A 256,663-nucleotide genomic window follows, 5' to 3' on the forward strand; every position below is an offset into this window, starting at 1 on the left:
AATTGTATCCGGAAAATGGACGTAAGTGCCGTACAACGTTCTTGTGAGAGCATCGCGACAAAGTTGCGTCGAACAGCAGACCACGGCCCTTACTCCAACATTCACTGACATTTTTTTGAAGAAAATACATTATGTTATTAATAAAAAAATACTGAAATCGATGAAAAATTTTTTTTTTTATATGTGATTGAAAACATTCTCATTTTTTATTTAACACCCGTTAGTACCTAGGATGTGTTGTTTCTGTGTCGCTTTTTAAGTGGTATTTTTACGGCGGCTCGACTGCGAATGTAAAATATATAATATTTCTATTTTCAGATAACTCTATAGCTCGATGTGTGGCACCCGGATGCGTGAGCGTTCGGTCATTGATATTCGGGCTCGAGTTCAACTCGAATTATAAAACATATCCCACAAATTATCATTCCATCGATCCCCAAGGGATGTGACTATTCGAAAGAAATGGCTTCGATTCTTTGGACAGGACCTAAACAGCAATACTAAAAACATGTACATTTGCTCGCTTCACTTCAGTACAGATTGTTTAATTCATATCGATGGCTTGGAAGTACAATATCGTCGAAAACTGATACAAACAGGTAAATTTGAACAAATCCATATTATAGCTACAATTATTACACACAACTGTTTATTTTTAGCTGTTCCTACTGTCAGAAAGGCCAACGATTCTCATGCCTCGGGAAATCAAAACCGGAAGGCTCGTCGAGAGGTCTTGATGGACATCAAGCAAAAGTTGAATCCATTAAAAACATCCGTAACATCCGCAGAATCGGCCCAGTTTTCTAATGGGAGGAAACATGACTATCCCGAGAGGGATATTCCGTCAAAGGAAATCGGGAGCAGCACCATCAACATCTCTAATGAGAAACCTAGCGATTCAGCCGGTTATGATAGTTTAATTCAAGCACTGCGGCAAGAAATATCGAAGAACTACAGAAAGCTTCAGGAAGCTAAAATCCAAATTGCCGAACCACAATTTCCCCTAGGTTTTGATTAGAAAGAAAACCTAATTGGATTATCTTTATGCTAAAGTAAAATAGAAATAAACTCATTTAGACAAATTTATTATACCATCCCATGATACTTGCAAATCTAACACGTCACAGCTTCACTACTATTGATGCGCTAGTCAGTCCAGACTACCTTTCCATAAACGTACCCTGCTTCCTACTGACAAAAATCTCGGTCAAACGGTAACTGACAGAGTACGATGCAACAATTTGTCTGTTACTGAGTTTTGTCAATACGCTTCGATCGATCAAGCAGGCGGTAAAATTGTCCATAATAAATTGATGATTGTCGCAGATTGCATTTTATTTTCATCGAGCAAAGCTTCGATTTTCATTTCGGTTGTTGTTCCTTGTATTTACTGAAGTAAATACTATGTCGAACACGCAATAACCAGTGAGCGATTGCAAACCATTTAGGCAACGGAATATATAAAAGACCATATCTTGAACAATCTCTACATGCTGAAATAATGAAGAAATTTCTTCCCGATCTCGTAATTCACGTAATTCACGTATTTGAAAGTCCGTTTAGACTCATTTATATCCTTTGTTCTCCTCGAAGTTATAGCATTTTATATAAGAATGGTATTCAGGTAGCAACGTGAACAAATGCATCCTGATGAACGTGTAAACTTCCATTAGAGTAATGCGGGGCGAAGGTGCGCACCTAACTGTTGTCGTCCAATAACTCTTGAAATCAAAGCAAATAAAATTCCGTTTGCTTACCAAATTGTAACTACATATATATTACCATCAAAACGTAGTACAAGCATTTCTCGAGTTGTGTTTGTAATTGGACAAATACCTGTTTTAATACAAAAAGACAAATGCGCACCTTTGCCCCATAGTGCGGGCAATGGTGCGCACCGTACGGGGCAAAAGTGCGCACTTATTGAATTGAACTTCAGAGATAACTTATACCAAAAATAATTGGTTAATCATCAGAAGCGGGAGAAGCACCATTACTAGAGAGTGTAGGCACCGTCCAGTTGGCAGGAGGGGGTATTCTATGGTTTTTTGTGGGTGGAGAAGAGTGGGTGTTATGGTCGAACATACCACGTGGAAATTTTTGGGAAGGAGGAGACTGACAATATAAGATATCCGAAAATGTCCAACATTTGAAACAGAATTCGTTTTTATTAATAAAGTAGCTGACCCAGCTTCGTTCCACCCACAATTGATATATTGATATAAATCATTTCGAACACTCAAGTTCCCACAGAAATTAGTTTTATGTACGTAATCTATACTCGTGGTATATAATTTCTTTTTTGACATATAAACCTAATGCAGACTAAGACGCATCAATTCTGATACTGACTTTTTGAATCCGTTGCTCCGTTCTTGAGTTAAATCGTGAATAACGGACACCAACTCATTTTTATTTATATACATATAGTTATATAGTTATAGATATATCGTTTATAAATACATAGTTACCTTCACTTGATTTATTTGAAACTCATTGTTGAAAAGAAAATATATATATATATATTTATTTGGAGTTCATTGTGAAAAATGCATGGTGAAAATAAAAACATTTTTCACTTGAAATTCATTTTGAATTATTTTTAAGCAATTATTTATTTTTATTCCTCATCTTGGATTTCGGTTTTGAGGATTCCGACGCTTAACCTTGGAGCGCTGTTGCTTCGTTGTGCTGTTGTGGGGTTCGAAGATACAGACTATGGTTCCTCATGAAGCTAGAATCCCAATCTCTTCCTGCCAATTTTGCTACTTGGTTGAATTCGTGCTGGAGGTTGTTGGCCTCCGCAAAATCAAACACCAGACACCGTAAATCATTGAGATTCATATCATAGAAAGTTTCGTCCAGTGCCCTGCAGTAGTCCGCCAGATCCTCAGACTGCTCACTCGTAAATACCTATCTGAACCCCCTGGGTGCTCGCTGACACATATCAGCAGAAGTAGAAATGTCATTAAAAGAACGAATAAAAGAAATGTCAATAAATATGAGCCTCTTCCCCAGAGCTGGTTCAGAAATATCGAGGTCTGCCGCAATCCGACGCTTCGAGACTCCCTCCCGAAGCCTCTGTCGGGCCATTTGAGCATTTCTGGAGTGCATTTCTTCAGATCAGTTTTCTTCTTGTGGGTCCCGTTAAAAAGTGCGTTGAACACATTTTATAAATTTTTTTCAGAGCAAAACGCTAGTGCGAACTTTTACCTCACAGCCACTGCGCATCTTTGCCCCACAAGCAATTTTTGAACTATTCCAAATTTTTGAAAAAAGCTCTTGCACTTTTCCACAAAAACGAATACGCACTATCATCTACTATAGAATGAAGGTTTTCTTGACAGTATAGTTTCGAACTTTCCAGTTATTTTAGGTAAATAAATCGTCATCTCCAAAACTGAAAAAAATTAGATCAAAACATCGCAAAACTCTTTTTACCTCATAACTTTTTGCCACTTTCATGAAATGTATCTTGTTTATATGTGTGAGCTGCTGGTGTTTATTACTGGTATTAAACGAATACACTGTTGTCGAATTTTATGCTCGTTTGCTTCAAAAAGGCCAATGCGCACCTTTGCCCTGCACTACTCTACATCAGGTGACATGGTATCTCTTGTCTTGACGATCATAGTGCGCTGACTTGCAACATGCTTTGATGGTCAAAACACTCTGACAAACTATTTAGCATCAAGGAGTGAGGAATTTGTTTTGTCGGTTTATGTTTTGTTGCACGTCGTTTGGTGGTAATGTTGCAATGATTGTCAGAGTAGCCCAAATATATGCAGTGACTGTGACAAATTGCAGCTCTGTCGGTGATCCATTTTTATTTACATAGATAGAAGAAGATATAGGAGTGAGTTTTATCACATTAAAAAAATTTCAATTGTCATGTTTGGTTGAAAATTTGTGTTTCGTTTGTATGGCAGTCCCCCCCTTAGAGAGGGGGGTGGAGTGTCTAACCACAATAGAAACATTTACTGCACCCTAAAACCTCCATATGACTAATTAGGTTTCATTTGCTTGATTGATTCTCGAGTAATGCAGGAATTTGTGTTTCATTCGTATAGCAGCCCCCTTAGTGAGGAGGGAGGGGTCTCGAACTATCATAAGAACCTTCCCCGACCACAAAAACCCCTACATACCAATTTTCATGTCGACCGGTTCAGTAGTTTCCGATTCTATAAGAATCAGACAGACAGAAAGACAGAAAGACAGAAAGACAGACAGACATCACTCTATTTCATATATATAGATTCCAAATTGTTCTCATTTCAAAAAATCAAAGAGCTCAATTTCCTTTGCTCAACTTCTGATCATCCTACATTCCTCTATCTCTCTTTCCATATCTTTTTTTTTGTATTATAGTGAATTTCAACTTTTCTTTTCTTTTTCAACTTTTTGGCTGGTTCGTCACGTTTACCTTCTATTTCGGACGATTATCGGAACTGAGAATTGAACTCGTGATCATTAAGCGTGAGAAGTATGGATGTTACTACTACACCAGATCGCCTCCACTGTTTTCATTCTATATCTATCTTAGAATGTATCTGGAATCATTTTATTTCTCCGGGGCTCCGAAGGAGTGGCCATTGTTAATTTGCAGCTGATTTATTTCATGCTGTGAAACGTTGCATTGAATCATTGAGGATGTAAATACAATGGTCATTTAAGAAACTGAAATTTCTAAAACATATATAGACTACTTTTTGAAAATGACCAACATTTTTCTCTTTATTTTTTACAAAAAATGCTAACCTTAAAATCTATAATGTCTACAAAATTTTGGTCAAAGAATGAAATGTAGGACAAAGTTTATATTCATTTATATTGTTCAGAAATATAAAAAGAAAATAATTACACTGAAGTATAAATTATTTTAAAATTGAAATTAATTTTTCCCAAAAACGTATTATGCGTATTATGTACGTGCACCCGTGGCCGAGTGGTTAGCGTCTCACTGTATCATGCCGGGTGTTCGGGTTCGATTCTCGTTCTGGCCGGGGGATTTTTTGTCAGAGAAATTTCCTTCGACTTGCACTGTGGTCACGCGTATTCTAGAGCTTGCCCCTCGGATTACATTCAAGGCGTGTTATTTGGCTTAAGAAATCTCAACTAAGTATTAATGAATGACGCTAGTTAATGCATACGTTGAGACGGCAAAAGTTCCACAGGGAACGTTAACGCCATTCAAGAAGAAGAAATATAAGAAAATAAAAATAACACTGAAGAATAAATTATTTTAAAAATTGAAATTATTTTTTCTCAAAAACGTGTTACGCAGCTACAGGCTCTGGTGTAATGGATCGATTACACGAAAGCAATGGGTTACGGTTGTCCATTTGATGAAAACTCGTTGGTTAGGCTCTTAGTGCATGAGCGCAGCAAAATTGAAACTCGTTGCCCGCTGTCGCTGTTACCACCGCTAAAGCTTTTGCTCTTCTGCCACCGCACCTGCCACTTCTGCCGCTACATACTAGAACGATGACCTTAGCACAGATTTATGTTTGTGCCTTCCTTTTTACTCTTACAAAACACTTTCCACGCATACTTTTAAGATCTAACTTCATTTCATAATATGGTGTAATATTCTCACGTACTTGTACAACAGAATCAGTGGCTATGTGGGTAGCGTCATCGTTTGAAACAACTTTGCATTCTACCCGGTCTTGGTTCGATCCCTGGTTGGAATCGTTTGGATCTTTTTTTCCAAGCTGACGTTCAGTCTGAGAGAAGAGAGGTCTGCTCCAATTCATACAAACATTTTAAATCTTTTGAAAAAGGTGCTTTTATTTGTCCATTTCATCCTTCAGCACACGAAGAGCTTTTTTCTGCCGAAGATAATATTTTTACTTTCAACGCTAGTTTGGATGTGGGAGCAGATCTTCTCTTTCTCAGAACGTCAGTTTGGAAGAAAGTCACTTTATATGGATGTTGAAATAATATTGTGTACGCGGGCATGGTACATGTCAGGGTGGAGGATTGAAGTCAGGTTGAATGAAGAGGCAGATTTGTATTCATTCGTCGCGTCAATTGGGAATCATTCGCTAGAATTGTGTTGACTAGAAATGAATTGACGAGCGTTAAGAGCGAGGATGACTGATGAACTAGTTCTACACGTCTGCGTAGTCCTACTCGAACCAAAGCGACTGAAAGGAGAGTCGATTAATTTTCAACTGTCACACGGTACGAAAAAATGTTTTCAAATGTCTTCACAATCATATCAAAGGAAACTAAAATTCATAACTTACTTACTTAACTTTTAAACTAAGTTTGATAGCTTATTCAATGTTTATTCTAATTGGCATATAGCGCATTTCATATAAATTACCTGGAGGTTTTGAAGTTTATTTCAATAAATGTAAACAAAGAATATATTCCGCAACTGAAGTTTTGGTCACTTATCCATATCCATAAAACTAATTATTGAAACGGTATGTAACCGGAAAACCTTCGATTTGCGAAGTAGTCTTTTGAAAGATCTAGGTTAATCTATTATATAGTATAGTTCATGCACGTAAAAAGTATATGTCCCTGGAATACACGTCCTTCGTCAGCTACTGTTCTTTTTTTAATTTTACTGTTTCATGGCCGTTACATACATGAATTTATGCGAGTGTGAGCAGAACAGGGTCGAGGACGTGAAAAAGTTTTTCGAGTACTAACGAGAACAATTGATAAAAGGTTAGCACGAAAAAAACGGGAAAGAAAACAGAAAAAGGGTCAGCTTGGATACACACGATTAACAAGAATTACTATCAAAGTTATTTTTATTCAATTGTATGGAAGAATTTTAAACTATATTCTTATGTTTGCTCATATGATTTTTTTTAAATCGAGCTACGGGGCGCAAGATGGCCACCACTGATTTACAGCTACTGAGAGACACGATGTACTGCAACCAGCGGCTCATACGAACTCAATGGTGATATCTCTTCCTGTCCAAAGGTTGTTTTATAGAACTGGCGCTTAAACCAATATTTGTGTTTCAACTAAAAGCTTTCGAATTTCCTAAGATCGATTCTCTGGTAGTGATTTAAACAGTGAATTGATTTCTACGCTGTTTTTAGAATCGATTAGTCAAGATCGACTTGATCACAATGATGGCGATCCTTGTCGTAAATCTAGGAGAATCAGTTGTGTAAGTTCGGTCATTACAAAGCGGTCCCAAGTTATATTTACACCGTCACATTCACTAGGCTGACAGTGAAAATTGTGACGAATTTGGATGATGACATTAATTCCAACCGAAATATTGTTTTCTAAAACTGGCGCTACAGCCAAGAATCGGTTTCGACTGGATCCCAGCATATGATACGGACGGATGTTATGGGATTTTTGCTAGCTGAATGCTGAACAAATACCAGTTGTTGAATTTCTAATAAAAATTTTCAATTAAATTGTTCAATTAAATAATTACAAGACGGTAGAAGTTGATTGTCCTGGAAAACGCAAATTTTCTGAGTTTTAAAGGTTTTTTTTGTGGCTTTCATACTGAGAAACAAAATAAAACACCGTGGATACTTGAATAGAAATATGAAATTTGTATAATCTATTTAAAGAAAAAAAACCTCTCTCATATAGAATAAATAAATAAACTGTGGAAAATACTTTTGATTTTTCAAAGATCAATTCGACGAAGATTGATTCGTCAAGATCAAGAATTCTCAAACTCTTTTGGGCAAGAGACCCCATCCTCATCATATTCAACAAAATAAATAGAGATAAAATTTAGTAAATATCATCTGTTATAAATAATTATTAACACTCCTATATTCGCGCATTGGTCTGTCAGACCGAGAAATCAATAATTCGTTCATTTCTCAGAAAATATCAACACTACGACTTTGCGATTCTCTCTAGCATCGTTATTCGTCGTTCGTCATCGTTAAGCGTATCGCATGTGTTGGTACAATGGGGACGTGTGCCACTTTTTTAAGACTTTCGGTCTGACACACCGACGCGAGTATAGGAGTAACTTTTTTGGACAAGTGCCTTTTTTCATATTCTAGAATATTGTTGAATGAAATGTATAAATTAATGTTAGTGACGTGGAATATTTATTGAATATAATGCATAAGATCATTACCGGACTATTTTTATTTGATGTCAGTCCATTTTGTAACTGGATTGAACACAATATATTGAGCAATATATTGAGCACAATAGCACAATATAAATATTTGACTTTCGTATAGTTATTCGCAAAATATAATGGTATACACACTTGTGAAAGAATTTCACTTGTGGAAGAATTGTAAACAGTAAACTATAAACTAATCGGTAGTTTATTGTTATTTTTTAACAGTTACAGTTTCGGGAATATTTTTTTATAATGGACAATATCGACAAAAAAACAAGAAAAAGAAAAGGAAGTTCCTAGATCCGTCTAGGTCACCTTTTTATGCCCCATTTAAAAAAAGGCATTAATTCTTAGTTTACTAAGAAAACAGAGACAAAGAATATTAGAAATATGCAAACTTTATATTCCAGAACCTTTATCATCTGGTAATTATCTAGAAGGTCGTTATACATTCTTCTCTTCGACAAAAGACCCGAAAAACACACAACAACTGAATGAAATATGTTTGTTTCGAGCATGCAGTTATGCTATGTTCTGATTCTTAGTCCAATGGAACCACAATCGATTAATACGTTTTTATGTTATTTTATAGCTCTTTATACATCCATGAATTATATTCAGTTGCTTACTTTTAATTAAAAACAGTGAAAAATTCGAATTTCGTTATTTGTGTTGGAGTATCAAAAATTACTCTATTTTGAGAAGGCTGACTTAGATGATTATTAAAAAAAACAAAGACAAAAAAACATATTTTTTTTAGTTTTGTCATTCAATCATATCCTGTTGTTCAAATAAATGCCAATACAGCCTGAAAAATACACAATGGCAACATCACAGAGAAGTTCAATTGTCGGTCTGTGACACCGTGCGCGAGTATACGTGTTATGATTTTGCACGCGAGTACAGGAGGGTTAATACTAATTACTCAAAAACTATAAAAACATTCAAATCTCAAACCAATCTATCCACAACTACTAAAATATTAAAATACGGTTCAATATTGGTTAGTTAAAGCCTTGAATCTCCTCGTTCGTTGATTTTCAAATGGTTTCTTCGGTTTCGCGTTGTTTTCAACCATAATGATGCCTTTTTCGACAAAGTATGATGATGGAAAAACGAGAAGATATTTTTCAGCAATGTCTCACATCGCAGGATACTGTTTTTCAATGTATCATTATTACTAGAGCATATGACAACCTTGCTTGTACTGCTGCCTCATCTGTGTTGATGATAATCAACTTTTCTGGCATTATCACATTGGCTCATTCCATGGAAGTGATACAGTACTGATTTATAATCCATTGAGGAATTTGAAAATTTTGAAGATCCAAAAACATTCTAGTAAAATCCTTGTGTAATGGATCCAAGTGAGTGACATATCATAATATTAGGCTGTCAAAAAAGTCCTGCGATATTTTCTTTGAATTTTCATTTGTTCATAAAATTAGTTACAATCATCTGTTTTAAGTCAAATATGCGCCGTTTTGTTCGATGACTTGTTCCCAACGAGATGCCTACTTCATAATACTCCTGTTATAGAAGCTCGCTTCCTTATTGGCAAAAAACTCGGATAGCCAATTTTCACAGGCCTCTTTTATGGCTAACTTCTGACTACCTAGCTCGTTCGCCATGGACAAAAACAGGTGGTAGTCATTTGGTGCAAGGTCCGGACTATACGGTGGATGCAAAAGAACCTCCCATCCGAGCTCCCGGAGCTTCTGGCGCGTCACCAAAGAAGTGTGTGGCCTGGCGTTGTCCTGATGGAAGACAATGCGGCCTTTGTTTATCAAAGATGGCCTCTTCTTCATGAGTGATACCTTCAAGCGGTCCAGTTGTTGGCAGTACAGGTCCGAATTGAGCGTTTGGCCATAGCGAAGCGGCTCATAATAGACAATCCCACCAAACACACAGCAGAACCTTCCTAGCCGTTAATGAGGGCTTGGCCACCGCCTGAGCCGCTTCAGCGGGCTTCGACCACGACCGTTTGCGCTTCACGTTATCGTAAGTGACCCACTTTTCATCGCCAGTCACCATCGGCTTCAGAAACGGGTCGATTTTGTTGCGATTCAGCAGCGATTCACATGCGTCGATACGGTCAAAGATGTTTTTTTGCGTCAACAAGTGTGTCACCCATACATCGAGCATCTTTGTGAATCCAAGCTTCTTTAAATGGTTAATAGCGGTTTGACGACTTATCCCCAGCTCTTGGCCGATGCTACGGCTGCTACTATGCTGGTATTTCTCGGCTAATTCAGCGATTTTGTCGCAATTTTCGACGACAGGCCTTCCGGAGCGTGGCGCATCTTCGACGACCTCTACACCAGAACGAAAACGTGGAAACCATCGTTGTGCGGTGAAAATGGAAACTGTCGGGTCCATAAACTGCACAAATTTTATTGGCAGCTTGAGATGCATTTTTGCCTTTGTCATAGTAGTACTGTAAAATATGTCGGATTTTCTCTTTATTTTGCTCCATATTTGCGACAATATAACTCACGAACTGCTTAACCAAACAAAACACTGTCAAGGACTATATTATAGCGCGCAAAAATACCTTTCCAACAAGCTATAGTATGACTCGATACAATGAATACAACTAGAACTACGCGCTTACAACGACACCTCGCGGAAATACCGCAGGACTTTTTTGACAGCCTAATATAATATGGTCTTGAAGCTTTTGTGATAATTTTGACAAATGCGAAAACTGTGAATATTCTCTTCTGCTTAAATTTTGTTTTGAAAGTTTTGTCAGAAGGGCCGATATTATTGATATTGTTTCAATCAAGTTGAAATCGTCACCCTGCAGCTGAAATATAAATTCAAAAAAAACTGAAAATCTTGTTATGCAAGGGACTCTTGGTGGTCAGCGAACTCCAGCGTATAGAGGTAAACGAGTAAAGATTTTTTTTTTGTTTTTCTCTTATAGCTGAGCAAATAATCGAATGTTCAAAGGATTGCTTCCAAAGTTTCTGATAGCACTCATAACCAGGGTTACCATATCTACAGAATAATCTGAATTTATACAGATTTTTCTGTATTTTTGAAACCAAGAATCTGTAGATACAGATTACAGATTTTTTAGGTGTCCATACAGATTTACAGATTTTTCAAAATAACGATCCAATATTAGTTAGGCGTGATCAAAATAATATTTTTTCCCAACTCACCAATTTTATTCCTATCGAATCAGTCTGAATGAGAGTCATTTTGACATTCATGTGTACCGTGTAATAATGCTTTCTCATGTTCAACCTAAGGCGAAAAGATGCCAAAGTCTGCCTCATCAGCTAGCTTTACAATGGATAGATATCACCGTTTATCTTTTTCCTACTAAAGCACAGTAAATGCGAATTTTAACGTGGATACCATCAACATCGTCAAATTCATAATGACTATGCCAACTAATGATACTAAAGCTAAAATTATGCTTCAAAACGTAACGTACATATAACTCATCATCACAAGAGAGCGGCTGATCAGATTTGAGTCGTCTATATATTTTTGTTTCTGTCTCCACTGAAATTAAAATGATAGAATGCTTTAAAGAATATTTAAAAAAAGGAAAATTAGAAGAAAAAAAAGGGCTACGCATATGTACTGCAGTGAAAAGTGAAATCGAAAAAAATGATTACACATTTGTTCTACAATGATAAGTTTGTCAGATTGGAGTTAATTTATTTAATTGGAATTGATTTTGATGACATTGATATTTATGTTTCGCCATTTTGTAAATAATCATGGATTTTGAGGTGGAAAATGAAAATGAATTGCCAAAATGTGGTTATCAAATTCGAGTAAAGATTGTCCGATTTGAGCTGAGATCCCTTCGAAGATCGATGTAACGGTGAGAAAAATTGTTTTTTTTAAATTTGGAAGCAAAAAGGAAAAAAAATCGGTAAAAAACTGAGCAATTTGAAACTGCTCTCGAACTTGGTAATCCGATAGAGTTAATTGCAAATTATAGATTGATATTTGTTTTCTATTATAGAATATTAGACTTTTAAATTCATTCGTGCCTAGCAGTAACACATGCCAATTGAAAGATTGAACAATTGATTTTCTGGTATTCAAGCCACGAGCGTTCGAACGTGAATGTGAATGTTAAGAAGTATTCATATCAAAAAATCAATTTTGGGCAGAACCAAGTTAGCCGGGTCAGCTAAATGAACTTATAAATTTAACCCTTTGCGGTGTTCTTTTAATTTAAATGTATGGCGTACTGATCGCAATTATTTTTACTTGAAGAAGCAGTGATGTATAACTTTGTAAGATGAACAAGATTTCTTCTGTTTCTGTAAACTTCTGATAAGTATTTACTAAACAATGCTTTTATGTTTATGATTAAAAAATATTTGGTATAACTCTTTTGTGCGTGATATCTGTCGCATGTGTAATTATTTTGTCGCTTTTCGCCTTTTATCTTTTTTTTTTGAACATACAAAACAATACTCTTTACATCTATACAGTGCCGCAATACATGGAGTTTTCCATTAATCTTTCCCCCGAGCACGGATGACAACTTTTGTTAATATTGTGTACCGTTATCTATTATTCATAGTAGCATCATTCTGATTCGTGAATAAGTTCACAAGACATAAAAAGTCGTTTAGAAAAAGTGTGAACTGACATTGTTGCATAAATTTTAATATTAGTATACTTCTTTGCTGTGGTGGCTGAGAGGAGTCAAATGACCGCAAAGAGTTGATATAGATTTCGATACAGATTTTCTGAGAAAAAACAGAGATAAAAATATTTTTTGAGACCAAAAACACAGATTTTATTATGGCAACCCTGCTCATAACCAGTGTTGCCACACGTACATATTTATCTGGAACGGTACAGATTTTTTGGTTGTTTGTAGACATAAAGTTAGTAAGTAAATGTAATATTTTGTACTAAATAAATGAGTATTTTTTCATGCTTCATGATTTTTTTCTACAATGAATATTTTCGTGAGTACAGATTTTTTTGAAGAAAAAGTATAGATGAGAAATTTGTTCCCCCTTCTGGTACAGATAAAAATGTGGCAACACTGCTCATAACATATAGTAAAGACTGATATGATCTAGGGCTCAGATTTTTTGCTACTAAATCTTCTTTTTCTTCTTAATTGGCTCTCACGTTCCTAGATGAACTTCGCCGCCTCAACGTAGTATTACTTGCGTCATTTTCATTAGCACTTAGTTGAGATTTCTATGCCAAATAACACGCCTTGAATGCATTCTGAGTGGCAAGCTTTAGAATACGCGTGGCCACAGTGCAAATCGGAGGTAATTTCTTTGACGAAAAATTTCAGTGAATGGCCAGTACCTTACGCAGTTGTAACTTTGAGTTAGCTGTAAAACCACGTAACGACCAACCATTGATGGTGCACCATCAGTCTCAATATTCTTCCACGGAATACCTCTTTCGGTAAAAAAAACCGATCGATTCTCCTATGGTATCAGTCTTCATACATGTAGCAAAATTCATTTCTTGGCACATATTTTCATCTTTAATATATCGAACATATCCTTACAACAGAGCTTCATTACTGGGTAATGTAGACTTGTCCAACTGGAGAGAAAATATGTTGGTCTATAATAAATTTAATAACATTTTCCCTCTTCGCGACCCATCTCAAGGTTCCTGAAATAATTAAAACATTTTTTTTTTTGTTACGCCATGCACATAGATGACCAAGCATTTTGTACATTCTTTTATTAACCACTTTTTTTTCTAGTTTACTTCATTTAGCTATGTAAATACCTTGTAACCTCTTGAATTAAATTAGAAGTTGAGTACATTATCATTCAAGCTCCAACGTATTTCAGAACGCATATTAAATTGCAACCTAAGGGCAAGCTTGTTATACAGTAAAATATCAGGAGCATGTTTGAACAAGAATTTGATGATGACTTCCTTCGTGTTAAATCGCGTATATGTTTGAAAAACAGAGAAATGTTAAACATGCCTGAAGGATTCGTACGCTCAAACACATTACCTTGCACGAACCTGTTCACGTTTTTTTACTTGTCGAATTTTTCATCTTCTATTTTTTTGTACTTTTTTATTTTCATCTTGTGCACACTCATCGTATTGTTGAGTTTTTAAAATGTACAACAATAATATTTTCTACTAAGATATTAGTCATTCTCAGGGATGCCACATGTACAGAATATTCTGTATTTTACAAATTTTTCGTCAAATTTCAGATGCAGTTCATTTTCTCTGTCTACCTTCTGACTAATAAACTTTGTTTTTTTTTCGTTGACTCATGAAGCTATGTACCTTGATTTATAAAAATGCTGAAGCATATGAAATGTCACCTCACTTCTCCATTCCTGCTAAGGATGTTTTTGGGACACTTTTTGATAATTCCACATTCATCAGCGTGTGTTGAGTGAATATTCTCGCTTCACGATGCCAACGAAACGAAAGTTCTAAAATCGGTTGGCTTCCACAATGATGGACTCTATTTTGAAAGCAAAGAACTATGTATCGGCTCAAGGAAGAGCGTCAAGGATGAAATTGACAGAAAACTTAAAAAAGCAAAGTTCAACAAAACCTTTATTACGATTTATTTTGTTGAATTGATACGACTTAAGCAAACCATAAATAAGAACAATAAATTCAAAATGAAAATAAACATTTCTTTCCATTTTTTCCGTTAGTTTTTTGATACAGATCTATTCAGAACAGGGTGGTTCACGTAACACAACTTATGCAGCATTTTGAATATTTCAAATAAGAACTTGTGTTATTTTATAGGGGTCGATATTCAGACCCCTTCGTCTCCCAAAATCAATATTCGTTTCTGTCGACCCCTGGGAAACCAAAATCGACCCCAGGGTATCGACCACTTTGAGAAACCCTGATCAAGATCGATCTTTTTGTAAAAATCGCCCAATTCGAACCAGAAGGCATCTTCCGACAAGAATGCTGCATGACGGAATCATGCCACATACCACTTCCCAGTCGTTAGCTTTGTTTGTTATTTGAAATTATTACTAATTTTAGCATGACCTGAGGTCTCATAATTTTTTACGAATACCGTTTTCTCGTACAAACTATGACTATAATGAGCCGTTATCGAGCATGTGTCGTGAGTTCAACCGATGGAGTTGTTTCTTTGATTTCGGGTTGTCTCGTGCATTACTCAAGAAACGTTACACTTCCGCAATTACAGACACTGCTATTAATAACTATTTTTTTCTCTCTCAATATACAGGGTTTTCCATTTCAGGCTTCCGAAAGTATACAGCCCAGCGCTGACAACCGTTTGACATAGCTGTCAACCAAAGTGTCATATCGTTAGTTGAATGTTTGCCATTTTACGATATGGATCGTTTTAGCATCGCACAACGTGTTAATTTTGTTAAATTATACTATAAAAATGATGAAAAACCGGCAAATGTTTTTCGAGCATTACGGACGGATTTTGGTCGTCATGGACGGCCTACAGAGCACACAATCGCTAATGTAGTGCGTAAATTCGAACAAACTGGATCCGTAGCGGATATTGTGAAACCTGTGCATCATCGTTATGTGCGTTCGGCCGAAAATATTGCTGCTGTTGCTGCCAGTGTGGAGGATGACCCGAATGTTTCGATTCCACGGCGTGCTCAGCAATTGGGCTTGTCAAACACATCATTGTGGCGAATTTTGCATTTGGACTTGCACCTACATCCATATAAAGTCCAACTGGTACAAAAATTAGAGCGTGGTTACCATGGAAAGCGTCGAGCATACGTCGATTGGGTGAACGAACAACAGCAGCAAAATGCTGAATTTTTGCATCAAATTTTCTTCAGCGATAAGGCACATTTCGAGCTCGGTGGCTATGTGAACACCCAAAATTTCCGTATATGGGGCTCAGAAAATCCACACGTGATTGTTGGCCAAAAGTCACTGTTTGGTGCGCATTATGGTCTGATGGAGTCATCGGGCCGTATTTCTTTGAAAATGAGGACGGCGAGACGGTAACTGTGGATGGTGAGCGCTATGGTCGCATGTTAACCGATTTTTTTTGCCACAAATTGAAGATATGGATACGGATGACATGTGGTTTCAGCAGGAAGGCGCCACGTGTCACACAACACGACCAAACATGGCCATATTGCGAACGAAATTTGAGGGACGCATAATTTCGCGTTTTGGTGATGCCAATTGGCCTCCAGATCATGCGATTTGAACCCGCTAGACTTTTTTTTGTGGGGTTATGCGAAAGACCGTGTCTATGCCAACTCTCCGCAAACTCTTGAACATTTGAAAGACAACATTCGTGAAGTTATGATAGCGCCCCATATGTGCCGAAAAGTCATCGAAAATTACCTGTTCCGGATCAAGGTGTGCGAGGAAGCCCTAGGTGGACATTTGAATGATGTTGTATTTCACCCATAATGGCATAAACCAAACTTTAATTTGAAATAAAAGTTTCATCGAAATTCGAATTCTAAGTGTGTTTTATTTCAATTTACTTTCGGAATTTAAAGTTGGAAAACCCTGTATATGTAGGTTATCATAAGTGTAATTTAGTCTAGTTTAGTTTAGTTTAGTCATCATTAGGGCTATAATTGTTACCCGTTGATATGAATAAATAAATGAATGATCCTATGTATCTAGTGATCATATTTACATTTAAAACATATTACTGAAACTCACCATTCGGTCACAGTACCTGGTTTCTTCTTCGAGCGTAATTTCCCCGAAACAAGTTTATTAACACCGATCCCCCACGCATGTCACCGTTGCTGCCGTTCGGCCGGGACAAAGCGAATGGGAATTAGCGTCAAATTCGCCATCGCCTTTTGTTGTGTTCTCAGATTTCACCTAACCTCTGTCAGGCTATGTCTGGGTATCAAATCATTGCTATCGATGGTAACAGACAAAGCCTAGGAGAGGCTAGATTACCTCTGTGGTGGTAGTAACGGCCTTCGCGACGATATTAATCTGCATTCGGCAGAGCATGAGAGCTTGGCTGCAATTAAGTTACCATGTCATGGCGCCGTTTCAGCGGCGGCTACTTTCGCTCTACGATTCGCTGGAAAATGGTCAGTTGCATTTTAATCGGAGTTCGGAGACTTGCCTGCACTTGCAGCAGCAGCAACGAGAGGTTGAATCGATTAACATCACACGCAGAGACCAAACATATGTCATCGAGATACTTCTCCAGGCGACTGAGCTGTGTACCATGCGCTCAATTTGACACAATGTGGTAATAATCCTTGAGTTCGAATTAAATTATGAGCCGAGTGAGACGATGACAATAATACTAAAACAACGAAATGCGAAGCACGCAGCTAAATTAAGAGTGGTTAAACTTGCCGATTGCTCGCTACGGACGGTTTTGTTTTTGGAGAACCAAATGCAGATCGCTTTTGAGTTTATCACGTCACCAGGCCATTTTTATCACAAGTTCTGAAAGTCACTTCGACTCATTTGCATATACACACTTACGCATCGGTTGCGCCTCTACCATCACGAGTATGCGCGTGTTAACACTTGGGGTTCGTTTGATATGATTGGTGCACCACATATGTTCGCTCGAAACGATCGATGATATGAGAAGAGAGGCAAATCGCAAATCTTTACGCCAACTCAAGTCCACTCACAAGTTTTATGCACAGGGTTCAGGAGACGAATAAACAGAGAATCATTTGAGTTCGTCTCTTTAAACTATACATTTTTCTTTTATAATCCGGAAACCTATATGGCGCGGGGCCGCATGTGGTGATGAAGTTCTTGTGCGAACCGCGCGCGACACTGAAACACACTTTCGCGCTCCTGACTCTTAACCGACACTCTCAACTTAACCCGACGATGGTTCACATATTTTCTCCTGATCCCCACAGCCTCACACACTCACTCACCCTTCATCTCTCGCGGATATTTGGCAACTGTGAGCAAATATTTAAAATGTAAATATATTAATAATTTTTCGAATGCGGCTAAACATACAAGCTGCCGAATATATAATTTCCAGCTCAACACACACTCGCAACTCGATTCGTCGTTTAGCTCCCTCTCGATCTCTGCCATTCTCCGCATCACTTGGGATTACCGCAATATCGGGCTACGCTTTCTAGGTTCCAAGTGTTCAAAATCTTCCAGAGTCGTCGTCGTCGTCGCACGTGTGTCGTACCATCAGAACTGGATCTTCGAGCAACCACTACTGAGACCCGATCCCGACTTGCACGATCTTTTAAATACACTTGCCGCTAATACCCATTGCGACCCCCAACCGATCGGACAAACAAAATCGACCCCAAAACTCGCGAGCTGCATCGACCGAGAACCGCCGTTAGAGTGGAATGTTGCAGTCTGCTGAAATCTGGTCTTATTGAAAATTTTCGACCTTGCTGGAGCTGTGAGTTCTTTTTTTCTGTTGTTTTTGGGCAACAACTACGACAGCGATGAAGACGATAACGACGACGACGACGACGACAACTGCAACGGAGAGACAAAGACCGCGGCGGGACGACCCACGAATTCTTTATGCTGCCTGCCGTTGGTGGTATTGATATAGACTCGTCATTTTCAACTTTGTTATCCAGAAGAGTCGCTATGGCGGGCGGCGATCGTTCTGGCAAATGACTGCTGCGAAAGGCTCTGAGCAGTGACTTCGAGACTGTGGAATTAGGCAAATGGACCCCTCTCTTGAGGGAGTATGCGTGAAGCGGGATTGTTCGGCTGCTATCACAGTTTTAAAGTTTCATTTGAACCGATAGTCGTTCGACTCTGTCTTATTCGCTCTCTATTGGGATGCCTCAACACCGTCCAACGTTTTTTTGTTGTTGTTTTAATTGTAACTATAAATACTGCGAATGTGTGTGCATTCGAGACTTCGACTAGACATCGCCAAAGTACCAACATTATATCTTTTCGGCACCTTCCTTTTTCGTGCGTTAGCCCAATGGCTTTTGTGTCTGCTTTTGTTTAGTGGATTTGTTTTTCATTTTGTTCTCTTAGCTTTGAATTGTATTGATAATTGATTCTTCCTGTAGAAGTAGTGTTAGCATTCGATATTGACTGACGCAAACTTTGGGATGGTATAGTACGCTTTATCCATTTTGCATGAGACTTCTTTCTTTATCTCCCACGAATAACAGAATAACAAAATGAATAAAGAATTTAGTATATACATGATTTAGTGCCTAGAAAAAAATGATTTCGAAACCAGCTCAGTTTTAAAGAAAAGTAAATTAGGTCTACCAGACAATTTTGTTCCATTTTTGACGTAGGACTACAACTGACGAATTTCATGCCAACTCGTCTTAGGAGTTGGCAGCACCATCTCAGATAGTAGTGAAACGTTGTGGGTGTAAAGACATGGGTTATTTAAGCAACTTTGCATACTTGGAATATTCGAAAAAACAAAAATACAACTTTTTGGAAAAAGCCAATTGTTTTTAAGTTTTTTTTACAAAAATTTATAACTTAAAAACTATGATACCTACAAAATTCACGTCAAAGGATGAAATATACGAAATTATTTAAATTTTCACAAAAAATTACCTAAAAAATTTTGGAAAAAAATTTCGCTCACAAAAAAGTTATTTTAAAAATTAAAATTATTTTTTTCTAAAAAATGTATTTTTTTTAAATTCCCAAATATAAATATATGAATAGCCCTCAACTAAAAATTTCCAACAAGTCGTCCATACATCGGAAAATGAGCACTTTTACGGGGAAAAAGTTTTTCTAACGACAACTGTTTTATATTTTCTTTGAAAAAATACAACTAATCCTAATTTTGTTTAAAGTTAGGATAGCGATATAGTGTATTCGACAAAGTTTTAGATCTTTTAAAAATGTGAACTTTTGTCGAAGACGTCAACTTTGCATCTTTTATAGTTTTTGGAATATATGTCATTTTTGTATGAAGACTCCTGAAAAAAATAATGTTTTGCTCGTAACATTTTTGTGTGTAAATTCTCACGTTTGAAATATTCTTGACATGTTTCCAAATAGAGAAAAGTTGGCAGAGCATTTAAAATGCGATAATTTATACAAAAAAATGTTACGAACTGAACGTCAATAGCATTTTTTCAAAGAAAAACATGAAAAAGTTGTTGTTCGAAAAACTTTTTCCACGTAAAAACTTGTTGGAAATTTTAGGGGCTATTTATCTATTTCTTTTAGAATTTTAAAAGCATATGTTTTTGAGAAAAATGAATTTTAATTTTCAATTTTTTTCCAATTTTTTTTTTTTTTGATAATTTTTAATGAAAACCAAAATAATTTCCTACATTCCATTCTTTGACTAAAATTTTGATATTTTTTTTAAATTTTTTTTTTTGAAAAATCTAAATTTAAAAACTATAGCATCTACAAAAAGGTGGTCAAAGAATGAAATGTAGGAAATACTTAGGTTTTCATTGAAAATTATCAAAGAATTTTTTGAAAAATTGAAAAAAAAATTTTGAAAAATAAAATTATTTTTTCTCGAAAACATATGCTTTTCAAATTCTGAAAATAAAAATAGATATAAATAGCCCATAGAATTCCCAATAAGTTTTCCATACATCGGACCATGGGCACAATTTTTTTTCTTTGAAAAAATATTATTAATGTTTAATTCGTAACATTTTTATGTATAAATTATTGCAATTTACATGCTCTGCTAACTTTTCTCTATTTGGAAACATGTCAAGAACATGTCAAACGTGAGAATTTACACACAAAAATGTTACGAGCAAAACATTATTTTTTTTTCAGGAGTCTTCATACAAAAATAACATATTCCAAAAACTATAACAGATAGAAAGTTGACGTCTTCGACAAAAGTTCATATTTTAATAAAGTCTAAAACTTGTCGAATACACTATATCGCTATCTTGACTTTAAACAAAATTAGGATTAGTTGTATTTTTTTCAAAGAAAATATAAAAAAGTTGCTGTTAGAAAAACTTTTTCCCTGTAAACGTGCCCATCTTCCGATGTATGGACAACTTGTTGGAAATTTTAAGGGCTATTCATATATATATATATTTTTGGGAATTTTTAAAAAATACGTTTTTGAGAAAAATGAATATTAATTGTTCAAATAACTTTATGTCAGCGAAATTTTTTTCCAAAAAAATGTTGGTATTTGAAAAATTTTAACAATTTTCTATATTTCATCCTATGACAAGAATTTTGTAGGTATCATAGTTTTTAAGTTATAAATTTTTGTAAAAATTCAATAAAAAGAATTGGCTTTTTCCAAAAAGTTGTCTAATTATTTTTCGAATATTTCAATTAGCAAAGTTGCTTAAATGACCCATGTCTTTACACCCACAACGTTTCACTGCTATCTGAGATGGTGCTGCCAACGGCCAGTCGAGTCGTTCAGTCAGTTCAGTCAGAGATGGTAATCTGAGATGGGGTACACTTACTTCACTACAAATCAAATCTAAATTATTATGACCGGCGGCCGGCATTTGAAGTAGTTCACTTTTATATATTTTATTATAGCTTTTATATTTTTATTATAGCATTTATATATTAAGGTAATTTTGCACAGAGACGAGACCGCCCAGAGAAAACCGATCTCACTTCGGTGTTCTGCTGGAAATTCATTATTTCATCATCATCATTATTCATCATAATTTACCACTGGTTAATTTTGAGTCCTGTTATAAATTTAATACTGTTATGAGTTAATAATAATTAATATAATAAAATTATAACACATTAATAACATAATAACATTTCTGACATGTCAGTAATCACACCTTATTTACCTGTGAAAGATTTTTTTTGTTTATTGTCTTATGATTTATCATAAATTAATAAGATTTTTTTTTGTTATATCCGGTCACTATCCGGTATCAGGCCGGGTAGCAAATATTGGACGGATAGCTACCGGATGTCCGTTTCATCTCTAGTTTTAACTCTTGCGCGCAAAATCATGACTCGTATATTCGCGCATGGTTTCACAGACTGTAATTTTGCTATTGTGGTTTTCTAGGTGTGATGGTATTTAATTTAAGTAAAAAAAATATATAATTGAATCTTCAAACTCCAGAAAATATTCTTCTTCAATTTCATTCAATTTCAATAGTCATTTAATTCAGCCTTTTCAGAACAGAATTATTGATTCCCGGTCTGTGGGATCGTATGCTCGAGTACAGGATGGATAATTAAAGGAAAAAAATAAGTCATGCTAATAAAAATTATAAATTATAAATTATAAAAATAATTATCGGTTACTAAATCATTGATAAATAATACTTTATTTTGCGTAAAATCTTATCAATCGATATTGTTGATTTTTTTAACAAAATTGCCCCTCTGAAGATTCAAAACATTTATTTTCCATAAAAATACGTCCAACATGATTATTATATTTCTCAATTACCGAGAGGTATAAGAACTATCTGTCAGAAATATTGACCCCTATTATGTAAATTGAATCGCATAAATTGCATATTTTGAAACGAAATTTGGGATTTTTCTCCCAAAGCAAAATATCAGAAATGCAACAAGTAAACCAAACAGCTCGATGAATTATACCGACAGCTTTCACCCGACTGAAACATAGAACATAATTCTATTATTCATAATTCAATATTTAATTTCAAAAATTTCTAATTTCTCGTTCATCAATGTTGTTCTATTCATGATTATATTTCATGAAAGTAATCTGCATAATTAAATCACATTCACATAGTTTTAAAATTAAAATAACAATACTTCATTAAAACTCGCATTCGTAGTCTTCAAAAGCGCAGTTTTCTCCAAAAATTTAGTTTTTATTGATTTTCGAATCCTAATGCCGGATGTTTCCAGAATTTTCAATTGGCCATTTAACAAATGGTATGCCTAAATAACTAACAATCTGAGAAAAAATATTTAAACGAAAACTTTTAAAAAGAAATATCTAGCTTTACATCTTGATCCATTGCGTTTGGATAGTGTCACCATCCTAGACCAGGAGGCGGGCGCCTAGTAGTACCTACGCGGGCGAACGGTAGACCGAGGACTACCTTTTAGCCATCCCTGATATACGGGACCAAATCTGCGTATTCGAAAAGTATTTCTGCAATCCTTCCAATCGGGGCTTCGAGCAGCTGCTTCGAAATTTCCTATAGTTGCTCCGATAGCTATTCCAGCATAAATTGCAATCTGACGTCAGCTTCATAGAGGGTACATTTCTTCCGCAATAGCTGTTCAACAGCGACCAGAACTGGTTCGAGGGCATCAACCAATTTCTTTATCGCTGTCAGTTCTTCATCGCTGAAGCTGAATCTTGTGTTTCGTTTTCAGATCGAGCAGCGATTTTTTGAACTGAAGTTCTTCAGTCGTAGGTCGGAAGTCACAAGTCTTATTTGATTCTCGAGTGATATTCCAAAGCTGTATAAAGACAAATATTATTTATGACGTTAAAAAAAATTACCGAAATTACCGGTTATTGATTGTAAAATTACCGGTAATTCGGTAATGGAAAATGACCGGTAAAACCGGTAACGGTAAAACCGGTTAGCAATCCCTAGTGTAAACACATGGGTCTTTTAAGCAACTTTGCATACTTGAAATATTCAAAAAAGAATTGGACTACTTTTTTGAGAGGGCCCTAAATTTTTTTCATGATTTTGAACAAAAAATTAAAACTCAAAAACTATAATACCTACAAAATTCGTGTCAAAGGATGAAATGTAAGAAATTGTTTAAAAGGCATGGCCGGATAAGAGAGTAACAAGTTCCCCCAAACCAAATCACTAGCTGTATGGCAAATATTGTATAGAATATTAAATAAGAAATTTGGGCGGTTTTTTTTAATCCCTATGTTATATTTAATCCTATGTTAAACATAGGATCTATAGTGAAAATCGAACTTTTTCGTTTATTTCACGCCATCCTCAAAAGATTCAAGATAAAAAAAAATACTGAAACGGCTTTTTTAGACATGTGTGATTTTTTTTAGATTTTTTTCAGTGTTGCGCGGTACAAAAAAATATTTTTTATATTTCCAAAGAGTCTGGCTGGGCAGGGGAGCTTTTTTTATTTTGAGATTCAGTACTACTCTAGTTTGTATTCAGATTTCTTCCTTCGTATATTTGATTTTTTTCAGAATTTTTAGAGTGTTTTTCGCGGCACAAAAAAAATATATATATTTTCAGGCATTTCGAAATTTTGAAAAAAAATAGCCTTTGGGCATTTTTAATTTATTTTGAATTTAGAACCCATTACTGCTCCAATATTTTTAAAAATTTTGTTTTTCATATGTCTAAATTTTGTTGGTATATTTAGAGCATTGCGCTGTACAATTCGTATCTTAAAATAAGTGAGATTATGTTTACATTTGATTTAGATAGTTTACCAAATTCATAGGAGACAGCAGTACGATAGAGCTCTGTGAGAAAAAAATAAAGTCCTTGTGGAAAGATCATTCGGATTAATGAGAAGAATTCTTAAAACAATCCGAATCGTTTTTATTTTTTTATTTTAATCTCACAATAGAAAACCACGAATTCAATAAAATAATCGATTTAAAGAAAATAATTTTTTTTTTTTTATCCCATTTATTTATTTATTAGGCTCATTAGCATTTTAGCTGTAACAGAGCCGGGTTTTAATCGTGTACATGTACATATGTTTATGTTTTTATAAATTGTATATTACACTGTAGTTAGTAGTAGCCATTAGGCGTTAAGTTTTCTGTTCCATTTCATTATGGTAAATTACACTGTAGTAGCCATTTAGGCGTAAGGGTATTCTATCTGTTCTTCCATTGTTCAGCAGACCGGACAGCGGAGACAGTTGATATTGATCATTGTTGGGTTATTTATAGAACAGCAGCCCGATGTGTCTTGCAGAGCAGAGCAATTGTATGGATGAATCGATCTTATTTCGACCGTGGATCGTTCTCCATCGCTGATGATTGTGGCGTGGACGTAGTTATTCTATAATAACACAAAGATGGTCAATTGAGGGCCCTGAGTTTGAACTCACGATCGATCGCTTGGTAAGCGAACGCGTAACCAAGTGGCTACGAAGACCCCCAAAATAAAAATTATGATGCAGACGATTAAAAAAAGTTATTTTTGTGTCTCGCAGTGCACTTAAAATTTCAGGAAAAATTACGTCACATGTAGAAAAAAAGACACATACGAACGCATTGAAATAAAAATTAGAGCAGAAGTGGATCTCAAAGTTATATTTTTTTTCAAAACTTCGAAATGCCAGAAAATATATAAAATTATTTTGTACTGCGTATTTTTTTTTATTTATTTATCCAGTTTTCGCTAAGAAATTGTCGGACAGACTAAAATTCAATTATTGAATCCTTATAACAAACACATTTCTGGTCATATCGAAATCAAACAAATAATACACTTTATTGAACCGTTGGGATTATTCTGTCTGTATAGAGTACGATGTGCTGCTTGCCGGAAGATGACAAATTGTCTGGTTGCTCTACCTGGAGCGTTGATTCGAAGCTTGCCCAAAACTTCAGCACAGTCAAGATTGTTGTTAAGAAGGTCGAAAATCAGCAGTCTCTGGAGAAATTATCATCGTTTTTGCAGTGTCGGTAAGTGAATCAGTTCGCAGCGTTCTTCATATGTGGTTAGATGTTGGTCGTTGCGCGTTGCAGCGTAGTATGGGGCCCAAACAGTAACACCGGTATTCCAATATACCGTGTACGAGAGACACAAACAACGATTTGAGGCAATAGACATCTCTAAATGCCTGAGTGTGGCGTCTAATGAACCCGAGAACGGTGAAAGCCTTAGCGGTGACCGGTGCAATATACTGCGTAAATTTTTGCTTGTTGTCGAGCACGATACCCAGTTCTTCGACGGCTGCAACTCTTTCCACTTCGGTTGACCCCGTTGACTTCGACTTCGGTCGACTTCGGTTTTCAAATTTAATTTTTTTTATAATTATATTTTTTGATGAAAAATAGTTTGAAGATATTTTTCGATACACCTTAGTAGGATGTACTTTCAGTATTTTTTCATATTTTTGTCTCAAGCTATTGAGAATGGCGTGAAAAAAAACGAAAGGGTGCATTTTTCACCATAGATCCTATGGTGTACCATATAAGGACTCAAATATATTGTACTGCTGCCAAAATGTTTTATCTAGTACCCTATACAATATTTTCCATACAGCTGGTGATTTGGTTTGTGGTACTTTTACTCCCTTACCCAGCCAGACTCTATGGAAACATAAAAAAATATTTTTTGTACCGCGCAACACTGAAAAAATTCAAAAAAAAATCACACATGTCTAGAAAAGCCGTAGGAACACATTTAAATATGAATTAGAGTAGTGCTGAATCTCTAAATCCCAAAACAAAATTTTTCAAAATTTCAATATATTTTTAGTACTGAAATTTTTGATGAAATTTTGATTTGATAATTTTCCTTGATACATCGTATTAAGATGCACATTTAGTATTTTTTTCAAATTTTTATCTCGAAGTTTTTGAGGATGGCGTGAAATAAACGAAAAAGTACGTTTTTCACTATAGATCCTATGTTAAACCACATAGGGGTTCAAATAAACCGCCAAAATTTCTTATTTAATATCCTATAGAATATTTGCCATACAGCTGGTGATTTGGTTTGGGGGCACTTTTTACTTCCTTACCCGGCCAGGCCCTTTTCATAAAAAATACCAAAAAAAAAACTGAAAAAAATTAAAACGGGTTTATTATTTTGCGATAATGAACAAAACTACCTCTTTTCACGGAAATCTGAGAACCACAATGTCGGTTTGGAATGGAATGGCTGAATGAGTGTTCAGGTGTATCCTCTTCTCTGTTACCCTAACTTTCAACTTTGCTATCAAGTGTCATATACTGAAATCCTTTTGAAAGGGGTAGTACACTATGAAAACCATAAAAAGTATGTGTTTTTCGCGATTTTTTTTAACGAGAAAATAGATTACTATGATTAATCTGATATCACAGTTTCATTATGCGTTTGCCAGACAAAACATTCACCAAAATTTCATTTTCTAACAATTTGAGAAAATACTACGTACGATGACAGGAAATTTAGTCGAGAATACGGGAAAAACAATTTCATCAAAATCGGATGGACTGTTCCGGAGGTAGAACTCCCACCAGTTTGCAAAACATGGTTTCGATTTTAGCTACATTTATTTCGTTTATTTTACATCGTTTACTTAGTCTGCAATCCCAGGACCAGAAAATTGTCCTTCAACGCTTAAAAGGTGGTCTTTCTGTCAATTTTTTGTTGCCAAATTAGACTTGCGGGCTTCTCTAGCTACTTCTGACATCTGCGCCTCTGTTCGTTCTATTCGTTTCTTATCCGATTTTCCGCAGAAATTGTTGTACCTCGGTCCAATTTCTAGATTAAGTTAGTTCTTTCATTATCTCCAAAACGCTTTGTAGACCATCATTGAAGTTACAGCAACCAGTATATTGATGCATGCAATCCAAAGTTCAAACTTTTTCACTTTTGGTTACATGCATCAATGTTGCAAATTCACTCTGGTCGCGATAGAAAGCGAATCATGATGTTCGAATTTTTGAACGACAAATGTACATAGGACCAATTTAAATATCAATCTAGATATATGCATCCATTATATTGTTTGATAACATTGATAGCCAGGAGGATATCCATTCCCGTAAGCAACTGATGTATGCGTTGTGCGCATTCTTCATGCGCTCCTTACGCAAAGAATTAGGTCCACTTGTTCAATTGACTTGTAACATCGAAGGGAAGCACCGGGCAAACCTGGGATAAAAACTACAGTAAAGTAGACATCCCAGAGAACATTTTAGGCGTCTTTCATTAAGGGTGCCAAATCAGAATCAGGTCACGTTTTTATGAAATATAGTTAACTTTAATAACTAGTTTTGCTGCGAACGGAAGGAAGGAACGGAACGGAACGGAAGATTTGTTTGATATGCTATACATTACTATCCCATAGTCTGTATACGGTTTAAATTGATGAAAATTGGAAGCAATCTCATTTCCCCATACCTTTGTTCTGTCCATTCGTGTGCTTTCCCGAACAGAGCTGTCAATAACGACCAACTTATCGACGAGCAACGAAGGGGAAATCATATGATTTAAAGTCTCCGTGAACAAAGGAAAAGAAGGAGAACGAAGGGGAATATTTACCTAGAGTATAAACAGTGGATCTCACTGAGGCAAACTTTCATTCTTCGCGACGACACCGACTGGACAACACCGTTACTGGGCGAGCTAGACGGTGAGGGATCGAGTGCCTTTCTCAAAGCAATTGGGGTGGAGGAGTAATATGAAGAAAGAGTAGAGTTTTCCAAGGACCTTTTTGAAAGCTAGAGACGGATGAACTAAAGAAGTTTAAAGTCTCTTTAATTTAACAAGGAAAGGAAAGGCAAACGTTCAGTATCGTTCTAGATACGAAGCAATGGACATCGCTTGTTCCTCCTTGTTTTGCGCTATCTTGTCTTTCGTTTCGGATTGAGCTGTGGATGCGACCAAATTACTCACTCTCTGTTGTTGCGATCATTCCATCAAACTGACGCCATTGCATTAATGTTTTGAGCTACACAATTGTGTGGGAAATCATGAAGCTAGGCTATCGTCGGCTCACCAAGAAAATAATTGTTCTGGAATTCTGCCTGTGATTTGGTTTTGCATGGCGGTAGCAAAACTCTTTCCATCAATAGTAACAGCTAAGCTAATCTAGACAGGCAATATTAATAGAAAGGGCTTCTGTTGAGAAGAACGCAAAACGGAGATGAGTGTGTGTATATTTAGATGCTCCAAGCCATCGATATATGGATATTTGTGTGCGTACGTGCATGTACGTGCAAAATAGTGCATCTTCGCTACGCTGAAACCCAATTTGTATCTGCTCCCGTGTGCATTGGTGGTGTAAATTATGCAGCTGTAATGATAAATTTAAACAAGAAGGGATTTTTTTAGCATGCGTTAAGGTTGTGCGCCAAAACATTATTTGAGGAATACCAAGGATATTGAATGACGTGCTGGAATGTTATAAGTTATTTTGGTTCGCGTGCCAGTCGCAAAACTGCCTTCAACTAGGATTGCATTTGCGTAAATCTTGATCATAATGAAGCAATGCTACTCTTTTCGAGGTTGTTGAGATTAACAGAAACAGATTATCTGGTTTATTTAGTCACCATGAAAGTAAATGTCGTTCTGAAATTTTGTATGTGAATTGGTTTCGCTCGTCAGTAGCAAAACTTTCTCCACTAAGGATGACAGCTGCGCTTATCTTGAGCATGAGAAAGTAATGCAACTTTTTTCGAGGCCGGTAATATTAACAGAAGCGTTTCTTCTGAGTATAGCGCGAAATGATGAGAAGTGTTTATATTTCTAGTAGCTTTGAGCCACCAACGCATGGCTCTGTATGCATGCTATGGCAAACGCTTGTTTGGCGCTTGATTTACGTTGTAAGAACGATGCCTAGGGGTGCGATTCCACTGAGGCAATATTAAATAACAGCATGATATTTGATACTTGCAAATATTGCCTTTGTTGTTGTTTCCATACGGTGCCAAAGATATATTTATGTAGTTATAAGATGTGAAATAATGGTACTGGTGCAACAAGTATATAATCGACTGTAGCCGAGCCTATGTCAATTGCGAAAAAGGCCACCGGAATAGCGTTCGAGGTAAATTTTCAATGCATTGACATGAAACAAATTGCGACATACAATTATACAATTATCAGTTATCGAAAATTGATTCTACATTAAAAAAACATTTCAGGACGAGCGAACCATTCTACTAAACAGTTATTCTAAAATTTCACAGCATTACAAAATAATATCCGAAGTTATAAACAAGCGACATATAAAAATAACAGCGTTGTTCTACGTCAACAATGCGGTCGTGTTTTGGACACAACCTCCTATAATTTTTTTTAATTTTTTTCCAGTTCTCATAGTTTACTACCCCCATAAAACACTAGTGGGAAAATTTCTCAAAACATGTGATATCCATTTCCTTTTCATTTCAATATTTTCCCATGGCGTTTCTCAGTTTTTCTGACATTCGCGCTGAGTTTTCATGCGACAATACTAGTAATTAATAGCCTTCGATTTCTTCGGCTGACCTGGGCGTTAATTACTGACTACTACAACCGTTTACATTTTCATTTAACATTTGAGGACGGAAGCTAATTAGAGGTCCTAACTTACTTAAGGTAATACTGTAGCAATGTTTAGGAAGATGAATAAATGATTTGAATATTGACGTGAACAGTATAAGTAATAAATTATCATTTACGCGAGGTGATACGTGAAGTTGTGAGTTCTGATTCTGATTGAACTGATTCCCTATCGAGACCAAATGAGCATATGCTTCTCTTGAATAAAACTTATGAGTGCAAAAGGGTTCTCGGAATAAATCGTCGCAGAAAACGACTGCAACAGCAACAACCACTCAGAAAAAGTGTAGTAGGTTAGAATTATGAAAGAATGAAATCTTACCAAAAATAACTAACTTTTGCACAATTCGATTTCCGGAAAAAATATGTTATTAAAAAAGTAGGCCAATTACTTGTTTTTGTTTCAAAATGTTTGAAAAAGTTCGAATTAAAGCTTAATTTCATCAAAACTCAATAAAAGTATCGCGAGTATTTTATTAGGACAAAATTACACAAATTGATAACACAGATACCATTTATCCGCACCAAACGCCATTGCACAATGATCTAGGAGGTTCATTTGAGTGGAAATTAGCATCTAGAGCTCGACAGCTATTCTCTAGACAAAAACTGTCTTGAACAAAGTTGTTGCATATTATAGAGCGCTTGTTTTGATGTTGTCAAAAATAGGGTGACCAACATTTACGATGAAATAAAGATCCTAAATTTGTTATCTTTATAGATAGAGGTGAACATAGTTCTACAATGTTATAGCCCCAGTTATTGAGGAAACCCTTTAGAACAAAGTTTTTTTTTTCTATTTCTTGAAATAACCGATATAGCGTCTTTTTTCTAAGTTGCGTTAGGGTCACCATAAAAAAAACGGTTTTTTTGCTCTTTTTATATTGCAAATTTTACATGCAAACTATTTTCAGAAGACTTTTAGAGCTTACTAAGACAAATATTTTGCGATGTAGAACTTGTCAATATCGCAACTCTACTCAAAGTTATTGATATTTCTTCCCATACAATACGCTCTCTTCATTCGCTTGTCATTCATTTTGGGGCAAACATACTTGACTCTACATAATGTGGGATCTCCAAAACTATGTTATTTTTTGTATTTTTTGTATTTGAGTAAATGAATTTTTGGGTGAAAAAGCAACAATAACTTTGAGTAGTATTAGGATATTGACAAGTTCTCAAAATGTTGGTCAAGATAAGCTCTAAAAGTCGTCCTAAGACAATTTTGATGTAGGGGTTGAAATATAAAAGTTAGAGCAAAAAAACCTTTTTTTCCATGGTGACCCTAATGCAACTTAGTTAGAAAGCGCTATAACCAACTTTATGAAAGATATTTATTCTCTAGGCAAAAACTGTCTTCGACAAAGTTGCTACTTATGATAGGGCGCTCATTTTTTATCATCAAAAATAGGGTGACCAAAATTTTCGATGAAGATAGAAAAAAAATTTGTTCAACAAATTTGCTTTGTCGAGCCATATCTATCTCTAACTATAAAGATAGAAAGTTAGATTTTTTTATTATATCGAAAATTTTGGTAACCCTATTTTTGACAACATCAAACTGATATGTAACAACTTTGTCCAAGACCGTTTTTGTCTAGAGAAAAGCTGTTGAGCTCTAGATGCTAATTTCCACTTAAATGCACTTCCTGGACCATTGTGTATTGGGCACTGCTCCCTACGAGTTCGACGCCATATAAAATTTGCGAAAGGCAAGTCCGAATATATTTAATTTGTAGGACCCCCAGAGGAACGTATCTGTTTCAACGGATCACCAACCGTGAAATTCTATACAACCCATAGCATAAACCATTCGAGAATCGTCTTCAATCAGAGGGAGATTCGCATTAACAGCGGTGTGCATTCCATCGGCAAAAAGAACAAGAAAATTAAGGTTAAAATTAATGTATAATAAGAAGATCTGTGGGTGATATGAATTTTTTCCCTGCCAAAAATATACATGCATGTTCATATGCATAATCAAATCAAACCCTGTACGAGATGCAGCAGCGATTGCAGTCAAACTCAAGCTGAGAATGAGAACTGACTACCAAAACAAGAAGACGGATGAAAAAAAGGGAAACGAGTCGCAAGCTGTGATAGAGGAGAAAAAAATAGCAGCTCACGAACGGCAGCAAAAACGGAAACAAAAAAGGCATGCATTCCTCAAAAACCATCCATGGTGTGCGAAACTCCAGGGCTGTTGTTTTTTTTTTTGGCAATTTTTAAGCTAAAACCTAACCAGAAGGGGTACGTTGAGCGGGGTCTCTCGCGGATGGACAGTGAGCATGGTAACAATGATAGTGGACACAACTGTCTGCAAAACATACTCAACGACATTATAGGAACAAGATGTAATATCCAATTTTTTTAGTGATTTTTAAAATATACTTTATTTTAAAGCTACAAGTTGTTAGTTTCGGAATCATCTAGTTACATACTCTGGTTCGAATACATACGTTTAAGGCTACAAGTCTTTAGTTTTAATTATTAGAGAACAATTTTTTTCCAAATATTTATGTCCATTACACATACAAATGGACAAAGTTATTCTCTAATAATTAAAACTAAAGACATTTAAGTAGCATTTAAAGTATGTATCTTTCATCTCGATGTGCTCATGCCATGATGTGCTTTTTATGTAATTAGTCGAATTATGAACATTATGGTAAACTAGTTCTAGTTTCAGACATTCATACATTTTAGTTGGATTTAGTATATCTAATTGTTAGTTAGTTTGTTAACGTTGTCTCCCGACTATGATGAAATAACTGAAACTTTTCGTCATGAAAATTGTCCGTCATATGTTGAAGGCATTAAAGTTAGTTAGTTAGCTTCGTCAAGTGCTTTGTCTACATCGAGAATTGTTTCGGAACAGAAATGTCTCATCGTAAAACAGCATATAATTGAATCGTTAGATATAGAATAATCTACATGCCGAATTTTGTCCACATTACCACGACCCGTCGTTCACTGTTCTATTTCATTATCGAACGACTGCATTAATTATTGAATGCAAACTTCTCCACCGAAGCAGCACACATATAAAGAACTCACCAAAACGTTTGTCTACGCGAAACCCAAACCTGCCGGACGGGTTCCACGTGGCGTTGGAGCGGTTCTAAATAGACGCTGCTGTTCAACGCTGGTTGCCAAATTTCTGCTCCTCTGCAGGATAGTAATCAAGTCTCCCGCAGATCCTACACCACAGAATTGCAACTCCTCGTCATCGCGTCTCGCGCCCAAAGCGTCCCTCTAGCCTGTCTAGCAAAACCCGAAAAAAATGTTAGATTTCGTGGGGTATCTTTGTAAACAATTGTATGCAGAAAAAAACCAAATCACTAGTCAGTCAGTTAGTCAGTGGAGCAACGTAATGGCAAACGGAGTTCACTCAGACATGACCAAGTTCTCGGTGGGTTTATTGCTGTTTCTTCTCTGTATCTTTTGGCCTCCGAATACACGGCGTCCCCCACCCATTGCTCGACGGATTTCGACTTCTTGTTTAGATTCAATGCAACCGCGGTCCGATGATCCTACAAGAGCTTGCGAGAATTTTAGACGATCTCGATCAGAAATAATTGTCTGGGGTGTTCTATCAGTTCTTCATTAGGCGGCTCGCACACCGCAGCAATAAGCAACTAGCAAACTGCAGTACACAATATGCAACAGGAAACATATTTTGTTGTTCTTCGCATACCAGAGCAATAAAAACCCCTGACATTATGCAAACAATCGCCTTAATGTACGAAACTTGTCAAAATATGAGCGATAAGTTGCTATTCAACCGACACGCCGTGTTGCTAGCGACATGTGTTGCTCTGTAAAGGCGACAGCGATATCGTATTGCGTCGGTGTGCGAGATCAACAAAGATTAAATGGAAAAATCCATTGGTGATAATATTGCTTATTGCATGTTGACAGTTGCTAGTTGCTCATTGCTCCGGTGTGCGAGCCGCCTTACGTGTCATTTTGACTGTTGGCCGATTTTTTTATTTGCACTATTACATTGTATTCATTTTGATATACAATAGGTATGATGTCTATAATAATTTTTTTAAATTTATTGACTTATAAACACAACAATATTATTATTTTTCCACGATTCCTAGATTTTTAACGCTCAATTACAGGTCGGGCTGTGTCGCTGCTATAAATATGAAAAACACTTTCGGTAAAGGGTGAGCCGATAATTATTGCGACCAGGGCCCGAAATCTACGAAAATGAAAAATGAAGACCGACTCTACTCTCAGTAGCTTCGCTTCGACTCGAACTACTTCGGCAGTCGCCGTTAACAAAAAGTGAATTGACTAGTTTCAATTTCTGCCCCCCTGACTGATTGCAATTTCTACCCCCCCTAGGAACGAAATTGTTACCTGCGTACGCAATCCTATTTTTACGTCCATATAAAGAGGAACGAAAACTTGATTTCTGATGCAAAAAAGCAGTTAGGGTTTATTGTCTACCCATCGTGAACTCAAACCAACGAACTTAGACAGTTATCAGGTATGCTATAAAGGTGCTCGCGTTCTTCTTCTTGAATGGCGTTAACGTTCCCTGTGGAACTTTTACCGTGTCAACGTATGCATTAACTAGCGTCATTTATTAATACTTAGTTGAGATTTCTTAAGCCAAATAACACGCCTTGAATGTATTCCGAGGGGCAAGCTCTAGAATACGCGTGACCACAGTGCAAGTCGAAGGAAATTTCTTCGACGAAAAATCCCCGGCCTCCCGTTCCCAAACCCAAACACCCGGCATGATAATGTGTGACGCTAACCACTCGGCCATGGGTGCACTGAAGGTGCTCGCGTTAGTATTAGTAAATAACGTGCAAAATAGCGCACACACACTGCACGCTATTTTATACGTGTGAGTAATTTTCGTGTACGATACAAAAATATCTAGCTCACCTGTTACGTGTGTCAAACCACGTTGAACTCAAACATAGATGCATGCGTACGTGATACATGAGAGAGAAAGGAACGAATTCGTTTTGGGGGAAGTCACTTCAAAATGCAATGTACACAATTTGACTGGGAAGAATGACCGACTGACTGTTTATTCGTTTTGGCGGAGAAACTGCGTAAAGAAGCCAAAAGTCATTTCCAACTGAATACGGATATAGTCAGCTGACTATCCTCAGTTGACTATGACTATGCCGAGCCCTGATTGCGACACTTCAAATTGATTGGTGAATCGGCTATAGTTATCAAAATAAAAACAATCGTTTACTGGTGTAAACATGTATTACATGTATGTACATGTATTTGTTTCAGCCTTTATACGTCGGTTGAATTTTTGGGACGATTTTGAGTAAAATGCTCCGCTTTTGCGATTGACGCACTCCATCAGAACCTGTACAGTCGTATCCGATACGTTTTTTTTTTTGTTTTATCGATTGCCTCATAATTTACTCTTGTCCTTCGCCCCTTTTTTTGGCCTTCCGCACTACATCATGACCAAATAGGTCTCGATCGGATGGAGTTCAGGACAATTTGGCGGGTGCATGTCTTTCGGCACAAAATCCACAGTATTAGCCACATACCACTCCTGCGTTGATTTGGAATACTTGGATGATGCTTTTGGTCAAGATTGATTCACTCCATTCGCCAAGTGCCGAATCAAGTGCTTCTAAGCTAACTTCGACAACTTCCTCTGTTGAAACGATCATCCACAGTAAACTTGTTCTTACCTGTGAAATATTCCTGTCTCGGCAACATACACAAATCCGCTTTGATTTTGCATTTCACTAGCAGCTTCGTGTAGAGTTTTCGGACGTGCGATTGGAGACACTCACCTGGCGTTCGTCCCAACTTGGGAAGTACAGCACCTTGTACGTTTCCAATCCAGATCGTTTCTTCGCCCTCTGGACAAAACTTTGCGGAACATAAAGTTATTTGGCCAAGTCCCGAGTGTTCGGGTTCCTCATGAATTGAGCAATCACCGCTCTCTGGAAAACCGTCAAGGAAACCCTGCGTAGTTCGAATGAGAGACTCTCTTTTATTCACCCACAAATTTGTTCCCAGGGAACTCCGGAACTAAGGCCAGATGAGCAATACTTGTCAATTGTGAGGCACATAGTGAAGAACTGCAATTGAACAAATGGGAACAGGGCTCGTGCAAAAGATGATGAACGGTATATAAAGAAAAGATCGATTCTATGGTGATGAGGTAGACTGAAAAAAATAAATTAAATGGACTGAAATAAATAAAATAAATGAATCGAATGTTTCTGTGCCCGGATTAGTACGCGTTCAAACTTTACCACGCCAACAATGTGGATTTTGTTCAAAAAGAGATAAACATACTAAATTTTCCGAAGTTTCGTCGTATTGAAAAGTTTGAGTTATCCTGAAGAGCACCCGTAACTCGTAAGCACCCCGAAATTATTTAAAGCGAGTCGGAGTTGAAAAAAATTGAAAACTATTATGGGTGGAGGGAAAAGAATACAGGCGTTGGAGAGAAAATTTAATAAAATAAATAAAGCCAATTGTCACTAATTAGTAATCCTTTTTTTGTTTGAAGTTTCAAGTTTATTCAATGAAAGGTGTCATTTTAATGAGTAATTTTGTGTGTACAATTTTTCTCGTATACACCCTTTTTTTGAAATTTTTCATACTTTCTGTTGGGTGTTGAACTCAGATCGTACTTGTAAATGACACCATGTAAGCAGAAAGCCCTCATCTACATTTTCCAAAGCAGAAATTCACATGCTTTTTAAACTGAAACTCTGAACAAAACATTAGCATTAGCATTGAGCAAGTTGCACAATATCGTAGGTGGTACGAATTCAGAACTGTTAAGTCAAAAACTAGACCTCATCCGTTGCTGATGATTGGTAGTATCTCTTAGATGAAGGCATGCTTTCTCCAACAGTTAAGAATTGTCCTGGCCACGTTCTTGCATCTGCTAAGGAAAGGGGAGGAATGTTAGTTCGACATTTACTTAAGAGAGATGCAGAGAACTCTGCGACCTCTCATAAATGTCTGAGGAATTTGAAATGTGTTAGTAGGGAAGGCAAGCCATAGGATACACTCAGCCGGTGTTACTGGCGCAAGTTATTATTACTATTACTATTACTATTACTATTACTATTACTATTACTATTACTATTACTATTACTATTACTATTACTATTACTATTACTATTACTATTACTATTACTATTACTATTACTATTACTATTACTATTACTATTACTATTACTATTACTATTACTATTACTATAACTATTACTATTACTATTACTATTACTATTACTATTACTATTACTATTACTATTACTATTACTATTACTATTACTATTACTATTACTATTACTATTACTATTACTATTACTATTACTATTACTATTACTATTACTATTACTATTACTATTACTATTACTATTACTATTACTATTACTATTACTATTACTATTACTATTACTATTACTATTACTATTACTATATGATACTAAATGTTATAAATGAACTTCAGCCTTCCGATTGCCGTCACGTTGATAGCTGTGGAAGAAGAATAGGTTTATTAAACTTTTAGATTTGTAGATTAGATTTAGATTTTTGAATATTTGGATTTTTAGATTTTTTGATTATTAGATTTCTATATTTCTAGATTTTTAGATTTTTAGATTTCAAGATTTTTAAATTTTAAAATTTTCAGATTTTGACATATTTGGATTTTTAGATTTTTAAATTTCTAGATTCTTATATTTTTAGATTTTTAGATATTTAGATTTTCAGATTTCTAGACTTTTGAATTTTTAGATAATCGGATCTTTAGGTTTTTAGATTTCTATATATTAAATTTTTAGATTTTTAGATTTTTAAAGATTTATAGAATTCTGAACAAAACATTTTCAGCGATTTTATTTATTATCTTACCAATGTGAATAGTTTTGTTTATGGTACAAAAACAGGAAGTGGATTATATCTGTGATGTAACCGCAAGGTTGACATAGGGGTATCGTTAATATGGTGATCATTTGTTTGAAGTTACATCTGAATCAATTCTCTATGAATGGATGAATGAATATTTGGGGGGATTTCGAAAGCGAGAGCGTTATGTTGGAGGCACAAGGTTTCGAGCCTCAATACCTCTTTGTCGACTGAACGAAGTTTGCGCACAGCGCAGGCAAAATATTATGCAAAGAAACAATCACGCAAAAATGATGCATAATTTATTATCCACTTTTTTATGTTTGCCCTATAAATAACACATAGCTTGCCACTAATTCTCAAACACTTTCAAACTCTGTGATATAATTTGTATACGATTTCTAAAAGACAAAAAATCTGTCGTATGCAATCAGTCTACATAAATGTTGCGTTCACTCATCCTTCCTCACAACACTCACTTGAGTTTTACGACAGCAATAGCTGTTTTGTATTTTCATGATGCGATAGATTTTCCATTTTTCATTTTATACACCCAATAAGTACGAAAAGATGTAATCTCACTGTTCGGACTGCAATGGCCGTGAAAAACCTCTCTGTAGCGGATTTTCTCTAATGCGCTCAAAGCTAAAACATATTTATTTTTAAATTAATTTTCATAAATAATTAACAAATGCTTACATTTTTAGTTTTATCACTAAGGCCTATTTTCTCTTCTAGGGCACGGATTTAAATTGCCTTTGGGTCTATACGACTGTCGCCTTCACTTCAAGACATCAATGGGATAAGTTCTAGAAATTCTTGGAACTACGCGTGTATTCAACAGCTTGTTGAACAACGGAATTTTCTACAGTCTACTAGATATTTCGCGGTTCCAACACTCACGTTAAAAAAATAGTTTGTTTTACTACTATTCAGAGAATATAGAATACGATTATATTTTACTGGTGTGGAATAATCTTCAGAAGGTTTCTATTAATTGCACTTGATTGAAAAATTACAAAACAAAATGTATTATTATCGCAGTATTATATTATAAAAAGAAAACAAAATGAACTCTTTCGCTTCGACGTAATTGAAAGTTCTAAGCAGAACTGGTAGAATAATGATCAGCAACGATAACATATTTTCTGTTTCTTCTCCTCGACGCTCGACGCCCGCCGGCAATCAATACTGACTCGATGACCACCAAACGAAAAGAATTGCGCGTGTTTGTGTTCTAGTGGTACCATTCTTCTCTCCGGTGGCCTCCCTTTTGGCCTCAGGGCGAAGCTTGTTTTTGGATCAATAAGTAACAAGACAACGCGTAATGCGTAGACATTTTATCTGTCGAATGAAGTGTTTATCATACCATTTCGTCCAGTTATTTAGAAGGTATTAACGCTCAAAATCTTGTTGCTCCGGTGTATAATGCTCTCGATTTCGAAACATTGAACTTACACCCAAGCATAGAAATGAAAGACGCAGTTCTAGGTCAAAAAAATTAGCACACTTGCACACTGCCAAATCACTCTGGGTTTATCGTTGTGAATATCCAACCATCCCCAAACGATTAGCCTCTTGTGGAGGTGAAGTGTAATGTGCATGTTGGGCTTAACAATATTAGATTCATTCCTCTCACATTTGAACTACTGGTAACACTGTCATGCAATGGTGGCGCGAAGAATTAAAAATAAGAACACATTGTTTACTTCAACGACTCAGATGACGTCACTAAAAAATTACTGATCCGGAGTAGCTAGCCTTGTCTCTGTAAGCCGTGTGCACAGCGGACGTGGGGAGGTCAGCGCTGGCGGTCATCATTCTCTGCAGACTCTTGAAGAGGTAAGAATCGTTTTGTAAGCTAGTCGATATCCGTGTCGATTGATTCTCAAGCAATGGCGTGAGCTGGCTTCGTACCGTTTGGCCCTGCGGACCGTATATATTTACATGAAGTATACCGTGGATCACAGTTCAGATCTATTGGATAATTAGCTTTTACCGACCTCAAAAAGAGTCGGCTTAGCAGTTGGTTCCATAGATTCTATGGTAATGGTAGAAGATGTAACAAACTAATCAAATGAGATCCTGTTTTCGAAAAAGAACAGATTTTCGGGAAATTGTCTGGCTGTAGGAAAAGTTCTTTCCGAATACCCAATTTGTATTTTTATTTGTCAGGGTTTAAGAATGTATAAGTACGTCATGGTTTATTGTCCTATTGAGCCAAAATAAACAAGTAAAGGGAGAAAATACTATCCTATGCCGAGGGGATAATAATATTCAGAATCAATCCCAACCAAACAAGCGCGGAAATCGCAGCGCCGCACCAAAATTATCGTTTCATTTACCCGATTGGCTAGTTAATTGCGACGCGTCTTCCATATGCAACGCGTACACATTTTTAACGCGCGTCTGATGCAGTCCACTAGCGGCGCGATGCCAATGAACTTGCTCGCCAAACACGGAGCCATCCGGGGACAATCCGTCAATTTAGAGCGCCGACGGGAAGGCAGCTCGGCAGCGCGAGGAGAGCGTATTAATTCCGCCGACGCCGATAGGTGTATGAGCGGATGAGTTGTGGGCGGACTGCGGATGGCGGATAAGGCGTTCCTTTGGTGGACAAGTATGAGATCATAAACGTCGAAATAAAAATAAATCACCCCAACACACCATCCCGAAAAGAATGGCATCTTCTGCTGCTCGGAGGGGTTTGGCTGCTGCTGCTGTTGCCGTTGCATTTGTAATTCATTCTAGCGAATTGGACGGGCAACACCTCGGCGCGTTTCCCGTGGTCTTCAAAAGACATGAGCACAAGTGGCCGATAATGGTGCGGTCAGCGGAGTTAATCGGGCATTGTCTTAAATAGGAAGGACCCTGGTCACGTTGCGTTGATGTTCGCATTGATTTTCTCCAACGGAAGAGACAGTTCGTAGGGGATATGTTTGATTGGGAAATGATTGTAATGCTCCCCGGTACAATTTTTCTTTTGATGGATTCGTTACTGCTGCAAACTGTTGAGAAATTAAACCGGACCTTCTGAGATTCATCAGATAGATCACAGAATTGTTGGATTCAATATATCTACGTAACTATGATAATGAACAACATTGTATTTCTTTGAAACAAACTTTGGAACGATTGATAAATGGGAAGTATTATCCAATCGAAAATCCAACGTTTGGATTAGTTTTTTTTATTTTTTATTAATTCGTTTATTTTTACAGGCTCAGTTACTTAGATTTAAAGGAGCCGAATTCTTAAATATAATTTTAAAACTATATATATATATAAACAATTTTCTTACATCTATGGTTAGTAAGGTGGAAAACCGATTACTCGCGGTGTACTCGAGTTTAGAAGGGTGACATATTTTTAGGAGAAGGATGTGATATAAGGAAATTGTAACAATGTTGATGAACACTCAATTCTTAAATCTATTCGTATATCTATTGTTTATTTACATTTCAACTTATTCTACTATTCATAGCAAGGGGACGAATTACCCGCAAAGGAAGGAAAGGAGGGTATAAGGATGTAGGGACAATCACACACGAAGATCTATAGCTTTAAGGAAAACATATATATGGGACATGTAATCAAGGTCTAACCGAGCCAACACATCTCTCACCGGCACATTGGGCTGTCTTCCTCGGGCCCGAAGGGAGTTTTCTAAATTCGATCTGGCGACCAGATACACCTCGCACGACCAAACAACGTGCTCGATGTAGTGATAACCTTGGCCACAAACGCAGAGATTGCTGCTGGCAAGATTGAAACGGAAGAGTAGTGCATCTAACGAGCAGTGATTGGACATGAGTCGGGAGAAGGTGCGAATAAAGTCCCGACTCAAGTCCAGACTTTTGAACCACGGTTTGAGGCTAACCTTAGGGATAATCGAGTGAAACCACCGGCCCAATTCATCTTCATTCCACTTGCGTTGCCAGTTAGCGATGGTATTTTTGCGGACTAAAGAATAAAATTCATTGAAGGCGATTTGACGCTGATATATATCGCCTTCAATTGCACCTACCTTTGCCAATGAGTCAGCCCTCTCATTACCCGGAATTGAGCAATGTGAAGGGACCCAGACAAAGGTAATGACATAACAGCGTCTGGATAAAGCACTCAAAATTTCTCGTATCCTCTCAAGGAAGTACGGCGAGTGCTTTTCCGGCCTCACTGAACGGATAGCTTCGACAGAGCTAAGACTATCCGTAACAATGTAATAGTGTTCAACAGGTCGTGAGGCGACGCTGTCCAGCGCCCAGTATATCGCTGCCAATTCAGCAATATATACCGAGCAAGGATTCTGAAGACTGTGTGAGGTGCTAAAAAATACGTTGAACACTCCAAATCCTGTGGACTCATTCATAGATGACCCATCAGTAAAGTACATATTATCACAATTGATACGCCCATACTTTGCATTGAAGATCGTAGGAACGAACCCCAATCTAAGATAATCTGGATTTTCATGGATTTTCTCCTTCATGAACAGATCGAAATGTACAGAGGAATCGATGTAGTCAGGAAAACAAACACGGTTGGGAATATACGAAGAAGGATCAACCTGCATAGAGGTGAATTCATGATATGAACTCATGAATCCAGAATGAAAATTTAGCTCGATCAATTGCTCAAAATTTCCGATCACCAATGGGTTCATAACCTTACACCGGATGAGGAACCGAAGAGATAATAAATTGAAGCGATCTTTTAGTGGGAGTACGCCTGCCAAAACCTCGAGACTCATGGTATGCGTTGAGGGCATACATCCCAACGCAATACGGAGACAAAGATACTGAATTCGCTCGAGTTTAATGAAGTGTGTTTTGGCAGCTGATTGAAAACAGAAACTGCCATACTCCATCACTGAGAGAATAGTTGTTCGATACAACATTATAAGATCTTCAGGGTGGGCTCCCCACCAGGTACCGGTAATTGTACGGAGAAAGTTTATTCTTTGTTGGCATTTTTTACTCAGATACCTAATATGGGCCCCCCAAGTACATTTGGAGTCGAACCAGACCCCAAGATACTTGAATGACATAGCATGAGTGATCGGTTTACCCAAAAGTTGAAGCTTTGGTTTTGCTGGTCTATGCTTCCTAGAAAAAACCACCATCTCCGTGGAGAATTCGATTCCTAGCCCAATGGCCCAGGTTGAAAAATTGTTCAAAGTATCTTGTAAGGGTCCTTGCAGGTCGGATTCGTTTGGTCCTACGACAGACACCACTTCATCATCTGCAAGTTGTCTTAGGCTGCAATTTTGTGTAAGGCAATTGTCGATGTCGCTTACATAGAAGTTTATTTTTACAGGCTCAGTTACCGTATCTGTCATCGCGGTCCAAGCGTATAATATTAAAATCGTGGAAAGAGATATCATCTCGCGAAGAAAGCCAAGTTTCGGACAGAGCAAAAACATCACAATTGAAGTTATGAATTAAAAATTTGAATGTATCCAATTTAGGGATAAGACTACGACAATTCCACTGAAAAACAGTGATATCTCCGACCTCTCTATCTAAATTAGACATCAAGAGAGATAATCATTGCAAGGAGGGGCCATGTTTGCATCAATTGCTGTAAAATTGTCTTGATTACTGGAAGCATTGAGAAGACAAGGGTTCTGATGGAGTCGGAAACATTAAAACACTTGAAGATTTGATCCAAAAGGTCAGACAACTTTATAAATCCCGATTGGGAAGTTGAGCTGGACGGAAAAACAGGGACAGTTGGGGTTTTTGATGTCCCCTCGAGTGCTGGGTCGTTCGAAGGTGAACTATTCCCACGGAAGCCAGGAGGAGCCTGATTTTGCTTGTCCGCTGCACTCGATTTTTTAGGCAAGCTAACTGGGGGTATCACCGGGGGGACTTGTTCTTGAACTTTGGGAGTGGTCACATTTTTGCACCGGGGATTCCCTTTGAAAATAAACGGTGTGCCCCCGCTAGCTGTGTCCGCTTCCATTTCATCAACTGGCAACGTGGAAAAGGTATTGTGTGTTGAGATTGGTTGTTGTTGTTGTTGGGCCAGTGGAGAAGCGCCCTTTAAAATTTCCGCAAAAGTGCGCTTCGAGCGTTCGTTTAAAGAGCGCTTCTGTTTCTCCCAGCGACTCTTGTAAGTTTCACAAGCTGAAAGCGTGTGTGGGGATCCTCCGCAATATGGACACTTATGCTCAGTCGCACTGCAGGATTTCCCCTCATGTTGCTCTCCGCAAGTGGCACAGCGCTCCTTGTTGGCACAATAATCTGAAGTGTGACCAACTGACTTGCATTTGTTGCAAGTCATGGGCTTTGGCACGAAGAGTCGCAAAGGTAGTCTCAATTTGTCCACCATAACGTAGTCAGGGAGGGCGGCACCAGCAAAGGTGACTCGAAACGAGTCGGACGGCGTAAATTTCGTTTGGTCCCCATCATGGGAGAGTTTCCCGAGTTGGCGACAGTCCAAGATCTTTACTTCCATTGAGGGAAGCTTCTTGAACTTGCCTTTTCCTTCTGCTTTTATTTGTTCGCTCGTCAGACCCGTTTCAGTTATCACCCCCTCAATTTCTACGTTATGGGAGGGTATAAATGTTCTATATTCGAGAGTGAAGTGTTGGTCAGCAACAATCTCGTTTGCGTGTTTCCGTTCATTCACGACAACCCGCAATTTGTTCGGTCTAACCCTGCGAATTTCAGATACAGAAGAGTATCTGGCCAGATCTTTCATGATCTGAATCACGTTAAGGCTTTTTCCTTTTGGTTTTGGCCGGAGGAAAACAACCCACGGGCCAGTTCCAGGTGCATCTTCTGGATAAACTCTGACACGTGGAGCGGAGACAACAGAGGGAGAAGACGAGGACGAGGACGAGGATTGGGTTGGATCGGAAACATCAGAAGGGGGAAGCGAAATCGATGATGGGAGAGGGGGAGTGGAAGTAACAGTGGGTTCAGAAGGGAGGCTTGCTGTTTTCTTAGAGGGGGGCTTGGAAGGATGAGCAGATTCGTCCCCAGAAGAATTATCTTCTTTTTGAGGGACTCGTTTATGTTTTTTCCCAGATCTTGTATGGGATTCATTATCGGAGATCTCCATCTCTGGAGATTCTCCACTATTCTCCATTTTACAAAAATTTATGTCTTATTTTTAATCTATTATTGATTTTAACAATAATCTCAAAAAAAAATAACAAAACAAAAAAAAAAAATATGATGATAATATTAAGCAATGAACATATGAGTTGAATAATAATATTAATATTAAATATGTGTACCTTAATATAAAAGTTGTTCCGATACTGCGCTCTACTGCCCTAACCAGGGAGAGACAGAGGCTACGCGCTATGGATCAACACAATAGCGCAAGAATAGCTCACACGGTCACGCGATGATAATTTCCGTTAACGACAGCCACACGATGGCGATCCCGTTATGCCGATGTTCAACAGCCGCCAAGGGCTGCAAGCTGCAAGAGCGCTGCTTCCTTTGTTCCTCTTCACAAAAGGTCAATTCGAAAACGGACAGCAATGACCTTCACTCGTACACTATACCAATAGCACAATAGTAAAAGTGGCAACGCACAATACCGACACTGAACTTTACTCGTCAAGAGATGGATAGCGAATGTTTGGATTAGTTGACACGAGTAATTTTTGCTCCCCTCCAAAGACTGTCGAAAATGAACACCTAACGTAGTACAATTCGTCGCTAGTGATATCATCGATTTCTACTCCGAAAGGAGATTTTCAATCAATTGGTTCGTGAACGCATGTTAAAATATGCACAAATCGTCAAATTTAAACTGTTTTCTTTTACTTTTCTCATTAAAAAATACAATCGCAAACACGTCGACGCGTCGTTATGCGCACATTTATCTGCTAAATAAACTGTCAACGCTAACCGACGCACTGCTCGACATACGGAACTTTGGTTACGCATATTTACCAGGATTTAGCACCACATTGAAATATTAGATGTATTAATATAACTTGTGAACTGGCATTTTTGATTCGCGATTTACAATTGTTCCGTTACTATTTTAAAACAGTTATGATTACGCCCATTAATTTCACAAATTCTCCTGTAAATTATTATTGTTGGCGAGATTTTCGGGATCTTTTGAGCAATTCGCAATCCTTTGTTGGACACAGCTAAAAGCTATAAATTCAGTTTTATTCATTATTTACTTTTTATAATAGGGGAAGTGGGGGCATAGTGGTCACCTTGAGGAATATGTCCATTTCAAGCGTCCACATACCGCTACAATTCCCGTTTTTATAAGAATACTATAGTTCAACTCATTGTTGTTCAAGATAGCATACGGCTTTTACTATAAAAATTCAAAATAGTACATTTTTCATCATTAGAAAAAAAGGTGAAAAATAGAACTTTTTTTTTGCTTGGAGGTAAAGTGGTCACCTATTGGGGGCAAAGTGGTCACTCGCACATATCAAGCTAAATGAGATAGATTTAAGCGTTTTTTTCGTCCTAATTTGTTCAAATCATATTCGATATAGTAAGTACATATATGAAATAAGCTTGGTCTATTCACCTAGAGTCTCAATTCAAATTTTCTCATGCATACAAAAACGTTGTAAGAAACACATAACGTTCCGCGTAATGAGGCTTGATTTAGTTGGAGTGGCGTATTTTTCCAGGGTCAAAGCCACAAAAGGAACCTCTTCAAGAGCAGAATGTGATGAGATATATTAGCTTTAGTAAACAGAACATTGTGAGTCGTTATTCACCTATGACCACTTTGCCCCCAAACATCAAAGTAATTACTATGCTAATTAAACGCTGATATTGAACAAAATATATGTTCACTTCTCCTAGAATATGTGAACAGTAGTCCAAACTGATGATTTGTCCAACATATCAGATTGAATAAACTAAATTTCACGAGAAATTCCTTAGATACCATGCGCACAGAACTACGGCCGAATGGCTATCGAGAGAGCAATTTCTGTTTTTATTTATATTTCGACATGCGACAGCTCTACTAATGTACAGGGTGACTCAAAATTCATAAAATTCTTCAAGCATAAGGTGCCTATCAATACGGTGTCAATAGTCAATAGTAATACTACCAAACAAATAGGTGACCACTTTGCCCCCCATGACCAATTTGCCCCCATTACCCCTATAACCTCACTACTCACACTTCGTATCCGTTCTAATCCAACCAACAAAATTCTTCCTTCTATTCCCTAAATTTCTCTTCCTTTCAGCCTATTACAGTTTAAATTAATAGTAATTTGATCATACGAAATTCCAATTACTCACTATCATTTTAGTCTCAAAAGAAATACTTGTTTTTGGTATTTTTCAAATAAACTCACTTTCATATACTATTTTTGATTCCACGTTTTTTCTTTTGATAACAATTTTAGACATTTAGCTTTCTTCCTATTCTTTCTTCATTTTCTCATTATTATTTATCATCGTGACCCATCTAAATGGACCACTACTCTCGCCGAGGGGGCTTTCCATGGCCGGCCAAAGAGGCCGTAACAATTATGAGACTCTCTATTTACGGATTTCGTTCTATCAGTTATACGACAACCTGCTACTGGTCACTCGCAGATAGCTGTTCCTCCAGCAAAAACAATGTATAAGCCGTTTCGGTTCCGTACGTCTTCACTAGACCTACGCACCCTTGTAGAGCCACCAACTACGCCTACACTCAACTATGGCTCAAAGGTTCAGCAATGCTAGCCAACTCCGCCGACCAATCGAGGACGAGGGCTGGCGACTCCTTTTGAGTCCGAAAAAAATTCAACAGCGCAATCTATATATATATATATATATATATATATATATATATATATATATATATATATATATATATATCTTCTTCTTCTTAAATGGCACCAACGTTCCTAGAGGAACTTCGCCGTCTCAACGTAATATTACTTGCGTAATTTTTACTAGTACTTAGTTGAGATTTCTATGCCAAATAACACGCCTTGAATGCATTCTGAGTGACAAGCTCTAGAATACGCGTGACCACAGTGCAAGTCGAAGGAAAGTTCTTTTACGAAAAATTCCCCCGACCAGAACGGGAATCGAACCCGAACCCCCGGCATGTTAGGTTTTGACGCTAACCACTCGGCCACGGGAGCACATATATATATATATATATATATATATATATATATATATATATATATATATATATAGCTTTCGATTGGCCGAGGGGGCTTTCCATGGCCGGCCAAAGAGGCCGTAACAATTATGAAACTCTCTATTTACGGATTTCGTTCTATCAGCTATACGACAACCTGCTACTGGTCACTCGCAGACAGCTGTTCCTCCAGCAAAAACAATGTACGAGGGTCACTATTTATATTTCGGGAATAGGAACAAAAACAAATAGTTAAGCTGCGAATATATTTTTATTGTTTTTCAAAGTACTCACCACGATGATCGATACACTTTTGCATGCGCTTAAACCAATTTTCAAAGCATTTATTCCAATCGACACGAGCCTTTTTTTGAGCGATTGTCAAATTATGTGGGATCCAACGTGAACATAATTTTCGCACAGCTAAGTGTTCATGTAAAATCGCATATATGCTGGTGGAACTAATGCTTAGGGATGCCTCAATCTCACAATAGGTTAAATGACGATCTTGCTTAATCATTTCTACACAGCATCGATTTTTTCTGGCACTACATTCGATTTTGGACGACCTTCAGGAAAACCCGTAGGACAGCGAACTACGACCACGATTGAATTCACTATACCAGCGATACACAGTGGTTTTTGATGGAGCTTCATCGCCAAAAGTCAAATTAAGTTGATTGACGCACTCTTGTTGTGATAATCCACGTCGAAAATCGTAAAAAATCATCGCACGAAAATGTTCACGATTCAGTTCCATTTTTTTGCCGCGACCAAACTTTCAACTAAATATAAAATAAACAAATAGCGTCCGTATGACAAAATGTTCTGAGTACGTATATCGTCAAAAATGTCAAACTTTACGATGGAACCGTCAGATGGACTCACATGACATCAGTGTTGCCAATTCCCGAAATATAAATAGTGACCCCCGTTTCGGTTCCGTACGTCTTCACTAGACCTACGCACCCTTGTAGAGCCACCAACTACGCCTACACTCAACTATGGCTCAAAGGTTCTGCAATGCTAGCCAACTCCGCCGACCAATCGTGGACGAGGGCTGGCGACTCCTTTTGAGTCCGAAAAACTGAAATTTTCAACAGCGTAATCTATATATATATAAAGAAGGATTTCTGTCTGTCTGATTCTTATGGACTCGGAAACTACTGAACCGATCGACGAATGAAACACAAATTTCTGCATTACCCGAGAATTAATCAAGCAAATGAAACCAAATTAGGCATATGGAAGTTTTAGGGTGCAATAAATGTTTCTATGGTGGTTAGACTCTCCACCCCCCTCTCTAAGGGGAGCTGCAATACAAATGAAACACAAATTTCTGCATTATTCGGGAATTAATCAAGCAAACGAAACCAAATTTGGCATGTGAAGATTTTAGAATGCAATAAATTATTCGATGGTAGTTACCCTCTCTTAGGGGGGAGGGGAGGTGTCTGTCATACAAATGAAACAGACAGACAGACAGACGGACAGACAGAAATCCATTTATATATATATATATATATATATATATATATATATATATATATTTTTTTTTTTTTTTTTTGTTTGTTTGTTTGTTTGTTTATTCATTACTATCAACAGACCTGAACATGAGTGCCCTAATGATACCTAATAAATTAATAACATAAAATACTTAATCTACTTAAAACTATGCCTAACTGGAAAGAGCGGTCAAGAATGCCTTTCTTAAACTGGCGCGAGATAAGTGAAAGTCATAAGATAAGTAACAGCGGTTAAATACACGAGACATACTCGATACGGATTCGTTGTAACCGTAGTTTGTGCGAGAGTGCGGAAGGCAGAGAAATGTATGTGAACGCAGGTTACGAGGGCGTATATTAAAATCGATCGACTGAAGAAGATCAGCACAATCGATTTTCGAGGAAATTAGATCGGATATAAAAGTTGCCTCCGCTACATCTCTACGTACGCTCAACAAATCGAGTCCGATCAATTTACAACGATCCTCATAGCTGGGTAAGTTCGAAGGATCGCTCCAGGGCAAGTTGCGTAGGGCGAAACGGACGAATTTCCGCTGGATCACCTCAATTCGCTGGACACTATTTTGGTAGTAGGGAGACCATACTATGCACGCATATTCAAGCTGAGAGCGCACTAAAGCACAATAAAGAGCTTTGATTCAATGTGGGTCTTTGAATTGCTTTGTGATGCGAAAAATGAAACCTAACATCCTAGATGCCTTGGTGGTGATGTATGAGATATGGTCGTTGAACGTTAGCTTTGAGTCTAAGACGATACCAAGATCCTTGATAGTTACAACACGTTTCAAAGAGATATTGCGTATTTTATACGAAAATGTTACAGGCGATCGTTTCCGCGTGAACGATATGACTGAACACTTTGCTGGATTTAAAACCATTCTATTGGTTTCGCACCAATCAGAGAAAATATCGAGTTGTTGCTGTAGGAATATCGCATCATCGACACTATTCACAGTGTAGAACAATTTAAAATCGTCCGCATATGCAAGTTTGGGACACTTTAGACAAAGATTAATATCATTGAGGTAAAGCAGGAATATATAAGGACCGAGATGACTTCCTTGAGGTACGCCCGATGTCACCCGAAAAGGAGATGAAACGGTATCGCCGATTTTCACTGACATCACACGATCAGTCAGATATGAGTGTAACCAGTTCAAAAGAAAACTATGGAAACCTAGACGCTGGATTTTGGCGATAACGATATCGTGATTGATTTTGTCGAACGCGGCCGAAAAATTTGTATAAACAGCATCGATCTGGTTACGAGACTGCAGAGAGCGGGCGATGAACGATGTGTACAGCACCAGATTTGTAGAAGTAGACCTTCTGGGCACGAAACCGCGTTGTTGGTCGGAGATGTAACTACTGCAGGCGTGTGAGATGAAATCCAAAACTATTATCTCAAATAGTTTGGAGATAGAACAAAGGCAAGCGATACCTCTATAATTTTTGACGTCCTTTTTGCTGCCTTTTTTAAAAACGGGGTAAACGAATGAATGCCCCGTTTTTAAAAATGCCTTCGGGAAAACTCCACAGCGTAGTGAGCGACTGAACAATAGACTTAGCGGTGAAGAGAGTATGCTTGAACACTTTTTCAATACGATAGAAGGGATGCCATCTGGCCCAGGATTCGAAGATCTCTTAAGATCCAAACACGCAAGTTGTACCTTGCTGAAACTCATAGCAGGATTAATACAGATAGCAGGTAGGCAAGGTACACTACTGGCGGCTTCATAAATTTGCTCATTGTGAAGTCTTTCGCTAACGAAAACGCTACTGAATTGTTCTCGGAGTAGCTCACATATGCTTATTTTGTTTGAAGCATTCACATTGTTGCGTGTCATTATGGTTGGTAGTCCTGGAAAAAAAAAAATATATATATATATATATATATATATATATATATATATATATATATATATATATATATATATATATATATATATATATATATTCTATAAATATATATATATATATATATATATATATATATATATATATATATATATATATATATATATATATTTCTATAAATTTATATATATTTTCTATAAATTAAATATTAAATTACTAATAATTCTTTCCTTTTAAATTTCCCACAAACCTTTTATTTTTTCTAACAATCTTTCTCTATCTTCCCTATTTGCCTTCGATGCACTCTGGCACTATTAAAATTTACTTGTTCCGGCGCGCTCTTCCTATTTCCTTGATGGCGGAAAGTCGTTAGCCGGCACTACTCTTTACCGAGCTTTTCTTTTCTTTTTTCTTTTGTGTGAGTTCATTTACGTTTTGTCTAGTTGGCAGCTCTGTTGAATGACAGATGGTCCCATGAAGCGTATTTCGCGGTGTGCATTTTTACCCAGGGCTCACACCGTTCACTATTGAGCTAACTGTTCACAAGCAACAGGCGGTGGGTATTTATGGCGATTTTTATTAAAACATTGGGTCTGATTCTCAAATACACTTCGAATACACTTCACGGTGGAAACAGAATGAAACGTATCCGCGATGACAACGGTACGGTGTCGACATCTGGATACGAGAGTAGTTTCCCACTAAACTTATCATTATAATATCAAATTATCTTCAGATGAAATTTTTGTATAAGATTATTATATCACATGAAGAAAACAAAGTTTTCCACTCACATTGAATACCAGTTTGATACGAAGAAGTTAATTTTCATTAATGATTTTTTATTTGAAAAGTGCTCTTTCTGCCTGAAAACTCATTATTATCTTCGACACTTCACTAACTCGCAAAACGTAGTTCAATGGCGTGCCGTTTATTTCGTTTCCACCGTTAAGTGTATTCGAGAATCGGGCCCATTATGTTGAACTATATTTTTGTTTGGGTAGAGCCCAAATTAATGCTTGGAACCAACGGTTACAATTTGCGCTTAGAAACCGTTCTGAATCATATTTTGGACAACATCATATTTCGGACACTTTGTTCTAATAGCTTGGAATGCTTAATGATATAACTATAAAATTAATTGCTTCTTTAGAGTAATTCCTTGGTTTCACTATCATTTCATATGAGAACTACAGGGTTTTCCATTTCGGGCTTCCGAAAGTATACAGCCCTGCGCTGACAACCGTTTGACATAGCTGTCAACCAAAGCATCATATCGTTAGTTGAATGTCTGCCATTTTACAATATGGATCGTTTTAGCATCGCACAACGTGTTAATTTTGTTAAATTATACTATAAAAATGATGAAAACCCGGCAAATGTTTTTCGAGCATTACGGACGGATTTTGGTCGTCATGGACGGCCTACAGAGCACACAATCGCTAATGTAGTGCGTAAATTCGAACAAACTGGATCCGTAGCGGATATTGTGAGACCTGTGCATCATCGTAATGTGCGTTCGGCCGAAAATATTGCTGCTGTTGCTGCCAGTGTGGAGGATGACCCGAATGTTTCGATTCCACGGCGTGCTCAACAATTGGGCTTGTCAAACACATCATTGTGGCGAATTTTGCATTTGGACTTGCACCTACATCCATATAAAGTCCAACTGGTACAAAAATTAGAGCGTGGTGACCATGGAATGCGTCGGGCATACGTCGATTGGATGAGCGAACAACAGCAGCAAAATGCTGAATTTTCGCATCAAATTTTCTTCAGCGATGAGGCACATTTCGAGCTTGGTGGCTATGTGAACACCCAAAACTTCAGTATATGGGGCTCAGAAAATCCACACGTGATTGTTGAGAGGCCATTGCATCCGCCAAAAGTCACTGTTTGGTGCGCATTATAGTCTGGTGGAGTCATCGGGCCGTATTTCTTTGAAAATGAGGACGGCGAGACGGTAACTGTGAATGGTGAGCGCTATGGCCGCATGTTAACTGATTTTTTTTTTGCCACAAATTGAAGATATGGATACGGATGACATGTGGTTTCAGCAGGACGGCGCCACGTGCCACACAACACGACCGAACATGGCCATATTGCGAACGAAATTTGAGGGACGCATAATTTAGCGTTTTTCCAGATCATGCGATTTGAACCCGCTAGACTTTTTTTTGTGGGGTTATGCGAAAGACCGTGTCTATGCCAACTCTCCGCAAACTCTTGAACATTTGAAAGACAACATTCGTGAAGTTATGACCGAGATACCGCCCCATATGTGCCGAAAAGTCATCGAAAATTACCTGTTCCGGATCAAGGTGTGCGAGGAAGCCCTAGTTCTACCAAACAAATGAAATACAAATTTCAGCATAACTCGAGAATTAATCAAGCAAACGAACTCAAATTTGGCATGTGGAGGTTTTAGAATGCAATGAATGCCATACAAATGAAACATAAACTTGTGCATTACTCGAGAATTAATCAAGGAAAAGAAACCAAAATAGATATATGAAGGTTTTAGGGCGCAATAAATGATAATAATTCAAGAACTAATCAAGCAAACGGAATTAAATTTGGCATGTAAAGGTTTTATGGAGAAGAAACATTTCTAAGGTAGTTCGATACTCCTCCCCCCTCTCTAAAGGGGGGCTCCCATACAAATGAAACACAAATTTTTGCATAACTCGAGAACTAATCAAGCAAACGAAACCAAATTTGGCATGTGGAGGTTTTAGAATGCAATAAATGTTTCTATGGTAGTTCTACACTCCTCTCCCCTCTCTTAGGATGGGCTGTCATACAAATGAAAAACAAGTTTCTGCATAACTCGAAAACTAACCAAACAAATGGAGCCGAATTTGGCATGTGAAGATTTTAGGGGGCACGAAACGTTTCTATGGTGAATAGACACTCCTCCCACTTCTCTAAGAAGAGAAGAGGGGTTGGGTATCTCTTTATACTATCATGTTTTCTGTATGAAACATGTATTCCATGTAACGGAGAAACATGTTATTTGCAAGTGGTTGAAAAATCTTGAACGAGAATTGTGTCTGAAAATAATCTGATATTATAATGATGAGCTTTGGTAGAATTACTAGGAATTTCATATCAAAGGTAAATTCAACTGGGTCGATTAGAAGATCAATCAATAAACAGTTCTGCGATTGGACTCATGAACTTGCGCTTAGTAAGAAAACGTGAATGTTTGAAAGTAATGTTAACAAAAAACAAATTTTGGGCGGGACGAAGTTTTCCGGGTCAGCTAGTGTTGTATAAAGGAATAGAACCTGCGAAGAAGTTGATTGAAACGACGAAACGCCGAAAATTTGAGGAAAAGAAAAGGAAAACTGAGTTAAAACGGGAAGAAAAAGAAATCCAAACATTAGCTTAGCTGAGAAAGCAGGAAGAACGGATGGAGCGGAATGAAAAACTTGAAGAACTGAAAAAGACAAAAAAAATCTGCAAATTCAAGAATTAAGAAAGAGAAATTGGTACAAAAGAATAATGAAGAAATAGATGTAATTATGTAACAAAAATTAAGAATCAAGATTCATGCTCTGATGTCTTCAATTATTTTATTACTTTGAACAACAAATAACCTGAATTCAAATATATAATTATCATTGAAGCAATATAAACTTTACGGTATTTTAAACAATGAAGCTACAAAGAAAACACTTTAACAGGCCAAGTCGTTGTTATTTTCGGATGTTTGATCATTTTATAAAGGGTGTGTCACATCAAATTGCATCACGGAAAAAACGCTGTAGAAATTCGCCCAGTAGACCGATCCTTTTGAAAATTTTAAACAGTAAAATAAAAACTATTAAACAACTTTTGGCATTTTCTTTTTATTCATACTTCGAGCCCAAGCCCGTATGCTCGCACCTTCCTCTTTACCCCGTCCATAAGGTTCTGTACAACGTCAGGTTGTAGTTTTTTTTGAACAGAAATCCGTTTTCTCTTGAAGTCCGCCTCCGATTTGACACATTTTGGGTTCTTTCGGAGGGCCTGCTTCATAATCGCCCAATATTTCTCTATTGGGCGAAGCTCCGGCGCGTTGGGCGGGTTCATTTCCTTTGGCACGAAGGTGACCCCGTTGGCTTCGTACCGCTCCAGCACGTCCTTTGAATAGTGGCACGAAGCGAAATCCGGCCAGAAGATGGTCGGGCCCTCGTGCTGCTTCAATAGTGGTAGTAAGCGCTTCTGTAGGCACTCCTTAAGGTAAACCTGCCCGTTTACCGTGCCGGTCATCACGAAGGGGGCGCTCCGCTTTCCGCAAAAGCAGATCGCTTGCCACACCATGTACTTTTTGGCAAACTTGGATAGTTTCTGCTTGCGAATCTCCTCCGGAACGCTGAATTTGTCCTCTGCGGAGAAGAACAACAGGCCCGGCAGCTGACGAAAGTCCGCTTTGACGTAGGTTTCGTCGTCCATTACCAGGCAGTGCGGCTTGGTCAGCATTTCGGTGTACAGCTTCCGGGCTCGCGTCTTCCCCACCATGTTTTGCCTTCCGTCGCGGTTAGGAGCCTTCTGAACCTTGTAATTACGCAGGCCCTCCCGCTGCTTGGTCCGCTGGACGAATGAACTTGACAAATTCAGCTTATTGGCGACATCCCGGACCGAACTTCTCGGATCACGTCTAAACTGCTTAACTACGCGCTTGTGATCTTTTTCACTGACGGAGCATCCATTTTTGCCGTTCTTCACCTTCCGGTCGATGGTTAGGTTCTCGAAGTATCGTTTTAGTACTCTGCTGACCGTGGATTGGACGATTCCCAGCATCTTACCGATGTCCCGATGTGACAACTCCGGATTCTCGAAATGAGTGCGCAGGATTAATTCACGACGCTCTTTTTCGTTCGACGACATTTTTCCAAATTTACGAAAAATTGACAGTGAAGCATGGCCAACGTGATCTATACGCTCTTATCTGATTATAAGCGAAAGCTGAAGCTATAATTCCTAAAAATTAAATTTCTACAGCGTTTTTTCCGTGATGCAATTTGATGTGACACACCCTTTAGTATTAGTAATTGTACAGAAATCGAAATCTAAATTTTGCTTGAAACACCAAGAACGCGTTAAGCAAACAGATTGTTCGAAATTTGAATTCAATCTATCCGAAATTTGATTTTTTTTTTGTAAATAGTGTCCGAAGTTTGATTCTTATTCGCTTCATTTGAAAAGCATTTTATTCGATGATTTTTTATGTTTTCAATCAAATAGGTACCAAAGTAGAAAGCTTAAAAGCATATTGAACTAATTTATCAAAAATATCAAACAAATAATACATGTGCATAAGGTTTAAATCTGTTTTCTGCATCATATACCTTAAGCGTGCGAAATATGATTCAGAACGGTAACTTCAAATCAGTAATGAAAGAAACGCAACTGATTGCACGTATGTATGTTAGATTTATATAAAAATCCCGAGCTAAATGTAGCGTCTCCTGACATTGCAACGCCTTTCAGTTAATATAAAGAGATAATCTTAGAAACGTTTTTATAAACTCCTGTTAGGCTCTGTGGGCTTCTGTTCGACGCTACCCAGGCTGGAAGTGAATGTTAAAAAAAATTGTTGCGGTGGTATTGTTACGACTTCCGTGAGATTGTATGTATGCAACGAAAAGTAGAATTGCAATGACTCGTGCCTGCTGCGGGACCTTGACTTTGGCCGGACATAGCTAATTGAGTGGCGCGCGTGGTACTGCCCCATGGCTGCATGTTTGTGTTGTGTTGCATTTTCTGTTGTTGTTATTCAATTAATGCGTGTCTACCAAATCACTGATTAGTTGACTTCTATTTCCAGTCGAACTTGACCCTGCAACATATCACTTGAACAAAGGACATTCCTCGAGGACAAAATAAACTTGCTGGAAATCATGCAATCGTTTGGAAGACATATCTACGATTTTGATGGTCTAATCCGGATAAATGCACAGATAATGCTGTTTGGTTGCATGACTTCACAGTATGTATAACCTGCCGTAGACCAGTCGCTCCACCCTACGGCCTCAGGGAACCGATTGCCGGAATCGTGTTAATCGAACTGGTATAGATTATTAATAGCTGAACTCGTCTCAAAACTCACAGTCATAGACTGCAGTAGAAAAACTTTTTTTCTGATAACATGCTACTTCCAGGCCGCTAAGTTGGAAACGATGGAAGTTGCATTTTACGAAACACGCTGTATCGGGGATGGATGAATTTCAGATTAACACGCGCAAAACTTGTTTGTTCACTTCTTTTTCTTAGATTCTTGGTTGTAGCTTTTGGTTTTTTCATGTATTCTTCGTCGATTGAAAAAGTGTTGTAGTATTGTTGATACATTTGGAAGCTTATATTATTAATCATAAGCCACAATCGAACGATCGCTGTTAATCGGGACTAAAAATGGTTATCGTCGAATTATCGCCGGAACGAATGAGTTATTCGTGAACATTTTTGGTTTCTTCCGAACTAGATTTACCTGCACCATCTCACAAAAAACAACATTATAACGGCAATTCTTAGGGTACTAATATATAACAGAACAATATATAATTAGGATGAATAAAAACTAAACAGAGCGACGAAGCACAGGAAATGTAGACCAATATATCCTTCTCAGAAATGAAACCGAACGAATTATCATCGTTCCTCAATATCGGTTTTATTAATCTTTCCCGAGGCATCGATACGATTTCATCCCAAATCATATTTGGGATCTGTCAAGAATACCAGAGCAAGAAACAATTTCAATTTCTCAAAAAGCAATTGATTCTATGAAGCAACTTTGCCTTCTCCACATAAATTTACGTATATTACTATATGGGCTGAAAAGTCCCGGGATTTTTCAACAGATGGCGCCACTAAAAAAATAAAAAGAAAAAGAAAAAAAAGGCGCCACTAAAAAAAATAAAAAGATTGACATTTCATTTATTTGTTCACAAACTACAATTGTTTAAAAGTCAACATTCGTATAGAAAATGGAAAAAGAGGAATATCGTATTTTGATCAAACATGGTTTTATGGGAAAAACTCCTGAACAATCAATGCAGTGGTTGATGAATTGTTGTTCCTCTTCTGCTCCTTCGAGAACAACAGCTTATCGGTGGTTTAGTGAGCTTAAAATGGGCCGTACAAGCACCACAGATGTACCTCGCTCTTGAACGCCAAAAGAGGCTACGAATCCTGAAATCGTAAAACTAGTGCATCGACTCGTTTTGAACTATCGTGAAGTAAAGTTACGCAAGTGTAAACGCAAGTGTAAAATGTACCGATTTTTCGTTTTGTCAACTTCCATTGTTAACACCCTGTAACTCGCAACTGAATGAAACAAAAAAAAATAGCAAAAGCTTTTTTTAAGTGTGAAATGTATGGTCGATATTACGCGAGATATTGATCACTAAAGCCAGCTACCTCGAAAATAATGGATTGCTTTTTATCCAACCTTATCTTCTATCTATATATAATATATAAAAATGGATTTCTGTCTGTCTGTCTGTCTGTCTGTCTGTCTGTCTGTCTGTCTGTCTGTCTGTCTGTCTGATTCTTATGGACTCGGAAACTACTGAACCGATCAACACGAAAATTGGTCTGTAGGGGTTTTTGGGGCCGGGGAAGGTTTTCGTGATAGTTTTAGACCCCTCCCCCCTCTCTAAGGGGGCGCTGCCATACAAATTAAACACGAATTTCTGCATTACTCGAGAATCAATCAAGAAAATGAAACCAAATTTTGCATGTGAAGGTTTTAGGGCGCAGTATATGTTTCTTTGAATGTTAGACTCTCCACACCCCTCTCTAAGGGGATTAGACTCTCCACCTCCCCTCTCTAAGGGGGGGCTGCCATACAAATGAAACACAAATTTCTGCATTATTCGAGAATTAATTACGCAAATGAACCAAATTTTGCATGTGAAGGTTTTAGGGCGCAATGAATGTTTCTTTGAGGGTTAGACTCTCCACACCCCTCTCTAAGGGGAAGCTGCCATACAAATGAAACACAAATTTCTGCATTACTCGATAATTAATCAAGCAAATGAAACCAAATTTGGCATGTTGAGGTTTTTTGGGTGCAATAAATTTTTCTATGATGGTTAGACACTCCTCACGCTCTCTAAGGGTGGGCTGTCAAATGAATCACAAATTTCTGCGTAACTAGAAAACTAATCGAGCAAATGGAGACAAATTTGGCATGTGAAGGTTTTGCGGGGCACGAAACGTTTCTGTGGTGAATACACTCCTCCCTCCTCTCTAAGAAAGGCTGCCATACAAACGAAACACAAACTCCTGCCAAACTCGAGAACTAATCAAGCACAATTTAGGATGTGAAGGTTTTTGGGTATGAGAAATGTTTCTATAATGGTATGAACCCCCTCCCTCCTCTGGAATGTAGAGGGGGTCCCATAAAAAGTGGTTGAAAAATCTTGGACGAGAATTGTGTCTGAAAATAATCTGAAATTTATAATGATAAGTTTTGTTAGAAAAACTAGAATTTTATAGTAAAAGGTAAATTCAACGGGGTCGCTTAGAAGATCAATCAATGAACAGTTCTGCGATTGGACCCATGAACTTGCTCATAGTAAGAAAACGTGGATGTTTGAAGGTATTGATATCAAAACACAAATTTTGGGCGGGACGAAGTTTGCCGGGTCAGCTAGTATTATATGAAAATATTCATATGCAATTGACTGTTTTATGAACAAAATATGTTTGTATTTTTCATTAATTCTCTTATTTTTACAGGCTCAGTTACATATGGTTTAATAAGCCAAACTCTTGACTGTATTTTTACGAGAACACCCAGTTTTTTTACGCGGTTTTTTTTGCGCGGATTTTTTTACGAGGTTTTTTTTACGCGGATTTTCCAATTAACGCGGTTTTTTTTTTACGTGGTACCGCGTAAAAAAGTGACCAGTGCACATCTCCCCCTCAGCTCACATTCTTCTCACATGTTCCCTCAGAGCATATTATGGTAATTAGTGTTTGTAACGGAACCTAGCGCTTAGTGCCGCACCTTATCACGATTCTTACGTGGGTATTAGGTGTTGGGAAACGGGGAGCTCACCGGGCGGTACAACGGGACGGGGTTTTCACGGGCAGCGGTTCGTGAATGTCTTTCCCTGTCCACTTAGCTCTGGACGGTCCAACAGTGGTACTGCACGTGCATCGCCAGAAGAGTGTACAAATTACTAGGGAATCTTCTAGCAACAGCAAATGACCTCATTCGTGAGGAAAACCAAACTATAGCAACCAACGAAATTGCAGGAAAAAACTACGGGTCCATTTGAAATCTATCATTAGGTGACATGGTTTTTTTACGTGGATTTTCCAAATAATGCGGTTTTTCGAACTAACGCTTTTTTTTGCGCGGATTTTCTTATTGACGCGTTTTTTTTACGCGAATTTTCCAATTAACGCGGTTTTTTTACGAGGTACGTATCCCCCGCGTAAAAAAAAAACCTGGGTGTATATAAACATTTTCCGTAATTCTATGGTTAACACTTTCGCTGCGAGCGTCGTCTACAGGCGACATCCGCGCGACGACCTGTGTACGAGTGTCGTCTATAGATGACATCAGGATGATACTGCACATCGATCACATCAGCGCGATATGCATACTTTTCGGCGCAGTGCTCAGCGGTAGCACTCCGACGGAGCACACTGCCGTAGAGAAAGGGTTAATGAGGGCCGATTATTTGCTCATTTTGTGACATTGACATTTTTTCTTCTGGAGGAGGATGTAGCAATGTTGATGATTACACTAAATTCTCAAACATATTCTTATATCTATTATGTATTCACAATTCAACTTATTCTACTGAGAAGGAACCGATTGCTCGCGAAGGTAGAAAAGGAGAGCATAAGGATATAGGGACAATTACACACACATATCGAAAGCCTTAAGGAGAATATAGATTTGGAACATGTAATCAAAGTTAAACCGAGCCAACACATCTCATGTTTGGGTTGTTTGGACCAAAAAAGGTCGAACTACTTCTACTCGATAATCTCTTATAGTTCTTCCATGTGAATTTGATAGAAAATACATTACCATTTTATTTCAAGAATATAAAAACTGCGATCATAAACTTGAGACTAATCCCAGGCCCATTCTAGCGACCCAATACATTTTGACGTAGGACTACGTCTAACCGGAAGATATAGGGGGTGAAATGGAAATCTAGGCACTGAACAAGTAGGAAAAAATGCAAGATTTGGAACGCTTATAACTCGTGCATTTCTCAATAGATCGCAAAGGTTTTTGCATCAATTGATAGGAAATATATCTACGCATCTATCATAATGAATAACATATCATTTTTCTTGAGATAAATAATTGAATAATTGTGAAATATCAAGCATTGTCCAAATGCACTATGTGCCCATTTTTGATTGGTCCATTTTGTGCTCCTCAAATCGTACCGACCAAAACGGGCAATCAGAGCAGCAGCGAAATAGAATGAAGCACGATTGGAAAGGAAAAAGAAAAAAATGAACGAAACATTGGTCGCAGTCTCACACATGCGTAATTCTCGAGCCAGCCAGTCAGCTTAAAAATCCCCGCTCCGCTGCCGTAACGATCATTCTCATTCAAACCGTACACCACATCGGTTCGCATCACAACACATCAACAAACCAACCCAAGCAGCCATGGCTGGACATGGTAAAGGAGGAAAAGTGAAGGGAAAGGCAAAATCCCGCTCGAACCGTGTTGATCTGGAGTTCCCCGCAAGGGTAGCTAGGCCGAGCGCGTTAGTACCAGTGCACCAGTCCACCTAGCCGGCGTTATATAGTTTCGGCCGCCGAAGTGATCGAGTTGGCTGGTAAAGCTGCTCGCGACGATAAGAAAACCCTCATTCAGAACAGAACACATCAAGACAACAACAGGCAGTTGCAGCGAGTGGCGAGTGGCAAACGCAATCGCAAAACGGCATCAGGTAGCAGAAGAAAAAAGTTTGTTCTTTATACAAACTGCTTTGGTGGGAAATCCAGAACAAGGCGGCATCGAGGGTGTTCGAAATGTTTTTTTTTCAAAACCACGAGTACTAAGTTTTCTAAATTGGAACCATTCCATAAAACACGGCGCTTATCAGGGCCATTAAACCTTTAAAAAAAGAGTTTACGAAATACAGTTCAATGCTTTCTAAAATAATATCCAAAATAATAATAAAACACAAATTGATTTTTTCATAATTTGTTTGCCAGGATATGATGAGTATGTGAATTTGGCAGTTGTTCTGAGCTTATTGATTTTCACCAATTCTTAAATTGCTTCTAGATTGAAAGTACAGTAATTTACACTTATCTCGACATTTAGCTAATTGGACGGACCTGTAATGCGACATATTTAGTTGGACATTTTTGTAAACATAGAGTTCGGGGTCCAAATTATGACCCCACATTGAAAGTCGACACTGTACCACTGTCATCGCAAATGTTCAATTACAGGTTAAAATTACCTCCAATCCGACACTGAATGATGGTAATGCGACATGCCATTGAATGTAATTTACTGTACAATATGTCACAAGCTGGATGGGAAGAAATTTTCCAACTGTGAAATCTGTGGCGAGTGGCAAACGCAATCGCTAAACAGAAAGGTTTAGTCGAACAAGATGGGGATATCGAGTGATAACAAAACAATAAACTCTTTAGATTGAAGATAATTTTGTGATCCTGAAAAGGACCCTTTTTAGCCTGCATGTGAATCCAACGAGCGAACAAATCGTAATGAATGTATTTTTCTTTCTTTCTTTCTTTCTTTCTTTGTTTTTAAGAGGCTTTAAACTTTGAAGTTCATTCGCCTCTAGCCCAGTGGAGAGCCACAATAAAACCAGCCCAGAGGGGACTGTCGAAAGGGAAACCAAAAAACGCAAAAACACAACGCCAAAGGTTCTTTTCAGAACCACCAACATGTTCATAAAGAGTAAACAGTACACTAATCCATTTTTCAGGTAGATAGGTAGGTATTCAGGTAGGAGAAGAAAATAAAACAATATATTTAAAATATATATTTAAAAAAATATATATATATTTAACAATATTTAACTGTCTCCTTTGTATAGTCCTACGTCACTCCGGTTATGTCCCGACATTACCCACCCGTCTTTTTTTTTGTGAGCGGTGAACGACTTGTCGGTATGTTTTTATCCGTTTTGTGCACCTTTTAATGGCGAAAATTTGAACACACAGAGCAAGAGGTTGGCGGAATTCTAGCTGTCGAGAGGAATGAAAGGAACATCTTCGCCCGCTAGATGAACGGAAACGGCGTGTGAACCCCGCGACAACGGAGGCCGGGGTCCGGAGAGTAATGTGCTAAAGACTGATGGCCAGTGTGGGGTTGCTAAAATTTTCGTCGTTCAAAAGAGCAGACACACATACACACACACTTAAGACCTACTGAGTGCGTTGAAAAATGACTTCCCGTAGATCGCAACGATTTTTTCTGCCGATAGTACAACGTTCAAGCAAAGCGTAATACGAAAGAATCCCAATAAAAATGCTCCAAAGAGTGACTTTGTCTGGCAGATTCGGGTTTTTGTCCGCAATCGTCGTTTACTGCCGGTCATTATTTGCAATCATATTTTTTTGCGCACCGTCTGGAGTGGGTTTGGCCGTTCTGCTGTATGGGTCACGGTTTTTTTGTTCGTTCTTGCATGTCTAGAACTATGTCCACGAAACTAGTGATTCGTATTCACTCATTTGAAGGCCATTTAAAATATTTTGACGGATTCTTCTTCGAACAGGAACTCGGTGAAGGTAGAAACTATCCTGTCAATAGTTGGGTTAAATTGTGTAAAAATACATGCCTGGTGTGGTTTACATAATCTATGAAAGTAGTCCAGATTTTCTCAAAAATGTTTTGTTGATTTTTCCATAAACTAAAAAAACTTCGTACGCAGGATTAAAATGGTTAAACTGGATTCTTCCATTTTTTTTCTTGATTTAGTCAAACAGTTAAATCCTAAAAACCTCAAGTTTTTCTAAATATTGTCTAGTTTTTTATATGTGTGCTTCAGTGTTACCCATTATATGTAAATAAATTTACAATGTACCCCTCCCTCCTCCTTCCTATTATTTGATCAATTTTGTTTTTTGACATTTATTGTTTGATCGATCCAAGGTGCATTTACCTTGCATTGATGTTTCTTTTTATTTCACACTCAACTCAGTTTTATATTTCTTCGGCTTTTAGACGAGGCGAATTTTTAATTGGGTTTTCTGCCCATTTCATTCAATAAATACGAGATTTTTCAAGTTTCACAAAACAAAACATAATAATATTCGAGTGGTAAACATGTCATGTTGATTAGCTCGAATGGTATGTTAAATTAATGGTTTACTTAACTATTTTATGAATACTGGGTTGGGTATAAGTTCGATATGTAGCTTTTATTCAAACAAATAACAATAATTATATCAATAAGTTCATCAATTATATATTCGCCGTTCATTTTTTCGCCAATTCATGGACTATTTATTTTTTAATTTGTTGTTTTCCCTTGTATTAGTTTAAAAACAAATAAAAGTAGTCTACAAACGTTTGAGTCTCGCGCGTCGCAAAGATATGAAGAATATAAAAAAGGTTTGGTGAAGGCCGGTCTAGGTTCTTTTCGTTAAAGAAAATTTATCGACTGCTCTGGATGAGAATACTCATTATCAATCTAAAACTAGGCTGGCGGTTGGACTTATGCTCTGGTGGACCAATTGGCTTCAAGGGCCTTGTCGGGACCGTATCGGCTCTGTGAAGGACAAGACTGAGGGCCTTATTCCCGTATCCACTTACATTTACGTTTCCACTACGCTTACATCTCACTTCACTTTTTTGCGTTTCCACCGATCGTGAAGTGTAAAAATGAACTTCGTGTAGAATGTGGAGTGGATACCAAAATGACCCTGTGTTCATTTCCGATGTCGTTTCTAATGGCGCGTTTACATTTGAGAGATCTATAGCTACAGATGGATTTATTCACACGAAAATAGATGTAAACGGGTGAAAATATATATGATACACTTCTTCGAGGTATATACAACCACTATGAATAGAATAAATTCAGGCATATGTAAACGCTGGTGAATTTCTCTTTGGTGATAAATCACTAAAGTTGGATGCAGTTCTACTTCAGGTGAATAAATTCACCGAAAATATGTATATATTCAGTATATAAGTTCGCGTTAGTGTAAACGGTTGATGCGATTTCTATAAATCTCATCCTATTTGTTCACATAAATATATCACTCTATACCCACCATAATAGAAACGTCAGTTATATTTTGTTTTGTTTATCCTCGAGTTGTGTCGATACACCCAGAAAATGGATTACTAAAAAAAGCTTCCAAATCTTTTGTAATTCAAACAGTAGAATGTACATATTTTCTGTAAATATTACCAATCGTTTGTAAAATGAATGTCAGATGCAATACACATCCCTACCAACGATTGATTCATTTTACTTCGCGGTGTTAGTAACTTTTACGATTGTCATTACTGGCAACCGCGAAGAAAATAAATTTATTAGCCTAATTACCGAATTAGTTGCAAGGCACTACTTTCCGATATAGATTTCATCACAGAAGAAGGTCGTATTAACTCAGATTCGGGATAGGTAAGTAATATTCGTGAAAATCAATTCAATTTATGTTCTTTAATTGATATTTATACATATTGGATAGCAATGATTTGTGCTCGTCTGCTGCGGGAGAATGCGAAGACATTACTTCAATAGTAAGGAATCTGGGTACTTCGATACACAAAAACGAGCCCTGTCGAGTCCTAGTTCTACCTGTTGGATTCGGTCAAGGACAACTTCATAAACGTTTTGCAAACGATTGTGATCGGTGGTTCAATCAATTAGATGTTTTCCGGATTCGTCACGACGCAGGTTCCGTATCCTGCGCGTCAAGTCAATGTTGCAACGGGGCATAAAGCTAGCTTCACTTAATGCCATCTGGGTTTTGTCAGTTTCATGATATCTCCCGAATGTGTTTGGCTGAGAAGTAATTACAAGCTGGTCCTGGGAGAGGGTAATGGTGAGAATTGAGTAGTCTGTCGTAGCTATTCATAGTAATAAATGTGTATTTTTTCCTAATTTGTAGAAATGGATCAGACCCAATCGAAGCAGGATCAGATGTCGATAGTTTAGATAGTTCAATAAATAATTTAGATAGTACAATAAATATTTTAAATAGTTCAGATAGTTCAATAAATAATTTAGATAGTACAATAAATATTTTAAATAGTTCAGATAGTTCAATAAATGAATAAAGATGCATATAAAAGCTCAATAAATTCATAACAATATATGCATAAAGGTAGGGTTAATATAACATGTTGTATATGTTAAACGAACGTTGAACCGACTGCTTATACTGGGTTATACTGGCCGATTTGACATCATATCGTGTAATATGTACGAAGAATTCGTATTGCAAACATTTATTAAATATTGGTAATATTTACCAAAAAGCTCGTCATATATACCAACTTTTCGGGAGAGTGTATGACTGTTTACACAAAAGAGAGCGTGAAGTGTAAATCAGAATAACATCGGTGGATGAACTCGGTGTATTGATAATAAATTCTACCAAATGTTTACAGTGGCGTGTATTCCGGAATAAGGTTGTACTCACTACACATTGTTTTCACGTGTAGTGTATTCGGGAATAAGGCCCTGAGTATTGATTTCTCTTTTGATAATGTAATAAAATAACTTTTTTTTTGAATTTATATCTGTAAGTAAAATCAGTTGTTTTTTTTTTTGTTTACTCAAACCTCTGTAGAGGAAGGTGGCGTGACCATCACCATCATTTATCTTCTTAAAATTTCCCGTGCTGCATCAGCGGCTTTTGATCTTGATGAAAAGCAAAGATGAGCACTGCCGTTCTACGCATAGTAGTCCCAAGTTACTTTTTAACAACTTTCACTTTTCTTCATAAAACGATGTTTTTATGCCTAGTCTTCCGGAAAACACAAAAAGAGTTATGGTTTGTTCCTAGGTTTGAAAAAACAACGCCAAGCTCGATTGTCCAATGTTGATATTCTATTCATAACTGTCCCACCATATATTTTTTATAGATCCATATCAAATAAATCGGTTCAAGTACAAGAATTGGATTTCACGCTTTCAACAGGGCTAGTTTACTCATTTCTGATTTGGAAGAACGAACTAACTCTCAAACATGAAAAAAAATTTAACAGAACACGTGTACACCTTATTAACGAATGGCTGATAAAAAAGAGATTTATATTCCGCAAAGTATTGCAGATTACTCCCTTCTTCATAAAACGATGTTTTTATGCATAATCTTTCGAAGAAACACAAACAAACTTATTGTTTGTTCCTAGTATTTCAAAAAACAACATCAAGTTCAATTGTCCCATGTTGATATTCTAGGCATAACTGTTCCACCATGCATTTTTAAGCCTGTAACCAAGATAGATTGATTCAAAAGAGGGGATTTTTTCAAATTTCATTAACACGTTGACTGTCACGTCAGTCACCGGTGACTGACACCGAGTTTTCGCTCAGGCTACGTCAGTAACCGGTGACTGACAGTATACCATATGATAATTAAGGTAACTAATATAATCATATGAGCTTATAAGCTTTCCCTTCTGAACAAAAATACCTATGGCCGTATGGAAACGATGGCCCTTATACGTTCAATAATTTACATAGAGTCGTTATAAAACCGTGGCACTCAACGTGTTAAACAATAGTTCTCTGGTTATGAAAAACCCAGTGTATTGCTAAACCGAAACTAATAACTCAAAAATACAATTAACATAGTTTTGTAGAGCAGAAAGCGTTCTATCGACTGAATACTTACCCTTTGCCAAACAGCAAACAAATCTTTGTAAAATAAAAGAAATATCAAAACGTTATGAACTTATAACCAACCCTACACGAAACTTCGAAGGAGATTCTATTTCTCAAGCATTAACAAGAAGAATTTGAAAATTGTTTCAGATAAATCAAATCGGATCTTTTTGAAACGAATGTTTTACAGAATCTAGCTTTCTCCTAATTTGAGGGTACTCTTCCAGTTTATTGAAAAATCATATTGGCACTCTGACAAGATATGACGTTGTGGAGACAAATCAGCTTGATCACTGAACCACGCGTTCTGATTGAATCGCTGAGGGCAAGTCCAATCAGTTTCTAGCATCCCCAAGGCAGCATCAGGTACACTAGACTCTACACAATGGAGGCACAGTCAGTCATTATCTGAACCCCGGGATGAGCTGAATCCGTTGGTAATCTAGGTGGAAATTGAGCAAGGCTGTTGTTCAATGTAACAGAGCATTGAACTCAAATTTCGAATCAGTATGCTCTTTTGTCCAGCTCCGTGTTCCCAGTTGTTGGTTCTGGAATCTTTCTACAGTACATTTCTTCTAATCCTGTGCTTAAATTTAGAAAAAAATCTGTTGTTCTTTGCAAATGTCCAGCGATTGAAGAAAATAATAAGCTGACGTTGAAGAAACGCTTGCCTGTTTCCCGGTTGTCAGAAGGTTATGAGAGCTTTCAAAGCGAATCAAGGATTTTCGGGCTTGGATGTGGCCAACAAATGCGGTGCTGTTTGCAGTAGAGTGTATACTGTACAAAATACACTCATTCGAGGAAGTATCAAGCCCAAAGCTGGAACTTTTCATTCGAGAGGAACCGAAATCGCCAAACCCATATTGTATCTTTCAACTATAATAGATACAGAGCATTTTATTCTAATGAAGTTTTATTCTAAATCAGATAGATTCTGAGATATATCCAATAACCGAAAGCGTACCGATTCTAAATTGGCAGGGCTTTAAGGTCTGAACTAGAATGCTGAGTCAGTAGCTCGATGTTGTGACTGTTCGTGGAGGTGAACGTATGAGATACACGAAACTAGCGCGTTTTAGTTCGCGAATTTCGATGAATCACCGTCGGGAAAAAGCTAAGCGTGGGGTTGCGTGAATTTTCACCGCTTCACGCCTCACTTGCACCGCCCTCAACCGGAGATGCCACCACCGCAACCAGATGTCATTGCCATGGGCAGCAAATATTAAGATGGGTCCGAAAATGGGAATTCGGACCTGGACCTGGGACCATGAGGGTAATGACCGGGTCGAGAGGTTGACGACCAAGGTTGAAAAGGTATAAAGGGGACTTCAAAAGAAACCTTTGGGCTGGACGGTCGAGTTTTTAGGAGAAAAAAAAGAAGTTTCGCGTGTAAGCGGATTGTTCGCGCGAATAAACTAGTTTTTGAAAAGCGATGGAATCGAATTCGATCGGAGAAAAAAGAAAAAGGTGCGATCGTGCGTTAACCGCGAGTGTTCGCGGAAATTAAAAAAAAGTTACGGGAGTTCGCAGAAGAATTTCCCGGTCAAGGCCGGTACAAGCCTCCTACAAACGGAACAACGAGACGTCGCAACCCATCTTCAAGGTAATTGGGTAGTAAGCAACATAGCCAAACGCGAGGTTTTTCCCTATTACAAATAAAAAGCGTATGCAGACCCTGACGCATTTTTAAAGGGAGTTTCGTGCGTGCCACTGAGCACTGAAACCCTCAGTTACAAGGTCTCATTGATTGTATCCATTCCTGTTGATATTTCATCCAGCGTGAAAAAGATACTGGAGTGTGAAGAGCTGTTGTTCAGACGGGTGTTCGTCTGCTTGTGAGGTGTGATGTAGAGCCATGCAGTTACTTCGTATGAGCATATGAACGACACAGTGGATGTCAGGTATAGCCAATTACATGATGGGGCAACCCATTTGTGTGGAAAGCATTGAGATGTTTATGATTATTCTATTCAGCATTGTACGAGGGTCACTATTTAAATTTCGGGAATTGGCAACACTGATGTCATGTGAGTCCATCTGACGGTTCCATCGTAAAGTTTGACATTTTTGACGATATACGTACTCAGAACATTTTGTCATACGGACGCTATTTGTTTATTTTATATTTAGTTGAACGTTTGGTCTCGGCAAAAAAATGGAACTGAATCGTGAACATTTTCGTGCGATGATTTTTTACGACTTTCGACATGGATTATCACAACAAGAGTGCGTCAATCAACTTAATTTGACTTTTGGCGATGAAGCTCCATCAAAAACCACTGTGTATCGCTGGTATAGTGAATTCAATCGTGGTCGTAGTTCGCTGTCCGACGAGTTTCGTGAAGGTCGTCCAAAATCGACTGTAGTGCCAGAAAACATCGATGCTGTGCACGAAATGATTAAGCAAGATCGTCATGTAACCTATTGTGAGATTGAGGCATCCCTAAGCATTAGTTCCACCAGCATATATGCGATTTTACATGAACACTTAGTTGTGCGAAAATTATGTTCACGTTGGATCCCACATAATTTGACAATCGCTCAAAAAAAGGCTCGTGTCGATTGGAATAAATGCTTTGAAAATTGGTTTAAGCGCATGCAAAAGTGTATCGATCATCGTGGTGAGTACTTTGAAAAACAATAAAAATATATTCGCAGCTTAACTCTTTGTTTTTGTTCCTATTCCCGAAATATAAATAGTGACCCTCGTATTAGACACTTAGGAGGCCATTGGGCACTGATAGGAAGATTTTTTCAAACAAACTAATAGTTCTCTCACACCATCATTTCACGCACAGAGATGCCAACCTTCCTGATTTTTTGACACGTTTCCTGATATTCTGACAAAAACTCAAATTTCGTACAAGTTCAAAATATAACAAATTGATGTATAAAATTTTAAGGATATGTAAGCATCTTTTCTAATTAAAATGTATTTATCATTTAAAAGTCGAAGCTTATCGAAGAAAATATGTTGAATTGTTCGGAATGAGAATGACCAGGTGAGACGCTGATTAAGAAGAATGCTGTTTCGCAACAATTCGTGACGGTTTTGAAGTAAGCTAATTAAATCACCATTAGCTAACCCCAAAGCTTATCTTCGCCAGAATAAAGCCAAAGTCATTTGTTTGGTGGGATTAGAAAGAAATTATGTATTATAAGCTTCTACCAAACAGAACTATCAATGTGATAGGCCGTGTTCCATCTGGGCAACGACAAACTTCATGTCTCTTCGACAACACGACAAATTATTTTGGATTCTGGCTGAGAGTTGTTATTCCACCAACTAAACTACAAAATTCTCTCAAGGGCAAGAACTTCGTCTCTATGGACAGTATAAAAAAATACGTTGGACCGTTTACGGTAACAAAGAAAACCTGTTCTGAAAGGATAGGATTTCCAAGCTGCGGAAAAATGGCGAAGTATTGTAGAACAAAACTATGCATATAAGATTGAACAAATGTATCTATACAGCCATTACATGCCAAACCAGTATGATGGTTCTAAGATTTTCGTAAAAAATCATTTCCATTTTCTTGCAAGTTCAATATTCTTTAATGAAAGCTAACTCATTGGCTTCAATTTGATATGTCGATCATCTAAATCGGTTCAGTGGTTCAAAAATTATGAATTTTTTGGTCATTTTTGGGAAAAAATGGAAAAAAAATTTTTCGGACAACACTAAAATGGAAATGGGCACCCTAATGAAAAAATAAAAAAATACGGGTCTAATGCTTTGCGATAAAGAATAAAATTACCACTTTTTCCAAAAATCGAAGAGCCACTATATCGGTTTGGCATGGAATTGCTGTACACAAATAAAAATGGAAGGCCAAATAAGCGCAATACCTGAGGAAAGAATGTTCCGATTTGTGTTGTCTTTTTTTTGTTGTATTCGTCCCTTTCGGAAAATTGAATGAATGAATGAAGAAAGAAAATTCTGAAAATTGAATCCCCATATGTTCTACAATGATATCATGAGCGCTGTTGGTCCATTCGAGGTTCGCACTAACGAAATTGACCTTTGTTTGAAAGTGGGAATGGCACTCCTATATCTTCTGTCTATGGAAATTTTTATAAATAAAAATGGTTCGCCAAATGTTTCAATAGAAGCTCTAGGAAGGAACCATCGTATTTAAGCCGTCTTTACTTTTTCGTATTCTTCTATGCCCGTAGATCAATGTTATGGCGAGAAAAAAAAATTGAAATTTTTGAAAAAAAATTTGAAATTTTTGAAAAAAAATTGAGGCAAAGTTCGAAAAAAGTAATTCCCATATATTCTACAATGACTTCGTTGTTAGTCCAATTGAATTTCGCGTTTGCGGAAGTAAGCTTCGTTCTCCATTGATGTGAATCGAAAATGGTAATGTACTCTCAGGTGGAATAAGGCGATTGTTATAGATTATAGATCATAGGTTTCGTTTCGTGCGTTGTGAAGTTAATTACCTTGAGGGCATCAACTAAGAATGTAGGTGAACCATTGTGAAATATTAATCGAAATGCTATATTGTAACTTAAAAACGCTTGTTTTTACCGGTCGGGAATCATAGAGAATTCTCGCGTAACTTTTGAAAAGGTCCTATCCATATCAACTCGAGAAAAACGAAGTTGAAGATCGGAATATTGTTCCCCGAATTTGTTCAAAAGGAATCAATCTTCATCACTACTTTGACCACTAGCAGTCAATAATGACTCTGAAAAACCAATCGTAACTGTTGTTATATGGTTTCAGTTTGAAATTGAAATTGAAAAATGTTACATTGGACGTATTGGTTGACCGCTTTATACATTGGACAAATAACGTGCACGATGAGAATTTGAAAATAACTACTGAACAACGATCCAAATACATGCATTTCGTGCTAAAAGCAGACCATTATTGTTATCACTCGTTGCATTGAACTAAAAATGATATCAAAACTTAAAAATAACGAAAACTCAAAATGTCCGAAGTGCGACTTCGTGTTGTTTTGATTGCTTTGTTATTTCGGTCGTATCGAGCGTCAGAGGAAAGTGGTATCCGAAGTAACAGTCGAGTGCTTGAAATTTGGATCTGTACATTGAACATTTTTTGTATCGGCGATAAAAGGTGAAAAGAATAGATACTTGAACGATTGTTTTCTAAATGCATTCAATGAATGAGAACTAATAATGTGCATCCATTAACTTGATTTGTTTACATTTGTTACTTAGGACCTTCTCAAAAGCTACGCGAGAATTCAAAAAAAAACATTCTTTGTTTCTATTTCAACAAGGTTCAATCATGTATGCAGACAAATTTATTTCGAAAAAAAACAGAAAAAGTGCCCTATTTTCGCTATTTGATACTAGAGCTCGCCTCATATTCATGAGGATTCTGGATGTATTCAACCATAGTACTGTCAAATAAGTGTACACACCTTCATAACTTGCGGATTACCCTTCCTTCATTTGAAAGATAGAGTTCTAGCATTAATTTAGAATTATTATGTTGGGTCATTTTAAAATCTGCGAATATTTGTCACTGTCAGCGTTGATGGTCATATACCAGGCAATAGCAATCCAATCGTGTCAAAGGATCATGCGCCTGAAAGATGACATTTTGACGTAGGATCACGTCTTTCGAGAACATATTGGGGTACAAATTGAAAATCGAGAATCGAGCACATCGCGAAAATTGTCCAATTTCAAACGCTTATTGCTCAGTCATTTCATAATGGATTGATGAAATTTTTGCGTCAATTGATTTCGGCACTCCATAACATTTTTTTTATATAGAATAAAATAATATATATCATTAAACTAACTATCAAACAATTGAAAAATCTCAACCCCTATTCTAACGGAAATACCCACTTCTGATTGGTCGAAATTGACGACACATGCGGCGGTTCCCTAACAGAGACATCAAAACCAAGCTGCCTAGGGGAAATCGGCATTGCAAATACATGAAATTAGGGGAAGCTTTTGCTCCCCATTCTTTGTGTGGACACCGACTGGACAACATCGTTGCTGGACGAGCTGGACGGCGAGGGATCGAGTGCCTTTCTCAAGGCAAGAGGGCGGAGGTGGTAGCGCTGGAGTAGACTAATAGAGTAGAGTAGAGTTTTCAAAGGGCCTTTCTCAAGGCTAGAAACGAATGAACTGCAAAAGTTTAAAGTCTCTATAATACAAGACCTTCCTTCCTTCCTTTTGCTCCCACCGAGATGTGTTCCCAAACAGAGACATCCAAACCAAGCTGACTGATGGAAATCGGCATTGCAAATACATGAAAGTCGGGGTCATTTTTATATTGCAAGTGAGAAGAGTGATACGAATAATTCTAGCAAATAAAATTTAAATTTGGAACTTTAATGTTGGTTGCTTCGCGAAACTCCATATCAATGTCCGATCGTGTATTGTGAAAAATTCAGCACAAGGGTAGGGGTAAAATTGTATACGATAACCGTTGTGTTAACCCTTTCCCGTACTACATAGAGTCTCACTACATATAGTACATATAGTATTAGGTATTGTTAGTCCAATTAAAATTCGCATTGGGTTGAATAAACTATCAGAAAGTAAAAATTATAAAAGAAAATTACCTTTCCCATTTCAAATATATTTTCCCTATATTAAAGTAACATGTTTTTACTGATAAGAAAAATTGATAATTGTGTTCGGTATTGATAATTATCTTATATTACATTGATGATTTTTTTTTTCTTTATTTCATCAATACATATCACAAGAGGCATCTCGTCTAGGATCATAAAGGGCGGTTCTCATCATATCTCGTTTCACTTCGGTATCCTTTATCTGATACGCACGATCCAACGACTGTTTATCATCCTTCTGTCATCATCACCCGTTAAACACTGGTAGAATGAACAAACAATACCCAACAGCCAAACAAAACGGTCCTTTTCAGGTCCACCTAATCATTATCAAAGAGTTTAACGATGTAATTATCCAAAATCAACAGATAACCTAACGGAATCCTACGTCAATTATGCGGTCGTGTCTCGGACACAACCCTCCTGCGACTTTTTTCACATGTTTTGGAAACAAAGTTTAGCAATTAACCCACCGCTGGCATATATTGATATATTGATGTTCGGTTGAACATTTGCAAGCATGGTCGTCAGGAAATCCGCAGACTTTCCTCCTAGTGTAACGGCTCCGAGCTTCGGTTGAAGCACCTTTTCCACAGTAACCTCGGCTGAGGCACTCTTCAGAGCACTGGCGCACCCCACGTTACGAAATGGACTGTATGGGCCAATGTAAACTTATTCGGGGTGTTTAGAGGCGAATGAACTGAAAAGTTTAAATCCTCTTTAATCCAACATCATCATCATCTTTCGGGGTGTCTTGAAAAAGACAATGTTGACTTTATCCACATGTGAATAACAAAAACCTCTCACTTTACCGATATTAATGATATTAACACTAGTGTATACAGTAAAACAATGATTCGCTTCACTTTCAGTTCAGTTTTTGTTTTCTAAGGGACTTTAACCAGATGGTCATTCGTCCCTTTGATTCGCTTCACTCTAGATGGCTTCTTTTATACCCAAACGATTGCGTCAGCTCGTTGTATTGAAATGCCAACCAGCCGATCAGCGCGCTCCACGTCGAGTGTAGAATGATGCAATATGAGCTTGTTGCTGTTGCTGATATGCCGGAAAGCGTGCATTGGGAGAAAGGGTGACTAGAATGTTGTAGATGGTAGTTTTTCTAGTATTGGTGAGAGCCATTATCCGCGGCTTGCTCGGGGTTAATAGATGGGATATGAGGTGGGAATAATGGAAATGCTAATGGTACTAGGCTTTAATGTCTAATTACAGGAATGGGAAATTGTCAGAAATTCGACTAGAAAGTAGTCGCATTTTGTAATACATCCGAAAACAAACCATGTATGAATTGTATTGAAACGTCAAAAAACGCGCGATCTAAAGCAGTGAGTATGTCATAGCACTCAATGAGCTTTGATTTAGGCCGCGGTGACATTGCCCGCAGCTTCTTGCGAAAATGTATATAGAATTGTATTGGTGCGGTTACATTTCTTCCTCCTTGCTTCGATCGAATTCGTCAGCTTCTATTTTAAAATTTGAATGAAAATTTTCGTATCATGTTGTTTTATTTCTTGTAACAAATATATCTGAATTTTATTCAACCATTTGTCTATACATTTTCAATATTTCTACAGATTTTGTCGCGAACAAGTCTTAATTTTTGAAGTTGATGAAAAAAGTAACTACAAAGGTCAATTCTATGGAAGAAAATTTTCAAAAATGCTTCAACGTCTCGAAGCTTAGTTGTTCAGCTCTGTTGAAACCTTCCTTCGTTTTGGCCAAATTATTGGAAGGGACCGAATAAACTTTTTGTACCAGACTCATTCGGTCTTTCGGGAACATATTGGGGTACAAATTGAAAAAAGAATATCGATCGCATCGTGAAAAATTTCCAATTTCAAACGCGTATTGCTCAGTCATTTCATGACGGATTGATGAGATTTTTACATCAAAACATTACGGCACTCTATAACAATTTTGACGTGGGACTACGTCTAACCGGAGTATATGGGGGGTAAAATGAAAACCTAAACACAGAACATGCAGGAAAAAATGAAAGATTCCGAATGTTTATAATTCGAACATTTCTTACTGGATTGGAAAGATGTGCGCATCAATTGATAGGGAATATGTCTACGCTTCTATCGCAATTAATAAAATGTTATTTTTCATTAGATAAACAATTAAAAACTGTAAAATGTTAAGCGTTATCTAAACGCCCTAACTGCCTCGTTTTGATTGGCCCGATTCACGGTTTCCCTAACACAGCCATTAAAACCAAGCAGCCTTGGGGAAATCAGCATTGCAAATACATGAAGGTACGGGGACTTTTGCTCTCACCGAAATGTGTTCCTAACACAGACTTCAAAACCAAGCACCGTTGGAGAAATCGACATTGCCAATACATGGCCGGGGGTATTTTTGTCCCGACTGAAGTGTCTTTCTCGAACACAGCCTTCAGAACCAAAATGTCTAGGGAAATCGACTTTGCAATTAAATGCACACTGCGAGTACATTTGTACTCGCTTGCCTTGGTGCAAACTAGAACTTTTTTCCTTAACACGGTCTCCTAAACATAGGAACCTGGGAAAATCGTGCAGACTAGACTAGCGGCGAATGAACTTTCAGGTTTAAATTCTCTATAGTATAGAAAGTAGAAGTTGAAGTTGTTGATTCATGCAACCCGGGGGTACTTATGCACCCGCATGTTGTTTTTTTAGTACTCCGAAAAGTGTTTTCCTAACACGGATTACAAAAGCGGGTACGAACACAACGCTTTGGCTCGGTTATTCATTATTGCATTGAAGGATATGCCTTCATATCTTCTGCTCACTGAATTTCTACGCATACCATTTGATGATTACTGAAAATGCTGATAACCATTTGCTGCGATAACGCCTATTGATTAAACAATATGCGTTTTACGTGCATGTCAATATCGAAACTGACTGCCTGAAGTTCATCAAAACAAGCAAATTCGCGGTTCGAGAAGTCGTACACTTGAGAGATGCAAACTTCAGAAGGAAACCTAAAATAAAATAATCGTTTGATAATTCTTCCGTTCACATATTTTGTCCTGGGCGTCATACTAAACGTAAAATAACTGTCAATAAATTTACTTGTACCGAAGGTTTTCTTGTAAAGAAGAACATAATCTATCACAATGCATGAATTGACCTTACATTGCATTATACAATCTATTTACTCACAAAGCAAATATATTGAAATCAATTGAATTCGGAAATTGTTTCATTCAATCAAAAATTTAATCAATACAAATAAATGATTGTTAAGCCAAGTTAGTCCCACGTCAACCTTGCGGTTATATCATAGATATAACCCACCCATTTTTTCACCTTGAATAAAATAATATATATCATGTAATTAACTATCGAACAATTGAAAAATCTCAACCCCTATCCAAACGGTACTGATTGGTCGAAATTGACGTCATTTCTTTTTCGCCTGCTTCGCTTCTTTCGTTCCTCGATAAGTCAAATATTTGCATGTCGAGCGAGTGGGGGGCGCCTATCTCTCACACACTAACCGATATAAAAGGACGGTAGCATTTTTGGATTTCTCATTCTCGTTCAACGCTCAGTTCGGCAAACATCTGGGCTTCTAGTATGCAGTGCTCTACAAATCAACCAACACCATACGGTGCGGCAAAGGAGAGGAAGCCATCGGCAACCAACGATTGATGCGATGGGAGCAAAGAAGAGGAAGCAGCGGAGAGCATCGAATTAAATCTAGTGTGCATTGCTGGTGCGCTCCTCTTCACATCAACAATTGGATGCGGCAAAAGAGGCAGAGGAGCGAAGTGCATTGCATCGCATCGTATCACACCCGCTATCCGTCGTTTAGCTCGTCGTGGTGGTGCCAATCAAACCCTCGCAAATCGACGCACAGAAGCCGATGGCGCCAAAGTCAAGGAAAGCATCAGCGAATCCGTAAAAGCTACCGCTCCCAAAACTAAACTGCTACATCCGACTGAAACGCAGCAGATTCCGTACAACCCATTAAACCATTCCAGTCCTTCTCAGGACTATCAGTTTGTTTAGAAAACAAAAGAGTTTATTTTACTGTTTTCCACTTTCCACAAAAACTATATAAAACTGATCAAAAATACTGTTTATTTTTACATTTTCTACTAACAATTAACATGGAACGTATCCCGTCAAAAACATACGTTTCATTAACCACCTTTTACTGGATTTGGCAAAAGAAGCGAAGGACATATACATGCATGTATATAACGGAACGCTCCAGTCATACGCAGCCTGTTAGGGACGAATGACCTTTGGGTTAAAGTCCCTTCAAAAACAAGAACGAACGATACACAGCCCGTATCAGACAAATGCATAAAGGAATTCTATAAAATAATATTTTTGAGGTGCCTTTGCGCCAACTACACGGGCGAGTAGCATCATAGTAGCAAAAAATGTCGAAGTTCATGACATCTGGTAGCAATATTTTTCTTCTTTTGAATTATAGAGACTTTAAACTTTACGTTCATTCGTCTCTAGCCCTGAGAAGGGACCTTGCGGAGAAAACTAGTTCATACTCTTTCTCGACCTACCTTTAGAAAGACATTTTCATTGTCGCTCAGCACTCCTCATCAAACGAGTCTGCTTTCGGCGGGACCAAGCGACGCCATGAGCAATATTCATTTAGGGAGGCAGATTAATCTCCCATCGAACTAGCAGGCCCGAAGGCAGTTTTGAATTGATAAAATTTAAATGTATTTGTTTTTTGACGTAGGATTACGTCTTTCGGGAATATATTGGGGTACAAATTGAAAATCGAAAATCGAGTACATCGTGAAAATTGTCTAATTTCAAACGCTTATTGCTCAGTAATTCCATGATGGATTGATGAAATTTTTGCGTCAATCGATTTCGGCACCCACTTCTGATTGGTCGAAATTGACGACACATGCGGCGGGTCACTAAGAGAGACATCAAAACCAAGCTCCCTGGGGAAATCGGCATAGCAAATACATGAAAGTAGGGGGAGCTTTCGTTCGTTCCTATCGAAATGTGTTCCCTAACAGAGACATCAAAACCAAGCTGCCTAGGAGAAATCGACATTGCAAATACATATAAGTAGGGGGAACTTTTGTTCCTACCGAAGTGTGTTCCCTAACAGAGGCATCAAAACCAAGCATCCTGGGGGAAATCGGCATTGCAAATACATGAAAGTAGGGAGGACTTTTATTCCCACTGAAATGTGTTCCCTAACAGAGACATCAAAACCTACCGAAATGTATTCTCTGTAATGTAATTCTTCAAACATATCCAAAATCAACAGAAAGCCTAACGGAATCCTACGTCAACTATGCGGTCGTGTCTCGGACACAACCCTCCTGTGACTTTTTCTTCGTCGTTTAACGCGTTTCAACCTATTTAGGCTCAATCCGCTGCTAGGAATAGTTTGTTGGTGAAAATGATCGTGAAAATGCTTATTGGTTCCGTTGTTCGGTTTTTCGGTTGTTTAATTCGATTATGGCGTCGTTTTTCTCACTCTCTCGTATACCATGGTTATGTGTGAGTGCGTGGTGGCCTGCATTTTGGTGTATGTTTTTTTTTTTACAGCAGTGGTGTTAAGGAAGGTGTTACGGACAGATGTTGTTTATGCGTAAAAGCAATAAAGTAGGAAATTCCGTAATAATAAGAGTAGATCATAGGTAAGGTCATATATATTATTGTTAGCTTAGGAAAGCGATGTAAGCGCTGCAAAAAAGAATAGGCTATAAAAAGCAAGACAAAAATATACGTTTTTAAAAACAAGACCTCCAAGCGAGGTATAGAAATGTTTAGAAAGGACCAATGTAAGGCAATTAAAAGATGTAAGAGCTCAAGTGTTTTGTTAGGCTAGAAAACGCTCGTAGTTCGAAATTATTGCCGGTCATAAATTCAGAATGGACGAATATTTAGATAGCGTCCGGTAAACAATTTAATGCATGCATCATTTAGGATGCATTTTTATTACCCTTTTCCATCCCTAGCTGCGCTCAGCCAGATACACCAGCAGGGTGTAATCAAATAAAAGGATGTTATTTTAGAGCGAAGGATGGAAAGGGGAAATCCAAGAATAAGATAGGCGCACCGACGAGGTGCTATAAACTTAAGGTATTTTCTTAGGGTAGTGCAGCCGTCTCAGACTGCACGTTACCATACGCTAGAAGAAGGGACAAGGAAGGTAGATGATCTAAACAAAACCGATATGTTATCGGTTTTCAAGAGAGAGAGAGGAGATGTTCCTCGTCATTCTTAGTTTAAGGAACCATGTATATATTGTGAAACTTTTGAATAAATTTTTTAGTATTGTAACAGAACTCACGCGAAAGCGTTAAAATTTTTCTTTCAATAGAGAAATTTTTCATGGTGGCTCCAGAGAGGAGCAAGTTTTTCCTTTTATTTAAGTACAAAATGTGTTAATTTGCGAACTCTTCTCGGCAGTGGATGCCAGAGGTGATGTTCGTGAAATCTTCTCAGCAGTGAATGCGAGAAGTGTGAATTTGTGAATTATCAAAAGGCAGTGGATGCCTAAAAAGTGCATTTCTTTCGCGAATTTTATCAAAAGGCAGTGGATGCCTAAAAAGTGTATTCGTTTCGCGAATTTTCCTAAGGCAGTGGATGCCTAAAAAGTGTATTCTTTTCGCGAACTTTCCTAAGGCAGTGGATGCCTAAAGAGTGTATTATTTTCGCGAACTTTACTAAGGCAGTGGATGCCTAAAAAGTGTATTCTTTTCGCGAACTTTACTAAGGCAGTAGATGCCTAAAGAGTGTATTCGTTTCGCGAACTTTACTAAGGCAGTGGATGCCTAAAAGAGTGTATTCGTTTCGCGAACTTTACTAAGGCAGTGGATGCCTAAAAAGTGTATTCTTTTCGCGAACTTTCCTAAGGCAGTGGATGCCTAAAGAGTGTATTATTTTCGCGAACTTTACTAAGGCAGTGGATGCCTAAAAAGTGTATTCTTTTCGCGAACTTTACTAAGGCAGTAGATGCCTAAAGAGTGTATTCGTTTCGCGAACTTTCCTAAGGCAGTGGATGCCTAAAGAGTGTATTCTTTTCGCGAACTTTCCTAAGGCAGTGGATGCCTAAAGAGTGTATTCGTTTCGCGAACTTTACTAAAGCAGTGGATGCTATATACACACATAAATATATGTTAATTCAAGTACCAGAAGGCAGTTATTATAAATATGACCAACTGCCGCAGCAGCACGTGGTCGTGGAGTTAGAAGCAAGAGGTAGCAGCAGTATCCTCGGCACAATCGGAGAGACCATCGCTAGAGATACCAGGAACTGTCAACCAGCGGAACCAGAAGCAAGCGGTGGCATTAGATGCAGCAGCACCAGCATTGGCACTATCAGAAGTGACAAGAACAATCCGAGCCAGAAGGTTTGGACCACTCAAGAACCAGTCGGCACCAGCAGCAGCAGTAGTATCCCAGCACCAGATGAGTTAATCGAAAAACAGGTATAGAATTAATCTATCTTAAAAATTATAGGGGTTGCGATAGCAACCATGGGAGTTTTTAAAATAGTGGCCAAGAGAGCAAAGAAATGATAAAGGAATAAATTCGTACGGCCAAGTGAGCCAACATTAAATTATAAACAATAAAATTAGTAGGAATATGGAAAACACATACAAGATGATTACCACTAAATACTTCACACGTAATGTGAAGGGTCACTGTCACCTATGTCACGAGTCTGATGAGGAACAGATGATTTATTGTTGCGAGTGTGAGCGATGGTTCCACTTGAGTTGCACTAATCTAAAGCAAGCCCCTCTAACGGGTGATCGGTGGATCTGTGTCAAATGCACAGATCTAGAATATAATTATTCGAAGAAAGTGCGAATAAGTGACTTAATAGGAATACTCGCTACTAGCATATATCCTAGTGGGTGGGGAAATTATTATAAGGAGGATATGCCAACCAAGCCGCCTCCATTTAGGGCAATTAGTGAATTGCATAGGCGAGTAAATGGCAATTCTGAATCTGAGTTTAGAAACTCAGAGGAATGCCATCAATTAAAAATGCCTCCTCCTTGGAATCCTGATCTAGTTGATTGCAGGAGGAAAGGTAATGATTCAGATGACAAAGTATTTGAATCATCTAAAGTAACCAGATTAATTGCACCTCCTCCGTGGAACCCTAAGTTGGCTAGGTATATGAGGAGGAAAAATGACAATTCATCTGAGTCAGAAGATTCAGATGATGAAGACAAACTTGAAGTGATACAAGTTGAAATGAATGAAAAACTAGGAGATGTTAGTCCTCAGAGCGGTGAAGATGGCTGCTCATTCCCAGTGAGGAAAGAGCCATTTAAAACCATATCAGTCGCAAAACGCGAATCTGATTATGAGAATAGTTTGCCCGCAATAGGCAAAACGGGTATCATCACAGATGTATGGGCTGTGATAGAAGAAAATACGAAAACCTCCACAGATAGAGGAATTATGGCGGAAAAGAAAAAACCATGCGTGATGCATGAAGTCAGGGCGGATGAGATATCTGCAAATAAAGAAATAGCGGATTCCAATAATGGAAACGCTAAAAATTTTAAGATAGAAAAACTATCTATCAACCTTCAAGATCCAGAATGGGAAAGGCCAGCTACTGGATTAATTAAGAATTCTGTTGCAACAGTGATTGTTGAACAGAAAATAAAATACCCAACTGAAAAACGGTTTGAAGAAATAGAACCACCTGTAGCAGTAGAGGAAGTAGTCCTCAGAAATAGAACAAAAATATTAGCAAAATTTTATTTGAAGACGAAAGCCTGGCGTAAAGGTTTTAAAAAATTCCTTAGAAGTGCAAAGTTCATCCCAAAAATTGGGAGCCAATGTAAAACCAAAAGTGTTATCATCAAGATGGATGATTCATCACAAGATGCTAACATACAATTTGAAAACTCAACAAATATAGAGATTTGTGTTATTGAGCCTCCGAGGAAGGTAGCGCCAGAAATAACACCAAAGGAATTGATTATAAATGAATCTTCATTTCTTCCAAGGAGAAATAATTCCAACAATAGAAAATCATATTCAGTCGATAATTATAGTATTGGAAATCTCGATAAATACTGTACCCCAGATTACCAGTATCCTCGACGTCGTATCAAAAACGACTTCCACACTGTAACCACGAGTTACACTATTGTACCATCATTAACGAAATATGATGAAGAATATTCTATTTTGCAAAATTTGTGACATGTTGACAATATTTAGTCATAGGGCGACACATATAAAATAATGCGATCGTTATAGTTAAAAGCCATAGATTCGTATAAAATAGGACTACTTATAACCAAAAAAATTATGGCTCTGAATAACTTTCAAATCTTTAGAAGACTGTTTCCTAAGTATTAGGGGCGTCTATTTACCTGTATGACAACGAGAGCAATACATCTTGAGTTAGCGCAAGATATGAGTTCGGATTCTTTCATTATATGTTTCCGCAATTTGCAAAATTATGACCCAGATAGGGAAATTATTACCGTAGATCAAAACTATAAACTCTCTAATATAGAGGTTGGAAAGTTTGTTTTTCAACGTTTGTAATATGTTGATATTCTTTATATCTATATAAAGTATAGAAAATCTTAAGCTTGATAAAATATGAAGACGAAAATCTTAAAATGGAAATTTAACAAAACTGTTAACTGAATTAATTAGAAAAATATTTTTAGGCAAATGATTTGCTTGAAGTTCAGCAAGTGAGCTGCTGAAAGACTTTAATACAATTTAAGATACAATTGTTTCGTTATAAAATGGACCCAAGAAAATGATAACTTGTAAGGTCCAAAATATCAATTAGAGCAAAAATGAAGAGACTGTCCGGTCAAGCGTCAAGCATTTGGAATGCTCAAAACATTACTCTGATGGGTTAAAAGTATAGCAAGTATTCTGCTGAAAAATATACATTGACCACTAAAGAAAAAATTATGGCGCAGCAAGTGATATGCTGAAGCCAGTTTCTATACGAATGATTGGCTCAAAGCTCAGTAAGTGAATTGCTGAAAGGAGCGATATCAACTGTGAATTAGTTGATGGTAGAAAAAATTAAAAATACAGCTATGAAGAATTTGGAAGACTGATTTGTTAGCAAGTGGATTGCTTAACCTTCAGCAAGTGATTTGCTGAAGGGGTCAAAATCAAAAGTTTCTTTTTTAAGCAAGTGAATTGCTTAAAACTCAGCAAGTGGATTGCTGAGAGTAACAACATCACCAGTAAGTCGGTTGATGAAATACAGCATGTGAGATGCTGAAGAAAGATTTTTTGAACAAGTGGTTTGCGAAGCTCAGCATGTGAGTTGCTGAGAATATGATCAATGCATTATTCAAATGACTATTAAAAGCATAGCTTCCAGTCTTAACTGAGGGAAAGATTGGAGATGGTTAACTATACAATGTAGATGACATTATGAGTTATTTGAATACAAGTAACAGGAAAAAAAAAATTGAATGAAATTTTTAAATGTATTTCAAAGTATATCACACTATGAGAGCATGAGTTGCATGCATAAAGAAAACGACTTGAAAAAGTTTATGTGAGCTACGATCAGTCGTATTATATGATTAGTCGGAACAGTTACATGAGAACTGAGGCTTTAAAATTGGATTTAGTATTCAGAGACAAACTTTAATGTTAATACTTGCTGAAGGAACGGTAATTGTACTACCAAAAGATTAGCACATTGACTAATTATTTAAAAAGGATGTTTTGAGAAAAACAATATCAGCAATGTAACAAGACAACTAGCAAAAGGATGTTGGATTCAAGATTCCTTTCTTGGCAACGAGATAACTTAGCATTAAAATGGAACGTTGTGTTTGATGAAAGAAAATCTTATAAGAGAAAAGAAAATGTAATTTGCATTTCCTTTAATGGAAAATATTATATAACACTGAATCTCAATGCATAATTTTCCAAAAAGAAACTTGAAGTTAGTTTATATAATTAACGGTTATATCAAATTACTAGTGAGAGCAATTATTCGAAATTTACGAATGTTTACGATTAGTTTGCATAACTGTATGCAGAATAAAAATGAAACAAAAAATACTATTATTAATAAAACAAATAATAAGTTATGTTTTCTAGTATAAACTTGTAAGTGTAAGTGTAAGGAAAAGATAATAATGTGAGTGAAATCAAATCACACAATAAAACACAGAATAAAGCGATACAGCTACAGATGGAAATATGTTCAAGCAAATGTATATGATTTAGAACATGTAGAACGACTATCAAAAATTTAAATTAAAATGTAGAAAAGAATGATAATACTGAAGAATTTGGTAAATCTATGGAGTAGATTTACGGGGTCCGGAATGTTACGGACAGATGTTGTTTATGCGTAAAAGCAATAAAGTAGGAAATTCCGTAATAATAAGAGTAGATCATAGGTAAGGTCATATATATTATTGTTAGCTTAGGAAAGCGATGTAAGCGCTGCAAAAAAGAATAGGCTATAAAAAGCAAGACAAAAATATACGTTTTTAAAAACAAGACCTCCAAGCGAGGTATAGAAATGTTTAGAAAGGACCAATGTAAGGCAATTAAAAGATGTAAGAGCTCAAGTGTTTTGTTAGGCTAGAAAACGCTCGTAGTTCGAAATTATTGCCGGTCATAAATTCAGAATGGACGAATATTTAGATAGCGTCCGGTAAACAATTTAATGCATGCATCATTTAGGATGCATTTTTATTACCCTTTTCCATCCCTAGCTGCGCTCAGCCAGATACACCAGCAGGGTGTAATCAAATAAAAGGATGTTATTTTAGAGCGAAGGATGGAAAGGGGAAATCCAAGAATAAGATAGGCGCACCGACGAGGTGCTATAAACTTAAGGTATTTTCTTAGGGTAGTGCAGCCGTCTCAGACTGCACGTTACCATACGCTAGAAGAAGGGACAAGGAAGGTAGATGATCTAAACAAAACCGATATGTTATCGGTTTTCAAGAGAGAGAGAGGAGATGTTCCTCGTCATTCTTAGTTTAAGGAACCATGTATATATTGTGAAACTTTTGAATAAATTTTTTAGTATTGTAACAGAACTCACGCGAAAGCGTTAAAATTTTTCTTTCAATAGAGAAATTTTTCAGAAGGAATTCACTCACCACTAGTTTTGCAATGACCAAACTATATAGAGAATTATTAATATCCCAGCTAAGTACAATTAACAATTTGCTATTTCTATAACCGATCCGAATGCTGTCCAAAATGCACTTTGTTTCGCGTCTCTCGGTAATGTGTGAAAGACAGAAAGTGTCAGTGAATATAAGACTGTGATGACGATGAATGCGGCTGTGTCCCATACGATCGGCAACATGTATGGGATTGTATTGGTATAGTTGCATTGCGGACTCGTCTGCTCCGGGCGAGCAGGGTGGTTTGTTTCTTTTAGTCGGTGTCGTACAGTCGAGTTTTTGTGAGAGGATTGGATCGGAGAGCATAATTTGATAGTGCGATAGATGACAGATGGAGGCAGGCTATTTTGTTTGTTAGAGGCAGACGATTTCGGTCATGGCGAGGGGAGTGAGTGGTGTAGCCACGCCGGCACAGTTCTTTGTAATTGTTTTCTTCACGCAGTTGCGTGTGATTTGTGCAGCCGCATTTTCGCTCGGAGTTGCATTCAATCTAAACGACATTATAGAGTTTAGAAGTTTTGATATTTCTAAAATTGTCTTCGTGATAAAGAGCGCGTCGACGTCAACATAATATCGATTATTTTTCTTTCAAAACGAAAGTATAATAGTAATGTTTGTGTGGGGATATATTCTTCGATGAAAACATTTGTAGTCAAAGTAGTAGTTCACCTTGAATTTCAGTGAGTTCTTCCTGTATGGATCGCTCCTTTTCTGTTTTTTTTTATTTTTTAATGAAGAATTGACGTTGCTTTCCCTTCAATTATATCATTCTCATCCTTCCTACAAGAACAATGATTTCGTTGATAATTGCTCGACTGATTACTTGGTAAGTCGTTCGTTTTTATGACAAATCCGATTTGCAGGTATCAAGTCTTCGTTTTCGAGGCTCAGATATAAATTGCAAGTCTAGTTTCAGGATGCTAGAGTCCCAATTCGGAAAACTTTCGTGATTTCCGTGTATAACAATGAAAGAGCATGACGTGCGACTAGGCACAAGTATTAAGTCCTATCCGAGTCGGAGGAGACCTTATTAGGTCACCCTTCAATATATTCAATCTTCAAATGCATTTGATCTTCGAGTTTTTACTCCGTCGAACAGAAAGACCTTTTCAGGTTACCCTTCAATATCATCAGTCGTTATGAAATGCATTTGGTTTTCTTTCTTTCTTTGTTTTTAAGAGGCTTTAAACTTTGCAGTTCATTCGCCTCTATATGGTTTTCAAATTTTCGTATCGTTAAGTTTGCTTTAGTTTGCGTTGGCATAATCACATCACTACCCTCAGTGATTCCTGATTCAAGCTCAAGCTCAAGCTTTTCAGGTCAGGAAAGATATATATGTACTACGCACGATGAATAACGAAATGCATGACCGGTCCGATATTTTTTTAAATCACATTTCGCCGAATAGTTGAGAGTTCACGTTTTTAGAATCACATCACTTACCGCAGTGAATCCTGATTTTTCTTAACCATTCCCACTAACATCTATCCCTTCCATGATAAACGCTAGGGAACCACGCTATAGAGGCGACCCTTCTGGCCTTCGGGCGGCGAATATCATACTAACATTCCTTTCCTTCCCCTGGTGACTGTAAGGACGTGGCCGGCGTCGTTATTGACCATTTAAAGCTCGAATCACCGAAAATTGCACAACGAGAATGATTTGCTACTCCCAAGCGTCATTCTGTGTGTTCTTTGTGCAATTTGGTTGGTTCAGGTCAATCACGGAGAGCAACTACGAATTGTACAGTCTACCCAAGCTCAAGCTCAAGCAGGAATTGAAACGTTTGAAAGTTTTTGTAACAAATCAAGCCAAAACTTTTTTAGCAATTGCTTATAGTCAGCTAAAACCCATTCGTGAACTTTCTGATTCAACTGCACTCGGTTGTAACTCAAATCTAATAAATTGTAGAATGATTTGTTCCCCAATCATTGAGAAATTATTGCGCATCATTAACAGAAAAACGTTAATTGAAAAATGACTAATTAAATTCACAATCGATATTTTCTGCAATTCCACGCAAAACAACAAACGTTTGTCTCTGATTGTGCATCTTCATTATTTGTGTTTTCAAATTTAAACTTATAAAGTTCATTCAAAAACTCACAACCGAACCAACATCAAAGACACTCCCAATGAGCTAATCTGTGATATTCGTGTATTTTTTTTTTCTGTCCAACGTTCGCGCCAACGAGCCTTCTCAGACGGGTTTAATATGTTTAGCGCGAACATCAAGTTTTGTTTTCGTCTTCCTCATACTGCATTTTGTTTTTGTTTCTCTATTTATTGCAATCTAGCTGTGGTAGGGTGGAGTATCCAATGGGGTGCTGAGTTTTGGTAAACTTTGAAATTGTATCGTATTTTGACAAGTATGTCAAACATATTTTTAGCTAGTTATTACTCACATCATTTGTTGGAAGATATCAAAATTCAACAAAATTTGATGTCAAAATTTAAGTACTTCGAAAATTTTTCGACTAGAAATAGATTTACACGCGCTCAGTTTTACTGTATTATTAGGAGAAATCAAAATCATGCAATTGTAACAAACTTTGAAACGCACACCCTATCTAAAACGGGCATCAAAAGTTGAAGTCGCTCATATATGTATAGTCACCGTCTCAAACAACGCACACCGTTTCAAATTCGAACTTTTTATTTTATATTTCTGTCTTGTATGCATTGGTCAAGGTTACAGTCGAAAAGTTTAATAATAAGAGAGCAACATAAAAAATCAAATCTTGTCTTTGGACGCCCAATTGAAGACAAAAAAAACATGGAAGAGGTGCACGTCGCGACGCCGTTTGGATGCACGATTTTACACACAGGTTTATTGCACCTCTCTCTACCTATATGCATTTTTTTGTTGTTGCGGATGGATTTTTTTGCCGAAACGCACAACCTGAAAGAAGCGAAGCGAAGATTGATGAATAAATTTTCGCGAGAACCAATACTGCATGTTCGACCGGTAACTTCTTTGCTTTCTTCTTCCGGTGAGTGATTTTTAGATTCGAAGATCGCCGTGTGATGCTGTGCTAAAGCGTTTTTAAATTATCGTTGCATTTTTTTCGGTTTCAAGTTTTGCTAGATTTTATTCATCTTGTATTGAGAATTGTGAAGGGTATCACAAAGAGTCGTCAGTTTAATAATGCAAAACATGTCGACGCAATGCCCGCTTTGTGTACTTGTCTTAATTGCAGCAATAAACATCCACTGCAAACTGCAACATTTCTAGCGGAGTTCATTAATCGTTCGCGGAGTTAATAAAAAAAATGCGAATCAAGAAATGGATACTTATCCAGCTGCACCGGCAGGTATACGCAGGTAAGAATGCAAACAGGTCGTTCACATCGCACAATGACATCACTTTCCTCAAGGTGAGAATTGGCCCGCTTTTGAATGAACCGTCCACTGTTTGCGTGTGGGAGGATACTTTCGTAACAAGCGACGAACGGAAAGATAATTGAAACTGAGGGATTTGCAGTTGCACAATTGGTTCGAAAAGGTCTCAGACTTTGGAAAACAAAGTGCAATGTCATATGTATGCTCTCATCCTCAATTTCGATACAGTTTCATAAAAACAGAAAAAAGGAAAAGGTATGGTAATTCTGATAGCTTAAAATCTGATCTTCTATAAACGCCATCTCGATTCTAAGCGCGCGAAATTTAATTTTAAATGAATCTCCTCTGTAAAACGAACCTTTGAATGAATCACTCTTTGTTTTACACAGTTCACTAATTCAGACGCTGAGTAAACGCATTTAGAAATAATGCGTGTCGATGTATATATAATGTAATATAACTTTATAAAGTTATATGTTATATTTGGACAAATTATAGCGGGTGTTACGATCAAAATTTGGTCAAGCGAGAATGCGCATAGGTAGTTTTTTTTTAATTTAAAAAAAACTTGTTTTGTTTTGTTCAACAAGTATAAAAATGAATATTTATTCAGCCAAATCAGAATAGGCCGGGCTTTCGTTTGAATACTGCATTCGGATCCTGTACAGCCGCTTCGTACACTTTGTTCGCCGCAGAACGCCAGGAGGAACGGATCTCAAATTTGGCCAACACAGCACGGAACAAATTGTTGCTTCAGGAATAGCAGCTGGTGTTTTCGAGACACTCGCCACGTATTCCCTGGTCGACAGGGAAAAATTACGGGAGAAAGAAAAGGCGCTGCTTTGAAAGTCGCAAACTGTATGTGAAAATATTTTTATTAACTGACAATTGCATATGTATATGTAATTTGATTCCCACAGAATATCTACAGTTTTTCACATTTTCTGTTAGAACTAAACATAGGTTCCATGAAATATCATGTTTTATAATGGTTTCACCAGAGAAAAAAAATCTAGTAACGATTTTTTTCAATTTCCACAAACAATTAATCATACAAACAATCACGATAACACGTACACGCAAAAGGCTGAACAATGGATTGAAAGCAAGGCAAAAACATTTTTTCCAACTTGAAAATTATATGTTTAACTAGTTCATGAATCGCTTAAACTTCCTCCCGATTTGTTTTTTTTTTTGATAAACAGGAACTATATGAAAATTGAAAATGCGTAATAGAAAAATAAAATGTATACAGCCATTCCATGGCAAACCGATATAGTGGTTTCCAGATTTTCGTGAAAGGTGGTAGATTTGTTCTTTATCACAAAACATTAGTCCTGTATTTTTAAATTTTTTTGTTAGGGTGCCCATTTTAGGCTGATCCGAAATATCGACTTTTTCCCCTTTTTTCCAAAAATGACATTTTGACAAAAATGACAAATTAATAACTTGTGAACTACTGAACTGATTTAGACGGTCGACATATCAAACTAATTGACGGCGCCAGTGGTTGTATGGTTAGCGTAACAGCCTCACAATCCGATCGGCCTGGGTTCAATCCCAGCTGGCGTCGTTGGGATTTTCTGAGGCGAAAAATCTCTGGTTACGTCTTCCTTCGGAGCGGAAGTAAAAGAAGTTGGCCCGGCTCATGAGTTGTTGAGTCTGATAGGTAGGAACAGGTGGAGTCGCCTCCCTGATGTCGGTGATTGGCACTAAAGTGGCGGAAATAGGCCGACGAAAAATAAGCGAAGATAAAAAAAAAAAAAAAAAAAAAAATATGAAACTAAAGCTAATTAGCTAGTCATTCTTCGAAAAAACGCTTGCAAAAATTCCAGGTTTTGGTTTTGTCATTATTGATTGTATTCGTTTTTTATAGTTTTCATGGTCTCGGGACCAAGGGCGCTATATTTTTTTATATTTTTTATGGGAAGCTGAGGATTTTTTACATAACATATCTCGAAATCCGGGAGGCGTTTTTTTTTCGTTTTTGAGTTATAATTTTTCAAAGTTACCCGGTGGTCCAAAAAATCATTTTTCCCTTTTTCCCAAAAATGACTTCTGTCAAAAATTTATTACTTTTGTCAAAAATTTATTACTCCGGGATATCTTAGGTAGCCGTGATCCTGATCTTCTGCTTCATATATACCTGTTCCTCAGAAACGCCGATGTCAACGTTTAATGATGTTTCCTTCGTTGTGTCCCCGTTTTATATCCCTCCTATCCGATCGATAAACTTTTACTTAGTCGCGGCAATACATACACACACTCTTTACAGATACACGGACCAAAGATTGTGCAGTCCACTGATCATTCAACAAGAGCCAAAGGTTGTACCGCTCATGACAACTCTACATGAACTGATGATTGCGCCGGTTAGTGACCATTCTATCCTGGATTCCTCGAGTCGAGAAAGACGCTAGATATGAGGTACAGACTAGGGGGGCGTTGCTGATTAAGGGTCAGCTGCATCCCGTGTCGGGCACACGTACAGAGCATTGGAGAGAGCAACATCCGAATTACGAAAACACTTGTAATACTAACCTCGAGCCAACCGCGAGTAATCGGTTACATATTACTAACATAGATAATAAGAAAAATTGTCAAAGTATTGAACTCCCGGCCCCGTGAGGCTAACGCCATATGAGCCTTGATAAAAATATATATTTTGGAAAAAAAATTTATTACTTTTGAACTACTGGACCGATTCAGATGATCGTCATGTCAAATTAAAGCCTACTAGCTAGCCTTTTTTGGAAAAATAACACAATTGCCAATTAATTGAATTATAGTCACATACATCCAGTCTAGTCACATAGAAATATTGAACGAAATGTTAACTTTGAAAAATCATAACTTCAAAACGAAAAATACAGCGCCTTTTGTCCCGAGACCATGAAAACTATAAAAAAACAAATACAATCAATAATAACGAAGCATAATTAAAATTCTCTGCAACTGTAATATTTTTCCAAAAAAGACCAGCTAATTGGCTTCAATTTAATATAATTTAATAATTTAATATATCTAAATTGGTCCAGTGGTTCGAAAGTTATGAATTTTTTTGAAAAATGTAATTTTTGGCAAAAATGCGAAAAAAAATATTTTTCGAACCACCCTAAAAAAAATGGTCACCGTAACAAAACGATAAAAAAAATAATGTTCTAATAATTTGCGACAAACAACAAAACTACCACTTTAGAAATCTGAGATCCACTATACAGGATTGGCATGGAATGGCCGTATATCTATATTTTATACTAGCTGACCCGGCTAACTTCGTCCCGCCCAAAATTTGTTTTTTGTTATCAATACCTTCAAACATTCACGTTTCCTTACTATGAGCAAGTTCATGGGTCCAATCGCAGAACTATTCATTGATTGATCTTCTATTCGACCCCGTTGAATTTACCTTTTACTATAAAATTCCTAGTATTTCTAACAAAACTCATCATTATAATATCAGATTATTTTCAGACACAATTCTAGTTCAAGATTTTTCAACCACTTGCAAATAACATGTTTCTCCGTTACATGGAATAAATGTTTTATACAGAAAATATGATAGAATAAAGACAGTCCAAAATCGGACAATTCCTTCTTCGAGTTCTGCTCCCCTCAATACATCCGGCGATCCTTTTTTTGACGTAGGACTACTACGACTACTACTATTTCACCCCCTATATCTTCCGGACTACTAACCGGAAGATATAGGGGGTGAAATGGAAATCTAGGCACTGAACAAGTAGGAAAAAATGCAAGATTTGGAACGCTTATAACTCGAGCATTTCTCAATAGATCGCGAACGTTTTTGCATCAATTGATAGAAAATATATCTACGCATCTATCATAACGAATAACATTTCATTTTTCTTGAGATAAATAATTGAATAATTGTGAAATATCAAGCATTGTCAAAATGCACTATGTGCCCATTTTTGATTGGTCCATTTTGTGCTCCTCAAATCGTACCGACCAAAACGGGCAACCAGCGGCAGCAGCGAAATAGAATGAAGCACGATGGGAAAGGAAAAAGAAAAAAATGAACGAAACATTGGTCGCAGTCTCACACATGCGTAATTCTCGAGCCAGCCAGTCAGCTTAAAAATCCCCGCTCCGCTGCCGTAACGATCATTCTCGTTCTAACCGTACACCAGATCGGTTCGCATCACAACACATCAACAAACCAACCCAAGCAGCCATGTCTGGACATGGTAAAGGGGGAAAAGTGAAGGGAAAGGCAAAATCCCGCTCGAACCGTGTTGATCTGGAGTTCCCCGCAAGAGTAGCTAGGCCGAGCGCGTTAGTAACAGTGCACCAGTCCACCTAGCCGGCGTTATATAGTTTCGGCCGCCGAAGTGATCGAGTTAGCAAAGCTGCTCGTGACGATAAGAAAACCCGCATTCGGAACAGAACACATTCAGTTCGGTGGACATCAAGACAACAGGCGAGTGGCAAACGCAATCGCAAAACGGCATCAGGTAGCAGAAGAAAAAAGTTTGTTCTTTATACAAACTTATCGAAATGGTTTTTTTCAAAACCACGAGTACTAAGTTTTCTAAATTGGAACCATTCCATTAAACAAGGCGCTTTTCAGGGCCATTAAACCTTCCAAAAAAGAGTTTAGGAAATACAGTTCAATGTTTTCTAAAACATTATCACTGTTCCACTGTCATCGCAAATGTTCAATTACAGGTTAAAATCGCCTCCAATGCGACACTGAGTGGCGCTTCGGCACGTCGCATTGAATGTAATTTACTGTACAACATGTCACAAAGCTGGATGGGAAGAAATTTTCCAACTGTGAAAGCTGTGGCGAGTGGCAACAAATCGCTAAACAGGAAGGTTCAGCCGAACAAGATGGGGATATCGAGTGATAACATAACAATAAACTCTTTAGATTGAAGATAATTTTGTGATTCTGAAAAGGACCCTTGTGAATCCAACGAGCGAACAAATCGTAATGAATGTATTTTTTTGCCATCGCTCCCTTTTAACGCTCATTCGTTCGTCTCGTTGGACTCGCCCCTCTGGCTGAGTCTGCCGATTTATCTCTATCCTGTGAGTGTGTACCGCTAGAGTATAAAACACGCGGACCCCAAAAAAATATGTTATTTTCTTTCAAACCGTAAACCCGTGTGGTTGTACGGCATCGGCATCGTGGACGTAACAAAGGAGGACAAGTTAAGGGAAAGGCAAAGTCTCACTCGAACCGTGCAGGTCTCCAGTTCCCTGTTGGTCGCATTCACTGATTGCTCCGCAAGGGTAACTAGGCCGAACGGATTGGTGCCGGAGCACCAGTATACCTAACAGCGATTATAGAGTTTCGGCCGTCGGAGTGCTCGAGTTGGCTTGCAAAGCTGCTCACGACAATCAGGAAACCCACATCAAGAACAGAGCAGCTTCGGTTCGGCGCTCATCAAGACAACAATTAGTTTCAGTGAGTGGCAAAGTGTTTCTCCGGCACGTCGCATTAAATGTAATTTACTGAACAACATGTCACAAGCTGGATGGGAAGAAATTTTCCAACTGTGAAAGCTGTGGCGAGTGGCAAACGCAATAGCAAAACAGGAAGGTTTAACCGAACAAGATGGGAATATCGAGTGATAACAAAAACACAACACCAAAGGTTCTTTTCAGAACCATCAACATATTCATAAAGAGGAAACAGTAAACTGATCCATTTTTCAGGTAGATTTTCAGGTTCACGTAGGAGAAGAAAATAAAACAACATATTTAAAATATATCTTTAACAAAAGCTGTCCCCTTTGTATAGTCCTACGTCACTCCGGTTATGTCCCCGACATTACCCACCCGTCTTTTTTGTATAGATAAAAGAAGATATAGGAGTGCGTTCCATCACATTGAAATCCATTTCCAGTTTCGAACAAAGATCAATTTCGCTAGCGCAAACTTCAAATGGTCTAAGAGCACTTGTCTCTATGTTATTGTAGAACATATGAGAATTTAATTTTCCGAGTTTTTCCTTTTGACGTAGGACTACGTCTTTCATTTCTATACCGGGGTGTAAAATCAAAGTTTCGAAAACGAAAGCGTTACGCCGGAGACCGAGATTTTGAGCGTTAATAGCTCCTAAACAACTGAACGAAATGCTATGATAAACACTTCATTCGAAAGATAAAATGTCTACGCGTTCTATACTTGTTACTTTTCCATCCAAAAACTTGTTTCAATAGTCTTAAAATTGCTTTCAAAACAGGCTATTGAAATCACCAATCGGTATATAAGCGAGCGCCGCTCGGAAATCCACTCAGTTCTAATTGAACAGCGATTGGAGCATGTTGTCGCTGTTGTGGTGAAGCTCTTCGTTTATCATGAAAGCGCGGATGAACGGTGTCACCAAGATCCTGTTTGTGCACCTTAGGCCAGATATGAATCCATCAGGAGGATAGTGATGCCACAAACGGTTCCCCGGGAAGATCTCGAAGCAGCCGCTACACACGCACACACACACACACACACATACACGCGCGGAATTCTTTCCTTTTGGATGCCATTCAGCATCGAGAAAGATCCGGAAAATAATCTGCCAGTTCCTCTGGGAATTTAAAAATACATTCATGTGAAAGAGTTTATTTGAATGTTTTCTATCCATGTAACACTGTGACCAAATATGTTTCAATGAAGTGCTATTAACAGGTGGTTATCGAGTTAGCATAAACCACTGGTGGGCTTCCAGTATCGAGGAAAATGTGTAAATATCTAATCGTTACTGAAAATAATCTGCCAGTTCCTCTGGGAATTTAAAAATACATTCATGAGAAAGAGTTTATTTTAATGTTTTCTATCCATGTAACACTGTGACCAAATACAATTGGTTTTTTTTATTTTTCAATCAATCGCGATTAACAGGATAGCTTCTGAAGATTATTCTTCCCCATCAGTAGGATAATTCCGTATCCAATATTATATGCGCCCGCAATCGATTATTGCTCAGTCGCCGAAAGTTCCGAGCTCAGAGAGTTCATTCCCCTCTAGTTTGCCTTCCAAATTGCCATCGTAAACCACGCCTTCTCTCGATTCAATCCCGCACAAAAAGCACACTTAAGCGATATTCTGGTGGTGAGACGCATTCATTTTTCGTGAGGACATCGACAAGACAACATCGTTGCTGAGGATGCTGGACGGCGAAGGATCGAGATCTGCCCTGAAACGCAAGCAGTTTGTTTGAAACTGTGAGGGAGCACAGAGAAGCCGATCCTTCAGGAGAAGAGAAGGTGACCATCGAAGCAGCCGCTACACACACACACATACACGCACGGAATTTTTTCCGTTTGGATGCCATTCAGCATCGAGAAAGATCCGGAAAATAATCTGCCAGTTCCTCAGGGAATTTATAAATACATTCATGTGAAAGAGTTTATTTTTATTTTTTCTATCCATGTAACACTGTGACCAAATATGTTTCAATTAAGTGCTATTAACAGATGGTTATTGAGTTAGTATTAACCACTGGTGGGCTTCCAGTATCGAGGAAAATGTGCAAATATCTAATCGTTACTGAAAATAATCTGCCAGTTCCTCTGGGAATTTAAAAATACATTCATGAGAAAGAGTTTATTTTAATGTTTTCTATCCATGTAACACTGTGACCAAATATTTTTCAATCAAGTGCTATTAACAGATGGTTATCGAATTAGCATTAACCACTGGTGGGCTTCCAGTATCGAGGAAAATGTGGAAATATCTAATCGTTCCTCTGGGAATTTAAAAATATATTCATGTGAAAGAGTTTATTTGAATGTTTTCTATCCATGTAACACTGTGACCAAATACATTTGGTTTTGTGATTTTTCAATCAATCGCAATTAACAGGATAGCTTCTGAAGATTATTCTTCCCCATCAGTAGGATATTTTCGTATCCAATATTGGATGCATAAAACCTTGTACCTCCAACGTAACGCTCTCGTTTTCGAAGTCCCTCAAATATTCATTTATTCATTTATTCAGCATGGATTCAGATTCAACTTCAAACAAAGGATCACTGAATCAACGATAGTCCTACGTCACCATTGCGGTTATAACATAGATATAACCCACTTTCTGTTTTTTTTCCTTTACAGTTTTCCGAAAATTTTCAATTGTCATGTTTGGTTGGAATATTTTTAGTAGAAATATGTGTAATATTTTTATGGGAGCCCCTCTCCATTTCAGAGGAGGGAGGGGTGTCATACCGTTATAGAAACATTTCTCATACCCGAAAACCCTCAAATCCCAAATTGTGCTTGATTAGTTCTAGAGTTATGCAGAAGTTTGTGTTTCGTTTGTATGGCAGCCCCCTTAGAGAGGGGGGAGGAGAGTTTTCGCAATAGAAACGTTTCATGCCCCTGTATAACCTTCGCATGCCAAATGTGGCTCCATTTGCTTGATTAGTTTTCGAGTTATGCAGAAATTTGTGTTTCATTTGTATGACAGCCCACCCTTAGAGAGCGGGAGGAGTGTCTAACCACCATAGAAATTTTTATTACATCCTAAAACCTCCACATGCCAAATTTGGTTTGGTTTGCTTGAGTAAGTCAGAAATTTGTGTTTAATTTGTATGGCAGCCCCCCTTTAGAGAGGGGGGTGGAGAGTCTAACCATTATAGAAACATTTATTGCACCTGTTGATGACCCACTATGCAAAGCGTTTGTATGCCCATGCAGCAAAATAATTTCGCCCGATTTCAGGGATAAAAAATCAGCGTATCTGGCAACTCTGCATTTTCGCCGCTGATTTATATTTACATATTGTAATAAATTGACAGACAGTTCACACAAAACATTCAATCGGGCAGGACGTTTTTATTGATAGTAAAGAAAGCGAAAATTGATTATAGAGGAGAAAGTAAAGTTGAAAGTGAATTGAAAAGAAAAGTGAAGTGATTGAAAAATATCAAACAAGGACAACACAACGTAGGAAACGAAAGGCACGGATTCAACATATAAAGTGGTGCCGTGACCAGGATTTTCGGCCCAATGTGGCTACGGGAGACGCCATCACGATACACTGGACGGTACAAGGACCTATTGGAGGCGTCATTGCTGTTCGGACATCGTGAGTCTGATTGTTCGAGAAGCTTCGAGAGCTTCAATACTCCCAATACTCCCATGTTGGTTTCATTTGATTGATGATTTCTCGAGTAATCCAGAAATTTGTGTTTCATTAGTATGGCAGCCACCCCTTAGAGGAAGGGAGGACTACCTAACCACCGTAAAAACATTTATTGCACCCTAAAACCTCCACATGCCACATGTTTCATTTGCTTGATTAATTCTCGAGTAATGCAGAAATTTGTGTTTCATTTGTATGGCTGATATAGCCGTATAGTCCGGACCTTGCACCAAGTGACTACCACCTGTTTTTGTCCATGGCGAACGAGCTAGGTAGTCAGAAGTTAGCCACAAAAGAGGCCTGTGAAAATTGGCTATCCGAGATTTTTGCCAATAAGGAAGCGAGCTTCTATAACAGGGGTATTATGAAGTTGGCATCTCGTTGGGAACAAGTCATCGAACAAAACGGCGCATATTTGACTTAAAACAAATGATTGTAACTAATTTTATGAACAAATGAAAATTCAAAAAAAATACCGCAGGACTTTTTTGACAGCCTAATATATATAGATAAGTGTCGTCTTTTATTCAAACATGGAATAAACATTTCATTTTTCTATTCAAACACCAATAGCATTTTATTTTGATTCTCAGCATGAAGGTCACATTTGAAAGCCCAAGAAATTGTATTTTCCAGGGGACTTATCTTGTCCGTCATGGTCACTTATTTTGTAATGGCCAAACTTACAAAACTGCTTATTCTAAATTTACGACCACTTATTTTACAACATTGAACGGGATCCAATGTTTATGAAATTAATCATGTGAGTTTTGGTGAGATTAAACTCCTAAACATATATTATAATGTATTTGGAAAAGTTGTTGAAATTTATAAGCAAATTTAGAATATTTCGTGAACATGGCGGTATAAAACGACAAATATATTAAAAAAGCCTATTTACTATTAGGGGCTGTCCACATACCACGTGGCCAACTTTTCTATAGATTTTTCCTAACTCGAGAACAGTTAGTTTTAGAATGAAAATGTATGTATAGTTTTTTATGCAAAATTACGTGTAAAACCATTTTTTTGTATTACTTTTCTCGAAAAGTAACAATTTTTCAAAGTACGAGAATTTTTCATTTTCATTCAATTTCTAGGATTTAATATTTACATTTGCGAAAAATGATCCATGTACCACTAGTCGTCATAATTTCCTATGATCATCTTATCTCTCCACGCTAATAATCTTTTGTTTACGCCGAGTACCGTTATTTATTATCCATAGAAACTGCGTATTAATTCATGATCAAATTCACTAGACATTACAATTCATACAAAAGTAGTGTAAATTATTGCATGCGGTTGGATAAAGTATTTAGTATGATACCTCACTGTGGTGGTTGAGAGCAAACATACGACCGCAAAATGAATTGCAGAATGGTCGATAAGGATTTTAAAAATAATAAAATATTTTGATACGCTTTCAATACCTTCTGAAAATTTTCCGAACTATGGCGGAAAAGGTTTCGTATTGCGCTACAGACTAAAGGTGAATCGGAAATTCAAAGTGAAGACGAATCGACATTTGCTGTGATCGATCATATTCCGGAGTGGGCAAAGATCTGCACTCAAAAAAAAATAAGACCAGAATGCAACATCGAAAATTTTGAGTGGGTTTTGGAACGCTGTAACTGTCATAAAACGATGCTTTTTTTTTCAAAGCAATAATTGAGTCTTGCATAGAACTTTTCAAAACTGTCCATGTGTTTTGTGTTTTTGTGTTTTTTCATTAAATATTCATAATTCAAAATGAAATGATGATTTTTCGTTAGAACGAGAATAATTCTGTGAAAAAAATTCTACTGGAATTTCATTTGAATCGAATGAAAGCGAATCAAACAGGTTAATTAGATTATTACTGGCGAAGATGTTAGTGGATTTCCAGATGGAATAAGTACACTTCTGAAATAAAGCAGTGAACTTAAATTAACATTATTGGGTCTATGTATGTGATATCAACACATTTTGTTAATAGTGTTGAAAAAATCCTAAACTAAAATTGTATTTGAGAATAATTTTAAATCCATTTATTTTTATTCGATTGGCATTTGCAATCACAATTAGTATAGCTCAAGATCAATCTTTGAAGTTGTGTAGTTTATATTCAGATGCGGATTGTTCCTCACCTGGTCAACTGTACATTATGAGTTTCCGTGTTGGCAAACTAGATAGCCTGCATATCTTCGCTGATAATGGAAAAACAAAAAAAAATTGTTTACTCACAAGTATTTCTAAATTCAATGAAACATGTGCTTTGTTATGCTACTCATTTCTCTACCGTAAAACAACAATGAGCCACAGCTAAGCTGGTACAACAGGGTACAGCTAGTAAAACTTGAAATAAAATAAACTTAAATGGAATTCAGGCGCAATTCAGTTATTTCCTTAGTTATTTTAATTAAAAAGAGAAAAATGTCCACGTGGACGAAGGGGGGTAGGGGTATGAAAATGTCCACGCTTGTCCACGAAGGGGGAGGGGGCAGTCTAAAATCGTGCTTTTTCTGTCCACGTGGTATGTGGACAGCCCCTAATGAAAACAATAAATTAGAAATATTATTTTAAATATCTCGAGAATGGCTGCATCTAGAAGGAGATTAATAAAGAGCTTTTTTTGTTTTAAATCACATCAGAATTCATAATTTGTGGCTGAAAATGATTGTTAACATACAAAAATTCGAAAATTCATAATTTTTTTTTTAAATTTTCTACATGACTTCTATTTTATATGAAAAAATATAAAAAAATGCATATATAAATTTAAAAAAAATTAAAATTGAAAAGACAATAAATTAGAAATGTTTCTTTCCAATATCTCGAGAACAGCTGCATTAAGAAGTAGATTGATAAAGAACTTTTTTATTTTTAATCACATCAGGATTCCTCATTTGTGGCTAAAAAATCGAAGTTTCGAAAATCCATAAAAATTCGAGTTCGTCAAAAATAGTTTTACCATCTTGTACCCATTTTTAAATTTTCTACATGACTTCTATTTTATATGAAAAAATTTAAAAAAACTTAAAAATATGTATTTTAGATATTGCAAATTCATGTTTTTTCGGTTAATAAAAAAAGGTACTATTTTTTTCCTCAGTGTAGACATTTCCCCCGACTTGCACTGTGGTGACGCGTATTCTAGAGCTTGCCACTCAGAATGCATTCAAGGCGTGTTATTTGACATAGAAATCTCAACTAAATACTAATTAAAAAATGACGCAAGTAATATTACGTTGAGACGTCGAAGAAGGAACGTTAGTGGCATTTAAGAAGAATATTTTTCCACGTTTGGACATCAATACTCTATAACTCTTTCTAAGATACTATTCCGGTAGGACTACTTTTTGAGATATAAATTACCAAAGATTTCTCTTACTAAAATCGATACGCCCTTTTCAAAAGTTACACTTGTGTCAAAAAATTCCCAAATGCTGTAGAAAACTCATATTTCCTCCAGCCCAAACGGAATACAAACTTTCATTCGAATCAAAAATACATGTTTTTAAAATCTGCATTTTTAGTTCGATTTCATTTGGAATTGTACTTATTCGTTCTAACATGTTTTTTCGTGACGGACAAAGTGAATGTATATTGTATATTGTGAATTATTCTACTTTTTACGAACAACTGACAACAACAACAGCCGTGAAATTTGAAGACATATGGTCAAAGGAAATCGCGCCTACTATGGGCTTCGCAAATTTCAACAAACTACGACCCCGTACGAAGTGTACCATGAACAAATCTTCGATTCGACTTGTTGTTCTCAATGGGCACGAAGCATGGATGCTGTTCGAAGAGGACTCACAAGTACTTGGTGTTTTCGAACGCCGAGTGCTCAGAACAAAATACGGTGGTGTACAGGAAAACAGAGTATTGAGAAGAACAAAGAACCACGAATTAGCGCAATTCTACGGCAAATCCAGTACCCAGAAAGTCACCAAGGCTGGGCGAGTGCTATGGGCAGGGCATGTTGCAAGATTGACGGGCAACAGTCCTGCAAAGATGGTGTTCGCATCGAATACGGTAGAAACAAAATAACAGGAGCCCAGTAAACGAGGCGGTTGGATCCGGAAGAGCAAGACTTGGCAAGAATCGGTGTGCCGACCCGATAACCCGATAAGAAAAACAAGCACGACAGCCGAAGTATGTCAGTTTGAGTATTATGTAGTTATCCTCATTTTTCTGCCTTACGAATGAACTCAAATGAAATAAGTGTTATAGAGTGTGTAATTGAAATTTTTTAGTTGTTTTAATGAAAGAAGTTAACTGGAACCAAAAGCCATGGTATACATAAATACAAGGTATTATATTTCCGAAAACGACACATGCGTGAGGTTACTCATATCGGGTTTGAAAACAAACGTTGGAATCTACCAGTGCAAAAGTGCAAGTGAATGTAGTGTAGTAGCGTAGTAAACGATTTTTTTTTTATCTGTATTATAGTGATTTTCAACTCATTTGACTGGTTCATCACTTTTACTTCCATTTTTGGAAGAATGTCGGGAGTGAGAATTGAACTCGTGACCTTCAGCGTGAGAGGCATGGATGTTACCACTACGCCAGATCGCCTCCCGTAGTAAACGATGTTATTCAATGGTTTATGCTTCACTTTACTTCTATTCTGAAAAACAAAGTGATTTATATCTGTTTTGTTCGAATAAATGTAGCCCGATAATGCTGACATCTTATGTTTACACTCAAATCGGTTGTTTACTAACGGTAATGCTTGCCTTGCCTTGTTTTGTGTGCCGTGCCAAAAGGTTGAGATATTCTATAAGTCATGTTCTTGGTTTATTGTCACCGAACATTTAGAATTTTGGGCTATATATGTCTAAAACACGTTCGAGATCGAAAAGTATGCTTACCTCACATTTCCTTGTAAATAAATAATTTACCAAAAATTTAAAAAAAAAGTTCAAAATTACTTTTAAAATGCAGTGAAAATAATATCAACTATATGAAAAAAAATATGGATAATCGACCACTCTCTGACAGTTAACCTTTTTATTGTTCAATTAGGATAGGTAGAAGTGAGAAAAAGTGTGAAAAAGTCTAAAAAATCTAGAATAGATTTAATTTATTTTTGAATAAAGATGAGAATGCATTCTTTTTGAAAATTTTCGTATCCATGTGGACATTATTCCTACCCCACGGACAACCGTTTTTTAACGAAATCTCAAATAATTTCCTATATTTCATTCTGGCCCTCGCATTTGATTTGATTTTGTTTCAGTCCTTTCCGCCGATAACGAAAATCGCTGATAACTGAATAAAAGACCAAGATGAAGCCATACAAACGTAGATTCAAAAATTCTCGAATATAATACATACCTCGCTTTACGGCCTAGTTACGTTCCTTGGTCGCTAAGAAAAAAGCCGTATAACGAATCAATTATTCTCATACAAATGCATACAAATTCTATCGGATCGGTTCCAACTTTGTTCCCGTATAACGAGCGGCCGTATAGCGAGGTATGGGTGTAATATTAATTTTTTTATTTATCATTTTGTTGAATATTATGTGTTATTAGATAAAATATAACGGCATGTTTAAATTGTGTGGTATGAATGCATGAAAATTAATACCGATGCCTTATTTTCAAGCTACCCGAGCAAATATCAAATTGCACAAAAACGATACAAAACATTCAACCAGAAAGAGACAGCACGAAAATATTATCCATCCTTCCCGCTCCGTTCTAAAGAGAAAACATTATCGTTTAACATTCAGAGTATTGTGTCTCCCTGTCTTTTTTCGTATTCTGTAGTTCATTCTCGCTCTAGTTGCAAGATGGCGACATCTGTGACCGCTAGAAGTTTCGCTGTGTGATAAAATATCCCCAATAACAAAAATACTATATGATAAAGTGTGGGCAAAGCTGTTTAGAGTTTCTCTGCTTTGCAGACGACCATAGGTCGGCATAATCTAGACAAGACATTTCAGTGAGTGTGTACTTAAGGACATCACCTCGATGAAGGTAGGTCATTCCCGAATTATCCCAGTTTTTTTTCTCTTCAATTACCCCCTCGTCATCACTGGTATCCAACACAAAAGGATACTGCTGCACCATCCAGAACGAAAAGTAAAGGTCGCAAAAATATCACCGTTGTGTGCGTTCGAATTGGAAAACAGATTGAAACTTGCGCGTGTAGTGAATTTGAATAATCTTGTTGGACTGACATTTTTCATATTTGGCCATAAATTAGAAAACAGTACGTGCAAATTATTGCGATCTTGACAAATTATATATTTTTTCATGTAATGAGCTCATTGCGATAAATCCTCAGCGGCGGTGGCAATTCGATGGATAAATGCCAAGAATATTTGTACACTCGTGTACTAACTATCCGTGTACTGATTGAAACCGGGGGGAAAACGTATTTTTTTGTTTACGTTCCTTCGCATGTCAACATAACCGGCTGGCTTAAACTTTTCGTCTTGTTAGCTAGAGGCGAATGAACTGAAAAGTTTAAAACCTCTATAATTCATCACGTTCGTTCGTTTTTGTCTTGTAGTTTCGAGTTGACTTATCGCCGCCACTTGTCGTTGTTTATGATTTGAGTGCTGTTGACTGTTTTTATTCCTTGATTTGTTTTCGCTCGTTGGATGTTTTTGTTTTGCTGCACTCGCCAATTTGCACACCTGAATGTTTGTTTCACGAAAAAATAGGTTTAAGAGTTTATATGGAAATTCGTTTGTTTAACATGTTATCGCGGTTGGAAATTGTGGCTATTATCGATATCTGAATAATAAGAATTAGTGACAAAACCAGAAAAAATTGGATATTTAATGCAGGTGCATGTGTCCAATTCTTACGTCCAATTGGAATGTATGCAACACAGGTCAAGCGCATGCGCATCAATGGTGACGACTGATCATATCGGTGCAACTGTTGATTGTAGCGTTGGTGTTACGAGACAAAAAAGATGTATTCTGGAACCAGGCACGTGTTTATAGGAATATACTCAGTGGTGCGCAGGGTTGCCAATAATATTTTTCAAAAAACTGGAAGATTGCTCTTACAAAAACTGGAAGAAAACTGGATCCTGAAAAATCTTATTTCAAGAAGTTCGACTTTGATTTATTTAAAATCTTTTTTTAAACTACTTTTTTTTAACCTTAACCTACTTTCGAAGCTTCGTGAAGTATTTATATGTAAAGTGGAATCCGATGTCATTATATCGAAAGGAGGCAATAATAACCGGACGTCATGTAATTACGTATGAATAGGTGGTAGTTCAGTATAAGCGGAGCCATAATAAACGGATTCTACTGTAGTTCATAAAATATCGAAATAAACCATTGATTAACCATTCGAGCAGATCAAAATAACGTTTCCCACCACTCGAACATTACTGTAACACAATATTTGAGAATCTCTTCTTCTTGAACCTCTAAAAAATAGGTTTTATTTGGATAACACTTTAAAAATCTCGTATTTATTGCTCGACAATGTGATTATTTGAAGTGCTTGGGGACACGGCTTCTGATTCTAGATCACTGCATCAAATCTAATTTCAATTCTCTATCCGTTTCCTCGAGTTTTGATATTCTTGTAGTGTTTCTTTTGACCATCTTCGCTCCATTAACCCTTTTTTAATAGATATCTTGTTATGAACATTGTCCCGTTGTTGTTGAAATGGTAAATCAATTGGTCTTGACTTTAGAATGTTTTGGAGAACCTAGAACATATAATATTTATATAAACTCAAAGACAAAGTAGCGCGTTGTTGCCTGCGTAGTCACCACACGCACTACGCGCTGACCGTATGGAATTCGGAAGTTTAAGCAGGAGAAAAATAACATTGGGAGTATGTAAGAAAATAAAGATCGATCCAAAATAAATACACCTTTGATCGATAGAACGTTAATCAAAAATGTCAAAAAACAAAATAAATCAAGGAAAAGGAAAGGTGAAGGAGGGATAATATTTATGCATTGTGAATTTATTTTACATGAAATTGGTAAAACTGAAGCACACACGTAAAAAACTGGATAAAACTGGAAGATTTTAGGGTTTAACTGGATGACTGGATCGAACAAAAAAACAGGAAGTGGGTTATATCTATGGTATAACCGCAAGGGTGACGTAGGACTATCGTTGATTTAGAGATCATTTGTATGAAGTTGAATCTGAATTCATTCTGAATGAATGAATATTTGGAGAACTTCGAAAACGATCGATCTTCCCGGGGAACCGTTTGTAGCATCACTCTCCTCCTGATGGATTCCCTTCTGGCCTAAGGTGCACAAACAGGCTCTTGGTGACACCGTTCATCCGCGCTTTCATGATAAATGAAGAGCTTCACCACAACAGCGACAACATGCTCCAATCTCTGTTCAATTAGAACTGAGTGGATTTCCGAGCGCCGCTCGCTTATATACCGATTGGTTATTTCAATAGCCTGTTTTGAAAGCAATTTTAAGACTATTGAAACAAGTTTTTGGATCAAAAAGTAACAAGTATATAACGCGTAGACATTTTATCCTTCGAATGAAGTGTTTATCATACCATTTCGTTCAGTTGTTTAGGAGCTATCAACACTCAAAATCTCGGTCTTCGGCGTAACGCTTTCGTTTTCGAAACTTTGATTTTACACCCCGATATAGAAATGAAAGACGTAGTCCTACGTCAAAAACTGGAAGAATCCAGTTTAAACTGGAACATTGGCAACGCTGGTGGTGCGGACCCAATCCACTTCAGTTTCAAGCAAATTCATGTATGTTTTCAAGCGATTTCTTGCAATAAATTCTCAGACCACCAGAGATGCCAGATTTACAAATATGTTTGTAAATTTACAGACATATCTGTAAAACACTTTTTATGTTTGTTGCAGACTTTTTGGATATAACAACTATGTCTTCTATGGCTATGTTTTCTAAGTATTTAAACAACATCGAATAAAAATTTTCATTCTATTTTCAACAACTTACATTTACTTTCGAGTTTGCTTATGACGAAATATGGGTTACTATTTGATATTGTTACCACAGAAATGGTTCATGGCCATGTATGTATGTGTAGATCGTTGAAACATTTGAACACACTTACAACACATAAGTTATTTTCTATTTTACAACTAACATATTCACTAGAAATATTTTTTATGGCAGAACGTTTGCCGGGTATATATACAGTAGAGTGCCAATGAAAATGTCCATCTTGAATTTTCAAAGCGAACTTGATTAAAAATGTTGATTCCCACGAAAAACTACTCTATGCAAAATATCACCTCAATCGGACTTCATTTACTAGTGTCGCACAGCGATCAAAGTTTGAGTTTTGACGTAGGACTACGTCTTTCATTTCTATACCGGGGTGTAAAATCAAAGTTTCGAAAACGAAAGCGTTACGCCGGAGACCGAGATTTTGAGCGTTAATAGCTCCTAAACAACTGAACGAAATGGTATGATAAACACTTCATTCGAAAGATAAAATGTCTACGCGTTATATACTTGTTACTTTTTGATCCAAAAACTTGTTTCAATAGTCTTAAAATTGCTTTCAAAACAGGCTATTGGAATCACCAATCGGTATATAAGCGAGCGGCGCTCGGAAATCCACTCAGTTCTAATTGAACAGCGATTGGACCATGTTGTCGCTGTTGCGGTGAAGCTCTTTATTTATCATGAAAGCGCGGATGAACGGTGTCACCAAGAGCCTGTTTGTGCACCCTAGGCCAGAAGGGAATCTATCAGGAGGAGAGTGATGCCACAAACGGTTCCCTGGGAAGACATCGCTACACACACATACACGCGCGGCTATTAACAGGTGGTTATCGAGTTGGCATTAACCACTGGTGGGCTTCCAGTATCGAGGAAAATGTGGAAATATCTAATCGTTACTGAAAATAATCTGCCAGTTCCTTTGGGAATTTTCAAAATATATTCATGTGAAAGAGTTTAATTGAATGTTTTCTATCCATGTTACACTGTGACCAAATATGTTTCAATCAAGTGCTATTAACAGGTGGTTATCGAGTTGGCATTAACCACTGGTGGGCTTCCAGTATCGAGGAAAATGTGGAAATATCTAATCGTTACTGAAAATAATCTGCCAGTTCCTTTGGGAATTTTCAAAATATATTCATGTGAAAGAGTTTAATTGAATGTTTTCTATCCATGTAACACTGTGACCAAATACATTTGGTTTTGTGGTTTTTCAATCAATCGCAATTAACAGGATAGCTTCAGAAGATTATTCTTCCCCATCAGTAGGATATTTCCGTATCCAATATTGTATGCGCCCGCAATCGATTATTGCTCAGTCGCCGAAAGTTCCGAGCTCAGAGAGTTCATTCCCCTCTAGTTTGCCTTCCAAATTGCCATCGTAAACCACACCTTCTCTCGATTCAATCACACACAAAAAGCATACTTAAGCGATATTCTGGTGGTGAGACACATTCATTTTTCGTGAGGATATCGACAAGACAACATCGTTGCCTAACGTGCTGGAGGAGGTGGACGGCGAAGGATCGACACATACACGCGCAGAACTCTTTCCGTTAGGATGCCATTCAGCATCGAGAAAGTTCCGGGAAGATCTAATCATTGCTGGAAAATAATCTGCCAGTTCCTTTGGGAATTTTCAAAATATATTCATGTGAATGAGTTTAATTGAATGTTTTCTATCCATGTAACACTGTGACCAAATACATTAGGTTTTATGATTTTTCAATCAATCGCAATCAACAGAATAGCTTCTGAAGATTATTCTTCCCCATCAGTAGGATATTTCCGTATCCAATATTGGATGCATAAAACCTTGTGCCTCCAACGTAACGCTCTCGTTTTCGAAGTTCTCCAAATATTCATTCATTCAGAATGAATTCAGATTCAACTTCATACAAATGATCTCTAAATCAACGATAGTCCTACGTCACCCTTGCGGTTATACCATAGATATAACCCACTTCCTGTTTTTTGAAAACCGAAATATCCCCCAAGAGGAGAGTAAAGGAAATCGGGGTTTTCGAAAAAAGCTTTTCTCGAACAATTTTTTTGTCAAAAATCGACACTCTGGGACCTAGTTTTTTTTTCGGACTACGAGACGAAACGTATGGTTTTAAGTGCCAATAAAAATAATTATCCCGATTTTTCAATCGAAACTTGTTATGAAATGTTGATTTGCACGATAAAATACCCTCTGCAAAATATTGTCTCATACGGACTTCATTTACTATTGTCCCACAGCGATCAAAGTTTGAGTTTTTTGAAAACCGAAATATCCCCCAAGATGACACTAGATCTCGACGTTTCATGCAATTTGAAGACATTTGGTGATTTTTCGGTTTTCAAAAAAATTCAAACTTTGACCGCTGTGCGACACTAGTAAATGATATCCGATTGAGCTGATATTGTGCATAGGGTAGTTTTTCGTGGGAATCAACATTTTTAATCAAGTTCGCTTTGAAAATTCGAGGGTCACTTTTTTCCCATACATCCATTGGCACTCTAATATACAGCCATTCCATGCAAAACCGAAAAAAAAGTAATTTTGTTCTTTATCGCAAAACATTAGACCCGTATTTTTTATTTTTTCATTAGGCTGCCCATTTCCATTTTAGGGTGGTCCGAAACATCATTTTTTTCCACTTTTCCCAAAAATGATAAATGAAAATTAATAACTTTTGAATCACTGAACCGATTTAGATGATCGACATATAAAATTGAAACTAATGACATAGCCTTTTATTAAAAAATATTTTACTTACGAAAAAAATAATTTTATTTTAGTAATTATTGATTGTAGTCGTTTTTTATTTTTTTTATGACTTTGGACTAGAGGGCGCTATGTATTTTTATATTTTTTCATGGAAGCTGAGGGTTGTTAACATAACATATCTCGATATCAGAGATGCTATTTTTTCGTTTTTTAGATATGAACAAAATTACGGTGGTTCGAAAAATCTTTTTTCTCAGCTTTCAAGAAAAAATATAGAAAAAAACATAGCGCCCCTTAGTCCAAAGCCATGAAAACATTAAAAAACGACTACAATCAATAATTGCGAAAATAGGATCCATATTCTCTGCAAGTTCAATATTTTCCAATTGAAGCTCATTGGCTTTAATTTGATATGTCGATCATCTAAATTGGTTGAGTGGTTCGAAAGTTATGAATTTTAGAAAAAAATCATTTTTGGGAAAAAGTGGAAAAAAATAATTTTTTGGACCTCCCTAAAATGAAAATGGGCACCCTAATGATGAAACAAAAAAAAATGCGGGTCTAATGATTTGCGATAAAGAACTTACCACTTTTGACGAAAATCTGAGAACCACTAGTGGCATGGAATGGCTATATATATATATATATATATATATATATATATATATATATATATATATATATATATATATATATATATATATATATATATATATATATATATATAATATACAAACTTACGTGCATCGCGATGTACAAAAATTAATGAATATGTGAAAATTAACGTTACAAGACATTTCTATATATCTGCACACTTTTACAGACTTTTCCACATTTTTAACAGACATTCACATGTTTTACATACTTTTTTTTAAAAATCATCTGGCATCTCTTCGTTCCACTTTTTATCGAATATTTTCAAATCGCAGGAGTAAACATTAACGTGACTCTGACTTCGTTTGTTTTTATTTCGTTCGGAAAAACGTTATGTCAAAGAAAGGGGACATTAAAAATGCGTTGCTCAGTGAAAGGCTGAGATGCTCTTTCAGAGATGCAATGGTTAATTAAACAATTGACGGAAAAATGTAGTTCGTTCATTTTATAATTTTAATTATTTTTGCCCTTGATAACAATACCATTTTTATAGTGTTGATTATCATAAGGGTGCTCATACACTGTTTGACCGAAGCCAAATATTTGACTCTTTTTGCCAGATAAATTCTGTCCAACGTGTACTGATCAAATATATTCTACACAAAACACGACAAGCAAATATTAAATTATTGGATGCCTAAAATATTTTTTCAGTCTGTTCTTCGAACCTGTCGGTATATGGTTAGGTTACCATGAATATTTCAGTTGATTTTTTCCTTGTTCGGTGTTTGATATTGTTTACTACTGTTGGAAATTGAAGAGTGGCAAACAAAATAGTGTTTGTACAAATATCAAATCAAAACTTATCTGTCAAAAAATATCAAATATTTGACCTCCGGGCAAACAGTGTACGGCCACCTTAAGAAAAATAACACTCCTGATCGTTGGATCTCTTTTGACATTTCAATTGGATTTTTTTTGACAGCCGTTTTGATTCAGTCCGCACTACCTAGGGAATATACAGTGGCTCAAACTCGTTCTCTTCTTTTGAAAGTCGAAAATAAGCTTTCGGAACATTCTATCTAGATAAAGTCATTGTGTCATATGTGGGTTAAAAGGAAACACAAATTTCAGAATAGAATAAACAGTAATACTAATAATAAAAAAAATTGAACCAAATTTGGCATGTGGAGGTATTAGGGTGCAATAAATGTTTCTATGGTGGTTACATACACCGTCCCTTCTCTGTAAGTGGAAGGCTGCAATACAAATTTAAAAAAAATCTACATAACTAAGGGGAGGGGGCTGAACAACTCGAGAACTAATCATGCAAATGGAATCAAACTTCGCATGTAGAAGTTTTAGGAAACAATAAATGTTTCTGTGGTGGTTTGACACTCCTCCCTCTCCCTAAGGGGGGAGGCTGCAATCAAATGAAACACGAATTTCTGAACTCAAGAACTAATTAAGTAAATAAAACCAAATTTGGTACATGGAGGTTTCAGGGAGCAATAAATGTTTCTATGGTGGTTCGACACACCTACCCCCTCTTTAAGCGCAAAAGGACTGTTATACAAATGAAACACAAACTTCTACATAGCTTGAGGACTAATCAAGTAAATGGAGCCAAATTTGGGATGTGAGGGTTTTTGGGAAGTATGATGGTATGACTCCCCTCCCTCCTCTGAAATAGAGAGAGGGTTCCGTAAAAATAATACACATTTTCAACCAAACATGACAATTGAAAATTTTTCGGAAAACTCTGAAGGAAAATGGGAAAAATCGGAAAATTCAATTCGCAATGTCCTACAATTACATAGTGACAAGTGTTGTTAGTCCATTTGATGTTTGCGCTAACGAAATTGATTTTTGTTCGAAAGTGGAAATGGATTTTATTGTGACAAACGCACTCCTATATCTTCTTCTATCTATATAAATAAAAATGTTTCGCTGAATGTGTTGAGAAGAGCAAAACTCGAGAAAGGAATTGTCCTATAAAGGGCTGTCTTTATTCTATCATATTTTCTGTATCAAACATTCATTCCATAGAACGGGAAAAATGTTATTTGCAAGTGGTTGAAAACTCTTGAACGAGAATTGTGTCTGAAAATAATCTGATATTATAATGACGAGTTTTGGTAGAAGTACTAGGAATTTTGTGGTAAAAGGTAATTTTAAAGGGTAGATTAGAAGATCAATTAATGAACAGTTCTGCGATTGGACCAATGAACGTGCGTTTAGTAAGAAAACGTGAATGTGATACCGAAAAATAAATTTTGGCGGGACGAAGTTTGCCGGGTCAGCTAGTATACTCCATAAATATGTTTGTTTATTTGAACAAAATTGATCGTAGCTAGGTAGAAGAGGGTGCTCGAATAGGGGTTGTTCCATACAACGTTGCCATTGTTCCAGTTTAAACTGGATTCTTCCAGTTTTTTTCTCTCGATCCAGTCAAACAGTTAAATCCTGAATCCAGTTTTTTATATGTGTGCTTCAGTTTTACCCATTTTATGTAAAATAAATTCACAATGTATACATAATATCCCTCACTCACCCTTCCTATCCCTTGACCAATATGTTTTTATGACATTCATCGTTCGATCGATCCAATGTGTATTTACCTTGGATTGACCTTTTTTTTCAATTCAGTGTTTTTTTCTCTCGCTTACACTTCCGAATTCAATACGGTTAGCGCACAGTGTGTGCTACGCTGTCTTTGTATTTATATAAATATCAGATGTTCTAGGTTCTCCAAAATATTCTGAAGTTCAGACTTGAACTATAATTTCAATCACGACTGGCAATGTTCATAGCAAAATATTTCACCAAAATAGGTTCATAGAGCCCGTGTGCTATGCTGCCTTTGAATTTATATAATCATCAAATTTTATTGATATTCCAAATCATTCTAAATTTCAAAAGAGCATAGAGTCAATGTGCTCCATTGACTTTGATTGATATGAACATAAAACCCATACATATTTTATTGATATTCCAAATCATTCTAAATTTCAAAAGAGCATAGAGTCAATGTGTTCCATTGACTTTGATTGATATGAACATAAAACCCAAGAAATCTTGTTTCCGTTTACATCAATGGTCCCCCAAAGGATTTTCAGTTCTAAATAGCCTTAACATTACGCATGATCTAAACTCTCCTATTTGATGCATGATAGAACCGCTTTCAAATGTTAACGAGTGGGAGCTGAAACCAACCACGCAAAAGCGACAACCCGAAGATCGATTGTTTTTGCTCTACATTATTCGTGAGATAGCAACGAATATGGTCAAAAGGAACACTACAGAAAGCAAAATTCGCGTTAGAAGAAAAAGAACAGAAGGTTGAAGTTAGATTCTGTGACCCATGCATCTCAATTAATCAGGGCATGACATGACATGAAGAGACGAAGACACGGACACGAAGCAATAACAACGATATTTTTAAAGTTCTACCCAAAAAAAAACCTATTTATTAGATGTTCTAGAAGAAAAGATCCTCAAATATTGTCTCACAGTAATGTTAGAGTAGTGGGAAACGGCATTTAGATCTACACGAATGATATGATTAATTAATTGTTCATTTCGCCGTTTAATGAACTACATATAAATACTACACGACGCTTCGAAGGAAATTCTATTTCTCAATCATTGGAATGGGCAAAAAATCATTTTAAAGCCGATCTTTTTAAAACAATACGGTTTTACATGATCCAGTTTTTTAGGGAGTAATCTTCCAGTTTTTTGAAAAATATTATTGGCAACCCTGGTTCCATAGTTTTTCTCTAAAATATTTTTACGTAATTCTCGCAGTAGGAATTGTCTTTCAACTGGCAATTCGTTTTCTTTAGTCCAAGTAATAACTTTCTCGATTCCACATAAGGCTGTTTCATTTATATAGTTCCAAAACTGATGAAGCATTCGCACCCTCGTCGAAAACGAATTTTCATCATCGTAGAAATATGTGTTTGGATGTTGACGATGTCATCGTCGTTCAGAGCCTCAAACTTCACGACCTCCTGCAAAGTATTGCCCTGGTTAAATAATTTATACTCATCAATATGGGTTTTTCCAAAACCGCATCAATATGGGTATCAAATGAAAGGGCTTGACTAATAGAACACAGTTACTTATGAAAAATGCAAATCCAAGATGGTTGCCACTACAAAATGGCGAACTACATATTTTCTCAAAACCCCAACAATATGGAGTATTAAACGAAAGGGCTTGATAGTAGAGCACAGTTATTTATGAAAGATGCAAATCCAAGGTGGTGGACATTACAAAATGGCAATAAATATATTGTTTTTCAAAACCACATCAAAATGGGTATCAAATGAAAGGGGTTGACCAGTACAAAACAGGTATTTATGAATAAATGCATATATAAAATGGCCACCACCATAAAATGGCGATATATATTTTTCTCAAGACCAGTTATTATGGGTATCAAATGAAAAGGCTTGAATAGTAGATCATATAACTTGAAAACTCCGAATCCAAAATGGCCGCAATCATAAAATAGCAAATTACTTTTTCAAACGGTTTTATTTAGCTTGAACTGATTATATGTATGTATATATGTCTGTAGGGTTGTCCCACATTAATAAAACTTTGACCAATAGGAACTAACCGATAGTTCTGAAATTTATAAAACACCTTTATCTCTGCTGTCATTTTAAAACTGCTTTTTTCATAATCTTGAAAAATCCAATTCGACCGCCTCTACAAAATAGATGATTCCATATTATCTAAAAATATGTTGATTGGGATATGTGTATCAAACGAACGAACTTGACTTGAAGAACACACTATGTATTTTTTACAATCCACTCAATATTGATATAAAATCAAATGATTTGACTAATAAAATACAGTACAATGGTTTTATTGTAGAGAAATATTCTAATGAAACAGATACTGTACTAAAAACTAAAAAATAAAATAAGTAAAAACACATTGATGAGACTAAAATAAAACCGTGGGGCAATTCGCATTTCCATTATCTACAGTTAGTTGTTTCATCATATTTTGATGATTCGATTATCCAGAGTGAAAACAATCAACTCTCCGGATAATCGGGTCCGACCTGTATTTACTATTACTCGACAAGTATTAAAATTATTCAAATAAATGTTCAAATATGCTCAAGATTCCTTGCACAAAACATGATACTTTATTAAAGGATATTCATTCTGAACGAAAAGTTTCATTATCGTTCATTATTTTTATGTAAAAACTAGCTGACCCGACAAACTTCGTCTCACCCACAATTGCTATTTTGATTCAAATAATTTCGAACACTCATGTTCCCCGAAAATTATTTATCTATACGCGATCTGTGTTCGCGGTAAACAAATTTTTCACATATAAACCTGATGCAGACTGAGACACATCAATTCTGATACTAACTGTTCAAATCCGTTGTTCCATTCTCATGTTAAATCGTGAGGAACGTACACCAAATCATTTTTATTTATATAGATTTGTTCATCTCTTCCTAAAATGTAATCCTTTATTCGCTTCATGCACACATGCAGTTTCTCCCAGATTCGTATTCGGTCATCCGGCCTCCGACTACTATCTGTCACTAATACACAGCAAAGGGGTTAAAGGTTCACATTATTTACGCTCTCTGTTTTATTCTCGGAAAACACATTCCGTGAATACTTTTAATCATGGCTCGGCATAGTCATATTCAACAGAGGATAGTCAGCTGACCATGGGGAAATTCCCCTCCGTACTCAGTTGGAAATTACTTTTGCAGTTTCTCCGCCAAAACTCTCTCAATTTAGTTAAAATAAATACTAAAAAAAATTGTAAGGGGTTGTATCTAGGACACGATCGCATATTTTCGACGTAGAACTCCGCAATTATATTATGCAATCCACTTGATTACAACTTCGAATATTATTTTAGAATGCATCGAAATTTTTGTAATAGATTATGTTCTTCGTTACAAATAAATTTGATGAACGTCCTTCTACGTTTGATATGATGCCTTGAACTTCCAAAATATGTAAACAGAAGAATTGTCAAACGATCATTGTATTTTACATTTCCCTCTGAAAATATTGCACATCTCATGTTTACGTTGTCGAACCGCGAAAGTTCATTCACCTCTAGTATCTGAAATGACGATTTTCCCCGGCTTCCAAGTTTAAAAGAACGTTTTAGGGAAACATATTCCGGTCTGCACAGCGACAAGCTAGTACAAAAGTTCTCAACAACAAAAAATACCCCCGACTTGCATGAATTTACAAAGCACATTGATTTTGAAGTCCGTGTTAGGGAAACACAATTCGGTGGGAACAAAAATACCGGGCCAATCAAAACTTGGCAGTTAGGGCGTTTAAATAACGCTTGATATTTTACAGTTATTCAATTGTTCATCTCATGAAAAATAATATTTTAATATATATATATATTAATTGTGATAGACGCGTAGAAATATTTCCTATCAATTGATGCAAACAGCTTTCCGATCTGTTAAGAAATATTCGAGTTATAAGCATTCAGAATTCGGATAGGGTTAGCACACAAATCGGCAGAACAAATGTATGAAAGAAAAGGAAGTTTAGAGATTAGCGAATTGTAATGTTTAGCATTTCAAACAAATCTTAGAGAATTTCCAATTCGATTGGTATGTAAGTCATGAGAATTCGTTCACAGTGAAAATAGTTATTACCGTTAACTTTATTCCATAAAAACGTGACCTGTTTTCTGATTTTGCACCCTTTCTGAAAGATGTAGTTCTACGTCAAAACATACTGATGTATTTTTGACGTAGGACTACGTCTAACCGGAAGATATAGGGGGTGAAATGGAAATCTAGGCACTGAACAAGTAGGAAAAAATGCAAGATTTGGAACGCTTATAACTCGAGCATTTCTCGATAGATCGCAAAGGTTTTTGCATCAATTGATAGGAAATATATCTACGCATCTATCATAACGAATAACATTTCATTTTTCTTGAGATAAATAATTGAATAATTGTGAAATATCAAGCATTGTCCAAATGCACTATGTGCCCATTTTTGATTGGTCCATTTTGTGCTCCTCAAATCGTACCGACCAAAACGGGCAACCAGAGCAGCAGTGAAATAGAATGAGGCACGATTGGAAAGGAAAAAGAAAAAAAATGAACGAAACATTGGTCGCAGTCTCACACATGCGTAATTCTCGAGCCAGCCAGTCAGCTTAAAAATCCCCGCTCCGTTGCCGTAACGATCATTCTCATCCAAACCGTACACCACATCGGTTCGCACCACAACACATCAACAAACCAACCCAAGCAGCCATGTCTGGACATGGTAAAGGAGGAAAAGTGAAGGGAAAGGCAAAATCCCGCTCGAACCGTGTTGATCTGGAGTTCCCCGCAAGGGTATTTAGGCCGAGCGCGTCCACCTAGCCGGCGTTATATAGTTTCGGCCGCCGAAGTGATCGAGTTAGCTGGCAAAGCTGCTCGCGACGATAAGAAAACCCGCATTCAGAACAGAACACATTCGGTTCGGTGGACATCAAGACAACAGGCAGTTGCAGCGAGTGGCGAGTGGCAAACGCAATCGCAAAACGGCAACAGGTAGCAGAAGAAAAAAGTTTGTTCTTTATACAAACTGCTTTGGTGGAAAATCCAGAACAAGGCGGCATCGAGGGCGTTCGAAATGGTTTTTTTCAAAACCACGAATACAAAGTTTTCTAAATTGGAACCATTCCATAAAACAAGGCGCTTATCAGGGCCAATAAACCTTTCAAAAAAGAGTTTACGAAATACAGTTCAATGCTTTCTAAAATAATATCCAAAATAATAATAAAACACAAATTGATTTTTTCATAATTTGTTTGCCAGGATCTGATGAGTATGTGAATTTGGCAGTTGTTCTGAGCTTATTGATAGTTGGGGACTTTCCTGATTATTCAATTTTCACCAATTCTTAAATTGTTTCCAGATTGAAAGTACAGTAATTTACAATTAGTTCGACATTTAGCTAATTGGACGGACATGTAATGCGACTTATTCAGTTGGACATTTTTGTAAACATAGAGATCCAAATTATGACCCCACATTGAAAGTCGACACTGTACCACTGTCATCGCAAATGTTCAATTACAGGTTAAAATCGCCTCCAATGCGATACTGAGTGGTGCTTCGGCACGTCGCATTGAATGTAATTTACTGTACAACATGTCACAAAGCTGGATGGAAAGAAATTTTCCAACTGTGAAAGCTGTGGCGAGTGGCAAACGCAATCGCTAAACAGAAAGGTTTAGCCGAACAAGATGGGGATATCGAGCGATAACAAAACAATAAACTCTTTAGATTGAAGATAATTTTGTGATCCTGAAAAGGACCCTTTTTAGCCTGCATGTGAATCCAACGAGCGAACAAATCGTAATGAATGTATTTTTTTGCCATCGCTGCCTTTTAACGCTCATTCGTTCGTCTCGTTGGACTCGCCTCTTTGGCTGAGTCTGCCGATTTGTCTCTATGCTGTGAGCGTGTACTGCTAGTGTATAAAACACACGGATCCCAAAAAAATATCTCATTTTCTTTCAATCCGTAAACCAGTGTGGTTGTACGGCATCGTTTAACATCGCATCGCATCAACGGATTGGTGCTGGAGCACAAGTATACCTAATAGCGGTTATAGCGGAATAGCGGAATTTTGGCCGCCGGAGTGCTCGAGTTGGCTTGCAAAGCTGCTCACGACAATAAGAAAACCCGCCTGCAGAACAGAGACCATTTGGTTCTGTGGCATTAACTAGTTTCAGCGAGTGGCAAACGCAATCGCAAAACGGCAACAGGTAGATTAAAGAAAAAGTTTGTTTATACAGACTGCTTTGGTGGCAAAACCAGCCACCGTAAAACACGGCGCTTTTCAGGGCCATTAAACCATTCAAAGAAGAGTTATTAAAAGTTTTTCACAATACCAATGCATTCTAAAGTGACATAATATGACATATAATATAAACTGTTTTTTTTTTGTTTACGCTTGTTCTTGAACTTATTGGTGGTTGGGGTTTTTTAAATTGATCATTCAGTTTTCACAAACCCATGTATGGTTTCCGAATTAAAAGTGGCTTCAAATTACAACACATTGTATGCAGGATGGCATTAACGAATTTTCTCGGTAGCAAGAACTGCTTTCTTTAGTTGATAACTGATGTTGAAAATTGACTGACGTTACATCTGTATTGCATAGAGAAATAACTAAGTAGCAGCACGATGAGCTATGTATTTCCTGCTGCTCTGGTCTTATTTTAAAGGACTTCAATCCGAATGTCTTCCGTCCCTGTATTTACTGTTGGTTTTTCAGAACGCTCGACAGATCGTAGAGTTCGTCAGTTCAACCTCAGTTCTTTTTCTTTTTTATTTACTTTGTTTGCGGAGACTACAAATCTTACAATTCATTCGTCTCCGAAACCACAGCTTAAGGTACGGTAATGTGCGGTAATAACGCTCTTGTATTTTTTTTGACGTGGGACTATGTCTAACCGGAATATATGGAGGGTAAAATGAAAACCTAAACACAGAACATGCAGGAAAAAATGAAAGATTTCGAATGCTTATAGCTCGAACATTTCGTACTGGATAGGAGAGATGTTTGCATCACTTGACAGGGAATATTTCTACGCATCTATCGCAACTAACAAAATGTTGTTTTTCATTAGATAAACAATTGAATAACTGTAAAATATTAGGGGTTATCTAAACGCCCTAACTGCATCGTTTTTATTGGCCCGATTTACGGTTTCCCTAACACAGCCATCAAAACCAAGCAGCCTTGGGGAAATCGGCATTGCAAATACATGAAAGTAGGGGGACTTTTGTTCTCATCGAAAAATGTTCCCTAACACAGACTTTAAAACCAAGCAGCGAAATCGGCATTGCAAACACACGAAAGAGCCTAGAGGCGAGTGAACTGAAAAGTTTAAACCCTCTTAAAGCCAAAAAGAAGAAGAAGAACACACGAAAATAGGGGGAGCTTTTGTTCCCACCGAAATGTGTTCCCTAATAGAGATTTCTAAACCAAGGTGCCTGGAAAAATCGGTATTTCAAATTCATGCAAGTCGGGGGTATTTTTGTTCCGACTGGAATGTGTTTCCCTAACACAGACTTCAAATCCATGGAGCGTGGGGAAATCGGCATTGCGAATTCGTACAAATCGGGGGTATTTTTGTTCCGATTGAAATGAGTTTCCCTAACACAGACTTCAAAACCGAGGTTTCTGGGGAAATCGGCTCTGCAAATAAATGCAAACTGCGAGTACTTTTGTCCTCGCTTGCCTTTGTGCAGAGTGGAATATGTCTGTCCTAACATGATCTTCTAAACTTAGGAACCTGGGAAAATCGTGCAGACATTAGAAGCGAATGAACTTCCCAGTTTCAAGCAAATTCGAGATTCGAGAAGTATGTACACTTTTGGGATGTAAACTTCAGAGGGAAATGTAAAATAAAATAATCGTTTGATAATTTTTTTTTGTCTTTATTGGAAAGATTTTCAGCCTTAGGCTGGTTCATCAAACGTTTGATAATTCTTCCGTACATATATTTTGTTCTAGTCATCATACCAAACGTAAAAGGTCCGTCATTAAATTTACTTGTAACGAAGAACAATCAATCACAATAAATGAATTGACTTTACACGGCATTTGTTCATTTTTGTCACTCACAGAGCAAATATATTGAACTCAATTGAATTTGGAAACTGTTTCATTCAATCAAGAATTTAATCAATACAAACGAATGATTGCTAAGCTAAGGTAGTTCCACGTCAACCTTGCGGTTATATCATAGATATAACCCACTCATTTTTTTTAAGGTAGGATGTTCAATCGAACAGTTTTTGTCCTACGTTACCTTTACCTTTCCCCGTTAACAAACTCTAGTATATTTAGCGTACCATTTTCTATTAATCATAGAAGCTCCGTATTCATTCGTAAACAGGTTCACTTGACATTGAAGTTTGTTCAAAAAAAGTAAACTACTGCATGGATGAACAATATATTCAAAATGAATTTTTTTGGCGTAGGGTTAGTTTTTTTCTTGAAACGTAGTGGGGGTACAAATCAAAGGAAAAAATCGATCAGGTCAAAATAATTGTCGCAATTACTCATTGCTTAGAATAAGAGCTAGGCATTACTATAGAATGCTTCGCCATCTAAAGGGCTGTTTTTTTAATTACTCCATACAAAAGTCGGATAATTTCCGAAAAGCATTCCATGTTGATCATGGCTATTACTAATTTGAACGCGTTAACTTTTTGTTTGGAAAGCGTCGGTACTTGGGACGACTGATAATGATTTTTAGAACACTTCACTATCGGCTCCAGGGACTTACGTGGGTCAGACGGAAAGTTCAATGTCGGTACCCTAGCTCGGTCGGGACTAAACGTGTTAACACTCATTGCATAAAATTTTTAGAACCGCAGAAGACAGTGAATAAAATTTTGAATTTCGGTTAAATTTAACAAAAAAATAAATTACCTTAGATGAAAGGGATAATAGGGTCTTGGATTTGTAGCAGCAGATTGGATAGATCTTCATTATTTGTTGAAGGCGTTGTTGACTTCATTCAGCAGCACTTGGACAATGTATTTCGATTCATGGTACGTGAACGTGATTGAAGCCATTGGAAATATTTGCTTATCTTAAAAAAAAACATATGTCAACAAATAGTGATTCGGAAAAAGTACATTGTCATTTTTTCACAGTTTGGACAGTTTGCATATTGTCAACACACGTCTTATTGTTAACGTGAATGCATGTGTTACAATACTCTCAACAAAAACAAGTGAGCAAATAAAAAAAGACCAGTGCAATATCACATCTCAGCTCACATTTTTCTCTTATGTCACGATTCACGATTCTTATGTGGATTTTAGGTGTTGGGTAACGGGTAGCTCACCGGGCTGTACAATGGGACGGGGTTTTTACGGGCAGCGATTCGTGAATGGATTTCCCTGTCTACTCAGCTCTGAACGGTCCAACAGTGGAACTGCACGTGCATCGGCAGCAGAGTGTACAAATCACAAGGGAATCTTCTAGCAACAGCAGATGACCCTATTCGTAAGGAAAACCGAACTATAGCAACCAGCAACCAACGAAATTGCACGAAAAAACTACGAGTTTCCGTAAGCGAGCAACACTCAACTTTTTACTTCCGTTCTACGTAAGATAGTCCCATTTGATATCTATCATTAGGTGACATGGGGTTTTTTACGCGGATTTTCCAATTAACGCGGTTTTTTTTTACGCGGATTTTCCAATTAACGCGGTTTTTTTTTACTCGGATTTTCCAATTAACACGGTTTTTTTACGAGGTACGTATCTCCCGCGTAAAAAAAAACCAGGGTGTGTCTAATTTGGTTTCCTTTGCATGATTAATTCTCGTGTAATGCAGTAAATTGTGTTTCATTTGTATGGCAGCCCCCCTAAGAGAGGGGGAGGAGTGTCTAACCACCGTAAAAACATTTATTGCATCCTAAAATCTCCACATGCCAAATTTGGTTTCATTTGCTTGATTAATTCTCGAGTAATGCAGAAATTTGTGTTTAATTTGTATGGCCTCTCCATCCAAGAGGAGGAAGGGGTATCATACCATCATAGGAACATGTCCCGTACCCAAAAATCCTCACATCTCAAATTTGACTCCATTTGCTTGATTAGTTCTCGAGTTATGCAGAAGTTTTTGTTTCATTTGAAACTAGTTTACCAATCATATAACTCATCGGCATTTTGTCTTGTGAAGGGATTATCATACCACTTCGTTCAGTCGGCAGAAAGGTATTGACGTTCAAAACCTTGCACTGCAAACGTCACGCTCTTGTTTTCAAATACTTTGAACTTACATCCCGTTACAGAAATGAATGATGTAGTCCTACGTCAAAAAAATTGTAAGTGCTCATAGCTATGTTAAAAATCCAGGTTCAAGTGCTAGGAATCTTTCGAGGAGTGGTACGGTTTTCCCTGATGAAATCCAATCGATGAGGATTACTTTGAATGAAATAATTTGAATTTTGACGAGTATACATTATTTCCCATGAACCAATTCTCGTTATGTTGGATGATGATAGTAACAATTACAGATGTATTCAGTCACAAACGAATCATCGTTCAAATTCGTTTACCTATAAAACGAAAACTATAGTTATCATTACAACTCTGTGGCATTGCAAAGCCTTGCCGTGAAATTTCCCGTTTTACATCAGCGTTGTTTCCTTTGCTCCTCCTAATCACCCATAAATGAAGCTCTTTCTTCAACAATATTGCAACTATTCACGCGATCGGTATGCGGTAAATCATGCAGACAAAAACTGCAAACTCCGGTAGCTACTACTATCCTGTGCAATGAAAAGGCTATGGGAAAACCAACTTTTATTGCATCATTCCAATGCGACTGGGGTACACGTGTGTTAACACAAAAAAATTAGCGCACGTGTGGGAGTCAATCGTTTGTTCTTCCCGTATAGGGCCAAAGCATTGAAATCGGTAGGTAAACTGGAAATCCCCGAAGAACAAATTACGGAATCATTGTTGAAAAATGATTTGATGGGGAGCATTATAGCAACTATGAGGAACCCTTTCCGAGATTAATGATTATGAGGGATCGGTAGTTTGCAAGTTTCATTGTAGTAATTGAGGCTTACTGAGAACCAAGCATAATCCGCGTCTCGCGGTAGGATGTAAGGACCTTCATAATCGTTGATTACCAACGGGGGCGGGGACAATTTTGTGGATCTATTTTAATCAAGTAACTGTAACATTGCGAGGAGGTACACTTTTATTGCGAATCCGCTAAAAAGAAATAATGGAGACCGCGTGGGCTGCAGAAACCTATTCGAAGAAAAAACCGCAACGCGAATTACATACGCTACTGATTTGTTGAGACCGAGTGTGGCTCTGAATGTCATGGAGATATTTTTAACGAAAGCATATGTTTTAGTGGCGACCTTTTCTTACGGTCTAAGTCATTTGCAACACGCAAACGCGGCCATACAGTAGAGCAGACCGTGAGTGTAATTATTCACCAGGATCACGGTCACGGAGTGAGTGGATTTCCTCAAAGTGACCTTCCAGTTGACTTTGGTTTCCTTTAATTATACTGTGTGTGTATAAAGACACCACAGCTAACTGATAGTAATCTCGAAGAACTCCTCCGGTTTGAATGTTTAGTTTTTCCAAAGCATTCCTTTTCGCGCCACGGAAGAAGGACAGGCGAACGTTAGTAAACCATAAAAAAACTTTCTCACATGATTTCACGCTGTGGGTTTTCCGCTGCCTGTTTGGAACGCCAGGGAAATGTGCTTAGCGCTTTTCATGGTCACCGTTTATTTATAGTTAGTCCGTGTAGGAACGTTTCTGCTTTTAATGCACTGCTATTCGAAATCTAAGCTAGGCCAGAGACGACTGGCAACGGGAATGAGCTTTATTTCCTAGAACTATGTGGTTGATTACCTCTTATTATGCCATGAGTTAGCGTGTGAAAGTAAACGATTCATACAGACACTTAATGTGCTTTCGTTTCGCTAACTCATTGCCAAAAACTATTCTATTGCTTATCTATGTAAATTCTCAAGAAATATTTCTTATTTTTTCGTTCCAGGTAAGAACTCGGTTCCAATAAGTAACTAAATTTCGGACCGTGCCACTTGCTACACACTATCCCACATAGGTTAGTTACACCCAGTTTATCTGATCGATAAATTCCTCCGTCTCCACAGTCATCATTTATTGGAACTTCCGGGAATTATTTTCCCCGTCTATCGACTTTATCGTTCAGGGATATTTCCCGTAATCCATCACGACGCACAGTCGAGCCTGTCGAGCACTATCAAATAGATTAATTGACAGTCAGATTTTCAGGTTTGCTTTCCAATACCGCATCTGCTTCGCAAGACATCGCAAATGTGTCGGAAATGGGGCTCGACCCATTATTGGAGTGAAATACTGTCGAAACAACAGCATGGCAAAGCCAATTCAATTATGCTATTGGCGGTTTGATGATCCGGTCGGTCGATTGTAGCTTTCCCCTTGTGATAACGATATTTTCGTTACTTTTGGGAATACTGCTTCATATTGTTTCATATTGTGCCAACAACAAACCACTACAAAAGGCGATTATTATTGGAAATCGATGAATTTGTAGAATAAGTTCAACAGAACGCACAATTGGTTCTTTTTTACAGACAAGAAGTTGGTCTCTTTATTTTGAATGAGTGGCCTATCAAAATTATTGTCAGAAGAAAAAACGTTTCTATTGAATTTTTTATGCATTATTTAAGAGACTTTGAGCCTTCGCTTCGACTTTAAACTACATCAAATTTTTTATAATAGTTTTGTGTTTTTTAGTTTGTCAGAAATGTGTAATAAAGTTGCTGGTGGGACAAATGTATAATCGCTTGTGAACGAGTGTGTTAACTGAGGAAAAGACCATCGCGATAATAACAGCTATGATACAAAGAAGAAAAAAATATTCCCAGTGATAAAACGCAAAAAAAAGGGCTGGAATTAACGTGAGGAAACAAATTGCGACGTATGGCCAGCTTGTGTATTGCGAGTTCAGGAATGAGTTATGAATCTACTATCTCCATCTAACTATACGAAACAACGCGAACTATCGACTCTCTTCAATGTCACCAAAAATTCTACCAAAAAGTTTATTTTAAAATTCACATTCCGAAGTAACATCGGAAGTGATAAACAAGCGAGTTGAATAAAATAACTTAGTAGTCCAAAAATGGCGGACTACATATTATGTCAAAACCCAGTTAATATGGGTATCAAATGAAAGGGCTTAACTAGTAGAACACAGTTATTCATGAAAAATACAAATCCAAGATGGCTGCCACTACCAAATGGTGGACTACATATTATGTTAAAACCCCGTTAATATGGGTATTAAATGAAAGGGCTCGACTAGTGGAATACAGTTATTTATGAAAAATGCAAATCCAAGATGGCGGTCTACATATTATGTCAAAACCCAGTTAATATGGGTATCAAATGAAAGGGCTTAACTAGTAGAACACAGTTATTCATGAAAAATACAAATCCAAGATGGCTGCCACTACCAAATGGTGGACTACATATTATGTCAAAACCCCGTTAATATGGGTATCAAATGAAAGGGCTCGACTAGTGGAATACAGTTATTTATGAAAAATGCAAATCCAAGATGGCGGTCTACATATTTTCTCAAAACCCTATTACTATGGGTATCAAATGAAAGGGCTTGACTAGTAGAACACGGTTTTTTTATAAAAAATGCAAATCCATCAAAATTCTACCAAATGGCGGACTACATATTAGGCTGTCAAAAAAGTCCTGCGGTATTTTTTTTTGAATTTTCATTTGTTCATAAAATTAGTTACAATCATCTGTTTTAAGTCAAATATGCGCCGTTTTGTTCGATGACTTGTTCCCAACGAGATGCCAACTTCATAATACCCCTGTTATAGAAGCTCGCTTCCTTATTGGCAAAAAACTCGGATAGCCAATTTTCACAGACCTCATTTGTGGCTAACTTCTGACTACCTAGATCATTCGCCATGGACAAAAACAGGTGGTAGTTACTTGGTGCAAGGTCCGGACTATACGGCGGATGCAAAAGAACCTTCCATCCGAGCTCCCGGAGCTTCTGGCGCGTCACCAAAGAAGTGTGTGACCTGGCGTTGTCCTGATGGAAGACAATGCGGCCTCTGTTTATCAAAGATGGCCTCTTCTTCATGAGTGCTACCTTCAAGCGGTTGAGTTGTTGGCAGTACAGGTCCGAATTGAGCGTTTGGCCATAGGGAAGCAGCTCATAATAGATTATTCCTTGACAATCCCACCAAACACACAGCAGAACCTTCCTGGCCGTTAATGAGGGCTTGGCCACCGTCTGAGCCGCTTCAGCGGGCTTCGACCACGACCGTTTGCGCTTCACGTTGTCGTAAGTGACCCACTTTTCATCGCCAGTCACCATCCGCTTCAGAAACGGGTCGATTTTGTTGCGATTCAGCAGCGATTCACATGCGTCGATACGGTCAAAGATGTTTTTTTGCGTCAACGTGTGTGGCACCCATACATCGAGCTTCTTTGTGAATCCAAGCTTCTTCAAATGGTTAATAACGGTTTGATGACTTATCCCCAGCTCTTGGCCGATGCTACGGCTGCTACTGTGCCGGTCTTTCTCGGCTAATTCAGCGATTTTGTCGCAATTTTCGACGACAGGCCTTCCGGAGCGTGGCGCATCTTCGACGACCTCTACACCAGAACGAAAACGTTGAAACCATCGTTGTGCGGTGGAAATGGAAACTGCACAAATTTTATTGGCAGCTTTAGATGCATTTTTGCCTTTGTCATAGTAGTACTGTAAAATATGTCGGATTTTCTCTTTATTTTGCTCCATATTTGCGACACTATAACTCACTAACGACTTAACCAAACAAAACACTGTCAAGGACTATATTATAGCGCGCAAAAATACCTATCCAACAAGCTATAGTTTGACTCGATACAATGAATACAACTAGAACTACGCGCTTACAACGACACCTCGCGGAAATACCGCAGGACTTTTTTGACAGCCTAATATTATGTCAAAACCCCGTTAATATGGGCATCAAATGAAAGGGCTCGACTAGTGGAATACAGTTATTTATGAAAAATGCAAATCCAAGATGGCTGCCACTACCAAATGGCGGACTACATATTATGTCAAAACCCCGTTAATGTGGGTATCAAATGAAAGGGCTCGACTAGTGGAATACACTCATGAAACTCATGAAACTCATGAAAAATCCAAATCCAAGATGGCTGCCACTACCAGACTCATGAAAAATCCAAATCCAAGATGGCTGCCACTACCAAATGGTGGACTACATATTATGTCAAAACCTCGTTAATATGGGCATCAAATGAAAGGGCTCGACTAGTGGAATACAGTTATTTATGAAAAATGCAAATCCAAGATGGCTGCCACTACCAAATGGCGGACTACATATTATGTCAAAACCCCATTAATATGGGTATCAAATGAAAGGGCTTCACTAGTAGAACACAGTTATTTATGAAAAATACAAAACCAAGATGACTGTCACTACAAAATGGCGGACTATATATTTTCTCTAAACTTCATTAATATGGGTATCAAATGAAAGGGCTTGACTAGTAGAAAATGGCTATTTATGAAAAATGTAAATCCAAGATGGCTGCCACTACAAAATGGCGGACTTCATATTGTGCCAAACCCCGTTAATATAGGTATCAAATGAAAGGGCTTGACTAGTAGAACACGGTTATTTATGAAAAATGCAATTCCATCAAAATCCTACCAAATGGCGGACTACATATTATGTCAAAACCCCATTAATATGGGTATCAAATGAAATGGCTTGACTAGTAGGACACAGTTATTTATGAAAAATGCAAATCTAAGATGGCTACCACTACCAAATGGTGGGCTACATATTTTCGCAAAACCCGACAAATATGGGTATCAAATGAAAGGGCTTGAATAGTAGATCACAGCGAATCATGAAAAATCCAAATACAAGGTGTGATTGCGGCAAAATACTCATTAAACGGTTTTATTTAGCTTGAACTGTTTGTATGTATGTAGGGTTGTCCCACATTAATAGAAATTTGAACAATAGGAACTGGTTGAATTTTTAAAGCACTTTCGTCTCTGCTGTCATTTTAAAACTGCTTATCTTGAAAAATCCAATTTGACCGCCGTTACAAAATAGCTGATTCCATATCATCTCAAAAAAAAAAGGTTGATTAAGATATGTGTATCAAACGAACGAACGTGACTTGGAGAACACACTATGTATTTACTGCACTCCACTTAATATCGATATCAAATGAAATTATTTGACTGATAGAATACAGTACAATGGTTTTATTGTAGAGAAATATCATAATGAAACAAATAATGTACTAAAAACTAGAAAATAAAATAAATAAAAAAAACTTTTTGATTTAAACGGTTTAATTGTGATTAAACATAATAATATACTAAAAGCTAGAAAATATTTAGGCAAGAAGCAGTTAGCAGTTATCACATCTCTCCTTCATTAGTCTAGGGCATTGATAATACTAAAATAAAATCGTGGGGCACGTTGGATTTCTATTATCCACAATTTACGACTTCATCATATGTCCCACGATTTTATTTTAGTCTTATCAATGCCCTAGACTAATGAAGGAGAGGTGTGATAACTGCTAACTGCTTCTTGCCTAATTATTTTCTAGCTTTTAGTACATTATTATGTTTAATCACAACTAAACCGTTTAACTTAAAGAGTTTTTTTACTTATTTTATTTCTGTTTCATCTTCCCTTGTCGGTGGAAGTCGGTCGGACAAAATATTTGTACTGAAAAGGGACATTCTTAAATTTCAATAATGTTCACTATCATAGGCTATAATTTCGTGATCCTACGTTAGCAATGCGGTCGTATCTTAGATAAAACCCTTTTTATTTTTTTGCGACCCGCGACACCTCGACTAACACGCGTTTGGGGCTCCTAAGATGAAAAAGGCTCAGTACCACTGTACTAAACGGATTCAACCTTGGCTTCAACATCATACCATTTTGATGATGTTTGGCATCCAAACTTTCCAGCTTAGAACTCTCTCGACCAGGGATGACAGGTGATTTTTTCAAAAGTCTTCACATGGTACGAAAAAATGTCTTCACAGTTACATCGAAAAAACAAAAATTCATAGCTTACATTTGGACAAAGTTTGATAGCTTATTCAATGTTTATATTAATTGGCATTGTTATATAGCGCATTTCAATAAACTTGCCTTGAGGTTTTGAAGATTATTCCAATAAATAATATATTTCACAACTGCGAACTAAATTTCATGAGTTTATAAATGATAATTAGCCTGATATACCGTTAATTGAGTGAATATCGCTTTCGTCATTGCCTGTAGAGAGTAATTAGATCGTTTGTTTGAGAAACCCCATAAACGCAATTTTTATCAAAATTAACTTTTTGGAATATTTTGAGTCCTTGGGGGTACCTACAACGACTATCAAAATTTCAGAAAAAAGTTAGTTCTACGAACCCCCTTAATAGGGGTTGTAAATATTCTGCAATTGCAATTCTGCAATTGATACATAATTTCATTAATTGTTTACATCCGATGTCGTAAGAAGTATGCTCAACTCAACATAATCGGAATGTCTGCTGATTTGGATTGTGACTCATACATGACCGTGGAATAAAAGCGTGGTGTTGATTGGGATGTTTTAATACATCTCCAAATATTGACCGGACCTGGCATCAAGCGATTACCACCTTTTTCTTGCATTGTAAAATTTCCTGAGTGATAAGAAATTTGGATCAAAAGATGATTGGAAAATCTATTGCTAGAGTTTTTCTCCAATAAAGACCAAGAATTCTAAGAGAGAAGCGTTGAGAAGCTACCTTTAGAATGGCAACAACTTTAGCAACAAAACAGTGTATTAAAAAAGTTCAATAATAAAAAATAATAAGTTCAATTTTTACTGCGTTGAAAATGTCGAGTTTCGTTGTATATGAGCACCCGACCAACTACCGATTCTCCGTGAGAAAAAATTAAATGTTTCTCGCAAAGCACGTTATATAGAATGTTATTCAATAGAGGCTTCTCAATCCCGATTGGGAAGTTGTACTTGACGATAAAACAGGGACAATTGGGGTTTTTGATGTCCCCTCGAGTGCTGGATCGTTCGAAGCTGAACTATTGTGCTCCCGTTTGCTATGTCCGATTCCGTTTCATCAACTGGCAACGCGGCGAAGACAATGCGCGTGTTGATTGGTTGTTGTTGTTGAGCCAGTGGAGAAGCGCCCCTCAAAATTTCCGCAAAAATGCGCTTGGAGCGTTCCTTCAAAGAGCGCTTCTGTTTATCCCAGCGGTTCTTGTAAGTTTCACAAGCTGAGACCACGTGTGGGGTTCCCCCGCAATATTAACACTTATGCTCAGTCGCACTGCAGGATTCGCTCATATGTTGCTCTCCGTAAGTGGCACTGCGCTCCTTGTTGGCAAGTCATGGGCTTTGGCACGAAGAGTCGCACCGGAAGTCTCAATTTGTCCACCAAAACGTTGTCAGGGAGGTCGGCATCAGTAAAAGGGACTCGAAACGTAAATTTGGATTTTTGCCCATCCTGGTAGACTTTTTCAAGCTGGCGATAGTTCAAGATTTCGATTTCCATCGAGGAGAGTTTCTTGAACTTGAACCATTTCACACGTCAGACCCGCTTCGGTAATGACCCCAGAAATTTCTACGTTATGTGAGGGAATGTACACGCGATATTCCAGTACGAACCGCTTGTCGACAACAATATCGTTAGTGTGTTTCCGGTCAGACACGACAACACGTAGTTTGTTAAATCTAACCTTGGTAATTTCGACCACGGAGGACTTTCATGACCTGAATGACATTAAGAGATTTTCCGTTGGGTTTAGGCTGGTGCATCTCCTGTATAGACCTTGACACGGGAGAGGACACAACAGAAGCGGAAGACGAGGTAGATGGTTGAGCGGGAACAATAGGGTTGGGTGGCAACATTGAAAGTTTAGTGGATCTAATCTCAATGGGATGTAGAGTCATAGTAAATCTATATAAATAAAAATGTAAGGCAAAATCTGATGGTAAGCGGAACACCCGAAGAAGGGATGGTCCGATTTTAGTCTCCTCTATTTCGGTGTATTCGTCTCTTCCCGTAGATCAATATAGTGGAGAGAAAAATCGGAAAATTTTCGGAAAATCCTGAAGAAATGTCGGAAAATTCGGAAAATTGAATTCCCACATGTTCGAAAATTACATCATAATAAGCGTTGTTAGTCCATTCGATGTTTGCGCTATCGAAATTGATCTTTGTTCGTAAGTGGAAATGGATTTTCAGGCGGAATAACGCATTTCCATATCTTATATCTATCTATATAAATAAAAATGTAAGGCAAAATCTGTTGGTAAGCGGAAAATTTGAAGAAGAGATGGTCTGATTTTAGCCTCCTGTATTTTGTTGTATTCATCTCTTCCCACAGATCAATATACTGGAGAGAATCGGAAATCGAAAAATTCGGAAAATTGAATCCCCATATGTTCTACAATTAGCTAAGCATTGTTAGTCCATTTGATGTTGGCGCTAACGAAATTGATTTTTGTTGAAAGTTGAAAAGGATTTTCAGACGGAATAACGCATTCCTATATCTTCTATCTATATGAACAGAAATGGAAGGCCAAATGTGTTGGTGTGCCCTAAACCCGAGGAAGGAATGGTCCGATTTGAGCTGTTTTTATTTTGTAATATTCTCTGTATCAAACATGTATTCCATGCAACGGAAAAACATGTTATTTCCAAATGCTTGAGGAATCTTGAACGAGAATTGTGTCTGAAAATAATTTTATATTATAAGGACGAATTTTTGTAGAAGTACTAGACAATTTATAGTAAAAGGAAATTGTAAAGGGTCAAAGGGTAATCAATCAATGAAGAGTTCAGTGATTGGACTCACTAACGTTCACTTAGTAAGAAAACGTGGATGTTAGTATTCAAATCAAAAAATCTATTTTGGGCGGAACCAAGTTCGTCGGGTCAGGTAGTAAAAAAAAATGAGTGGGTTATATCTATGATATAACCGCAAGGTTCACGTGGAACTACCTTAGCTTAGCAATCATTCGTTTGTATTGATTAAATTCTTGATTGAATGAAACAGTTTCCAAATTCAATTGAGTTCAATATATTTGCTCTGTGAGTGAAAAAAATGAACAAATGCCGTGTAAAGTCAATTCATTTATTGTGATTGATTGTTCTTCGTTACAAGTAAATTTAATGACGGGCCTTTTACGTTTGGTATGATGACTAGAACAAAATATATGTACGGAAGAATTATCAAACGTTTGATGAACCAGCCTAAGGCTGAAAATCTTTCCAATAAAGACAAAAAAAATTATCAAACGATTATTTTATTTTACATTTCCCTCTGAAGTTTATATCCCAAAGGTGTACATACTTCTCGAATCTCGAATTTGCTTGAAACTGGGAAGTTCATTCGCTTCTAGTGGCTGCACGATTTTCCCAGGTTCCTAAGTTTAGAAGATCATGTTAGGACAGACATATTCCACTCTGCACAAAGGCAAGCGAGGACAAAAGTATTCGCAGTTTGCATTTATTTGCAGAGCCGATTTCCCCAGAAATCTCGGTTTTGAAGTCTGTGTTAGGGAAACCGTAAATCGGGCCAATCAAAACGATGCAGTTAGGGCGTTTAGATAACCCCTAATATTTTACAGTTATTCAATTGTTTATCTAATGAAAAACAACATTTTGTTAGTTTCGATAGATGCGTAGAAATATTTCCTATCAAGTGATGCAAACATCTCTCCTATCCAGTACGAAATGTTCGAGCTATAAGCATTCGAAATCTTTCATTTTTTCCTGCATGTTCTGTGTTTAGGTTTTCATTTTACCCTCCATATATTCCGGTTAGACGTAGTCCCACGTCAAAAATAAATAAATAATAGTTTAAGCTGTTCAAGATAATTTGTTTAGTTGTGAGTTGTAAGTTGGAAACATGTTAGAGATTTGTGCTCTAAACTAGAACTGATCTATTTCACATAGTTCCAAATTCTTATATCCGGCAAGAAATATTAATTCTTTTCCCGTTTAGCTACAAGCGGATATCTCTATTAGTCAGCTGCTAATCTTTAATTTACCCCGTTTCTTATCGTTGTCCTTGTTCTATGACTACCCATTTTCTTCTATGGCTGTATATCTGACAATGCTTCTGAATATAGGGATCGTAGCTTAGATTTTTCACATAAAAAATTACATGTATCCGTAATCTTTCAGAAGGTGATAAACAATCATATCTGTTGCTTCCATTTGAAAGGTGAAAAAATTTAGCACAGGTAATAGTTGTGAAACATCAGAATTAGTGGATTTCAATAACATTTTGAAAGTGAAAAACTTAAACGATAGTGATTTTAAAGGTGTTATTATCAATTTTATCCCAGAAATTCATGATAAGCTTGATTGTTTCTATCAACCCAAGTAAAGTTTTCTAATTGCTCTACAATTTGTAATTTGACACCTAACTCACCTAACATCTTTTTTAATTTAGCTTCAATATCATTTTTATCGATTCCTCGTTACAATCAGAATCTTCAAAAATCACAATTTTTACTCCACTGTACTTATACACTCTGTCCAACTTCTATAAGACCATGTGATGATCTTGCTGCTTAGTAACAATAAACAATGCTTCAATTTAGATTCTAGTATGTAGGTATTGGTGACTACCATACACTGCATGATTTTCATATGTGTGTGTGCAAGCGCTGAGCCTAAACGAATGTTTTCATATTTTCAACTGTCAAGTTTCTATAAGACCAGTTACATTTTCCGTTGTTTTAGTTGTTTTGATCAATTAAATTCGGCAAATGCCGGAGGGGAAAAGTCCTCACGGAGAGAGAAGGACAAATCGATTCATTTCACCAAGAAAATGTTTGTATTAGAGAAATTTCTCGTCGGATTGGACGATCCCATCAAATAGTGCTCAATTATTTGGCGAATTCTCAAGGATACGGTAAGAAGGAGAGAGCTCCACGTGTATCGAAGCTCTCTGACCGGGATAAGCTGGAAATAGCTAGAACAGGTTCGAATACGGTGCACCCGTGGCCGAGTGGTTAGCGTCTCACATTATCACGCCGGGTGTTCGGGTTCGATTCCCGTTCTGGCTGGGGGATTTTTTCGTCAAAGAAATTTCCTTCGACTTGCACTGTGATCACGCGTATTCTAGAGCTTGTCCCTCGGAATACATTCAAGGCGTGTTATTTGGCTTAGAAAATCTCAACTAAGTATTAATAAATGACGCTAGTTAATGCATACGTTGAGACGGCAAAAGTTCCACAGGGAACGTTAACGCCATTCAAGAAGAAGAAGGTTCGAATACCTCAAAATCGCATGTGCAAATAAAGCAATAATTCAATTTAAATGTTACTCGGGTGACAATTCGCCAAGTTTTGGTAAAAAATCCTCACATAAAAAGGGTTTAAAAGGTTAAAGCTCCTCATCTTACACCATCTCACATCGGAAGATGTCTGAGTTTTGCCAAAGCTCACATGAACTGACAGTGGGACATGGTATGTTGTGACAAAGAATTCTTCCAAAAGAGTACATTTGCTATATACCATAACGAAAAGTTCTTCAATGTATAGGTTATCTTCACTGACGAAAAAAAGTTCAATTAGGATGATCTTGAGGGTTTCAACGGGTACTGGCTCGATTTACGGAAGAAGGAACAGTATTTTTCAACCAGGAATTTTCCGTGCATGGTTTGGGCGGGATTCTGTGCAACCGGAAAGCTCAAGACAGCTTTCATATCATTCAAGGATTACATAGATGTTCTGAAATCCTCTTTCCTACCGTTTTTGCGTGGATATCATCACAAAAAATTCACATTCCAGTAAAACAATGCGACTATTCATATCAGCAAGGAAACTAAGCGATGGATTAACGACCAAAAATTTAATTTTTTTAACTGATCGGCTCACTCTCAAGATTTGAATCCTGTTGGAAATCTTAGGAGGATCCTTGTACGCAGAATCTACACTGAGGGAAAACGGTACACCACGATTGAAGAGCTCATGGTCGCAATTTCGGAAGCATTGAAAAGTATCGAGAAAATTCGTTCAGCGTTATTAGCCGAAATAGCAAGGTTGTCAATTATTGACATGTAAATCAACCGATCGTTATGAATAGTTCATTGATAATCCTAATGAATTTGTAGGTGGTCTTATAGAAACTGGACAGCTGAAATTATCATATTTAAGCACAATAAACAAACAACTCTTTTGAACGAAATTGACGTTAAATATACTTTATTCTAAGCATTCAACAATGTAAGAATGTATCTTGTTGAAATTATAACTGTTTGTGTTGCAACGAAATAGAATCAGGGTGGTCTTATAGAAGTTGGACAGAGTGTACATGCCAAACCGATATAGCGGTTCTCAGATTTTCGTTAAAATAGGCTTAGAATTTGGCGAGAATATCCAAAGCGTGCCAATGTTTTGTTTTACATAAAGTCTAATGTTGAAACCCTAAAAAATTTACATTTTTCACAGAGCTGTATCAGATTCAGAATAAATTCAACATAATATATATTTAAATGCTGATGTTGAGCACAGATCCGCTAATCATACGACCGCGGGGCCACCCTGCAACAAAAGTCGTATTAAGTGAAGTGATTTGATCTAAGTTGAGATTTGTTGTTTTTTATGAGCGAAGATGTGTATTTACTATCACACATTATGCTAATACTTGTCTTGTCGTTCATTGCGAAGAAACGGTCCGTACCGGATGTTGATTAACTCACCTCTCAAAAATTCCTGGCAACGGTGCCTTCCCTCGATGGCATACTGCCAAAAAATACTGGGTTTTCGAAAATCTCGTAAGTGAGGCAGCACTACTAACAGGAGGGCGACAGTGCTACAAGCCACACCGAAGTGAACCAGTGACCTATTAAATATGACGACACTCTTCTAGACGAAGCGACCGTAGCGTTTGGAAAAAGAGAAGAGAGAGTGAAAACAGAAACTGAACTAAGCCCAAGACCAAGACCAAGGCGATAGTGATTAGTAGTCGACCGACAAGCCGTCGGTGCTGCAGAAGTATGTGCATGTCGGAAAATTATAAGGTACAACACAGCATAAGTGGGTGAGTGTGTCCTCGATTTTCTTTGTGTTTCGCCATCGCAAGTATTCTTGGCACTATAAAATCCGATTAAATGCTTTGGGGGATGTGTAGATACCGAATAACAGTGGGACATATATGAATTAAAACGATACAAAATGAAATGCCATCTATGGGGATTTGATAACAAGTACAGAATTAGGTTCCCATTTTGTCCCCAATGTTTGTTTGGAATAAACACAAGGCAACCTATGCACAAGGGATACGAAACATATTTAGACCAGTTGAACCAGATTTTCAATTGTGACCAATTCAACCAACTATTCAGCTACTGTGCACATCCGCCTCGACGAGTCAATAGGTCTATCAACGAGGTTGGGAGCAAAACTGCCGTCCTTTGTGCCGCGCGCGTTCAGTTCACGGTGTCCCAACTTGTTATGCATCACATGGCCGGGTGCGTGGAAAACAGGAGAGAACTCAAAACATATTGACTCTCTCGGCGCTCTCCGTTCTGCTCGAGAAAAATCGATTTTCCACGAACACTGCTCTGAATGTCAGCCGCGGATCCGCACGAATCAGGGTACCAGCACGAACGACGATTCATTAGGTGGTTTGAGAAGGCAGATAATAGGCAGATTAGACAGTTAGACTGGCTCCAAGTTTCCAATGCTTTCCAAAACATTGGTCACAAAAAAATAACATTTTTTGCTTCGACTGGGTTTTTCTAGCAACCTCTTGCTGGAATCTTTCCAAGAACGAGCCACCGCTAGCACAACTACTGAGGCAATGTAAACGATTAAGAAATGGGAAAACCTAATACATGTTCAAAAACTATGGACACGATAGATGCTCGACAATGATATTGATATTGAGCACCACCGAGCGAACTCTATTCCTGCGACAGGGACAACGAATGATAGCATAACAGCAAATGTATTGCACTTTGCACTGTAGCTGCGAATATTCGTTTCAATTTCGGGTCGCACATTGCTCGACGTGTGTTTCGTGCTGTATTCTCCGATTGCATTCTATGTTGATCAGTAAAACGTGCTCGACTAGCGGGGGAGTCGTGGGAATTGTTTAGCATAGTTTCCTCTCGCTTTGTTCGATCCTGCTATTTCCGAACGTTCGAACGGGGGAAATTCGTTTTCCAGGAACAACAATCGATAGCACTAAGTGCGAAAAGTATTGACAACGGTAGCAATGTTCACTTTGGTGGATGCAGTCTCATTAAAACATGTTGTCGCACATATCGAACATCGTGCACTGTTCATATATTTTCATGAATAACAAATTTTAACATTACGTGTAGGGGAAGGTGGCCCAAAACAGACACCCTTCCTCCTAGGATCTTAGGAACGGCGCTATTTACAAAACTCTGTCAGCTATTTGTCAGAGGAAAAGGAAAGAAGAAATCTCTGACGATTAGGTTGTATGGTAATAGTTTACCTGCTCCCTTCACCATACAACTAAACTGTCAGCGTTATGCCACCTATCCTTCGACGATACTGAAAATTTGGAAGGTAGCGTCATTCCTGAGATTCATGGGGGGTCGCTTCAGGATCATCTCTTTCAGGAAGGGTGCCAAATCAGAAAACAGGTCACGTTGAATCGAATCAAAAATTCTCTGAGATTTGTTTGATATGTTATATATTACAATTCCCTAAACGGTTGAAATTAATAAAAAAAATGGAAGCAGCTCCATACTCTGCCGATTTGTATGCTTAGCTACATCTACCACCAATAACGAGCATTCAATACATTCGTTTCTGACCGTTTACAACTTCTTTGGTATAAATAAGCCATCCGCGATTTGAAATAAGTCTCGAGCGAGAGTTAACTTTTCCGATCGGGTTTTGGGTTTTTAAAAAATAAATCTAACTACACTCGTCGACACCTGACTTCAGACTAACTTTATTGATTACATTAATGTTACAGTTCCCCCCAATAATTCTGCATGCACAACAGCTCGTGGCGACGCTCAGCAAGTTCATCGATCGCCATCGATATCTTTGAGAATGTGATATAAAAAATATGATGATCGCGGCTGTTGCCGTGTTGACGAATTCTGCTGACTCTGATGGCACCGTCGTTGGACTTTGACCAAGTCTGGCTAACAGCGTCGTTAACTCGAGCAAGCGAGCACGGCCCAATTCGGATATCACACACATTTACACACTAGGATTTGGCGATCTTGGATCGATAATTAGAAGATCGATTTTTTCCATTCCGATTTCTGATTTTTTGTACTCGAAAAAATCGCAAGAATCGATCTTTTTTCTTTCGATTTTTTCGATTCGAGAAAAACCTCCTCTTAATTCGTTTTTCAGTGTGCATTTATTTTAATCTCATCAAAGACCGCCTAATGAACTTTATAAACATGATATCATCATTTAGATCGCTTCATTAAGCTTGCTGACAAAGTATGTCTGATTCTTCTACGATTTACTTCCATGCAAAATGTCCACGCTTGTCTACGGTGAGGGGGGAGAGGGTATTGATAATGAATACGTAAATACGTGTTTTTTTTTAAATACGTTCACATCTATATTTAACAATAATTAAAATTTGTATTGTATTTTCGAGAGTTTTTCAACTTTCTTCTCATTCTGAGTTCTCCGTATTCACCAATAAAAGGTTAGACCTGATCTGCCCATGTTTGTATAGGAGACGTAAACGACAAAATGAACAAAATCGACTTTTTGCTGTTTCGCATTCTACACAATGTAATACGTTTGCTCAACATGCAAACAAACATTTTTTGTTCGAAAACATTTGAGCAATTTTGAAAAAACGTTTTCGAAAAATCACTGTTTGTCCGCATAACGGACGTAGTTCCATACAGCCTTCATACATCGTTCGAAAATCAACAATTGTCAGTATTATGTACTATAAGCTAAATCTACATTTGAACCACATTCTTTGTAGAGTCCAAACATGTATGTCACGATAGTGTCTTATTACTTAGTGTTTCCAAATAGATGAATATAAGAAACCATTGAAACGCTGCTCATATAATTACTATTTTCTGTACACGATGAACAAAGAGAAGCAATTGTGTTTTTTAATGTTATAATTACCTAAACCTCTGCATTTGAATCTTCAAGTAGATAATGAAACAATCAGATCAGTAGTATAATTAAAATGATATTGGTTCTTAGCATTATAACTCCTCGGATTGAACATTGAATTATTCCACATACTCAGCATTTGCTCATACCGTTGGAGTAAGTCACTCCACCATCTTTATACGATTGATCGTGATATCGGTAAATCATGTTGCTAAAATTACCAACATTGCAGATTGCCTTTACAAATTCAATTAATTGAAAAAAAACCTGTTGTTCTTATCATATCCCAGAATATTCTTCAGGAAAAAAGTACTATCATAGACTCGCAACAAATCAAGAGCACCTTTTCCAGACATTTACAAACCATTTTAATTTACCCGATAACAACTGAAACTACCGACGAAGACGTTTTGACTATTATCGGAATTATAAATACTAACGCTACAAACAGAGCAACCAGGCGATTACGTCTAGCTATGCGGACAAATGTTCATTGAAACGATTGATTGTCCGCATAAATAAACGTAAGCGTTTTCCAAATGGAAAAACATATGTTATAATCCGCAAAATCACCTAGGCCCTCTTTTTGCCGATAATATCCTTCAACTGGACAGATAATTTCATCGGAAATTTGCATGGTTATGCTTGTAGGCCAAAAAAACAACAAAAATGCGTTTTCCCAACATTAATGGTGTTGTCGATTACGTCTCCTATGCAATCATGGGCAGTGATGTATATTCCGAACACATCAATATGGACACTAGGGTGGCAGCGTAAATGGACATGTCAAATTTCAAAAACCGATCATGTATATTTTGTTTATTGGCCCAAAATAATGATCTGTGCAAAGTTTCAGCTCGATCGGACATGATTTAGAGGTGTCTCAAAGCGCTCAAAGTTGTGATTTTTTGATCCTCGAAAATCGAAAAAAAGAAATTCATAAAACGTGGAGATCTGGTGTCATCTCGAAAAAAAAATTTGGCCGAAAATCGACCTTTTGGCACAGCCTGAGATGCAATGAAGGTATGGAAAAAAAATTATGGAATTTAAAGAACAGACCATGTAAATTTTATTTGTTGGTCCAAAAAAATGATCTGTGCAAAGTTTCAGCTCGATCGGACATGATTTAGGGGTGCCTCAAAGCGCTCAAATTTTAGATTTTTTGATCCTCGACAATCTTCCAAGGAGGGAGTGAAGGAAATTTGAAAAATCGGTTTTTTATTCGATGCCAAATGGCTTACAAGTGCATAAAACATCGAGATCTGGTGTTTTCACGAAAAAAAAAATGTTTGGACTTTTTGGGACTTTAGCTTTTTAAGTCAGTTGGCATCGAAAAAAAAAATTCGACTTTCCAAATTTCCCTTGGAAGATTTTCGAGGATCAAAAAATCAATATTTGTGTGATCGAGTAGAAAGAGGAAGTGACTTTCAAAGATATAATACTAGAAACGCGGATAAAATAAGAACACCACTTTTCTTAACAAGTGCTTCACAAAACTCGCTGTATTTTAAATGAGTCAATGTTTTCAACTCGATGCCAGCACATATTAAACGTGCAGCAACACTAGCAGAATTTAAGAGAACCGATGGTTCGCCTTTGTCTCATCCACACCGAAAGAAACGATTTCATTCGTAGCATCCGAACAAATGAAGCGTACAAGTTTGCCCCAAAACACGCGGTCCTTAATGTGTTAATGTGAACAGTTTTCTAGATTTTTTTTGTTTTTCATTATTTTCAATGTATGACCTGACGAAGTATTTTTAAACGGACTGCCCATGTTTGTATAGGAGACGTAAACGACGAAATGAACAAAATCGACTTTTTCTTTGTTACGCATTCTACACAATGTATTAAGTATGCTCAACATGCGAACAAACATTTTTTGTTCGAAAACATTCTAGCAATTTTGAAAAAACCTTTTCGAAAAATCACTGTTTGTACGCATAACAGACGTAGTTCCATGCAGCTTTCATATATCGCTCGAAAATCAACAGTTTCCAGTATTTTGTGCTACATTTGAGTCACATTTTTTGTAGAGTCCAAAAATATCTTTCATGATAGTATCTTATCACTTAACGTTTACTAATAGATGAATGTAAGAAACCATTGAAACGCTGCTTATATAGTTTTTTTATCAACAAGGAAACATAAAATATAACATGAAATAAACTTAAAATAAAAATATGGGCGCAATATAATTATTTACTTGATTATTTTTAATATAAATAATGCAATAATATTCCTTACAACCTGACAATATTAGGTATTTAGGACTATATTTAGGTTAAGATATTATTAGTTCAATATATATAAGATATATTTAAGCAATTTGACTCACTTTTAGTATAGTTAGATTACAATTATGAAGAGGAATAGGTACTAAGTCCACTAGTTTAAATGCAATTAATTTAAGTAATGAATTTAACAAAATATTGATACAATCGAGAATACACGTTGGATTTCTATTGAGTTGTTTTTGTTTTGCCTCTGGTACAAACCAATAGCGATTGTTATAAAAGACCACCATAAATTTCGTGAAGTTTGTTTTATGGACCGTCTCGTTCCAATGCTTTGCCACTCGAAATCCGTTATCTTCAGATGGTGCTACAAAACCACGACTCTTTCCACCAAAATATTCTTCTTGAAAGTAATTTCATAAATTTTGATGCATTCTAAGATAATATCCGAAGTGATAAACAAGCAGATTGGATAATATATTTCCGTAGTCCTACGTCGAAAATGCGGTCGTATCCTAGGCACAACCGCATACAATTTTCTAATGTGTAGAAAAACGGTACTTCTGATTTGGCCTATGCAATAATCTTTAATTATGTTAAAGAACCACTCCAACTGGGAAAAAACATAGTACAAGAGTCTTAATATATTCATTCTTTGACGATTTTATCATTGAATGGTGTAGTAACACGTTCGCGCCCGCGTGTACCACCGGCGGCTGCCTCATCGACTGCCTCATCGTTATTGTGTCATTGTATCATGATTCGTAGCATGTAACAACAAACGAATGCAAATAAACGAAAGTGGATTATTCAGAAAAACGTTCAATCGATAAACACTGCCTGGAATCGGTTCCGTCCGATAAAGCGATAACCATTAACCCTTTCATTACGGCAGTGTGCTCCGCCAAAGTGCTACCCCTGTACGAAGCACTGCGCCGAAAAGTATGCACATCGCGCTGGTGTGATCGAAGAGCAGTATGAATTTCATGTCGTCTAAAGACGACGCTCGTACACACAGCTCGTCGAACGGATGTCGTCTATAGACGACGCTCGTAACGAAAGGGTTAAGCGCACCCGACAGATGTCGAGGAACATGAATTACAGCGCCGGCGTGAACGTGTTAAATATTTTATACTGTACAATTTGGGGATTCGGTTTAGGTCCACTCTCTTCTAGCAAGCTAAACATTGAAGACTCATCGATTTAAAAATGTACTCATATCTGATACAATTGGAATGCGTGTTCTGAAAAATATCTGAACTGAAACATCTTCTCATGTCTGAATAGCGACGAATTTGAGAATAATTGTGATAATTCAAAATACGTTTGATTGAATTCGACCAGATTTAAGTGCTTCCATCGTGTGTTCGTTAGAGCGAAATGAACGAACTCTTTGATGGAGAGACATGGTTATCCAACAAGATTTCAACGATGAGTTTCGAAGCTGCACCACGATTGCAGCAGCATTTGGCACTGATTCTGCTGACATTGTCATCGCTAATAACGGAACATTAGATAACAAAAATAAGCTCACGCGAATCGAATGCACTTTTGATAGCACTAATTCCGGGGTGGTATTGGTTTTTACTGTCTACCGAAAGTTTTGATTCTGACCTTGCACATGTAGTGGTTGGTTACGGAACCCCACGAGAGTGGGGAGAACACTTCTCATAATGCATCCGCGTTGGTGTGTAGTGGAAGAGAAGAAAAAAAAGAATCACACCAAGTATCTCTGTTTACGGCGGTGGGATTCAGACGACATGTGGCTGTTTTTTTTTCTGCGTCTTTTTGTTTGCTGGAGACGCCTGGTGTTTTCAATGTTAGCACGGTTCGCACAGGCCAGAGTTTGGAGCGAGGTACCCTCCTCTGCTGGTTTTTGTGACCTACTTTATTCGCTATTCTAACTTGGCAATATTCGAGTTTCGCTTGGCATTGAAACGAGCTGATCAGGCAGAAACTGAAGAGGAGCTGATGTCTTCGGGGGCTCTTGATGAATCGATGTGATGTGGATAAAGTGTTGTTGTTGGAGAAGCACGGAAGAAAAACAGTTTGGATTAGATAAGCACACTTCCGTTGTTGCGTAATCTTGGAGCAACAACGTGCTGAATAGTGTCATTGAGAGCGGTACATTCTTTGAATCTTTTATTTCTCTGACGACTCACACCTGATTTGTGACATGTGTCAAAGTAAAAAAAAATTATCAAATTGCATTGATATTCGATCATGAAAATATATACACCTAAGTAACGTTTCCAAATCATTGAATTCCATTTTCAAAATTCATGCTATGAGAAAAACGTTAAATCGCAAATTAAGACCATTATCTTGCGTTCATGGATGAAGCTCATTTCTGGTTGAACGGATTCGTCAGCAAACAGAATCGTTGCACTCAGGGCCCGAAATCTTCTAAGATGAAAAATGAAAATCTCAGTAGCTCCGCTTCGACTAGGACTACTTCGACATTCGCCGTCAACATGCCTTGAATTGACTAGGAATGAATTGACGAGCGTCAAAAGCGAGGATCAGGGTTACCATATCTACAAAACAATCTGAATTTATACAGATTTTTCGGACTTTTTGAAAACAAGAATCTGTAGATACAGATTACAGTTTTTTTTTAATTTCATACAGATTTACAAAAATAAAGATTTTTCAAAATAAAGATCCAATACAAGTTATGACTTGATCTCAATAATATTTTTCTCCAACTCACCAATTTTATTCATGTACCATTCGAATCAGTTTGAATGATAGTCATTTTGGCATTCATATGTAGCGTGTAATACTGCTTTTTCATGTTCAATCTAAGGCAAAAAGACCGGCTAGATTTACAAGGAATAAATAACACTGTTTATCTTTTTTCTACTAAAGCACACTGCCGTTCTACGCATAGTTGTCCCATGTTACTTTTTGACAATTTTCACTTTTCTTCATAAAACGATGTTTTAATGCCTAATTTTCCGGAAAAACACATAGAAAAAGTTATAGTTTGTTCCCAGCTTTAAAAAAAAAACAACATCAAGCTCAATTGTCCCATGTTGATATTCTATTCATAACTGGACCGTGTTCAGTCAGAGCGGACCAAGTCGCGAAATTTAAAATTCAGAGTTATTGATTACATTTGGCTAAGTATTATGTAAGCTACATATTACATTTATCAGATTTAGAAAATCACGCATACAGCAAGAATAACGGATCGAAATTGTTATGTCAATCATTTGTATATTGAATTTAAACAATTTCCAAGAGCCGAATTCAAACTTTTTCTTGAAGCTAATAAGTACCTTGTTGAAATGTGCTTGAACCAGTTAGTGTAAAATGTACACATTCTGAGTATATTAAAAAATACACTTGGTCCACTCTGACTAAACGGACTAGTGAAAAATGCTGGTCTTCAGTGTGAGTGATTGCAATATGTACTATTTCAGAGTGCGATTTAGACTCCAGCGATGACAATGGATTCGAATTTGACGATTCTATTGACGTATACTGACTAAGATGATTGAAAATGGGAAGTTTATGCCTTAACATGTTTGCCGTGCGATCATATTCATGCCTGTAATAGATGGCAGAGACTATTGCGGGCGCTACACAATTCGTCCAACGTTTCACTCGAACGTTGAACTCAAAAATTTGACTCGATGAATCGACAAATGTTGTGAAGAATGTGCTGCTACACGGTGAAGTGAATGTTCGATTCAATGCAATCGGTCCAAACAATCGGCGAGTATTTGGATCGAATGTTTATTGTTTTTATTTACCATCAAAAACGTTAGGAAACTGGATGACGATGCGAGTATTGAAATTGCTGCCGTAGCAATTGTACAACATCGGGTATTGATAAAAAAAATTCTTTGAAAATTGCAGAGTACTAAACTTCAAGTTTGTTTTTCTCCAAATCATAAAAATGTCGCATGGTCCGGTCTGACTTAACACCGACCAACTGTCCCACCATGTATTTTTTTTTTTTGTAGATCAGTACCGAATAAATCGGTTCAAGTACAAGCATTTTATGTCACGCTTTCTGCAGGGCTAATGCTTTCATTTCTGGTTTGGAAGAATGAATTAATTCTCAAACAAATTTAAAAAAAAGTTTAACAGAACACGTGTACACCTTGCTAGCGAATGCCTAATAACAATGAGATTCATATTCTGCAAAGTATTGCAAATCACTCCCTTCTTCGTAAAAAGATGTTTTATGCATACCATTTTGGAAAAAACACAAAAACAACACAAAACAGAGTTGTTTTTTTTATTAATTCGTTTATTTTTACAGGCTCAGTTACATAAGTTTTAATGAGCCGAATTCTTAACTATATTTTTATAACTATATATAAACAATTTCCCTATTCTATGGTTAGCATGGTAGAAAACCGATTTCTCGCGGTTGATTCGAGTATAGAAGGGTGATATTTTTTTCTGGAAAAGGATGGGATATTGTATTTACATTTCAACTTATTCTACTGTTTATAGCAAGGGTACCAATTACTCGCAAAGAATGAAAAGGGTATAAGGGTATAAGGAAATACTATAATATAAGATAAGGGACAATCACACACGAAGATCGATAGCTTTAAGGAAAACATATGTTTGGAACATGTATTCAATGTCTAACCGAGCCAATACATCTCTCACCGGCACATTGGGTTGTCTTCCTCGGGCCCGAAGGAAGTTTTCTAAGTTCACCTCGCACGACCAAACAACGTGCTCGATGTCGTGATAACCAGTATATTGTCTGTTATTATCTGTTACCAGTATTTCAAAAAACAACATCAAGTTCAATTATCCAACATTCAAATAATTTTTTATAGAATTATCCAATTTCGTATAAAAAAGCAAAATGCTAAAAAAAGGTAGGTAGTTAGTTCATAGTAAGGTAGGTAGTTTTATCATAGTAAGATGCATGGTAAGTATTTTTTTCCATATTTTCTTTTCCAGGCTATTGAGAATTTCGTGAAAAAAAGAAAAAAATAGGTTTTCAGCCATATCCTCTTATAGTGAACCATATAGGGTTCACAAATTTTCATCGCAAACATGTGACCACTCCCGCAAACGTGATTTACTGCACGTAGCAACAAAATAATGCCGCTGGGGGAAATGATTTGTGTATGATCATATTAGGCTGTCAAGAAAGTCCTGCGGTATTTCCGCGAGGTGTCGTTGTAAGCGCGTAGTTCTAGTTGTATTCATTGTATCGAGTCATACTAAAGGGTGTATCACATCAAATTGCATCACGGAAAAAACGCTGTAGAAATTCGCCCAGTAGACCGATCCTTTTGAAAATTTTAGACAGTAAAATAAAAACTATTAAACAACTTTTGGCATTTTCTTTTTATTCATACTTCGAGCCCAAGCCCGTATGCTCGCACCTTCCTCTTTACCCCGTCCATAAGGTTCTGTACAACGTCAGGTTGTAGTTTTTTTGAACAGAAATCCATTTTCTTTTGAAGTCCGCCTCCGATTTGACAACTTTTGGGTTCTTCCGGAGGGCCTGCTTCATAATCGCCCAATATTTCTCTATTGGACAAAGCTCCGGCGCGTTGGGCGGGTTCATTTCCTTTGGCACGAAGGTGACCCCGTTGGCTTCGTACCACTCCAACACGTCCTTTGAATAGTGGCACGAAGCGAGATCCGGCCAGAAGATGGTCGGGTCCTCGTGCTGCTTCAATAGTGGTAGTAAGCGCTTCTGTAGGCACTCCTTAAGGTAAACCTGCCCGTTTACCGTGCCGGTCATCACGAAGGGGGCGCTCCGCTTTCCGCAAGAGCAGATCGCTTGCCACACCATGTACTTTTTGGCAAACTTGGATAGTTTCTGCTTGCGAATCTCCTCCGGAACGCTGAATTTGTCCTCTGCGGAGAAGAACAACAGGCCCGGCAGCTGACGAAAGTCCGCTTTGACGTAGGTTTCGTCGTCCATTACCAAGCAATGCGGCTTCGTCAGCATTTCGGTGTACAGCTTCCGAGCTGGCGTCTCCTTCGCCATGTTTTGCCTTTCGTTGCGGTTAGGAGCCTTCTGAACCTTGTATGTACGCAGGCCCTCCCGCTGCTTGGTCCGCTGGACGAATGAACTTGACAAATTCAGCTTATTGGCGACATCCCGGACCGAACTTCTCGGATCACGTCTAAACTGCTTAACTACGCGCTTGTGATCTTTTTCACTGACGGAGCATCCATTTTTGCCGTTCTTCACCTTCCGGTCGATGGTTAGGTTCTCGAAGTATCGTTTTAGTACTCTGCTGACCGTGGATTGGACGATTTCCAGCATCTTACCGATGTCCCGATGTGACAACTCCGGATTCTCGAAATGAGTGCACAAGATTAATTCACGACGCTCTTTTTCGTTCAACGACATTTTTCCAAATTTACGAAAAATTGACAGTGAAGCACGGCCAACGTGATCTATACACTCTTTTCTGATTATAAACGAAAGCTGAAGATATAATTCCTAAAAATTAAATTTCTACAGCGTTTTTTTCCGTGATGCAATTTGATGTGACACATCCTTTATAGCTTGTTGGAAAGGTATTTTTGCGCGCTATAATATAGTCCTTGACAGTGTTTTGTTTGGTTAAGTCGTTCGTGAGTTATAGTGTCGCAAATATGGAGCAAAAAAAAGAGAAAATCCGACATATTTTATAGTACTACTATGAGGCAAAAATGCATCTTAAACTGCCAATAAAAATTGTGCAGTTTATGGACCCGATACAGTTTCCATTTCCACCGCACAACGATGGTTTCAACGTTTTCGTTCTGGTGTAGAGGTCGTCGAAGATGCGCCACGCTCCGGAAGGCCTGTCGTCGAAAATTGAGACAAAATCGCTGAATTAGCCGAGAAAGACCGGCATAGTAGCAGCCGTAGCATCGGCCAAGAGCTGGGGATAAGTCATCAAACCGTTATTAACCATTTGAAGAAGCTTGGATTCACAAAGAAGCTCGATGTATGGGTGCCACACACGTTGACGTAAAAAAACATCTTTGACCGTATCGACGCATGTGAATCGCTGCTGAATCGCAACAAAATCGACCCGTTTCTGAAGCGGATGGTGACTGGCGATGAAAAGTGGGTAACTTACGACAACGTGAAGCGCAAACGGTCGTGGTCGAAGCCCGCTGAAGCGGCTCAGACGGTGGCCAAGCCCTCATTAACGGCCAGGAAGGTTCTGCTGTGTGTTTGGTGGGATTGTCAAGGAATAATCTATTATGAGCTGCTTCCCTATGGCCAAACGCTCAATTCGGACCTGTACTGCCAACAACTGGACCGCTTGAAGGTAGCACTCATGAAGAAGAGGCCATCTTTGATAAACAGAGGCCGCATTGTCTTCCATCAGGACAACGCCAGGCCACACACTTCTTTGGTGACGCGCCAGAAGCTCAGGGAGCTCGGATGGGAGGTTCTTTTGCATCCGCCGTATAGTCCGGACCTTGCACCAAGTGACTACCACCTGTTTTTGTCCATGGCGAACGAGCTAGGTAGTCAGAAGTTAGCCACAAAAGAGGCCTGTGAAAATTGGCTATCCGAGTTTTTTGCCAATAAGGAAGCGAGCTTCTATAACAGGGGTATTATGAAGTTGGCATCTCGTTGGGAACAAGTCATCGAACAAAACGGCGCATATTTGACTTAAAACAGATGATTGTAACTAATTTTATGAACAAATGAAAATTCAAAAAAAAAAGCGCAGGACTTTTTTGACAGCCTAATATTTGAACTAACGAAAGCGATTTTTTCAGTAAATGGTTCATTTGGCAAACACTGGAGATATACCACAAGATAGGTGCGATCTTGATTCCGAGTTTTCGATGGTAGAATTCTCTCTTGCTCTCCTTTCATGTAACAATTCTGCTCCGGGATCGGATAGAATTAAGTTCAACTTGCTGAAAAACCTCCCTGATGTGGCGAAACATCGCTTGTTGAATTTATTCAATCGGTTTCTGGAGCATAGTATTGTTCCAGATGATTGGAGACAAGTGCGAATTATAGCTATTCAAAAACCCGGAAAACCCGCGTCCGACTTCAATTCGTACCGCCCAATAGAAATACAGTCTTGTATACGGAAATTGTTGGAGAAAATGATCTTGTTTCGCCTTGATCGTTGGGTTGAAACGAATGGCTTACTCTCAGATACACAATATGGGTTCCGCATGGGGCAAGGGGACGAATGATTGTCTTGCGTTCTTCTTCTTCTTCAATGGCACTAACGTTCCTAGAGGAACTTCGCCGTCTCAACGTAGTATTACTTGCGTAATTTTTATTAGTACTTAGTTGAGATTTCTATGCCAAATAACACGCCTTGAATGCATTCTGAGTGGCAAGCTCTAGAATACGCGTGATCACAGTGCAAGTCGGAGGAAATTTCTTTGACGAAAAATTCCCCCGACCAGAACGGGAATCGAACCCGAACCCCCGGTATGTTAGTTTTGACGCTAACCACTCGGCCACGGGAGCACAGAATCCGACCTGCAAGAACCTTTACAAGATACTTTGAACAATTTTTCAACCTGGGCCATTGGGCTAGGGATCGAATTCTCCACGGAGAAAACAGAGATGGTGGTTTTTTCTATGAAGCATAGACCAGCAAAACCAAAGCTTCAACTTTTGGGGAAACCGATCACTCATGCTATGTCATTCAAGTATCTCGGGGTCTAGTTCGACTCCAAATGTACTTGGGGGGCCCATATTAGGTATCTGAGTAAAAAATGCCAACAAAGAATAAACTTTCTCCGTACTTTCTCCGTGGGGAGCCCACCCCGAAGATCTTATAATGTTGTATCGAACAACTATTCTCTCAGTGATGGAGTATGGCAGTTTCTGCTTCAATCAGCTGCCAAAACACACCTCATTAAACTCGAGCGAATTCAGTATCTTTGTCTCCGTATTGCGTTGGGATGTATGCCCTCAACGCATACCACGAGTCTCGAGGTTTTGGCATGCGTCCCGCTAAAAGATCGCTTCAATTTATTATCTCTTCGGTTCTTCATCCGGTGTAAGGTTATGAACCCATTGGTGATCGGAAATTTTGAGCAGCTTATCGAGCTAAATTTTCATTATGCATTCATGAGCTCATATCATGAATTCATCTCCATGCAGGTTGATCCTTCTTCGTATACTCCCAGCCGTGTTTGTTTTCCTGACTACATCAATTCCTCTGTACATTTTGATCTGTTCATGAAGGAGAAAATCCATGGAATTCCAGATTCTCATCGTTCGGGGATCGTTCCTACGATCTTCAATGCAAAGTGTGGGCGTATCAATTGTGATAATATGTACTTTACTGATGGGTCCTCTATGAATGAGTCCACAGGATTTGGAGTGTTCAACGAATTTTTTAGCACCTCCCACTGTCTTCAGAATCCATGCTCAGTGTATATTGCTGAATTGGCAGCAATACACTGGGCGCTGAACAGCGTCGCCTCACGACCTTTTGAATACTATTACATTGTTACGAATAGCCTTAGCTTTGTCAAAGCTATCCGTTCAGTGAGGCCGGAAAAGCACTCGCCGTACTTCCTTGAGAGAATACGAGAAATTTTGAGTGCTTTAACTAGACACTGTTATGTCATTACCTTTGTTTGGGTTCTTTCACATTGCTCAATTCCGGGTAATGAGAGGGCCGACTCATTGGCAAAGGTAGGTGCAATTGAAGGCGATATTTATCAGCGTCAAATCGCCTTCAATGAATTTTATTCTTTAGTCCGTAAAAATACCATCGCTAACTGGCAACGTAAGTGGAACGAAGATGAATTGGGTCGGTGGTTTCACTCGATTATCCCTAAGGTTAGCCTCAAACCGTGGTTCAAAAGTCTGGACTTGAGTCGAGACTTTATTCGCACCTTCTCTCAACTAATGTCCAATCACTGTTCGTTAGACGCGCTACTCTTTCGTTTTAATCTTGCCGATGGCAATATCTGTGCTTGTGGCCAAGGTTACCACGACATCGAACACGTTGTTTGGTCGTGCGAGGTGTATCGTGTTGCCAGATCGAATTTAGAGTACTCTCTTCGGGCCAGAGGAAGGCAGCCCAATGTGCCGGTGAGAGATGTGTTGGCTCGGTTAGACCTTGAATACATGTCCCAAATATATGTCTTCCTAAAAGCTATCGATCTTCGTGTGTGATTGTCCTTATATCCTTATATTCTCCTTTTCTTTTTCCTTCGCGAGAAATCAAAACCCTTCTTACTAACAATAGAATAAGGTGAAATGTAAATACATATTAGATATAAGAATATGAGTGTGAACATTGTCAACATATCCTTATATCCCTTCCTTTTCCTGAAAAAAATTGTCACTCTTCTAAACGCCCCCAAAAAAAATTTCTATATTTCAAGTTTTTTTAGTACTTTTATTTTCGATGGATTTTTTTATAATATTTCTCAATATACCACAAGTGCGCAAGACGCACTTTCAGTATTTTTCTCAAATTTTTTCTTGGATCTATCAAAATGGCGAGCAAAAAAATGTAACGTACGTTTTTACTATAGATCCTAGGGTGAACCTTATAGGGTTTCAAAAAGATCAAAAATTTCTTATTTGGTACAATACAATATTTTCCATAGAGCGGGTGATTTGGTTTGGGGACATTTTTTACTTGCTTACACAGCCAGGCCCTTTAACATGTTTTAAGTCAACGTTCAATATTCCTATGTGACTGGAATCCAATCTTTCCGCAAGAGTGATATTTTTTCAAAGAAGGTTAGCTTATTGGCTTCAATTTAATAATCTAATAATCTAAATCGGTTCAGTAGTTCAAATTATATGATTTTTTTCAAAAAGATCATTTTTGGATAAAAGGGGAAAAATTATTTTTCGGACCACCGGTTAACTTTAAAAAAATCATGACCCAAAAACGAAAAAAAGCCTCTCGGATATCGAGATATGTTGTGTAAAAAACCTTCAGCCTTCAAGAAAAAATATAAAAAATCCCTCTAGTCAATGAAAACGACTACAATGAATAATTACGAAAATAAAATCCATTTTTTTGCAAGGCTAGCTAATTTATTTTAATTTGATATGTCGATCATCTAAATCGGTTCAGTGGTTCAAAAGTTATGAATTCTTGAAATAAGCTAGTTTTGGGAAAAAGTTTGATTTTTCGAACCACCCTAAAATGGAATTGTTCACATTTCACAGAATTCGATTCATTGATCTAATCGGCCAGAAAGGCTTCGATTTAGAATTCCTACACCCGGATAAATATTTATGGCGCAACCAAAACATTGAATACCTTCACAAGACGAGGCGCTGAATTTATGGGGGAATTGATTCCAAAATATTGCCTTTTATCCACGCACTCTCGGCTCGAATCGCATCATCCCGATGCTGCTGCTGCTGCTCTCTGATTATCGATACCACCGCCGAACCAGTTCTCGCACACATCCATCTGTTATTACCGTTATTGTTGCTCCGCCAGTGGCGTGGCGCTGAGCTTTTCCTCATGCCGAGATTTTCCGAGAGTTTTCCCGCTCCACCGAAGGACACGCGCTGGTGTTGGTGGTGTCGAAGTCCCGGAATGTGTCACCCAGCTAGCCCGAGCTGAGCACAGTTCGGTTTTTGCTTTCGTCGTGTCCACACGCACCTTGGTGTCGCCGTCGGATCCGTTTAAGGTCGGTGTCAGTGTATAGGTGTACTTTTTCCCTTCCTTGGTTTTTTGACTGTGCGAATGCCAGCGGAGAACGAATTCAAGCAGAAGCATCAATAGGAGCGCAAAATTGCTGAATCCAGGAGATAAGGCGAAATAGAAAAAAAACCGACGGGATGGCTTGAGTTTTGCTGACCCGTAGTGAAACATTTGCACAAGTGTAAAAGTTAGCGTAAAAGGTAAACGAGGGTTAGAAAAGTGAGAATAGCAAATAAAAGAATGGTTGTATTTATAGAAGATTGAATAATAGTGTGTTTGAGCAATGCGTAATGAGAAAGAACAGTGCAAACAATCGCACGCGTTTCAAGTGAAATAATATTAGTGCTTGTTTAGGTATTTTATCAGGAGCAGATACATTCATCCGTGCGGGAGAGGGTGGTGCGAAATATTCTCATCAATGCGAACAAAGCTGCACGAAAACGCGCACCCACTGCCTCGAGTGAGGTTTTCCGTTCAGGATTACAAGGCAATGTGCACTGCAAAGGGAGTTGCATGTCGCCAGATAACGAATCGTGCGGAATATCAGTGCAATGATGAGTGAAACGCCAAAGGAGTAGCGATTTCTGATAAACATCCACGTATTGTATCCCTAGAATAATGGTGTATTTTTTGTAATCGCATATTTCGCAACGTTCACTTTGTGTGCATTGGTGGCGAAAGAAGTTGTGTCAGCAGTCCCCAAATAACAATAGCGAGGATAACAAGGAAGCTTCAGCGATGAATGTGATTTTATTTATAGTCTAGTTGCGAATTTTAGACGCGAAAGAAAATCGAGATGATGATGGTTAGCATACAGTTTTAAAAATAGTGTAGTGAAGCAAGAAAGAAACCAAGAAAAAAAAATCAATCTTCACACGGAGATGTATGTGTAATTGATACCTAGTGTTGGTGAAACTTGCACATCAAATAGTGGACAAATATGTGAAACAATCGAATCTTGATTGCAACGGACCTAAATGTGTGATTGTTTATCGGTGACAATGTGGATCCTGCTTTCCTGAGCAAAGGCGATACCACCGAGGAGTGTTAGGTTTTCTTCACTTCTGCTGGCCTGTGAAGCAACTGCGAAAATTATTCGTTGTTACGTAATGCGAGTGCTTCTGCAGCAGAGCAAACCCAACCAGGCGGCTGGCAAGTGAGTGAGGATTCTTCACTCGATCCGGAGAACACGTTCAGCGGCGGATACCACGAATCGATAGAAATCACGGATATTTCCTTCAAGTTCACGACCTCGTTCATTAAGCAAGCAGCTGTTTGATGTGTTTATAGATTTTACAAGCAAGTGGAATACAACTGCGCGATATATTCTCCTCATATAAGGAAGGAGCAAAAGTGTGCATCTGTAAAGTGGTAGTATTCTCCACCGCTTTTTGTAACAAACGAATCAAGCTTGTGGTGCTTCTAGCTCGCAGAAAACATAAAACACAAACAATCTCGCAAGCTGGCTGCTCTCGCTGATTACTTCGGAGGTACGGCAAACGAGAGTTTTAATTTCACCGATTGACATACATAATTACTTATTTCTCCCACGCATATCCGCCCGCCATTTCCTGACGATGACACCTATCATTTTGGTGGATAAGTTTGAAAACTTTACGTAATTCCAACCTATGGGACAAACACATTTTCTTTACGGAATAAGTAAAATCTATATTGAATTGTGGAAAAAAACATCCAGGGTGATTTTTTACAAGTCCTTTTTCTACATTTTCTTTCTATTACCTCACACATGTTTCAAAGTAAAAAAGCTTTACAGATGATTGAATTCTATTATCAAAATTAGTGATCTGTAAAAATGTATAAACGATTTTATTGTATAAATAAATTATAAATTGTATAAACACATTTCTGGTTGAATGGATACGTAAACATTCGAAACTGTTGTTGTGTGTTGATCGGCAACGGGAGCAACCTGAACAGCCAATGCATCTAGAAAAGGGGTGCGGTTTATAGGCCAGCGGAAGCATTGGTCCAATTTTTTTTTGAAGATGTCACCATGTCAATACTGTCAATGGAGCCTGCTATCGGTCATAAATTTCAAACATTTCTTGCCCCAAGAGCAAGCGTTGAGTGGCTACACTAACTTACCACAATAGCTTATTGCTGTTATACCAATACGAATATCTCGAAAAAAAAAATTTTGGCCGAAAATCGACTTTCTGGGACTGGATAATAAAATCAAAATTTTGAGTGCTTTGAGTAAAAAAAAAGGGCAGTACCGTAACTATGTTTGCTTCCTACCAGAGATCGGATAGTGACCTCTCAGACTAGGATTAGTCGATCTTTATAAAAATATCGATCTTGACTAATCGATTTTCTTAACGACGTAGAGATCGATTCACTCTTTGCTTTTCTTTTAAATTGATTAATCTTTAAAAAAATGAAAGCTTTTTTTCATTTATCTATTTATTTTATGAGTATCGCTTTTTCTTTGAACAAGGAATAAAAATAAGTCGTATTTAAAATTGGTCATCCATATATACATAAATGAATTTCTGTCTGTCTGATTCTTATGGACTCGGAAACTACTGAACCGATCGACATAAAAATTGGTATGTAGGGGTTTTTGGGGTCGGCGAAGGTTCTTATGATAGCTCGAAACCTCTCTCCCGTCTCTAAGGGGCAAATGAAATGCAAATTCCTGCATTACTCGGGAATTAATTAATTTGGCATGTAAAGGTTTTAGAGTGCAATAAATGTTTCTATTGTGGTTAGAAACTCCTCCTCCCTCTCTAAGAGGGGGCTGCCATACACAACTTACTTACTTACTGCCTTACACAACTTACTGCATTACTCGGAAATTAATCAAGCGAATGAAACCAAAGTTGGCATGTGGAGGTTTTAGGGGGCACGAAACGTCTCTACGATGGTTAGATACCCGTTCCCTTCTCTCTAAGTGGGGGTTGCCATACAAATGAAACACAAAGGGCCTGGTCGGGTAAGAGAGTAAAAAGTGTCCCCACACCAAATTACCAGCTGTATTGCAAATATTGTATAGGATAATAAATAAGAAATTTTGGCGGTTTTTTTAACCCCTATGTAGTTTAACATAGGGTCTATGGTGAAAAACGTACTTTTTCGTTTATTTCCCGCCAACCTAAAAAGCTTCGAAATAAAAATTTGAAAAAAAATGAATGTGCATCTTTCTACGGTGTATCAAGAAAAAATATCAAAAATTGAAGTACTAAAAAATATTGAAATTTTGATTTTTTCTTGGAATTTAGATATTCAGTACTACTCTAATTCATATTGGGTTGGGGAAAAAGAAATGTCGTATATTGCCAATATATGGCAACACTTAAACATATCTTGTGTTGCACTTATCGCATCGGGTCATACTATACGGCTATTTAAAGATGACAATCTGAGCTACAAGTGTCGTTTTGACAGTGTTGTGATTGTCCTTTTCAGTCTCAAGTTATAACGCGTCAAAAATGGAGTCCGCCAAGCTAAAATTCGCAATATTTTTCGTTTTTACTACCTGCAAGGTAAAACTGCAACGAAGGCGGCCGAAAAAAATCATGTAGTTTATGGACCCGATACTGTAACGATTCGCACAGCACAGCGTTGGTTTGATCTATTTCGTTCTGGTGTAGTGGCTGTCGAAGATACACCCCGTACTGGTAGGCCAATCGTCGTGGAAACCGATAAAATCGTTGAAATCATCCATGTAGACCGGCCTGTGTGCACTCGTTCTATTGGCCATGAACTGGGTATAGACCATAAAACCGTTTGGAGCCATTTGCAGAAGATTTGATTCCAAAAAAAAGCTGGATGTATGGGTGCCACACGAGTTGACGAAAAAAATTCTTTTAGACCGAATCAACGCCTGCGAGGCACTGCTGAAACTGAACGAACTCGACCCATTTTTAAAGAAGATGGTGACTGGTGATGAAATGTGGATCACGTACGACAACCTAGAGCGAAAAAAGTCATGGTCGAAGCGCGGTGAGCCGTCCCAAACCATCGCCAAGCCCGGATTGACGGCCACGAAGGTTTTGCTGTGTGTTTGGTGGGATTGGAAGGGAATCATCCACTATGAGCTGCTCAACTATGGCCAGACCCTCAACTCGGTTCTCTACTGTGAGCAGCTTGACCGTTTGAAGCAGGAGATTGACCAGAAGCGGCCAGAAATGATCAATAGGAATGGTGTTGTTTTCCACCAGGACAACGCTCGGCCTCACACATCTTTGATGACCCACCAGAAGCTACGGGAGCTCGTATGGGATGTCCTATTGCACCCACCGTATAGTCCGGACCTGGCTCCAAGTGATTATCATCTCTTCCGGCAAAACGCTTTTGGTGATACTAAGTTGGCCTCAAAAGAGGCTTACGAAAACTGACTGTCTGAGTTTTTTTGCAAATAAGGAGGGTGGTGGGGGGGAGGGTTTATAAGGGGAGATAATGAAGTTGCCTTCTGAATGGCAACAAGTTTGCGAATAAAACGACGCATATTTGACTTAAATTGGATAATTTTAAGTATGTTAAATAAAGCGTCAAATTTCGATCAGAAATACGACATTTCTTTTTCCCCAACCCAATATTTTAATGTGGCTTTTCTAGATATGTGTGATTTTTTTCAGTTTTTTTTTCAATATTGCGTGGTAAAAAAAATATTTTTTTATGTTTCCAAAGGGTCTGGCTGGGTAAGGGAGTACAAAGTGCCTCCAAACCAAATCACCAGCTCTATGGAAAATATTGTATAGGGTACTAAATAAAATATTTTGACAGTAGTACCATATATTTGAGTCCCTATATAATATACCATAGGATCTATGGTGAAAAATGCACATTTTGGTTTTTTTCACGCCATTCTCAATATCTCTGAGACAAAAATAAGAAAAAAAAATCTGAAAGTACAAAGGTGTATCGATAATTATCTTCGAACAATTTTTTCATCAAAAAATCTAATAATAAATAAACGCGGTACAAAAAAAAAATATTTTCTGGCATTTCGAAAATTTGAAAAAGAATATAGCTTAAGGATCCACTTCTGCTTTAATTTTTATCTAAATGTGTACATATGTGTCTTTTTTCTACATGTGGCGTATTTTTTTCCTGAATTTTTAAGAGCATTGCGAGACACAAAAATAATTTTCTTCATCGTCTGCAATATTATTTTTATTTTCTTGAAATCGATTATTTTCGATTTATTCGTGGTTTTCAATTGTGAGATTAAAATAAAAAATAATAATAATTTGGATTTTTTTTAAGTGTTCTCATTAATCCGAATGATCTTTCCACAAGGGCTTTTTTTTCTCACAGAGCTCTATCGTACTGCTGACTCCTATGAATGTGGTAAACCATCTAAATCCAATGTTAAGATAATCTCATATATTTTAAGATACGAGGAAAAAATTCTTTGTACAGCCGACTCTAAATATACCGACAAAATTGAGACATATAAAAAACAAAATTTAAATAAATATTAGAGCATTACTGGGTTTCTACATTCAAAATAAATTAAAAATTAAAAATTAATAAACGAAAAAGTACGTTTTTCACTATAGATCCTATGTTAAATCACATAGGGGTTCAACAAAACCACCAAATTTTTCTATTTAATATCCTATACATTATTTGCCATACAGCTAGTGGTTTGGTTTGGGGGCACTTTTTACACCCTTACCCGGCAAGGCCTTTTGATTTTAAATCGTTCACTCAAAGTCTACTCAATTTACAGCTACCAATCCACATATCTTTTTGGAAATTTACGGATTCTTCCCCTGGAGATGTGTTCTGCTCTTCTCAGTGAATCTCAGTGAATCTTAGTGAATCTCCCGTGATATCTAACTGCATCGTTCGAAACAAGTAGAAATAAAAAAGACTTGTTTCAGACAAACTCGACAAAAAAATTCGAGGGGTTGTATCCGAGACATGACCGCTTATGACGTAGGACAACGTATTTTTTTTTTTAATTTTGTTTGTTATCATATCGGATATTATTTGGGAATACGTCGAAATTTCATAAATATCTCTTTAGTAAAAAGTTTTGGGGACCCTGGAAAGGTTTAATGGCTTGCGTTGTTTTGTAGAATCATTTCGAGAAACAACGATTATTTCTTGCCTTTGCGAGAACAATACACTAATTGGTCATATCTCGCAATTTGTTTCTTTATATCAATGCACGCATTGCATTGGGTATTTAACGAGAGGCATCTTCCGTGCATCGCCATTCAACAGGCACGCGTCTAACAGATGCACACAGCTGCAGCGATAAAAATGAAACATCGCGAGAATGACCGTTTATGAAAAATCGTTTCTCGACTCTCGGTCAAAACCGCCAATAAAGCTAGGGGCTTGTTGCATCAGTACAGAGCCGATGCGCACGAGAGCAAATACGAATGGCAACTAAAAGTATCGGAGATGTGCTATTCGCGCAACGAAAACAAGCAACACACACAAAGTTAAATACTAAAAGCGACCTATAATCATTTGTACTCTTCTCAAATCAAATCCAACTAACTTCAACTACCAGCTTTCGTTTGCCTCAAATTTGCTTGATTTGTCTTGAATACCCGAGCCAAAGTGTTGTGTTCATACCGCTTTCGAAATCCGCACATATTCCGGCCTGCAAAAATACATGTGGGTACAAAAGTACCCGCATCTTGCATATATTTGCAATGCCGACTTCTACAGACTCCTTGGTTTTGAAATTTGTGTTGAGGAAAATCATTTCGGTTTGCAGAAATACATGCGAGTATAAAAGTACCCGCACCTTGCATCTGTTTTGCAATGTTGATTTCCCCAGGCTCATTGGTTTTGGTATTATACATACAGATTCCAGCGATCGTACATTAACAATCATAACTGAGTGGATTTCCGAGCGGTCATTCGTTCATATACAAATTTGTGTGATTTGCCTGTTTTCAAAACAATTTTTAAGCTATTGAAACAAGTTTTCGGGTCAATAATTAACGATCATATAACTCCTGGACATTTTGTCTTTCGAATGAAGTGTCAAACCATTGCAATCAGCCGTCTAATAAGTACAGGTCGGACTCGATTATATACAGATTCGATTATATACAATTTTGGAGTTTGGAATTTTTTTTTATATTTCAAATATGACTTATTTCAAGAAGAAATGTAACCTTTCAACGTTAAAATGTAATTTAAGTGGCTATTACATGTACAGTGGGGAAAAACGTGATTTTTGAAGATTTTACTTGAATTTTCACCAGAAATTGTTTATATCGATATTGCAGCCAAATTAGGAAAGATAGAAGTTGGGTGTCAAAGAAAAAATTGTAGGGCGGTTAGAGAGCTTCAATTTAATTGATAGAAACAATCTAGTTTAATATAATTTTATACGATGAAATTAATAATAACAAATTTAAAAATTTTACCTTTTAAGTTTTTCACTTCCAAAATGTTATTAAAATGAACTAATTTAGATGTTCCACTACTATATCCTGTACTAAATTCTCTCATCTTTCGAATGAACATAATTGAATTCCGTAGCGTACTTTGTAATGTAGAGCCAGTTTGAGGCCACAAAGATCGAAACAAAACTAAGTTCTATAACTCTGTCATTGTTGAAATTCGAACATATGCGTAAAATAATTTTTTTCATAAAATTTAATCGTCTATCCCTTCCTGAAAGAAGTTTAAAAAATTTATTTTTTTCATGTAACAAAGGTGTTTTCTGACTTTAAGTGGAAAAATCAGGAAATTCCTCCTTTATATTCAAAAAAACGAAAAATACATGTAAAAAAAACGAATAAAAAAATTTTTTTTGACTCGATTATATACAGGATTCGATTATATACAGTGAAAAAAAACAAAAACTGTATTTAATCGAGTCCGCGCTGTATTAGCGTTCAAAACCTTGCACTCCAAACATCACGCTCTCATTTTCGAAATTTAAACTTACACCCCGGTACAGAAATTAAAGACGTAATCCTACGTCAAAATCTGTCATCAGAATTAGTCATATTACAGTAGAATTTGTAATTTCGATGTGGTTCGTTCATCTGTGGGTTAATTTGGCGGGGAATTTCTCTACATAGAAACTGAAACCGAATTCTTTCAATTTGATTGAATACAATCCTCTTACTGTTGAAGTAAAAAGAGCGTTTGGTTTCAGATTTTGGATGAATATTAGACAGTAAAAATATTTCTATCGTCAATAGTTTTAAACCAAAACACCATACAATTATGAATTGTGTTTTGGCGAATAAGGATGGACTACACTACCCCATATATGCGAGAAAATTCACCCAAATGTCTAACCATTCCAATCCAAATCTTTGCTTTGTTTATACTTGAAACGGAAGTCATAATTCATTTATCTTCCATACTCTCCTCTTTCCCTCCATGTTTATGATGTGAACAGAAAAGCGCATGCTGTTTTCGAAAACTGACCCGAGTTTTCGACGGAAAGATGACTGCTCATGTTTCGTTTTCTAACCCGAATCGAACTTCTGCACACTCCAATATTCCAATTTTCCAAACTTTGTCTCATAATAATGCGATCGACAATTCAAGTTCACATCATTGCATTATTGCAAGTGACCAATTCCCGATGAGTTTCGGCGGCCCCACGAACACAAAGAACGGATGCAAATTTCGTTGGTGAGCAGCAAATGATCTCCGAACACGCGCGGGAGAGAAGCTTTGGTATTTACGCCCGAGTGCATATTCTAGTTTTTCGACAGAACTGCTGCATGCATACATTCACAAACGCACACTCGTTGATACGTGCCGATGCCAAACCACCCACAAAATGCCCCAGATGACTCTCGTTCGGTTTCACCACACGCCGAAACGAATCTAGGTCAGAGTGCTGCAAGTGCAAGTTCTGCAGGGAGACCTTGTCCCCAAAAGGTGGAGCAATTTGAAAGTGGGTGGCAGTGGTTGCGGCCACACCTCCCTTTTCGGTCAGGGAATTATTACTGCTATTTTACTCAGTTAGCAAAGGATAACAAGCCGTAGGAAAACTTTGACTGCTCTTCATGGATTACAATAATCCTTTATGATACGTTTTTCACGAAGATGATGGATTGCAAATTAAAAAAATAGGGAAAATGCTTTATTGATTATTCGCAATAGTATTTCATTTTTGGATTATCCGAGGCCAACACACCTTCCTGTTTTGCTATGCGCACTTTCATATTTAATTAATCATACATTATATAAAACATAATCTGTTTTTAATTGCACTCTAAAATCGTGGTCTTTTTGTGAGTGTGTGTATGTGTGTATATACGGCCAAACTGCGCAAGTGGGAAATGTCCGCAATTGGAATCTTTTTCCTCTCAACACAACATTTACGCGGTAATTTGATGATGATACATCATAATTTCATAGCAACCCACAATCAGCATTGCGCTGGCTGGCCCATCCGGTATGTAATTATTTCTGCATAAATGCAGCGCTTGATTTATTGATTATGTGTGCTTAAATGGTTTCTCCGGTTGATTTATCAACAGAAAACCCGTAAATTAACCCATTAGCGTTATTTGGCCCCACGCTGTCATATTTCGTGGAATTATTATCTATACAATTATTATATTGTTATATATTGACATGAATAAGTATGTTTGCAACAACGAGGAATAATTGTATTGTATTGTATTGTATATTGTATAATTCATCCAACAATGTGTTTGTTTTAATGAATAATAACTAAGACTAGTTTACATACATGAAACTTTACATAAATACACTGATAAAAACAATCATGCTCTCCTCAATCTATTCCCAAATCGGTTTAACGATTCTCCAAACTCGAACGCGTATTCTACCAAAGAAAATTCACGAATCATCGCTGTCATCGGTTCATGATATTGCTAAGGATTTGAACTAATTCAACAAATTTCAAGCCTTTGTTTGCCCTTATACAAATTCGGCACATCAATGTACAAATTTGATGCCCAAGCAACCATCTCTGGTCATCTAAAAATTTCAAATGAAACATGAATGGTTATATTAATCATCCAAATGGATTTACACAATACACATATGACACAGATAGGATTCGACCAGCCCAACATTCTTCATCAGCCGCAATCGGGATTTCTTTAAGCTACTCCGTCGCATCTCTACCTCGGCCTCCACGGTTCCGAATCGCTTTCCACAAAGCAGCATTTCCAGTTTGGAGAAAAGTGAAAAGTCACATGTTATCATATTTGGTGACTACCGTACCCGCGGATTATTCCCGTTCAAGTTTTGGCCAAAACTTACGATAATCAGTCTGTGCTTTGTCACCCACAAGAGCCTCCGAAGACTGCACTGTCGGCCGATAGTTTACTACTAGTACAAAAAAATGAAATAGACCCGACCAAACTATCGGCCGATAAAAAGTCTACAGTCTGCGGAGGCTCTAAATCTGATCGGACAACATCGCTCAAATGCCTCATGACATCGAGGTTTTAATCCTCATCATATAGAGAATACATAATGAATCACTCCCGGAGAATCAAAGAACACAGTTAAAAATTCATTGCGATTCAGATTGTCTCCCTAGAGACCAGAGTGATTTAACACGTTGAGTGCCACGGTTTTATAACGACTTTATGGAAATTTTGAAACGTATTAGGGCCATCGTTTCTTATCGTAGTGGAAGGTATTTTTGTTCGAAAGCGAATGTTTATTAGTTTATATGCTTATTTAGTTACCTTCATTATCATATGTTATACTGTCAGTCACCGTGATTGATGCAGCCTGAGCGAAAACACGGTGTCAGTCACCGGTGACTGACGTGGCAGTCAACGTATTAAACAAAAATCCTGTAAATATTTTTCGACTATCTAAATGCTTTCCTAAGAAAACAACATAGGTGCAAATTTTCCCCAAGAAGTGATATATTCCAGTTCCGCGACAATACTCAGATCATAGATCTCTAAATCTTCTTCTTCTTCTTATATGGCACTAACGTTCCTAGAGGAACTCCGCCGTCTCAACGTAGCATTACTTGCGTCATTTTCATTAGTACTTAGTTGAGATTTCTATGCCAAATAACACGCCTTGAATGCATTCTGAGTGGCAAGCTCTAGAATACGCGTGACCACAGTGCAAGTCAGAGGAAATTTCTTTGAAGAAAAATTTCCCCGACCAGAACGGGAATCGAACCCGAACCCCCGGCATGTTAGGTTTGACGCTAACCACTCGGCCACGGGAGCACATCTCTAAATCTATAAAAGGCATTGAAAATTTCAGAACAGAACGTATATGGCGTATATATGCGTATTAGGGTGCCAATAAAAATGGTCATCTTGAATTTCAAAAAGTTACCCCATAAAAAATGTTCACCACCTCGAAAAAACACCGTCAAAGCGGTCAAAGTCAGAGTTTTTAGAAAATCCAAAAAATTACCAGTAAAGGAAATCGGGGTTTTCGAAATAATTTTTTTTGATGCCAAATGTCTTAAAATTGCATGAGACGTCGAGATCTAGTGTCATTTCGATAAAAAAATTTGTCAAACATCGGCATTCTGGGACTTGGTTTTTTTAAGGAGTACGAAACGAAAAGTATGGTTTTGGGTGCCAATAAAAATAGTTATCTCGATTTTTCATTCGGAACTTGCTACGAAATGTTGATTTGCACGATAATATACCCTATGCAAAGTATTAGCTCATTCGGACTTCATTTACTGGCGTCGCAGACGTTAAAAATTGAATTTTTTTGAAAAACGAAAAATCGCCAAAAAACGAGGTTTTCGAAAAAAAAAGTTTGGTGCCAAATGTCTTAAAATTGCATTAATCGTCGAGATTTTACAGTTATTAGCTGTGCAAGTATTTATTTCTAAATTGGTAACATTTTTGATACAACAAATGCAAGTAAAAAGAATAAAATTCATGTCGGATGGTGCTGCATCCCAGTATAATTTATATATTTTATATAATATATATAGGAAAAAATTTGCGAGTTTATGTCAGTTTAAATCGAAATACGACATTGACGCTGAATGGCATTTTTTTGCAACATCACACGGCAATGGACCTTGTGCAATTGGTGGTACATTGGAACGGATGGCAACAAGAGCTAGTTTGGCTAGGCAGCATGAACATCCGATTACGAGTGCAAAAACGTTATTTGACTGGGCTAGCAAGCGAAAAGAAGACTATCTTACAAAATTGTCATTTTCATATATTTCACAAGAAGAATATGATCAGGGTGTGGAAGAGTTGAGTAGCATGTATGATAACATCAAACCAATTCGAGATACCCAAAAGTATCATTCTTTTGTACCTGTATCCGAGAATGAAGTAGCAGCAAAGCTGTACTCTAACGACAATGCAGCAAGTTATCATAATGTGTATACAAATATAGGAAAATAATGAAAAAATTAAATTATATACAACAAAATTGTTAGTTGATAAAAATAAATGTTGATAAAAAATAAATAAAAAATAAAATTCTAGTATAATTATTAGTATCTCGTAAACTCCGATAAATATAGGAATTATTTGACCAAATTGTAGAGAATTACATTTTTTCCTTTTATAAATGTTGTATTCTGTTGGTGCAACATGTATAACATGTTAAAAGTTTGTATTAAGATAAAAAAACATTTTTTAATATCGTTACGTTTTATATTAACCCACATGATTTCAACGTAACTCCTAAACATATATTTTTACCATGATGATGTATTTGGAAAAGTTGTTGGAAATTATAAGCAAATTCATAAAATTTCACGAACATGACGGTATAACACGACAAACATATTAAAAGGGAATATTTACTATAAAAAAGACAATAAATTAGAAATATGTTTCAAAATATCTCGAGAATGGCTGCATTTAGAAGGAAGTTTATAATGAGCTTTTTTGTTTTAAATCACATCAGGAATCATAATTTGTGGCTAAAAATGATTGTTAACATACAAAAATTAGAAGTTTCGAAAATTCATAAAAATTCTATGCTCCACAAAGTTTGTCAAGAATAGTCTTACCATCTTGGACCCATTTTTTAAATTTTCTACATGACTTCTATTTTAAATGAAAAAAAAATAAAAAATATGTATTTTGGATATTGCAAATTAAAGTTTTTTTTTGTAAATAAAAAAAGAGTACTAATTTTTTTTCTCAGTGTATATTTTTTCATGTTTAGAAATCAATACGCTATAACTCTTTCTAAGACACTATTTCGGTACGACTCATAGTTTTTGAGATATAAATTATCAAAGATTTCTCCTACAAAAATCGATACGCCCTTTTCAAAGGTACGCTTGAGTCAAAAAAATCCCAATTGCTGTGGAAAACTCATGTTTCCTTCAACCCAAACGGAATACAAACTTTCATTCGAATCGAAAATACTCATGTTTTGTCATTTGTCGATTTCATTTGGAATTGCTCTCGTATAGATAGAAAATTACAGACGGATGGCAGAAGTAAGAGAACTAAACTTGGTTGAAGATGTAAGGTGAAGGTTACAGTTCATGGGAAAGGTACTCACAGTACAAGGTCATAAACCTTGACTCTAAAATCAATGAAAATACCCATTGCCAATGAATTCATAATATAACAGAATGAGAAATCTGAAGCCTAACATGATAAATCTGTATGATAAATATGTAGAACGAAAAGATAGAGGGAATATTTGTTACATTAAGGCTTTGTACGGTTACTCGATGGAGGTGTTTTAGTGATGATGATGACGTTGTTTTGAATTATAGGGGCTTCAAACTTCTGCAATTCAATTGCATCGCAAAAAGACCAATTCGGGAAACTAAACCTAAACTCTCATCCATCGGCCTTGAGAAAGGCTCGTTAGCTGGATGGCTGTTGAGTAGTGAATGCGGAATGATTTGGCGATTTCGGTCGAATGCATCTACGTGAGAAAAATATAATTATTGACATCGGTTTCACCGAATGGTTATCCAAAATATCTCAAATTCTTGCATTTCTTTATGTTTCGAATTGTTTAAAAAATTTGAAGTGCGTCTGATTACATCAACATGTAAGGGAACTGGGGGGAATATGGTCACTTTAAGAAACATGCCCATTTCCTGTGGCCAGATACCACTAAAATTTCTGTTGTACATTGTACTATAATGTACTGTTTTCAATTTACGTAATAAAAACCACTTACTATCTTGAACTACAATAAGTTGAGCTACAATATTCTACAAAGAACGGAAATTGTAGTGATATGTGTACAAAGGAAATGGGCATGTTCCTTAGGGTGACCCTACATGTATGAAATGAGCTAGGCCTATTCACCTATAATAGAATTTTTCTCATACGTACGAAAACATAGTAGGAAACACATAACGTTTTCCAAAATGAGGCTTGGTTTTGGTTGGGGAGGCATATTTATCCTGGGTCAAAACCACAAAAGGGACCCCTTTAGGAGCAGAAGGTGATATGTTATACGAGGGTCACTATTTATATTTCAGGAATTGGCAACACTGATGTCATGTGAGTCCATCTGACGGTTCCATCGTAAAGTTTGACATTTTTGACGATATGCGTACTCAGAACATTTTGTCATACGGACGCTATTTGTTTATTTTATATTTAGTTGAAAGTTTGGTCTCGGCAAAAAAATGTAACTGAATCGTGAACAATTTCGTGCGATGATTTTTTACGACTTTCGACGTGGATTATCACAACAAGAGTGCGTCAATCAACTTAATTTTACTTTTGGCGATGAAGCTCCATCAAAAACCACTGTGTATCGCTGGTATAGTGAATTCAATCGTGGTCGTAGTTCGCTGTCCGACGAGTTTCGTGAAGGTCGTCCAAAATCGACTGTAGTGCCAGAAACATCAATGCTGTGCACGAAATGATTAAGCAAGATCGTCATGTAACCTATTGTGAGATTGAGGCATCCCTAAGCATTAGTTCCACCAGCATAGATGCGATTTTACATGAACACTTAGTTGTGCGAAAATTATGTTCACGTTGGATCCCACATAATTTGACAATCGCTCACAAAAAAAGGCTCGTGTCGATTGGAATAAATGCTTTGAAAATTGGTTTAAGCGCATGCAAAAGTGTATCGATCATCGTGGCGAGTACTTTGAAAAACAATAAAAATATATTCGCAGCTTAACTATTTGTTTTTGTTCCTATTCCCGAAATATAAATAGTGACCCTCGTACCAGCTTTTGACAACAGAACATTGTCAGTAGTAATCCTCTACTGACCACTTTGCCGCCCAAACAACAAAATGCGAAATACTCGCTAAAATTGAACAAAATATCTATAGACCATAGACTTGACGTATATCTTTAGACCATAGACTTGACGTAGCCCCACAGGAAATAGTCTAACGGCGTCAAATCGCACTACCTAGGCAGGGTGAGATAACACGCTTACCAAACTTGTTTTTCAATAAATCGATTGTTAAATTCGCTTTGTGGCTTGTGGTGCCGTCCTGTTGAAACCACATATTGTCCAAGTCCATATCATCCAATTCGGGCCAAAAATATTCGGTTTTCATTGAGCGGTAGCGATTCCCATTCACAGTAATGTGCCGGTCTTGATCATCACCGGACCATAAACCACACCAAACCGATTTTTTTTCGGGATTCAATGATGACTCATGGAGTACGTGTGGAGTGCTGCCTGACCAATAAGGCATATTATGCTTATTGACGAAGCCATTCAGCCAGAAATGAATTCAATTTAATCTTGTAAGGATGTAGGCCAAGATCTATTCGCAAAATTCGCCACAACGACGTTACAGAGATGCCCAACGCTTGAGAACGCCGTGTGAGAGACTGATTTGGGTCTTCCTCAATGGATGCGCTAGCGGCAGCAATATTCTCGATACTAAGGGCACTTCTTTGTCTCACAGGCACGGGAACATTTTGGACTGTGCCCGTGGATTGAAAGTTTTTCACTAGACGCTCAATTGTTGATCTGGCAGGACGATTATGATGACCATAAATTGGACGTAACGCTCCTAAAGTTGAGGCAATTGACTCCGAATTTCAGTAGTAAATTTTAATAATATCGACTCGTTGTTGGTTCGTATATCTTTCCATTAGAAAATGGCAAACCTTATTGAAGAGAAATGTCAAGAGAGCGGGGCCCTATCGGTCTACCTGTGTAGCGTCCCTATTGAAATACCCGTTAAATGTTCGCACTAGCGGTGCAAACCATTCCCAAAGCAGCAAAGCCGTAATTTTTTTTCAAATTAACTCTCAGCCTCTGTATTAACATGAACTGTTGGTTGTTCGCTGCCTAGAGTGACACTGGAACACTGAACTTATTGAATATTCAAGTATTTTTCAGTATCTCTTAGCAAAATACCATCTCCAACGCTCCCCAGAGGAATAATTAACAAATCACATTATACAGCACCTTACGCCGAACGTAACAGACAATTCTAAAGCAATCGGTGGTGGTCTCACCGCTGTAAAATACCTTCGTCACAACCGTCTTGAAATTCGCTGCACTTAAACGCCACTTTCAACATGAAAACATGAAAAAATGCAATAAAATATGGGGTATATGATAATGAACAAACGCTAGTTATACGATTTAATGTTGTTTACTGGGACATTAATGACTGGATGACTGAAGAATCGTGAATGAGGCGATTATACTTTGATCCGCCATTTCTTAGCCACATCTATCTCAATCTTTGTCCTATGAACTTGCAAGTTCACAGCGGAAACTCTGTTAGTTCTGAAAAGAACTCGGCTTTTAAAGAATGGAATAAAGCGCTGACTACTGATGTTAACTACTTAACGGTTTGAAAATGACTGACGGTATTGGTCGGTACAATTTGAGGAGCACAATTTTACAACATAGGAATGTGTCCCTGGGTAGCCTGTGAGGACATTCGAGGTACCTCTTCTATTATACTGGGTGTTAGTTGAACCGGAATACTTCAGGAAGGTTATGGAAATTCATACTTGTAGAAAAAATCCTTCTAGGCACATGATCAAATCTTAGAGGTGTTCAATTTTTCTAGTTTGGATAGTTTCTTTCATTTAAAACATGAGAAGTGTATCGATCATCGTGGCGAGTGCTTTGAAAAACAATAAAAATATATTCGCAGCTTAACTATTTGTTTTTGTTCCTATTCCCGAAATATAAATAGTGACCCTCGTACCAGCTTTTGACAACAGAACATTGTCAGTAGTAATCCTCTACTGACCACTTTGCCGCCCAAACAACAAAATGCGAAATACTCGCTTAAATTGAACAAAATATCTATAGACCATAGACTTGACGTATATCTTTAGACCATAGACTTGACGTATATCTTTAGACCATAGACTTGACGTATATCTTTAGACCATAGACTTGACGTAGCCCCACAGGAAATAGTCTAACGGCGTCAAATCGCACTACCTAGGCAGGGTGAGATAACACGCTTACCAAACTTGTTTTTCAATAAATCGATTGTTAAATTCGCTTTGTGGCTTGTGGTGCCGTCCTGTTGAAACCACATATTGTCCAAGTCCATATCATCCAATTCGGGCCAAAAATATTCGGTTTTCATTGAGCGGTAGCGATTCCCATTCACAGTAATGTGCCGGTCTTGATCATCACCGGACCATAAACCACACCAAACCGATTTTTTTTTCGGGATTCAATGATGACTCATGGAGTACGTGTGGAGTGCTGCCTGACCAATAAGGCATATTATGCTTATTGACGAAGCCATTCAGCCAGAAATGAATTCAATTTAATCTTGTAAGGATGTAGGCCAAGATCTATTCGCAAAATTCGCCACAACGACGTTACAGAGATGCCCAACGCTTGAGAACGCCGTGTGAGAGACTGATTTGGGTCTTCCTCAATGGATGCGCTAGCGGCAGCAATATTCTCGATACTAAGGGCACTTCTTTGTCTCACAGGCACGGGAACATTTTGGACTGTGCCCGTGGATTGAAAGTTTTTCACTAGACGCTCAATTGTTGATCTGGCAGGACGATTATGATGACCATAAATTGGACGTAACGCTCCTAAAGTTGAGGCAATTGACTCCGAATTTCAGTAGTAAATTTTAATAATATCGACTCGTTGTTGGTTCGTATATCTTTCCATTAGAAAATGGCAAACCTTATTGAAGAGAAATGTCAAGAGAGCGGGGCCCTATCGGTCTACCTGTGTAGCGTCCCTATTGAAATACCCGTTAAATGTTCGCACTAGCGGTGCAAACCATTCCCAAAGCAGCAAAGCCGTAATTTTTTTTCAAATTAACTCTCAGCCTCTGTATTAACATGAACTGTTGGTTGTTCGCTGCCTAGAGTGACACTGGAACACTGAACTTATTGAATATTCAAGTATTTTTCAGTATCTCTTAGCAAAATACCATCTCCAACGCTCCCCAGAGGAATAATTAACAAATCACATTATACAGCACCTTACGCCGAACGTAACAGACAATTCTAAAGCAATCGGTGGTGGTCTCACCGCTGTAAAATACCTTCGTCACAACCGTCTTAAAATTCGCTGCACTTAAACGCCACTTTCAACATGAAAACATGAAAAAATGCAATAAAATATGGGGTATATGATAATGAACAAACGCTAGTTATACGATTTAATGTTGTTTACTGGGACATTAATGACTGGATGACTGAAGAATCGTGAATGAGGCGATTATACTTTGATCCGCCATTTCTTAGCCACATCTATCTCAATCTTTGTCCTATGAACTTGCAAGTTCACAGCGGAAACTCTGTTAGTTCTGAAAAGAACTCCTGCACGGCTTTTAAAGAATGGAATAAAGCGCTGACTACTGATGTTAACTACTTAACGGTTTGAAAATGACTGACGGTACTGGTCGGTACAATTTGAGGAGCACAATTTTACAACATAGGAATGTGTCCTAATACTGAGTGTTAGTTGAACCGGAATACTTCAGGAAGGTAATGGAAATTCATACTTGTAGAAAAAATCCTTCTAGGCACATGATCAAATCTTAGAGGTGTTCAATTTTTCTAGTTTGGGTAGTTTCTTTCATTTAAAACATGAGAAAAATTGCCATTGGTTACAGTTGCAAAAAATGTAAATTAGTATAATTTAGTAACATTTTAGAAGTAAAAAACATATTAGTGATTTCTTATGCGTTAATATAAAAAACCCCAAAAACTGTTTCTATCAACAAAATTAAAACTCTTTAATCCGTTTTTTAACATCCAACTCCTATATTTTTTATTTCTCTGCATTATCAATTTAAAAACTTCCTGATCAGCCTTCAATAAGAATCTTCAATAACCAGGATTTTTAATCTACTATGTTTCCTCGTGTGCCAAGTCATTTGTAATGACTAGATAATTTCCATGAACATGTGGTCTGGCGTTTCAATACTTGTTTCTTCAGAGCTATGTTTAGAAATATTTAATTGTAGTCGGTATCAATATTATTAGTATAATTCAGAAGCCACATTTCACACATTCTTACCGATGGAACATATTCTTTATAAGCTTCGACAAGTAAACGAAGACTATCAGCTGCACTTTTATTTAGGAAAAATGCATTAAAGTTTTCCGCAACCTTCCTTTCAAATGCATGTGTTGCCAACTTCAACAAAATGCCAATACAGGTCGGACTCGATTATATACAGTTTGAAAAAAAAAATGTTTTTTTACATTTCAAATATTACTCATTTCAACAAAAAATGTAAAAGTTAAAGTGAAACTTCTGAAAGATTCTGGATAAATTAATTTTTTCATGTGAGAATGTTTTCTGGCTTTAAGGGAATGAATCAACAATTAAATTCTTCTTTTATATAAACGAAACATATATGCATAGAAACGAGTAAAAAAAATTTTTTTGACTCGATTATATACAGTGAGAAAAATTCCGAGACTGTATATAATCGAGTCCGCCCTGTTGTACAATTATAAAACATCCTAAAAACAAGTCATTTTTTATATTTCCTTATTTTATAACTGTCTGCACGATTTTCCAAGGTTACTAAGTTTAGAAGCCCGTGTTAGGGAAACATATTTTAGTCTGCACAAAGGCTAGCGAGTACAAAAGTACTCGCAGTTTGCATTTATTTGCAAAGGTTCTGAAGTCTGTGTTGAGGAAAACACATTTCAGCCGGAACAAAAATGCACCCGACTTGCATGAATTTGCAATGCCAATTTCCCCCTGGCACCTTAGTTTTGAAATCTCTGTTAGGGAACACATTTCAGCCGGAACAAAAATGCACCCGACTTGCATGAATTTGCAACGCCAATCACCCCCTGACAAATCTTTGAAATCTCTGTTGGGGAACACATTTCGATGGGAACAAAAATACCCCCGACTTGCATGTATTCGCAATGCCAATTTCACGGTGGCATCTTGGTTTAAAATTTTCTGTTAGGGAACACACTTCGGTGAGAAACGAAAGTCCCCCTACTTTCACATGTTTGCAATGCCGATTTCCCCAAGACTACTTGGTTTTGATGGCTGTGTTGGAGAAACCGTAAATCGGGACAATCAAAACGAGGCAGTTAGGACGCTAAACACCTTACAGTTATTCAATTGTTTATCTAATGAAAAAAACATTTTATTAATTGCGATAGATGCGTATGAATATTCCCTATCAATTGATGCAAATATCTTTTCGATCAAGTTCGAGCTATAAGAATTCTAAATCTTTCATTTTTTCCCGCATGTTCTGAGGTTTTCATTTTAGCCGCCATTTCCACGTAGTTCCACGTCAAAAAAAAACCATTAAGGGGGTATTCTAGTGTAGAGACACGAATTTCGGACGTTTCTCCGAGCTCCGTAGAAATAAAAGAAATAATATATATTTTTACTATCCATTATATCATTATTTGTTTATCTATCTCTTAACAAAAAAACAAAAATGTTCATAACGAGAATAGTTATAAGCTGTTGAAGTGATAGGATTAAAACAAAATTTGTGCCATGGCGTACACGATTCCTGTCCTTCTGAATATCTGGAACAAAAAAATCGAACAGATTCTGAATCAGTAAAGATGCCGCTATCGCATGAACCTCGGACAAGTCAAATCTCATCTTTTTTGACAAAACGGTGGCCGTTTGGAAAACAAAATGCGGTTTAAAACGTTTTTTCTTACGTTTCCCGATTTTTTAAAAATAGTTAAATTTAAAATATATTATTTTTAAAAGTTCATGCGATAGAGAGTTGCCTGTAGATTGTATCCATATAAATACGACATGAATCGGTTCAGTAGAACTCGAGTTATCGCGTACGCCAGTTTGAAAAAACTAGTTTCGAGAAAAACGCGTTTGAAGTTCATTGTAATGACCGTACCAGGTTAGATATCGCATCACAAAAATGGCTCTAACTCGGTAAATAATAGGATTTTCGATAAGTTTTTTCTAGGGTATATTCTTGAATGTCTAAACTACAGAAATATGAAGAATAAAAAATTTGTTTTTTTTACAAATTTCTAGACTAGAGTACTCCCTTAAAGGACATGAAACATTTTCCGTTGAAATTTTGAACGTCGTGAGCAAGCAGTGTCGAATAAGCATGGTGTGATTCATAAGCAGCACTTCCAGGGGAGGAATGACGGTACCATGATTGGGCATAACAAATTCTGACACACCTATCCTGGTTAAAGGTCGGAACATTTGCGTTGTGTAATCCTGAAAAGGATATTCCATTTCCTCCTAACAGCTATGATTCTTGAACAATTTTCACCTTCCACATTTTCTACACATCATATCCTTTTGATTTATTGTTCGCGAAGAGATCTATACTTTCCCCCACTCAGATTTCGATCGAATCCTTTCAATGAAATAGGGGAAATATGAAAAAATTGCTGTGAAGTCATTCAGTAGAAAGAAATACCTTCAATGGGAGTGAGATTGGGTGAGATATTGCTACTTCCGATGCATAATACTTAACTGTAATACAAATAGTTATTGTTGAATAGTTCATCAAAGTTTGATGTGTAAATAGCCATCAAATAACCAGAGGCGACGCGTGACAACTGAGCTACCTGTTCAATTTCATTTGCAACATCAAAACAACAGTATTGCGATGACAGATTTTAACATTTTTATTTCTCAACATTTATATATACAGTAAAACCAGTTTTTGTGCGGTGTTTTATGCGATTTTTTTGGTGCGACTTTTTTGTGCGGTATTTGAAAGAAAATGAAGTAATCGCTCTTTTTTTCTATCTTTGATTTGTATTTTATCGCTCTACATAGGGACTGTGTCAGTTATTTCCCATTCTCATGTTTTGTTTTGTTTGTTTTAAGGTGTCAGTAGGAGCTCATTGACAGGAGCAAAGAGTTGATTTTATGAGACTTTAATAACTCTAAACTAAAAATAATAAGAATAAAGAAAACAATATACCTGAGATTGTGTAATCCTTCATTTAATCGCAATTCAGTGAAAAATTAATACTTTTCAACAATTTCTTGAACACACGAAAGTTCATTATTAGAGAGCATATCTACATAATCAGAAGTGCGTTCCACTCTAATTTACGATAGTTATTCAACAAAAAAATCCAAAACTTCCTTTGTTGACCCTTTCTCACCCCAACGACGGTAATTCAAGACATGTGTGTTAAACCGAAGAATATATTTTTTCACAATCTTCACATTATTGAACCATTACACTATCATGTTCTGCTCTGCTTATTTTTCTTCTACAATGTTCCTAGTAGAACTTCGCCGTCTCAACGTATTATTACTTTTTTTGTTCTGAACCGGCCGATTGTTAGTTCATATGTTTTATTTAATACAGTATGCATACCTTATTGAATTTTTGATATATTAAGCACAAATTCTCAGCCTTCCTAAAATCATATAAAAACTAATATTTCTGTGGTCTCGACCGTTCAAAAACCTTAGAAACGCTTTTTTTTAAGTTCTAACTGGGACGAACTATTCTCGAGATATGATCAAGTTTATATACAGCCATTCCATGCCAAACCGATATAGTGGTTCTCAGATTTTCGTGAAAATTGGTAGTTTTGTTCTTTATCGCAACCCGTATTTTTTTAATTTTTTCATTACGGTTACCATTTCCATTTTAGGGTTGTCCAAAAAATCAACTTTTTCCTCTTTTTCCAAAATTGACTTTTTCCAAAAATTCATCACTTTTGAACTACTGAACCGATTCAGATGATCGACATATCAAATTAAAGTCAATCACCTTTTGAAAAAATAATATACATGCAGAAAATTTGAATTGTACTCTCGTTATTATTGGTTGTATTCGTTTTTTATTGTTTTCATAGTCTCGGGACCGAAGGCGCTATTTTTTTTCCGGAAAGCTGAGAATTTTTCTCATAACATATGTCGAAACCAAAGAGGCGTTTTTTTCGTTTTTGAGCTATGATTTTTAAAAATTTACCGATGGTTCGAAAAATCAATTTTTTCCTCTTTTTTCCATCAACAAATTTTTATAACTTTTTATCTACTGAACCGATTCAGATTATCGACACATAAAATTAAAGCCAATTAGATAGTCTTTTTTGAAAAATATTAGACTTGCAAAAAACATGGATTTTTATTGTATTAGTTTTTATAGTTTACATGGTTTCGGGATCAAAAATGCTATATTTTTTCTTAAAATTTGAGTTTTTTTTACATAACATATCCAAAAATCAGAGATGTGTTATTTTTTGTTTTTAGTTATGATTTTTCGAAGTTACAATGTTTTCAGTCTTCGTTCAATATTTTTATGCGACTAGACTGGATGTATGCGGCTAGAATTCAATTAATTAGCAAATGTGTATTTTTTTAAAAAAGGCTAGCTAATTGGCTTTAATTTGATATATCGACCATCGTCGGTCCAGTAGTTCAAAAGTAATAAATTTAAAAAAAAAATTTTTGGAAAGAAAGTGAAAAATTATTTTTGGACCATCGGTTAACTTTGAAAAATCATAACTCAAAAACGAAAAAAAACGCCTCTCGGGTTGCGACGTGTGTTAAGTGAAAAATCCTCAGCTCTTCAGAAAAAATATAAAAAATATATAGCACCGTTGCACAGTGGTCCTTCAGAAATTATAGGTGGCATTAAACAGAAAAAAGAATGGAAATGCCTTGAAATTTGGTTTTTTGACATTTTTGAGTCATTTTGGTTATAAACTCCAAAGCAAGGGCTGGGGGAGTGGGTTAAATTTGATTTTTTTTGGAAAAAACACGTTTGGGGTGTCTAAATATATGTTTTCAAACTTCCTGAAAAAGTTTTCAATATTCTTTTTACCCAAAACCCAAAAGGGGGTGCAGGGGGAGGGGATTAAATTTTAAAAAGAATCGAAAAACACGTTTTGGGTATCAAAATATTTATGGCATTTTTTCGCAAAGTGGTCAAAAGTGGCCAGAAGTCATGAAGGGAAAATGTAGAGGGGACCCTAAGGAAGACATTTTGTTATAAAAAAACTTTGGAGGTGTTTGGAGAATTTTTTGTAGATATACTTTTGTATAAATTCAATGTAGAAAATGTACTTTCTTTCAAACACTCATTTGACAGCTTCGAAATGTTTTAAACCAAAAACGGAATACAAATTCGAAATTAGAATAAAATTCTCTATCCAGAACACTATCACATTATTTTTTAACGTAATTTGGTACCACTTGTGCAAAATTTGAAAAACATGCGTGTTTATCACTGGTTCACTGCATCAAACACTACGTTGCCACGTCGTTATCGCAACGAAAATCGTCACGGACGCTGTTGCCATATGTGATACTAGATGCCTTGAAGGTTATAGAACAAAACTAGACCATTCATTTGGTCAGGCATTGTTGTTCATTCTTCTATTTAATGCCACCTAGAATTTCTGAGGGACCACTGTGCGTTGGTCCCGAGACTATGAAAACAAAAAAAACGAATACAATCCATAATAACAAGAACAGAATTCGAATTTTCTGCATGTGTAGTATTTTTTTGGTGATTGGCTTTAATTTGATATATCGATCACCTGAATCGGTTATTTAGTTCAAAAGTTATGAATTTTATTTTTGTTTCTTCACAATTTTAATTATGGAGCAGAGAATCGCCATCAAATGTTGTGCCTTCAGGACAAACAGTGAACGCGGTCTTCTACAAAAGTGTCCTGGAACGATTATTGGCACGGATACGGCGCATGCGGCCCGACCAGTACCGATCTGGAGAATGGTTTTTGCTTCATGACAATGCGCCCGCACACACCGCGATAGAAAAGTGATTGTCATTACCCATCCCCCCTATTCTCCGGACCTCACCCCGACAGACTTTTTCTTGTTTCCCAAGCTAACGAAAGCTATGAAAGGAGATCGTTTTGACGATGTTCCAGACATTCAACGAAATGCGAGGCGTGTTATGAACTTCATATCGGCTGAGGAGTTTAAACGCGCCTTCCGACACCTCTACGAACGTTCAAAACTTTGTGTGGAAAGAGAAGGCCTATATGTGGAAAACTAATATCTAATCTTTTGAGTATCTCTACTTCAAAATCTACTTGCAAAAAAATGGATTTTGTTTTCATAATTATTGATTGTATTTGTTTTTTTATAGTCTGCATGGCGTTAGATTTTTTTATATTTTTTTCTCGAAAGCTGAAGTTTTTTCATACAATATATCCGAATATCAGAGAGGTGTCTTTTTTCGTTTATGAGTTATGATTTTTCAAAGTCAACATTTTTTCAGTTTTCGTTCAATATTACTATGCGATTACACTACATCTATGCAAATAGAATTCAATTTTTACGAAGGTGTGGTATTTTTTCCAACAAGACTAACTCATGGCTTCAAATCGATATATTGATCATCTGAATCGGCTCAGCAGTTTAAAACTTTGAAATTTTGAAAAAAGTATTTTTTTGGAAAAACGGGAAAAAAATATTTTCCGTACCATTGGTTAACTTTGAAAAATCATAACTCAAGTACAAAAAATTACGCTTTTTTGAATTTTGGATATGTTATGTAAAAAACCTTAGGTTTCAAGAAGCAGAAAAAAAATAATTTGGCGCCCGAACCATGCAAATTATGAAAAACAAAAACAATCAAAAAAAAAGCATTGTGTTTTTTCAGAGAAGAATAGCTAATTGGCTTCAATTTGATATGTTGATCATCGGAATCGGTGCGGTAGTTCAAAAGTTATGAATTTTTCGCCACAATGGCCACATTTCTTATTATGGGAGAGCCTGCAGTCAAATCAAATTTAAATCTTAGTCAAATATATTCAAAGTACAATCACAAGAAAAGCGGAATCAAAGTACTGTTATAACTGTGGATGGGAGAAAAAAACGACGGTACATTTGGAGGGCGTTTTTTTACCGCTCTTCTGAGTACGGTCGATAGAAAGAGATAAAACATAAACATTCGAGTTACGGTCGTGTTCACGAGTTGTATTCATTCGTGATATGACAGTTACAGTCGAGGCAATAAATTCATGGGCAGGTTCACAGTACATAATGATAACATTCACACAAATACACTGTGTGCATGCCACCAAAAATTTCGACTGTTTACAAGAGTGGTCCTAGGATAAAACGTTATACATATATAGTTTTTCATGTAAAATCACATGTAGATTCCATTTTTCATATTAATTTTCTTAAATTGTTACAATTTCTCAAAATATTGAAATTATATATATTTCTTATAATATTTCTTTTAAAAACACATTTTTTTGTTTTAGAAAGTCCATCACCGCATCAACAGCTGGTTGTCTTGACGTGGAATTAATCAATATAGAAAATTGGAATTAGAATTTATATTACTTTTTATAAATGGTTACGATTTCACAAAGTATTGAATTTTCATAAATATTTAAAAATTTATATCTCCATTTTGATGAGTCCGACACGGCACTACTATATGTCAAACTGTGTTAAATTGGGGGGTTTCCAATAAAAATGAATAAAAAACGTCGAGGGGGGGGGGGGGGTTGTTTTAATGTTTAAAAGTTCTAAATATTAAATTCATTTTTTGAGTTATATTTTTGATAGTGTATTCTAAATACTTTTTTTTCTAAATAGCGAATTAATTTTCCAACAATTTTGTCTTAGATCATATTTTAATCAAACATTCGGATTTTGAGTTACGATTTATCGAAAGAAAGATCAATGATATAGAATACGTTTTTTTCAAAAATCAGTCGTAATTTAAATTGGTCATATTATAACGAAAATTGTGATTTTAGCTAGCTTCCATCATAAGTACCAAGTTTCCAAAAAAAATCGGAGAGGGTCGGGTCAAAATTAGCTGGCTGATTTGGCGTGGAATTGATCCATGAAATTTTTGTATATTAGTACATTTCTTTCAGGATCGAATAATATAATCATGTTTAATGAAAACAAAATTCGCATGCAAACAATTATCAAAATAGGCGTATGGCTTAAATTTGCGGCGCCACAATATTATTACATCAATCTTTTGCTTTTTATTCACTAATAAAATCATTTCGGATAACACTTCTTAAGCTCATTGGACATAAAATAACATTACATTCACCACATTTATAAATGTTTCATCTCTATCTATTTTCTTTTTCTTTTTCTCTTGTTTCTCTCTCGGTTGCAGATATTTTCCTTTCATTAACCAAAAAGAAAAATACTACCATAAAAATCAAGCAAAAGAAAAGCAAACGAACGCAGAACATGAGTACAGGTTCCGCACAAGTCGCTGTCGTATTACCAAGCCACAACAACAATAACGTCAATAATAATAATAAAAATAATATAAATAACAACAATAACAATAGTAAAAACAGCAACATCATCGGCACATCATCCGTCACCGCCAGCACGATCCCAACAGCACCATCGCTCTCCTCCGGCACTTTTTACCCGCCTGGCCATACCTGCCCACAAAAGGCAACGCCATCATCACAACAGTCATCGTTATCACAGTCACCACCGTCGTCTGCGTTGCCTCCAGCGGTACATTCACCACCAACCCACGCACCCACGCCGGTGACGATCTCGTCCAGTCATAGTCATCATATTTGCACTAGCCATAGCAGTAGTACCGCTGGCAGCAACAACAGTATGGCAACCGTAGCAACGGCTGGGCCAGCCACAATGCCACCAACGGCAGCACTAGACCCTACATCATCATCACCATCGCCTGCAGCACTAGCGGCAGCAACAGCAGCAGCAGCAGCTTCAACCGTGAGCACCACCACCGTTGCAGCGCTCCAAAAGGAGCAGCTACCCTCGGAGCCAACGACACAGGATTCACTGAACCGTCAGAATAGCCTCGGCGGGAGACAACGGGTATGTCAGTCATTGCGCTTTTTTCTCGCCACCTGTTTTCTCTCGAATTCTTGCAGGCCATTAGTGTGTTATTCACGATTGCTGTACGGAATTCGGACCATTTTTCGTGGACATTCTTCGTCATTGGGGATTCAAACATAAATTGGCCGATTCAATGGCAGAGTGGGAGAAAAGGTCGATTTGTATTCACTAATAATTCGTATAACGATCCAACGTGTTTTCTTCAACCATTAAAAAATCCTTGAAATCAAAAGTGCACCTGAAAACCCAACGTGATATGCGTGATTTTGTTTCTGTCGGATGACACGAAGCAAGGGTGAACAACAAACAATAGCGCAATTCAATACACTTAAGTAACCATCAACGGATCATCGGCTTCGATTACTAGGAATTGAACTGATTCTTTTCAAAATGCACGATGGTCCAGGAAGCGCATTTAAGTGGAAATTTGTATCTAGAGCTCGACACTTATTCTCTAGACAAAAATTGTCTTTGACAAAGTTGTTACATACGATAGAGCGCTCATTTTTATGTTGTGAAATATAAGGTGACCAAAGTTTCCGATGAAATGAACAATTTATCTTTCATATCTTTATAGATAAAGGCAAACATAGTTCGACAATGTTGCAGCTCCAGTTATTATAAGCAAGAACAAAGCTTTTTAACGTAGAACTACGTCTTTCATTAAGGGTGGCAAATCAGAAAACAGGTCACGTTTTTATGATATAAAGTTACAGTTAATAACTATTTTTGCCGCGATCGGATTTTGACGATTTGCATACCAAACGAATCGAAATTTCCCTGAGATTTGTTTTTTAAGCTACATATTATAATCCCCTCGTGTGCAAACGGTTTAAATTGATGAAAACTAGAAGCATTTCCATTTTGCCATACATTTGTTCTGCTCATTTGTGAGCTTCCCTACTCATGCCGTCAATAGCGAACAACTTATCGGCGATCAACGAAGGAGAATGATTTAATCTCCATGAACAAAGAAAAGAAGAAGAAGAACTAAGGGGAATATTTGCCTAGAGCATAAATATTAGATCTCGCAGAGGCAAACTTCCTGTATCGTTCTAGATACGAAGTAATGAACATCGCTTGTTCATGCTTGTTTTGCATCATCACATGTCTTCGTTTCGGATTAAACTGTGGACGCGATCAAATTACCTAGTCGCTGATGTCTCTGGCATTTCAATCACTATATCAAACTGACGCCATCCCATTAAGGTACTGAACTACATAATTATGTGGGGCATTATTAAACTAGGCTATCATCGGCTCCCCAAAAATATAATTGTTCAGGAATTTTGTGTGTGATTTGGCTTCGTATGACAGTAGCAAAACTATCTCCACATAGGATAACACCTGCGCTTATCTCGAGCATGAGCAAGTAATGTAACTTTTTTCGAGGCCAGTAATATTAACAGAAGCGTTTCTTTTGACAATGCAAAATGATGAGAAGTGTTTATATTTTTAGTCGCTTCAAGCCACCAATGTATGGCTCTGTAAGCATGCTATTTTGAACGCTTGTTTGGTGCTGGTTGGTTTTCCATCTCAGGGCGACCAAACCATTCTTCTGAACAGTTATTTCTAAAATTTCGCAGCATTCCGAAGTTATTAACAAGCGACTTGAAAAAAATAACAGCGTTGTTCTACGTCAACAATGTGGTCGTGTCTTGGACACAACCTCCTAGATTTTTTTTTCTCTCCTAAAATAACGTGTGTGAGTTTCCTTAGGGTCATCATGAAAAAAAACTTTTTTTTGCTCTAACTTTTATATTTATAATTCTACAAGCAAACCGTCTTCAAAAGACTTGTAGAGTTTACTAAGAAAAATATTTTGCGATGCAGAATTTGTAAATATCTCAATTCTACTCGAAGTTACTACCCTCTTCATTTGTTTGTCGTTCTTTCTGGGGCAAACATGAAAAAAAAGTTTTTGGCGGCATTTGAAAGAGCATATTTGACTCTATATAATGTGGGAGTTTTTGTATTTAAGTAAATTAAAATTGAGAAAAAACGTCTTTTAAAGATAGTTTGCATGAAGAATTCGAAGTACACTCGACAAAAAAATTAGAGGAACAGAGTGCGAATTTGGAAATTTTTTAGTGATTTTTGACATGCTGTAACTTCGTGGAAAATTAAAGCATATCGATGAGATATGCATCATTTTAAAACTACAACTTTCAAATATTAGAATATCATACGTACGTATTTTTTATTTTGGTGTGTGATTCATGCGTCTCCGCCTCAGTAATGTCCAAAAACATGTTTCAGAAGCTCAAAACTGCTTCGAAAGCAAACTATTAAAATCACAAAAATCTATAAATATCACCAACCTCAGTCTCTATTGTGTTGCTGTGTTGAACAATTTTGTTGTCACAGAATCCATTTTCACAATATGCAAGAAGCAAGTATAGTATAGAGCAGAATTAAAACAGAAAATGAATATTAACTAGAACGTACGTCGTCGGGTTTCATACAGTGAAGATTGTATGAATTGTTAATTTTATGCGTTATCAAATAGATCACGGTAGTGGGACACAAATATATAATCGCCAGAAGGCGCATTGTGTGTATTACGAGAAGAATGTCGCGATGCAAACTAAGTGCATTACGTCTATTGTTCTGAGTGCGTCTATCTATTGTTCTCGCGAGAACAAGAATGAATCATGAATCAATCATTACACGCAAACGGCTCTTTTCAGGGCTAGTAAAACTTTCGACATAAGAGTTATTTTACAAATTTTGATGCATTCTAAAAATCTATTCAGTATTTATTTTTGGCTAAAGGGAGTTTCTATGAATTTAGGAGTGTGTTTGGATTTATTTCGAATGATTTCGTAATTCTTTATTAACCCTTTCGCGTACAACATCGAACGACACTCGTGGTTTATCGATGTGAGATGTTTGCATAGCCCCAGGCGCTTGGTGTCCGTGAGAAAGCAAAGCTATGCTCAAAACTTGTCTCATTCACCGGCACAACTTAGGGACGCACGCACTTCATAGTAGAGGAACTACTCGTCGTATTTGTGTTTGGTCCATTCTTCTTCTTGAATGGTGTTAACGTTCCCTGTGGAACTTTTGCCGTCTCAACGTATGCATTAACTAGCGTCATTTATTAATACTTAGTTGAGATTTCTTAAGCCAAATAACACGCCTTGAATGTATTCCGAGGGGCAAGCTCTTGAATATGCATGACCACAGTGCAAGTCGAAGGAAATTTCTTTGACGAAAAATCCTCCGGCTAGAACGGGAATCGAACCCGAACACCCGGCATGATAATGTGAGACGCTAACCACTCGGCCACGGTGTTTGGTCCATGCTGTTTGGAATTAAATAACATGGCAAGGGGTTAACAATGCAGTCGTGTGTTGGACATCACTCTTTTTTATTATTTTTTGCGGCCAGCAACACCGTTACTAACACGTGTTTGTGGCCCCTATGAAAAGAAAGATGAGTACCGCTGTTCCAGCAGGACGGAGGGTTTTCCCATACTGCGAATCTGGGACCAAATGCCGGTAGAAGTAGTGCGTGCCGCCTGCGACGGGTTTGAAAAAGTTTTAGCCTGGTCAAAAAGGTTGAAGGGGGTGTTATTACGAATCATATGCTGTAAATGATCAACACAATATTACGTTCGATTCAAAACAATAATCAATAGCATCTGCATATCTCATGTAAATCAATCGAAGTTTGAATTTGTACGAGAATATATGGGACACAGTGTATATTATGCACATCGGTGGAAAATCGTGAACTGTTTGCAGGATTCAAGAGTGTAATCCGCTAGGATTCGACTGTGTAAACTGAAGTTTCCCAATAACTATACCATTTATTGATATAGGGTTGGGGAAAGGGGAAAAAAATGTCGTATTTCTGATCGAAATTTGACGCTTTATTTAACATACTTAAAATTATCCAATTTAAGTCAAATATGCGCCGTTTTGTTCGCAAACTTGTTGCCATTTAGAAGGCAACTTCATTATCCCCCCCTTATAAACCCCCCTCCCCCCTCTTTATTTGCAAAAAAACTCAGGCAGCCAGTTTTCGCAAGCCTCTTTTGAGACCAACTTAGTATCACCAAGAGCGTTTTGCATGGACCGGAAAAGATGATAATCATTTGGAGCCAGGGCCGGACTATACGGTGGGTGCAATAGGACATCCCATCCGAGCTCCCGTAGCTTCTGGCGGGTCATCAAAGATGTGTGAGGCCGAGCGTTGTTCTGGTGGAAAACAACACCATTCCTATTGCTCATATCTGGCCGCTTCTGGTCAATCGCCTGCTTCAAACGGTCAAGCAGCTCACAGTAGAGAACCGAGTTGAGAGTCTGGCCATAGTTGAGCAGCTCATAGTGGATGATTCCCTTTCAATCCAACCAAACACACAACAAAACCTTCCTGGCCATCAATCCGGGCTTGGCGATGGTTTGGGCCGGCTCACCGTGCTTCGACCACGACTTTTTTCGCTCTAGGTTGTCGTACGTGATCCACTTTTCATCACCAGTCACCATCTTCTTCAAAAATGGGTCGAATTCGTTCCGTTTCAGCAGTGCATCGCAGGCATTGATTCGGTCTAAAAAATTTTTTTTTCGTCAACTCGTGTGGCACCCATACATCCAGCTTTTTTGTGAATCCAATTTTCTGCAAATGGTTCCAAACGGTGTTATGGTCTATACCCAGTTCCTGGCCAATCGAGCGAGCGAGCTGCCGGTCTTCTTGGATGATTTCAACGATTTTGTCGGTTTCCACGACGATTGGCCTACCAGTACGGGGTGTATCTTCGACAGTTACTACACCAGAACGAAATCGATCAAACCAACGCTGTGCTGTGCGAATTGTTACAGTATCGGGTCCATAAACTACACGAATTTTTTCGGCCGGCTTCGTTGCAGTTTTACCTCGTAGGTAGTAAATACGTAAAATATGGCGAATTTCTTGCTTGGTGGACTCCATCTTTGACGCGCTATAACTTGAGACTGAAAAGGATAATCAAAACACTGTCAAAACGACACTTGTAGCACAGATTGTCGTCTTTAAATAGCCGTATAGTATGACCCGATGCGATAAGTACAACACAAGATATGTTCAAGTGTTGCTATTGACAATATACGACATTTCTTTTTCCCCAACCCAATATTACAAGGAGATGTTTGCTTCAATCGATTACAAATATTTCCACGCATCTATTAACGAAAATCATTTTTTGTGATTTCTATTCCAGTGTTGCTCTAGACAGCGAGCAGTCAACAGATTGTGAGTTAATTTAGATGATGATGGTCCCGCCTTCTTCCCCTACAGAGGTTTGAGCAAGACGAGTTATCTAAAAGATAATTTATTTATTTTTTCTCAACATTGAAATCAGTATAGCAAACACGAAAAAACGCACTGATTTTATTCACAGATATAAATAAGTTCAAAAAAATTGCAATGTCAAAAGACATGCCAATACTCAGTCATGTCCGCCACAGAGCCGATACGGTCCCGACGAGGCCCTTGCAGCCAAGTGGTCCACCAGAGCACAAGTCCAACCGGCAGCCTTGTTTTGGATTGACTATGAATATCCTCATTCAGAGAAATCGAGAAAATTTCCTTCACGAAAAATTCCTAGACCGGCACTTAAAAATCTTTCAATTTAATATCCTTTATATCTGTGCCACGCGCGCGACGCTCAAACTTTTGTAGACTACTTTTATTTTTTTCAACTAATACAACTATAAAAACAACAAAATGAAAATAAAAATAGTCCATCATCACCAGATCATGAAAGACATAATAGAGATCAATACAAATTAAAAAAAAAAGATAATTTAAAAAAATAAAATAGTCTACATAATATAATCCGTTAAAAAACTTCGTCTAAGATTTGAAGATTTTCATATTGCCATTTTTTACTTTTCCACTGTGCGAATCGTTTGTGTCCCTCAATGCGAGCATTTGGTGTACTTAAACAGTACCTCTATTGAGATAAGAATGATTTTCACCAAAATTGATCAAATTGATGGTCGCAGTGGTTCTATGCTTCTACAACGGAGATAATAACAAGAAACCGCGCAATAAACTATGTGGTTGCTGCTTGGATTTCTGCTGATACAGTAGAGCCCCGATTATGCACGAAATTCAGTAGCAAGATCACGGATAACGAAAAAACCAAATAACGCGATGAAGGATTAAAATTGAGATGCAAACACAGAAAGAGATATTTCAGCATGAAAACTATGTTGGATTCCCTGGATAAACTGTTGAAAACTTGTTGGGTTCCCTGGATAAACTATTGAAATTAATTATCTATTTAGTGAAGGCCATATATTTTGTATTGTAAGACGCTTGCTGAACATGAACATACATGTTCTTAGCTCCGTCCACTTTGCTGAATGCAATTTCCCACACGCAACCTCGACACTGTGCTGTGGCGATAAATTAAAATGAAGCATATGATTTTCTACAATAACGTTGTTTTTCTGTTGAATTTGTTTAAATTCTGTTGGTTCGGAAAAATCCTAGTTCGGCCGCGTTAATTTCCGTTGTACATCTTATTTGATGACGAGAGCTATAAGTGTGAGTGTGATGCAAAAAAAACCCCTGTGGTTGCCAGAAGAACGGTTGAAGTGATATTTGATTCCTGCGGGGATAGTATCACCATAAAAAGTGTACCTTTTAATCGCCGGTCTCAAGGTAGACCACGATTGTGAAGTTCATGAAGCGCATTAAGCGATTATAAACCATATTCGTGGGGTATGGTGTGAAACTTTCGTAACGAGCCTCCATGCCTTGTTTTCATGTATGTTATGTTTCTTAATATTTGCTCAACGAAAAGTGCGCAGTACACACACTACCAGTGCTACAGCGATCTAGTGATGATATTACAAGTGAATTAATCGTACACAAAAGCATAACCAGCTGCAAAACGCAGATAATTGTTTTCTTCTCCTATTTTTGCATTTTTGTGCTGTGGTTTCATCGGGCACAAACGCATGTTTGCGAGTGTGAGTGCGAGTTATTTAGTGCAGCAGCAATCTAGTTCGGCATCGAATTATCGATACTCTTTCTCTCACACTATTTCTATTTTTCTCTCACTATTTCATTCTCGCACGTATATTTCTAGATAGCTGCTCAATAATGTGAAATTTCATTGCATTCAATGTTTCTCCCGATCTCTCGATTAGATTAGTCTAAACCAGGACTGCCAAAATACAAAAATACTCTTTAACCTCCAGAATTTGTTGTTATAGACTGCCGATTTTCAAAAATACGTCGTAATGATGAGAGTATTATTTGATTTTTTTTTTATTGGTCCTTCTTCTTATTGCACTTTCTGCACCTCACATATTTTATATATTTTATTGTAGTGAACATTGTGGATTTCAACTTCAAATGTTGTGGTTCTGATTTAAGTTCTTCATATTTGTTACTAGCCACCATAATAATTTGTCTCCGAATAGTGCATGATTTATCCGGATTGTTCTTGCCAACGCGTTCTCTCTGGTCTGATGACTTTCTTCGTCACAATGCAGCGGAATCTCAGATATACTTCTTAATTTTTTCTCCCTATTCCATTGTTTAGCTTTGAGTGTTTATATTGTTTAGATCATGGATTCAGGATTTAAATTCAACTTAATTCTGATTCCGCCGTCGCTTTGTTTGATACTGAATACGCGGGATCAATAACAAAATATATCACCTATCGAACAGTTTTTAGAGGGGCTCTCTCGGTTACCTTTTCAGGTTTCCAAAAATAACAGTCCACCATCGCGGTTAGAGTTTAATTAAAAGTATAAGCGATACATAACGGAAAATATCGCCGGATGTATTGATTTTGGAGGAATTCTCTCGGTAACCTTCTCGGGTTTCCAAAAGTTAATACTTCACCTTCGCGATTAAAGGTCGATTCAGAGTACGCTATGAATAATATATCATCAGTCCAACTGGTTTTGGAGTTCTTTCGATTACCTTCTCAGGTATCCCAAACATAACATTCCGCCGTCGCGATTGGAATTATTTACAACCTACTCGCCAAGAGTAATGAAATATATCGACGGGTCGATGGATTTCACATTTTTTTCGGTTACCTTCTTAGGTTTCTCAAGGATAACTCCGCCGCCATGATAAAAGTTGTATAAAGTGTATGCTTGATGAATAATATGATACATCATCGGTCCGATTGGATCTGGAGGAGTTCTTTTGATTACCTTCTCAGGTTTCCCAAAAACAGCTCTCTGTCATCGAGATAAGAGCGATAGGATTAATTTTACAGATATTTCTGCTCAGGCTAATTAAAAATAATCTCTGCCGTGTATTGTGACATAGATTTTTGGTAATTCGTTTTCTTCGAGTGGTCGATAGTTCGCGTTTACATAATCACATCACTTACCTCAGTGAATCCAGATTTTTCTTAACCATTCCAACTAACAACTATCCCTTACACGATAAACGCTAGGGAATCACGCTATAGAGGCGACCCTTCTGGCCTTCGGGCGGCGAATATCGTAATAACATTCCTTCCCTTCCCCTGGTGACTGTAAGGACGTGACCGGCGTCGTTATTGACCATTTAAAGCTCGAATCACCGAAAACTGCACAACGAGAATGATTTGCTAGTCCCAAGCGTCATTCTGTGTGTTCTTTGTGCAATTTGGTTGGTTCAGGTCAATCACAGAGAGCAACTACGAATTGTACAGTCTACACAAGCTCAAGCTCAAGCTATATGGATCGGTCACGCTCGATGCACATTGAATCATGTATGAAGGATGTCATTGGCGATTGCTAGTGTCTCAATTGCGTCGATTAAATAATTCCGTCGCTCTGAATTTCGGATTTGGGTCAAATATACTCCGTTTTGTTGTTTAATTTGTTGCCATTCTAAACGTACCTTCATAATGTCTCTATCATAGAAGTCTTGGTTCTTATTGGCGAAAAACTCTAGCAACAAATTTTACAATCTTCTCTTGGTCCCAATTTCATGTTAATCTGGAACTCTGCAATGCGAGAGAAAGGGCGTAATCGCTTATTTCTGTATTTTACTGTATTTTACTGCAGTATCGACACCATAAACACTATTCACAATTTCAGTGGCCTAGCTTGCGTTTTCGCATTTATAATTAAAAATTTAAAAGAATAAATGTAAAATGTAATGTTTCTCTTTGTTGACCTTCATTGTTAACACCCGGTAACTCACAACTGAATGGAACAAAAAAAACAGCAAAAAAAATGGGTGAAATGTCATTTTTACAACGAGCCTATACTTGAAATGGTTTTGATTAATTTTGAATTTGATCACTAAAGCCAGCTATCGAGAAAATAATTAATAAATTTCTCCCCAACCGAATATATTTTTGGAGGTTTTTAAAATTCAAACAATTCTTCAAAAGTCATTCATACGACACTTTTCGTAGGAGTTTCGATTTCAGGTTATATCGTCTAGTTAATGACATATTATTCACAAAAATTCGATGTATTCCAAGTGGATCATTGAAACGTTGAATATGCCTTTGTTAGACAACTCAATATTATGCGCTCGGGAATGTTCTTATTGTATGTTATCTTGAGAAGATGATGATGCGATTATTGTAGCCAATAGTTTCGCCTCACATACCGCACCCTGAAGTAGATGGCTCAGACTCCATAGGGGGATAATGTGGCTACTCATCAACAACAAACGTGTCAAACTAAATTGGGCAGCCCATACGTATAATTTTTTAGTTTTTCAATTGTGTTTCGTTCAATTTGCGAAGCTTTGACGAGCACGAGCTTATTAGGAAAGAGTTTATAACACTTGACCATTCTGCTGAATTCCATTTTCAAAATGTTCTTTTGCCAGCTCATGAACAATTTTACTACCGACAACTTCTGAGAAGTTTCAACCGTCATTTGGCGTGGAAATGCTTTTATGTAAAACGTCAAAACAGCTCAGCCCCGTAATACCTCGCCCCAACAAAGGTACAATTCGCTGCCGGTAACATTGTAATCTGTCGAGCTAAACAACAGCAAATACGTGGATGGCAGATTTTGTTCGTTCCCAAATACATTCACCTTTCGTTCCAATTTATGTTTCACTTTATAGTGTCAGTAAAAGTGAAGAGTTCGTTAGGGCCTCATGTTTCGCCGAAGGTTAGTCTGATTTAAACAGGATTTCTTAGGACGAAACAAATTAGTTTTTTCATGGCAATAACCCTTGTTTTCCCCTACCCTTAGGGATTATGATGGTATACATCAAAAAACAAATCCCCAAAAACAATGAGCACATGTTTTTTTTTCTTAGCTCACTCGTTGACATGACAGTTAAATCCAAGATTTCACTGGCATCAAATCTGTACACAATATAAAATTAAAGTGACACAATCATCGACCGTTTTCATCGATAGTCCCACAGAGAACCACTATTCCCAGTTGAGCATTTATACTTGTTTTTTCCCTTCAATCGTCTTCTACAAAATTTACTCGCAGTATTGCGAATAGCGTGACGGGACAAAATAAATGTTGATTCCCTTGAGTACTTGAAGTAAAGTATTCCTAGCGGTTGATTAGCGAAGCGAGCAATTTTCAAACACTATATGCGTACCAAAACTGCTGAGCGTTAAATGATAAGTAATGATAATGTCACTCGGTTAACGTTAATGAAATCATTGGATAATATTTTTCCACTGTTATCAAACCGGACAAAAAAGTATATTTTTTTACAACTTCCTCGACGGTAACATTTTCACTTGCGGGGAAATGATACACGTGGGAATACTTAGTTACCGGTTTACCTTCGCCACAAATTGATTTTTCTCTGTGATTTCAAACGGAGTAACGTTCGGGGATGCTACCACGAAAGCATTCAACTCAATTAATTCCGCACTCCGTGACACGCGACTTAATGATTGCATTCACCGAGGGACATGCGCTCACCGCACGGACGAGACAGGACTAATGGTGTACACTGCCTCCTACACAGGATGTTGAGGGCAGTGCTTTTTTTTTTACAAGCTGTACCTTGACGTTGAACCTGAACGATGCTGCCATCGTCATTAGACAGGTAATAGCCATACACGCGAATACTGAATTGGAATATGCGCGGCAGAGTTTATCTGATGATTCGAATTACATTTGATGCAATCAATGTGCTTTTAGATGTCATTTTTTACTTCCGATTGGGATATTTTGTGCGATGCGATGATATTGAGATTCGAAGCGAGTTTCGAAACGACTGTCGTGTAAAATAAATATCTACATCCTGTCAAACATACAGGGTTTTCCATTTCGGGCTTCCGAAAGTATACAGCCCTGCGCTGACAACCGTTTGACATAGCTGTCAACCAAAGCGTCATATCGTTAATTGAATGTCTGCCATTTTCGCATCAAATTTATCAAATAAATTTCCGTATAAGGGGCTCAGAAAATCCACACGTGATTGTTGAGAGGCCATTGCATCCGCCAAAAGTCACTGTTTGGTGCGCATTATGGTCTGGTGGAGTCATCGGGCCGTATTTCTTTGAAAATGAGGACGGCGAGACGGTAACTGTGAATGGTGAGCGCTATGGCCGCATGTTAACCGATTTTTTTTGGCCACAAATTGAAGATATGGATACGGATGACATGTGGTTTCAGCAGGACGGCGCCACGTGCCACACAACACGACCGAACATGGCCATATTGCGAACGAAATTTGAGGGACGCATAATTTCGCGTTTTGGTGATGCCAATTGGTCGTCCAGATCATGCGATTTGAACCCGCTAGACTTTTTTTTTGTGGGGTTATGCGAAAGACCGTGTCCTATGCCAACTCTCCGCAAACTCTTGAACATTTGAAAGACAACATTCGTGAAGTTATGACCGGGATACCGCCCCATATGTGCCGAAAAGTCATCGAAAATTACCTGTTCCGGATCAAGGTGTACGAGGAAGCCCTAGGTGGACATTTGAATGATATTGTATTTCACACATAATGACATAAACTAAACTTTAATTTGAAATAAAAGTTTCATCGAAAATCGAATTCTAAGTGTGTTTTATTTCGATTTACTTTCGGAATTTAAAGTTGGAAAACCCTGTATATCGGGAATTTGTCATTTTAAATGTTCTCGCTGAATATGTTTCCATTTTTATAGTTGGTACTACTATCAGTGTCAAAACTGACAGTATTAGAAAAAAAAGAAAAACGTTCAGCGGGAAGATTTAAAATTACAAATTATTGGTATATATTTGACACTAGCTGACCCTGCAATCTTCGTCTCGCTCAAAATGGGTTTTTGTTATAAATACATTCAAACATTCACGTTTTCTTACTGAGTAAACGTCCGTGGGTTCAATCACAGAACAGTTCATTGATTAATTTTGATCATTCACAAATTCCATTTATTATAAATTTCCTAGTACTCCTACCAGAACTTGTCATTATAATAACAAAATATTTTCAGACCCAATCCTCATTCACTTGCAAATAACTGAAACTGGACCATTCCTTCCTCGAGTTTTACTCTTACTCCTTTGATTGATTAGTTCTCAAGTTATGCAGAATTTTGTGTTTTATTTGTATGGCAGCCCCCTCTCTCCGGAGAGGGGGAGGGGTCTCGAGCCACCGTAGAAACATTTTTTGCTCCCTGAAACGGAAAAAGTCGGAAATCACTTCATGAAGTCGGGATTTTTTCGTTAGATTTTTTTTTTGCGCTCTAAAATGTTACTTATGTGTTTTGGTGCGTTAAAACGTCGCCCGAGATGCAACAACTTTCTTTTTCTGGTATACCAAGATGAAAAACGTCTTGTTTTCGTCGAAATTTGTTTCGAAATTGGTCGGTGTTCAGTCAGACCGGACCATGTGACATTTTTTATGATTTCGATAAAAACGAACTGGAAGTTCGGTGTTCTGCAATTTTCGAACCTTTCATCTTTTTTTTGTTCAGTATTGCTCCCAGAAATGTTAGCTACTCTCTGACAATACTGTGACGTATGGTAATGGCGAATCACCAAGTCTCATGCCCAAAACGGATAACTTTTTGACTACTTATACGTAAATGGTTCACTCTGACCGAACCAATCTTCTCTTTTTAAAACTTGGTTTTCTATGATTGAACAATTTCCAAATATTTTTCAATTTAACAGACAGTTGTGAGTTAAAGTGTGCCATTCTGTTACAAAAAATAGTCGGAGGAGGGGTGTGAGGTTGGAGTTGCGTAATCATCTGGTTGCGTTCAGCATAATAGTTTCTGCCATCTGATACAGCCAAGAACATGATTGCACTGCTTACATGATAATGCATGCACTTACCGTTTTCAGTCATTTTAGGGCAATATTCCTCAATAGAATCGTCAAATTCGAATTCATTCTCGTCGCTACAATCTAAACCGCGCTCTGATATAGTACATTTTGCAATCACTGCAGAGTTTTCACCCATCCGTTCAGTCAGAGTGAACCAAGTTCGTTCTTTAATATAATAAAAATGTGCAGCTCAGCCTCATAAACATAATACGATTAATTCACATCTCTTATGACTTTCTTAGAAACATTCATATCTTTGAAAAAATAGAGGTTGATAGTTGAAATGTATATCCAGCATACAGTTCGAAACAAGTCCCTAAAATCAACATGCTCGAAATATGTTTGGATGTGATCAATGAGGTTGTGGTCAGTTATTCTAATAAATGAAACTTTCTGAATTTTGAGTAAGTAGAGGGGGGTTCGTATCTCCTAAACCCTACATCCAACCCACAATTTGTTGCTGATAAACACACCTTCCATTTTTTTATCACATGCGGAACTTGCAAACCATAAAGTAAAAATATTTTCGCAATTTGGGTTTCAACAATAAATTTTCAATTGACAACACAATATTATTAAATTTTCATTTTTGAGAGTCGGGAATTTCATGAAATCATGCGGGAAAAAGTTGGGAAAAATGCGGTAATTCTAAAACTGAAATTGAGTGGCCACCATCATAGAAACATTTCTCGTACCCAAAAACCCACACATTCTAAATTTGGTTCCATTTACTTGAATAGTTTTCGAGTTATGCAGAAATTTGTGTTTCATTTGTATGGCACCCCTCCCCCCTTGGAGAGGTAGGAGGAGTGTCTATCCACCATAGAAGCATTTATTGCACCCTACAACCTTCACATGCGAAATTGGGTTCGTTTGTTTGATTAATTCACGAGTTCCCCAAAACCAAATCATCAGCTGTATGGAAAAATTGTATAGGGTACAAAATAAAACATTTTGGCAGTAGTACCATATATTTGAGTCCTTATATTGTGCACCATAGGATCTATGGTGAAAAATGCACCTTTTCGTTTTTCACGCAATTCTCAATAGCTATGAGACAAAAATAAGAAAAAATACTGAAAGTACATCTTACCAAGGTGTATCGATAAATATCTTCAAACATTTTTTCCATCAAAAAATCTAATAATAAAAACAAAATTAAATACGCGGTACAATAAAATTTTATATATTTTCTGGCATTTCGAAATTTTGAAGAAAAAATATAACTTTTAGACCCACTTCTGCTCTAATTTTTATTTAAATGCGTTCGTATGTGTCTTTTTTTCTACATGTGACGTAATTTCTCGTGATGGCGTGAAATTAACAGAAAAGTACGTTTTTCACTATAGAAAAACCACATAGGGGTTCAAAAAAAAACCCCAAAATTTCTTAATTAATATCCTCTACAATATTAGCCCTACAGCTAGTAATTTGGTTTGGGGGCACTTTTTACTCCTTCTTCTTTTTGGCTTTAAGAGGGTTTAAACTTTTCAGTTCATTCGCCTCTAGAATTTTTACTCCCTTACCCGGCCAAGCCCTTTGTGTTTTATCTGCATGGCCATTTTAGGGTGATCCGCAAAATCCAATTTTTCGCCTTTTTGTCAAAAAATTCCTTTTTTCAACATAATGACAATTCATAACTTTCGAACCACTGGACCAATTCGGATCTTCGACATATTAAATTAAAGCCAATTAGCTGGTCTTTTTTGTAAAAAATACTACAGTTGCAGAAAATTTAAATTATGTTTTAGTTATTATTCATTATATTTGTTTTTTATAGTTTTCATTGTCTCCAACGGCGTTATATGTTTTAATATTTCTTCTGGAAAGCTGAGGATTTTTCGCATAACATATCTCGACACCAGGGAGGCGTTTTTTTCGTTTTTGAGTAATGATTTTTCAAAGTGTTAACCGATGGTCCGAAAAATGGTTTTTTCCACTACAAAAAATCATACTTTTGATCTGGACCGATTCAGATGATCGGCATATTAAATTAAAGCCAATCACTTGTTTTTTTTTGATAAAATACTACACCTGCAGAAAATTTGAATTCTTTTCTCGTTATTATTGATTGTATTCGTTTTTTATAATTTTCATAGTTTCGGGACCAAGGAAGCTATATTATTTTATTTTTTTTTTCGGAAAAGCTGAGGATTTTTCTCATAACATATGTCGAAACCAGAGAGGCGTTTTTTTTCGTTTTTGAGTTATGATTTTTTAAAGTTAACCGTGCTATGCTTCTGTGAAAATACCTTCCAGCTCCCTACACTGCTTCTGACTAATCGGCATTGAAAACTAATATTCGATTAACGTTCCAAAACAATTCGAGTGATTCTGGTAATCCATTGTTTTTCGTAGACTATAAATTAAAAGCATTGTTTTCAGAAAAAAAATCTTTCTATTAAGGGAATATTCTAGTCCAGAAATTTCTTCATATTTCTGAAGTTTAGGCATTCAAGAATATACCATAGAAAGGACTTTTCGAAAATCCCATTATTTTCCAAGTTGTCTGCGGTAGCTGATCTTTTATGGCCATAACAATTAACTTCAAACGCGTTTTTCTCGAAACTATTTTTTTCATCCTGCCGTACACGATATCTCAAGTTCTTCTGAACCGATTCATGCCAAATTAATATCAACATATGAACATCTGTATGCATCTCTCTATCGCATGAACTAATAAATAATCATATTTTTCAAATTTCACTATTTAAAAAAAAATCGGGAAACGTAAGAAAAAACGTTAAAAACGGCATTATTTTTCTTCAGGCGGCCGCCATTTTGTCAAGATACATGCTTCTAACTTGTCCGAGGTTCATGCGATAGCGGCATCCTTACTGATTCAGAATCTGTTCGATTTGGGCTGGAATCGTGTACGCCAGGACACAACTTTTTTTTGACGCACTTCATCAGCTTGTAACTATTGTAATTACGAGTATTTTTATTCCGTTCATTTTTTGTTTTATTCTTAGAGGACAGATAAACAAATAATGATATAATGGATAGTAAAAAAAATCTTTGTTTAATTTCTAGAAGAAACGTTCGAAATTTGTGCCTCTACACTAGAAAACCCCCTTAATTTAACTAAAACTCAATAAACATAACTCCATCTTTCAGTTTGTTTTGCTCTAAGCTTGTATTTCACGATTGGACTCGGAAACAACAGAAAAGGAAAGGAAAACAACAGAAACACCAACCGTAAACACCGGATTCTGTTGTTTTTCGCCACGGCTCATCTAAAATTCTAATGGAAGTTTTTCTTATTTACACCCTAATAATTAATCATACTTCACTCCCACCAGTGGGGTTGTGTGAGGAATGTGTGTCCTTCGGCCAGAGCACCGAACGCCAGCATAGTAAGGTAGTAGTAGATGCTTAACCTTGGCGCCTGAGACTTGTAACCTTCACCTGCTGAAACGGGGAACAGTCAATGGGAAAGAAAGTAGATGTTGACATAATACAAATGTACATTTTATTCAAACACGAGCATAATAGCGCCCACTCAGCTATTTAGACTTGCTTATATTATATAACCTGTTATTATAGTTCCATTTTCTGGGATTATTTTTTTGCACCCTTGCAGATTGTACTTTTTACTTTATATTCCAAGAAGTATTAGTTCATAGGCTTGCGGATTTTCTCTATAATTACCTACAAAATATCATTATTCAAAATTTGCACCATTGAAATCTAAAACTTCACTCTAAAATGAATTACTTTTTAATAATCATTACAGCTGACCGATCGGTTCTAAACCCGAAACTTTAAAAGCAATTGTTGTTGGAAGGGTAGAAGCGAAATCTATTTGTAGCCTTGCTGAGGAGTTCTTCTCTCAATCAACAATTATTTCTTCGATATTCCGAATGAATGAATGTGAAATTTTGAAAACTTATATCGTTTTCGTTAGGGGGGATAAACTTAATATGTTTAGATATGTTAGTTGAAATAATTTTACGAAAAAAGTAAAATTCTCTTTGAATAAAAATGAGCCGAAAACGTTCAAACTTATAATTCCTCCGTTTTTTCCCGATTGAACTTTCCAGGGCCAATTCACCGTTTGACATTGACATTCAAACTACTCGTGCATCTCTGCTACAGTGGAAGACTCTGCCGTGATATATACAGCTCAATAAACTATTTCTTGGAATTCCGCAGGGTGGGTGGTAGCTTCTCACAGTACAACATAGTGGGCGGTTGTTACCATAGCTTTTTTTTACGTTCGTTCGGGGCATTTTTTCAGTGACAGGCAGCAATGAGAACAAAATGATGGATCCAAACAAAGAATTATTTTTATTCCAAGCATTAATCCGCATTGCGGTTATTGTTCTCAAGAGACATATTTTGTCCATCATCATTCCAGCAAACTTTTTGAAGTTCACCGCCATTTTTTCGATAGCTGTGCACGTGGTGCCATGAAATAGTTAATTTACTTGGACAACACACCACCTTCTTCCGTTCTGCCTCGCTGTGGGGAATTCCCAGCGCCATCGACGGTAATCGCCGACAGCTGCGCTGCTACATGCAACTTTCTGTCACGGAAACACAATTTGATTTTATTGATCACACCGTAAATGGCAGGTAGGTTTCGAGACAGTGGTTGGATGATTTTTCCTTGTAACCTTACGAAGCCTGTCGTGGCTGTTGTTCTGTGGCTTGCTGTGTGTGTGTATTACATTACGTCTCGAGGTCAGACTGGGCGGCTGTGTCTACCCTGTGATACCATCAAGCAATTTCATGTGAAATCAAACATAACTTAATTATTGTAGAAAGATTACCATCTTGTGGTCGAGGATGAAATAATCCTGCACAAAATTACAAAAAAAAGAACGTAATTAGGGGGTAAATTTCGAAGTTTAATCATAAGATGGTGTTCTTCTTCATTGATATTTATCAGGTAAATTCCGCAGTGTTATCAGAGTAATGAACATTGACGAACCTGTAAATGTTACTGATGTACCCTTCGTCGACCAAGAATTGTTCTGAACTTCGCATGTGTTTGTTGTTGGTGGTAATGACATTCCTTTAGCACTTTTTAGTCGATAAAGTTTTCTCGAATAATACATCCACTCATTACATAAGTCACTAGCTGACCCGGCAAACTTCGTCCCGCCCAAAATTTGTTTTTTGTTATCAATACCTTCAAACATTCACGTTTTCTTACTATGAGCAAGTTCATGGGTCCAATCGCAGAACTGTTCATTGATTGATCTTCTATTCGACTCCGTTGAATTTACCTTTTACTATAAAATTCCTAGTATTTCTAACAAAACTCATCATTATAATATCAGATTATTTTCAGACACAAGAGTTTTCAATCACTTGAAAATATGTTTTATACAGAAAATACGATAGAATAAAGACAGCCCTAAATCGGACAATCCCTTCCTCGAGTTCTGCTCTTATCAACACATCCGGCGATCCTTTTTTTTTTGTATAGATAAAAGAAGATATAGGAGTGCGTTTCATCACATTAAAATCCATTTCCAGTTTCGAACAAAGATTAATTTCGCTAGCGCAAACGACAAATGGATTAACAACTCTTGTCACTATGTAATTGTAGAACATATGGGAATTTTATTTTCCTAATTTCCCCTTTTTCCTTCACAGTTTTCCGAAAATTGTCAATTGTCATGTCATTGAATATTTTTGGTTGAAATATATGTAATATTTTTATGGGACCCCCTCTCCATTCCAGAGGAGGGAGGGAGGGGTGTGATACCATTATAGAAACTGATTCTTATGGACTCAGAAACTACTAAACCGATCGACATAAAAATTGGTATGTAGGGGTTTTTGGGGCCGGGGAAGGTATCCATGATACTTTGAGACCCTTCCCCCTCTCAATCAATCAAGCAAGCGAAATCATATTTGGCATGTGGAGGTTTTAGGGTGCAATAAATGATTCTATGGTGGTTAGATACTCCTCCTCCCTCTCTTAGGGCGGGCTGTCATACAAATGAAAAACAAATTTCTGCATAACTCGAAAACTAATCAAGTAAATGGAGCCAAATTTGGTAAGTGAAGATTTTGGGGGGCACGAAATGTTTCTATGGTGAATAGACACTGCTTCCCCCTCTCCAAGGGGAGAAGAGGGGAGGGGTCTGCCTTTTTTTTATCCCATTTATTTATTTAAGGCTCATTAGCATTTTAGCTGTAACAGAGCCGAATTTTAATCGTGTACATGTCACATGGTTATCATATCTATAATTAGCACATTACACAGTTGCCGTTCGCCAGTATTCCTTCTATACCATTACATATGATACATTCACACAGTAGCCATTTAGGCGTAAGAGTATTCTTTCTGTTCTTCCATCATCCAGTTAGACCACCGGACAGCGGAGACAGTTGATTGATCATTGTTGAGTTATTTATAGAACAGCAGCCCGACACATACACGCCACATGACGAATCGGCCAACAAAACAACAAACGCCGATTGGGCCACTTGTTGTTACTTTATTTTAAACTATTTTGTGTGCGTTACCTTTTTTTAACGTAGTCCTACGTTACGGCATTTCAATGATGATGCTGAATCCGGAAACAAGACACGTTTTTATGAAATAGAAATAGCAAATGCAGCGTTTGTTTTACGGACCACGTGGATAGAGAAATTATTGCAATTAAAACTCTTCCCCTTTTTCAATTTGTCGAGTATAAGCAAGTTATTCGCGATTTCACAGAATTCTCGATTCATCCATCATCCAGCAAGCGATCAGACGGTAGCCAGATTTTCCAAACGGCTTTTCTCAAGGTTTTTCTCAAACTAGAGGCGATAATACTGAGGAAATTTAAATCTCTATAATTCAAACCATGATCATCATTATCCAAGTCCTAGTCTCGCTCCAGCTAGCAGACAGCAGTCTTTCTCAATGCTGATGTCAGAAACTTGATACAAAGGAAGAATGGACGATAGATACGATAGGATTTGCAATCAAAGCAAATTCGGTACAAATTTTCGATAGTAATAACAAAATGCAACGAATCTTCTAACTTCATCTGCATTTTTGGGAATTGGATAGTTTTGAATTGCTGAAAATTATGAATCATCTAGTAACATGCCATATTCTGTTATTCTATGTCCTAGAAAGGTAAGTTCTGTGCTAGAGAATTTGCACTTCTGAGCGTTGAGCTTCAGATTATAGAATCTTATTCGTTCAAAAACTTGAGTCAAGTTTGAAATGTGATGATCAATTGAACATCCGGTCACGATAATATCGTCGATATAAATAAAAAGTAATTCTGGAGTTAAACCAGCCTTTGCAATGGTCATCATGCGTTGAAAACTGTTTGGGCTTATATTTAATCCAAACGGTAATCTCGTATATTGGTGATGTCCGTTTTGTGTGGAAAATGCTGTAAATTTTCTAGACTCAGTGTCCAAAGGTATTTGATGAAAACCTGACATGAGATCTAAAGTTGAAAAATATTTTGCTCTTCCAAGTTGATCTAAAATATCATCAATTCTTGGTAGAGGAAATTTATCTGCTAAAATTTTCTTATTCAGTTGTCTGAAATTGACAACTAAAAGCCATTTCTTATCATTATTATTGGATTTTCGGTACTAGAAGAATTGGTGAGTTATATGGTATATATTAATATCTAACATTCACTTGTCTATTTATTTAATTGTGTTGAGCATGAATCGTCTTGTAATTAGGAATATACACTAGAACTTTGTCGTTCAGAACGATATTCTGCGAATAGAAATTGTTTTTGTGGATGTACCTCATTGGTAACGATATCGCCACTGCGCAAAGCTAATGTTAGAGTTGTGCATGAAGAATTTTGTTCTCCGTTATTGGGGGCCATTTCCGGCCATTGGGAATAAATTCTCTGCAAAAAATCTAAGACCGGCTCGGGAATATAGGGGAGTCATTCTAGGACCACCATTTTGAAGGTGTCAAAAAAAAGAGACTTCCGATTCGGCCTCTCTTTCTTTCTTTTTTTTACACTCATGAATTATATTGGTCATAGTTTAAGAGTTATAGGGCCCTATTATAGAAATTGAGTCGATAAGAATTTTGCTCGTTAGCTCTATTTTACTACAGTAAGTTACATCTAATTCGACATCTAGCTAATTGGACAGACCTGTAATACAGCGCGGACTCGATTATATACAGTCTCTGCTTTATTTTCACTGTATATACTCGAATCCTGTATATAATCGAGTCAAAACAAATTTTTAAACGGTTTTTTATGCATTTATTTTTTTTTTTGTTCTTTGAATATAAAAGAATAAATAAATTTTTTTTCATCCCCTTAAAGTCATAAAATACCTTTCTCATATAAAAAATCCGAATTCATTCGGGAGGTGATAGAATATCATATTTGATGAAAAAAAATCCTTCTACGCATATGTTCGAATTTCAACAATTACAAAATTATAGAACTTTTTGTTTGTTTCGGACTCTAACTGGCGCTACATTAAAAAGTAAGCTGCAGAAGACGATTCTGTTGCTTCCATTAGAAAGATGAAGAAATTTGGTACAGGATATAGATGTGAAACATCTAAATTAGTGGATTTAAATAACATTTTTGAAGTGAAAAACTTCAAAGCTAGTTATTTTTAATGTGTTTCTTTTAAAAAATTTTCAAAGCTTTCTAACCGCTTTACAATTTGTTCTTTGACACCCAACTTCTATCTATCTTAATTTTTGTGCAATATCGATATATACAATTCCTGGTGAGTATTCTAGCAAAATCTTCAAAAATCACCATTTTGACCCCACTGTACATATAAAAGCCACTTAAATTTCACTTTAGCGTTGAAAGGTAATATTTTTTCGTGAAATAAGCCATATTTGAAACATAATATTTTTATTCTCAAACTGTATTTAATCGAGTCCAAAATTGTATATAATCGAATCACACATAATCGAGTCTGTACATAATACAGTCGTGGTCCCCATGGTCTAGTGGTACGCGTTGCGCTTGCCAAGATGAGGGCTTCGGGTTCGATTCCCGTTCGGGTCAGAAATTCTATTGTCATAGATTTCGTTTTTCTGGCTTGCACTGGTTGAGGGGAACTGTCTAGGGTGTGATGGGATGAGCAATAACTGGGCGTTTCCAGTCCCCAAAAAAAGCCACAAAATCCCGGAAACAAGCTCCTCTAAGCGAATTGACGCCGCTGTAAGTGACTTTGCCCAGTCCTGGTGGTACTCGGGACGTAAAGCAGCAGTATCACGATGGTCCTCCTGCGAGATAGTGGGGTAGGTCGCAGGCCTTGCAAGCCGCACCATTAAAACACCAAGCAACGAACGATACACAAGAAGATTAAAATTGTGAATCAGGCCATGTTGTTAAGACATTAAGCCAAAATAAATAAAAAATTTAATAGAGTTTGACCTGTACGACAAGTTTAATTGGACATTTTTGTTAACATTGAGTTCGGGGCCTGAATTATGGCCCCGCATTGAAAGTCGCCACCAGACGTCGATACTGTGCCACTGTCATCGCGAATGTCCAATTACAGGTCAAAATCGCCTTCAATGCGACACTGAGTGGTACCTCAGCATATCGAATTAGATATACTGTATTATAGATACCGAGCAAGTCGATAGCGTTGACCAAGTGAAAGCTATTGGGGCTGCTGTCACAATTTTCCGAGTAGTTTAGTTTTCGTTGTTCTTCGAGTTCCATAGAAATTCTATAGAGCTTCCCGAAATTTGTCAGTGAGAGGTAGGCACTTGCTCTCTTATTTTGGTTATGGATTACACATTATCTGACCACTGGTGTACAAGACCTTATAAATGGATATTAGAGTGCCAATGAAAATGGCCATCCCGAATTATCAAATCGAACTTGATTGAAAATGTTGATTCCCACGAAAAACTACCCTACGCAAAATATCAGCTCAATCGGACTTAATTTTTTAAAGGCCGAAAATCACCCAAAAATCAAAATGAAATCGGGGTTTTCGAAAATAAAATTTGATGCCAAATGTCTTCAAATTGCATGAAACGTCGAGATCTACTGTCATCTCGAATTTTTTTTTGTCAAAAATCGACACTGGGACTTTTTTTCGAAATACGAGACAAAACGTATGGTTTAGGGTGCCAATTAAAATCGTCATATCGATTTTTCATACGTGACACCCTACGAAATGTTGATTTGCACGATCAAATACCCCCTGCAAAATATTGGCTCATATGGGCTTCGTTTACTATTGTCGCAGATCACAAAATTTCAGTTTTCTGAAAATCGAAAAATCACCCAAGCTCCCCCGATTTCCTTTACTCCTCCTTTTGGTGATTTTTCGGTTTTCAGAAAACTCAAACTTTCATCGCTGTGCAACACTTGTAAATAAAGTCCGATTGAGCTGATATTTTGCATAGGGTAGTTTTTCGTGGGAATCAACATTTTTAATCAATTTCGCTTTGAAAATCGAGGGTCATTTTTTCCCCATTCATCCATTGGCATTCTAATGGATAGTTTAATGATTTCTATATTGATAAAATATAGTTGTAATATCTTTATTTCGTGTTTGAACTTCATTTTTTTATCCTTTATCGTGTTATCCGCGATGTTCGTTATGCGCGGTGACCCAGACTATATTCCGCGGATAATCGGGGTTCTACTGTATATGCAATTGCAACACATGAAATTGGAGTTCGCTAAAGGGTCCCTTACATGATAAATAATAATAACATTACTTCATCCGAATGACAATAACAAGGATCGTGTGAAGTTGACAAAATTGATATGATGCATATCCGGATTTTCTGATCTCGCTCCATCATTTCTGTAATAGGGCAGGGACACTGTCATTCGTGCTGTCTAGGATACTGTGCGACATCTTGTGTTAAAATCTATGTTTGTGAGGAAATTTTCTCTCTACCAGGTTAGTGTACCCAAGTGAATTTCGATTCCTAAAATTTATATAAAAGTTGTTACTTGTTGTTACTTCAATGCATAAAACACGTAGCACTGAATCTGACTTAATCAATTTTCTATAATTTGTCTGAAATCCCTACTAAAATTCAATATTATAAAATAAAATTATAACCAGCTATTACTTTAGTTCAAGATATTTTCACCATTTGCGGGAAAACCTGTTACTCTTTTGCATAGAACAACATATTTGATGCGAAAGACATGATTTTGATTATTATATTTTTTTGATTTTAAAACTTTATCCATTCCACCTGGAAATCCGTTATCATTTTCGCTTCACAACGATGGAGCACGAAGCTTAAAATGTTGATTCGCGATGGCGCCGATACAGTGTCGACATCTATTGCCCAAATATGAGGGTAAAGCAATACAGGTAAGATACGGTGTCAACATCCACGAAGGTAATAAATGGTAATGAATCAAGCATAAGCTATCAAAATTTCTATGATAACATACAGTTTTACATTGTTCAATGAAATCGCATTGAAAATGGAAAGCATTTCAAAATGTTTTATTGGATGCTCATAACCAGGGTTGCCAACTATAATTCTAAAAAAATCAGGGAGAGTGAAAATAACATACAGAATAAATCAGGATAGCTCACATTGGGTTGTCCGAAAAGTTAATGTCGATTTTTGGGAAAACAAAAACATCATTTTCAATCAAAGCATTATAATTTAATTTAATATGCATAGTTCTGTTTCACAATCTTTCACACAGCTTAAATATTCTATCCTCCCAGAACATGTTTGCTTCCTCGTCGAAAACTGCTGCAAGCCATACATGTTAGAAACAGGTGGCTGGGTAGTAGCTTTTTTGACGTAGGACTACGTCTTTTATTTCTATACTGGGGTGTAAGTTCAAAGTTTCGAAAACGAAAGCGTTACGCCAGAGAACGAGATTTTGAGCGCTAGTAGCTCCTTAACAACCAAACGAAGTGGTATGATAAACACTTCATTCGAAAGATAAAATGTCTACGCGTTATATACTTGTTACTTTTTCATCCAAAAACTTGTTTCAATAGTCTTAAAGTTGCTTTGAAAACATACTATTGAAATCACCAATCGGTATAAAAGCGAGCCACGCTCGGAAATCCACTCAGTTACAATTGAACAGCGATTGGAGCATGTGGTCGCTGTTGTGGCGAAGCTAACTTCGTTCATCATGAAAGCGCTGATGAACGGTTTTATCAAGAGCCTGTTTGTGCACCGTATGATACGAACACGTATGTTAGGGATGTGGAAAAATTGTCTTCAGAAACTTTATCTCATTTGAAAACCGGACATCCCGAATGGTTCGACATTCCTGTTGTTCGCACTTGGACGAGGGAGAAGAATAAGAAACCGACTGGACAACATCATTGCTGGACGAGTTGGTCGGCGAGGGATCGAGTGCCTTTCTCAAGGCAATGAGAGTGGAGGTGTAGTGCTGGAAGAGTGAAGTTTTCCAAGGGCCTTTTTCAAGGCTAGAGACGAATGAACTGAAAAAGTTTGAAGTCTCTATAATTCATTACCTGACCTGACCTGACCAAAATGCATTCAGTATGTTTAGAATTGTGAGGGAGCGCAGGAGGGCAGAAAAAAAGGCATTGTTACGACCAGCATCGAAAATTGTTTCTGCTTGGAGCAGCCGCCACAAACACACACGCGCGCAACTCTTTTTGTTTGGTGGTTATCGAGTTAGCATTAACCACTAGCGGGAATCGTGCGACGAGAAGAAACCGAAAAGATGTCATCATTGCTGAAAAATAATCTGCCAGTTCTCCTTAGAATTGTAAATTACATTCAAGCGAAAGAGTTAATTTTATTTTTTTCTATCCATATAATACTGCTAACAAATACATTTTGTTTCGTGATTTTTCAATCAAGTGCATTTAACAGGGAAGCTTCTGAAGATTATTCTTCTTCTTAAGTAGAACATTTTTGTATTCAATATTGGATGTATAAAATGAAATATTCTATCATTCATTAATTCAGAATGGATTCAGATGCAACTTCAAACAAATGATCACAAATCAACGATAGTCCTACGTCAACCTTGCGGTTATACCACAGATATAACCCACTTCCTGTTTTTTTTTTTTTATATCTGTGTTATAGTGATTTTCAACTCATTTGGCTGGTTCGTCACTTTTCCTTCCATTTTAGGAAGAATGTCGGGAGTGAGATTTGAACTCGTGACCTTCAGCGTGAGAGGCATGGATGTTACCACTACGCCAGATCGCCTCCTCTGGGTAGTAGCTTATAATACAGATTCCATTCCAAATCCTACCAGAAACAGAGTATATCTTCCTTTGGGCGAAAACCGAATATGTAAAAGAATTCATATAAAATATATTATGGTATAAAATAAGCATGGTATAAATCCTCGCATAAGCGGAAATGCTGGTGTTTCGCCTGACTTTTTGATCGTTTATATTTTTTCCGAAAAACCTACAGCATCACTACAGTCAATTGCAGAGAAATCAATATTCAAATTTTTCACTGAATTCATCATCCATGCTTTGGAATGAATCTTTACTCAACAAATGAGGAAGCCATATCGGCAGTGGAAGACTTGTTGAATTTTTCCTAATTTTATGATATTTAGTACAGTCATAAATATATTTACCATAGTCCCATCATTAAAGTTGATTCTACTTTGAATCAGACGAACAAATTATATATAAAATCTTTTTATATTGACTGTTGATTCAAAAGTTTTCTCTTGAGTAATTTTACACTCTGAAACGTATTCCTACATTAATAACTCTGGGGATACATCTACATACACATTATCCTCGATAAAGCAATGTTGTTCCTCAAACTTAATCTCGTTGTAATTCCATAAACTCGTCAGACAATCTGGTTTCATGAAATTTTCTAGCACTATTTTGGAAAGCCACGAAATAATTGAGGGTAGAGATAAAAAAAATTAAGTACAGCTTTGCGTCTAAAGAATTTAGCTTAATGTGAGATATATACAAGTGCGAACCGGAGAACTATCATGACAGAAAACTTTGGCATGGAAACCAGTATATTTATTACAAAAAATGTAAAGAGTACAGAAATCAGGAAAAATCAGGATCATTTCAGAAAAATCAGGATAAATTGAGTGTTTGTCAGGAAATCAGGGAGCATGCTAAAAAGTCTAGGAAATCCTGAAAAATCAGGAAGGTTGGCACCTCTGCTCATAACATATTATTATTATTATTATTCTGAACCTTCTTCATCCATTACTGAAGGACAATATAAGAATAGATCAAATTATTGAAATTATGATTAGAAATCATTACTAGAAACAAGTTCAAGATTTTTTCATTGTTTGCGGAGAACCTTTCAAATTATTGATGAGGATGTTTATTTGATACAATAAATTTAATTTTCATTTCGAAAAATTTCGAAATTACGACTATGGAGGCTAGAATTGGTGCATTCCTCCAAGCGTTAAAATGATCGTGTAGGGTTGAAGAGTAATGATAATGCGGAATGGAGTGATTCTTGCTACACCCAAACTAGCGTTGGCAGAAAACATGTCATCTTTGGCAGAAATGATGCCATTCCGTGTGCTAGAGAGTCAAATGCGCAAATAATGAGCTATTTTAAAAGTTTAAAAATGGTTTGTATGTATTCAAGCAGACATCTCTTTCTGTTTTTTTTTCTCATTTCATTTGGGATTGTGCCAAAAAAAAGTCCATACGACGTCAATGGGGATCGAACCAAGACCGACTGGAATGCAAAGCTATTTTACACGACCACGCTATCCACATGGCTAATGATGCTTCGGCAGTTGTTCTGCAAATACGTGATAATATTGTACCTGATTATAAAATGAAGTTGGGAAGTGTTTTCTAAGAGTAAAAAAGGAGCGCATGAAGGAGATCAATATCTATCTCGGTCTGGGCCGTGTATGTGGCAAAGTATGCGGAATGCTTATTTGTCTTTTGTTTCGCTCGCTTATATTAATCTTATATTGCTGTACCATGTATATTATACAAATGCTTACCAGTATTTGTGATTCATGACATTTTCTGTTATGTTATGTCTCATTTAATGTCATAAATCGGGATGACAAAACATGAGCTAAAAATCAATTTTGGGTGTACTATTGTCATTACTGATAATGTCCATTTCAATGCTGATAGTATCCATTTCAATGCCGAAATTGTCAAAACACGAGAATATTATGTGGCGAATGAACATGGTAATTTAGGAGGTCGGCTCAGGGCCACCTTCTTCTTTAGATATGAGATGATTACGTCTATATTTTATCTTTTAGGATGAATTTCAGTTATGGCCAACATCAGCTTCAGCGAGAATTCTATTTTTGGGCTGTTTTTTCCGAACTGTTCAGATCATATTATTTGAATGAAAAGATTCATATCTTCTAAACATTCAGCGTCAACGTATAACGCGTCTAATGGTATCATTTATTTCTCTCTTTTTCTCTAGACTCTTGGAGGCAAAGGCAAGCATTTAACTCGAAGTCACGCCATGCGTGAGTCAACATCCCCTCCCCGAACGCCGACACCGCGATCTCCGTCGGATCAGCATAACAGCAGCAACAATAGTGGCAACGGTAGCAGCTCGCTTAATTACCAACACACACTCTCTGTCAGCGCGACATCCGAAACGACATCATCAAATGGTGGCAGCAATGCACACTCGCCAATTTCGGACACTCGAACGTTTAGCCACAGCAACATTAATAATAACAACGATAATGAGTACAGTAGCAAGCAGCCGAGCAACAGCTCACCGAATATCGTTGTATATGGGGGTGACGAGAGGGGAGGAAAGAGTCAGCTGGATTTAGATTTCCCCAAACTTACGCCACCCAAATCGTCGTTCATCTCGAACTCCGCAGGCAACGGCAGCAGTAGTAACAGTAGTGGAAAGAATAGCAATGGTAGTAGGACTAATAACAACAACAGTAATGCTAAAAGTGATTCAGATAAAGCCGAGCAGCAACATGGTGGCCGGAATGTCAAGAACGAGGAACCAAGCAGCGGTAGCAATAATTATGAGCTGAAGGAACCGAAACAGGGTGGACCACTTCTGGATTGCGCGGATCAATCACCTAAATCCAGTCTGTCCGTTTCAATTGCCGGAACCCCTGCCAATGTCGCCACCATTACAGCATCTTCGACGCCAGTATCATCAAATCATAACTATTGTGATAATGAGAACCGTAATCCACGTGAGGTTAATTTTAGTGCTAATAATAATAATAATGATTCTAACAATCAGATGAATATTCAATTTTCACATGAGGAAAATCGATATATACAATGTGAAAGTCCTACTGATAGCCTTATAAGAAATAATAGTAGCTCTAATAGTAATCTTAATAGTAGTGCTCATAATAATAAAAAGCACCGTGCGGGCGGAGCAGGACTCGGTGGGGGCGGTGGTGGTAATGCGGCGGGCAAGGGCAATAAACCTCGGCTTAAAAACATGAGCGGATCTTCGTCCAGCGCCGACGGTGGATCGATTAACGGCGGGGGTGGTGGAGCTAACTCATGTTTCCTCTCTCATGACAACTCCTGTGAACAGTTCACCGATCAAAGTGGCGTCAATCTTATCCAGTTTTTCAAGGAAACGCTGAACAAAAACTTCAAGGACCGCAACATGCTGATGAAGATCGAAAAGGAACTGATAAGTTTGGCGGTGGACTGCGAACGCAACCAGATGAAGTTTCCGCCAATGTCTTCCTACAACCGGATGCTGATCCATCGAGTGGCCGCCTACTTCGGGATGGAGCACAATGTGGACGCCAGCCAGCAGAGTGTGATCGCGGAAGTCACGCCGGCCACGCGGATACCCGAGATCCGCTTCAAGACGCTGATCAACGACAGTTTTTCCGAGGAGCCGAGGAAATCGATTCTGAAACGGGATACCCACAGTTTCGACGAGTACCGTTATGGTTTACTGCACTGTCCCGATCGAGGTGTTCTCGATCGGAAGGCGAAAAGTTTCGAAGAGCGTGAAGAAGAGTACGATAAGGCTAGGCGGAGGATATTCAAGCCACGAGAGGTCAGTAATCCAAAGAATACCGCATGCATATTCACCTGTTGGTATCTCATATTTCAGGAAGGTGGCTCCGAGGAGCAATGGCAATGGTTGTCAGCCGAAAACGCTGAACCAATCAACAACGGACGACCTAAACTGCAAAACAATCGGTTATTAAAAGTACAATCAGTGGTACGTATGACGGGAGGTTTCCTTTGATGGTGGGAGCTGCAATAAAACTATTCTCTTTCCCAAACAGTCGATTGAGGGCCGCTCGGATGAACGTCCTTGTGTGTCCAAGTCGCACAGTTTCGGTGGCTATGGAGGTTCTTCCCCGAATGCACCTCTACTGCGTGGTGACTCTATTACTTCCACCAAGAGTGCAGGAGGACGGCTGTTCAGTAAACAGGACTCAAATGCAAGTACTAACACACCCTGGCGATTGTCTCCATCCAGCAGTGGGTAAGTCCTGCTAAACTTTAACTTTTTCTACGAATTAGGCAGCAGTCACGACCGTACTCAATAGAAGTTACTTCACTTTTAGCTATAAAACTCAATCCATCCGATCGGATTCGGTGACGCCATCGCCTACCGGATACGGAAGTGGCGACCACACGCCGGAACCTTGCGTACAATCACCCTCATCGACTTGTGGGGTAGTGTGGGCAGTGACTGACATGGCCAGCGTGCCGAAAGGAAGCGTCCTGATCGATCCTCAAACTCTGCAGCCGATTGTCAATCAGGATGGGTGAGAACAGTTTGGTGATTCGGGCACAATGAGTTAAACTAAAAACGTACGATTCCTTCCAGCTCCATCTATCATTTTGACCCATCCAACCTGCCGACAACGGCTAACCTGCCAGGCACCATAACCAGAGCACAGAAGAAAAAGTTGGAGAAGCATAAATTATGCAACAGTCGGAACAATTTAAACAGCAGCAGCTCTCTCGAAAGCTCGATAGACACGCCACTTGGTAAGAATGATTGTGGCCAGCAGACTTCGACCACAACCACAATTGCCGAGGAAGTCGGAAACGAAGTCAGCTACGACAACTCGAGTACAGTCAAAATAAGCACCAAAGATAATCAATACATTGATGGTAAGCAACAGATGCAATATAATTATGAAGCAATTTTACGCCAAATTAACCGAAAACCAGGAAATGTTGACACGACCCTCTCCGAGTTTTTTTTAAACTTGGTACATATGATGGAAACTATATAAAATCTTAGTTTTTTTTTAACATATGACCAATTTCAATTACGACCGATTTTTCAAGAGTGTGTGTGTAAGTGTGAAAGATTGTGCATCAAGTGATTTCGACAATATTCGACAATATTCGATAGTGTTAGAAAATATAATCTATGGTATCTGTAGCTGATTTGATATAGAAAAGATTCCAAACACTAAACACAAGGTAATACCTTACGACTGGTAGCTCCTTTAGGGCACAAGAAAACCAGACAAATTCAAGCCAGAAGAATTAAAATCCTGCATTACTAGACCCTTTTACAGTTGGATCTTCAATTGAATTTGTAATTGGAGTTGAAGAAGCAAGAAAAATACTTGCATCTCGTGAAGGTTGTGGTTCCCGGTATCTACTTCGCTGCTGCTCCAACACTGTTTGAAAAACTCATTGAAATGACTCAATTGAAAGACTACAAAACAGTACTTAGCATCGCAAAGAGTACACACTGTACGAAGGATCAAGAAACGCATTAACGGTAACTTGAAAAATACCCATTTTTACTGTCGTTCAGTGGTACTACTCTCCCAGATGACGTATATTTCGGTCCACTACGAATTCAAGTTCGTGTATATTATTCTTCGCCCATGATGTGCTACAAATGTGGCTTCTACGGATACTCGAAAATGTTCTGCAAAAAATCCAAAATCGGTCTGTGTTGGTGGTGGTGCTTGGTACCACATAACGTTCCTGAAGGTAAGGAATGTGGAAACCCTCCAAACTGCAGAACATAAAAAATGCACGATTGCCCGAAATACAAAGAGGAAAAAAATTGTTCACGTTGAAGTTGGTCAGGATCTGTCATTTTCTAAGGCAAGGCGAATTTGTACTGATAGACGTATAAATGAAACATTTAATATGGTTTTTCAGGAGCAAAATCAAAAAGAACTTATCGTCAAAGGTCAAATAATTTTTGCTCTTCAAAATCAAGTAGCAGTTTTATAAAAGGAACAGCTGCTTTGAAAAAAACCAGATCAACTCCTCACAGTCAATCCAAATATCAACAAGAAGCATCAGTAAATCATCAGAATCCATCCTTGTAAATGTCATTACCTGCTCTCACAGTTGACTGGTCAAAAATACCCACGAACAGAAAATCAAGAAAGGAAGTTTTTCTATTTTCCACCATCTAATGAACACGGAACACATAAAAGTAACAAACCTGAACATGCTATAAATGTCCCCACAGAAGTAATGAACGACACGCAGACATATCCCCTTCTGAAGTTCGAGGTAAACGCTCACGAACAAACATGACACAAGCAGCACATATTTCGATACCGAGAAGAGTAATGGACCAGGAATGGTATAAGAAGATATACTCCACCAACGATTAAATCGATCCTTCTATGAACAAGGACAAGAATATGGACAAACAGCAATCACCACCTTGTAATAGTCCACAACCCATCAAGCAGCAAGATAAACTCCAACGCCGATCCCGAACAAACCAGGGTAAGTATCGAAACAAACCTTTCGTTGACAGACCAGTCAAGTACCACTATGCATCACGGCAATGTAGAATCTGCAAACACATCTCCAGATACGTGTTTAAAAGTTCGAGGGGACATGGATGCAGCTTGTTTCGACACCACATCCCAGCCCTCTCTACAATCTTCCAATGACACTGAATCCGATACCACCAGAAACCGAAGAAAACATCGGCGTTTGCTTTTCAGTGGAACATAGGCGTACTCCGTTCGCACCAGCACGGATGAAAGATGATGACCAGTTACTATCAACTTGTCATCATAGGCTTGCAAGTAACTAATGCAGATTACTACGGAATAAGACCAAACATCGTGGGAGACAAATACGACCTACTATTGAGCCAGTATTCCGTTCACGCAAACCTGGCGCTGGTATGACTATGAAAAAGAAACTCCCTTCCAACCAATTGCCATTCCAACTCACATCTAGGCGGTTTTAGTACAATTATATGCACCAGTGTCAATAACTATTGCATCAATATACCTTCCACCAAGCGGTAAAAGTGTCACTAAAATCTTAAACGAACTGATGAAGACGATTCAAAAACCTATACTTCTATTAGGTGAATTCAACACTAATTACACTGCACGGGGGAGCAGAATACAAAACTTTCCGTACGAAACAAAAATATGTGGGTCAACCTCTACAATGACTGTCATATGCGCATTGATCCTATAACGAGAGACACTTGACGTTTTCATCTGCTCAACGTCAAGCAAATAAATTCAACTGGAATAAACTATTAGATTACTCATGAAGTGATCATCTACCAATCTTAATAGACGCTGTTACTAAAATTGATGAACCGAAATGTCGAGAGTAATGGATCTTTGAACGTGCTAACTGGAAGCTCTAGAAACAACTTACTATAAGATTACTTTTTCCTAGCACTAACTGCAGATTGAATGATTTCACGTACAACATTATTGCTGCAGCAGAATCCAGCACTCCAAGAACTACAGAAAATATAGGACCAAAATCTGTCGCTTGGTGAAACCAAGAAGCAGAAGCAGCAATTAAAGCCAGACGTAAACGATTGAGAGCCTCCAGGGCAAACAGTGAATGCGGTCTTCTACAAAAGTATCCTGAAACGATTATTGGCACGGACACGGCGCGTGTGGCCCGGCCAGTACCGATCCGGAGAACGGCTTTTGCTTCATGACAATGCTCCCGCGCACACCGCGATTTTGGTAGCGCAGTTTCTAGCCAAACGAAAGGTGACTGTCATCACCCCTCCCCACTATTCTCCGGACCTCGCCCCGGCAGACTTTTTCTTGTTTCCCAAGCTAAAGAACGCTTTGAAAGAGGACCGTTTTGACGATGTTCCCGACATTCAACGAAATGTGACGCGTATTATGAACTCCAAACCGGCTGAGCAGTTTAAACGCGCCTTCCGACACCTCTACGAACGTTCAAAAATTTGTGTGGAAAGAGAAGTCCTATATGTAGAACACTAATATCTAATCTTTTGAGTATCTCGTTTTTTCTTTGTTTAAAAAAATAGTCCCGTCTATTTAAAAAAATAGTTGTTGAAAAATTTTAAAACAATGCTTTGGCGTGAAATAGATCAATCTATTTTTTCATGATTGTCTAGTGTAATATGAAAAATATGCAGAAATACGTTCATTTAAATGATAATTCAAGGGTTTGAAAATACAAGAACGTGATTTAGTCTACCTGAAGGTATTTGTCGCTGTCGTTTTCTTTTTTTAGGTTCCGAGTTCTCTTAATCTTCCGAATCCACCTTTCCCTTTTAATCATAATCTGCACTGCATGCTCTGCCGTGACACTCTCTCCTGGTTGTATATCTACCACTCGCTTCCTTTTCGCAATAATACGATCAGTTGGATTGCCAAAAGGTTACTCCTTAAGCATAGTGACCAGATGTTTCGAATACGAGTTTTTCTGCTGCTTCAAAGGCTGTTCAGAATCCAATGGTTCCGGTGTTTGTAATAATTTTGTTGGCATTCTTTTTAAAACAGCATATGAATTCAACGAGAATATTCCTGTGGCTTTGAAATCAGACTTCATATTAGCGGAGCTTCGTGGTGCAACGTGGTTCAACGTTTCTTTCAAGAGGCTCGGGAATTTATGCTTCGGTACAACGCCTATTCTTTCTTGTTTCAGTTCTCTAGAGTACCCTTCCACGCCATTTTGATGGTTTAAAGAAACTCGCGTCGAGAGGTCATGGGTCAGGTTTGAAGGGAAGAAAACCATTGTGATATTATTTCCCAGGCAACTTAGAATCTCTTTCAATGAGAGATGTGAGCTTACATTATTATCGATAATAACCCTCAGATAGTCATTCTGCAAACCGTTGCAGTATGTCAATGCAACTAAGGCAAACCAATTCTCAAATGGCGATCGCACAAAAAGTGCATTAAAAATCTCATGCGATTATTTTTTTTTCTCCTCCAGGCAGTTCTTAATAAGCTGTTTGACTTCCGACGCTTTAAATGGGGATCCCCATTCATCAACAAATCGGATTAATTGCAGTTAAGTCGTTTTCCTCTGCCTGGCTAAGTATGATTTGTCCACAGTGTGTTCCATTCACCTTGTTGAACAGTGCGAAACATCTGAGCAGCTTCACGAATGGAATAATTTTCGTTGTTCACTGCTGACACCGCCTTTTCACCTGTTTGGGATGAATAGGTTAAATAAGTTCTTGCGTCCAATCGTCCAATTTGGGTCATTTTGAACGAACCCAAAACATGATTTCTACAAAACTCAAATATTTTCCAAACGAAGCGTGGAAAACAAACAAACAGTATGGTTGTTCCCAATGAGGTACATATAGAGGTGGAGCAGTAGGCGAAGTGTATCTGTATTGGCAAGAAATATTTCGTGACGTTATTATTTGCATTTAATATGGAATGTATATGGGAGAAACAAAACAATGTTGAAAGTACTCACGATTGCATGATAATTTGAGCCAAAATTCTCATGAAATCATTCAACTGATTGTTTTTTAACAGATGACAATTATATCGTGGCTTATTCCGATTATTCATGTGGTAGAAAGGTCCAGAGGGCAGTCGTATGCTTAGTTCTCGAAAGCCGTAACATTTTCGGTGAAATTTTGAATCATTGACGATTATAATCTCACAACACACATACCAACACTGAGAGCCGTCGAAAGATCAACTTCATAACAGTAAAATAATGAAACTTCGTTTGTTTCTATGAACGTGGGGGAGTGAAACTGGCACATGGAAATATCACTTTTATCCGGCTTCATCGATGTGATTTCACAAATATCCACTCCACGCTATCACATTAGCCTCATATTCGGCGGGAGCTCTACAAAAATGTACGTTTTTCATTGATGAATAACTTCCTGAAAATAGCATTTTTACATGGATGCGGTGGGCAATCAACGATAAACACAACGACTGACGTCACTATTTGCGAAATAGTTATGGCAGCGCATGCTATGTCGCTCGAAACTCGACCATCTTCATTACCTTTTTTCCAGAACATTGGGTTGTTCCTGAAGCTAGTAGAATATGGAGATATTAGGTATAGGGTTGCTTCGATTGGAATTCAGGTTGTCTGATTGAGAAAAAAAGTTACCTTTCATGGAGCTGTGTGAAATTGATTTTTCTCACTTGTTTCAATAGTAATTGCAATTATTTGACTACCGCTTCAACTCGTGGAGAAACGGCTGTGTGTGGTTAAATATGTTATGAGTATCGTGTTGATGTGTTGAAAATATGTTTCTTTAGGGCATCCGCACCAATGCGTTGTTACAGACCTTTTGACAACCATCACCATAACGCAGCAACCCCACTGGTGGTTGCGGTTCAGGTTTGGGAAATAGTAATAGGCCTCTCGGTGAATAGTGAGTTAACAAATTTGGCAACGCGATAGCAACCGAGCCAAGTGTTGCTATTTTGAACAAACGTCAAACATCTGTTGTGGGTTTCATTCGTCTTGTGTTCGTTTTTTGTGATTTTGCTCTGAAGTATTATTTCGGAAGTGTATATATTACATTTATTCACCAAAAAATTAACGTGACAAAAAGAGAATCAACTGACACTTGTCATTTTTTCTAGTAATAGCAATCGTATTTAGCAACCTGCGGTGCGAAAAAGAAGTGATACTATAGCAACCGCGATAGCAACGACGGGTGCGCAAATCGATGAGTTAATAAATTGGCAACGGCTAAAATTCGAGACTAGAAACCATGAATAGTAACGCATTGGTGCGGATGCCCTTAGCATGCCTGTAAATGGAGACGGGGGTGCTATTCAGAATGCTATTTAAATTAATTTTTTTAAGCGATTCGTTGGGAACCTTTGACGAAAAGAACCTTCAGTTGATAATGTTATGTCAAATAAAATAAGTTTAAAATTTAATCACGTAATACCTCCCAAATTTCGGGTTGTTTTAAAGTTTAAAAATCGAAGAGGGTCGAATCAGCGGCCGGGTGATTCGGCGTGGTATTACTCAATATGAAAGCTTGATATTAATTTTTTTTCCATGAGCAGAAAATTCTAGTCTATGTGAAGAAATCTCCCAGACGAGTAACGAACTCGGTACACTGAAGCTTCAAAAGCATCAAGCAACTAGTCCCATGCTGCAGGCCAGCGAGTTGCAGCCACTGGAGCTGAATGAGGTAAATTATGGGTGACTTTTGAATGCAGAATATCAACAACTAAAACGCATTTTTTAACAACGTAGATTCAGCTGAACGCAAATCATGACGACCACGGGTCTCTAGCAGAAACAACCACACCTGTACTGGCCGATTCGGAAACAAGCGGAGCTTTGATGGTAGCACCAGCAGGTGGCGGTGGAGACAATGTAAAATCCAACGTCCAAACCGAACAGCACCATCATCATCATCATCATCATCAGTTGACAGATGACAGTAATGATGCTAGCAGTGATAACTCTCAGGAAGCGGGTAAAAAAGAAGACACAAAACAAATGAATGTTGTGCAGACAGTTCCTTTGATCAGTTACTCCAATTCGGTAACGCCCAACAGTAATTATACTGTGAATTATGATCCTGGCAGCGGTACGCCAGGAGCTGGTACAGCTATCTATGCCTCGAGCACACCTGGAATGTCGACCACATATCAGACAGCGGTACATATTTTATTCATATTCGCTTTTCCGCTTCCGCGGTAATTATCCGATTTTGCATTACAGCCCGACGGCACCATCTATGCTGTACCTTCTCCTCTCGTGTATACATATCCTTCAGCAATGGACACCGACATGTCCGGTTATTTCGTTCCTGTTTATGACCAGCAACGCGATGCAAATCTATGCACCGCCACAGGAGCTTCTATCTATCCCACGACGGCGGGAGCGGCTTCTACAGTATTACCTATTGCATACACACCCACAGCGGCTTATAGTGGAGCCCCACTCTATCAAAATCCCACAGCAGTTATGTATTCTTCAGAACAATTCCCTTCTGCCGCGCAAGCAACAGCGGCTGCTACAGCCGGCCAATTACCGCAGTATCCGATCGGTTATCCAATCGGGATTGGTTACCCGTTTAACAGTAAGTGACTAGATTCAATATTGGAAATGTACTCCTTCACTTCTATTTCTTTTTCCAATGCACAGGCACAGCATACCAAAACTACTGGAATCAACCAATTACTTATTACGTCCCTCAGACTCCAATTCCATCGGCTGGTAGCGCACCAATTCTGATGCCTCCTCCAGTTTCACAAACACCTGCCAATGGCGGCTTGATGGGAGCGGCATCAACCCCGATTTCCTGTAACACCGGAAAGCGCAACACAACACCTCCAGGACATGGTCAACAAACGCAAGCGCAAAATCAAAGCACCTCGGGGACGCCTGTTCCGATCTCTCCATTCGCAACCAATCTTCCGGTTCCGCTACCAGACCCCGCTGCAGGTCATATGTATGCTATTCCTCAACCTATTTATTCCAACATGCTTCCATTCGGAGGTCCAATGACACCCCATCCTCATCATACGGCGACGGGCGGAACGATTGTGAACCCACTACTTCCCACTGCCACTGCAGCTGCCAGCACTGGTTACCATCCGCATTCGCAATCTAGTCATGGCAACCCGGAATCGAACACGGGCCCAACCAATAATGCGCCAACACCTCAGTCTACTCCAAGCACGCCGCTATCGTTGCCTCTATCCTTACCTCCTCATGCCAAAAACACACCCCTCTTCGCTACGCCTCCAATGCTTCCCAACGGTTACACTACTATTGGTGGTGGTGCTGGACATCATCACTATAACAACGCCAACGCATACGAAGAACGGAAAGGCAACAACAACGGATCCAACAATGGATACCAAGGAAAAAGATCAAATCCGAACAGTGGCAATTACTTCAGCTACAGCAACAACAACAGTCGCCAGATGACGCCTAACAGCAGTGCTAGTGGCTACCAGGGCAACAACAACGGTGGATCGCAGAACCAACACAACACTGGGAGTAATGGTCCGAAAAACTCGAGCTACGCGAACACTAGTAATACAGGGAACAATCAAAACTCTAACAATAACGGAAATGGTGCGCTGATGCTAGGGCAACCTCCGAAAGGACAACCACGCCCAGACGGCCAAACAAATAGCGTGACCAAGCCACCACTTATACCAACATTACCAAATAGTAATAGTAACACTAGCAGTAACACAAACCCTAGCGATAAGACACGCATCAACCGTTCATCCAAGCCACCAAATCTAGACCTAAAGAGAAATTTCAACAATTTTAACGTCAACAGTAGAAACACACCGAGCACAAACTCAACGGAAAGCAACAATTCACCAAACAGTATTACATCGTCATCGGTAAATGATCAGCAACAGTACCAGACACAGCACTACCAGACGCACCCGCATCCATACCATCAGCAGTCTCACGGTGGCGGAGGATCGAATCAACCGCATCATCTGTACTATCCGCCCCAGCACCAGCACCAGCAGCAACAGCAGCCACCGTACTACACCCATCGGGGCGGTAGTGTTGGAAGCAACAACGGGGGCTCCAACGCGTCCGGTAACGGCGGTAATCACGCACATCAGCAGACGGCGAATGCTGCTGCAGCTACTGCGGCGGCCGCTGCAGCTGCGGCTGCCCACACCATGCCATCCAGCGCCATCCATTCGGCGGCGGCAGTTGCTGCGGCTGCGTGTGCCGCTGCCATCGAACCGTACCACTCTCAGCTGATTCCGTTGAACGCTGCCGGGATGTCCTACGTCAAGATCGGACAAACGTATTTTACACATGTAAGTATTTCTTCGGTGTTTATTATTTTGTAGTTTTTATTCTGCTGTTTCCTATTCCTATGTGAGGATGACTTGATTTTTCGACGAAAAATGTTTTTCTTTACTGACGTAGAAATTAATAACGCATTTTGAATTGATGAAAATAACAACTATCAATGTTTATCGACGTTTTCTTATGAAGTTCTTATAAAGCATTAATTCAGAATCCGAAACCACAAAACAAGTTGTATCTCGGAATTGGGTAAAAGGTACAAAAAATATTTTTGTATCAAAGTGCAGATAATTTATTGTTCTTTTTAGAATTTGAATTTCGATGAATTTGGCACCCTTATTCAATTTCCGCTTGACAATTGCCCAATATTTTAATTGGGGGGAAATTTGGAGGATTGAGGTCTTTTTCAATGTAATTGACCCCATTGCCACGATGCCACGGAAGCATCTCTCGACTATAGCAGCAACTTACCAAATCTGGTCGAAACTTTATCGGACTTTTGTGAGCCTTAATAAATGGAAGGAGACGCGTCTGCAGGCACTCTTTCCTATAAATTTTCGAATTCATTGTCTTGCTGTCATATCAGCAAAAACGAACTCAAATTTGCTGGGGACATTTCTTGAGGTGGCCTTATAGTCTTGGGGACCAAATTTTGCTCCAATGTCCTGTTTGGTTGTTTACAGAGAGGGGAATTTGCGATAACCTTCTCGCATACGGATTCTCCGGATGGTACTTTGGTTAGAGTTCCCGGGTTTGTCGTTCTCAATACCTTCAACCTCGGCTTCCGATCGTAAGTTCCAATACGACGTTCAATACGTTCTCTGATCCATTCGAACATCAGTTGTACGTTCACGAAAACGTTTCAGCACATCATACACGATCAATTTTGCTACTTTCAATGATTCTGCGATTTTAGTATCTGAACACGCCGGAGTTTCAATGTGGGTGTCCAAAATCCAATTTCTTCTCTCGGTTGCACAACTTTTTCAGAACGAAACGGATCAACATGAATACTACTTTTTACCGTCGAATGATGCAGGTATTCCAAACAATTTGCTATCAAAATATTTCAGATATGCCTACTACGTCCGTTATTATATAATAAAATAAACAGTGATTCCGGATTCTAAAGCACCCGCAGACTACAGACTTTTTGACGGTCGATGGTTTGGTTGGTTTCTTAATCAGTACGAAGAGATATGCATATGCGCACATAACACCGATTCAGTTGGGTCGGTTTTTGGACTAGCAGGCCAACCCAACTGAACTATCGGCCGATAAAAGTCTGCAATCTATAACTAATCATGTTCACTCAAACCTTATGCACATGCATATTGAAGTTTACAAAAATTGGAACGATATAGCAAAGATCCAACCAAAGGCCAACCTAATAACTTCCCACAGATCTGTTCGCAATTGGTGGTAGTCGGCGGAAAATAATTTGGGGTAGCACTGTGTAGATGTAGGCACGATAGTTATCACAGTCCAACTTGTCGCCCTTTTTGTAGATCGGGCAGATAACCCCATCTTTCCACTCCTCCGACAGTTGTTCTGCATCCCAAGTTCTCACAATCAGCCGGTGCAAACAAATGGCCAGCTTCTTCGGGCCCATCTTAATAAGCTCCGCTCCGATGCCATCCTTCCCAGCGAATTTATTGTTCTTCAGCTGGTTGATAGCGTCCTTAACTTCACTTATCGTTGGAGCTGGCACCTCCTCCACGCTTGTCCCACCGACGAAATTGCTTTCCCCGCCGCCATGGTCCTCTGCTTCGCCATTCAGGTGTTCGTCGAAGTGCTTCTGTGCTCCCTTGGCCGAGTGGTTAGCGTCATAACTAACATGCCGGGTGTTCGGGTTCGATTCCCGTTCTGGTCGGGGGAATTTTTCGTCAAAGTAATTTCCTCCGACTTGCACTGTGATCACGCGTATTCTAGAGCTTGCCACTCAGAATGCATTCAAGGCGTGTTATTTGGCATAGAAATCTCAACTAAATACTAATAAAAATGACGCAAGTAATACTACGTTGAGACGGTGAAGTTCCTCTAGGAACGTTAGTGCCATTGAAGAAGAAGAAGAAGAAGAAGTGCTTCTTCCACCTTTCCGTCCCTTCACGATCGTCTGTCAGCGGGATGTTGCGGGATGCGTTGAGCATCTGGTAAAACTTCCGTGTTTCCTGAGACCGATGCAGCTGCTCCAACACTACATACTCCGCGCCTCCAGGCAGCGCTTTTTCTCCCGGAAGATTTGGGTACGCTGCATCTTCTTATGTCGATGTCTTTTCACGTTCTGACGAGTGGCACTGCGCAACTTAGCCGCCCGCGTAGCGTTCTCCTCATCCATCACCCTCCTACATTCATCGTCTTTTCGCTGAATACGTCCCACGTGCCCGAGTATGTTCTCTGCTACGCTGTTGATGGCTGTTTTAATGGTGTTCCAACCGTCCTCGAGAGGGGCTTCGTTCAGCTCGTCCTCTTCCGGCAGCGCAGTTTCAAGCGTATGCACGTAATTTCCGGCGACATCAGACTGCTTGATCACGTAGTGTCGGTACCGAAAGTTATGGGCCATCACCAGGCAGTGATCGGAGTCAACGTTAGCGCTCCGATAGAATCTGACGTCGATGATATCTGAGAAGTGCCGACAGTCGAACAAACCGTGGTCGATTGATGTTTCTGTCTGATTAGGTGACCTCCAGGTGTTTATGCTGAAAGAAGGTTCTACGAATGACCATGTTCTTGGAGGCGGCAAAGTCGATAAGTCTTAGACCCATTTCGTTGGTCAGCTGGTGTGCGCTGAACCCTCCAATTACCGGTTTGTATTCCTCCTCCTGGCCAACTTGAGCGTTAAAATCTCCGATGACGATCCTAATATCATGTTTTGGGCAATGTTCGTATACACGCCCTAACTGCACGTTAAATTCTTCCTTGTCATCATCGGTACTTCCGAGGTATGGACTGTGCACGTTGATAATGCCAATGTTGAAGAATCGGCCCTTGATTCTCAACCTGCACATTCGAGGACTAATTGGCCACCACCCAATCAACCGCTTTCGTATCTCGCCCATCACTATAAAAACTGTGCCCAGCTCGTGTGTGTTGCCGCCACTCTGGTAGATGGTGTGCCCATCCCTAAACGTACGTACTGTTGAGCCCTTCCAGCACACCTCCTGCAGCGCTACGACGTTGAACTTACAGCTCTTCAATACGTCGGAGAGCACTCGAGTACTTCCTTGGAAGTTGAGAGATCGACAGCTCCACGTCCCGAGTTTCCAATCAATAGTCCGTTTCCGTCGCGTGGGTCCATGCCGATTGTTCCGGTTCGAATTTCCTTGTTCATCATGCACTGCTTGCTCTTTTCTACGGTGGCGGCTGGTAAGGCCTGCGACCCACCCCCTGTCTCGCCGGTGGACCGTCGTGCCAGTACTGTTTAGAGTCCCACACTGACACGAGGACGCTGATTCAGCCGCCTCTAACCTGGGGAACAGACGCCGTTTTGAGCCGCCCCTAGCCTGGAGAAAACAGACGATCGGGTTTGGCGAAGCATTTCCTCTACCGCCTTGCTATGGTTTTACTGTGCCAGTTTTCGCGTCGCACCCTCTCACATTGCTATTGACGGATTGACAACATTGTTTAGGCAACGCCACCGGCTGTGTCCACGTTTCGGCTGGTAGTATGACTCGCGGAGGCGTGAGGTAGGAACTTGTGAGGACCAGAGCTCTAGGTAACGCTCCTTCCCATCTATAGCCCAAACATAGTATACCTGCCTGTTCGTTAGCGTATTAAAATATAATACTATTATTCTATTTTCCAGCCCTCTTTGACGCTACCACCAAGCCGCCGGTCGCCACCAAATGATATTCGTCCAATCGCAGGTGTTTACCCAACAATGAACATGATGATGCCTGGTAAGTTGCGAAAGAGGTTTTTATTTAGAAGAGACTATCATCCCGATTCTGCATTCTGCCGGATTTGCATTTCGGTCGAATTATAATTTCGCTTTCCCTATTCCGAACGTTTTGCCCATTTAATGTCCGAAGAGGAGCATATCGGACGCAAAATGCAAAAAAAGATTGTGGGTTATATCTATGATAAAACCGCAAGGTTGACGTGGGACTACCGTTGGCTTAGTAATCATTTGTTTGCAATTACAATTCATACATTGTAATAGATTATGTTCTTCGTTACAAGTAAATTTGACAACACTATTTTGCCTAATCATCAAAGATATGCGTAGAAATTCAGGCATACCTTCCAATGCAGCCATGAATAAATTTGAATTTGATTTTCGTAATTATTGATTGTATCGGGTTTTTCAATAAGATCGATACAAAAGTTTTTTAAAATAAAACAAAAACGGTTCCGGATATTAATGAAATGTTTGATTCATTTGATGCCATTATGTATGGAACACGACTTCTTTTGCATGGCCACCACGGACACGCTCGCAGAAGTCAAGACGCTGAACCCAATTTTCGACGGTTTTCAAGCATAAATGGGCCGATACTGCTGCAATTTCACGTTCGATATTCGTACGAAGCTCATCAATCGTCACTGGCTTGTTGACATAGACCATAGACTTGATAGACCCACAGGAAATAGTCTAACGGCGTCAAATCGCACGACCGAGGCGGCCGATTGACTGGGCCATTTCATAAGAACACACTCACCAAACTTGGTTTTCAATAAATCGATTGTTAAATTCGCTTTGTGGCTTGTGGCGTTAAACCTGTTGATCCTGTTGAAACCACATATTTTCCAAGTCCATATCATTCAATTCTGGCCAAAAATATTCGGGTATCATTGAGCGGTAGCGATTCTCATTCACAGTAACGTTCCGGTCTTGATCATCACGGAAGAAGTACGACCAAATGACGCCGCCGGACCATAAACCGCACCAAACCGTATTTTTTTCGGGATGCAATAGTGACTCATGGAGTACGTGTGGGAAGCTGCCTGACCAATAACGCATATTTTGATTATTGACGAAGCCATTCAGCCAGAAATGAGCCTCATCGCTGAAGATGTTCTTTCGATGAAAATCGGGTCATTTTCAAGTTGTCCGGCCCAATTCACGAACATACGACGCTTCTGGTGGTCAAGCGGCTTCAGTGCTTGCGCTACTTGATCTTGTAAGGATGTTGACCAAGATCTTTTCGCAAAATTCACCACAATGACGTCACAGAGATGCCCAATGCTTGAGAACGACGTGTGAGAGACTGTGTGGGTCTTCCTCAATTGATACGCTAGCGGCAGCAATATTCTCGACACTACGGACACTTCTTTGTCTCACTGGCATGGGAACATTTTGTACTGTGCCTGTGGATTCAAATTGTTCCACTAGAAGCTCAGTTGTTGATCTGGCAGGACGATTATGACGACCATAAATTGGACGTAGCGCTCTTAAAGTTGAGGCCATTGACTTCGAATTTCGGTAGGAAATTTTAATAACATCGACTCGCTGTTGGATCGTATATCTTTCCATTATGAAATGACAAACCTTACTGAAGAGAAATGTCAAGAGAGCGGGAAAAAATATGGCTTCGTTTGCTGCCCCTATCGGTCTACTTTTGTAACGTCCCTATTGAAATACCCGTTAATTGTTTTTTATAGTTTACATGGCTTCGGACTAGAGGGCGCTATTTTTTTATATTTCTTCTTGATGGCTGAGATTTTTTCACGTAAATTTGCATAAATTTTTATCGTTTCAGTTATGATTTTTCAAAGTTAACCGATGGTTCAAAAAATTATAACTTTTTAACCACTGAACCGATTCAAATAATTGACATATCAAATTAAAGCCAATGATCTAGTCGCATGGAAAATATAAGATTTTATTTTTATAATTATTGATTGTATTTGTTTTTTATAGTTTACAGGTAAACTTCGATATAACGTACATTTCACTTTCAAAATTGTACGTAGTATTGAATTGTACGTTATATCGAAGCATAATAAAGTACTCACAAACGTAGTCTATATTACATTATTGTATTGCTGTTTTAGTAAAGATAATAAATAACTTCAATCAGAAGACGAAGCCGGCCTTTCTCATGATGTTTCCCTTCGTACTGTTGATTAAAGCTTGATTCATTTAGAATCCGGAATCACAAAACCAGCTGTATTTCGGAATTGATTGAAGGTACAAAACTTGTTTTAGCATCACAATAAAGATAATTCATTATTCTATCATAAAAAAAATATTGAAAAAAAATTTCCTTTACACTTTGGAAATGTGTACGTTATATCGAGGTAAAATGTACGTTATATCGAGGGTACGATATAACGAGGGTACGTTATATCGAAGTTTCCCTGTATATGGTTGAGGAAGAGGTAGCTTTATTTTTTTCATATTTGTTCTTAAAAGCTGAAGTTTTTTACACACATTTACATAAATTACATTTTTCACGTTTTTAAGTTATGATTTTTCAAAGTTATCTTGCTTGTAGTCTTTTTTCAACAATTCCTATGCGACTGAACTAAATCTATGCGACTATTATCCAATTTCTTCGCAAGCATTGGCTTCAACTTGATGTGTCGATCATCTGAATCGGTTCAGTAGCTCCAACGTTATGGATTTTTTATAGAGGCCATTTTTGGAAAAATAGAAGTAAAAATTATTTTTCGAAACATAGGTTAACTTTGAAAAATAATAACTCTAAAACGTACAATATCTCAGATTTTTGGATGTGTTAGTGAAAAAAAATTAGCTTTCAAGAAAAAAAAATTAAAAAATATAGCGCCCTCTAGTACAAAGCCATGAAATCTAGAAAAAAACAAATACAATCAATAATTACGAAAACGAAATCATTGTTCTTTTTTTCCAAATGTTGTAGCGTTGCCCGAACGGTCTTGGCTTTTTTTTCATACAACTAAAACTCGACCAATCCTGTTAGCGTGCAACTCTCGACTCCTTTATTTTTCCGAAAATAAATTCTACAAGCTAATTCTTCTACCTTCAAATTTCTGGGGAGGCGCTTGGAGTTACCCTGCTATATCTGTCGATAAATAATTATGCGCCGAGTGATCAAAAAATGTCCCGTGTGTGTCGAACTGCCACGAACCGAGTGGAAACTTGAGATTTGTTTCACTCGCACAAAAATAACAAAATTGATGTCAGTAAAAAAAAACAGGAAGTGGGTTATATCTATGGTATAACCGCAAGGGTGACGTAGGACTATCGTTGATTTAGAGATCATTTGTATGAAGTTGAATCTGAATTCATTCTGAATGAATGAATATTTGGAGAATTTCGAAAACGAGAGCGTTACGTTGGAGGCACAAGGTTCTATGCATCCAATATTGGATACGGAAATATCCTACTGATGGGGAAGAATAATCTTCAGAAGCTATCCTGTTGATTGCGATTGATTGAAAAATCACAAAACCTAATGTGTTTGGTCACAGTGTTACATGGATAGAAAACATTAAAATAAACTCTTTCATATGAATGTAATTTTAAATTCCCAGAGAAACTGGCAGATTATTTTCAGTAACGATTAGATATTTCCACATTTTCCTCGATACTGGAAGCCCACCAGTGGTTAATGCTAACTCGATAACCATCTGTTAATAGCACTTGATTGAAACATATTTGGTCACAGTGTTACATGGATAGAAAACATTCAAATAAACTCTTTCACATGAATGTATTTTTAAGTTCCTAGAGGAACTGGCAGATTATTTTCCGGATCTTTCTCGATCCAAACGGAAAGAATTCCGTGCACGTATGTGTGTGTGTGTGTAGCGGCTGCTTCGAGATCTTCCCGGGGAACCGTTTGTAGCATCACTCTCCTCCTGATGGATTCTCTTCTGGCCTAAGGTGCACAAACAGGCTCTTGGTGACACCGTTCATCCGCGCTTTCATGATAAATGAAGAGCTTCACCACAACAGCGACAACATGCTCCAATCGCTGTTCAATTAGAACTGAGTGGATTTCCGAGCGGCGCTCGCTTATATACCGATTGGTGATTTCAATAGCCTATTTTGAAAGCAAATTTAAGACTATTGAAACAAGTTTTTGGAATAGAAAGTAACAAGTATAGAACGCGTAGACATTTTATCTTTCGAATGAAGTGTTTATCATACCATTTCGTTCAGTTGTTTAGGAGCTATTAACACTCAAAATCTCGGTCTCCGGCGTAACGCTTTCGTTTTCGAAACTTTGATTTTACACCCCGGTATAGAAATGAAAGACGTAGTCCTACGTCAAAATGTAGACTCGATAACAACATAAGTTGAACAAAAATGTAATTAGAGAAGTGTTCGATTTTCGACAAGAGTGATGCACTTTTGGAACTTGACGACAAAGCGCAAGTGTGCTTTAATGAAATATGAAGAATGGTTTGGCGAGGTATTCTCCAAGCATCTCTACATATATATATGGAGGAATTAGGGTCGCTTCAATGTAATATTTTTTCGAAGAAGATTGGCTCATTTTCGACCTTAATTTAATATTTAACTTCTCAATCGATCCAGCAGTTCAAAATTAATGAATTTTCCAAGCCATTTTTGGATAAAATGAGAAAAAGACCACCCTAAAATAGAAATGGTCACTAAAGTGCCAATGAAAATGGTCATCTCGATTTTCCTTAACTTAACTAAAAATATTTATACCCACGGAAAACTACTCTATGCAAAGTATCAGCTCGATCGGACGATCAGGACCAGTTTCGCACAGTTTTGACGGCTGTTTGAGTTTTCTGATAATCGGAAAATCACCCAAGGGGGAGTAAAGGAAATCGGGGTTTTCGAAAAAAAAGTTATGCCAAATGTCTTCAAATTGCATGAAACGTCGAGATCCATTGTCATCTCGGAAAAAAGGGAAACTTATTCCGGTCTGTACAAAGTTATTCAATTGTTTATCTCATGAAAAATAACATTTTATTAACTGTGATAGATGCGTAGAAATATTTCCTATCAATGATGCAAACATCTTTCCAATATATTAAGAAATGTTCGAGTTATAAGCATTCGAAATCTTCAATTTTTTCCTGCATGTTCTGTGTTTAGGTTTTTATTTTATCCCCATATATTTCGGTTAGACGTAGTCCCACGACAAAACAACTCGAACGGAATACAGAATGGAATGGTTTCCACTCAGTCAGTTGCGTCCAGCTCATCACCCACGGGGTATTTTCATGTAGGACTACGTCTAACAGACTGTATGGGAGGATAAATGAAAATCTAAACACTGAACGTGTTTGTTTTTACGTGCTATAAATCACGACACAAAATAAAACGAGACAACTCTGCATCGGTTCGCACTTCATGATATACCAGCACGCAAGCAAAACAATCATATACGCTTTCGGTGCAGAAAGTATATTTTCTTCTTTGCCTCTAACATATACATATCGAACCTCTCCATGCATCATGAAACAGCAGGATCGTACGGATCAAGGCGCCTAGAAGTATATCTATACTATATATTTCAATATATATTTCTAGGCGCCTTGGTACGGACTACGCAAAGCGAATGGTTCATATTCAGCCAATGTAGCAGGTCCTGATTTTTAAGTCTCAGAGAGTGCAAACTATATGACTATTTAGCTAGATAGAGGCTAAGGGAAGGGTAGTCAAATTATATTTTCCATTTTTCACGCTGATATCCCTTGAAATATATATTTTCATATAGACCGCATAGTTTTACTAGCAACACCGCTCCGGTGAGAAACAAAACTTCTCTCGTTTTATCTCTTTTCCCATTCGTTGCTCTCCGCAAATGGTGACGTAATTTTTCTTGTTTATTGCTTTGCAGTGGGTTTCGTTATAATAGAACGGGACGATATATGCGGTTCAAACTTGTATGCAGGCTTCGAAAATGGTGTGCGATGTTTTGTACAGCACGAATATGCAAACAACAGTCTTCGCGTCTTTTTTGGTTTAATCATTTAGTGCAACACAAGTGATTACTGTCATCCATACAAGTATCTGAATGATCCACTCATATTTGGTTATATGTTCATGAGAGGTTACTTGCATGACACATTGTGTATCATTCGATTTTGATCGAAATCCAAACACTGATTAGCACCGATTAAAACCCGGCTCTGTTACAGCTAAAATGCTAATGAGCCTAAATAAATAAACACCTGTGATAAACAAAAAAGGACAACGTCACCAATCGCTTTGTATGTAATCGATCCAACACACAGTGATGTTAATAAGTTAAGCAAAATGAGAGTGCGTTGACAAAATAAGGACACAAATTTCGACATATGACAATTTGTTCTAGCGAATTCATTGGCGCTTTTCAGAGTCACCAAACATTTCACAAAAGAGTTAGTAGGGGAGGACGGGGTATGACGGCCACCCTAAGCATGGGGTACAATTAAACACGATGTGTACAAAATTGAAGCTTTTCATTATGTAAGCATCGATCTTTAGGATGTTTTCCACAGTCACGTTGATTTTCAGAATGTTTACTTTTTATTTCATAATGTTATATGATAATCAAAAAAGGTATAAAAATGGTGTTATTAAAATGAGGCGGGGTAACGATGAAACCGCTAGGGGTACGAAGGCCACATGATTCTAGCCGTATAGAAGCTTATTTTTTTTTGGCAGACTTATCTCACTTCTTAACTAGGCGAACCTAGCCAGAATTTTCACCTGCCCCCGGGCTTCTGAATGCCAAAGGGGGACTAGGCTCTGCGGAATGCACGTATCTGCATGCTCGTGCTGTTTTAGTCCTGACCGAGGAATTGTCGGACAATCGCGCAGGTGCTAAGGATGACCGACTTTTGGATGCCGGCCAATTCCTTCTCGATGTTCAACACCTTTAGCGCTTCCAGAAGTGTCTTCGGGATAATTCCAGTTCCAGAGAGAACGACTGGAACAATTCTTGGGACCTCTCTTAGCCCCCACAGTTCCTTGAGCTCCACGGCCAATGGTCGGTACTTGCAGATTTTGCGACCGTGGGTCTCCTCCAGATTCTGGTTCAGTGGAATAGCGACATCGATGATGGTGACTTTGCGGTCGCTCTTGTCGTAAACCATTATATCTGGGCGGTTGTGGTGGATCGAGAGGTCGGTCAGAACAGTGCGATCCCAGTACAGCTTGAAACGGTCATTTTCCAGGACAGGTGCAGGCAGGTACCGGTAGTTTGGTACGTTGTCTTCCAGTAGAGCACATTGGAGCGCCAGTTGTCGATGAACAATACGGGCCACGTTGTTGTGGCGCTCGGTGTAGGCTGCGTTGGCCAAAACGGGACAGCCTCCCATAATGTGCTCTATGTTTTCACCTGGTTGATGGCACATCCGGCAAATGTCATCAACGTCTTGATGCCAGACGTACCGCCTGCAGTTTCTCGTCGGCATTATCCTGTCCTGGATGGCTATCATGTCGGCTTCTACTACTGAAGAGAGTTCACCACGCGTTAGCCACAGATTAGATGCGGCCTTGTCGACGTGTGGCCGGTCCAGTTGATGGGGGTGGGCACCATGCACTGCCTTCTGCTTCCAAGCTGCAATCTTCTCCTCCACTGTCTGCAGATTGCAGTTGAGTTGGTACTCCGCTTGCGCCAAGTGCAGAGCGCTGTATCCTCTGTCGGCGGCGCAGACAGCCCGGTATAGCGCGTTTTGGTTGGCGCGTTCTGCGAAGTACTCGCGCAGTTGTCGTACCTGGGCAACACACAGTGCAGAAATGTCGACGATTCCAAGTCCCCCTTCTTTGCGTGGTAGTGAAACTCTCTCCAGTGCCGATTGAGGATGGTGCATTCCGGCCTCTTTGAATGCTTTCCTCATCCTCCTCTCAAGGTCCTCTAGGTTAGTTTTGCTCCATTTGACTACACCAAAACTGAAGGTCAGCAGGGGAACCGCGAATGTGTTGATCGCGCGTACCTTGTTCCCCGCGTTGAGGAAAGTCCTCAGGACACAGTTCACTCGACTCAAGAACTTGTCTCGCAGCTCCGTCTTGATGTCGGAGTGGCGAATCCCGGTGAGCTGTCGGAATCCAAGATATTTATAGGATTCGCCACGAACCATGTCTCTTATAAACTCGCCGTCATAGACCTCGTAGCCTCCGGATTCGGTAAGTTGTCCTTTCAGCAGGTGGACACAGCGACACTTGTCGAGGCCGAACTCCATACAGATGTCCCTGCTTATGTCTTCGACAACCCGGATAGCTACACCTAGACGCTGACGTGAATCAGCGTAGACCTTGAGATCGTCCATGTAAAAGGTATGGGTCACTTCTTCGTGGGCGCCGTCGCCATACCTTATTTTATAGCCATGACCGTTTCTATTGAGCGTCCTACTGAGGGGGTTCAGTGCCAGACAAAACCAAAGCGGGCTGAAAGAGTCGCCTTGGAATATCCCCCTCTTTATCTGCAGCGTTCTAGACTGCAACACATTTTCCCCATCACTGAGGTGCAGAGACGTACTCCACTGCCTCATCGCATGCTGCAGGAACCTAACGACGACGGGATCAATTTTGTAGAGCTCCAATACCCGGACGAGAAACGAGTGAGGTATGGAGTCATAAGCCTTCCTGTAATCGATGTAGGCCATACTTAGGTTCCGCTGGTTATATACCGCCTGGCCGACTATGGCTGCGTCAATGATGGCCTGGTCTTTGCAGCCATGCGTATTTTTCCTGCATCCTTTCTGCTCTTCTGCGATGATGTGATGCTGTTCGCAGTGAGCAGAAACTTTGGCGGTAATTATGCTGCTCAGTATTTTGTACAGACTCGATAGGCACGTTATCGGTCTGTACTTTGATGGGTTCAATGTGTTGCTGTCTTTCGGGAGGAGGAAGGTGACGCCACGGGTGGCGAATTCAGGAAGGTTGTGTGGGTCACGTAGCACCTTGTTGAAGCACTCAGCTATCTTTGGATGTGCGACGGTCAGCTTCTTGTGCCAAAAGTTCTGGACACCATCGGGGCCCGGTGCTGCCCAGTTCCTCAGGTACCGCGAGGCTTCGCGGACATCGTTCTCTCCGACGATGATAGCTGGCATCTCTCCAATTTCACCACAACTCTCCTCCTCCCGTCTTAACCACATTTGCCCGTCGCGATGTTCTACTGGGGTCTCCCAAATACCAGCCCAGAAGTTCGTCACATCGCTAATATCTGGCAAACCTTCGCGGTAGTCGGGCTTCTCGTCGCTAATGTGGTCGTAGAACGCTTTTTCGTTATCTCTGAACATCCGATTTTGTTCCTGGCGCTTTGCAGAGTCAGAGTAACGTTTCAGCCGTTTAGTTAGGACGCTCAATTGCTGTACCAGTGTGTCGAGTTTGTCCGTCAGCTGGTGAGCTCCCAGCTGGCGAAGTTCAGTAGGCCGCACGATCACAGCAACTTGGCGACATAATTTCGCCGATCTGCTGCCTCTTTTGTACGCCATCAGTCTTCCAATTGCGGCGCGCTTGTTTAGGATCCGTTGCTCCAATCTCCTTCGCCATGGAGGCTCACGCCTTTCACGGAGATGTTGGAGCAGTCCGCCTCTTGGCCTAATACGGTATCCTAAACTTTTGGCGGTCGCCACAGCAGCACAGTAAACTTTCAGTTGCAGCTCCTCCATGTTCTCAGCATCAACCAAGTGCAGCGGAAGAACGTGCTCGTTCATGAGCTTTACTGCACTTGTCAGCCTGCGGGAATGCTGCAACTTCGGGATCCTGGGGCGCGACAAAGGGTCCGTGTCGCGGAACTGTGAGATCGCCTCGTCGTAATGGAAGACCAGATCGCGTAGTAGTTGTTGATCTGGCTGTGGATCTTCCGGCTCAGGGGGTTGTTGTACTGTGGCCTCCACTGGTGCTGATTCGCGTGCCCCACTCGCGAATGAATTGCTCAGCCGTACTGAACTTCGTCTCGACACATCGCTTGCTCTGCTTGTTCTGGAGCTTAGTTCTCTCTGCACCTGCTGCTTGATCTCGTCGACTTGCGTTTGGGAGAGCATATTGTTGCGTACAATCGCTCTACGCCTCGCGTTCATCGCGTTTTGGTCAAGCCTCCCGACGAACTCTGGATACGCTTCCTCGAACATTGCGAGTATTCGAGGGCGACCGCTCATGTCCGTCTCCAAAGCAGTGCAGATGTAATAGGCGCGGATCACGAATTCATTCATTTCATGTGTCCACATGATCCGTCGCCTAGTAGTACCCACAAGTGTGGACGACTGTCGTCTGACAGTCGCAACACGCCTCGTAGGCGCAGCGTTTCGTTGGTGATGTCGATGGCTGCTGTTTCCGTGTGGCGGTAGCTCTTCGGGTTGAACCCGGCTGGTGGCCCGCTCTTGCACATCGCCCTCCAGCCGCTGGCCGCTCGCTCTTACGCCCGTTCCAGGACCAGCTCCAGTTCGGGGACCCTCCTCGGGCGATCGCATTCTGAGTATTCTTCGTGAACGTAGCTCCATTTTCTGGGTGTATCTCCTTTGCCCGGGAGACAGCGGGTTGGCAAGGCCTCCATGACCCGGGAGGCCTTCCCCGGGAGAGATATAGCGCTCTGACTCGCTCGCACCCCCTCACTTAGCCACTTTCGACACCCGTTCTCGGAGCCAAGACCAGGTGTGTGTTTCCAGTTCACGCCCGATCTAAAAATGTCGTCATATGATCTTCGTGGAGGCGTGAGATAGGAACATTTGAGACCAACAGGTAGGCTCCTACCCTAGTGTTGATCCCCATTTGAGAACCATTTTTTTTTTTTTTTTTTTTTTTTTATCTTCGCTTATTTTTCGTCGGCCTATTTCCGCCACTTTAGTGCCAATCACCGACATCAGGGAGGCGACTCCACCTGTTCCTACCTATCAGACTCAACAACTCATGAGCCGGGCCAACTTCTTTTACTTCCGCTCCGAAGGAAGACGTAACCAGAGATTTTTCGCCTCAGAAAATCTCAACGACGCCAGCTGGGATTGAACCCAGGCCGATCGGATTGTGAGGCTGTTACGCTAACCATACAACCACTGGCGCCGTCCTAGAAGCTTATTGTCTCCGGCAAAATTGTACTACAGATCAAGGATATTGTACTATAAATCAAGTGTGACAAGAGTGAATTGAAGAAGTGCACCCGTGGCCGAGTGGTTAGCGTCTCACATTATCATGCCGGATGTTCGGGTTCGATTCCCGTTCTGGTCGGGGGATTTTTCGTCAGAGAAATTTCCTTCGACTTGCACTGTGGTCACGCGTATTCTAAAGCTTGCCCCTCGGAATACATTCAAGGCGTGTTATTTGTCTTAAGTAATCTCAACTATGTATTAATGAATGACGCTAGTTAATGCATACGTTGAGACGGCAAAAGTTCCACAGAGAACGTTAACGCCATTCTAGAAGAAGCAGTGACAAGAGTGGGAGGTGTTATTTTCCCTGAATTACCTATAACGTGCTTAATGCGCAACCCTTATCATAATAAAACATTATTATATATGGAATCTGAAAACAAATCAAATTTATCGTGAATGCGCCTTGAGTTATGCAACCAATAATACAAGAAGTGTGATTTCTCAATGAACTCGCCAATTACGTGCGTTCAAATAATGTTTTTCATGGCAAATCACATTTCTGGCCGTCTTAACCCAGTTATGAGTCGAGTAAAGGTGCCTCAATAATTTGATGAAATGCATAAAAAACACATCGTTTTCTATATAAGCACACTTAACAGACCTGTGTGTTTACTATTATAACATTGGTTTCACGAGACATATTTATTCACTACTAAAACAATAAATTTCTAGCGAGCAAATTTATAAATCTGTGCACGTCACCATCTGAAAAGTTTATTTTTGTTGTTTTATCATAACGTTTCACCTATACACACACACACACACATACACACACACACACACACACACACACTAAAATGTTTATACATAATTGAGGGTAATGCGATACACTAAAACAATGTATTATAATTATCCAATAGTTGATTGTTTCAAAAATCTAGAGAGTGGTCATCTTACCCCGGGTGACCGTCTTCCCCCGCCTTCCCCTTTCAAAGCAACAGTTCGTTGCACTCTAAAGTGATATCCGAAATAAAAAAAAAACTAAGTTTTGTTTGGTTGGGGATAGCTTGTGTGAATTTGAGAGTTTTGTTTGTAGTCAACGTATTCGCTTGTAGAGCTAGGTATCCAATACTCGAGTGGAGAATTTATTCACTCTTTCGCTTATCGCTCGATCGTGTTCTCTTATCTCCAGTCAGTTACCCCGTCAGCCACCGAACGAGACAGACACGAGTGCTATCTCTTTGTATAAAATTTAAATAAAATTTCGTGGTATAATATAGTTATAAGTTTCCCGCTAATTATTTAGTCCATCGGACCGTCGGATCACCGATTGATTGTGTTGTGTCATAATTAACCCCGCTGCTGAGTGCACACTTACAATTTTGCTCTGTTGATCGCTGGCAGCCTCGCTCGCCTCAGAGTACGGTGAGCCCGACCTGCCCCAATAAGTGTTTTTGAGCTACTTTGAGCTAACTTCTACGAATTTGTGCCAGAAACAATGGTTAGAAATAGCGTCGTTGGAAATGTAAATTTGTTTATAGGTACCGAAAAGCTACTCGGACGCTAAAAGCTAAGTTATTTCAATTAACAGCCCTTGGTGTGATCGCACGTCTCTTCGGATATGTCCCCGACCTCATCAACCCATCTTCTTCTTATTGAAAGGGTGTTTCACGTTGTTTTTTGCCGATTCAAAGGCCAGACGACGGATATCGATAATAAGGATATCATAAAAACGTTTCTTAAGACCACCTAAGTGTGTAAAACCACCTACCTTTTCATAAAACACACTGAATAATGATCTAATATTTTGACAACAGAGCAACTTCCGCAGCTGTAGAGTGACTCGAAACATTAGAAGTGATAAGTGTGTACAGGGGACATCGGATAATTTGCAAAAAAAAATGCTTTTAATTGGAAAAATCAGGGGTGTCGGTTTCACCTTGGTTGATGATATGATACATAGTTGGATGATTAATTTTCCGGCGATTAACGATTTACTGCTGGGAAAAAACATGAGACATATACATGATCAAGGTATTCTACAATAATATTTCTCTCTCTCTGCAGCGTCAAGACAGTTCACGCCACGACCTCAGCACAGCAGTAGCTTTAACAAAGGCAGTAAGGCGCCTAGATAAACGCTTCCTAGATGAAAGACTTCTGATGACAGACACACGACAGACAGTTCACGGAGCCGAGAAACCCATAGGTGAATGCAGTAAGTGCACTATTTAAGCCATCTAATCAGTAATGATTAGGATCACTCACACAAAGAACAAAAAAAAAAGAGTTCAACAAAGCAGATTACAACCAACACAAAATATATATGCATAGTAACGAGAACATTTCCCCTCCCGAAGAACCAGAGATCGTTTTAATATAAGACATTTTAAGTGTAACATGCGAGAGCAGAATCGATTTCAAAGACACACACACACTCACACAATTGATCAAGGAATGAGGTAAACCAATAAGCAGAGTTACGTGACTTCTTCGGTACTTTCGTCGATAAACTACCGCGCAGAGACAACGACAGCAGTATCGAGGGGGTTAAGAGGCGAAAAAAACATGAAACGATCACCCGTGAAAAATGCCATTTATTTTATTATCAATTAAAATTATTAATATATACATATATGAATATTACTTTAATAACTATGAAGCAAAATCAATTTACAACTGATACAACAACAACAACTAGAGTGAAATGCGAATGAACTAGGAAACGCTCTACCAGTGATTCAATCAACGCTATGCAGATTATTTATAACAAAAAATACTTTTTAAACGCGGAATGTGGTACTCAAACACAGAGAGGAAGGCGATGTAAAGCACAAAATCCTGAAACAGTGATCAACAGACAAAAAATATGCGGAAACTATAGGCAATAGTGGTAGGAGAATGGAGAACAACAATTGTTGAGCGTTGAATGATGGAAGCAAAACTGCCGCCCATTTCTTTGGTTGAAATAGTGTAAAAGTCGAAACAGCGGACAGAGTAGACAGCGCAAGTCATGTGGCCCCCCAAGATACATACAAATTTATCTACCATTATCGCGAATCCATATGGAGGTGAGTGAAGTAAGATAGCTCTCCAACCTAGAGAACTTATATTGTGCTACATCATCATTATTAGTAGAGAGTATCCCGATCTAATCGTTTACAAATTTACATAAAATTTATTTATGTAATAATGCCAGCAGAGCGTCGTCTCGTGGGGTGAAATAGTAGCAAAAACAAACGATTATTTATTCATAAAACAAATGAACTCTACGCATCAAACCAAACTATATGACTCACATTATATTGAGAAATAAACTAAATACAATTGTTAAATACCTTGTAACAACATTTTCCTAATTTGTAATGGAACAAGCGACAAGAAGAACAAGAAAAAAAAACAAAGCAAAACATAAGAAATGCCCATATCTCTTCCTTTCAATCGGTGATATTTGAGTACAGCAAGTAATGAATCGACACTAATTGCAGGCAGAATAATCCTACCTAGTAGTAAACTTCTCATGTGTAGCAGCAGCAGCAGCAAATCAGTGAATTCCCCCTCAAAATACAATTATCAAGCAGAGCACGGATATAAGGAAAATCGTAAACTATCACTCATCAATTGTAGACAATTTGACACAGCAAACTGAAGAAAAAAAAGAAAAACAAACGTGATACTTAAACTACTACTAATAAGCCGCGGAATAGTCACATCACCAGCGAGAAGAAAAAAAACAGTGGAACATAAATTTTTTACTCCTACCATATAGGAAGCGGATGCAACCGAAAGTGGATCTTACGGTTTTGGTTGTTCAACAAAATTCGTGTTATGATCTGTTTTGAGTTATTATGAACCATGAAAGAAGGAATGGTGTTGATTGGAATAGGAAAGTAATCGTGTGTAGAGGTAATTTTACCGTTAAAGCGTTACCAGCCTGTTTTTATCTCAACTGAATTATGTGAGTCACAATCCACATCACAATTTAAGCTCCGCCCGTTTTCAATTTATTGAGTATAAACAAGCTCTTTACGATTACAAATCACAACATTCACAACTCATTGTTCATCCAGCTAGTGTCCAGGATTGGGCGATCTTTAGAAAAAGATCGATCTTAACGGATCGATTTTCTAAATGGCGTAGGGATTGATTCACTGATTGAAACGATATCAAAGTACCGATCTTTGCTGAATCGAATACTTTTTCCAATGTATTACTTGCTGTCTATTCGACCATTAAACGCATTTTATTTTGATTCTCAGCATGAAAGTCGTCGAAACCTTGGTAGCAGTCCCAGTTCTAGAAAAGAATGCTTTCGCTGGACCTGATGTCGCCATAAATATTATCTGTGACCAGGTGCTTTGCGAACTTACAAAACTGCTTCTCCTAAATTTACGACCACTGATTTGACAACATTGGGTCATGTTAATGAAATTTGTCAGGTGATTTTTGGTGAGATTAAAATCAATGTTCACTGAAATACAAATTTACAAAAAGATTTCTACGATCAAAGAGGTCGATTTTCGCGATTTTTCGGAGTACAAGGAACCGATCCAACAAGTCGGAAATCGGAAAGGAAAAGATCGATCTTCTAAATACCGATCCAAGATCGCCCAATCCTAGTCCAAACTGCAGCGAGACTTTCCAAATGACCTTTCTCTAGACCAATTGTTTGATTCAGATTTTTCAAATTCGCCTTTCTCTAGGTTAGAAGCCAATCAACTAATACATTTTAAAACCTCTATAATTCAAAACGGTGATCATCATTGTTCAAGTCACAGTCTCGCTCCAGCTAGCAGACAGCAGTCTTCCTAAATGCTGATGTCACACACAGCTCGATACAAAGGAAGAACGGAAGATAGATATCACACGCAGTACAGGGGAACTTCGATATAATGTCACTCGATGTAACGTACACATTTTCAATGAACGAATTTCATGCTAACTCGTCTTAGGAGTTGGCAGTGAAACGTTGTGGGTATAAAGACAATTTTGTATACTTCAAATCTTATAAAAATACCAAAAATACTTCAAAAAATACTTTTTGAAAAAGGCCAGTTTTGTTTCTCAATTTTTTACAAAAAAAAATCTAATTCGAAATTATGATACTTACAAAATGGTTTAAATTTTCATAAAAAAATATTTTTCAAAAATTGCACTGTGGAAGCGATCTGGCGTAGACCTCTCACGCAGAAATTATGAGTTCAATTCTCACTCCCGACATTCTTCCACAAAAAATGGAAGTAAAAGTGACGAGCCAGCCGAAATGTGTTGAAAGTCAGTATAATAGAGAAAAAAAAAATAAAAATAGCACTGAAAACAAATCTTCAAAAAATTGCCAAAAGTACCTTTCTTCCAATGTACGGAAGACTTGTTGGTAGTTGTATGGACTGTTCATATAATTTACATTGAGAATTTCAAAAAATATGTTTATGGGAAAAACGAATTTTACTTTTCAAAATTTTTTTCAATGTCATTTTTTAATTTGTTTGCTATTTTTTTTATGAAGGCTTGAATAATTTCCTATATTTCAGTGAATGACCAAAAATATGTAGTTCTTATAGTTGTTAAGTTAGATTGTTTTTGAAATGCTAAGATTTTTTTTCGAATAAAATCATCTTAAAAACTTTAAGACCTACAAAATTGTGAAACAAGAATAAAATAATTTAATCTTTCATAAAAAAAATGCAAAAAAATATATAAAAGTTACACTGGAAAAAAATATTTTTATTCTGAGCGAAAATTATATGAATAGACCATACAACAACCAACAACTCTCCCGAACATCGAAAGAAAGGCACTGTTTCGAGCAAAATTTTGTTTAACAAGCAAGCGGTCATTTTCTATATTTACCCTCAATCAACAGTATGAAGGGAAACATCAAAGGATACAACGTACAATTTTGAAAATAAAATATACGTTATATATAGATGTTTCCCTGTAGTGCAAATTTGTTCTGTGGAGGTACCGCGTCGAATTTTATGCCGTTTGGTTGAGAGTGCTTCTGTCTTTTGGCATCACATCATTTTTACATCTGTATCTAAAGTATGTTTGAAAATGTTGTGAAATCTTTCGGAAACGAAAGCGTTACGTTCAGGGTACAAGGATTTGAGCGTTAATACCTCTATGCAGCCTGAACGGAGTGGTATGATAATCACCTCGCTCGAAAGATAAAATATGTATGAGTGGGGTTTGTTATTTATCGATCTGAACGGACGCGCAGAATTTGTTTGCCGCAGAATTCATTCTCGAAATATGCACGAAGCAACCATAGTACAGAGCTTCAAACTTTCTCGGTGCATTCGCCTCTCGCCTTGAAGAAAGCCAATTTGGAAAACTAAACTGAACACTCGGCTTCGAGCCATTTGGAAAACCTCGTTGCCGCTGCTGTCTGGTTGGATGACTGATAAATCGTGAATGACCGATTGGTGATTTATTTCCGATCGGTCATTCAACCTTCGTGAAATAGAGCTTTCTTTCCGAATTAAAAGTTGTTTCAAAGTTGTGTTTCCTCCATACACACATACACTACATGTAAACATTCATAATAAGGACACGTCTAAGGGTGACGAGATTACTGACGTTGAAGTGGTTAACCCTTTATACGGGCGTGGCAACTATATTGCTACCCACAAAATATATATTTAGCCGCACTTGGAATATTATTCCAATATTTTTCCTAATCAATGACTTCTAATGGTATCTGGCCATACCCAATTTTTTAGGGCTGCTAATAAATGTACGATATTAATATGGGGGTCGTTTTTATGTAGGGATAAGTTTTTCATGTAGTTTTTTTTAATGAAATAAACGGTGTATTTGATGAAAATTAAAATTTTCATTTTTTTGTAAGTCTATATGGTCGGTGTTAAGTCAGAGGGGATCAAGTCTCAAAATTGAAAATTTCGAGTTATTGATTACATTTGGTTAAGCATTATTTAAGCTACATATCACCTTAATCAGATTTGGGAAATCACGCATACAGCAGGAATAATTGATCGAAATTGTTATGATTGATCAACGAAAACCCCTCATAGTATGCAGTCAGAGCGGATCATGTACCATTTATCATGGCGAAATGGCTCTATATCATGTGCAGACAGAGTGGACCATGTGACAATCATTTGTATATTGAATTTAAACAATATCCAAGCGCCGAATTTAAACCAACAAAACATTTTCTTCAAGCTCATAGGTATCTTGATGAAATGTGCTTGTACCAGTTAGTGTAAAATGTGCACATATTAAAAAATAAACTTGGTCCATTCTGACTGAACGGATCAGTGAAAACACTGGTCTTTAGTGTTAATGATCGCAAAATGTACTATTTCAGAGTGCGATTTAGGCTGTAGCGATGACAATGAATTCAAATTTGACGATTCTATTGACGAATACTGTCTAAGATGATTGAAAATGGGAAGTTTATGCTTAACATGTTGCCGTGCGATCATATTCATGCCAGCAGTATATGGCAGGGACTATTATGTTGAACGCAAACAAATGTTTATGCAGTTCCAAACTCACAATCCATCTCGCTCTAATTTTCATAGCAGAATGGCACACTTTGAATCACAACTGTTAATTGATTGAGAAATATTTCGAAATTGTTCAGTCATAGTGAACCATGTACGTATAGGCAGCCAAATAACTGCCTTTTTTGCATGATACTTGATGTTTTTTACAACTATCATATGTCAAAGTATTGCCAGAGAGTAGCTAACATTTCTGAGAACAATATTGAACGAAGAAATTAAATGCTTTGGAAATTGCAGAGCATTAAACTTTATGTTCACTTTTCTCGAAACCATAAAAATGTCACATGGTCCGGTCTAACTTAACACCGACCATATAAAAATATTTTTTTGCTGCACTAGAAATATTGTTTAAATTTCCGGTCCTCTTCTGTGTTATAGAGGCTTTAAACGTGAATGTTAATTCGCCTGTAGCCTTTAGTATGATGTCACATGCGGTGACTCGCAATAATTATTACTGCCGTCTTTTCCCATAGCTATACTTTGCATATCTCTATAAATTCATGGATGTATGTCTGCAATTTCTCCTCTATAATATCCAGGCATACTTATTTATTGTCATCCAAGATGACCGTGAGTAATAAAAATAGATATTTCGGATGTACGGAGAATTGAATAAGCTTGTCTTGATGATTTGAATGTCGAGCATCAAAAAGAGACCACGAGCAAAAGAATATTATTTCGTTTATATTTGATCGCAAGACAATTCTAAGGGAAACAAAATATCCATCATCCCTTTATTGAGAATTGATTTAGATGCAACTTTGAACAAATGGTTACTAAACCAATGGAAGTCCTATGTTAACCTTGCGGTTATATCACAAATAGAACCAACTCCTAGTTTTTTTTCGTTTTGGGTGGGAAAAGCTGCAGATTTGAATAACGACATCTTTCAACAACTGGAAGGTCAGGATTTAGTTTTCATGAAGTCACGTTCGCAGGCTATCAACCCCCCAATCATGTCAGGATCAAATGAATAAGTTCAGATTTTGTTGAGAATGCAAAACAAAAAAGCCGTATCCATAGGGTAAGTAACGTTGTGATCAGATGCACCGGTCATTTTTTTTCGCTGTTGAAAGGAACACTTTAGTCGAAATGGTCATTAAGAAGGTTTAGAAAGGTTAAACTCCAACGATTAAAAATTTGCTACTGAAAGGAGAATTCCTCATATGATGAGCAAACCTGGCAAAAGACCTTCCGGACCCGGTCCAACGATGGAAGAGGTAATGTTGGAGTACATTGGTCATTTTCATCGGGAGTTACAAGAACGGTCAAAACCATTTAAAGTGGAGGCCGCAATTTTTGAAACAATTCAAGCTTGACACATGTCATGAGTAACCGAACTGGCAACTACGAAGTTTCGGAAAGGTAACTTTTTCTCGAGATACCAAGACTCCGTAGACATTTGAAGACCGCTGAAATTAATTCGAATGTCGTCATTAATAAGATTGCATTGGATGTGTTACAGTTCGTCATGAAGTGGGACTTCCAAGAATCGATTCCAAATCTTACAGAGAATTTGAAACTGAAACTGTACGTTTCTGTGGTAGGGGTAGTGGTCACGTGGGGTAAAGTGGTCACCTGCTTGTTTGGTAGTATAACTAGTAGTATGACTATTGGCACCGTATTGATAGTCATCTTATGTTTGAAGAATTTCATAACTTTTGAGTCACCCTGTACTACAGTGGGGATGTCGCATGCCAAGAAATAAATAAAAACAAAAAACGCTCTCTCGATAGCCATTCGGTCGTAGTTTTGCGCGTTTCGAATTTGAGGAATTTCTAGTGAAATTTAGTTTATTTGTTATTATTATTTCAGGGGAGTTATTATATTTCTAGTGGAGGTGAACAGATATTTTGTTCAATTTCAGCGATTATTTCGCATACTTGCATGTACCTACTATTTCAATAATGATTAAAACAAATTTGGCCAAGAAAACGCGTATAAATCTATCTCTTCTAACGTGGTATGTGCGAGTCTAACATTTTACTACTTAAATTGGGACTTTCTCTATTAGGCAGCAGACTACTCAACTCTAGGTTCGAATAACTAATGATCTATTGTTCTGATTTCATATCAGCGAGACCCATAGAGAACGCTCGGGCATCGATGTGGAGGGTCGATGCCATTGCTGACACAGCGTGTCAATTGCGCGTGGATGTTTAATTTACCAGTCGGCGCAATTTGACACCATGATAAAATAATCAACCGTAGCAACAATGTTGCATCGGTTGGCGACTTACAGTGTCGCTCAAAAGTGTTCACCACACCTTCCCCCTTTCGGAAGAAGAATGTAGCATAGCAAATTATTCGTGATTTGAATTTTAGTTGAGGTTCTCTAGGAATTTCGCTGATGATAATACAAAGGTTTACATTTTTGTTCTTATACACCTAAATATATTGACCATGATTATTTCGAAAAATTTAAAATTTATTATTTATATTTCGTAGAGAATATTTGTCCCTGAATGGATTTGAATAAATGAATGACCTTTCCTTCCCTCTTTCAAAAGTAAATTTTAAATTTTCTCATTTATAGTTTTATAATTCTATTTTTATGTACTTTCATTTGTTTTCCCTGTGCCAAATCTTCCACATCACAGTTGCATCCTTCTACTTTTACTATTTTAAAGGGACCTATATAGAATGGGTCCAATTTTTTGCGATTTTCGTTAGTAATATATATTAAATCTCCTACAGATACATTGATTGGATTCAGATTTACATTCAAATTTTCAGTTCTTAATCTTTTTTGTTCAATTAATTTGTTTCGAGCTTCTGAATGACTTTTTTGTAACTTAAATTTCATTTCATTGTAGTACTGATCAAGGTTATAGATTGGTTCTATTTTTGTATTAAAGAGGTCTTGAGGTAAATTTGGTTTTCGTGCAAAAACTAACTCAAATGGTGCATATTGTGTGTCCGTATGTGGGGTTGTATTATATACAAAAGCGTAAAAGTTAATCCAGTCATCCCAGTCGTTATGATGTTCATTGGAGAACGATCTCAGATACTCATTAAGGCATCTATGATTTCTCTCCAAAGCACCGATAGACTGAGGATGATATGCGGTTGAAAATGTTTGTTTGAAATTTAATATTTTACCGATCTGACAAAGTACTTCATTGCAATATTCAGTACCTCTGTCCGATCTTAGTTCTAAAAAGTTTCCGTATGTCAAAATAAAGTTTTCCACTAATGCACGAGCAATGGTATTAGCTTCCTTATTTTGAATTGGTATTAGAACTATAAATTTTGTGAGATCGCACTGCAATGTAATACAATAACGATTATTTTTTCCTGATTTAGGCAATGGCCCGACAGTATCTATCGAAATAACATCAAATGCTCTTACTGGAGTAGTTGTAACAATTGATGCTTCTTTCGTTTTTTTCGTTATTTTGTTCGTTTTACAAAACTCACAGGCCTTTATGAATTTTGCTATAGAACTCTTCATTCCATGCCAGGCATATAGATCACGTAGTTTTAGGTAAAGTCTATGTTGACCTATGTGACCACCGATAGAACTGTTATGAAAATCATGTAAGATTTTCTCGATTTCCTCTCTATTTTGTATATATCTTGGAGGTCTGTATAGAAAAAATTCAAAATTTTTCGTTTGTTTAGTGGCAATTTCTTTGAATTTTTCCACTGTTATTAATGAAAACATTGTATCATTTAATGGTATAGCTATCCTTTTTTCATTTATATTCATCATAATTCCATTTAGCTCTGAAAGAGCAGACTCTAGTGTCTGACTTCCATTTAGTAAGCATTCTTTATTTATCTCAATTGTAACAAATGTTTTCTTTAAGTTTGCGCTTTTTATTTTTATGTGTATGACGTCGTCTTTTATTTCGGTTAATATCTTTTTCATAACCCTAATTGGTTGTAAATTTTCGATTTCACGCACAAGAAGTTGATCAGGCTTCTCGACTTGTATAATCGGTTTGTTTTGTTTTGCTGTTTCATTTTTCCTACTCATGGACCTTGTGTTTACCACGAGCATTGTTTTGTTTTTCAGGTCGTCAGATGACACGATTCTTGAGAGTGCATCTGCGCCTACATTGTCTTTTCCTTTGATATGTACTATGTCAAAATCGTAATCCTCGAGATCAAGACGCATTTGTGTTAACTTTTTGGTAGGTTCCTTCATTCCAAAAAGAAAGACAAGGGGTCGATGATCCGTTTTGATTGTGAATTTTCTACCATACAAATATGGCTTGAAATGATTGATAGCCCAATGTATGGCAATCATTTCCTGCAATATTGTTGGCTTTTTAGAATCTGCTTTGTTCAATGCTTTACTTGCATAGGCTATTGGCAGATCATGTCCGTCTACTTCTTGAGATAAGACTGCTCCACAAGCTGTGTTGGAAGCGTCTGTGGTCAGAATAAATTTCTTTGAAAAGTCAGGGTAACTTAAAATTGGTGGAGATAATAGGTTTTCTCTGAGTTGTTCAAAAGATGTTTGGCGTTCATCATTCCAAATAAAAGTTGAATTTTTCTTTAACAATTCGTTTAATGGTTTTGCTATCTTCGCGAAGTTTGGAACAAACTTACGATAGTAATTACAAAAAGCAACGAATCTACGAACTTCGTCCGCATTCGTTGGTACTGGATAATTTTGTATAACATTAAATTTTGTGTCATCAGGAAGTATTCCCTGATCAGAAATTTTATGGCCTAAGTACGTTACTTCTGTTTTAAAGAATTGGCATTTTTCCGGATTGAGTTTCAAATTGTATTGTCTCAATCGTTCAAACACTTTAGTCAGATTTTTAATGTGATGATTTGTAGAACATCCAATAACTACAATATCATCGATATAAACAAATGCACATTCTGGCGTCAATCCTGCCATGGCAATAGTCATCATGCGCTGAAAACTGTTTGGGCTTATATTCAAGCCAAACGGTAAGCGCGTGAAGGCGTAGTGCCCGGACGACGTAGAAAACGCAGTGTATTTCTTAGATTCTGGGTCCAACGGGATTTGGTGGAATCCTGCCATCAGGTCCAAGGTGCTAAAATATTTAGCCCTTCCTAACTGATCCAAAATTGTGTCGATTCTTGGAAGTGGAAATCTGTCGGCTAAAATTTTCTTGTTTAGCTGTCTGAAATCCACGACCATCCTCCATTTTTTATCATCAGTGTTCGATTTTTTGGGCACCAATAAAATTGGTGAGTTATAAGCCGATACTGAATGTTCGATTATTTTGTTTTCCAGTAATTTATTCACTTGACCTTCAATTTCGGAATTTTGTGCGTGTATACTCCTATAATTTGGAATATATACGGGCACATTGTCCGACAATTCGATGTTTTGAGTGTAGAAGTTATTTGTGGTCAAATAATCTTCTCCCAACGCAAAAATGTCATTATATTCTTCTATCAATGTCTCAAAATGTTTACTAGCGTATGTTGGTATTTCAGTAAAGTCAATTTTTTGTTTTATTTCATCCGATCTCTGTTTAATTTCGGTATTTTTATTTATTTTAGCTATAATGAAATCATTCAATGGTTTAACTATGGGTTTAAAATTAAGAATAAGAACTGGTTTATCCGTAGTATTAATAAATTTAACATATGTCGTTTTCGGAGATACTAAAGTGTTCCCACAAAAAATTCCGTTCTGAATTTCCTGTGCACACACTAAAGCATCGTCTTCAAGTTTTAAATTTGGGATACGGCGAATAACTTCGCATCTTTCCGGAAGCAGTATTCCTTCATTAAGATTATCTTCAATTGGAATATTAACTTCTATATTATTAAACGTAAAATTTAAAATCCAATATTCATAGTTAATGCTACACTTATATTGTGATAAAAAATCTCTTCCCAATATTCCTTCAGTGCATATTGGGAAATCGTTATTGACCAATTGAAATCTATGATTCAATTTTAATACATTCTGAAATTTCAATGTAGTAATCGTTGAAGCTACAGTTTCCAATTTTTCACCGGATATACCAGAAATTATACATTTATTAGTTCTATCTACTATTTGATTATTAACTACCTTACCTATTTTGAAAATTGAAATGTCAGCCCCTGAGTCAATCATGAAAGTACACGTTGAATTGGCCATTTCAACGTATGCCTTCACAAAATTTGATGCAGTTGCATTTATTGTGAAAAGCTTCGGGGTTGACCTAAAAAATTTTGCTGTGGTGGTTGTTGCTGCTGCTGAAATTGGAATGGAGGTTGTTGGCACTGGTTCCAATTTTGCACATTCTGCGCATTTTGTGGTACTGGTGCCATACCATTTCCAGTTTCTGCAGTTGCGTAAAATATGCGTGGTTGCATGAATCCACGTCCATATCCTCTTTGCGATCCCCTACCACGTTGATTTTGAAAATTTCTTTGATTGTCGTATTGCTGGAAATTTCCTCTGCCGCGACGATTGAAAAAACCGCCACGGTTACTGAAATTATTTTGAGCATAAAAATTTCTATTCCCACGGTTTTGATTTCTACCGCGTCCCCGTTGTAAATGGCCACGACGGGTATACATTATTTGCGAGTTTTGATTCGCAGATGATGCTCCCTCGTTTTCAATCACCTTTTCTATCGCATCAGTTAAGGACGAAAATTGTCCCGCTTTTAGCAAGAGCTTGGTTTCACTGGACCTAACTCCGGTGCAAAGTGCTTTTACTCCCTGTTTAACAGCCATTTTGCAGGCCGTTTCAGTGGGAATATTTTCCGATATGTATGCTTTTTCCAACAGGAACACTAAGTTTTCGACTTCGTTGGTAAATTTATTGATATCACCAATCTGCTTCGTTTCTTGTAGTTTTGCTACAAAAACATCAGGAGATTTTTTCATTCCACAACATGTCTTAAGCTTATTTATTATTTCTTCAGTGTTTTGTGGTCTGTCTCCGACAGCTGCTCGAGCTTTCCCGGTTAGTCGAGTTTTAATAAATCTGATTACCGTCTCTTTCGCTGCTGATTTTTGTGCAGCTGTTGCATCAGCGAATTCCGATTCCACGCTGTCTGCAAACAGCGCAACAGAATCAATAAATTGATTCAACCCTTCCGGGTTTCCCTCATAGGTTTGGACGATAGCTGTTCCCAGCTTAATGTCCACCTTCGGGGTAGCCATTTTATTTTTCTTAAACAATTGGTTAAATGCTATTATTATTTTTACTAACGTCGTAAATTTTAATAACTGTTTTGCGGAATCAAGTTTGGAATTAATCAATACTTGAATACCGCCGAATAAATCTCTGGCCTCTAACACAATTTCCCTCTGCTCGTGATGTTCATAATCATCGAGCAGATATAAAATTGTGTTATAGACCTGTCTGGCATATTCTCTTTTGGCGAGTAAAGTATTCCTCAGGTATTTTCTGTTAGGACTCTTTTTTAGATTTATGTATATAGTTTTCAATTCGTTTAACAAACTTCGTTCCTCACTTTTCAATTTCTTCAGCATTGGCGAGGTGGAAAAATTTGGCACTTATTTAAGAAAATGAAACAAATGAAGGTACTTACATTGAATTCTTCATTTAATTTATCTTTTTCACTGATATGTGTTAATTAATCTATAATTCATATATAAGTGTTCATTGCACCACCGTCGCTCCGTTTCGCCGATGTTCATGTAGTAAAATTCTAGCAGCGTATGGAATGCGGCTCTCTGCGATTCATTCAAAAGATTGTTGCGAAGATATTCCAAGCATTTGTCACTCCGTTTCGCCGATGTTCACACGGGGCCGTCCCGCCTGTCGCCTGCTTCGTGGTTCTCGTATCCGTTTCGATTAGTGGCTTCAAGTCGGATTCTTTACAGCCGTTGTGCACTGAGTGGATATTTTCGGAACCCAGTGCTGGTGATGAAGGACAGACATAGTGGTGTAATTTGGTGCACGGGCGCGTTCTCGCGGCTTCGTCGGCAGACTGTATGCTGCTGGAAGACTGCTTCCACTTCCATATACAATTCAGGAGCACTGGCGCCCCACAGTTCATTAGGCAGCTCTTTCCCCTGCTCGCCACTCAGGACATTGTTCACTTAACACTTCAACATTAAAGAGGGATCCAGTAATACCACTTGAAAGTCAAGAAAAGCTAACATGTAGCGCATTGTCGCTACAGTCCACTGTCCAACACTAAATTCACTGAATTTTCATGAGGAAATCACATCCTCCCGCCAGCGACACTTCGAGGCACGGTGCAAAACAGCAGAACCGTCTCGCCCGCAGAACACTCTCACTCTAATAGTGAGGCTGCCACAGTCGCCATCTAACATTTTACTACTTAAATTGGGACTTTCTCTATTAGGCAGCAGACTACTCAACTCTAGGTTCGAATAACTAATGATCTATTGTTCTGATTTCATATCAGCGAGACCCATAGAGAACGCTCGGGCATCGATGTGGAGGGTCGATGCCATTGCTGACACAGCGTGTCAATTGCGCGTGGATGTTTAATTTACCAGTCGGCGCAATTTGACACCATGATAAAATAATCAACCGTAGCAACAATGTTGCATCGGTTGGCGACTTACAGTGTCGCTCAAAAGTGTTCACCACACGAGTGACCACTTTGCCCCCCACAGGTGACCACTTTACCTCCTAATTAAAAAAATGTTCGATTTTTCACGATTTCTAATAATGGAAAATGTACTATTTTTAATGTTCATAATAAAAACCGCTTACTATCTTGAACTTGGGCTACAATATTCTTCGAAGAACGGGAATTTTAGGAGTATGTGGACACAGTACATTGGCATGTTCCTTAGGGTGACCACATTCCCACCAGTTCCCCTATCTTGTAGAGAGGCTTATTTGGCAGAGGCAGAGTGGAAACTAATTAAAAATTTGCGCCAACAATGGACAGGCATGTTTGACACGTTGAGCCCCGTATCGTTATTGCTGCGCATTACATTGAGACCGAAACAAAAGGGCGAATGCGAACAGAAGCACTTGTACAGGGTTTTCCAACTTTAAATTCCGAAAGTAAATTGAAATAAAACACACTTAGAATTCGAATTTCGATGAAACTTTTATTTCAAATTAAAGTTTGGTTTATGCCATTATGTGTGAAATACAACATCATTCAAATGTCCACCTAGGGCTTCCTCGCACACCTTGATCCGGAACAGGTAATTTTCGATGACTTTTCGGCACATATGGGGCGGTATCTCGGTCATAATTTCACGAATGTTGTCTTTCAAATGTTCAAGAGTTTGCGGAGATTTGGCATAGGCACGGTCTTTCGCATAACCCCACAAAAAAAAAAGTCTAGTTCGGTCGTGTTGTGTGGCACCTGGCACCGTCCTGCTGAAACCACATGTCATCCGTATCCATATCTTCAATTTGTGGCAAAAAAAAATCGGTTAACATGCGGCCATAGCGCTCACCATTCACAGTTACCGTCTCGCGGTCCTCATTTTCAAAGAAATACGGCCCGATGACTCCACCAGACCATAATGCGCAGTAAACAGTGACTTTTGGCGGATGCAATGGTCTCTCAACAATCACGTGGGGATTTTCTGAGCCCCATATACGGAACACCCAATCGACGTATGCCCGACGCATTCCATGGTCACCACGCTCTAATTTTTGTACCAGTTGGACTTTATATGGATGTAGGTGCAAGTCCAAATGCTAAATTCGCCACAATGATGTGTTTTACAAGCCCAATTGCTGAGCACGCCGTGGAATCGAAACATTTGGGTCATCCTCCACACTGGCAGCAACAGCAGCAATATTTTCGGCCTAACGCACATTACGATTATGCACAGGTTTCACAGTATCCGCTACGGATCCAGTTTGTTCGAATTTACGCACTACATTAGCGATTATGTGCTCTGTAGGCAGTCCATAACGACCAAAATCCGTCCGTAATGCTCGAAAAACATTTGCCGGTTTTTCATCATTTTTATAGTATAATTTAACAAAATTGACACGTTGTGCGATGCTAAAACGATCCATTTGCCGGTTTTTCATTTCCGCATGAAAACTATGTTTTATCATACACGAAACATTAAAGTATCCATCTACAAGGTCGTGTACACCAGTGGTCAGATAATGTGGAAGCCATGACCAAAACAAAAGTGTATGAGCCTATCACTCACTCACAAATTCCGGGGAGCCCTAATATGGAACTCGCATTCGCGAATAATCCGCACCGCGGAACATCCACTCGGATGATATTCTTGGATGAAGGAGGCAAGGTGCTGTAAATCTCCCCGTTCACCGCAAGTCCCGAGCGGAAGAAGAGCGTCTTTTCGCTGACGGTCAGCCACAGAAGCACCTTCGTTGGGAACTTGGTTTGGAAGACGCACTTCACGTCGGAACATACTTCCTTGGTGGGGGACGTAAAATAGATGATTCTCTGCCAGTCGTTGTCGTCCAGCGTTAGATACGTTTCTTCGTCCATGACTACCGCGACGTTCCGCTCCGCCGGAAAAACATCATTCTCCATCACTTTCAACCTATGTTCTGGGTCACACCTTGCTGTTCCGAAACAACCGGACTTACGTTTCCGCAAGATGATGTCCATCTCTGCTAGATATTTTTTCATCGTCTAACCCCAATGTACTGGAAAAAAGGTAATGAAGATGGTAGAATTTCGAGCGACATAGTATGAGCTGCCATAACTATTTCTCAAATAGTGACGTCAGACGCTGTGTTTATCTTTGATTGCCCACCACATCCATGTGAAAATGCTATTTT

The 256,663-nt window shown here is 38.0% G+C and overlaps 1 protein-coding gene across 10 annotated transcripts; it reads left to right on the plus strand.

Moving 5' to 3' along the window:
- The first annotated feature begins 105,274 nt into the window (after positions 1 to 105,274).
- On the plus strand, positions 105,275 to 241,791 carry LOC129771500 (protein encore). 10 transcript variants are annotated; one of them, XM_055775193.1, is made up of 14 exons: positions 155,267 to 155,543; positions 155,698 to 156,833; positions 182,743 to 183,437; positions 211,998 to 213,581; positions 213,639 to 213,749; positions 213,817 to 214,019; positions 214,084 to 214,305; positions 214,368 to 214,657; positions 220,786 to 220,913; positions 220,979 to 221,389; positions 221,453 to 221,813; positions 221,879 to 223,536; positions 227,334 to 227,427; positions 240,524 to 241,791. In XM_055775193.1, the coding sequence occupies exons 3-14, from the start codon at positions 182,820 to 182,822 to the stop codon at positions 240,592 to 240,594; spliced, it is 5,751 nt and encodes a 1,916-aa protein (XP_055631168.1). In that variant the 5' UTR covers positions 155,267 to 155,543; positions 155,698 to 156,833; positions 182,743 to 182,819; the 3' UTR covers positions 240,595 to 241,791. The 10 variants fall into 10 exon arrangements, with proteins under 10 accessions (XP_055631172.1, XP_055631176.1, XP_055631168.1 ...); XM_055775195.1 differs by having other exon boundaries at positions 156,104 to 156,833; XM_055775196.1 differs by having other exon boundaries at positions 156,634 to 156,833.
- Positions 241,792 to 256,663: the final 14,872 nt, after the last annotated feature.

The sequence above is a fragment of the Toxorhynchites rutilus genome, chromosome 2 (genome assembly GCF_029784135.1).
Source record: "Toxorhynchites rutilus septentrionalis strain SRP chromosome 2, ASM2978413v1, whole genome shotgun sequence".
Classification (NCBI taxonomy): Eukaryota; Metazoa; Arthropoda; class Insecta; order Diptera; family Culicidae; genus Toxorhynchites; species Toxorhynchites rutilus.

Excerpts from the sequence above, each read along its gene's own strand:
- LOC129771500 (XM_055775197.1), top strand. The coding sequence starts at position 182,820 with ATGAGTACAGGTTCCGCACAAGTCGCTGTCGTATTACCAAGCCACAAC. Across the intron at positions 213,582-213,638 it reads GGATATTCAAGCCACGAGAG|GAAGGTGGCTCCGAGGAGCA; the intron begins GTCAGTAATCCA and ends CTCATATTTCAG. Across the intron at positions 220,914-220,978 it reads AGCCACTGGAGCTGAATGAG|ATTCAGCTGAACGCAAATCA; the intron begins GTAAATTATGGG and ends TTAACAACGTAG.